At 35.6% G+C, this 288358-nt stretch overlaps 1 protein-coding gene across 1 annotated transcript; it reads left to right on the top strand.

The window, feature by feature from the left end:
• Positions 1 to 113404: 113404 nt before the first annotated feature.
• CDH18 (cadherin 18) lies at positions 113405 to 266284 on the top strand. Its single transcript, XM_042839741.1, has 11 exons — positions 113405 to 113632; positions 145903 to 146197; positions 154688 to 154807; positions 204733 to 204900; positions 214490 to 214677; positions 221018 to 221271; positions 233619 to 233755; positions 247177 to 247298; positions 251902 to 252019; positions 263989 to 264240; positions 265794 to 266284. The coding sequence occupies exons 1-11, from the start codon at positions 113405 to 113407 to the stop codon at positions 266282 to 266284; spliced, it is 2373 nt and encodes a 790-aa protein (XP_042695675.1).
• The last annotated feature ends 22074 nt before the right edge of the window (positions 266285 to 288358 follow it).

Genomic DNA, 288358 nt, shown 5'->3' with positions numbered 1-288358 from the left:
TGTCACAGCAACAGAATGTAGTGGAGTATTGCTAGGATGGTTCAACCTCTACTGCCGTATGACCAACATCCATCTCTGATGTCATAGGCCAGCATAATAAAAAGGCGTTGCTTTCAAAACAGTCTGTGTATACGAAAAGCTGGATACTATTCCCCTTGTAATTTCTTGAGGCTTCTTAATGGTTATTGTATTTTGCAAGACTTTACAGCAATTAATGAGTAAATTTCTCAGGCTTTGAGAGCTGTCCTATTTATTTCAGATCTTTACATTTCTCAAGTTTCAAAATAATTTTAGTACTTAGACTGTAAACAATATTAACAATTAATACAATAAATAATCATAGAATCTTTACTAATCTTGATGATATCTAAGATCATTCAGTCCATCCATCCGCTTACCAATATTTTCCACTCAACAATATCCCTTAGTACAATGTTTAATGCTTCTAGAACAACTCCGGGATCAGTGACTCTACCACCCCTCTGGACAGCCCATTCCACTCTCTCATTCCAACCAGAATATCTTCTGACGCAACTTGATGCAACTTCCTCCTAGTCATATCACCAGCTGTATGTCAGGAGAGGCTGACAGCTACCTCAGCACAGCCTCTCTTCAGGGAGTTGTAGAGAGCAGTAAGGTCACCCCCTGAGACTCCTCTAGGCTGAACAATCACAGTTCCTCTGCTGCTCCTCACAAGACCTGTGCTGCAGACCCCTTGCTACGCTATTAGTAAATAATTAAATCTAGAAGTTAAAACAGAATCAATAAATTGAAGAATATGACTCAGATATTTTTCTATTGCCAGATGGGATTACCTATTTCTCTCCTTCAGTTAAGGTGCATTTTAGTATTACTGTACCTTTTCATTGAAATGTGTGGCTCATTGACAGTCTGCACTGAAACCTGTTTTTAGAATGTCTGCAGCTCTATTTTGTTAACACGGCACTTGCATGCTGTGTCTAAAAGAAGATTACACTTCCATTACATGGAAAATGTATTTTACCCTTCCCTTCTACTAGCCTCCTGCTGAAAACTCTCTTAAAAAAAAAAAAAAAAAAGCCTTTACTAAGATTAGACTTAGGAAGTGTGTGAAAAGACAGCTGCTTGCTATTGCAGTGAGTGTAGTAGGTGTGTGTAGGTAGTTAATTAGTTGGTGGCATAGAATTTCTCTTGATTGCTCAAATTCTTATATTGTATTGAAAAGACATTCTACAAATAATTTGGCACGCAATTTAAATCAAAGGATATATTCTATTAGCTTTTACAGTCTCTCTTGTATCTGTACTGTCATGTCCCTCCAGCTTGTGCCAGATCTTCATGTAAGATACGTGAGATGACACAACTATAGCAGCTAAAATATAGAAGAGTCAGATATTTTCAAAGGGATGTAATTTGTCTAATGTTAACTTAGTATAGTACAGTTTATTTCCAAGTTGCTTAAGTTTTCAGGATGAGAATTCCTTCTTATATTTTGGGAGATATAGAAAATATAAAAATATAATTGTAAATATATATTTATGGTGCACTTATAAATTATTTACGTAAGAATCACTTGCAAATGACCTTAGGTAATCAAAGATTACACTAATTTCTTTTACAGCAAAATTAAATTATACTGTCAGCAAGCTTTATTTCATGACTGACAAATAAGAAAGAAAATTAAGTTATGAAGATACAGCCAGCTTTTGAGAAATTGTGAATATATTTTAATATTTTCAATTCATTTCAAGAGAATGGGTGGTGTGTGTGTGTATATATATAAATATATATATACACGCATATTTATATAATATATATATAAAGCATTTTAAGTAGCAGATGTCCCAGTACAGGATCACTAAGGTTGTGTATGAACTGTGCATGGAAGATGTTCACTTGTGCATGACTACTTATAAAATAATAATAATAAAATATAAAATGAAGGTAACTAAAAGGCAGTTTAATTTTTCATTGTAATTTAATTGAGTAAATAAAACATTAGTGAAATTAGAGAACAAATATAAGATCAAAAACTTATACCAAAGGACCAGTTGGAATGTGTAAGACTGTCATGTTTTGATAACCTTGCTGCATGTGTGCACTTATGTTTAAAACACTGTCACTTTATTATTGTGATATATATTATTTTGCAACTGGTATATAAGTGCATTATAATCTGTAACATGAAACCCTCAATTTCATGTTAGGTTAACTAAATTCTGAGTACAGTTCCTACATGCTAATGAAGTAGCTACTTTCTTTGTAATTTATGCCTGATGTTTGTCAAATCAGTCATTACAATTATCAGATAACTGAATTCCTCTTATTTCTATGACTTCCGAATAGTAGGGTTCAAACCAAGTAAGCTCTTTGCAATGATATGTTTAAAATGTTATATTGAACATATTGAGCTAAGAGATAACACTGGGAGATTGTTAGTCAAAGAATTTTTCTAATTTTTTTCTACTGTATATGAAAAATCTATGTGATTTATCATGAAATGGATTGGTGTGGAGTGGATTGTGCTGTAGAGCAATCTGCACATTTCCCCTACTTGGCTTTTATTTCTCAGTGAGTTATTTTTGTATCTTAGCCATCACATGAACTCTAAGAAAATTAGTGGAAGCTTTGTCTTGAAAAATTTGACCTAAAAGCAAGATTCTCCAGATGTGCTGTCTGCTTTTTTTTTTTTTTTTTATGGAAAAGTTACTTTTCTATCGCTTTCAGCAGAGGAAGTTGAATGACATGAAGTACTCCTAAGGTTGTATCTGTGATAGAGTTTTAATTCCTAATGTAAGCATCACTTAATTCATAATTGTTTTTTATTTCTTACACTTTCTGAAGTATGGGGCTGCGTAATTAATTGTGTTTATCTGTTGTGTCTAAAAATGTCTATGTATCAAAAGCTTTGCAATATTTGTGTCAAGGTACAAAAAGGTTGGGACATGCTTTTTTTTTTTTTTTTTTAATGATTACAGTATATCGGATTACTTCAGAAATGGATGAGGCATATCCATATTTATCACCAGTATTGAGCTTGTACTATAAGCAGCAGTGTCCTTCAGCCAGCTTTTCTAAGCAAAGTTGGAAGTAATCAGAGGGAATTAATAATTTTATGGATGCAGAAGATAGTTGTTTAATCAGCTAAATCAATGTTTTGTGCATGTGTCTATCAAATTACAGACAGTACATATTGTTACATAGCTTTTAAATTATCAAAGTATTCAGCAAGAGATGCTCCAGAGCTATCAATTACACTGTATCCTTATTGGTATCTGTGTTCCAGTTTTTAACTATTGTCCCTTGTTCTTTCACTGGGACCTACTGCAAAGAGCTGACCCCATTCTCTTGGTAAGATTGATAAAATACCCATTCAGTCTTTTCTTCACCAGGCTGAACAGTCCCAGGTCCATAAATGTCTTTGTGACCCTCTGCTGAACTCTCTAGAAGTTATCTGTCCTTCCTAAATCAAGGAGGCCAGAATTTAATGCAGTACTCCAGATGTAACCTCACCAGGGCAGAGCAGAGGAGGTAGATAACCTCCTTCAGCCTGCTGGCCGCACTCTTTTTAATGCATCCCAGGAAACGAGTTTTCTTAGCTGCAAGGGCACACTGCTGTCTCATCATCTAGCTGTTGTCCACAAGGACAACCAGACCCTTCTCTATAGAGCTCCTTTTCAGATTAGCTCTGTAGCTGTTCTGGTTTGTTGATATTCTTCCACGCTTCTTGTTGAATCAAATGGTATTCCTCTTTGCTCAACTATCAAGCCTGCCCAGGCCTTATTGAATGACAGCACAGCCTTCTGGTGTGCCAGCCCTTCCTCCCAGCTTCAGTATCAACGTCAAACTTGCTGAAGGTGTACTCTATTCCTCAATCCAGGTCATCGTTGAAGATGTTAAATAAGATCAAATCTAGGACCGACCCCTGGGCAACACTGCTAGTTATAGGCCTTCAGCTAGACTCTGCTATACTGATCATCCATCTGAGGTCTACCAGTCAGCCAGTTCCCAGTCCACCTCACTGTCCACTTGTCTATCCCATATTTTCTAAGTTTATTTGAGAGTATGTTAGGTGAGATAATGTCAAAAACCTTTATGAAATCAAAGTACAAAACACCCACTCCTCTCCCCTCATCGACCCATCTGGTCACAATATCATGGAAGGCTGCCACATTCAACAAGCATGATTTCCCCTTGTTGGATATGAGTAGACTGCTTTTGGATCTCTAGTTCTTATGTTTAATCTCCACAATGTGAGCATACAGGCACTTCAGAGAAGAAAGGGCCAGAGGATGTAGGTTTATCTTGAGAGATGCAAGAAATCCCCCAGTAGCTATACACACCCTTGAGATGGCTGGATTTCTGGTTCTTGAGACTTCCTGTCTCAGGGGAACAGGGAATCAATCTCTCAAAATACTCAACTTTTCTTTTTGACAAGGAATCACCCACTACAAATACTTAGTGTTTCTTTTTACAGTATCTACTACAGGCTGCCAATACTTTCCTGTAGTCTTTCATATGAAAACTGTTTCATTTTGTGTGTTGTAGAAGGAGATACTTTAATAGAAGCTTGTGAATTACTTGAGTGATGATTCTATTCAGCTAACTTCAGATTTTATCTGCAACACTTTATATCATTCTTAGGGAAAAATAATATAAATAAAAATCAACTATGCAAACAAAAACCTCATGAACCCCCAGGGCAATATTCCTATTTTGACAAGAGAGAAAATCCTTAATACACAAGATGGCACTGTTTCATTTGTGTAAACATCTCATTTTCACACATAACAGTGAAAACTGTGATATGAAGTAGAGAATTGGTTATGATTTTTGTATGATTGAAAATTAGAAATGTGCAAAGTTGGGTGTTCTTGTTGATTATAGACAAACTGGAGCATAACTTCATGTGATGCAAGACCTCATAACTAAGGCAAATGAGAATGCCTCTGAAGTGACTCTTGGCAAAATTGATTGGATTGAGAAATGAAGAATAGATGTCAGCCAAATTGCAGTGTGAATTATTCTTTTGCATTTAAAAATTTAGAGGATTTTGGAATGTAGCTTTCATATGGTAGCTTTTATCTGAAGCTTCTCACAGCTATTCTGATGTGCATATTATTAGCATAGCATTCCAGGTTTCCGCACTGTGTTTTTAAAACTGGGTTGTTAAGATGTAAAGTTATGTGCTGGAGTGAGTGAGTGGGTGAATTTCCTGTACTATAGACTTCAAATTTTATGCCTTAAAGTTTAGATTAGTTTTTTATCTTGTGTTGAAAAGAATACTATAATAAAAAGTTCATTAAAACACCATTATAAAACATTTTTTCAACATTTATTTATTCTGTGGTAGACATATTTGACCTTAGATAATATTCACAAGTCCAACATTTGCAAAAACCTAGCTGTCTTTATTAATGTGTTAACTGTGATTTGGGAAGAAACATCGAACATTTCTCAATATTCAGGTTTGCTAAGTAAATTGACTTCTTATATATCAAATACGCTCTACACAGGAACAGAATAAAAAATCTTCAAGCATGCATTAGATTATATGTAATCAATATGATATATTTTAACACTTTCACTCTCGTCTAAATCTAGGTATGCATGTGCTGACAGTTTAATACTAAGTAATGTGATTTTTGAGATTACAAATTTTCTTAGATATTCAGACACAGAAAGATGTAACATACATCTTTGTTTTTCAACTTTCAAGGTTTTAAAATTTTATATAAAAATGAAGATTTATTGTATAAAAAGGCATTGTCAGAAAAAAAGATACATAGTTTTATTTGTTTATTGTAACTATTAATTGTTACTTCTAGCTTAAGGGTGTTTTTTGTTGTTATTAAGAAAATGTCAGCTTTCAGTTAAAAATCTAAATCTAAAAATCTATCTTTACCAGCTATCATTTTTGATTTTGCCCCATTGAGCATTTTTCAACATGTTTTTCTCTCACAGAATAATAAGGTGGAAGAAGTGTTCTGTAAGCACATTTCTCTGTGTTTTTCAATTATTTTATGGCACATCATTCTCAGGATGAGGTTAGAAGTAGGTCACTTAAAAAGGTGGTATGTACTCTGTAGAGATCGTGGTGCTTCCAGTTTCACTCTGTAGTCTGCATCTATTCTGCTTTGTAACAAAACCAGTACATGCATCTTCCAAGCAGAGAGCTTAGACCTTGCTTAAAAATAGAACGTGCAGTCTGCAAATAAAGCTGCATAAATATTGAAATAAATATTTCATTTTCATTCTTGAATTTTTGTTTATCTGAACACTCCCAGTTTATTGATTGTGTTTTGCTCCTTTGAAAACGTACTTTTGTCATAATGCTGAAACTAGCAATTCTAACATATACTGTAATAGTCATTAATTTGCTAAAAAAAAATAACGTATTTTAAATTTTCTGCTTTGAGTTTCTGCTGACATTTAAATTTAGGTTTTTTTATGAATGCACTAATAATGACGATTTTGGTTATGTGAGTTTCTTGGTGGGATTTTTGTTTATTTTTTTCCCCCACTTTTAAGTTTCTTGGCAACTGTTCAGGACACTGCAAAATAAGCATTCTAATTTTTCTGTGATCTTTCATCCAGTTGGGATTGGACAAATAAAGAAGTAAATCTTTAGGATGTTTCTGTTCACAGTATCATTATTCTGAGGAACAGAAATAGTGCTTGACTGATATTTATAATTTCAAACCTTCTTCCTGAAACATCTTCAGTGTTTTTTCTCACCTTCATCAAGACTTTACAATTAATTAAAGACCAAACAACCCCCTGGGGGGGGGGGCGGCCGGAGGGGAATTTGCATTTACAATTGTTTCTTTTTTTTACCTTGTTCTAAAGAGCATTATCAAGTAGCAGTAGGCAATTCTTCATTGAATGATTTAAGTTTGGAAGTATACCAATAACAGAGCCATTGTATTAGTGCATGACACATTCCAGAACTCAAATGAATAGAAACAAAATAAAGGCACTAAAGCATTAACAGCATCAACATGTTCAGTTAAACTTGATGTATGTTTTAGGTGCTGGCATTCAATGTAACATCGTTTATTAGTAAGCGGATGTTAATTTATGCTTTTGCTATTAGAAATAAACTTTCCATTAATCATTGAATTGCTTTCATCTAATTTCATTTAACCAGTAGGTACTGTGTTAGAATTCAGAAATCTTTGATGAATATTATGATTAAATCTGGAAGAAAAGAACTGTTATATGTAGTGGGGCTATCTTCCTCTGCTTATCTAGATCTGGAACTTCAAGAAGGAGCCAGTTCTCCTTTCCTTGTTCAGTTCTGATGAAAATGCACAGTGCAGTGCACTGTCTAGTTTTATAGCCAGCGTTAACAAGTTATTGAGTTAAACATGTATTTGCTTGGCATAATGTGCAAGTAGGGAAGAAGCTTAGTTCCTGGTTCAGTTAGGAAGATGAACTTTACATCTTTATTGTTATTTTAATTCTGTGGAATAAAGTAGTTTCTAAATGCAAGATTAAATGTTATAGGTCTTTTTTTTTTTTTTTTTTTTTTTCCCCCCCAATTCCTCTTATGTTCATTTTACATCAATTTAACTGGCGGGTATTGGACTTGTTGAGGTACCATCCAGTCTGTGTTCTATAATTTTCTGCATCTAGTGATTGTGTGAAAATTGTGTCCTGCATTCCAGCCTCACATGAAACTGATTTATTCTGTAATTTTTCTTCATTAATGGGTTTTTAAAGATTTTAGTTTTCATAATGATTACCAAGATATTTCCTTACAATTACTGACCACCTTGACTTTGGGACATTTGATTGAATTGAAGAGGAATAAAGGTGCATGAGTTTTACAGAATGGTAATAGCCACACTTAATGGACTTTTTTTTTTTTTTTTCAGCTTAGTAGGGTAATGCCCTTCCTTTAGTTGTTTCAAACAATATTTGCATCTACAAATGGCAACTAGATATCTAGCTTTTGGTTGTGCCAGCAGACATGGCCCTTGCCATTATCACAATACTATCTAATGGTTGACCAGGACATTTTAATGACATTTTTATATGCCCATCTCACTAAAATCTTACATTTGCTGGTATCCTAGACATGTCTGTCTGTAAAGAAAGCCCTAAGTTATTCACAACATCTGTGATCAGTAGATAACACATCTTTCCTAAATTCTTACATGTATTCCTTCGTCAGTGAGTAGAAATGAAGATATTTAATCTCTGTCCTCTCTCAGAAATGTAGCATCACAGTGAATATATACATCTTTTGCGTAATGTTTCCTTTGCCTTCTTAGCCCTTTATATTGTCTGCAGATACATAGTTTTTAATTTCACTGATATATTGCCAGTCTGTCCATAGTCAGTACTGTAGACTCTTCACTTGATGTCTGATTACGCTAGGAATTTATCCTTGAAGTTTGAAGCCAGCATCTTTAACAGATTGATCACACCAGTTCCCTGGTGAGGTTGTTCAGGGTGATAAAGGTGTATTGATGCCTGTAGGGTCCTGACAAGTAGGTATCTGTCCCAGTTGCAATGTAGAATTTTGGTCCTCTGATGAGGAAGGTAATTTTACTGAGCAATTCTCATGACAGGTGGGTGATGGGAAATTATAAACCCATCATAAAGATCAGGTTGGCATATTCAGATGTAGATTTACAGTTATAATTTAATCACAGAATATGAACAGATAGAATTTTGTAGATCACAAGAAGAGAAGGCATTTGTTACCACTGGCACTATTGTTTTATGTTCAAGCATGCAAAATATTACTTTCCGGCATTGTTCATACAACCTCTTGGGAGAAAGGTTACTGTGACAGGAGCTCCTATTGAAACAGAGATTTACAACCAGTCGTCTTTTAAAAATTAAATTTGTGTGTGTACAGGAGAGATGGAAGAAAATGGATGGTGAAGTACACTAAGCTCCTTTCAGATGGTATTAGATTCACACTTATCGCATTGTGTAGGATTTTTATTTTATTTTTGTTTTTTTGTCAAAGATGGCTGGGGTGATCATAATCCGCTGGGATCGCATTCTAATTCTGTTACCCCAATACAGATCACTTTGACAATTTTTTTTTCCTAATTCCTGTTATATTCTGATAAATTTATTTGATAGAAATGCAACATTGAGGGAAATTGAATAACTTGCTTTTAGAGGTAGGTAAGAACTGATTTTCACCAGTGCATCAGAAGTCAATGTTCTTGATTTAATTGAAAAATTCTGCAAAGTGTTTTTAAATATTTAAGAATGTTTGGCTTTGTATCAGTTTAGTGTGTCAGTTTGCTGATGTGCAATTTGTTAATTATTTAAAAGAAACAACAAATTTGAAATAATATAATGATACTGACATAAAATTATGGATACTTCTTAAATAAAAAGCCCCTCTGTATTTCAGTGATTAATCTTGAATCTTTTCAAACATTTTTGAGCATAATTATTAAGCACAGATGGGCGAAAATGAGCTTCAGGTTTATGGAATGGGTTCTAGTTTCCAGCTGCTTATTTGTATTAAGAGAAACTAAGTTAAACTAAAACTAAACTGCAGTCATGTTTGCTTTTTCTCATTTTCATCAGTACTGCACTAGATAATCACCTAACAAGTCATTGAAAACATCTCTAAAGTATGGCTTTTATAATTTGGCAACACAGGGCTGTACATCTAAAGGGCAAGCATGTTCACCGCATGTGGTAAAATATGGACTAATATTGTCCATACCACCCACGTCTGGAATTAGCATAGAATGAATAAATGTAGTTGAATTTGGTTTTATCACATGGAGCTATTGGGTGGAGCTGACGTCAGAGCACAGGGCACTGTACTGGGGATTATTGCTGAAGAAGTAATATTCAAGCTATGTAAGGATAGCTGCTAGCAGTGTAATGAAACAAGAGAATAGAGAGCTAGAATGGAAAGAAAAGTTAGCAAGTGAGATTGGTTGAATTAAACTGTTAGGCAGTGTTTGCATTCAATTTGGTATTCTCATTCATGCTGGAAGTAGACCATTAATATCTAAAGCTTTTTGCTAATCAACATTCCTTTTCCAGACTTGGAAATGTCTGTAAAGTTTTCTGTTTCAGGAAGAAGCGCTTAGTAGTGATGAATAATACTGCTTGAAATTTCGTAGTATGATATAAAAGTTACACTAAGTGCCAAAAGGCTGTTACATTTAACATAAACAAGACAGGCCAGGCTTAGTATTTTAGAAGCAGAGATTGCACTTACTGGGTGGAGGGGGCAGAAAGGAGCAGTGTAATATCATGAGATGTGAGGCCAAGACTCCTACCAGTCAGCTTCTCATAAAAAATATTAAGGGGAATCAGGATTTTAAATTAAAAGCTGCTCTGTCTCCATGCAAATTCTATGAAATTTAGAAGCTCCAAGCTTTATAAGTAATAGTACTTTGGAATACCTGATCCCTTTTAAACCAGAGTTCTAATTAAACACAGCAACAGTATTTGCACACATCTAGAACATGGATGTGAAAATAATGGTAAAGAGATGTATGCTTAGCAACTTAAAAAGGCTTATCAGAAAAACAACAACAAAACAAAAAACAAACAGGAAACTTGTTATTGGCTCTTGTTGAGATCGGATTGGAATACTTGCTACTTTTTGGGAGTGGAAGAGAAAGATGTAGCTTGGTTTTGATCTGCAGGACTTAGAGGATATTTCTCTTCAAGTTACAATTTGCCTAAATGAAAAATCACTTTGTGACACTAATCATTTAATGTTATGTAAAGACAAAGATGTGCACAAATGTACACTACATTCAATTACATGCTGATCTACTGAACAGAACATAAGGATATTGTTTTACAATCTCTGTATAATTGACAAGCTACAGATTAGAAGATCTTCTTTCTTTTGTTTTTTCTTTTCTGTCAGAATGCCCTTTTAAAGATTGGTTTATTTCACTTTTTAATTAAAAAAAAAAAAAAAAAAAAAAAAAAAAAAACCCACACACTCTACTTTCCTACCACTCTCATAGGAAAAAAAAATCTCCTTCCCAGCAAAACGCCAGATAACGCCATGGTTTTCATGAGGGTTAAGGAGTGCAGAAGCAATATGTGTAGTGATTACAGAAGATGGTTTTGTCTTATTTGGGACATAATAAGAACACTGTCATTATTCTGCTTGACTGGCTCATTTTTAATGTCGCCTTAGGCAGTCAGTGGGTAGATATGAACTTTTTTTTATTCCTTTTGACCCTAAAATACACTGTCAAATCAAGTATTAATTTCAATGTCTTTGCATCTCTTCAGGGAAGAAAAAAACAATGTGAAGGAGATTATTTCACCTCCTCTTAGTCATTAGTTTTTGTAACATTTGTTTGAATATGAAAACAATGTGGTTAGAAATTTTGAATTTTGCTCTCGTCATATTAGGAAGAGCAAAACAATGAAGGTAGGCTGCCTGTGAGGGAAGCAGAATGCATGGTTTTCTAAATGGCAAAGACACTCTACATAACCTCAGTCCTAAGACCTGCTCACACCTAAACTTTACTTCATGACCTGAGGAGGTTGCGGATTGGCCTGAGAGGAATTCCTAAGGCATCAGAAGTGTGTTGGTGTTGCAAGCATCAGGACTCTCTGTAGGTTTTGATTGAATCTTCAAGGTTGGCTCTGTCCCATTCATAAGTGGAGTTACTACTTTTTCAAGGTCATGGAGGAAGACCATATGGAAGCCCAGAGAAAGAAGAAAAACAGTCTGAAGACAGCTTCCTCAATCCCCCTTCTTCTGCCCAAGGTTTGTATTTGTATTATTTAAAAAATGCTGAGGTAATGTTCAAAATCTGTAAGCAGTTAGTTTTACATACAATATTAAGTTTGTATTTGAGCTTCCTCTTTACAAATCTTTCCTCTCAGATACCTACTTTTATCTGGAAACATGAATGGGATTCCTTACTTAGAAGAAATGGCATATGGATTTATATATATGCTTTTAAGCTTGAGCTTGTACCAAGAAACTAAAGTGTTACATTCAAAACATGTGCCTGTTTTCACCATCTGTATTAAATGTCAAAACTATTTCCTTTTTAGAGACTTTAGAAAATAGATCAGTGATGCAAACTTGTCTTTTTGTTTTCAAAAAATGGTAAAAGGCAACAAGTAGAAAAACTGGGAGTTTGGCAAAGAAAATCATGCTATCCCTCCTTAGTGGCTCCCAAAAGGAGCTGAGTGAGTGCACTGAATCAGTGTTTTTATCTTCCTTCTCTTCCAGCTGCCTATCCCAACATGCTTTCACTTGGGCGTCAACAAAGGTCTTCGCGTTTGGCAGCAAGACCAGAGTAATCTCTGAAAAGTAAAAACCAATAATAAATGTTTGTCCTAATTTTTGGTTCAGCAGAGAGAGTCCTGTAAGAGCTGTTCACTTCAAGACAATTACTCTTTACATTGTGTTGTCCTTACATTTATCTGAATGCTACTAGTGTCAGCATCAATAGGGTTTAGTGCAAAGTCTATTACTTGCAGGAGTTGTTCCATTGGATCTAGCTTTCAGAGCAAGGACCATCATTTGCTTCTAAGAATTAGCTAGAGTAAAAACTAGAAATGAAGTCTGAACCTCAATCTTCAGCAAATAGCCACTTCTCAACAAAAACAGTCAATACAAGGCACCGCCTTGTAAAAACACCGCGAAGTGTTTGGACAATTCTTTCTAATGAGCTAGAAATCCTGAAATCAGGATCTTTCATCCTGGGAATAAAAACCTCTTCAGTTTCCCATATAAAGTGCAGGTGAATGATAGCTATAAAAATGATGCTGTGAATGGTGTTGAATAGGAGGAAGAAAGAAAGAAAAAAATTGTCTGTAATATCTCCAAAATAGTGATGGCATACTGAACCTGATCAGATAGATTGCAGTCCTCAGAGAGACAATTCAATAAATTATGTATTTAATTCACTTAACACCGACAGTGACCTAGTCATGCAATAAGAAAAAGACTGTTGCTTCTAGTTTGATTCAGAAAATTTGCATCTTAAAATGTATTTGATGTTCACATTTAAAAAAAACTGAAGAAGTCTTCTGCAGTATTTAGCATAGGTAAGTTTTAGCCATCTCCAAAGATGTCAGAAACAGGGTCAGATCAATTAAGAAGTTTCTGTGCAAGGAGAGGCAATGTGGCTTTCACCTGCTGTTCTTACTCCCCAGTACTTACCTTCTGACAGTGGTACTCTCAATGCTTTTCTGCCTCAGTGAACTGAGTATGGGCCTCACAGAAAATGCACCAAACACTCCTAACTACTTCAGGCTAGAAAAATAAAAGCTAAGTGTCCATTCTTTTAAATCATACTTTATACTGATGTAGTGCAGTATTCCATCCACTTTCTTGTGTTGCTTCATACTCAGACACTTAGAAAATTCTATTAATTCCTTTGAACGCCTTCCAAAATTACAGTTTGTTTTTCAGTAGCTTTGAGAAATAAATTGTGGGAAGGGAAGAAGTTTTGAATTGTATGTTATAAACTTGCTTACATCTGTTACAATTTTGGGAACTAATGTGGAAACTTTCTGGTGTTGATCTCAAGAGTCTTTGGGAGCAAATTCAGGTAAAATAGCTTGATTTTTCATTTCCTCAAGTTTAAGATTTTGCATGGAGGTGTACTGGACAAGACAATCTGGGAGGAGATATAAGAATATATCTACAGCTTCTGAGCTGAATCTTATCAGCCCATTAATTCTCAACACAGTTCTGCAGCCTCTTCTAAATCCTCAGCCTCAAGTGCCATATGCAACATATCATCTCACCATAACTCTATAAAAGTGTATGCCTTACATCTCTGTGTGGAGAGAAGAACTTTCTGTTCAACAGTTTACAGAGTAACTGAGTGGCATAGAACAGTGTGCACTGACATTTCGTTTAGTGAGTGTGCATGTAGCAAAGTCAATAGATATTCATGTATTTTTGTATAATAAATTCATATGGATTGAAAACCTTTTCTAATTTAGTAACATGAAGTAACCTGCAAGGTTATTGATCACATTTAATATTTGATTCTGTTCCTTTCCTCAGCTAAAAATCAAAATTTATCAGTTAGAGTATGAGAAGCTTAACGATAAATTGATTTTGGATAATACCTGAGGAACACTAAAGCCCTAGCTTTCCTCCAAAAGGTAAAAAGCATTTGCTTGCAGAATTCCACTGAGCAGGGCCCAATAACTCTGAAACACAGAGTTCAGTAAAATCTTATTATACATAGGTAGCTCCAAAAGTAATGCTTCTTAATTCCATGGACACTACAGCAGATATAAAGAGCACAATAATGCTATTTGATAGAGCAAATTTTCAGCTACAAAATGCTATTTTTCAACAGTCACCGACATTAGCTATGGATTTTCAGTTGTGATGAACAAGAGCCTGCATGATGCTCTCTTAAAATCTGCACCAATGGAGGTGGCCCACTAATGCCACTGCCACCACCTAGCGCCTCACTGTGCTCACGTACACTATTTGATCTCCATAAACATTCAGCAAGTGTTGATGAATGTCAAAGGATGCCTTTTTTTTTTTTCCTGCATGGAAGATTTCAATTCCACACCTCTGCTTCCTATGAACTCTATATCAGAAGCCATTGTGTCAGACTGTGACTGCTGCCATCCATCGCATGGCAACAAAATGAAATAGAATATTGGCAGAAAGGTTTAACTTCTACTGCCATACCACCAGCATCCACTCTGACATCACAGGTCAATACAATAAAATAGGAGACATTACTTTTGGGGCAGCCGTTGTAGATATTTTGGAAGAACACTGACCATTTACCCAAGGTCGCAGAAAGGTAATACTTGGGGCTGGTTGTATTTTAAACAGAAGTATTTATTTGCTAGTTAGTTTATGCCTAAGCCAGCTTTTCTGTAGCTATTTGCAGCTTTCTGCTAAGTGGACTTATCTGTCTGTCTTTGGAGATCCTGATATTTTGCTAAAAATGGGTCATGAGCAGCTAGTAAGCTTGATGAGGGATGTACAGAATGGATTTCTTTGTGTTTTCTTTCGGACTTTTATGTACTTGTTTCACCTTTCTGTGTTCCTCTATATTGTTCCTTAAGTACAAAACCAAATAAGCAAAGCTTCTCAGGTTGGAAGAGCATTGTTCAAATGCTGATACATGGAGACTGTAATAATGAGACCAGAGAGATCTTATAAATACGTGTTCAATATCAGTGGGCTTTGAAAACCAATATATCTTTGTAAATACTTAATTGTAGTTAATCAGTTTTGGCCATGGAGTCTAGGAGAGCCATCTTTGATTAATGTTTGTGTCAAAAATAATACTGACTTAAATATGATGCTACAGTTCCAGCTGTAATTCTTTGTCAGCTTCTCTCTTACCCAAATTCTCTCATTTGCTGACCTTGTCAAATTCCTAACCATCACATTTTTACAAAGCTGTAGGAAGCAGAACTGTTCTTCATGGTTTATTCCAGAATATAAGTTTAGACTACACAGACATCAGCATAGAGGTGTTCTTGTGCTCAAGCCTCAATGTCTGAATTTGATCCTCATTGTGAGGTATGCACTCTTGAGCTGAGTGCAACTCCGTTCACTGAGCTTTGGAACCCTGGGAGTAGGAGAGGCTGTTAGTAAGTGTGAACTCTGTGTTTGGGATCAAGGAACTTAGAAGCCTGCCAGCTGGCTTTTCCAATTATCTCAAGTTTTCTTGTGTCCCTTTAGACTTCTGGATAATTGGGGTTATAAGCTTTATTGTTTTCTCTGATTTTGAACTACTGCTGCTTAGATGAGCTTCAGCACTTTCATTGCCTTTTGTTGTTTTTTTGTTTGTTTGTTTGTTTTTTAATGTCTCCACCCGTGAAATATTTACCCACAACTTAGGCAGATTTTGCAGTTTCTGTCTTTTATGTAGTATTAAGTAGTATGACCACTAGATAATACATAGGTTTTTAAAGAAATGAATACATAAATGACATTCTTCCATTTAGATTTAGTTCTAAATTTATATTTACTTTGGCTACACTTTCAGTTGTTTCTAAGGGATTATCTGATGAGCTGTTTGAAATCAGAAGTATCTTGTCTCATAAAAAAAAAAGTTGGTAAATTTTATAACAATTGTAACTTGCTACAGAATCTCAAACGAAACTCTTGTTTTGGCATGTTAGTAGCAAACTGATTTTAAAAAATGAATTGTTTACCTGTATTTTGACATAGAACACAATCTAAATCAATTCTAAGTATTGTAATTGAAAATGACGCACTCAGTCTTTTCCTAAACTATTGTGTGTTTACTGCTGTTGTAGTAGCTCGAACTTTTACCTTGAGATAACACATACTTTTTCCTCATCCACTTCCTACATTTCCAAGGTATCAGAAGGAAGAGCGTACAGGAATTTGGTAGAGGAAGAGATTGAATAATATTGTTAGGAATCAAGCTGATACAGATTCACAGCTGGGATAGGTCAGAGGCCCACTGGTTTTAAAGACAAAACTGCAAGATGTGTGGTGTTATCATATTTGGACTCTCATCTTTTACAGTGTAATTCTCTTTGGCAAATTTGAAAAAAAGTAGGAACAGCCATACCTTTTAAACCGGGAAGTGCAACACTGTCAAGATTGTTACTTGTCTTAGCAATGTAATCATTTTTTCAATTTTGAAGTGACTGTCTAGTAGACTGTTACTTCCTACATGGGTCAGAAGAATTTAGCTAAAGTATAGTGCAGAATTTGTAGGTATTTAGCAAATCTTTTCTCTTTTCCACTCAAATGGCAACATTTGAATCCTAGTGTTACTGCTTGTACAAAACTAGACAGCGTGGACAAAGCCAGCCTGTGTGCTCTTTAGGAAACCAAGGCTGCTAATAACTTCTCACTCATCTACAAACATAAAAGCCAGCTACCATTTGATACTTAGCAATATACAACAACCATTTCATACCTGTGTTGAGAGGTAATTAGTCTGCCCTCTATTGCTTTTTCACATCAATGAAAAAAATGAAAACAAAAATTCAGCCACTAGATTGGTACAGTGAAACTAGAGAGTTTAAAGGGCCCTGATGCCATCTAATGTTGCTAGATTTTATGGAGTTTTTTTTGTTTGGTTGGTTGGTTTTCTTTTCAAAGAATACAAATATTAGGAAAAGTAAAGATTTTCAGATCATAAAATCAAAATTGAATGTATAAATTGAAAATGAATGTAAAAATAAGTATTTTTCTTTCTTTCTCCTAGCACAGGAGATAGTCTTTTGACTTTGCTATATTTCCTTTCAGGTTCTTAGACCTTATAAGGTCTTTTTCTTCTAAGATCTTCTAAGACTTTTTCAGTTAGTTTTGGGAACCAATGGAAAAAAGAGTCTTTAAAATGAATCTAGATATGAGCATAATTACTTTTCTCAAGTAAGTCTGCACTGAGATTTACGGTATTTGTAAAAGTTGCACATTTTAATAATGAAGGACTTCAGTTTCTGGTTGATACACTAACAAAGAAGTTAAGAATATTAAAAATATAGTTATGTGTTTTACATTTGACATACCATCAGTGCATTTATACTTGATGCACACAGGTTCCTACCCAGAGCTCAAAACTCTATTATATGGAAATTTTTGTATAAAACAAATGAAGTAAAACAAAACAAAACAACACATTATTTTCTGTGGAATAAACGTTTAAATAAAATTTTAACTTTCATACAACATGGGTTTGAAGTTCCTCTTGCTGAATAACTTTAGCTCATCTTTTCAGCTGGCCCACATGTCTTTATACTTTTGGACAGAAACATGTTTGAAAAGAAGCACAGGCCTCCTCTTTCTTATATGACTGCTTAATTAGCACCACCTAATGTTAAGATAATCAGAAGAGGAGCACATAATAACATAGAGGTGACTCTTTGGAAGGGTAGATAACAGCAGGACAAGGGAAAATGTTTTTTAAGTTGAGGGAGGGAAGATTTAGGTTGGATGTCAGGGGGAGGTTCTTTACTATGAGAGTGGTGAGGTGCTGGAACAGGCTGCCCAGAGAGCTGTGGATGCCCTGTCCCTGGAGGTGTTCAAGGCTGGATTGGATGGGGCCATGGGCAACCTGGTCTAGTATTAAATGTGGAGTTTGGTGACCCTGCATATGGCAAGGGGGTTGGAGCTTCCTGATCCTTGAGGTCCCTTCCAACCTGGGCCTGTGATTCTGTGGTTCTGTCCTTTGGAAATGTTCAGAATGTTTTTGAGCCTCTGTTGTTAATTTTTTTAGCTGAATACTTGATCATAAAAGGTGTAGAGTATAAAAAGAAATAAAGCTTTAGGATTTGTATAGTCTTAAGTTTATACTTATGCTGAACATCTGATCTAGTAATACATGAGGGTTGATATCGTGTAGTCATAATTGTCTGTATTATTTTTTCTACCAGCAACATGTATATTCAAGTTATTTTATATAGTTGTTTGCATATACTATGCAGATTCAAAACTGAAATATCAAAAACCTTTTCTCAAAGAGGTGATTTCAGACCATGAAATCTACATAAGGAACAAGGTAATCATTTTTGTTAAATATCTTAATCATTTAGGTTTGTACATAATCTCATGTTGGTAGTTTGCAGCTCAAAAATAACCTAGGACAATATGCAAGCGGAATGTATATTGTTAATGTAACAAATTATAAGAAAGGATAGACGCTACTTGTAGAATGATCTTGTATCTTCTAATGAAATTATAGTAATTCAACAGAAATAATTTTAATACTGCAAGATAAAGTTATTTTATGATGGCAGACCTTTTTTCTTAAAATAATCTGTCAGGAAAGTGCTAATGAATCTTTACAGAAAATGATCTTAGCAGGAAATTTTCAGTACCTCATTATGTAAAAATGAAAGTCTGAATTGGACCTTGACTGAGTAGGAGTCAAAGAAGAAGAAAAGGGAACTGATATTCTGTTTCTGTACACTGAAAGGCCACTGGTAGAATACTGTATATAGCTCAGATTGCTTTTGTTGGTCAGTACTGTTGACAAAGTGGCAAAAGAATTATCCAAGATGAGAAAAATAAGCCTTCCATAATGAGAGCTGAAGAGTTCAGTTTATTTCAGCCTTAGACAAGATAGCTCATTTTTTGTTGTTTTGGAGTCCTGATGTTGGAAATGTAACAATATACTTTGAAAATTTTATCAAAAATAACGATTTTACTAACATTCTGGATGTAAGGAAAATTAATATAGCTTAATTAATAAACTGAGGAAAAAGAAAGCACATCAATATCTTATTACAGTAAGATGAAGTGAGTTTTTGTTTTTGTTGTTGTGTTTTTTGTTTTTTTATGTTTTTTTATGGTGAGGCTTTTTTGGTTGGTAGAAATTGTTTGATTGGGTTGTACTGTTTATCCTTCTAGCCTTAGAACTTGTTAACATCTGAGTTACTCTAATCATTCTTCAAAAGCTCAGAAGCAAATAGGATTATTCTACTCGGCTTCCACATGCTCATCATAATGCTTTCAGTTTTCATTATATAAGAGCTCCATCCTTGTACTCCTAGGTTCCAGGGCTTTCACCAGTTTTTCTCTGGACTCAGGGAGGACTAAGTTCCTAAACACAACCACTGAAAAACACATTTCTCTGAGCATGAATACAAGCTTTTTTGTGATTTATCTTGGTCTTAATATGGGACATGGAGTAGTGTTGGTCCAGTATTCTGAAGTGGTATGGAAAATCCTGTTTACTTATCTGACTGATGTATCTTTCTCACAAAGCCAGGATGACAGTAATAAGCAGATTTACAGCTGGAAAGTGAATATAATTTTATTTCGTCTCATCTTGTGTAAGGAGCCTTGAGGGAATGATAAGTAGCTGTGTTCTCCTTCAGCTCAGATTATGGATTGTCCTCATGGGTCACCCAAGCATATCTAATCCACTGCCTCCACCATGAACTCCTTGAGCTCATGTTAGGGCCCAGAATTGTCCCTGGCTCTGCTCTGTTGCACAGGAACTCACATTCCTGCTCCATCCTGAATTCACTGTAATTTGCACCAGGTCAGATTGGGTGATCTGTTGGGTCCTGTTGGCTTATGGTACTGCAATTATACAGGGTAGCCATAACATACTCAGAGTATGAAGTTTGGTGTACATTTTATTGTCTCTTTGCACTTGTCACTCTTTGTTTGTTGTTTCCTGTTGTGCTTTTCCATTTACTAGCCTAAGTGTGTGGGACACCATCTGTAGTCATTACAATGTCAGTAAAATATAGTTCACTTCTCTAGTGCCAAAAAATCAGTGTTCTTTTTGCTTTCTTTGCTTTCTCTACTGGAAGAGCTTTTTGCTTGTTAAAATATTCCAACAATCTGTTAGAAGACAGAGTACTTCTCCAAAAAAAACCCAATGCTGTATTTCAGGTTTCTGATCAGATCATGTGAAATTCAGACCATGGGAGGATTTTATTCAAGAGCTGGATGAGAAGGGATGCTTGCTTTTTGAGGTTTTGTGAATAAGTATCCCCCTATTAGCCCTTCTGTATTGATTAGGTTTGTTGTTGGTATGCATACATATATACTGTATGTATGTTTTGCATGTCTATTGTATAACAGTATACATATTGTTATACTTCTGACAAAATGTAGTATCCATAGAACTGTATTTGAAATACTTAAAAGTAATAAAATTGCATTCAGAAAGTAAGAAAATGATCACATTTCCACAATCTGGAATACATGCAAAGAGTGAAAAGGAACTGATAACTTCACTGGCAGCTAATTAAGTGGGAGTCAGCGGTCCTGAGAAGAATCATTGGGAAATAGCCACATTGAATCAAAACTGCAGCTGTTTGTCAGAGCATCTCTAGCTCTCAAGTTTTTTAGTATCAGGTCAGAAGGGAGAGGAAAGAATATGGAGAATGAGCTCATAATTGAGGTTTTATCTCTAACAACCAGGTTTAGGCTTATACTTTTTCACTTATCTGAGCTTTAAGCACCTTGACCATTGCAACCATGTGCAGCTTTACTTGTCTGTGCCCTGCTTGCCCTGGTGCAGTAAATATTGTACTAATTAATAGTGCATGCAAGAAATGTTGACAGATGCCTACTGCAAAATAACTCCTATATTGGCATTTCACTTGATGTATGGAAACTGGTACACTAATCTTGATTAAATTTCAGGCTTTCACATTATGTGCAATGAAGAGAGACAGCAGTGGCATGTTAAGGAAAAATTTATGGATGAGTAGTGTTAGAAATGAAGGCAAAAAGTAGAGACTGAATAGTAGTAGTGATATGAAAATTCTGTGAAAATGTGAGAATCAGAGAGTGTCTGGTAGTGGTAGTTTTTACATGTAGCAAATGGGATATCTGCTGGAATTTTTGCCTCATATTTAGGAAAGAGAAAACACATTTCAAAGAAGGAAACAGAAGCATAACACAACACTCCTGCTGAGACTGTCCTGGAAGAGGACAATATTTAGTATCAAATTCTTGTTATTGAAGTTCATAAATAGAACATCAGGACGGATGAGAGTGAGTGATTTTTGTGACAAACAGAAATCATGCTGTAGATCAAAGTAACCTTGAGTTACGATGGTTTGGTAGAAGGGGAAAGAGGATCTACTTAAAATTACTTCTAATTGATTACTGTAGTGTTGTTTCATCTACCTTCTATTAAGTATAGGTAGGTAGTGAAGATCTATTTTGCCAAAGAAATTTCCGATACATTTGCACTTTAAGCAAAGAATTTAAATAAATACTTAAACCCTATTTATTTCAAGCAATGAACTAAGTTTACACTTAGAAGAGAAGAGATAATAAGTACCTCAAAGCGTCTGCTTTTGCATGTTTTTTGAAGACCAGGATAGTCCCGCAGTGGCAGAGATGGCACTCTCAGTTAATACATTTAAATTAGATTGTTTTGTCACATGGTAAACCTTTTATCCTTTATCCAAGCCTGAGTGGTCAGCTGCAATGGAAACAGTAAAATAATGTTAGATGGGCTGGGATCTCCATGTTATACTGGGTTACTGCTGGTTGGTAGCTTGTTGGCTTCTCAGTTTCTTTGTTCAAGAATGTTTAGTATGTGGCTTACCATTCCATTTGTATCTCCTTATATCACCCTAAAGAAATGTTCTTACTTCCCTTTAAATTAAGTATGTATAATGCCTGATTCATCAGGCAGTTATTTCCCTTAAAACAGATTATTTGATGTTCACTGCAATTTTTCTGTGCCTTTCCAATAGGGAAATTGTGGGAACATTTTCCAGAGACCAGTAGTCCTAAACCAATTTCACAAACAGTTACGTATGCATTAGCTTGCACTTATGTCAGGGACGGCAGTCTTCTGTGCTGTTTTCTTGTTCATTATCTTGGAAGCATGTGTATGATGTAGTACTTTCTGTAGAAATGCACAAGTAAATTAAGGTTTATGTTTATGTTCAAGAAGATGCAGCTGAAGAAATACATCTTGCATTTGAAGTGCAATGTAATGAAAGTAGTAGTTTGCTTTATGGTCTCCCATCAATTCTCAAGAAAGCTCTGTACAGAACACAGAAAATCTGCTCTACTCTGGCGGTAGAGAGGAAGATTGTATTTCAGAATCAAAGTTGTCAGTCACAGTTTTCCCCCTTTCAGCACAGGCATTTCTAAAGTGTTTAGGTACTCAGCAATAATTGTTTGAAGAACAAATTACAAAGAGGGAAAAGGGACAGAATGCTTTTCTTTAAACATTTTAATCCAGCCATTCCTTTGAAAAGGAAGAGCATAAGTATGAAATTCAAAATAAGAATTTTATTCAGAGACAGTTTCCTTAGCACAAAGAGGTCTTTTCTTGATCTCCAAGGAATAAGATAATGTTGTAGCAGTCACAGACAGAAAAAATAGGTTGAAAAAATGTACCAGCAGTGGAGGAAAAAAAAAAAAAAAGTGTGTATATATATATATATATATATATATATATATAATATATATATATATAAGAATTACTACATGAATTTACAAATATGAGAGCAAATGTCAATAGAAAAGAAATGGCCACATCCAAAAACCAGTAAATACCTGGAAATTTGCATTTTTTTATACTGAGAACAAAGGAAAAAAGAAAAGAAAAAAAAAGGAACAAAGGAAAGAATAGAAAATAAAAATACAAAAAAAAAAAAAAAAGTATCATATTTAAATGACGAAAAAGACAAGGAGGGAATAGTATGAATCAAAATAATTCCTGAAAACTCTGAAACTAACTTTATTTAATACCTGTTAAAAGCATAAGACTCAAAAGGTATAGATGAAATTGTAATGGTAAGGGCATATGGAGTTTTGGAGTATTCCACCATGCTGCAAGAGCTAGTGGAAGAAAAAAACACTTGAAAATAAATTTTCATTCTTTTGTCAGAAAGAAGCCATTATAAAAAAAGTCTAGGGAATTGAATGAGATAATTTTTCAAGGGAATAAAATACCAATATATCACAGGATCTGTGTTTCAACTCTAGGAATGAAACGGGAATAAGAAAAAGTAGCAAATCCTGAGAGATGGAGAGATTTGCTACTTCTGTTATTTCCCCAACAGGAACCTTTTTGTATATTATGGACAATCTCACAGTATGAGGTACTTGAAAGACATAGAAATTGCAGAGGGAGGAATCTAAAATTATTTTCTGTGGTTTTATGAAAGAAAACCACAAAAGGTAGCAAGAAATTCAAACGAGCAGTTTGAGCTAGATTTTACAGTTAAAAATAATAATAAAAGACAATAATAATAATAATAAATAAATAAATAAAACACATCAAACATATAGTATAAGATCCTTTTACAGAGGAGGTGGAGATATTACCTTGAATCCTTTCAGTGAAACTCTTGTGTGAAAATATCTAAATATCTTAGTGTATGTGATCCCCAGATATCTTTTTTTCTGATTCAGCAGTCATAAGTATATGTATGCACATGTAAATGAAGACACATTCTTCATTTTCTTCATTGACCGATGGCTGTTTACTCCTAGACCATGCAGAACTCTGTAATACTTTTTCACATACATAAACACACCTCCATAGCATGAATATTTTACATCCATACCATATGTGGAATATATAAGTGTTGTTATATCTTTTTGTAATATACCAGCAAAGTGACTTGTCACCTTTCTTAGTGATCCAACTGTTAGATAGCCTCAGTAGTAATGTAAACATGAGGAAGCAATAGTAAAATTTGTTAACAGTAGCAGAATTTAATTCCCAAGTCTCGTTCCGTTTATCTGCATTTTATGAAGGTCTTACTAATGAGTTCTTTGTTAATTAATCATGTTGACATAATTCAAAGCAGATGACTTAAATCTTGGTTGTGAAGTGAAGAGTTAGTGAATTCTTGGTGATCTTACTGCACCTCAGTGAAGTTAATGGAGAATTGAACATGCTGTGGAGCTCCTTTGTGAATATGCTATGGGAGCTGATCTTCAGTTTGTTAAATATTTAACAAAAATTAGTGTACTCTAGTGTTTACTGCTAAATGATTTTTCGTATTGCTGTTGTACACAGTACTAATTATTGTCTTAAGATTATTGGAAATAGATGTATGTGAACAAAAACTTTTGTTTCTGTCACAGATGATTTCTCCTAAATATGAATATAGTGTTTAAATTAATTGAGAAATAGTGACATGTTTCTCGTGGTTGAAGAATATTATGACATTAGTACAGTCTAAACTGTACTAAATATCCTAAAATGAACAATGCAAGGAAGTCAGCAGTGGCAATTTAAAGATCCTGAAAACACACACAGATCCAATTTTGTCAGCTGTAATCATAGAATATGATTACTGTAATTAGGTTGTACACAAGGATCTTTGTGGAATGCTGGGACTAGCTTGATATTAACCTGGTTTGGAGAAGAGGAGCCTGAAAGTGAGAGCCTTCATTGCTCACTACAGAGGGAGGTGCCAGGGTCTGCTCCTGCTCAGCAATGGCAGAACGTGAGGGAATAGCACAAAGCCGCACCAGAGTAGGTTCAGACTGGACATTAGGAAAAGTCTCTATTATAAGGGTGGTCAAACACTGGAAAAAGCTCCCTGGAGGTTGATGCTCCATGCCTGCCAGTGCTCAAGAGGACAATGAGAAGACAATACCCTCAGTAATATGCTTTTTGGTTAGCTTTAAAGGTTGGGCAGTTGGACTAGATGATCTTTGAAGGTCCTTGCCAATTGAACTTTTCTGTTCTATCCTATTCCAGTAATAACAAAAGCTAAAATAGCATGAAGTGCCAGCCTTGTAAATGTATATACCTCTCTTCTGCTGCACATGATGACACTGAAATCTGTGGAATGTCAAGAAATTTGTTCTATTGACAAAACAAAATGTGAAATTTAAGACTGATAAAAATCATAGCCATGTGCTCCATTTAAAGAAATAGCAACTCTATCACTGGAATTTTTGCAATTTGTTTTGCCTTCTTCCTTAATAACAGGAAAGAAATGAATGGATTTTAGAGAGCTTGTCTGCAGATTGTCTCTATAAGAAAGAAAGAGAAGAGTGTTTTTAAGTTCCTGCATATTTCAGCTGTCAGTTATGAAGCAGGATAGAACGTGTCTTAGATTCTGAGAATGACGACTTTGACACTGACTAAACATTTTATTTCTTAATTTCTCCATTGGCAGTTATATCCAATTTATCAGGCAGCTGTGAGTGTAATCTCTGTCATCGTTCCCGTATGTTTTTATTCTTTCAAACACTGTCAATTAAGAGCATTTTAATCATGCTGTCTCTAGAGCCTCTCACTGAAAATATTAGTTCAACACGATACTCTTAATAGAAAATGTTCTGGTTGAAAAGACAGACTAGCGCTTAAAATATATTGAAACCTACATTGCGTTACAAAGACATTTTTTGATCTTAAGGTAAAAAAATATTACTTCTAAAAGAGATTTTGAATTTAATTAAGAGCCACGTTAGACGTCACTTAGATGCAACAAAAATTGGTGGAATCTGAGATAAATCCATGAGATTTCAATCTATAAATTTAATCATTGTCACAACTGCAATATTGGTATTTCCCTGGCATTAGCAGATCCTGTGCACCTTACAAGTCAACAAACAACTTTTAAGCATGTTTAAGCATGAATAATGTTGCATCACCTTGTCTGGACCCAGCAAGGGTTTCTTCACTTTTTTGTGTGTGTTGACAGATGAATCTCAGAGCCAACCTTACCTACAGGAGGCAGAGATTTGGCTAAAAAATAACAAGAGAAAACAAGTATGAATGCCTGTTCACAATTGGAAACAGCTGTCTTCCAGCATCTTTAGCTTGTATGAATCCACCCTAGCCTCACTCTCATACATGCAGTTCTGGCACAACCAATCAGTTTGGTTCCTGATTGCCTGCTGCCACTGCACGTCTCCAGTGGCATCTCCAGCCATTTGAGCATTCTGCCTCTGGATCTTTCTCCTTTTTCCCAGTAGAGTGAGGATCTTAGAGAACCTTTTTGCCATTTCCAAACAGAGATGTTTGTGTCCTGCCCTGTTTCTAAGAAAGTGCACATTCTGTAATAAGCTCCTTGGACTTGCAATTTTGTAAAATTAACAGCAGCATGTTAATAACTATTAACTGACAAGTGGGTTATCTTAAAACTGTGGTGATACTAAGGAGTCTTTTAAAATTGATAGGATTGGTTTAAAAAACACGTGCAAAAGTATGATCCATGAAATTAGATAATACATTATTAATTAAAGACATATGAAAGGACTTAGGTCATGGCCATGGAAATAAACCTCCAAATTTAATATCTGTGTTGGAATTAATATCTGTTTATCAAAACTGACACTGCATTGACACAAAACAGGACAATGCTGGAGTTCAATTTTTTTTTTTCTATTTATTTGAGTCATGATGATGTACTGTTTCCACTAAGTGTCTGTGCAGCAGATATTTTCAGATGTGGTACAATGTAGCATGCAAGTAAGGTCAAAATCAAATGGATGTTAACTGAAAATAATAGTAACTAGTATTAACTTGAGCCATCTGAACGTAAAACAGTCTTTATATTGTAAGTGCTACAACAATCATCTTCAAGCAGTGTAATATTAGTTGCATAAATATATGCATACTGTATGCTGAGTTTTCATTTGCAGCTATGAACTACTATTATTATTGAAGCGTTTGGAAGAAAAAAAAAAAAGGATCATTAATCTGTAGCCTTCCACTATAAAGAACTGGAAGGAAATAGTAAGATTCTAGCTTTGAAAAAAATGCTGCAGATATTTCTATTTAAAAATTTCTTTAAAGATCAATTTTAACCTTTTAAATGTTTTTGTGTGTGTATACATCATATTTTTCAGACACACAGAAATAATATAGTAAAAATACTACTTTTCAAATAGGTCTGTCCTCTGCATATATATAGCTATGTCTGTCCCTTTTATTAACACATGCATTTTATTAATAAATACATTTTTTCTTTCTCACTGCTGCTCCTACAAAACTGACAATTTGAATTTATTTTCTTCAACAGAGCCAATTGAGAATAGACTTTCTCATGCCACCCCATCCCTCCCTAGCTTTAACCACTCCTCCAATCTGATGTTATCTGTCAGCCTGCATTGTGATTCACTATTCATATTGCTGATGAAGACAATAATAAGGATCTGAACAGGTATCAACTCTTGACAAACATATTTCTGGAAACAGATTTATGCTTCAGTTGGATTTCTACTACCTTGTGGCCTACTGGGTCCAACACTCCATAGTTTGGCTATAAGGTTACTGTGGAAGGCTGGGCTAAAGACCTTAATAAATTCAAGAAAAGTAGTCAGCACTGCTATGTTTGTCTACATTCCACCATAGAAGACATATTGGACAGGCAGGATTTATACTTGGTAAATCTACACTTGCTAGACAGCTTTTTTTTTTTTTTTTTTTTTTCCCCAAGAGCTTGGAAATTATTTCTAGGAGGATTTGCTCTACAAACTTGGAAGGGATTTTGCGATGATAAGACTGACCATTTGTAGCTCTGCAGCTCTTCCTTCTTACTTTTCTGGGAAGACGAACAGATTGGAAGATAGTACTGACCAGTGATGGCATTCATCCTACTCGTACTGCTGGATGCAACCTGACTTATTTTGTATTTCTCCAGTTTAACTGTTTAACTACATATCCCTAAGTCTGAAAGAATGAGAGATAAGAAGGATAGGACATGAAGTGAATAAACTATCAAAAAACAAAAACAAAAAACCAAACCTATTATTTTCCCGGACAATATGCATTGATCAAACTTTGGTAGTTAGGCTAAATACCACAGAAAAGGAATAGTCTTTCTCCTTTTCATGTACATGACATTGAATTGGATGTAAGGAAGATTTTTTTTTTTTAATGATAGTGGTGAGGTGCTGGGAGAGAAGTTGTGAATGTTACATCACTGGAAGGTGGCATCAAAGTCAGGTTGGACTGGGCTGTGAGTAACCTGTTCTGATAGTGGAAAGGTGACCCAGATTAAGGTTAGGGGATTGAAATTAGGTGATCTTTAGGGGTCTCTTCCAATTCAAGCCATTCTGTGATTCTTACATAATAGTTTCAGTCTTGATTAGAATCTGTGTGCTTGGCATTGTGATAGGGAGCCATTCTTCAGTAGTTGTGATTTAATAGCAGGAAGAGTAAACCACTAATGACAGTTTTTATAAAGATACGTTGAAAAAGAACTGGCAGTTTCCACTTTGCAAAAAGATTCTTTCATTTTGGAAGTTACAAGATCAAAAGCAAAGTGCTTTAGTAAGGCTTTTTATAGGAAATAAGGCTTTGTCTGATGTGCCTTTCCAAAACACCTTTTGTGAACAGATGGGTAGCAATCGATTATGTTTACAATTGGGGCACTAAAGAAAATGTTGTCATTTTTTCCCCTGCTAGCCATTTATCTATTTAATTCTTTGACAGCTCAGAGGAAACCTAACTAAACGTTCTGTTTTAATTAAAATGAAAGTAAATTTATTAGTCAGAGAAATTCTATGTTCTGTTTATGCTCGGGGAAAAAAGGCAAACATATGTGTCTGCTTCACTATTTGCCACCATTTACCATGAGGTTATTTCTCGTTGTTTATTTGACCTACAGAACAAAACCATACTAATTTTATAATATATGAATAATGAAATTTTTCATTTTTATCAATTCTAACAAATTGTAGTGAGCTGTAAATGGGACAAGAAGAGCACATCCTGAGCAGCATTCTAGGAGGGTTTTGTTGTTTATGCTTTTGTTTGTTTGTTTATTTTAATCTAGATAAATGACAGTCAGTAACATTTCCTAAAATGGAGCATGTAGTTGGCTGGTAGAACTGGAGTGCTTCTTCAAGTAAAACATAGAGAATAATGATCAGTCTGTTTCTTGAACATTGTTTCTTGAACATTACTTCAACTGTCTCATTGTCTGGCTAGACGAATACAAGGCAGAGGAGCTTCTCCTTCAGTGATATCATGGATATCAGTGGTATCTTCACTGCAGTGTCAAAATCCTCAGGCCAATCTCATAATTTTCCATTTGATAACAGCACATAAGAGAAAGGAATATGCTAGCAGCAGATCTGGAATCTCAGAACAAGAAGTATGTTTGAGTGTGCTGTGCCTGCTCAGTACACCTTTGTAGCGGGGATTCCTCATCAGCTACAGTGCTGTAAGACTACCTCTAAAGAATATGCTTCAGTTTTGTTTTGTCATTAGACACTTCTAAATGAAAAGTTTGTCAATTTCAGCTTTTAGACACTGGAAGCATCCAAGAAGTTTGTCTTTTGTTTTTCTTCCTCTCGGCTTCTTTCTCTGTCAGAAGTCTGCTTGGATTTATTCTTTTTCCTGCTATAATCAGAAACTAGGTTAATCTAGTTAATGGAAGCACTGGGATTAGATACTAATTGACTCTACAACCCTGTACTAAATACAGTTGTCCCGAAAGCTGTGATGATTTGGCAATGAAGATCTCTGCATAAGAGCTCTGTGATTTTCAAAATCCAGCTCTGGTCCTATAGTACAGCTCAATATAATCACAAAGTAAAATTACTACAGATACAGTGCAAATTTGTCTCCCTCTACCAAAGAAGGCTAAGAGCACCCTGAATTTGTTTGGAAAGAGCATCATCAGCAGGTCAAGGGAGGTCATCCATTGCTTCAGCCCTGGTGAAATTCTTTTGGAGTGCTAAGTCCAGTTCTGAGTTCCTAAGTGAGGTATGATCATATTGGAGTGGGTCTACTGAAGAGTCATGAAGGAGATACGGGGATAAGAGCATACATCATATCAGGTAGAGCAGAGATACCACAGATATGGTACTGTTTGGCCTGGAGAACTGAAGATTCTTGGGAGTTTTGCCAGTATGTTTGAATATCTGATGGAGAGTGGAAAACGTGCACACAGACAAGGCATGAAGCAATAAGCAGCAATTGTTATGTTTAAACATATGTAAAAACTCTTCTCAGCATGAGAGTACTCAGATACCGAAACAGGTTACTCAGCAAGGTTTTGGAGTCTCCTTCCTTGGTGACACTCAGAGTCGGGCTGGACATGGCTGTGAACAGTAGTTCTTGGACTAAATGATCTCTAAAGGTTCTTTCTGATCTCAGTGATTCTGTGAATGGTGTTTTAGATTTTGGAGTTCATGATCCTGTAGATAAGAAGCATTGGTATACTGAGCAAAGGGAAATCAGACTGCATTTTAATATTTGTAAGAAGTGGAAAAAAAATAAAGTGAGGACTCCAGCATCCTATAGAATCATCTACATAAAAGAAAATTATCCACTTTTTCCTTTAATCAGCTCCAGGGTATTTCAGCATTATGGTTTCAATAAATAAATAAATATATATATATATATATATATATATATATATAACCATATATTCAATAAGAAAAGGATGTTCTCACTTCAACAGTAATCTCACCATCAACTTGTAACATTTTAGAATTCTCATTTTTGAAGTTCTGATTTTAGAATTCTTCTTTTTATCTGCTCTGAGCCTACTGAATGTGGAGTCTAAGAGAAGAAATGTCTTTATCTCAGTAAAGGTAAGAAGTATATAGTAAGTACTGGAAATAATTTTTAAGAAAAACTGTCTTCAGGCTGTCCAAGAAGATTTTGCCTATAAGTATTTCTCTACTTTTAAGTAAAATTTTTTTTAAAAAACCTGTTATAGCTGGGAAGGATGGTTGTAAAAGCCACCAAATTCAACCAAATATAATATTCATAATTTGAAATCAGACATGCCTATAATCTGTTCATATATTTTATAAAAAACAAGGTATCTAAGTTACCACTTGCAACAATCCAGAAAGAACCATAGTCTGTGAGGATTTAATATTGGCCTGTGAATGAAAAATGATTATTTTTGCCTTCACTAGTTTCAAAAGACTTAAGAGTGACTTTCTTAACAGGTTTCAATTTACAGAAACATTATCAATTGCACATAAACCTTACATAGTTATCAGGGAGCATCCCATTTATCAGTGGTCACTGCTGTACACACTGTTACAGAGTTATGTTGGTTGTGCTGGTTTCCTGGGAAATATCCCAATTATGCAAGTTTGAAGGTTGAATGGTGTCCATTGTATGTACACTAATGTGAAATTCCATATGATAGGCAGAAAAGTCTCTTGATGTCTGAGTCAATCATTTCAATGTCTTTAGCTGGGTCTTCTACTTCCCATGGTGTTATGAGGCTGAGACTTGGGGCTGAATCACTGTGCTGTTTCTGATGCCCTTTATGTACCATCTGCGCTTTTCTGCATTTGGAGAGGGACTGATTAGCTCGGAATTTTATGGTAACAGGTAGCAAAATGCCAGGTATTATGTTGTTTCCTCCAAGTTCTGCCAGTATGTTTTACCTGTCATTTCATGCAATACTACAGGCAAATGACTGTATTATTGTAAGTTTTCTGTGACTGGCAACTGTTATTGGCATCATATATCTAGGAACAGCTGTTGTTGTTTTATTAGAAAATACTCCAGTGATGCTTAGTGTTGAAGGAGCCAAGGCAGTATCAGCAGCATTGCCATTCCCTCTGTGATTAGTATTGTTTAGCATTTGCTAACCTGCGTTAAAAAATTTAGTTTTCCTAATCAGCCATTTCAAAGGAAATACATGGCTTAAAGAATATTCAGAGACCATGGACAAATGGCATTGTTTTAGCCCTATTCCTTCTGAACATTTGTGCACATTACCAAGTTAAAAAATTAAATCATAGTATATAGCAGGCACAATCTGAGATTTTAGCAGAACATAAAGATGGCTAATAAAGATGTTCATCCACTCATCGAAGTTGAAAATTTCTGTCCCATCATTTTATATCAGAAAATGATGTTTAGATAAAAATGAAAATGTTGACTGCTGTGATCAATTTGGACATGATTTTTGTTAAGAAATGCAAAGATAGAAAAGCAACAATATTCTGTGATGTATTTGATTACAAATTTAGTTCTGTTTGTAGTATTTTTACGTTTTATTACTCTTAGGTCCTCTTTTACATAGAAATAGCAATGATATGGTGAGTCAGTTATTGTTAGACCGTGATGCATATCAAAGATATACATTAATTTATACATCTTCCTTGACAACTTTTCCTTCTATGCTCTTTAGAACTAATTGTTAATTGCAGTCATTGAGATAATTTTAGACTATCTTTTCTAGAGACCTATCGTAGTAAATCACATACAAACTTAAGAAAATTTCTCTCTTCATGCAATGGTACTTGTAAGAGTATCTATTAGTAGCTCTGTTTGAATCAGAAGTGTTTATTAAATAGGAAGAGAAATAGCAATGTGAGGGAGTCTCACTGTTTTCAGACATTTTACTGTGACTGATTCTTATGCACTGCAGCTGAGAACAAAAATAATGATGTAATTTCATCAAAAAGAAAAAACAACAAGCAATTATATATCCAGTGTTAACTGATATTTATTTTCAGGGGTGATGCTATTCCTTTGCATGCATTACAAAGTTGATGGCACACACTGGGAGAATATTTTTTTTTTTTTTTTTTTTTTAGCCCTGTCACTATAGGAGAAAGGCAAGAAGTATGTAACTACATTTGGAGGACTGGAAAGTTTCTGTTGGAGGTGGGTGTAGCAGGGGTATTCCTGATGCCTTAGAACAAGAACATGAGAACTACTGGTATAACTGTTCTGTGTGTGTGAAGGGAAATTCTTGGCAGCAGCTGTGCTAATTTTTCTTGACTGCAGCTATTAGAGTACACGTGCCTAAGAGAAAGAGTTGGACTGAACTTGGTAACGTTATTGCAATATGATCTGAACATTCTTAATGTACCTAGGGTACAGGAAATTTGTAATCTATACATGACCAGGATTTTTTCATTACTTGATTTATTAATGAACCACTAAGTCTTTTTATAACTGGTTGAATGTTAGCTGAATTATCAGTTTCTAGCAGTTACCTGCAAGATGATCAATACTTGTTTAGCATATTAAGCTACCAACAGAGAGATTGGTTTTGCAGGCATATCCTATAAATGATTAACTGGAGCTTCTTATCTAACAAAGATGATTTAAACAGCAGCAAAAGCTGAACTTTTTTTTCATTTTAAATCTGTAGAAACTTGTTAGTTCGTGGTAGAGCTATATGTTCTACTTTAGAACTAGTTCATCTACATTTTTTATTGCTCCAAAACATGTAAAAATCCACATACTTGAAGGTATGAAAATACCCACTTTCCTCCCACCTATCCACCTCTGTAACTACTGCCACAAGCTCTCAGTTCTGGGGAACAAACTTCCTGAATGTAGTCTACAAAGTTTCTGTTTTGCTATACAGCTGAAATCGTGAGTCCACTGACTCCTTAGGTGAATGTATGCCAATACTGACTCCATGCATTATACCCAAATTTCTCTGGAATTTTTTCAGCACTACTGCTGCAGCTCCAGACATTAATTTCATTTTGTAGTTCACGAAGCACCTTTCCTATGACAAATGTAGATTCTTTTAACACTTGTACCAGTAAAATAAGTGGTCTAACATCAAGAACACCAAACCTTTATATTTAGTCTTGAAATATTGGCTTAGAAGTGTCAGAGTTCACTAAGGGTAATTTTTTTTTCAAAGTGTCAGCTTCTTCCTTGAAGCAGTACAGAAATTTTAAGCTGTTAAGAATATATCTGGCAATTTTGTATCAAATTATCCTGCAGTACTGCTCATAATCTCTTTATGCAGATGTTCTTTGCTCCTCCCTATGAGAAATCTTTGAAATACCTAGATACGGATGTACATGTATACATTTATTATACATATATGTACACATGCACAGGAAGAAAGAATAGCGTAGATTCTACCTTTGAAGTGCTTTTCTGGAGCATCAAGACTTCCCTCTGCTTGTCATACTGCTTACTGCAGAAACAAATGACTTGTGATTTATGCTTTCAGTATCTGGTGCATATTCATATTTCTGGCTTAGTTGCTGATAATTGCTGAAAAAGATATAAAACAAAATGCTTTGTTTTCATCCCTCACCCTGGTTGTCCCATGTCAGCAGTGTTTCACCAAATGGCTGGTAGGATGAAAGGCTCCAGCTTTCTCACTCTCATTGGAGGCAGTGAGGAGGGCATTTTTGGAAGGTGCCTTGGTGTGAATTCAAATTGAATTGTATGGACTTTTGCAGAGTTGTCATATTTCTCACCCTTTTCCTCCAGTGTTACTTATCTAACCACTTCCCTGGCAAAGAGATGTGGAAGTTGCTTCCCTCTTGATGAGGTAACACAGAAAGAGCATCTGGATGACTGCAACCCATCCTCCAGATCATGAGATCTGAGATGGGAGCTATGCAAAATCAGAAAGAAGTGACATGAGAGAGAATGTTCTGAAGACAGTCTATTAAAGCATTGATTCATACATGCTGCAGTTGCAAGCCAGAGGATGTATAAATAGCAAATGGAAGCAATTTCTTTTTTGCTCCTTCTCAGGGCTTACTTCTCCCCATTCAAACACCTGTCCACCTCTTGCATTCAATCCCAGCCCTGCTTGCAAAATTATGTTTAATATATATGGTGCAGAGCAGCTAAATGTGCTTTTGTTTGAAAAGTTCAGCACTGGATTTTATCCCATCTTTGATTTAAGCAATCAGTGTACAGTCTTATGTTTTCCATCTGATCAGGTGTAATGGTTTCTGTTCCAGTTATTTAACATGATAGAACTGCTCTTTTCAGCCCTTCTCCTGTCTCTACCATTCACAACGTTGGGTGCTGCCCCTTTGCACTAGGGATGCTCCTATCCCCTGCTGATTCCGGTGACCTTTCTCTCTGCCAGGGCTGTAGCAGCTGAGCACGCCCAGAGCGCTCGTCCTGCTGGCTGGAAGCAGGGCTCCACTCTGCCAGGCGGGAACGTGCCAGGGCTTTCTCTTACATGTTAATTACATTTTTAATGCACTGCCTTAGCAAGTTGGATAAGCAGGGTCGGACACGTGTTTACTCCATGACTGAAAACCTCAATCAGGAGAATGCCATTAATCTTAATTCCAAATAAGGTAGGTTTTGAGTAAAGCTGTTACACGAGCGCTAGATTTTGGACTACTTTTGCCTCAGACAGCCTGCCCTGGCTCAGCCCAGCCCAAAAAGATACAAATATCTTCCAACATATAGCGCATCGATGTGAGTGCTGAAGGGCAGGGAATCCCGACACGCGTGGGGCTGACCTGGAGGTGGATGACAGGGAACCCCCGCGCTCCAGCAGGGCTGGAGCGAGGGTTAGAGGACATCCCTCCCCCTTGAGTCCCGCAGCCAGCGATGCCATGTGGCTCGCTGACGGACGAGGCGGCAGCTGAATATTTAGCAGCCTGTGACGACTTTGCACAGAAATACGAGGATTTATTGCCACGACGGGGCCGAGCTGCGCGCTCCTTCCGTGCACTCCCGCCCCATCTGCCGGCCCGGCCCTCCCTGCCTTGCGTGGGCTTGGCGCTCCGGCACGAAGGGCGCTACGCTCCGGGCAGCCGCGCCGATGCCGGGCGAAGCCGCGCGGCGCTGCGCCCCTCTTACCGGTACGTGCGGCGGGCAGGGACGGCGGAGCGGGGCGGGAGGGAGCGAGGGAGGCGGCGCACCGACGAGTCGGGCCCCGCGCTGCCGAGCGGCGGCTCCGGGGCCGCGCAGCCGGGGCCGGGCGCTCCCCGAGGGCGGCGGGTGCCGCGGAAGTCCCCGCACGTCCTGAGGGCAGGCGGCCTGCAGCGGGCAACGCACCGCGGCGGGGAGGGCTGAAGGAGCGCGGGATGCGGAGGCGGCGGGCTGCGCGGCAGCCTGCGGTGTGTCTGTCTTGAAGTTACCGCCGGTACGTATGCTTTACCCCTGTGGCGTGTTAGAATCGCGTTTCTCCGAGACGGCTGGAAGGGGACCTGGCGAAATACAGGTAGAGAGAGGCAGCCGTGCTGTGTGTGTGTGTGTGTGTGTCCGTAGTACCTGCCGTTCTGCCGTTTAACTTCAGGGGTGACGTGCAGATGGGATTGCATGGTGATTGCGGGCAGATCTTTAGCTCAACTCACATCTGTGTGCCGTGCTGCTCAGAAAGCATGCCATGTGAGACTGTACGTGAAGAACTTGATATACGAATAGCAATTCCTGTTTTTTTTTTTTTTTTTTTCTTTTTCCTTTTTCTCCCTATATCGGTAATATTGTGTGAAAACTGAGGGCTGAAATTGCAGCAGGAAAGTCTTCTTGCAGATGTACCCCGAGCTGTTTGTTAAAGCTTAAGCAGTGACCCAACTTTACTTTGTGTAAAGGGCACTGTAAATAATGCACAGCCAGAAATAAATCTCCTCTTCATCTCCTCCCAGTCCACCCCCATGGTACCCTTATTAGTGAACAGAAACCACCATGTACCTTTTGTTCACACAACGTTTTCCCCCATTGCACTGCCAGTGGTCTGGAACTGAGTGTTTCTGCAAGCCAGGAGCTTTCTACAAGCTCAGTGTGCCTTCTGTAGCATGCATCTTTGAAGCCAAAGTAGTCCTGTACATCTGTGTGTACGTGTGTGCCTGTGGGAGTCTGTTCTGTGTATGCGAGTAAGCAGATACAGAGTGGAGAGGGTATAGAAGCCAATGAGATGTGGCAAATGTATACCCCTGCATGTATTTGTCTGAGCTGGTCGCTGTGAAGCACTATGAGCATTTCTTATATTTTAATGTAGTTCATCATTCAAATCAGGGCTTAGGAGAAATCCAATTTCATGAGCATCGATACCCCATTAGTTTTTCGTGATCAAAAGACATATGATGGAGAACACAAGTAAAATTATGACTTGAAATTAGCATGGATGATAAAATCAGCTTTTATTTTTCATTCCAAGACACTGACCATAGCTCGTGTGTTTCCAGAGCTTTACTCCTTTGCTGCAGTCAATCATATACAGTTGTGTGAAAACACTGAAGCCTTCCATCTGCAATAGTTGTGCTCTTCCTCGATAATAGTAAATGCTTACCTTCAGGGGAAATATTCATTTGAAGTTTAGCATATGTTTGGTGTTTTGCTCAGCTTTACAGGTAAGGAGTCTGATTTATGGAAATAAACCAAAGGCTTCCCTAACTAGTCCCCTGCCTTTCACAGCACATTTCATTTCAGACTTTTCTAAAGAAGACATGGTACATTATAGCTAGCTAATGCAAAATGAGGTGTGGCTCTCTTAGATATGGACCTATGGAAGTAGTGCAATACTTTTCTTCTGTATCTAGTTAAAGTTACTAATAATCCTACCTAAGGAATCCAATAGAGAATTTTAGTTCATATCTACTTGAAATAGAAACAAGAAGGAAAAAGCAAAAACAAACAAAACTCTAACGCACTCTTCTGTTGCTCCCTCCAGAAAAGGCAGTGTCTCAGACAGCACCCCTTCCTTCAAACAGAAGTAGATCCAGTATATAAGCATGGCTTAGGGGGCACTGTGTTGCTGACTGAACCATTTCCAGATGAAGTTCAAAATTAAATTCTGTCCATTTGTCTGTACTAAGAATCCCATAAAGCTTTACCAGGATCAGAGTGCTGACCCTGCTGGTAAGATAAAATACCAGCAGAAGTTTTTATACTTTAGCCAGTTTAATTCCCAAGACAGTTTAATTCTTTGCTTCCTGAATATTGCTGTATAGTGTTTTTGCCCTGCAGTGCAGAGACTCTTAACTCACTGCCTGTGTGCATGCAGTGCTATTGCTTAGGAACTAGTTCTGGTGAACACAAGTAGTGTTATAAAACAACTTGGGAGAAGTGTCTTCAACATTCAAAATGCATGAGTGTGTGTGTGCATGCCAGAAGTACAGCTGTTCTTGCACTACACTGCCTTCCCCATGATGTGTAACATTTACATGATATCCTTCAGAAAAGTCTCTGAAAGTCTGAATGTAATCACAAAATTATTTAAAAACAATCATTTTGTCTCTTAACTCTGCTTTACTTTATTTACTGTTTTTGATAAGGACTTGGAATTTGCCATCATCTAGAAACAAACACCTTTGAAATGTGAGTTGTTAGTTCTAAACATGATTGTGTCGTAGACTTCAGCTGAGATCTCAATCTGATAAATGCAATTTGAAGGGTATGAAAGATTCTGTGAAGTGTCTGGAAGCTCCTGTTCCAGTTAAGAACTACAGTTCTGTTATAGCAAGTACTGCTGCAAATTATCAATGTTATCGGATTGAATCAAACCAGCTAAATACCAGTGAGTCATCTTTTCCATGCAGATGAACATGAGCTGCTCCTCAGACAGATAACAGCTAGTTAGCTCTGGAAGATCTGCCTGAAATGCAGGCCTGAGCTAAATTGGCCATTGTGACCCACTGTGGCTCAGCTTGCTTGTAGGCAATGTAAAATAAAGGTGGCAGCTGATATGACAAAAAGGGAGGAAACACAGAGGGGGAAAAAAAAAATCAATGTAAATAGATTCTATTCATAGAGGAGATTCTGTTCATCTTCCAGAGGAAAGAGGTATATATGTGAAGGTCATAAGCATAAATAATGTGGAAAACTGAAAATTGCCTATGAAGATTTATGTAATCCAGCACATAAGTCTCACTAGTATTTGTTCGGAGATTACAATAGAAAACCTTTTCCTTGGTCAGCAGTGTTCTAGTTGAAAGAGAGTCCAGTGGATCCGGATGTGCTGCTTTAGTGTCATGACTTACCTGATAAGCAATCTTAGACAAGTCCCTGAAGCAGTTAGTAATGTATAAAACGAACAGCACTCAGTAATGTGTAAAACGAATGCTGACATGATAACTACAGAACAAACACTGTGTAGTTTTGCTTCAAAGGAATATTGCAGATCCAATGCTGCAGTGTTAGTGTGTTCATTACTCTTTAAAGTCAGTTTCCATTATAAACACGGTTCTGCTTTCCATTTCCAACAAAAGAAGTTACATAGAACCTAGAAGTTCAATTCAGGAATTGGCGTAGAATTTTTAAGAAGTTCCTCAAGTGGGAGCCAAAAAAGCATTTCTCCCTTAAGGGAGAAGGAGGGCTGACAGAATAATTATTATTTTTCCTCCAAAATCAGAAGCAAACTGCTGATGTTAAGATGCTTTGAGCAGTGTATCATTATTATTTATTTATTTTTGGCTCTGTATGCAAGGGATAAACAATTTGGTGATGTTTGCACAAATATGAAAATATTGCTGAAAAGATATTTAAGAGTTTCCTAAGGGTTTGTTTGTTTGTTTGTTTGTTTGTTTTAATTAAAAGCCCAACACCTGACTCCCCATTCTTTTGTAACCTGCTTGCTTCTTTTAAACAGGTATTCTTCCAAGGTGGCATATACTTAGGTCACATATGTATTTCCCATCCTGACTCCACTTTGCCTAAGTTTCGGTACAATGTAATTAGTGCTTATATGGACAACTTTTAAATGATGTTTATGCAGTTTGTATTAAAATATACCCAAACCAGCTCAGGTTCTGGTTGCATTTCTACATTGGGACTGCAGGGGCCGGTGAGATTTTTTGTTTTATGTTGAGATAGCTTCATTTTAAAACCCACTGTGTTTGGTTTAGAACTTCTAGGCATATAAGATAATTAAAGCAGTAAGGATCAAGAAAAGGTATTGTTTTATTCTTTTATGATGGTAGTGTAAGTAATAGGGAATAGTTAGCCAGTTTTATTTGAGAACTGATGCTGTGCAGTTTGTGATACGAAATGATTGTTGTTTGAGACTCACAAAAATGGGCATAGTCTGTCATATACAGCAAATGTATCCAACGGTGTCTATGTTACTGAACCTTTAGAGTAGTTTCCAAATGAGATTGGTCACGTTGTGTCAATGTAGCAGATGGGAAGCCAATGTCAGGCCCTCTTGCTCCTCAGGAAGGTTGCCAGAGGTAGAACATGTCTGCTACATCCTCATCCAGCTCTTCACAGGGTGCGGGGGACCTGACATTGCAGATTGGCTTCAGGTTCTGCATGGTTTGTGATGGAGTCTTCTGCTTGGGTGTTTGAGCTTGTGTGGTGAAGCCTGCTCTCCCTGCTGGTGATAACAAGTAGCTTGAACCAAAGTTCGTATCTAGGTGCAGGGGGTATAAATACTGCCTGCCCATCATATCTTCTCTTTCTGTATTCCTGTGGGAAACAATGTCCTGTTTTGTTGGCTACCTTTCTTGGTATTTCACAGTGTACAATGCACTGTATGATCTCACAATTAAGAACTATTAAGATCTTACAGACACATTTATGGATTCGTGTAAAAATATGCACCCCCATGTTCATTTGAGAGGATACAGAAGAGTGAAAACCAGCTTGGTGCTGTTCAAAAGCATATTAAAGTTCCTGATCAAATTATCTACAATGAGCTATTCTTTGACCCATCTGCTTATTTTCACAGATGTAAATGTGCATTTCCGTAATTACATTAAATGATTTATTTTGAATAATATTCTATGATTAGATCACTTAATCTAATGACTAATATATTGTTACACAAGAGTTAGTTTTACATTTGGATTTGAATTCTGTTTAATTCACATTTCATACGGTGGGAAAGCTATGAATGAAAATCTTTTTGTTCTTTCCTTTCTTTGCAAGTATCATTTCTAGGGTAGTTGTTAAAACAAGGCTTAAGGTAACATTTGGAATTTGGGCTAGCGGTTATCTGGCTAGGATTTGGTTTCAAACTCTCTCTCACGTGCAATTAGTCATATTCAAACTGATAGAAAATAATGATATTAATGATAATAATGATAATAATGATAATAATAATAAAGCAATTAGCAATGTAGAGACTCCATAGTAGTCTGGCATGCATTTGGGATATTCAGAACCAAGTCTGAGACCCTTCCCCAGTAAATCATATTCTATTCATAAAGTGTAAGTGCTCCTTTAGTAGAGAGCCTTTCTGCAATTAACAGCAATTTAAATAGTTCAGTATTGGTGACAGGACAGAAAAATCATGGCTATGAATTCTGAGAGTGTTGGAGTGCATATGCATGTTACTGCATATATTTGAAGGAAAAAGTCTCATCTAAAAGGGAAGTAGCTCTTTTAGTTTTTACAGTAGTGAGAAGGATTTCATTTGGTTGTAAGAAGGTATTTTTAATGCTGATATATAGTATTAGTACCAAGGAACTGCTGACTCTTCCAAGTGTAAAATGTTGGCTTTCAGGAGAGTTGAAATAAAACTAGGGCATATGAACAGCATCGTAGCGTGGCAGCTATTAACTGCCTATGGGAACTGCCAATATTTAAAAATAAAAAGGAAACTAATTTACATCTGGATTACAGTCCTTAATCACAATTTCTTTTACATTTTGCATTTTGTTCTTTCTAATAAATAATAAGCCTTCTTTTGGAGTCGTAAAAAAAATCTACACATTGTTTATTATATGCAATTTCTACACGCTTTGCTGATGGAGAATATTTATTATATATTTGCCATTCATTAGAGCATGATTTCTTGCATTTGTATTAGGGAATTTGAGCTTAGAGTTACTATCTTGCCTTTTCAGTCTAGAGGGATCTTAAATATTTTGTATTTGCATGGAAGAAAGTATAAAATAATCACTTCATTTTGCGGTGTGGTATTTGCTTTGCCATCAGTTGTTTTATTCTTTTTCTTTGTTTTTTTATTGTTTCTTTTTTTTTGTTTGCCTGGTTGTTGTGTTTTTGTTTTTTTGTTTGGTTTTTTTTTTCCTATTTTAAATTGTGAAGCAGCTTAGACTACTTTGAGAAAACTGCTAAAGTGTAGGGTTTGTTGTTATATTCATTTGTTCCATTTTGAAATCCAGTGGAGTTTCTCATTAGAAACCCTTCTAAATGATTATGGGAAGCAGTAAGACAATCTGTAAGCAAATACATGTTTTCAAGTGATGCTCAACAATTCTAGCTGGTTGAGTTTCTCTCACTGATAGATAAAGTCCATAAAGTGTTCACGGTACAACTGATTCATGCTAGGTGCAGTGTTTCCTACACAAGCTGGATTTATTTGCTGTTCTGGATGTTGTCAAGCTATGGTACGTGTGAGGTTTGTGGGGTGCCCAGGGCTGCTGCAGGGCATGGGCAGCAGGCCTTGTCCTCCCCATCCCTCTGCAGATGAGGTGGCCTTCAGCAGTGGCAGCCTCTGCCCCAGTGCTGGCTGGACAGGCCATTGGCATGGGGAGAGGCTATGCATTTTGTGTGTGGGGAGCGGGTCCTGTTGCTGGCAGCCACATTTCGGCTTGCTGCTAGGACAGGAATGTTCTTGGTGATCCTACTGTTGGGATATAGGACTGAAGGAGACCTTTGTGTTCCTCAAGTCCAGCCAGAATGACAGCAACACACTAATACCAATCACATTTTATGCTGGAAGTAGAAAACAGCATGAGACCTCTTGGTCTCTTAACTAGGTGGATGTAGATGTATGTGTTTTGTAGGAGAAGCAGGACCTAGAGAACTTAGCTAGGATTGCAGAGAATTTAAGATGACTCATCCAACAAGTTGCTGCTTTTTTTTGCATATACATTTCTTCGTGGGTTAATTTTCTGCCTGTATAATCAATGAATATACAGATGTTATAATTAAGAAATATCCAGGAAAGTTAGGCAAAATAAGATTATTGCAACAGGAGGATAATAAATGGAAAATGCTTACCGATGTTGTAGGCTCACAATGTTCTCCACAAGGAGGGATCTCCAGGAAGAGATCCTTCCTCAGTGGCAGTCAGCACTTAAAATGGAGTCTAGGAGATGTTCAAGGCCAGATTGGATGGGGCCCTGGGCAGCCTGCTGTAGTATTAAATGGGGAGGTTGGTAGCCCTTCCTGTGGCAGGGGGGTTGGAGATTCATGATCCTTGTGGTCCCTTCCAACCCTGGCCATTCTGTGATTTTGTGATAGGAGAGGTGGAGCCACAGGTTCCTTACCTGTGCTGGCTGACTCATTGCTTGCCTCAGATGATCAGTCAGAGGTTCAGGCTGTGATTCAGCAGTTCCCATGCACTGCCGGATGTCATTTTGTATAAACATTTGGCATATTTCATGTCTAATGCATGGAAGCAACAGGCTGGATATGTGGAAGGATAGACAAGGCCCCTTTATTTAGATAATTTTTCTTTGTCTGTGGCAAATGAATGGAAAAGATGACCGTAGGCATGTTTCTTTTTACATGCCTTTGAAAAGAAGCTTCCTAGAAACCAGTTCAGCAGATTTGTAAATATCTCTCAAGCAATTCCATCAGGAAAAGCTTTGTCTTCATAAGCCCTGCATTGTGACTTGAAGACTAATGAGCTTGAGCCAGTTTCAGACTATATGAAGTTGGGTGAGAACAGTGTTGGGCCCACTGTGTTACAGAAGTCAGTCTGGTTTTCATTGCCACATTACAATACTGTTTGTTTGGATATATTATGGCACGTGAAGATGTCTGCCTGTTTCCTGGCTCTGCACTGAGACTGGAAAGGCCCCCATGTATGCTGAAACAAAAAAGGAGTCATGTTCTTGAAATGCAATGCGTTTACTCCACATGACCATTGTGCGATAATTAGTGCTCATTACTTTCTAAAGAGCACTTGCTCTATTCATTTTGGAGCTTATGATATTTTAATGTGTTGTGACTACCCTGCAGAACAAAACTGAAGATCATCTCTGTACATGTGGCTTGTTCTAATGGATGTGTTATGCAATGTGTGACTCGTGTGCATATACTTACTTGCAAAGCCTAGCTTTAATTTTGCTTTTAGAAATAGGATATTATTTTTTCTAATTTTATAAAAGCCCAAAAACATGAGTGTTTCTCATGCTGCGTATTTGCATTTCAGACTATGTGAAAGAAAAGTAGCTTTATCAACAGACTCCTGTATTAAAATAAAGCTTGCAAATGTTTTGTTCATGACATTATTTTGTTCATTAAAATTAAAGCTCACAAATTAATGTGATTTGATATGTTACTCCCTGCAAATTTGAAACTTGAAGATTCAGATTTATGTCTTTTGGAAAATGTTAATAAATATCTAGGAATGTTTGTGACATTTATGAACTAAATATTTGAGCTCTTAAATAGAATTGGCTTTTGTCTGCTAGGATCCTTGACATTGTGACATCAGTGTATTGAGGAAAAGAAGAACTAGAAACTAAATTCCATCCAAATTGGTTTGTAGATGCTGTCTTAAGCCTTTCAGCCTGTATAGTGAATCTTTGTTGATTGCTGGTGATCTTGCTGTGTCACCAAAGCTTTTGATAATGACATTCCTGAAATGTCCACATAGAGCATTAGCCCTAAAGGTAAGCATTTTATTTTTCTCTATCATCTCCTGATGCTGCTACACAAGCAGCTTATGTTTTATCAACATTCAAACTTAAAATATTAAAACTGGTTTTCCTCTGTAGCAAAGTTGTTTATCCTTTATGAAACCTGAAGGCCATCTTCACTTTCTTAATTTAAAAACTTCAGTATCAGCAAACTTAAACTGATAGATAGTTAATCAAGCTGTATTTTTACTTTCTGTAACCCTTCCTCTGTTGTTTCACTTCTATTTGAATATCTATTACCATCCCCAGGGACTTGGAAACAGGATTTTACTGTATTTATGTATACTCATCAGTTATTTATTGACTAATAAGTCTCACCTCTTAGCTAGAACATTAGAGTGCTTGCTGAGATATAGATTCCTGTTTGAAACCCTGCATGCCCAGCAGTTATCATTCAAGTGGGGGAGCCTTGGCCTCCCCTGCTGCCTGTAATGGAGCAATCATTGGTCTTGCGGAGGTTTTGCTTTCCAGTCCTCCATGGTTTTGTCCATGTTTTTATACTTCCTCATGTTTGTGTATCAACTACTGCCCATTCTACGTTTTTTACTTCTGTTTCTGTTTTAGTTGGAGGTACATTAAAGGATCCACTTCCTTGCTCCATTTTGATGAAGCCCTTAATATATCATGCATTGGAGAACATAATATTTGGAACAAAGATGGGCCTTGATCAGTTGAAGAAACATATTTTAAATGCATAGTTTGAATGCAGTTTTGCCCCATCCTTGCTATAAGTCAAAGAATCATAGAATGGCCTGGGTTAAAAAGGACCACAGTGATCATATAGTTTCAACCCCCAGTTCTGCTGAACATATTTTGTCTGCAGGAAAACTTAGTGTATGAACTCCCTGCAATGATTGGCCTTTTAAGTCCCTGTCTCCCATATATCTCCCGCAATGAAAGTAAGTTGATGTGCAATTTTGCTGAGTAATTTTAGAAATTGATTAAAAAAAGCAGAAAGGAAAGGATAAAAGATATGAAATAAAGAATTCAATAAAGTAGTGAAAGTGTCATTTGAGGAAGAGATTGAAGTCTTTTTTTTTTTTTTTTTTTTTAATATGATACAAGAAAAGAAGAACATGGTTAAACCTGTTCTTTTTCCTGTTCTTGAAGTATTATTGCAGGTTATTGCAGTAAGGGTGTCAATTAGAGTCAGCTACTTGATGCCTCCTTATCTTTTTTCTTTTTCTAAGAATGTATAGTTAATTATACACTTTGTCACATTAGGAAGTTGATTTCTTTTTTTCTCTGGGTTTGGAGTTAGAGAGGTGTGGAACTTAATTTGATCTTAGAGGATATGTGGTCTTGTTGGCCTTTCTTTCAAGTTCTTTCAATTAGCATATACTATGAGCAGCTTTATTTTATATATTGCAAGCTGCTTATGCAATGGGTATTGAAGATTAGCTTAGAGCTTAGACCTAATAATCAGTATTTATAAATCACTTTAGGATGCTATGAGTAATACATTAGATCCTGGAGATTATAGCTATCATATGCTTAATTTTAGCTCATCAGGGCAATATATATTTGCATATCAAGGTGAATCTCAACCCTAAGGTGTACTCTGTCTAGGCCAAAAGTCTCCCTCTTTTTTTTATTTTATTTTTTATTTTTTTACTGGAACTCCTGCCAGTAGAACAGGAAGAATTTTTGCAGCAGAGATGAGATCTGTTGATATTAACTTCCTCATCATACTGACCTTTTCTGTGGCTTCTCCACAGCTACTCCATTATCCTACTCCAATAATCAGGGATCTTTGCAGCAGGTGAACACCAGGGATACCTGATGAAGTTTTCTTCAGATGTTTAAATCTCATTTTCATTGGATGATACCCTTGTCTTAATTGCTACAACCATAACAGTAGGAAACTTCCTCCACTGGATTACTTGCTTCTGCCTTTTCATGATAAAGAGGCTTCTTCTTGCAATAAGGACTCAATGAATCTTGCATTTCCAGGCTTTCTGTAAATCGAGAGAAAGAGCCCTACAAATCAGGCTAATCTTTCAATACTTGAAAGGCACTAAGTGGACAACATTAATCTTTTTTTACAATCTGGTCCAGCTAAAAGTTTCCAAGTATTTTTGGTTTGTTTGTTTATTCTTTTTCAGCTTACCTGGAAGCGACTGGTAAACCTTTTACGTGTTCTCATGCAGATATTTCTTTTTGTCCATCTTTATTCTTTCATGCATAAACACATCCTTTCATTTTTATTGGCTTACTTTGTGAGGTGTAAATAACTATAACAAATACACCATTCCTATGTGAAACATCTAAAAAATATTGTTATTGAGTAGATTCCCAGAAGCCCTGTCAGACTGGCATCTTAACATTTATTCATTCTGATCCTTTACAGTTTGCACTTTTTCTGTTCAAAAGACCACATAACTCTCTACTGCCTGAAGGCATGAGAGATTCGTTTTTCTCACAAGCAGAATGAATAGGTATTTTCAGCTCCCTCCATTTTGTTTAAAGTTTGTCTTTGAAAGCCTAGCATGATGAATTTGAGATTTCCTTTCAGGCACATACCTATATCTTTACATTACTTATACTCTAAGCTTATATTTTTCACTTCTCATTGCTCCAGTGCAGTAAAGGATTATTGAACTTTTCCTTGTCAGGTAGCTCTGGCAGGCTGCAGTACTACTTTTCCTTTTGAAGACGTTGTGTGTGTCTTGTATTATCTTTGATGTTGCCTAATTGAAATCTCAGAAGCGGGAAAAAATCGAAAAAAATTACTTGAATCAAGAGATGAACTACATGCCTAAGATTGTACGTAATTTTATTTTGCTTTCAATCTTTCTTATGTCTTATGTCCAGGTAGACCTCAGATGCTCTGTCACCCATTCCTGGATTAGCATCTCTGTTGTCTCCGCCACACCTTAACCCAGAATTCTCAAATTTGCTTTTGTCTTTATGTTCCCTCAAAATCCTGTTCTTAAGTTTTCATCCAATCTCATCTACTTCTCATCTGTTATAGGTATAAATTCCTTAGAATAGATTGTTTGTCTTCAAACTCCTTTTGAATAGTACTCTCACATGCAGCTCAAAGTTCCGCACCTGGTTTGGCATGGCCCAGGTCAAGGCAGTCCTGGGCTTCTGTGCCTACTTTGCAGTCTCTTGAAACAAGAGGGAGGTCACAAAGTCCCTTTCAACCTAAATTTTGACTTAATATTCTGTTCAGGAGTCTTACTTTTGGTTATTGTTTACTTTTTTATTTGCTGTTTTCTAAAATAACCTGCTGAGTTCTGTGGAGTTATGTACTGATTTCACGTATTTAAAATCTAAGTCTAAATCTTTAACAGTGTGCTTTAACAGTCTTGATGTAGGAAAGCGTTACATCTAACAAGTATTTATTTTGCTTATTTGAAGGCTATGCATGTACAGTGTAGCCATTTTCAGAGGAAAATTTCAGCATAAGGGACAGTACGTTACAAAATGATGTTCTGCTTGTATTAAAAAAAAACTGAAAAAAATGATTTTATTCCGAAGTAATGTGTCATGAATTAAAATAGGAAAAGAATAATCTTTATAAATTATATGAGTAAATTTGAACAATGAAGTGGGCAAAAATGATCAGAATAGTTAAATGCACTTCAATTTTTTGTCATATCACAAAACAAAAAAAATACCCCGTGTGACAATATAATATGGGTTCTGCTTGTTACTTGTCACCTTGGATGATAACGACTTCCCTAAACATAACTGAATCTTAGGCAGGCCTCCTTTGCTGCTGTCACAGGTGAAGAGAGTGGTTAAAATTTCCTTCCTGAAGTTCCGAAAGGTTAAATGCCTTTCTCTTTGAGGGTATGTTTTCTTTTGCACTGATTATGAAGTCAAGCTGGCTTCTCCCAGAAATCTGTATTTTCATGGAGAGTTAAGAGTTTTTGTGGAGAGATGAGAGCATTATTGAACAGAAAAATTCAAGAACTTGAGCCACAGAAAGGGCAAGTAGCGCTTGCTCATCCTCATGGCAGAAGCACAATTGATTTGCAGCATCTAAAGTCCCTGAAGCTAAAGAGGAACCTGTGAGCGTAAAACAGAACACTTATGGTATCTTAGGGTAAGATACAGAAGATGGAGTTTGTTTACCAGAAAGACCTGTTTGGCTATGGAGCAGAGTCTGAAGAAAAGTCCCAGGCAGTGAAATTGTTCAGATGAACTGAACAGAATGTTCTAGAAAGTAATGATGGGAAAAAGCTTCTTTATGTCTTTATCTTTTTTCTTAAAAAAACAAACAAAAAAACCCCAAGAATGCCTTAATTATAAGATTAGCCTCTTAATTAGTAGAAGAGACTTTACAGTCCTTCTGATTTCTCTGAGTTTTGAAAGAAATCATGCTGCATCCCAGAATGATTGAGAATGTTGATTTATAACATGGCCTAGCAGCAAATACAAATCTGTAGTAATTTTTTCAGTGATGGCATTAAGCAAAAGGAAGAAGCAGCTACGCTGAAGGACTGAGTCTGCTGTGTCACTTCTGGGTATTTTGTGTTTTCCCAATACATGATGCAGCTGCTTTTGATAATCTGAAGTAAATGCTATGTGTGTAGCACATGTGTTGTGTATTGTTCAACCCTGGTAGAAATCTCAAACAACCTTATTATTATCTCCCCAAAGCACTTGCTAAGAAGTGTGGAAAAAACAGGTCTTCAGTAGATGGACATTGAAAACAATGTGGACGTTACATTAACTAAGATACCATCTTTTTCATTACTTGTAATCCTTTCCAGGAAGGATAATACTATGTATTTGTTTGTCTGCTTGGTGAGATTACTTTCTTTTGTGATTTGCATGAGCTACTGTATTTATCTTCTCTCATACTGTATAGAATTTATCAGATGGCGCCTGACAGAGTAATAATTGAGTTCAGCTGCCAGCTCTGGCCAGCTGCTTCAACATAGTACTTTTTTTTTTCTTTTTTTTTCCTTAGAAGCAGCAAAAATACTGTATCATTTCTGCTGTTGCTATAGTATTGTCTAAACCATTTTTTTTCTTCCCTACCCCCTTGAGAACTCTTTTTTTTTCCTGTATGAGAGAGTGCACTTTACATTTTTCTTCATTTTCCTTCTGGAATATAAATCAAATTAGAGGGGGTTCTGTCCAGACAGAAATTATGAAAGTAAGTACTTTGCTCTTATTTTTTCTTTCTTTTCCATTAAACCAATGTGTCATCTACTTGAATTTATTACTAATCGCTGATAGTGGAAAAAAGTAGCATATCTCTGGTGTTTATTAGTGACTACTTGTCTTTTTTATAATTTGAGGGGATAAAGATGCAGAGTTAGCAATGTGGTGATGTTGTTTTCAAATGCCTTTGATATTCTCTTCTGAAATTTACGATCCACACAGAATTAGGCTTGCACATACCTTCTAATACAGTTATTGAAAAGCAGCTAAATTAAACAATTACTTCCCGTGACATCTCTGTAAGATCCTGTTTCTCATTTGCACCCATTGTGAAATGAGCAGAGAAATAATTTTTTTTTTTTGAAGTAAGCAGAGAGGAGAGATAAAGCCTGCTGTCAAAGCTCTGGTCTGGAGTCAAAGAAGTAAGGTGAATTCAATGTTTCCTTAGTCACTGCAACAGAGCAGTCTTTACTTGTGTAGAAGGAAACGTTTACTTGAATTTATTGCTCAGTCTTGGTTAGGTATGCATCCAAATGGGCTAAGCCACAGCCTAATTTTCACCTGCAGGAATCTGAGACTTGGAAACGAATGAACTCTTAAGGCCAGGTTTTGTGTGTGTCCAGCTAAGAGGCTCTGGAGCTTGTTGTAACTATAAGATAGCCAAGAAAAGGAAGGAATTGGGCAGCTCCAAGGAGAAGTTGTCTGAACTGTCTCATTAAAGAACTGTAATCACAGTACCTTTTTTGGCTTGCATAGCAGACTTTAAATGCTACTGAGCTCAGTGAGAGTATCGTATCAGCTGCTTTCCTGTATGAATCTGGCTTCTCCTGGAATACATCCTGTTCTGTAAGGATATAGTTTCATTAAATATCCCCACCTGGCCAGTGAGAATTCTTCAGGTCTAGTATTTTTCATGTATTGGATATTCCATAAATGTAAGAAATCTTAGAAAATGAAGGTGTTTTGTTACTTTTTTAGTTCCATAAGACATTGTTACAGGCTACAGCCAATCTCCAATAACAATTGCTGTGTTTGTGGTATTATATGACTTCTTTTTCTTATCATATGGTCTGAAGTGCTGTCTTGATGACAGCTGAGACTGGTGAAAATCTTACAGCTCCAAGTCTACCTCAGCTGCTTTTTACCACATCCTGCAAAAAGTTCCTGTGTTCTCCTTTCTGGCTCTAGAATTGCACCTGTAGCCTCTCCTTAACTTCTCTGTCAAATAACCCACATATAAAAGCAAGATTTAGTCTAACTAGACATTTTAGCTGGTGTCAGGAATGGCCGTGTATGTTTTTAATGATCTGAGGAGGCAGCAATATTAAGATGATGTTAGTGTGCAACTGGGGCAGTTCGTGGATGGTAATTTCTTTGCTTAGCTCTCTGTCAGCCAGAGAGATATCTGGTAACAACTGTGTAGTTCTAGAGGTGTGAAAAGGTGGGTGGAAAACTAGCAAGATATGCCACTGATTCAGTGACAATTTTTTTTTTCTAGACCTTCACTTTCCCATCTTTTCATGCTGTATTTGTTCTCAAATGCTAGTTTTCTTACTTGTAACAATATATTTTTATCCTGTGAGCAAGTGGGCAGTAACGCCTCTGTGTGAAATTAGTTTTCATTTTAAACACCTAATTTTAACTTAAGAAATGGGGGAACGAATCCTGCTCATTAAACAGGACTCACTAAAATTAACTCTGAAGATAATGAGCCAGAAATTTTGCTGATTAATGCCTGACGCAGCATTAGTCAAGTCAAAACTATTGCATGTAGTGTGACTCAGAATTAAGTTGTGAACATGAGCAGTAATCTCTCTGCTAGCAGTTTTTTTATTCCAAATTCTTGCAAGTATTTCCGAGTACCTGTAGACCTGGGTTGTTACTGTCAAAAGTCATGATTAGACCTGCAAGTGGTACAGCTGTTGAAATGTCCATTGTGTCTAAGGTGGGGTTTTTTTTGTTGATTTTTGTTGTTGTTGTTGTTTGTTTGTTTGTTTGTTTTCTTTCAGCCAAGAGCTACCCTGGAAGTTTTGAGAAATTGATCTTGATTTTTTCCGGTGCTGTTGGGCAGGCAATACAGGGCGCTTTTCTGAAAGGCAAATATAGGAAGTTAGGAATGTAAATATAGTTGGATGTATGTTTGCTTGTATCTGTGGTATTTATCTGTGTTCATATAAAGACTTTGTGGTAAACACCTAGAAAAAGAAACAAGTAAAAAGACACAGGCACTGTGCTCACTGGATCATTATTATTATTTTAATTTTTAATAACAGCTCACTTTATTTACATGATTCATTTGTCTAATGATTTGCTAGAGATCCATGGAGAGGTATAAGTTCTTACACACAGTTCTTATGTATGTCTCATCCTGCTGGATGAGAAGCTGGACATGAGCCATCAGTGTGCGCTTGCAGCCCAAAAAGCCAACTATATCCTGGGCTGTATTAAAAAAGGGGTGGCCAGCAGGGAGAGAGAAGTGATTGTCCCTTTCTACTCAGCTCTTGTGAGGCCCCATCTGGAGTACTGCATCCAGGCCTGGGGCCCCCACTACAGAAAGGACGTGGAGCTCTTGGAATGGGTCCAGACAAGGGCCACAAAGATCATGAGAGGGCTGGAGCATCTCTCCTAAGAAGAAAGATTGAGGGAACTGGGTTTGTTTAGCCTGGAGAAGAGAAGACTCTGGGGAGACCTGATTGTGGCCTTCCAGTACTTGAAGGCAGCATATAAATAGGAGGGGGAATGACTGTTTACATGGGTTGATAATGATAGGAAAAGGGGGAATGGTATTAAATTAAGACAGAGGAGATTTAGGTTAGATATTAAGGGGAAGTTTTTCGCTTAGAAGATGGTGACACACTGGAACAGGTTGCCCAAGGAGGTTGTGGATGCCCCATCCCTGGAGGCATTCAAGGCCAGGCTGGATGTGGCAGCCTGGTCTGGTGGTTGGTGACCCTGCACATAGCAGAGGGTTGAAACTAGATGATCTTTGAGGTCCTTTTCAACCCAGGCCATTCTGTGATTCTTTGATTCTATGATTCTGTGTTCCAGTGGGCCTGGAGCAATAAAGGTGGGTTTATAGCTCAATGTACAGACTAGTTATGTAAGGAAAAATGGGGTTATGGCCTACATACTGAACTGTTTTTAGTGAGTGTTCTACTTTCATTAATTTTTTCAATGAATACTGGAAATTGGCTGGAACTCATGAAACTGTAGAAGACTACTGGAGCAAACCATTTCTGCAACTGAACTACCTTAGTTAACTACGGCACTGCTTGTTTATACTTAGTTTGCAGCTTTTCACAACGTAAATAATTTGCAGTTACTTTAATCATTGAAAGTTTAATATACGTGTCACATGAACCTTCCTAACAGGGAAATTTTTCTAAAGAAAATCTGAAAATGGCCACTGAGCATGCTTACATAGTGTTAGAGCCCTACTGATAATATCAAAGGGACTATGGTCTATGTGCTGATATGTGCTTTCACAGGTATTTAAGTTACTGTGCTGTGACTGATTGCATTCCAATGGTGGGACAACTAGGTTTGTAATGCTCAATAAATGTGCAGAGAATCAGAATCAGGTAACCTGCTGCTGTGTAGGTGGCAAAGGCTGAAAGAGAAAAGAGAAAATTGAGGAAGACTCAGTGCTGTTTGCTTCTTTCTTTAGAATGTGTGCAACATATTTGACATGAAACGGGAAGGTTCAGCTGTTAAATCTATAAAAGTATCCGCAAAGCATGATGAAGATAAAAGTCACACAGAGTGGAAGGTCATGTTTTCTTCTCAGATGGATGAGTTTTAGGCTGCGGGTGATTTAGCAACTAAAACTTGTGAAAAATATAATGTGAAAATCTTTGATTATTTTCCAGGGAGATCTTTTTGTCGTTACATCTTTAGAAGGCTTTTTTTTTTTTTTTTTTTTTTTTTTTTTTTTTACTTTTCTGTTATCCTGAGTCCTGAGGTGACCGATTGCTATTGTAGGCTAGTCTTGTCTGACAAAGCAACATCCAGAGAGGGGAAGCAACACTTAATGTAATGCCAAAGAGTGAAAAATGTCAAGATACCAAAAATGTCTTCTGGATAGGTTAACAACTATTTTCAAGGGTTCGTGTATGAAAGAAATTAGGTCTGCTGAGCTTAACTCCAGTGTGCAGTTTGTCTGTGGGAACTAGCAATGCTCCATCATGACAAGGTGTTCTCTAAGGAGTTCAGCCTAGCTTATAGCAAGAGCCTGTAACAAAGTCAGCTGGCTGTAGTTCAGATTCAGCCTTGTTTTAGAGAGAGTAAATGTTTTTTACCTTTACAAGGGCATTTTGTAAAATCTCTTTTAAGATAACTGTCTTTCTGTGTGTGAGAGAGCTTTGGGTTTTCTTTGAGTTAAAAAAGTATAAACAACAGCAACAACAAAAAAAGAAAAATGATTTAGTGAGAGTGTTGACTTGGTTTGGGCTCAGAGCAATTGCATGTTCACACAAGTAGGGATTTCCAGGGTTTTACAGAATTTTCAAAGGTAAAAGACTTCATGTGCATTGGTTCCAGAGCTTGTATACAAATATTAGCAGAGGAAAAACACATGCTTTCCGTTGATGCAAAGGATGCAAAAGTATGTGGCAAAACACCCAGCAGCACGCCTGAATATTTGAAACTGAGAGTTTGCTTTAGCTTTTTACATTTATGTAGAAGTTTTTGGTACTTAAACAAATACCAAATTTCTCAGATGTCACTGTTGGTCAGAGAGGGCTATGAGCAATGCAACTGATTCTGCTGGCACTTGAACAAGTATTAATTTGTGTGCAGTGTATTTTGATATCCCAGGGATGCAGGATATTTTAAAGAAAAAAAAAAACAATTATTTCTCAAATCTAGCACTGCAGAAAATTCAAATTCCCCACGTTCCTGAAATATGATACTGGGTGAAGAACAACAATTAAAAGAAAGAAAAGAAAAAAAATTACTAATTATGCTGTTAATCGTATTGTACTGTATCTGTAACAGTAACTAATCAAATAAAACTGCTCTTAGTGTTCACGCTACGGCAAAGAATTCTTTCTGTAGCAAATGAAGCTCAGTAATTATCTCAGGAACTGGCTACAGTTTACATCTAGCTCTGTTTTGTATTGTTGAATTATAACTGAAAAAATAACCCATCTTGTAAGGAATAAACCTTTGGCATCACATCCTAATACCATGTTAGAATTTTGGGGTAGATATTAGGTTCTGCTATGCAAATTTTTTCCAGAGAAAAGCTTATTATGTAACTTATTTCCTGATAAATTCTATGGCATGCATCTGTTAAAACAAAAACTTTAAAAAAACAAAACAAAACAAAAAAAAAACAACAAAAAAACCCTTGACCTCTAGGTGGTTTCAGAAAAAAATGAATGAAATTCATTTTTTATATTCATGGTAAGTTCTATTACATGTTTAATTATTACAAGGATAATTTTCCAATTATAAGTCTCATCCTTTATCATGGTGATTAGCTGAAGAGCACTGTATGGTGATAAAGTTAGTAGAGAGAATTTGAAGCTGGGAGATTTGGCCTAGCTGTGTGATTATTTTGTCAAAGGTCTTGAAGCTGTATTTTCAAGTAATTAGCACCCAACACTGACTTCAAGATTTATGAAAGTTCTCATTAAGGAATTAAATAAAGGTCATTTCCATTCTGAATGAGTTAGCTATTTGTAAATAAGAAACTTTGTATAACATTGGAGAATTCAACGTCTTGATTTTCTAGTCAGAGGTGTATTTCTATTTCATAGTTACTTATTCAAATTGAGGAGAAAAATATTCATTGCAATATGTTGTTAAATCAACAGGTATTTTCAGTGGTTAATTATGTGTTGCTTCTGGTTTGCAGGACTGGCATTGTAAAAACTGTTTTCTGATACAAGCATGAAATCTCTTGACTTTCTTTTACTGGCCCCCTGGTGTTCCAAAGTGTTACCTATTTCAATTGCTTCAAGTGGTTAAAATTTGAACTGGAAGTATATAGAAAGTGTATCACTTTATTCACCTTTGTATAGGAAAGAAAAATCAAATCTAGAACTTGTATAGTAATGATATTTTTTTTTTACAAAAGCTCTTGTTTTGCTTGGAATCATAGAATCATAGAATGGCTTTAGTTGGAAGATAAAGGCTATGCCATTTCAGCACCCTTCATCCAGTTTCTTCTCCCCAGTCACCATCCAGATGAGGCTTCCTACTGCCCCATCCAACCTGGCCTTGAGCATCTCTGGGGATAGGGCATATTCAAAGACTATGGCATAAATGCTGGGTTGCTTTCTGATGTCGTTAAAGCTAATTTTGGGGAGTCCTCATAAAATCATATTTTTGTACCTAATTGATATAAATAGAAGGTATTATTTCAGTGTTAGAACGTTTTTTTTACAGAAAATTATTAAAATAATTTTTGATCAAATATGTCTACTGCTCATGTATTAAATCTATAATGAAACTGTCCTCTGTAGACAGATTCTTACTTGATTGTGCTTCTGTTTTCTAGACATTTAACTATTCCATTGAAAGACCTTAGCTTTTGTGTTAATAAGATTTAGTTGTGAGTGATGTTGGCTGTAGACATTCCCAGTGGTTATTTTAATTTTATGAAAAGAAAAACACACACCTGATGGGTAGAAGGCGAAAGGGAAAAGCTGATAGGTATTTCCAATGACTCCGAGTGATAGGCAGCAAGCACCCAGCTCAGCACTCTCAGCTGTTGGTTTCATGCTGCTGTGATGCGATTCAGTAACATATGCCAACACTTTTGTGATCTTATGCATTGTTTGTTCATTGTATGGATTTATTCTGTCAGATAAATTAACCTTGATATGGAAAGAAAAGCAGACTTCATTAAAGTAATGAAGTTGTTTAGATGTTTGATATTTACTGCTGTGAATGGCTGTAGTTTATGATGTTTTCTAACTCTTTGCTTAAACGTAAGTCATAAATAAGAGTTTTTATGGAGTTCTACTATCTAGTTTGTACTGTACAGTTACAGAAAGATGTTTCACGTTGCACCTTGCCCTCATCTCTGAAGAGTGAGAAGCATTTTATATCATGAGATAACTTACTAGTTGAGGTTTGGCAAGGCTAGCCATGTAAATTTGGTTTGTTGCCTTTTAATGATCTCATTTGCTGGTATGCTGTTAGGTAAACTATAAAACATATTGGAATCATGGATGACACTTTCTCAAAAGTGTGATAATTTGTTTGTGTGTTTGAAATGTTGCAAATAATATATTTCTGGTTTTGTATTTCATGTGTACTTGAATTGCTAGGTGTTTTTACATTATTACTTGTCTGATATTAAAAAAGTATCTTCTGAAGTTCAAAGTAAGTTTTTGAATTTTGTGCTTTGAAGCTAACCTATACAAAGAGATAGTAATATATGAAACAGTCATCGCAGTTAACAATTGCATGTTTATTTACACGTTTTGGTATCTGAAGCTCGTTTTTGGTATGCCTTAAATCTTTTCTTTCTATGATACAATTTTTATTCGCCTTATTGTCTTATATATTGTCAGCAAGGTCTTCCAATAATTGCAATGAAAGACCTACAAAGCATGTGGCTTTTTTCAGCCTATTGATTGCCAGTGCTGATGAACAGTCTAGTCTGTGTATATTTTTCATATATATAAAGAAAGTTTTTTTTTTCTGGCAAATACCATATGGAAAGGTGTTGGCATTACAAGTTATCTTTTATCTGTTCTTTCCACAATATGGTGTCTGAGTTGCAGTGTTTCTGTGTACATTTCAGAACACAAAATAAATACTGAACTTTTCCTACTGTGATAACTCAGCAAGTGTCCACTTGGGCAAGCATGCCTATAAGCGGTAACCTGAGCAAGTTGTCTGTTTTACTTGATGAATTTCTTCTCCCCGAGAGAAGAAACTGATCAGCTTTGAAGTGACTTTATAATAAAACTGTTACAACATAAACCTTTTATTATGGATTCACATGCTTGGAAGTGTTAGTCATGGAAATGGTGTGGAATTTTCTTGTCCCTTCTGACTAGTAAAACTGCAATTGAAAATGAGTATGTCCATGATCAGAAAAGTCTGGGGTGTGTTGATTTATGCAGCTCAACAGTGTAAAATTTGCGTTGAATCTTAAATCAATTTCTGAACCTTTTGGCTGTTTTTGCTTGTAACAGTAATAAGAGGTAGTGTTAAATTATGTCAATAACTGCATAGAATTTAATCTGTGGAATTGCTGATTTATAGACAATATTTATGTTAAATAGAATGTTTGTCTAGCCATAAAAAATCTCAGACATATCCAGCCACAATTCTGATAATCTTCACAGCTCCCCCAGTCCATTTGACGTAGTGTGTTCCTTTGTTATATTACTTACCCTTGCTGCCCAAGCTGTAAATCAGATTTTACATTCACATGATAAAAATGAAATCTAAGTCTTCTAGAGAGACAGGAGAACAGCTGCAAGTGTGAATTTGAAATGTAGGAGTGGGTAGAACCTACAGGGAGAATTGTAAGTCAGAGTCTAAAAATTTATGGGTTCCTTGATGCTATAGGTTCTACTTTTCCTTATCAGTGTTTCTCTTCTGAAGAGTCAGGCTGATCAGAGTAATTATTCGCTTTCTTTTAGGCTGGGGTTGTACTCATCACTCTCAATACAACTAACTGCTCCGTAATGTGTAAGAAGCTAATTATATTAAAGCATGAACTAATTAATTACTTAGAGCTCACTGTGAGGAGCTGTTGTTCATGTTTTCTTTATCTGTCATGCAGTTATGTATTGTGCAGATGTGCACTTCTAAAATCTTATCTGTGAAGCTTCAAATACTTCTGACATGCCAACAAAATGAAGAAATCTTCTCTTGATTTTAATAAGACTAAAGAAAGTTTTTTTTTCTTTTTTTTTTTTTTTTTTTTTTTTTTTTTTTTAACCATGTATTTCTAAACACTGGCTCATTATCACTCACTATTACCCATAAGAAATGAACATTTTTTTCCACCTTCTGCTTCATGGCCATTGTTATCTTTTATATATTCTATTATGATATCACCTCCTACATGCCATGGTTAGGATAATAAATGAGTCTGGCCACAGCATTGATAGAATTAATAAGAAGTCTTTGTTGGAATTGCTTTGTGTTATAGCTAATTTGCTGTTTTAGTATAATTATTTGTGTGTTGTTGTGTGTGTGGCTGTCTAGAAATAAAAAAATAGAACTTGAGTGGTTTGGGCTGGTGGGACCTCTGCAAATCACTTCATGATGCCCACTGCCAGGGGTTTGGCATAAATTGACAGGTGGAACCTGTGCAACCTCAGTGGGCATTCTGTTCCACCCTCACGATCAAAAAGTTTTTTCATGTGTTCGTTTGGAATTTCCCATGTTTCATTTTGTGCCTATTGCCTTTTGTTTTGTTCATTGAGCATTAGTCAGAAGAGCCTGGTTCTTCTTTTTCCCTCTCTGGAGGTGTTTATACACATTATTAAGATCCCGCTTCCTTGAACTTTCTCAGCTCCACGCTAAGTTTCATCTTCTGTTTATAGTATAGGTAGTTCTATCCCTTTAATATATTTGTGGCCCTTCTTTGGATTCTCCCTAATATCTCCCTATCACACCTGTTCTGGAGAGCCCAGAACTAAATCCAGCTGCCTGAACAAGTGGCCGTGACAGTGCTGAGGTTCCTCCCTTCACCTGCTCGCCACTCTCTTTTTAATGCACCCCAGGATCCTATTGGCCTTCTTGTCCACCAGGGCACATTGCTGGCTCATGGCCAACCTGTCATCCACCAGGAACCCCAGGTTCTTCTCCACAGGATTTCTTTTATAAAGTTGTGAAATGCAGTTCATGATGGATTCATTCCAAATTGCTTGTAAGTTTATAGTAATTTGGTCTTGCACCCTTAGTATTAAAATGGCTGATGGTGTTGCTATTCATAAACGGCCATGGTACTGCTAATAAGATCTTTCAAAACCTGTAACTTTGTAAAATGAAGTAGGGGAAACCTTACAAGTGATTTTTTGATAATGTCATTTCTATGTGTTAAACTGACACATTCTCTTTTCCAATGAAATTAAATACAATATAAAAAAAATATTTTTGGATGCTTTCATTTTATTTTTATATTATTGTCCGTATTTTTAGCACACAGACCCAACAAAGTCAAAATTCTAATTCTCTTGGGTTTGAAATAAAATGTGTAAGTCAGACCAAATCAACAGCATGGTTGCTGTGGACAGCAAATATTGTTGACAGAATTATGAGTAACAGAAAATAAAACATGTTTGTCAGTACAATACTTAAGCATTACATTTTTAGCATTGAAACAAAGGAGGGATTTATACTGGAAAATACAGTAATGTTTATGGAGAAATTGTAAATGGCATGAGAGAAAATTCAGAGAGATTTATTTGGAAATTCAGCAACTGGGTAACAGATGTTGGATTCAGACAGATATTAAGGTGGTGGTTGAGTGTAATGCCACTCAATCGAAGAGAAAGAGTAGAGGTGAGGGAAATAGTAAGTGAAAAGAAAGGAAGAGACATAAATCAGCTTTCTTTTGAACATCTAATGAGGTCTGGGAGCATGAAAAAAAGTGTTCTCTATGAAAGATGTTAAATTCAGGCAGAAGATTGCAGGTCTTTGTAGTACTCAGAAGAAAGAACTGGCTGAAGTGATGGTGCAGATTTGTTTGTCTTGTTTAGCTAATGCAAAATGTTTCCTTATTTTATTGCCTCTGTGTAACAGTTGAGGGACAGACTTGAAAGCTGAGTGAATTATGAAAAAAATAACATTTGTTTTGAAAGGTATGCATTATTGTGTAGTACAGAGCCGTTGCTGGGGAGTAGATAGCTAAGTACACCTTAATGAAAACACTTAATTTTCACTTGTTCAGAGATGATTTTCTCCATTCTCTCAGTCTGTTGTGCTTTGGAAGGAAGTGAATTTCAGAAGATTTTTCACATGAAATGTCATGTTATTTTTCTCACAGATGACTTTTTTCATCTGGAAAGTTTGTGATTATGACAAATACAGTTGTATGAAAAAGATGCAAAAAGACTCTCTGGTAAATGAGGTCTTTAAATTACATAGGTTTGCAGAGGCAGAGAACAGAAGAGTAACATTGAAATGATTTAGTTTTTATTAAGTGAACTCTGCATTAGTTGCTATTTCCACAAGCTTTTTAGATATATCTCTGTACCGAGTTTATTCCAAAGAGCAATATCTCACTGAAAGCAGGTAGAAATTATGATTGAATTGGCATCTGAAAAGGAAAGATTTAGTATCCTTCCAAATACTAATTAAACCCAGTATTCATGACAACATACCTAAACTGAACAGTCTGGTAACAGCAAGTTGCTATACTGCTCGTAATTATACACATTTGAATTACGGGGAGTATGTCCTTAAATCCTTCACAACTTTTAAATAATCCCATTCTAATTATTGTTTGCTCTCTTAATATAAAAATGATGTTGATAGTAACATGCCATGTGCATGTATTATATTGTTGCAAAAAAATAAATGTTAATCCCTTTACACTGTGATCTTACATTTGTCCTGGTAGTTACAGAACAATAGAATTTGTCTTTTCTCAGGTTGTCTGGAATGAAGAAACTTTTAACATCGAGTGGATAATTGTGCCTTGAAGTAGAGTGTACTTTTCACTGGCACAGCTGTATAAAATTTAATGGTGTACGCTGGCTAATGAACAAAGTAACATAGATGATACCAGTTGTTCAACTCTTTTGCAGTATCTGAAATAAAATTTCTTATACCAGTGGGACTTGTTTCTTGGCAAAGACTTGCATATGTATTTTGTAGATGTCCCAGTTCAAAATGTTGTTAATTAGAAGCAGTTTGCGCATAATAAAGGTCATGATCAGATCTTTTACTGGAAAGGTAACAGGCTGTTTTTGGTACTAGCCATTCTCAATCTCATTTCTGAAAGAGTCAATTCATCTTCAGGTTGAATTTGGACACATTGATATTTGGAATGAACAGATCAAAAATTATTGGAATATTCTATGTGGAGAAGATTCAGCGTACTAGCTGGTTTTATGTATTGCTTCAGAAGTCTGTGTGCATGTTTGAAAATGCAAGTTCCAAAATAGAAAAACGAATGCCATAGGCACATGCTTGCTTTAAGATTACAACTAGCAGAATACCTTTGTCATGTCTTTAATGTCATGTCTTGTCATGTCTTGTCGTGTCTTTAATGATTTAATATTCTAAAGTTTAGTTTTGTGTTTAGTAGTCATACATTATGTATAAAATATTCTGGATTTCTTTCTGATCAGATGCACTGAAAACTTTAGACACTGTAAAGGCAATCTGGGATGTCTATTTAAACATCTCTGACATTAGTACACTGTTTCAGAAGTAAAGGAACTCAGTCTAATAATACATACTGTCTGTGTATGCATGTGTATGTGTTATCCTGCTCTCCTCCACAACTAACAAGTTTTTTAACCGTTGGCCATCTCTTGCCAACTTCCACAGATGGTTAGAAGTCTCAAAGATACAAAGTTTTCTATAAATTTTACAAAAATAAGTTCTGTTTCTAAAGGAAAGACTGCTGTGTGATAACACCTTCTACTAACTATCCCACAGTCAGGAAAGTACTTGGGTTATTTTGACTTTGTTTATATGATAAAATTGTGTATTTCTGAGCTTATACTTTATGACGTGCATTTCTTTTTAGGGCTGATAGGAAATAAGGTGCTGATTATGTCAGAAGTAATACTAGGGAGTCTTCAAAATTAAAATGGCTTACAGTTTAAAGAACTAACAGATGCATTTTTGTTGCTTTTATTGTAAATACATGAATAGTTAAAATCTTGCATACTAGATAATAATTCAGTTTTTGCAAACATTCCAGTGGAAAGTTTTGTGCAGGGAAGCTATTTTTCTGACTCATTTCTGGACTACGTGCTATTCAGTGCTGTGCCAGTATGCATCACCAAAGTAATGAAGCTATTGCTAAATAATTAGCAAATCTCAAAACAGGGTTTTGTTTTGTTTTTGATTTTCCGATTTTTATTGAAACTACTGGAGGATTTTTATGGTTATTTTGTTGTTTTGTTACACTATGCATGCATGTGAGAAATGTGATAATTATCTGTGTGTAAAACCTTTCTGTATGAGAACATGGTAAGAATATATTCTGCAACTGTAGAAAGAATCTCAGCATTTAATGAGAGTAGAATTGCTTTAATCTTTGAATACAGGTGAAAAGAGTGATACTTGGGAATGTACATGTAGGAGGAAGAGCCTGTCAGAAGGATGACAATTTATGGACAGTTTAAATAAGGATATTAGGAGCTTACAGAAAATAATGTCAGGAGACCATTATTTTCATCATATAGAATGCTGGTTTACTGTCAGCCCATTATTTATAGCACATTCTTTTGGGATTAATTACTTAGACAATTTTAAGTTATTTTATTCTTAGATACAAAGAAAAGATGATGCTTCTGCAGCAGTTGTTCAGTACAGTTATCTGCAAATATATCAACTTTACACAGTCGAGTGACTGATAGTATGCATTATACACAGCTATTACCAAAATGCATTAGTGAAAGTCTTTGTCTCATAGGCTCTTCCTAAAGTCCAAACACAAGTGACTCAAAGCTTAAAGGTAGCTTGGTGTTATTAGTTTGTTCAACATGCGAGCGACAGATTGTGTTTAAGTAGAAGGTAGAGGATTATGCATGCTAGGAAAGTGCAATTCAAGACAGACTAGCAAGTAAAGAAAGACAGATCCAAGAATCAAGCTCTGACAACAAACTCTGTCTGGATGTGGGATGAGAAATAAACTAGCAAAATAGAATTTGTATGTCTGTATTTACAAGAATTGGATTTATATATTTGTTGAATATTTGAATGCAGATATTGATGAAAATGGAAGAAACTCCAACTTAAAGAACTGGAATTTTTTCCGTTGTAGGACATATATTCTCTGGATTCTTTCAGTTAATAAATATTTGCAAAATATTTGCAGTGTGTGTGGGAACTGTTGAGTTAGGGCCTGGACCACTGATTGGTCACCTGAGGTAAGGACTGAGTCGATCATGGGAGCACAGGTGAAGTCATTCAGCTGTGTAACCAGCAAGGGTTGAGCCTGGCTGTGCCTCTCTCTTAGACCTCAATTAAGGGCTGACTGCCACTGTGGAAGGATCTCTGGTTGGAGATCCCTTCCTTGTGAAGTCTTCCCTGTGAGCCTAGATCTTCAGAGATGGGTGAGCACTTCCCTTTTTCTTTATAACGCCTTTCTATCACTGTAGTTCCCTTGTCAGTACATCTCTTGTAATGCCATTCCATTGTGTTGGTCTTTCTGATTGTTACAGTAATGCAATATTATGAGTTTATATAGGAATATGAGACTTAAAAAAAAAAAAAAAAAAACACAACAACAACAAAAAAAAACACAACAAAAAAAAACTTGAAGTTTTCAAAGGATAATTGTTATGTATTGCCTGTGAAGGGTGGGAGTGGTGACCAGACTTGAAAATCTTCTGGATTAAATTATGGTGAAATTGATCCTCAGGGTCCAAGCAGAATCATCAGTTTTAAGGAGACTCTCTGTAGTACATTTAACTTGCAACTATTGGAACTCGTACGGTTATATTCATCTAAGCTGTGCAGCTAAATGATGCAACTTCATAAGAAATCAAAATAAGCCTTGCTTTACTTAACAACTTTATCTGGAAGAAAGGAGAGAAATGGGGGGGAGGGAAAAAGTCACCAGTCTGGTTTCTGATGTTGGTCTGCCAAGTGCGGTGGTTGTTGGTCTGTGAGAGTGCTTGTCCAAAAGTTCCAAAGTGTTACAGCCTCAAAGTGTCACCAAGCATCCTTTTGTATCTGCTAGATTAATGAGGTTCATTGTCAACATGTTCACCCTAAGCAAGTTTGCATTCAAAACTTCCGTAGCAAACAGGAGAATTTAGGACAGAGCAAGGCTGTCCTGTCTCCACAGGACTCCCTTGCAAGACCATGTCTTTAGCCTGTAACCTATTGACATCGCCATGACTTGTCTTGCAAGGATTTACTGGCATAATATAGATGAAGTGTTTTTCAGTGGTCTGGTACAATAACATCATGTAATTGAGGTCTTGCTGATTTTCTTTTGAAAAGTAGTATTTAAGGTCCAGGATCATTTAGCAATTGTAAAACAAACAAACAAAAAGAGCCCTTCCTCTTCTCATGCTATGCCATTTCATTTATACATCATACCCAAAACGAATGCTGTTTTCTTTCTGTCCTCCTTACTAGTGACTGAGTTTAAAGTTTGTTAAATGTGAACTTTATGATTATTTGCTAAATCTTGTGCTGAAAATTTAAGCATTTCAGTGAATAGCTAGTTGTCTATGATGGTGATTCTGATGTACTTTGAATAAGCCATTATTCAGTGTAAGGAAGAAAGAGAGAATGATGTATATTCTGTATTCAAGTATGTAAAAATTTTCCTTCTTGGATTTCATTGTACTTAACAACAATTACTACTTTAGTTGTAAATGCTCTGTGATATTAAGGGATCTGAAACTTTGAATAAAAGATGTCCTTGTTACTGTGTATTTTACTTATATGTTTTGAGCGTTTGTCTTTGGGATGTTAGTAGAGTACCTTCAACTTTTGCTTTGCAGAATGTTGCCTTGTCAGTATCAATAGAAATCTTACTGAAGAAAGCAGAAAATTTTGTATACCTGCTCTATGTGGTGTTTGGTTTTTTTTTTTTTTTTTAGTCCTTAGTCCTGTGGCCCTGTAAATCATCTGGTAAAGCATTCTAGCTTTTGGTAGTATTGTTTCAATAGCTATTGTTGAATGATCCATTGTAGCCAAAAGTATTCACTTTGGTTATTCAAGTAGTCTAAATAAAAAATAGTATTACTTCTACAGCCAAATGCATAAAAAGTGTCTTTGATGGATCATCTGTACTCTGTCATCATTGTAAAGCTCCAAATGAGTAAAGGGATTATGTACTGTGTATTTTTATCAAGGAACTGTAACAGTATTGATTCCTATACTTTGGTTAGCTGATTTTTTCTTTTCTTTCTTCTTGAGTGCTGTTAATATAAACCAGCAAGTTTATTTGCAGGCACTGTGCTAAATGCATTGCTTGTATGTATTTGAGTATTATGGTATTTCTTGATGTTCAAAGTGGCATCAAATTATTCGGCTTGATGCTGAAATACTTTGCTTCATCAGACTTCTGATAACAAAGTGACTATGTTATAAGTAGGTAGACCTATCCTGATCAAACACTGACAAAAATAAGTATACTGCAGGGGATTTAATTTGGCCTGTTGTCTTCTGTACATTCTCTGAGTACCTAAATAAAGTAAAAATTCCAAACTTTATTTTCATTCCTGGATTATAAAATTATTTTCAAGTGCATTAAAGGTTAAAACTTTTTTTCAGCCTATGTGTTAGAAATGTTATTTGCTGTCATTTAAAGAATAATTATTTCTTAGTAATCTCTTTAGATGAAATATGTAGAGATAGCTAAATGTTCTTTATTTGTTAAGAAAAAGCCTCTATTTATGAAGTGTGAAAGGAGTTGTGTATTTCTTTGTAATGGCACGTTAATACTGCATGAAAGTATCTTGCTTCCTACTCAAGAAATGATAGTCTTTTCAAAAGCATTTAGTAAAAAAGGTATTTGGGAGAAAAGAGAAAACATAACTAGGATCTTGAGAACATAAGTGTTTGTCAACTGTGTGATGCATTTTAGAAAAGGAGTGTAAGTTTTTAGAGCCATTATATTTACTTAGGAAATCGTTGGTTCTTAATTAGTTCTTAATTCACTGTGTCTTTTCCCTGACTGTTTGGACAGATAGAACAGAGATATCAGGTGACTATCATACTAACTTGTCTTTTTTGATCTCTGATAACTTTGTGTGACTTGAGGAGCACTGAGAACATATGGTAGCACCAAGAATATTTTATAGTGCCTTCAGTGTCTAACAGTACCTGTATGTCACAGATGTTGTACATGTTGATGAGGGTCTTAAAATTTCACAAGAGTTCATCATCTAATATAAAGTATCTATATAAAATGCAATATAATATGTGTTTCTGTTCACTCTTTCATTGCTGTTATATTTATGCAGCCCTGAAAACATCCACTCTTGGCACATCCATTATAATTATTAATTCCATTTCTTATCCCCACTGAAGCAACTGTGAGTTGAGCTCTTTGGTAAGACATCCCTCAGAAGCTCTCTTGTCTGCTGGTGAGGAACTGATGCGTAGTTAGAAGGTGCTAAACTGTTGTTGTGTACTTCAATGAAAAATTATCATCAAATTTAATATTGTCACCAGGGACCACTTAAAACTGTTAAGTTCACATTATTCACAGTATGTTTACTGTTTGCAACTATATCAGGTACTGTAAGACAGAAGGATTGATGATAGCACTTGAAACCTTTTCACTTTTCTAAAAGTAGAAATAGAAAAACATTTGCCATGACATGTTTATGAAGTGATCCTTAAAAGTCTAAAGTAAACAAGCAAAAATTAAAAGCAGTTAAAAGCTTTGATATGACACTAGTTGTTTCATAGGTACATTTGTTTGCAGTGAAAATTGAATTTTGCCTCTTAAGATGAGGATGTAACTGGTATCCCCAGTTTAGAGCCAGAATAATTTTCTTCCTTATTTTGAATGAATATATAATTGTAGTCCAGGGATTATTTTAGTATGAATTATCATGGAAAAAAGGAACTCACAGAGAAGAAAATGCAATTTAAAATGTATGTAATGAGCATATTAAATCTGTCTGTGAAAGTTCTGTTTGAAGTTTCAGTGGTATGAATAGGGTCATCAATGTGAGACTGACTACTTTCTGGGATAAGCAGCATTTACATCAGTAAGGGCTTACTCACATGCTCATTTGAACCTTCAACAATATAATCTGGAATGAGTGCATAAATGTTCAACGCAGTAAAATAACACTTGTGCATATGTGAGGAAGGGCATGTATTTATTTGTACAGTTTTAAAAAGTGCATTGAAAAATGATAGATCAATGAAAAATATAATCAAAATTTTGCCAACTGATTATCTTGTCAGAATATAAACAGTGAAAATATTCATCTTTTCTGAAATAAATGATTAAATAAAGATACTTTCATAACTTTCTACAGTTGCCTGCTGTTAGGGCTACTTGTCATGCATTAAGAGTTTACTGTATTCTGCAAGGTATAGTAACCTCTGCAGTTGAGATCTGCTATATAGGGAATCATGAGTTTTCTGCGGAAACCATTCAGCAGAATTTATTCATTTTCTATCAAGTTTACTGTAGTACTATGGTTTTCCATGAGTCTATTTGTTCAGCAAATCTCTGTATTGCTCCACATCTTTCTTCTTGCTAAAGGAGTAGCAGCAGTGGTATGATCAAATACATTTTTAAGCCTTTTATTATGATTTTGATTTACACATTCTAAGCTGATATAGCCGCGTATCTCTGCTGCTGCCCATGGAAGATATAGATTTTTGCTGCTTGTGATTCTGGTTCCTGAATAGTTTATTTAAATTAAATAGCCTTGACAAATATGATACAACTACTTGAGGAATTTAAGATAAACAGAGTTCTTGGTAGTAGGTGCATTGCCACTGATATCTGAAGTCTGTCTCAGTGGAGTCTGCTTAACTTATTAAGCTCACACCAGAGCGTGTTGCTCTGCTCCAAAAGGAACACCTGCTCTTCTTTTGCTATATGAAGCAAGTAATTTATTCCAGCTCAAATAATAATTCAGTCTATTTTCTATTCTGCTCTCTGTACACTTACTTGCAGATACAGCGAGCAGAGAAGGAACCATGCAGTTATACACTCTGTATTGTTTTTAGCCTGCTTGATGAAGGGGAAGATGAAGAAAGTTGAGGCACTATGAATTTTATTCAGTTTTCTGATTTAAAAGGTACTTTGTTGCAAAAATGGAGCCCACGTGAATAACTACAATAAAACTTAGTCTGCAGTTGAAGGGAGTAGGAATCTAGCCAAATTATTCACTTGTCTTACACATCTGCTCCTAAAGAAACAGCAAAATTGCAGGCATGGACACCCTAATTGTCCTATGTAAGGATGATAGTCTCTTCTCAACCAGAGAGTTTGTCCAAATCCCAGCTTGAAGCACAACTGAAGGATTATACTATATCTATGCAGGTCAGGTCTCCTCAGGTTTCTCTGCAGGACTAGAATTGTGCCCCAGAGTGAAATGTGATCCTAAATGCTATATTACTACTCTGCTGTTTTGTTTGACATATGGATTTAAGGCATTTGAAAATAATTTGGATATAAATACACTAGCCACACTTTCATTCTCTGTATTCTGTGACTCAGATAGAAAAGATCATAAATTTCTCTAAATAACATTGTAGGTTTGTTATCTCGCTGTTTTGATGCCTCCTTCTTGATGCTGAGGGGTTTTTGTGTGTATGTGTGCCATTTCTCAGTACTTCAAAGTGATATTCAGCTCTCATTAGTCAATGTATTCTTTCTTTGGAAGCTGCTTGTGAAATATCTTCCTGAGCTTAGTGTTGACCTTAATGCTTCCGGAAGTTTTACCTCCTGTTACTTTGACTAAAATCTTGCACATCCTGCAAGTTTTCAGTAAACTGACAGATATTAAAGGAAAGGAATTTTGATCAAGTACTTTCCCAGTTCATGAAATCATTTGTGTCCATAATCATCATTACCATCATAGCTCTTTAAGGAATGCCCCCTTGTTCTTCAGAAAACAAAGGCAATTATGCAATTACTAGCCTGTTTTTCTTTTCTCTCTGTAGTTCTGAAAGCATTATAAAACTGTTTTCTCTCCTTGCTGTTATGAGAGGAATCCATGGGTGTACTTGCCCAGATTGACACTATTAGTTGTTGGTTACTTTACAAGAAGTAGGAAATGAATTCTATGTTGCACAGTGTGTTAAAGGCCGAACAGAGAGATCCATTTAGAAGTTTAAATGGGTAAGAAGAAAGGAATGTATAGAAAGTTCTGAGTTGGCAGGGGAACACAATGTGAGGGTGTGTATGATTATTAGGCTGGTTTAATTTTTATATCTGGGAAAAGAAACAGAATTCTGACAAAGAGATGTAAGAATAGTCCTGGGTATAACATCTGTATTATCCAAGGTAAGTAGTTGAGACATAATGAAATAGGGAAATAGCAAGTAACTGATAGAGCTTTTCTATGACCATCTGAAAGAAAAATAGCTCACAAAGTGCTTGTGATAACCAATTTTCCTATTAAAACAGAACAAAGGGAACAAGCGGAAAGGGCTGTAGAATGAACTTTCCACTTCATTTCCATGGCAACCAGTAAAAAAACAAATGTTTGATGGCAGTATGTCATCTTCAAGACAGGCAGTTGCAACCTAAGAGATTTAATTTGAGAGGAAAGTCAAATTTATTACTTTCAGTTAAAAAAAAATAAGTGAGTGAAATCTTGGCATTCCAGCTACTACATATGAACTCCTCTTTACAAACAGTACAAAAGTATAGAATACATGGGTTTTTTTGCTTTCAGAAATACTTTGTTTCCCAAACACTTCTTGTAACAAAGTTGGCATTATAGATAGAGAAAATAATTCTGACTTGAATAGGAATTCTGTTTCTTGATTCTTAATGTGCAGGAAAAGATGACAAAAGTGAAAGTTTATGGTATAGTCCCTGGTTTGCATGGTAACAAATGTCACGAAACAAGGAAAATGAAATATATGGAGTGCTATAGTTGCTTTTAGCACCATGGATTTGTCAGATACTCTGCTTCGGTAATACTTTCAGCAAATTTTGAAAAGACCTATCACCCAGATCTATTCCTATAGGAAAAGACCTATTACCTTCTGGAAGATAATTGAGCCAGATTAACACCAAGGCAAAAGGAGAGTCTGCAGGATGTGTCTCATAGGGACAGTGGGAACTTGGAAGTTCAGAACAGGTCTTGGAAGGTGTGGTTTTTGTTTTTTTTTAAATATGGATTATTATTTATTTTTTTTTTAAGTAGCTCAATTCATAAACATTAAGGGATAGCTTTTAGCTAGCACATTTAACCAGCATTCTCTCAGGCTTTTATCAGGACTGCTTGTCCACAGTCTTTAGCAAACTTAGTCCCCTAAAAATCCTGAAGGCCTCTGTTTTGATCTATTTGATTTGTTTTTTAAATTTGGGCAGAATTATGCCAACAACTAGCTTTGCATCTGTTCTCAAGGTAAAGCAAAGTTTAGAGTATCCATTTAGTACTGCAAGTGACCTCTTCATGGTTTAATGCATTTTCATCTGTTGCTGATTTAATTATCAAACCATGTTGTACAGGATGTGCAAGGTGTTCTACAAACGTGCTTTTTTTTTTTTTTTTTTTTTTTCAGATCAAAATCGAGTGGGGAAAAAAGAATGCAGTGCCATATGTAATTTTTATTTGAGAAAATATGAAGTATATAACAGTTGTAAAATTAATCTGCCTCCTTAATGAATTTGTTCTGTAAAATCTATTCTATTCTGAGAAAAGTTTTTCCACAACTAACTGAGTACCTCAAACAAATGGTTTGTTCATTTCTGTATCCTGTTCATAAAATAGCTGAGACACTTTATCTTCAGAGCCATCAAAAAATATTATAATTCCATTCCTATAACATTACAGGAGTTAATGCAGTCAGGCTGAGCTGGATCTATACCTCTCGCCAGATCACACATTTCATGATGCCAGCCAAGGAGATAATTCAGTAGGATGGTTTTTGCATACTAAGATTCAGTCGAGGAATGTTTTCACTCCTTTAAGTATTCAATTCATGCCTTGTCACTAATTATGAAGATTGAAAACAGATACCTTAAGCTCCTGGCATTTATCCAGTTGAGCCATTCATTTTGAAGCACTGAGCAGTGTGGGTTCTGGTAATGTGCTCCAATTACCATCAAAATCCCGAGGTATAGTAGAGCTGTTTAATGTTAACATTAGTCACACATTGAAAAAGCAGTGTTTTCTTATTATCTGCCTTAAAACTACAAATGTATCAAATCTTCACAGCCAATTTTATATCTTAACAGTAAAATGATTTATAGCGTTCTAAATGTTACATCTTGTAATTTAATATTACAGTTTGGTTTTAAAAATGTTTGATCATAATCTTTCTAACTATATATGTCAATATAGTGTTTGTCTCACATGCATACACAATTAGGCAAGTTATATCTATTTTTGTCTTTTATTAGTGAGTTTTACTTTGCATTAATTACCCTTAATGTTATAAATAACGCAAATAGAAAAAAATATTATAACAGCTTGTATTATTGAATTGACTTTATTCTCATCTTTGTGAATATGTATTTTGAAAAATAATGTGACTTGTCATGCATTAATAAATATAAACTTGCTAATAAATTGTTTACAAAGATATTAGTAGGTATTCTAAGACCTCCAGGTGAGGAGCATTCCTAGAATAAGACAAAGTTGTTTATTGTTATTTGATACTGCTGGCTCCTACTTCTTATGATACCTTTTCAATTTTCAAGTTCGTTGTTACATTTTAATTGATTTTCTCTTTCTGTAAGTTGCAGTGGCCAAAACTTGGGAAAAGATTAGCTTTGAACAAAGTGAGTATTTCTGGAAACTGTAGATATAAACAATTGAAACCATTGTTTCATAGCTCATTTTTTTTAGAATAAAACTAATTCAATGCATTTTCAGATACCTTGAAGCGATCTTAAAGTAGTAACACATTTGTTTTTCAGATACAAGTGTAGTCAAAGGCAAGTTTTATATAATTTAGACAAATTCTGTGACAAAAACATTCTAATGCGATTGAGTTGTAACAACGTTATACCAGTTATACCAGTGTTTATATGAGTAGGAAACAAGAAAAGTTTTGTGGCCTGGGACTAACTTGGAAGATGGTGGGAGTTACTTACAGTCTTGGCAAAGCGCATTGGGCTCCACCCATGAATTTTAGCAATGATTCCTTATGTTTACTTAAGCTGTTTCTCCTCAACATCCTGAATTATAAAATGGGGCAAATTTTACTTCATGATTAGTGCAACAGCTTTCATTTAATATAGTTTATTTAAAAGAAAAAAATTTAATGATTATATAATTCCAAATAAATGCTTAATAACTACAAAATATCAATGTAAAGCTCACAAAATTCAGAAGAGGTGGTTAAAAAAAGTATTGAAAAACTTCATTATCTTGTTAGTTATGCATGTTCTGTTTTTTAGTCGAAACAGTGGAGCTGCTTTGGGCTTTTTCAAGATCTTGTAAGACTTTATTGTTAAAATTGAATCAGAAATATTGCAGAACGGATAAGAAAGATTGAGGGAAAAAAAATGATGTAAAGCAATAGAAACTCTTCCAAAATTATTCTTTATGTATCTGTATGTACAAACATTTGTGTTAAAGACGTGCATGTAAATTACATTGCTCTCCATTTAGGTGATGAATTACAGACTAAAGTTTGCAGATAGCAAGACAGTTGAATCCAAATGTATCTTCAACTGAAAGCTGAGATTCTGTCTGCTCGGTTCAGCTTCATACAAGTGCTCCGAGTTCATTAGAGTTAGCTTGATTGAACTTCTTTGTTTTTCTATGTCAGTCACTGTGGTAAAGCAGTTGTAGGACTTGGGCTCCTTGGCTGGGGCAGTGAATGTAGGGATTTTGCCTCTGCTGAAGCTTGAAAGTGTTCGCCATGATAGCCAAGGAATGTGTGGGGCTTCCATGGCAATCTGTTGTTGCAGTGCATTTTCTTGGTTTTATTGAAGAATTTTTCTGTGGCAGTAAACCTTACTTAAATCTGTCCTGTTTCTTTGAGGAATCAAAGAATTGATTAACTAAGTTATATATGTCACTTTCATGTATGTTTTCTGCTTCAGTTTTTATAAAGCTTGGAGCTATTTGTTTAGAAATTGAGGGGAAGAAAAACAAGTGAATAATAAAAAAAAAACCTTGAAGGAATATAAGCCTAACGTTATGTTGAAGTCAGTCACAAAAACTGATTGCAATGGCATACTACTGTTTTGTTTTTGTTTTTTTTTTCCACCAACTTGTAAAATTTTCATTATGTTTTCTTTTTATTCATACTCGTATTAAAAATACCCATCGTAACATCTTGAGTGTATTGTAATTCTCAGGCCATATGTATGTGTATGTATTTATAGAGAGGAAAAAAAAAAAAAAAGGATGGTTCCTAAATCATGCCAGTCATATTGCTTAAGCATACACTTAAGAGTTCCACAAAAGACTCTTTTTTTTCTTGGTATTACAGTCATCAAAACCCCAGCTGTTACACTGGCATCCTTGTTACTGCTCTTCTCCTTCAGTAAAGAGATTCTTGTTCTCTTTTTGGCAGGGCCATCACAAGAGCCATGACTATTCCATTTTGATTTATTTGATTGTTCAGAGTTTGCAGTTCTTCACTTGTATCTAAGATCTTGTGGAAATAATTATGATATTGAGGCTTGAAGAATGTTACTGATACTTTGCAGTAGCCTGAGTCTCATGGTCAGACCCCTATTTATTATCTTTTTCCTTTTTCCCATGCTACTGTTTAAGTGATGGTATACAATTATTATTATGTGCATTTGTATACAGTGAAAGCCAAAGCATTAGTAAAGAGAAATCTGTTTCTTCTGTGATTAGCTTATTTTATAATTCTGATGAGGTTTTTAAAGAAGCAAACAAGAAATACCCAGCACTGAGTCATCAGAGACATTCTTTCAGGATGTGGTTAATACCAGTTTTGTAGTAAGGATGGTGTCAGAGACTGACAGATCCTCTGCTTGAATTTGTTTACTTCATTTGCATTTCACACATGAAAGATTTGTTCAAATGGCCTGAGGATAAGGAAGATCTTCTGTGCTTGACTTTGATTTATACTAACATAAAACAGATCCCACGTGTTACCCCACACTGCATTTGTACTTAGGGCTAGTGTGTCCTGATTGGAAGGGTCACTGATTAAATTGCTTAAGGTTTTATGGTTTTTTAAGGTTTGCTCGTTCAGATTCCGGAAATGAGTAACACAGGGCAGGTTTATAGTGGCATAAACTGGATCCAGATGAAGGGAACTGCTTGTGATTCTGGAACTTGATTAAGTCCCAAACCCTGGCAGCGGCAAGGAGGAACCTCCACTGTCCAGCATCTTCCAGTGTGGAAACCACAGCAGGGTGTCTGCTAAGTTAAATGTCAGCCGCTGCAGATCAAATGCACTGCTGCGATCCCAACCAAACCACTTTACCATTTGTCATTACTGGAAAAAATGTATTTGTAACGTAACTTCACTATGAAATCTAACAGGATTTCTTACTCTGCAAGCGAGCAGTCCAGCCTAGACGTAGTGTCTAGTTCTGTCTGCGTGGAGAAAGTAGGTAACCATTGAAGACAGTATTTTAAGATGTAGAAATGCATATGCTGTTCAGGAATAAGAATATAATCTAAAATTGAAAATGAAAATTCATGTATCATGTAGCTATCATTTATACATATAGGTAGGTGCCCAAAATAAAATAAACCACACAAAAATATGCAAGGAAAAGCATAATAATACGGTGACTGAGAAGCTGTATTTAAAACAAAACAAAGCATTTTATCAAGAAATGTGCACGCAATCACTTTTACGTTACTGTGAGTTAATTATTGTGTGTTGCTTTCTACCACGTAAGTAAGTCATACAAGTTATGTTCACTGTAAGTGAGCAGAATGATCTGTGATCTCACCTAACACAATGATGTTTTTTGGTTGTGGCTATCTTTTAACAAGTTTCATTAAAAAAAAAAAAAGGCCACTGATGAGCATGCAAAGCCAATTTTCTTTTAGTCTTGGCTACAGTGCTATCTTTATTGGAGCTAACCTGTAGGGACCCTTCTCACCCCAGCTCATGCTTTCCCCTGAATTAATGCACCTACCTCAGCTGTGATCTTTGTCTTTCTCACTAAGGATACCCTTGACAGTATTATAGATTCCCTGAGAGGATCTCTATATAGTTCACATGATATGTATTTGGAATTCAGAGTAGACTTGCCTGTTGTAATTGTGTGTTTTGTGCACTGTTAAAACTATGGCCATGTTGACTATCCTTGCTCCCATCTTAAAGTCCAGTCCAAAGATCCATAGTTTATACAGCAGTAAAATGCAGATCCACAATACAGGCTGAGGCCTTGATTGTTCATGACTGAATACAAACAAATAGCAAATACAGAGGTGAGATATTCCATACTGTACGAATAAATAGCAGCAAATTAAGTATAGAGCAATTGCAAGAAGAAATAGGAGCAGCATGTTTGTACACTTCATATAAGTTGATTTTCTCTTTGACAGCCTTTTCCCATACTGTTATTACCTCTTATGATTATTTTAAAGTACTTTTTTTGGAAGAATTGTTTGGCCTGTTGTCTAGTTAGCTCCTCCTGAAACTGTGAGGACTGCATTCCATCAATGTTTTCTTCTTTTTTTTTTTTTTTGTGGGCTCTCTTAAGCCGCAGTTTCTGGACCAAGCAATTTGTTTAAGAATTCCAGCTTTAATTTAAAAAGAAAATCAGCTGGATTCTGCTTCCACTGGCACATATGAAAGATTGAAAATACTATCTCACTGTACCCTCTGGGCTCAGGAGCAAATTATAAGAAGTCAACATTCATTATATTAAAAAAATTTTTTTCCTTTGAAATTGACCTCTGGTAGCTTAGTGCTAAGGGCTATCAGTATTAAGCTTCCGTAAGAATTACTTAAATTTGAAATACCAAAACAGAATTTATTCTTGAGAAGTCATATTTCTGTGATCAAATGCATCAGCAATATTAATGTGTAAAATGAAATAAGTGAAAAAAGTACTGTTCTGTATAAACTTCTCACAGTAGAACCCACATATAGACATGTGTGAGACAATATAATCATACAGTAGTCTATGTATTATTGCTTATTATTTTTCTTTGCTATGTAGTAATCCAAAGCAACATTCCTAATTGTATATAAGTAGTAGAAACTATTTTCTTTAATTTTTTTTTTTTTTAATTCCTGAAACAGACCATCAACGTGCTGCTCAAAGGTAGCAAGTGAATAAATGAAGTGCAGAAGCAAATTTTAAATGACCAATTGGTTTAGATGAGTGCTGTGCCTGGTATGATTTATTAAATCAGTTTAAAATGAAATGAGTCATATGAAACATACCTTTTACTTATACATGGGAGGAAACATAAATGTGTCACATGTATGCAACTCTTAATAATAAAACATTAGCTGGCCCTTTTATTGAAAATGCTGTAAAGGACTGGGTTTTTTGGTCCATTGAAAGACAAAAGAAAACTATATACACCTTACAATTAGATATTATCTATGGATGTTAAAGGACTTGGAAAACAAACCCCAAAACTGAAGTTATTGTTCCCTCAGAGTTGCAGGGTTAAAAAAAATTGCAAAATTTGCTGGAAGCTACAGTAATCCAGAAGGTGCAGGCAAGTTCCATACCATATAAATATTTATTTTCAGAAAGAGTGATTGCTGTGCTATTTCATGGTAACAGAAGTGTGTGAAAGTGACCATAGAATTTTTGCACAAAGAAGTGTCTCATACACACAGAGCTTTCCATTGATGCAGGGAGTGAGCTATTTAAGAGCTGCAAGACTCAAGAGGCAGGCCAATGTGAGTAATTCAGCACTAGATATCTACTTCAAATAACATGACCAAACAGAAGTAGATGAACAACTTCAGGATTTCTTGTGACATAGGTGATTAAAACAACCTTGTTATCTACAGGAAGGGCAGAATGACATGACAAAGAGCAAATGAAACAAGAGATTCCTTTCATGTATTGAAGACAACTTCTTGACACAGATGATTATTAAACCAATAAGGGCAGGTGCTCTGCAGACCTGTTATTCACAGAAGTGGAAGAACTGACAGCGGATGTGGAAGTCAGCAGCAGATTTAATTGTAGTGACTGTGGAGTTTAAAATTCTGAAAGAAAAAATGAGTAAGGCAAATCAAATTACAAACCTGGACTTTAGGGCAGCAAATTTTGTCTTGCTTCAGAATCTTCTAGGCTGAATCCTATGGGGTCTGCAGTGGAGGACTAAAGGATCTGGAGTCTCTGTTTGACCTAAAGGGACAACATAATTAGAGTTACAGTGGATCACATCAGTGTACAGAAAGTTACATATTTATGGTGGAATACCAGCAGGGATGAATAAGAGGCTCTTGACTGAACATTAGTAAAATGAGAAAACACTATATGTGGAAGATGAGATGGGCTTCCTGGATGCATCCTACAGGGTCTACACTACATCACTACAGGGGTGTTACCCAGATTTATAGACTTTCTAGGTTCCTGAGCCTCCCAGCAGAAGCTGGGTGTCAGGTATTACTCTCTACAGGTATGGACAGAACTAGGTAGTTCTTAAGTCAATTAAACATACTTAACATCATGGGACCAAGTAGGCTGTATCTGAGGGGGCTGAGAAGGTTGCCCAATGTCTGTGTGAGGCTGCTCTCATCCTTGAAAGGTTGTGGTGATCAAGGAAAACACCTGATGACTGGAGAAAGGCAAAAGCCAAAGCTGTCTTCAGGAAGGATCCAGGTAACTTGGGGCTGGTCAACCTCAGAAAGTTTCTTAGCAAGCTACTGAGCAAAACCTTTCAGAAGCCATTTCTAAAGACATTAAGGAAAACACAGTGAATATGTGCAATCAGCATTGATTTAATGAGGGCAAACCATGACTGACCAGCCTAAGTGTCTTTTCTGAAGGATGATGAATGGGAATGGAAGTTGTTTAACTTGTTTTTAGAAAGACTTCCAACACTTTTTCCTATATTATTATTATGTGGTGGTGAATGGGGTTAAATCCAGCTGGTAACTGGTCACAAGTAGTGTTCTCCAGGGGTTGTTACTGGGGCTTGTCCTGTTCAGTATCTTTATTGATGACCTGTATGAGGGAATTGAGCGCACTCTCATTAAGTTTGCACGTGATGCCAAGTTGGCAGGAAGTGCTGATCTGCCTGCAATTAGGAGGGATCTGGATAGCTGGGCTGAGGCCAAAGGGGTGAAGTTCAACAAGACCAAGTGTGGAGTCTTGCACTACGGCTACAACAACACAAGGCAACGCTACAGACTTGGAACAGAGTGGCTGGAAGACTGTGTAGAGGAAATGGACCAGGGGGTTTTGATCGACAATTGTCTGAACATGAGACAGCAGTGTTCCCAGGTGGCCAAGAAGGCTGATGGTATTTCAGCTTGTATTCTGCCAGCAGGACTAAGGGAATGATCATCTCTCTGTACAAAGCACTGGTGAGGCTGCACCTCAAGAACTGTGTGCAGTTTTGGATCCTTCACTACAAGAAAGACATTGAGACCCTGAAGTATGTTCAGAAAAGGGCAATAAAGCTGGTGAGGAGTCTAGAGCACAGGTCTTATGAGGACTGGCTTAGGAAGCTGGGAATATGTCCTCTGGAGAAAAGGAGGCTCGGGGGAGACCTCATCACTCTCTACAGCTCCCTGGAGGGAGGTAGTGGTGAGGTGGTGGTTGGCGTCTTCTCTCATGTAACTACTGATAGGACTGGAGAGAATGGCCTCAAGTTGCGCCAAGGAGATTCAGTTGGGATGTTAGGAAAAAAGTCTTCTCCTGAAGAGTGGTCAGGCACTGGAACAGGCTGCCAGGAGGAGGGGGTGGAGTCACAGTCCATGGAGGTGTTTAAGAAACATTTAGATTTTGTACTGAGGGGCGTGGTTTAGTGGGAGATATTGGTAATAGGTGGACAATTGGACTGGATGATCTTGGAGGTCTTTTTCAATGTTAGTGATTCTGTGATTCTTACAGCCAGGTTTGTGCGGTACAGACTGCAAAGGTTGGCTGAACCACAAGGATCTTAAGGTTGTGATCATAGAATTGCTCAGGTTGGAAAAGACCTTAAAGATCATCAAGTCCAAACACAACCTAACCAAACTACGCTAACTCTAACAACCCTCTGCTGAATCATGTCCCTGAGCACCACATCCGAACGGTTTTTAAACATGTTCAAGGATGGTGACTCAACCACCTCCCTTGGGAGTCTATGGAATAGACTTAACAAACCTTTCTGTAAAGAAGTTCTTTCTGATATCCAACCTTAACTTACCCTGGTTTTTTCCCCTTATCCTATCAGTGGTAAGAAGTCCAGCTGGGGGCCAGTGAATATTGGTATCCCTCAAGAACTGCAGCTAGAATATGTGCTGTTCTAACGTCTATAATAATGACCTAGAAAATTAGGTGGACTGCACTCTCATGAAGATTGCAAAAGAACATTTACAGACAGGGAAAATGAGCTGACAGAAGCTCAACAAAGGCAAATGTTAAATCTTGGCATCTGGGGTGGAATAATGTAGCATGCAGCAGTACAGGCTTGGTGCCAGCAGGACAGGCAGCATCTTTGCAGAAAAGGTCATGGGAGTCCTACTAAAGAAAGTTGTGCAAAGAAAGCCAACTGTATTCTGCTTTGCATGAGCAAGAAAGTAGTAGGTTGAGGGGAGTAATTTTTCCTTTCTACTAAGCACTTTTAAGACTGCACGTGAAGTACTGTGTCCAGTTTGAGCACCCTGTGGCAGAAAATACATTGATATAGTGAAGTAAATTCAAAGACAAGCTGCTGAGATGATATTTAAAGTAGTTTTTATCCCTAAGAATATAAGGCTTTGTGGAGATCTTGCTGCTATCTTTGGCTACTTAATGGGAAAGTATAGAGTAGATGGAACTGTATTCTCAGTGTGCATGGCAATAAAGCACAATACAAGGGGCACAAGCTGGAATGTGAGAAACTTTGGTCAGAAAAAAAAAATAAGATTATGGTAGCAATCAAATATTGGACAAGATTTCCCAGTGTGGTTGGAGTCTATACCTTTAAAGGTAAATCTGTCTGAACAAGTCACTTTATCTCATTGATTCCTGATTTGTGCAGAGCTCAAAAGTGAAACGAGTGCGAAAGAAATATTTGTAATATTCATAAGTATTTTAAACTTAATATCTCCTTTATTTCTTGAATATGTACTTTGGTTCTATTTCTGAGAAACTAAATAGGAACTCAGAAATGCAGACTTATTGGTGTGTTTCTAGCAAAAATGAGGAAAAGTGCCTAGGAAAACACTTGTCAGTAGCTCCTGAGCTTGAATGCCGTTGTCCAAAAAAAAAGAAAGACTTCATTATTTATGAAGTCTTAAAATAAATAGAAGCAAGACCAACCTCACAGTGCTATGTTTGTGGATATTTCTTGTGTTTTTTTTTTTATTTCTTTGTTTCTTTTTTTTCTATACACTTGTTAAAAGAAAGCAATTGCTAAAAGCTTTTTGTATGACAAATATTTTTTTGTTATATGAAAGCATTGTTCAGTGGAAACCATGTTCTGCATTTTCATTAAAAGAATTCATGCCTTTTTGGAAGCAGAGTCAGAGCCTGAATATTGCTTTGTCATTTAAATATAATACTTAAAAACAAAACAAACAAAAAAAAAACCAGCCACATAAAATAAAAAAACTTGAAAACTTGAAAATTAACCTTGATTAATCTCAAAGTAAGCCTGCAGTAAGATTCATAGTCGTTAATATTTGTAGCAGTAGGCATGTTCTACTCCTAGTCAAAATTTATGAATATCTAAGGATATAAATAAAGTCCCAGTGGTAATTAAGACTGATTTGGTTTTTAGAGGTTTTTGGTTTGTTTATTTTTCTTTATGTTTTAAATCCATTGAGTGAGAGATGTGCTCTCATCTGGACAAAATATTCTAATGCTGTTTGTTTGCCAGGAGTTCTGAGATCTGATGATATAACAAACACAAACTAAAGGTTTATATGACTACGAAGAGCAAACAGCTTTCTGTAAGATTTATACAAATATCTTTTTAACTGCAGCAGTTATAGTGTACCTTTTCTTCAGCCGTTCATACCTTTATGCAGATTAAATGGATATTCTTCTGATGTACCTGAAGTACATGAACAAAGACGTATACTTACATTATGTCAGTAAAGGTGTATAAGCTGTATGTATGCCAACTAAGATAAGCAAGTATTAATGGAACTTCACTGATAATTCTTCATACAAAAGTGATGTAGGTGTAAATTTTTATACATTGTTAAGTGCAATATCAACAGCATCCTGATAAACCTTACGGGGCTTTACTAGCAAATTGTCAAAATTCTAGTCAGAGATAAGTGATAGATGTGTGTTGTTGTTGCTTTCTACTTAGAGATGGACCGAAGGAGGTGACCCTTCTGTGAGTTTCATTGTAAGGCTTTGCTGTAAGACAGGATCAGACTATAGCTATAATTTTACTTCCCATTAGCTGTTTGTTGGAAATCAGTTGGGAAGATGGCCTATTCACAAGTTTCTTTATAAAAGGGCCTAAAATTACATATTTTGCATGTTCGCTTGACAGCGTATGCTTTGGTTCACATGAAAATAATGGCATGGTGGAGAGGAAATAAATACTTTGAAGCCCGTGAAACTTAGTTGCAGTATGAGTGAAGGAAATTCTTAGAATATTCTCTCTGTGGGGTGAATATAGTTTAAGCATAGATGAGATAAGACGTAGTCTTATAAATACGCATATTAAAAGACTAACATTAAGCAGCAAGTAATAATTATTTTTTACCTTGTTCTTCAGTATTCTGCAATATAGAGTTTACATTTGTAATTCATTGACCTCCAAGCACAGCAGCCAGGGCTGGTGTACCTGGGAATCCTCTAATAACTTCCTGTAAAGTGGTTATTTCACAAATATAAAAAGTGATTTATTGACTCAGCTACTTTGCAGTAATCATCTACCGAGTTTGTTGGTGGGAGGATTTAAGCTTGGCAGGTGATTTTCTTATCATGCTAAGTCTGTTACATTCTGTGTGAACTTCTCAGACTTTCGCAAGAAGCAATATGAAGTTCTTTTGCTGGGCAATTTTAGTGACAAATGCAAAAATCCTGTTATACAAATTCAGGATAGTTATCTTTGAGTTACACTGAGAGGTGGGTTTAGCTGGCTCTGACATGGATGTAATCTGAGGAATGGAAAGGTTTTTCTGGATCAGAGAGAATTATGTTGCCAGAGCAGGTGGTGAATAAGTTCAGAGTCTGTCCCACATGGGAAATTTAGATTAAAGTTTGTTTATTCCATTGACCTATGAGGATTTACCCTTAGACTTTGCATAGAACGTATGATGATTTTTACTGATCTTTAAGAAAAGACTCAGATGCAGCATAAGAGATGCTGGATCAAGCTTTGTGTTTCTCATTTTGCTCAGGCTTGGGAGTAAACTGTTCATAGAATTTAAAGGCTCTGAAGAAGAATACCAGCTCTGGTTTACTACTTACAAATCAGCAAACTAATTGTTAATTGCTGAATAATATAAATGAAATTACCATGAGCAGGTATTATGAAGATTTGACATTATTTTTTAATTATTTATTTTTTCCTTAATAATTTACATTAGGACTTCTGTCCTAACTACTGTAACATTTGCATTGGGAAAATTATTGTGTTGGTTTTTTTTTTAATATTTTTTCCAATTCATCTCCTCAGTAGCTCCTCAGATCTTTTCTAGCATAGCAGCCAAGCGTGTTTAGCTTTAGCTTATGAAATGTTTTTCAGTGACAACGTAATATTTGTTAACAGCCTTAAATTACTTCAGAGCTTTTCTCCTAATTTTTCAAGCCTGAGTTGATATGAATAGCCATTTCTTTGTGCATTACAAAGTTTGTATATGAGATTTAAATGTGCGGATTTTGAGGTTTTTGGTGTACAGTTTGTACATTAATACAAAGCAGTTCTTTAGAAACTACAGATAGTCCTCTTTTTTAAAAAACATTTTGTCCCTCCACATAAAGGAAAGGGATATTTCACTTCATATATATCAGATCAAAATTTTCTGATAAAATATTTCTTTGATATGCATATTTGTGCATTTCAAATTGTATGAAATTTAAGACTGCTTTGACTATGTCTATTAATTTTTTTCTCACTTTTTTATTTCTCTGAAGTAAAGCTGATCTTGTTTTAAGGAAAGAAGAAATGAAGGTTAAAAAGGTTTTGTTTTTTGTTTTTTTTTTTATATAAAAAAAAGCAAAAAAAAACAAAAAACAAAAAAACAAAAAAACAACCTTATCCAGCTTGGTGAAATCTCTCTTGCCATTTAAATGAGTTATCTTATGAATTCTTTATTCAGTACGCTTGTTTATTTGTTTTTGTATTTGCAAGTTGTTTGTAGATGTCGCCTTAGATTATTAATTTTGGAAAAGAGCAACTATAAGAATATTTTAGCTATTCTACTGGTAATATTTTGCTTATTTATTATATAGATTGTACCCATTTAATATCAATATTGTATGAATATCATATCTTTGAGGTAGGAAAGGGCAGTTATGAATGAAGAACAAAAAACCACAAATGTCTATTTCCAAGGAAGGAAGGCAATAGATATTTTCCAAATACAAGCATACTATCTCAAATCTTGACCAATTTTTTTATTTATTGACCTTATTCTTCCCTTCCAGATGGTTCTTAAAATGATAGGAAGAGGGAAAAATAAAGAAGAAATAAAAAGATTTTATAGTTTGCACTGACAGCAAAGTTATAGTAAGAGAAGGCAGCAATGTTTATGACTCAATATGCATTTTTGGAGTGGGTCTCAATATTTCACTGGAAACTGCTTTGTGTACAGCACCTGAAAGCCAAATCAGAAATTTAATTATCAACATACAGACTATAGAAGCTACATTTAGAAATAAATAAAGTAAGTCTTGGCAAAGAATGCTCTAGAGGATTAGGTTTCTCTAGTAAAATGTCCTTACTGTCATTCAAGAAAATTGATTTCTTGATTGTCTTCCTAGTTATTGATCTTTCTAAGACAATAGAAAAGGAAAAAAAAAAAATTAGACTGATCACTGTATTAATGATCATTATTTACACAGCAGAATACAAAACCAAATCTGGAAAACAAAATTTTTTAGGAGTTAGTATAATGTCATCTTCTGTTACTCCAAACGGAAAACACATCCCCACTGGACTTTGTGTTCACATTTAGAAGGCCATAGAATATATTTCTTCTAACATGTTTTCTCTCATTACTCAAGACATACTTACTAAAATAAAACATTGTTCTGGACCATTTTCCAGTTGGGAAATGATTTAAAAAAAAAGAAAAAAAAACAACAACAAAAAACAACAGTGTATGACAGATGTTTGATGAAGTTTTGAAGGAAGCTTAATGTATGAACAGAACGGTTTTCTTGTGTCTAAATTATCTCCAGCATTAAGAGCTTTTTGTTGTACCTTTGCAGTGCATCCTTATCTATGTTCTCTCTTTTTAAAAACTGCTTTCATTGGATCTTCAGAAACTTTTAGAGATACTTTTTTTTTTTTCCTTACCGTTTTAAAATACACCATGATGATCATTATTCTTCAATTGTGGCTGTTTTGTTAAAGCGCCAGTCAGAAAAACAATGGCAAGTTCAGCCTGTAATCTTACATGTATATATGGGTCCCTCATGTCCTTACGTGATTGCTTATGTGATTTTGTTTATAGATCTGCCCAACTTACGCAGTTTTTTGGGCGTATTCGGATTCTGTATACATCTGAGAATCTGAATGGAAAAAGGAGAATGGAAAGGATTCCCACTGTTTATACTTCCCATACACATCCCCTTATCAGAACTAATCCACTGAGGTGACCTTGGAAAAAGGGAAATGTTTTGGGCTGATGTGTGTTTCAGCTGTCATTTCTCTGTGATGTTGTATGGAATGCGATTGTTTGTTCAAAGCAGTGTCTGAAAGCACGATATGTTCATAACATTGTTGGGAGTAGATCTTTTTAGTATGTATCCTAAAGAAGTGTTGCTGACATGTTGATTCTCTTTTCTTTCAGCAGTGTTTTAAAATGATTGATGAAAATGCTGTGTAAGGAATATAGGAGGGAAACTGTTTAGATCCACTTAATAATCTCAAATACTTGTTTTTTCCTCAAATGATGAAAAGGAATAAATTATTTTTGTTTGAAAAGAATAATGGTAGAAACTAGCATCAGAAAAATCACAGAAGCTTATAGGCAAGGCAAAATCATAGAATTACCAATGCCTTACATTATTTATTACAAGCAATGATATTTCAGGAAAGTATACATATTTTTAAAGAATTTTAATACTCTGGGCAATTTTACTCCTTTCTTGCAAAAGCAGGGCAGGTTAGATAGCCTGGAGTCATAAATCTGTCTGTTGAGATCATTTTAGGATGTCACATGGTTCATTTATCTTTGTACAACAGTGAAGTAAGTTTACGTGTTCTGTTTCAAGTGAAGATCTATGTTTTTGCTTTGAATTTTCAAATTAGATGTGCTTGGAACCAAACAAAATATTTGCATATGTGGGAAACAACTTCAAAGATTTATGAAAGTTGTAAGAGATGTTTGTGCTTACTCTATGGATCTGGTGATAGCAAATCTTGCTCTGCAAGTACATTGAATAACACCTACAGAAGCATGTTAGAATTCTTAAAGTATTTTTATACCCTAAAAGGAACTGGCAAGTATCCTTGAATCACATACACTAGTAAACCCGTGAAAAGTAGGTTGTGTTTTGTCCTGGTAGTGTGAAGTTGTATTTCTTCATATTCATATACTATAAATCATCCAAACATCACACCTCAATACTAAGTAGGCAAAGACAGCTATACTCCTATAGCTCTAAGGGATTAAGTGTGTACCTCAAGACCTTTCTGTCCTCCAGAGATCCCTCAAGATCACCAGCAGTCATCAGAAGATACTGCTGCCTCCATTAGCCCTGTAATATCAACTGCAGCCTCAGACAGGCTGAACGAAGGGTGGCAGAAGGGCTTTTTTTAGTCTCCTCCAAGGTCCGGTTTATAAAATTTAGACAAACTTAGGTAATAAATACTTTATTATCCAGTGGTTGTTTATTAAACTTAACTGAAGAAAAACCCTTAAGATAAAATTCAATTACTGGCATTTCTCTATAGCATTGAAAGTAGATCACATCTAAAAACATTTATAATTTACAAAGATTAAATAAAAACAGTTGTAGTTAATGGTGCTGCACATACCTTGCATCATGTATTTGTTTCTTCCTCATCACGTTGGCGTAATGTCCATGCTGTCAAGATGGCAGTCAGGGTTTTACTCTACATTCATTTACACTTGATCAAAAGCTTTTCACAGTGAAGTTAGCAAGAGATCTTGGTGGCATTTCACATTTTGTTGTAGGATGGCTTTTGTTACTTTTGTTGTATGCATTCTATAGATACATGCACTTTAAAATTGTGTCTGAGACAAAGAGATCTGTAGAATAATACCACTGAGTGATAAAGTTGAGATCACTGAGATCAGACAAACAGCAGATTGAGGTAACTTATTTATGTGTTTTTTGTATTTGAACAAGAAGATAGACAGGTACATGCAGGAAACAGCAATAAGTGTTCATATTGTCTATTTAAAAAATTACTAGCATGTGTACTGCATAATGTTGGGATGTTTGATTCTGAAGAATTTACGCAGACTGAAAGATTTTGGTTGGATTGCTAATTATACTTTTAAGTCTCAATTCTCTAAACCCATTTCTTTGTTGATGCAAAGAAGACATTCAGTTGAGTAGAGGTTTTTGTTTGTTTGTTTGTTTTCCCTGTGGAGGTAGGCTGCATTTTTACTTTATGATTTTTGTATTGAGAGCATGCATACATTTGGTCTCTACTAAAGCACTGATCATCATGAGCACTGGTTCTGGTTTCTGAAGAACAAATGTAAGGTGGATCTTAAGGTTATACGAATCATTATATGTATTAGCATTAATTGCCACAGAGTTCTGGTCACTTCAAAACTTTCAAGATATGACAGAAACCCAAAGAACAGCAGGAAAAAAAGATCATCTGCCTTTCAGTTTAAGCAAGAAAGCAGCAGACTGTACGTGAGACAGGCTAGCAGAGTTGGTTGCCCTCACTAGCAGTGAGCAGAGCTCACTGGACTTACTGCAGTATGTCTAGGTCTCTCTTGTGCTAGGTAGCTCAGAAGTGGATAGAACACTCTGGATGAATCTCACCAGAGCTGTGTAGAGGAAAAATGTTGCCTCCTGTGATTTGCTGGCCATGCTTTTCCATCCTAGGATGCATATTCTGCCTACTATCTAGGTCATTGATGAAGATTTTACACAGGGCCTTAACAACTAATCTAAATCTTGTCTCTTCTAGTTTAAAATCATTCCTTCTTGCCCCATCACAATCAGAGCATGTCTGCACAGGAAGAATGCAGAGCTGTTTGAGCGAGTCTGGAGAAGGGCCATGAAGAGAGGGCTGGAGCACCTCTCTTGCAAAGAGAGACTTGTGAGAGTTTGGTTTGTTTAACTTGGAAAAGACTCAGGGGAGACTTCATTGATGTCTCTCAGTATTTTAAGGGCCTTTCAAGCAGGAGGGAGACAAACTTTTTACGTGGTTTGATAGTGACAAGACAAAGGGGAATGGTTTTAACTAAAAGAGGGGAGATTTAGGTTAGATGTTCTGAAAAAATTCTTTGCTGAGGGTGGTGATGCACTGGCACAGGCTGCACAGAGAAGCTGTGGATGCCCCATCCCTGAAGGCATTAAAGGCTAGCTTGGATGGAGCCCTGGACAGCCTGATCCAATGGGTGGCAGCCCTGCTCACAGCATGGGATTGGTCTGGGTGATATTTAATGTCCCTTCCAACCTAAACCATTCTGTGATTCTATGCAAAAAGTTGTTGTCTCTCTTGTTTATAAGCTCCCTTTAAGTAGTGGAAAGCCACAATGAGATCTCCCTAGAGTGTTCTCTTCTCCAGGCTGAACAAATCCAGCTCCTTCAGCCTGTTTTTGTGAGAGAGGTGCTTCAGCCCTCTGATCATTTCATGGCCCTTCTCTAGATCTGCTTCCAGAGCTCCATGTCTTTCTTGTGCTGGAAGCTCCAGACCTGGGTGCCATATTCTAACTGAGGCCTCATGATGGCAGAAGAGGACAATTACCTCCTTCTCCCTGCTGTCCACCCCTCTTTTGATGCAGTCCAGGTTACTGTTGACCTTCTGGCTGCAAGAGCAGACTGCTGGCTCATGTCCTGCTTTTCATCCACCAGGATCCCTCATGTCTTTTTCAGCAGGGCTGCTCTCAATGAGTTCTCCCCCTCAGTTCTCATATTGAGAATGCCAAGACCCAAGTGCAGCACCTTGCGCTCCGTTTTGTTGAACCTCATTAGATTTACATGGCTTAACTTCTTAAGCTTGTCCAGGTCCCTTTGCATGGTACACCTTCCTTCTGTGTCGTAACAGGGAGTGCCAAAGTCCCAGAGAATTTCACGTTTTCTGATTTCTATGTGGAATGCAAACAGGTTACAGGGTACTTTCCTTGGATCTGCTGTTTGTACTGTATAGAAATAGTTATGTCAAGCTGGAGCTTTTCCCTTATTAAGCTAATTTTGTTTTCATGCTGAGTAAACACTGCTGAAAAGAGTTAAGTGGCTTATCAGTTAATTTATTTTCACTACTTCTTGAACTTTACAGATTATATATTATGGCATAAGTATTTAGCAAATGTTGATTACATCCAAACCTCAGTGCTATGTGTTGTTGTGTTTTTGTGTTTTTTTTTTAAAGCTGTTACACACATTCTTAGTAAGTAGATTTTCTGCGCGCGCGCATGTGTGTGTATATATATATATATATATGTATTATTTTTTTGTGTGTTAGATATTCTTTCTCCCCAGCCAGTGTGGGAAAAAGCTGTAGCACTAAAAGCCCGATTTCTTTCTGCTTTTGCACATGCGGTCTATTTGCTCAGTTGGATTCCAGCTATGTATAGAAAGAACAGCACGCTAGGGAATGCGTGCACCTAACAGAGACCTGAAAGCTTCCATCCTTGCACTTTGATAATTGCAAATGATCTTAATGATCTTATGCTGCTTCATCTCAGGAAAGAATTAGTGAAAAGGAAAAAAAAAAAAAACGACAAACACCATCTTGCTTACTTTGTGCATAATTGATAATACCTCTCATTATTTTAAAATGCTGTTTTTATATTGTACTTGCTTCATATAGAAGACAGTGCTGAACTTTGCTGCTTTCCTTAATCTGCCATAAGCTTTTCTGTTGACACAGTAGGAGTATGAGTTAACGGCTTGCTCAGATCAGAAATGTGTTGTAGTTTACAAAGATTATCTCCATGTGTTCTGCACTGTCCACAAAGCTTTGGGCTGTTCCTGCCGTAAGCCTGCTGCAATTATTGGAGACACATAAGGGATGGCACCACCAGCAGCTCAAGTAAAGGCTTTGATTCCACACTCTTCTCCGATATTTGGTCAGATGGTGTACTACATCATATTTCATTTTGTTTTAATAGCAAGTATTAAATGAATAAGAGTGTTTGTTCCATCCTGGTAATAATAAACGCTATGCAATGACAGGTGTGACTGAATATATTTTAAATAACCATTCTAGAACCAGCATTTTTAGCACTTTAATTTGATTTCTCAAGTTTGTTTCCTAAAGGTTCCCTCTTATCAGTCACTCTCAGGCCTGATATAGCTAGCCTTTCCTTAGAAAGTACAGTACAGAAAGTATTTCTGTTAATCAGTGTAATTTTTTTTTTTTTTCTTTTTTTACTATAACCACATTTTGTAAATGTTTCAGATTTCTGGAGGATCACCTAGGGTCATTCTGTTACCAGACATGATTATTATGTGTTGTGTAATTGGATGTGTAATTCTATACTGTAATTTTCTACAGAACAATTGTGAAAATATTAATAGCAACAAAAAGCAGATGGTTGGTTGATACTATAATATTCAAGGATTATCCAAAAGCTGTAGCAGGACAGAGGACATCTGTAGGAATGCAGAGCATTCGGAAGTTTCTAAGGGATACTATATATCGATGATTTGAAGTAAAGCAATTGATTTCTGAAATCACTTAATGATCATTTTATTTCTGGATAAAAAAAAAAAAAGCAATTGGTAAAGCTCAGTCATATCTGTAGTTGAAATGAAGACTTTTAATTATAATAATATCAATACTCTTAGAGTATGTAGAAAAGTAGTAAGATGAGGAAGGCAAGCTTGAGAACTGGGAGCAATAAGCAATGTTATTAGTGCTACAGTATTGTGGTATTAATATATACTATTGGATTAGTATAATCAATAACTTTACTACATTTGATGTTAGAAGTTGTGGAGCACATTTTCATCAGGTAAATCCCAGACTTGAGCCTTGAAAACCCACAGGAACTACCCTTATGTTCATAAACAAATACGCTCTCTTGTCTAGTGCTGTCACTCTGAGTAGCATAAGAGTTCTGCACTTGATTTAAATGAGTGTAGTTCCAGTAACTGTTGTGTTTTATTTTGCTGCAGTACAAGAACATTAACACATTTTTTTCTCTTTTTGAAGACTTCTTTCCAGTACTAAATGACTTGTTAATAAATAGATTTTCAAAAGCCACTTTTTGTACATTGTACTGAACTACAGAAGCAAGAGCAGGATAGTTTAAAGATTTTTAAAGAAACACATTTCAGGCCCTTGTCATGCATTTGATGCATGACATTCTTTGGAATATAGAAGGCAGCAGGCATCTAGATAACTGAGGTAGGGGCCTTTGACCCTCACTTGGGGCTAGTTGCTTTTGCCTTCCCCATAGCTTAAGCCAGTGCACAGCTGTTAGGCAGCTTGCTGTCGCTGCTGGTCTTCTGCCCTGATGGTGTTGCAGGGACATAGAAGTTGGCAGAGGTTCATCTACACTTCTCCTCTGAGAATTAAAGTGGGCAGATGTAGCTCAGACCTCGTTTTGCCTAATCCATGCTTTCAAGCAGGTTTTATCCTTTGATGCTTGACGTCTCATTTTTTCAACTTAGAAGACAGTAGTAATGTCCATTTTCATTCAGAGAACATTTCTTTTTAAAATAGTGTTTTTAATTCATTTTCACCTGTGCAGTGCTGGGGGCTGTCTCCTAGCAGTGTGTAAGGAGTGGGCATGCAGAGGACAGCATGGGGACTTCTTGTACTCCCATCACCACCTACTGCTCTGGACAGACAGGAATGTAGCAGCTAGCAGTGGTCATTTAAAAGCAAGTACTTACTGGTTACTTATCCTGGTGCTGATGAGAGGTCTGAGAATAACACAGACCTCTTTCAGAAAGCAGACTGTTAATATTGCACTTTGTAGTCGTTATGAGATTTGCATACTTCATGGGAAAAAAAAAACCTGTCTTTAATGCAGTGACTTCTCTAACATATACTAGGTCTGAAATGACTGTTTAAAATTTAATTTTCTAAGATGCTATCTGATGTCTTGTAAGTGAGGCTTGCTGTAAATTGCAGATGCTTCTTCATGCTACTGTTGTAGGAATAGTTTCAGCACATTTGATTTGTGGTAGAACAGCAATTATTAATAACTCTACCGAATGGCTGGTATGTGTTGCATTGCATAATGTCCTGGTTTTAGCTGGCACAGAGTTGATATTTTTTTTTTTTTATTAATAGTGTTTGGTATGATGCTGTGTTTTGGCTTTAGGAGAAAAACAATGTTGATAACACCCAATGTGTTAGCTGTTGCTGAGCGGTGCTGTACAGAGACAAAGACATCTCAGTTTATCACCTCCTCACACTGTCCTGCTGGTGAGGAGTTAAAGAACCACAAGGAGCTGAGAGGAGATAGAACGAGAATCTATGACCTAACCTGGCCAAAGGGAGGGATGTAGAAGGACTGAAGATATTAGTTGGGGGGTGATAATGCAGAAGCAATTGCACTCTTGTTTTGTAAATGTAAGAGGGCTACTCTGAAAGTAATGCTTCTTGGAATGTTTCTGTGGATGTGAGCACAGTGAGAAGTGGGGTAGCATGTTTCAGCAGTGGTGACAGCAACGTGAAAGGCAAGCCACAATCTGGATGGCCATGTGGAACGGTTGTACCATGAAAAGAACTTCTTGATCTGCTCATCCACGCATAATGGTTGATTATGATCAGGGAGTTGAATATCGACTTCAGTGCATTGGGAACAATGGTTAGTGTTGGAGTATTGCAAAGTTTGCATCAGGTGGGTCCCAAAACTGCTGACTCAGGAAGAAGAAGAACATGATAAGCAAGTTTGTCTGAACCTATTGAACCAATACAAGGCTGAAGATGACAGTTTCCAGAATTCCATACTTACTGGTGATGTGGTGTCCCCGCTACATGCCAGAGTAAAAATTGCAGTCCATGGAGTGGTGTCATGTGAATTCCACATCGAAAAAGAAGTTCAACATGTAGTCCTCATTGGGTAAAGTGATCTGCACGGTGTTGTGTGATAGAAAATGGGTGATCCTTCTGAATTTCCTGGAATGCAGACAAATTATCAATTCTGATCACTGCTTTGAGATGCTAGCTAGTCTGAAAGCTAAACTTCCATAGTCAGACCAAAGAAGAAGACAAGCTTTATCCTGCAACACAATAACACCAGGCCCAATACAAGTTTGAAGACCATGGAACACATTGCCAACTTGGCTGGACTGTCCTGACACCCCCACTGTGTAGTCCAGATTTGATGCCTTCTGACTTCCACCTTTCTGGGCCAATGTATGACAGAGTGTATGGGCAGAATTTTCCTAGCAACAGTGCTTTCTTAATGTCTGTGAAACTGTGAGTCATCTTTGCTGGTGCAATTTTTGAGAGAGTGGCATGCAGGCTTTTGTTCATTACTAGTGAAAATGCATGCCTAATGGTGGTCACTGTGTTGAAAAATAATGTTTTGTAGCTGAGAATTTTTTTCTACGAAATAGCATTAATTTACCTTTTGTATCAGTTATAATTCCCATGGAAATAAATAAGGAGACATTACTTTTGGAGCAACCTACTTGTAGTGGATTATTATCACTACTATTATTATTTTTGTTTTCTCTTTCTTTTCTTTGTAAATAGTTCTTATCTAAACACATAAGTTCTACTTTGTTGGTGTTTTTTCAGGTTGTCTCCTCAATCTCACTAGGAGGGTGGAATCAGCAAATTCAACAAAGTCAGCAAAGTGCTGAGATTCCTGCTGTGTTAAACCCTAATGCTTGCTGATACTGATACGTTTAGGAAATGATAAGTAATGCGGTAAATGTTCTGTAGTTCACAAAGTGAAAATTTCCTACAACTGCCTTTTTTTCAAAAGCATTTTCACCAATGGAAATTTCTGGCTTTAAGATAAATAAATAAAAAAGCTTGTTCAAAGAAATATAATTTCATAATCATAAGGCAACATAATTGGACTTTTAAATGAACAACAACAAAAAAGTATGTGACACTAACATGGGGATAGGCACAAACCCTGCCCAATCCTTGAATGCAGTGGACAATGGAAAAGGAATGAGAAGAATTCACTATTGAAATATTCATGGTTCATGCTGTGGTAAAAGGCTAGAAAACTGGTGCAGAAGCAATGGATTTTTGTTTTTGTTTTGTTTTGGGTTGTTTGTTTGGGTTTTTTTTTTTTTGCATCTGTTTGTTATCTAACTGCTTCTGTTTTTTGGTTTTTTTTTCTTGCTAAAGATTTTAACTGTATACTTGTGAAGGCATTTCATGCTTATAGATTATTAATAGCTTTTATGATGAGAAGGTTTAAGGGTTAATATCACATGCTTTTTACTTCATTTGAAAGACATTTTTTTAGTAAAATGTTCTCTCCCTCAGTTCCTTGAAATCTGACTCTTTTTTTGTTTGCTTGCAGCTACAGAGGCAGTAGGTTTGATTTGGCAAGTTGCTTGGAAAAGGAGTGGAGAAGTGTCCTGTAACCACTGAACAGTAAGTGCCTGTTTTACCTGCTATTTTAGCTGCAGAAGTAAGTAGGATACGCAGATGGATTGGTATGAAACTTTTATAATACTAAGAAGAATATAAATATGATGCTGTCATTTCATTCTCTGCATCTTGCACACATTTAAGTCTAGCTATTTTGAAACTGAAATACATTTCAAAAAGGCCGGCAGATCTGTTTGATTGTATTTAGGAATTGGATTGTATGCAACATTGAAGTATACAGAGTAAATTATTGAAAGCTGAAAGTGAGAAGTAAGTTAAGTGGCATTCTGTTAAATTGATTTAGATACTAAGTAGTTTTAAATATTCAGCATAGAAAGTCTCTAGAATTAGAAGCAGCAGTTTGGATGTGCACATACAACTCTGCCCTTGGAAAGTAGGAACTAATTGAATAAAGATTTGCCTGTCATCCATACTTTCATGCTACTAAAAATGTCACTCTGTTTTGTACTGTAAATGACTGTCAGCTTTATTTGCAGTGTGCTTCTCTGTTAATTTAAGTGTTTTTTACATCATGTCAGATTTTTCATAGTACAGGTGTTAACTGCTTTCTGTTTCTTCCCAAGAGAAAATAGCTGCAAAAGAAAGTGATGTATAATAATGGATCTTACTGGTTAGACCTGGTAACATGATGTGAGAAATTAAAGTAAAACATAAATAGCTGTGAAGCTTGAACTCGTAAATGTTTAGACATATTTGCATTTGTATTAAGCACTAAAGCTGTTGCTAGAGATCAGTCGCATAAAAAAAATCATTGAATTCTGCACCCAGAATACAATACTTCTAAAATTGTTGCTACTTCAGCAAATTAGTTTAAAAACTGAATTTATGCTTTTTCTTAGAAATGAAAGTATGAAAGCATCTGAGACAGAAGATCAGAATGATGGGTTGTTGGAGATACATTAGCTTAGGAATTATGGACATTGCCTTAGTATGTTGTAATGCCATTTGTTTATATGTGTGTGTGCAGAGAAGGAGAATGCATTAGTATGTCCTTGATTTTGGGATAGACAGCAGGCTTAGAAAGCAAAGGAACAATGTTGCTTTTTATTGGAGTAGCTAGAAGGAGTGGGAATACTTTTTTTTGTGAGGATGTAACCAGGATGTGGATTAGAAGGGGACAAACCAATCTACTGCTCATTGCTGCCAGATGAACGCTTCCCAGCTGTTTTCCTCTTTCCTTTGAGGTACCAAATCTGATACTTACTCATATCCTTGGGGAAGCAGCTCAGCACAATAACCAGAGAAAAACCAACCCAGCCAAAAAGCAGAGTGGTTTATTGTCCGCTAAATGGGCTAGATTGAAGTGAGATGACAGAGAATTAGAAAGCCAGAGGAAGTGGACTGCATATTTCAGTAACCGCTGGAGCTATGTTCGAGGAAATAATCTGTCTTGCCAACCCACAACCTTCCTCCATCTGTTCAGCTTAGAATCAATACCTTTTTTCTCTGAGGGACTGTACACCTCTTGCCTGCCATTTCACTGGGCTTTGGGTGGAAGCAAATGTGAACTGCTGAATAATTAATATTGCCTTGATAGAAAACAAGGAAGGAACAGAGGAATTGAGGATGAATTGACACATCACACAAATTACATGGGTTGTATGTTGATAATGGATGATTGGATTTTTGAAATAAATATTACAAATTTTATGAACAACTGTAATAATATAGGCCATCTCCTGTGACTGGTAGCTGTACTGCTTGAGAAGTTACCTGAAAACAAAATGCCTTATGGATATAATTGCACTAAAGTTTTAAAAATCAGTGCCAAGGTTGGTTTGGTAGACAGTAGTCATTGAAATGTGAGAACGATACAAGTGAAAACAAAGCTTTTAATAAAACATTGGAAAGAATGGCAAAGAATATATGACTTCTAAGTGCTCCAACTAAATTTTTGGATTAAGATTACTAATGACCTTATTCTTAGAAGCAGAGATGCTGATCTTAGTTTAGCAGTACAAATCCTGCCTAGTCCAGCTGGATCAGGAGACTTGCTTCCTAATGATTTTTCTACACATTTGAACTAACCATTTCATTATTAAAGATCTTAAGAGAAGAGATGGAAAAGAATCCCCATGTTGTTGGTCTCTAGAATGTTTTCTCCTCTATTTTCAGAAAGAATTTTTTTTTTTTTTTTTTCAGAACAGAAACAGAACACATTTGAATGTGCATGTGTCAGGGGTAAAGCAAGATTACTTTGACATTGACTGTTCAGGACAGTGTCTGTGAGAAGGTTTGTGATTTTTGATAGTGTTAAGTCAGAGGGGAAAAAAAAATAAGAAAATATGAGAAAAGATAAATGCTTTGTTTTGATGGTCTGTATGTATATGCAGAGTGGGAGTATATTGACACTACTACCATGTAACTGTCACTCTGCTTATTAAAGAACTTGTTATTCTGTGTAGTTTCTGGTTGGTATTATTTTGGCATGAACATTTTTGATACGTTGGATTTTCTGTTTGCATGTAGAAATGGAGTTACAACTGCCTCATAAAATGTTTCCTTTCTATTGTTTATTTTGGTGCATACCAAAGGATTGATGCCTTGTGAGCTCTATCTTAACACTGGCGTATGTAGTCCGCTCCTCTGGAGTCCCATTTTCTCTCTCCTTGGTGAAAATGCAGTACAAATTAGTTTCAGCCCACATAAATAAAAGTAGTGAAGGATAAAAGGTTGAAAATAATAACAATGGTAAACCTACAAGATTTTTTTGTTTAGCTGTATAATATCTCTTTGGCAAAAGTTACAAATTGACAGAATTGGATTAGTTCTCTCTCACATATGACAAAAAGCTAAAAGGCACATGCAAACCAAATAGAATATATGCTATAAAAAAAGCATGTCTAGAAAACATGACAGATCTAATATTATTGAGATGGATCAGTACTTTGCATCTATTTTTATTGAATAGCTAAAGTAAATGAATTTCTGCTTTGAATAGCATATTCAAGTGATTTACTACCCACATATACATTTAGTTAATGTTATAGTATGTACAGTATATATCTATCCTTTAACAACTGAGAACTTTTAAAAGGACATTTATGTAACAAATGCCCTCATTCATGCATTAGAACTCCCGTATCCTTGTAGTAGGCCAGGTTTCTCAGGCATTTGTTTAAATACATGCTGAAATAAACAGGGTTGAACTCTGTCATGCGATAATGCATTGATATGTTCTTGACCTTTTTGACATAGGCAAATGTCACTGATTGGCAACATCAGTGGTATAGCGCAGATACGTTCAAACAAGGTTTGGTAAAATGAGCTTATGTGTATTCCTGCAGTGTTATTGTTCTGAGTACAGTACGGATATCCATTTCTGGTTTCCTGGGTGTGTTATGCAGCCCAAGCTGACTGCTTTGCTGTCAGAGCTCAAGAGCTGCTGTTCACAAGTAGTAAGTAACTGCTCTTAAATGTATTCTGCATTTTCAGACGGAAAAACTCATAGAAATGTAAACACCCAGGAAGCAGATAACTGGTTAACATCTTGAGTTTCTGTTCACTTTTTTCCCCTCCTTTCTTTTTTGTTATTCATTTCAACCATTTCTTGTAATTTTAGACAGTAAATAGAAATTTGGATTTTGAATGATAAGACCTCAAAATAACCAAGTAAGACATATTTTAATAAGTGAAAGCCTGGATTTTGTACTAACAAACACAATTAACTTATGAAAACATATGCAGAAGCTAACACTGAAGATTGATGAATAAATCTCATTTAAACCCTTTTCCCAAATGGAATCCAAGAGTAATGTTTAAAATGTAATCTGATACTGAACTCCTTTTTATTATTTCATCTCCATCGATTTAATTAACTGTGCAAAAGAATATCTGTATTCATAAGAGGTTGTAGGAAGTTTTAGGTGAATTGTTATGAAGGCTAATGTAATGCTTACATTATAAATTTGTAATATAAAACTTAAAACTTAACATTTTCTAAACTATGTATCTTATAATAGGCTCTCTAGAAAGAAAAAAAGATATTAGACTCTTAGGAAAAGTTGAATGGATGATTGTCGTTCTATGCTCTCTATTTTTAAGTAAAACATTGTAAAATATGTAGGTTGCTCTGAAAGTAATGCCTCCTATTTATTTCCATGAAAACTACGATAGATAAAAAAAAGCACAGAAACTTTATCTGATAGTGCTAATTCTCAGCTCTAAGACACTATTTTTCAAAATAATCACCGCCAAAGTATGCATTTTCGCCAGCAATGAACAAGAGCCTATATATTACAATCATAAAAATCTGCACTAGCAGAGGCGATCCACTGTTGCTGCCACCGGTTCTGAAATGTGCTAACCCCCTTCACTGTGCTCACATCCACTCTTCAATCTCCACATACATTCAGTAAGTATCAATGAATGTCAGTGGGGGCAATTTTTTCCACATGAAGGCATCCGGTGATACACCTTTTCTTCATACACATTTCCAAGTCAGACATCATTCCGTTCAGAGGTTCAGCCTCTGCTGCTGTACCACCAACATCCTACTCCGATGTCACAGGCAAACATAACAAAACAGGAAGCATTACCTTTGGAGCAGATCTCATAAAATTAATCTGTTCAGTCATCAGGGTTGATTTAGAACTATTATTTTCTTAGAGAGTTTTACTCTTCGTTGTTGTTAGCTTTAGATTAAGCACTGAGTGTGATATTCTTTACTGAATACTTGCGCTGTTATATGTATAAGTATCTTTTTAGGAGTCTATTTACCTTTTAATGCATAAGAAATCTCTGTTAATACAATAATCACATAAGAACCCTTTGCTTTCATGCAAAGGGTATGCATGAGTGCTTAATACTAGTCAGTGCTGCTTAAATCTGGCATATGTGTCCTCTACAGAGTCTGCTTAGTCTCAATAAATGTGTAATTCCAGAAATATAGTACTAATTTTTATGTTTGAAAATTGTGAAAATATTACATTAGAAATACGTGATGATGTTTATGAAGTGAGGGAAAAAAAAAAAAAAAAAGCAGCTTTTTCCTTCCACTTTGACAGTAAGCAGCCCAGAATATTTAACTATTATTTCTTCAGGTTAGAGTGAGTTTTGGGATGGAGCACCCTTGCTATACTGGCTTTCATTCCATTAGCCGTTTTCTTGGGTGTTTAAGATGCTTATAGCAAGCCTCTGTGTTTAATCTCATATTTGATTAGTTACTTCAGGCTATTGCACTGTTTTCTGCATAGACCTGAAGTTGCCCCGAAACTATGACATCTACACCAGTTCACGATCATGAACTTTTATTAGGTTTTTAAGCTTCTCTAAGCACTGTTATTTATTTATTTTTTGATACTGCTCTTTTGTCCTGAAGTTTGTGGTGGTTTGTTTAATATCTGTGCACTTTGAATTCTCAAAAGTTGATGATGAAGATTTTCTAGTCTTATTGCCTACAATGCAAACTTTTTCTACTAATTATAGCTCCATCCTAGAATATGTAGAGGTGTAAGTATTCCTCTTAGTAATTTTTTGAAAAAGTAATGGATAAAAGTAATGGACTGAGGAAACACAGAATGCTGAAATGCAAGACTACAAAACAGCCTGTAGAGAACTTGAATGTCACTTTGGCTGGCTAGTGATAATATTACTAAAAAAATGTTTATTTTTCTGTTTCTCTTGACTGTTTTCATAGTGAATATTCCAGGTCTTATTATACATCTTTGGAGCTGATACTCTTGCAAATTTATCTTTTCATTGCTGTATTCCTTATTAAATGATCTTCTCTTCATTCTGTTGGATGAGTATTTTCAAAAATAGGACATAGTTTATTAAAACTTGTCCACCAACCTTCTCATATACTTCACATGTTGCATGTAGGGACCTCAGTCTGCCACTTTTCACCTTGTTTGAATAGTGTACTATGGAAACAGTGTTGTTGTAAGCAATGTCATGTAAGGCTCAAAATGAGACTGAGATATAAGATTTTTATCAGAAACTTATCTTTTCTATGAAATACATTCCTTCTTAAAGTAAGAGCATAGCTTTTCTGGATGTTCAGCTGACTGTGGTGCTCTCTTAGTGATGCTGGATGATTATTAAATCGGAGGATTGTGCTAAACTCTCATCCTGCTCACTTACAGAAACAAAGCAGAGCTCCAGAGAGCATTTAAATTACAATTAGAGTTGCCCACTGGATGCAAAGAATTCAATATAAAACTTTTCTTTGTTTTAAACTTTTAAGCATACTGTGAGTGATTTCTTGAAGACTTTGAACCCTCATTAGAAAGCCAAGTATCAAATGCCATGACTCTTATTTATAAACAATATAAAAATGATCTTTCAATGTTTCATTTATTTTTAGGTTATTATTAAAATGGTAATGAAAGAAAAACATTTTAAAACTGAATGCTACGTTTTTAAATTTACCTGGTACCTTTTAATCTGTGATTTTATTTGTTCACAGTAGCTCATTTTCCATGTTCCCCATTAAAATGCTTGTGACCTGATCTTTAAAAAGTTATGTTTTAAGCTTAGTCTTAAGCAAACAATCCCATTAACTTCAATGAGCTTTTCATTAATAGATTTGAAGTTAAGTAGGTCTTTTTTTGTTTGCACAATAAGAACTTAAGATGTGATCCCACTGATTAACCTTATTTCACATCCCCCTTCTGTTCCTGAGGATTTGCTGGTGTTCTGGCTTTGACATTCAATCTCAATTCATCTCCATTCTTATCTGTTCCTGGAAAGTAATTGGACAAGAATGGAAACTAAAATTTTCATGAGAATATAGTGAAGTTGTATGTACTAAGTCTATAGCAATTTAATGGAACTAGTGAATTTAACACATTTCGAAATTTGAAGAATATTACAAACTAGTACATGAAAATTGTCTGCTTTATAAAATATTAATTTATCTTCAGATCTGAAAAAAATGATGAAATTAGGCTAAATTACGTAGAACACCTCAGACATTTCAGTAAGATTTTTAAAAGGTAATCTTGAGATCTTTTCCAGTTTGTATTTCACCTGAATTTAGTACATCACTTCTTTCTGACTTTGCAGTGAAGCAAATTAGAAAGCTTAAGAAAATGTTTTCTTTGAATATTCTGGAAATTTTCAGTGTCTGACATGACTATGTTATATTGACTGTACTACCATAAAGAAGTTGTGTCTCATAAAGTACAAATGACTGGATTTTCTTGCCAGTGCCACACGTAGGAAATCTAATTATCTGGGCTTGGGAAAACCTCCAACATAAGAAATGTCTTCAAAAATAAAGTAGTCAGCAAAAATCCATTCTTCTATTCAACCTTGGCCATAGAGTAAAAACTTTCAAGTAAATGTTTAATACTTGTGTTCATTTCTGTTACAGAGTGGCAATAAAAGTACTTATGGCCATAAACATAGTTCTGATTTCTTTCAAGGTATAAGAATATTTAAGGCCTGGCATGAAGATTTACATTTACTCATCCATCAAAGCAGCCTTATAGAAGAAGTGTATTTTCTAATTACTAGAAGCTTTTCTTGCCAAGATAACCAAAGTAGTTAACAATGATATTTCTGTGTTTTCAATAGTGATTATACATAGAAATTTCCAATAGCAAACTATAGTAATTTTCTTCTTCCTTTTTTTTTTTTTTTCTTTTTTTTTTTCTTTGGTTGTTACCTTTAGGCAGACTTTTCCTCTATATGTACCCACAAACATTTTTATCTGTATCCCTTTCATTCACCCATCTGGGAAAAGCTGCTTTTGTAATTGATGTGATTGTTTTGTATATCGGTTCTGACTTTTTAATACTTTGCAAAATGAGTTGCTGAGTTGTACTGCTTGCATTTAAGAGATAATGTATTTTACTATAGATATGCATGAGAAAGATGTGACATACCCATTGAGGAATTCAGTATTTATAAGTAAGGCAGTCTAAAACGGAACTAAACACATTTAATGACAGAAATGATAATTTGAGAACCATGATGGTTTAATACTAACTGAGCTGGAAAAGTGAGAAAAGAAGATCTGAAGATAATAATAACAATAAAAGAAATGCACATTATGTACAGTTCAAGAGAATGGAGAAAGCTAAGAATAATGAAAGGATCGGTACAGCCAGAGAAGAATCTAGTTTTACCATATAAATACAAAATATTTTCAGTGAGATGGGAAGAAATCAACATAATAGCAGTAATGTTGTATGGTTGACAGTGATTATAGTATAGTTGGCAGAAATAATGTTATGGGGAAAGTCAGTGACTTAAAGAAATATCAGAAGTGTGATGTCAAGAAGGCATGTTTATAAATACAAATTTAGACCTGGCATAGAATGATAGAATTATTAAGATTGGAAAAAACCACTAAGATGATCTTGTCCAACCGTCAACCATGTAGTCATCACCATGCCTAGTCAAACGTGTCCCTCAGTGCCACATCTACCCTTCTCTTGAACACCTCCAGAATCTCTACCACTGTTGTGGGCAGCCGGTTCTACTGCATTGCTACTATTTCCAGAGTGGTATCCAACCTGAACCTTCTTTGGTACAAGTTGAGACCATTACCTCATTACATACATGCATATCTCCTTAGCTTTTCTTTTTCTTTACTTGTGATGTTTATTATTATTATCAATACAAGAGAAATCTTGGAACTGCCAACAACTGTTATTCACTACTATTTCTTTTAAAATTATTCCCTAATCACAGAGTTCAATTCCTGAGTGATAGAATCAATGATTACAGAACTGTAAAATATTCTGAATTGCAAAGGACTCACAAGGATCACTGAGTCCAACTCCTGCATGAATGACACTGGAAGTCAGAACGTGAACAGAAGCAAAGAAGACCATAAAGCCCCAGGAGTACAAGTGGGAAAAAAAAATGGTGCCTGGATTATCTTTTCTTATTAGCTTTTATTAGTTTTGCCTGCTGGAGGAAAGGGGAGAAGTCAAAAATAACGTGTAATGCATATCAATATATAGTTACGTGGCAGGTGCTCACATGTGGGTTTTGGTTTTCATGACAATGGGATGTTCTATGAAGATTATAATCTGTTAGAGAGGGATGGGATCCACCCATCTAGAAGAGACAGGAAGACCTCTGGCATCAGACTAGCTAACCTAGTGATGCGGGCTTTAAACTGAAGGACTTGAGTGGTGGGGTCCAAAATGGAAATGCTCATAAGATTACAACTGACTGGGGAATAAACCAGACCAACCAGGACACTGACAAATGTTCCTTAGCTGCCTCCTGTGGCTAGCCAGAGCGCCAGCCACCTCAAGGGTGTGTATAGCTGTATAGGGATCCTCTAGCATCCTTGTTGGGAAACCTGCATCCTTTGCTCCTTTTTTATCTCTGAAGTGCCTGTATACCAATGCATACAGCATGGAAAATAAACAGGAAGAACTAAAGACGTGTACAATTGCAAGGCCAGACCAGCTAGATGTGACAGTGAAGTTGCTTATGCAAGACAATAACTGGAGTGTATCTGCTTGGGGATGTGACTAAGCACTGGAACAAGCTAATCAGAGAAGCTGTGGTGCCTCCTTCTCTGGAATTATTCAACTTCTTTGATTCTGTGATTCTTGGCACAGGACCATCCAAAATTCAAGCCAAATATCTAAGAGTGTTGTCCAAACGCTTCTTTAACTCTGACAAGCTTGGTGCACCAGCGAGCACGTTCTGGTGCCTGACTACACTCTCAGTGAAGAACCTTTTCCTAATTCCCAACCTGATCTTCCCTTGAAGCAGCTCCATGCTGCCCTCCACTCCCTGTGAGGAGCCACAGCTGCCATGAGGCCTCCCTTCAGCATCTCTGCTCTGAGCTGAGCAACCCATGAACTTCAGCTGCTCCACACTCATAGAGTCATAGAGTCATAGAAAGGCTTGGATTGGAGGGGACTTCAAGGATCATGAAGCTCCAATCCCCCTACCCTAGGCAGGGCCACCAACCTTCTATTCCCAATCTTTGTAGCTTTTCTTTGGACACTCTCTCATAGTTTTATGTCCTTCTTGTATCGTGGCACCCAAACTGCCCACAGGGCTGAAGCTGTGGCTGCACAGAGCAGAGTGGAACAGTTTTTCCCCTTCCTGGTTGGCAGTGCTGGGTCTGGTGCACCCCAGGGTACTATTGGCCCTTTGGGGTGCCAGGGCACACTGTTGCCTCACATTCAGCTTGCTGTCTACCAGAACCCCCAGATCCTTTTCCACAGCACTTCTTTCCAGCCTCCTGTCACTCAGTGTTTTATTTCTGTGAAAGATTTTATTTCATTTTTTTCTTTATGTGTGACTTATGTATTTGTTTTTGTTGTTGTCATTGTTGCTTTGTTTTTGGATTGCATCCAGATTCAGTATGTCTGATAGTGTTCCCTTGGTAATCTCTACTCTGTAAAGCAGTATTGAGATGGTTGCCTAGACACTGTGGACTCTGCGATGTTTTATTCTCTATAGGGGTCCTGTATTCTTCTTCACTGTCTGTGAAGTTCAGCTGCTTTTCAAGTCTCTGTGAGATCCAGCTGTTCCTTCTCTGTAACTTCTTATATTGTTATAATCTTTTGTATATAGCAAGTTTTGTCGTACTCAGTGGCTTTTGACCTTTTGTTCAGCTAACTTAACCCCAGGTCAACACATATTCCTTTCCCTCAGGCTTATCTACAGCTACGCTATACAGTTGTGTCCAACCTAGAAGCTGACCCTACTTTGTGCAGCAGGTCGGATGAGGTGATGCCCAAAGATTCTTCTTGACTTTGGTTTTGTGTGATAATACATGTGGTGTCAGAGTATTCTCAAATCAGTAGATTTGAGAAAAAAACTCAAAAAACTTTATGGTACGTTCGTTGAAGCCAGCAGCAATTTGCTCTAATTTCACATGGCACTCAAAAATTCAAGGCTGAAATAGAAGTCATGTTACTATTTCTTCTTTGCAGTGAGAAAGATGATCTTAGTGTTTTTGTATTAATTTGACAGTAACTGACCCAAACAGATGCTGCTATCTGCCAAAACTTGGGCGCTGCTTGCTGATTTCACAAAAACCTTGCTTACTGTACAAATTAACAGGGCATTCTGAAATATTTTATCAGCCACATGTAAATTCTTCTTTTTGTATGTAGCTATAATTTAATGTAGCTGTAATAGTTTCTTTTTATTCTTACTGTGGTCTTTTGCTCCCATAATATCTACAACCACATTTATTATGTTCTATGATGAAATATATTTAAAAAAAAAATAATTGGTGTGATTCTCACAGAACAATCACCCTTCTTGGCATACTAGAAAAAAAAATATTTTCAATTTTCAAGCATAGAGAGTAAGATTTGTTTATGAGGGTAGGTCACTTAATATTTCTCTCTGAAACTTTGAGTTCCAGGTTTGTGTGAACAATGACATATTTATCATTCTTCTAAGAAATGTATGTGCATTGCATTGCGTACATTATATTCCATAATTTTGATAACAAAACTGTAATAATTTACACAATTTTAAGAGTTTCAAGCACACAGTGCTGAACTAGCAGCAAAATATGGGAGCTAAATGTCTGTAATTCTTTCTAATGTCTACGATGGACTTCCCTTTCTTTTCCTTTTGTTTTACCAGTAATTTGGGATGTTATCATACTTCCCAAATGAGCTCTCGCTATTCAGCTTTGAGAAATAATTTCTTAGAATAAACAATACCTGTGGATTATACAGAAATAGTATGTTCCAAGTTCTTCCTATTTAAACTAGGTTTTTGGTCATCAGAGTCTCATATATTTGCTTTTGTCCCTGACTGAGTGACCTGACCTTTATAAATGAGAGAAATGACTCACAAAATCACCGAAATTTTTATTCTGCTAGCAAGTTTCTTGGAAAGAGAAACAAAACATAAGAAAAGGCTCTGCTGCTTTGGGAATATAAAAGCATCTTTGTGCTGTCTTGCATATCTTTATTATTCCTGGCTACATACGGGAACTGTAGATATAATTGTAGGTGGATTGGTCTCCAACTGAGACAAAGAGAAAGGTGTGAGTCAGATTCATTATTCATCTTTCTCTGTTTCACAGTTGTTCTTTCACAGCATGAAAAGGCTAGTAGCACTGTGTATGCAATTAAGCTATAGAAACAGTGGCTGTGTTTTATCTGAGTAATTGTGTTGTTACTGTGTTGTGGTTCTGCCGGTAGCATTCTGGTAGCGTCGTGTAGTTGGAAACAAAATTTTTACAGATGTTCATTGCGGCAGAACACTGTTGTTACCCTGAAGTTGCTATGTGTTTACTTGTTTTACATTAAAAAAAAGTTCTGTATTTGCCAGCTGAGGACAGGCTTTGAAACCTTTAATCATGTTTTAATGTCTTATTTCCACTAGCTAACATAGCTGTTAATTGACTGTCTATGTGTACATACTAAGTACAATTAAGTACTGCTCCTGTTCTGTTTGCAAACTTTGCATGTCTTTTGTTCAAGAAAGATGGGTTTCTCTGCACATTTACACTCTTTCATAAAATGCACTTACTAGCAGGGTAACAAATTAATTGATTCGTAGTGTTTAATGCCTTCTTATACCCATTCATATAAAAAGTATTTTATTAACTGCTTTCAACATATTTTTGGAATGAATGAGTTTTAAATAATCTCTATAGCTACTGCTTACTGGAGCTATTCACTGTTAATGGCAGTGATGAGGTCATAGCTTATCTTGTTTATCATCTAACCAAAGTATCATTTGGGTGCACTTTTAAAATTCCTGTTGTAATAATATAACTTGAATTATGTGCTAATTCCAATGGATTTTCTGCATTGTTGTGGGTTTTGTTAAGGAGCATAGATGGTTAATATGTTAACAAAACAAAACAAAACAAAAACAAACAAAAAAAACCCACAAAAAAACTGATATTGGCAGAGTCAAAATGAAAAGGCTGGATGGACACAGAACTTGATTGGTTGGTTCTGTTTTATGACCTGGCTAGTTTAAACGATACCACCTGTTCTAACCAGTGAGGTAATTTTATGAGGACCTGTTAGACTAACAGGGAACGTGGACTGCAAACTACTTTAATAATGGTAATGAAAGTTAAGGTTAAGTCAAGTCAATGCTGGCTAATTGTTAGGGCTGCAGCCAGAATTTTAAATGAAGGTTTTACATTTCTTTATTCATTCTTCACAAAGCAGTCAGTAGTTTACCAGAAAACTAGGAATGTCAGTGTGTTAATGCTGCATGAAAAGTTTTCTCTGGGCTGTATTTTTTTTCCTCTTCAGTCTCAAGGTATAGTTAGTATGCTGCAATAGATTTACAAAGGAAAAGATTGTGTTAGAAATAAATTCGTGCTGTGTTGAGCTTTTAGGTATTAATTGTCTAAAATAAGACCTACAATGGAAATAAAAATAAAAACATAAGGATTGTTTAATTAAACCTTGGAACTCCAAATTATTTCAATTCTAAGATCACATTTCACAAATTAAACCCAAGGGGATATCTGAGCTTTATTTTTTTGTGATTTTTACAGGGAATTAATAGTGCATTTAAAGCATGGAAAATTTTCAGTTAGTAAAATAGGGCATTTCAATTAATAAAAAACTAGCAATATACCTAATAATATAGGTAAAATGGATATTTGAGAATAATCTCCACCTTGAATTTAAGGAAGAACTAGGGAGAGAAATACACTGATTTGAAGATTTAGAAAATAGTCTGGATTAGGAGCACTTATGACAAAACTATCTTCTAAAGACTGAAGACTTCACTGAAGCTTCTGACATTGTTTCTATGAAGGCCTGAGGCAACTGGAAGAAAGGAATCTCCTAAGTAGGAATTGTTTGACATGTGTCTGTCAGTCAGTGTGTTACTGAAAAATTCATCACATTTTTCTATCTGAGATAATCTGATGAATTTTTTTTTAAATTAATGCTTACTCTGCAACTAAATGCAGCTATTGTTAACTTTAAACAATCAATTTGGAAGAGTAATTTATTAATTCTAATAAATTGGGTAGTGTCTAATTCTGGGCATCTAATTACAGCGTTAGGACACGTTGCAACCAGTTCTGTCCTGTCAAATTAGGCTTTTGTTATGTGGAATAATAATTTACTTTCCAGAAGGACAACTTGCTTTCTAAACGGAAGGATTTGTCTGGAGTGTTGTTATATTTTGTTTTAGAAAGCCCCAAAAGAAAAAGCGTCTCTGGTATAGATGGTAAAAAGGGGATTAAATGCTACATTTTCACTTCTCTTGGCAATCTCAGCATGCCGGATCACAGATTCACATATTTTACGTGGAATTTCTTTTCATTATTTTTCTTTTCAGTTAATTTTTTCCTTATCTTTGTTCCTATTGAACTATGTAAACTGGCTTTCTTGTACTCAGTATACTCTTACACTACAGGAATTGTACTGCTTGTGGCTTTTTCACACACGCTTGTAAATCTTAGGAAAAAAAATTGTCTCTGATAGCTTCATGAAGCAGCTTTGACAGCTGCATCTTTTTCCTGTTGAACTTTCCAGTTTTCTTCTTTATCTTGTTTTATTTCTTCAGTGAATTTTTCAATGTCCTTGTTTTATCTTATTCTTATTTTTTTACTTATCTTTTCATAATATCTGATTTCTTGTCTTTCTTTGATCCTTTTTTTCCTCACATTTTTCCCCACTTTTAACTCAACAGATTTTCTGTTTCCTTAAGTGAAAAAAAAATATTTATAGTTTATGTAAAATAATTTGTTAAGGGAAATGAAGTCAATTCTAGCTTAACAGAGTTTTTTTGGTTTCTTTGATTAGGAGAAATGGTCTTTACCAAAGGACTGTGTGGAAGTGTGAAAAAGGTACATAAAATTACGCTTTGGACACTGTTCACCCGTGAGTGGGGGTGATTGGCTTAGAGATGAGCCTTGCTTCTTTTAACGTTGATTCACATACCTACAGCATAAATGCAATGAAGAGACAAGATAACAATATGCAATACAGCTTTAAAATTCTCTCTGAAACAATTTGGATGCTCTCTCTGTCAGTACGTGCAGAATGCATTGCTCAATAGATGGTTGTATGTTGTCTGTATCATACTGGCTGAGAACTTTGTTCATCTTCTAATGCAAAGTTCAATAGCTCATCTCCGCCACAGCCTGGGGAAAGAGAGAAGAGATCAACTACAGATAAGTTTAATGAACCATTTCTCTTCATCTAACTACAATTTTTTTTCCCTGCTAGTTGTCAGATGTCCACTATAGTCCTGTATATATGCTTTGGACAATCTGTGAAACTCTTCTTCCTAAAGATAAAATAGTAACAAACTTTTCATTTCAAACTTTTCATTTCAATGCTAGCTCACTTTTCTGTCTTTGATCTCAAGATCAGTATAAAATTATTTCTGTGGTGGTGAAGGATGTAAGACAGGTAATGGACTAAGCAGAGGAAAAACAGAAAGAAAAAGATTATTTTCCTGCCTGATAGTTTATATTCAAATAATGTTATTGAAGTTGGTCAGATTTTGATAATGTCAGAATTTTTTCTGGAAGGGAAGAAGCCTATAGGGCAGAGTGCAAAGGGGGAATTCAGAAAGTAAATGAGAAGTGCAGTTAATTACAAGTACCGTAACTTATTGTAACTGCATCACAGTGGGGCTGAAAAGGGTTCCTGAGGGATGTAAAATAAATAAATAAATAATGTGGAGCTGCCCTGCATGTGCATTTACAAAGGTGAATTATTCAGATGAATACAGATATATGATCAATTTGATTATGAGAGGTAGGAAACACTGAGATTCAGGACAAGTCTCCACTATTAAGGATGCATCTCCTCCTCATGGTGCATACACATTTTGTATCACTACGCTTTTACTGGTTTCCTGGGAGTTCATTACTGAGGCTTGCTGCCATGCTAAGCAGTAACTACTCTTCCGTAATGATATTCAGTAGTGCTGGTGGGACTCTCCCACCTCATCTTATTTATTTATTTATTTTAATTTTAACTCATTCTGACAGTCCCTTGAGATACACAGCTCATTTTCATTAGGGGCTCCCAGGAGACAGCAATAACAGAATACTGCTTTGCAGCTGCATGCATCATTATAAAAAAAATCCATAAAGCAGGACACTTAAGCTACAGACGAGCCCTGAGCAGTCAGAATCTCAGTATGAGAGTGTAAGGCAACAAATGAAGGCATTTCAAAAAGTTCAATCCTTTTACAATTGCACACATTTTGTATATTTCCTATCTCCTTGTTATCCATTTCAGATCTTCCCATCTGTACTTGCCCCTGTAGACTAGCTTTGCTGTCCTCATGGCAAATTGTTTTGTTTTGTTTATTTGTTTTTAAATGAATGTTTCTAGTAAACCTTTAATAGAAGGATGCTGAGTAACTCAGAATAGTTTTATACTGAGCATTAATCAGGCTTTAGTTTTAATATAAGTTTACAAGAGCCAAAACACTTCGAAGAACCTTCACTACATATCCTTCTTCCTTTAATTGTCGAAGTTCTCATGTGGAAATGATTCTCCAGGCTTAAAATACAATTCAGTAACTCTAGAAGCCTGAATTCCTGTTTATAACAGGAAGCAGACTCCATTGTCATCTTTTTTTTTCTTTCTCTCTCTCTCTAATTTTAAAATATATGAGAATTTAAAAAAAAATAAGCCTTCAATTTTTGGTGTGTTTTTTAACTAATAACCTCAGAATGGAATTAAATAACATAGTGTTTTTGAAACAAAGTAAATCCACTTAATTCATTTTCTTCTGCTTACCGTTACACCTAAGCAGAGCAGACATTTAAGAGATGAAGAAGCCCTTTGAATTTTGTCACTTTTAAAAATTATTATTATTTGTTTTGATTGTGTAAATAACACAGTTTAAATGATCCATCTTGGCGTTTTTGAATTTACTCTGTAGATGACTTTTGAGAAGAGTGAGAAACAAAGATCTGTGTAGTAAATCGTGATTTATTGCTATATTCTGCACTCATATATATTTATTCTTTTAGAAAGTATGAGTTTTCCACTAGTATCATCTTAACAGTTTTTATGAAGGAAAGTTTAGTAGCAATGATTTTTAAATACATTTTAAATGTGCCATCTAAGAAATCTCAATGCACCTTATATACAATTTTTTGCATTATTATGCACTGGTGATAGTCTTATAAATGGCTCCCAGGCATTTCCCAAGATGGAGAGAAAAGGAAGAATAATAGTACTTGAATAAATAAAATAGTAGCCTTACTGTTTTGTAAGGTACCATTTAATTTAATGTACACCTGAAATATAACAATGACTTAAGTATTTATTTAAGAAGCCCATCTGCAATTATAGGAATCTTTAGGAGGAAACTTCATTCTTCAAGACAAAACTGATTTCTAGCATGAATAAAGGAAAAAATGCAAAAAGGGGAGGAAATCAAGGAGCAAGTTACAGTTAGAAACAAATGTGACTTGGAATCTCTGGATTTGTTCTCTGGTATGACTTCATACAACATTTAGCTGTGAAAAGTTCCTATTAAGTCACATTTCTGTGTAAAGAAGGTAACAATACATTATTGATGCATGAAAACTGTTCTGAAATGAGACGCAAGGCTTTTGAGAGATCAGCGGCTTGGTCTTTCTTGAGGTTGATGAGTGATTACATTGATATAGAAATGGAAAGAAGGGTAAAACTGAACACTAAAAATTCCTTTCTCCAGTAGAAAATACTGTACTGAGTTTCTTTTTTTGACTCCTCGCCAGACATAGGTGACTGGTGGTCTTTCCCTTACTTCATTATAATCCTTTGTAATAAAATGAATAATGGCAACAGAAAATATGTCACTAAGGGTATTTCTATTGCACAGCAAAGTCTTCAAGTCCTCTTCCATTATTGTGGAGAAAAAAAAATCCTGTTTCTTTCTGTTGGCAAGTTCATATAGATTTTAATAACTTTATGGTACCTAAACAAACCCAAAAACAGTTCTAATTTTTTTGGTGGGAGTAGATTTATTTACATGGTTGGAGTCTCCTACCTTGATTGATTCTTGGTACATTCAGATAAGAGATCGAACTGTTCGCTCAGAGTAATTATTCCTCTGAGGTTAAAACTTTTTTTTTTTTTTTTTCCCTAGGTATTTTGCTTTATATACAACATTAACTTCTGTGTAAATTTTCATATTTTACCATTGTGTGCAACAAGATCATATTTTTCTTTTGAAGCTGAGAATATATTGTCACTGGGAATTTTGGTCCTTCTATAAAAATAACCATTTAAACAGCAATATCTGAATTTTCTGTCAATACTATCTAATTTTATGAAATGCCACAATGGTATTGGTTGGAATTTAAGTAAACACTAGAGTAAAGATTCACATTTTGATTGAAAGTCTCTTTCAGTATGCTCTAATACTCATTGAGAAACCTCAAAGCCCATTTTGGAGATTTTCCTTTGAAAGCCATGATAGCTATTGTTTTTTTTACAATGTTGGAACTCTGTGCAGTGTATGGAAGATCAAGAACTTATCAGAAATGAATTTTCATTCCTTATCTATCTAGCATCTATCTAATGACACTGTAGGAATGATTTTATTTAACTGCCAGATCAGATCAGTGATTTATTTGCAGGTAATCACCAATTTAACTTGCCCAGGTCACTGAATTTTTAATGAAGCATATGTTCTTCATAGCTTGGAAAAAAACATGCTAATTCTTAAGATATTTTAATAAAAACAATCAAAAAGCACTTTTACAGAAAGGACTGAAATTTTAGCTACAGTGAGAGTCTTTGAGAGACTGGTTAATAAAGCTGTGAGTGTAATCTAAGGTCAAAAACTGAAAACTACTGGTTGTAGTGATGAGTAAGTGGCTTTCTTTTCTTTCCCTATTAGATAGAAAATGGTCGTCTGTGGAGCTCTATGGTGAAGACCTCAGAAGAAATATCAGTTTTTCCAGTCAGCTTTTCATAATGTAAATATAGTTTGAGCTTCCCCCAATGGGCAGCTAAACCATGAACAAGCAGAAAAACCCTTTTTGGACTGTGTTTCTGAACCAGGCTTCACCTTCCATCTCGAGAACTTTTTAAAGGATTACAGCTGAAAAAGACAAGAGAAAGAAAACCTTGAACAGGAACCCTATCCTACAATGAGAATTACAAGTACATCTTGTATCTGCCCAGTCCTAGTTTGTCTCTGTTTTGTGCAGAGGTGTTATGGAGCTGCTCATCATGGCTCCATCAAGGTGACTAGAAATCAAACCAGGCATACAGAAGGTGAAACAGAAGTACATCATCGTCCCAAGCGTGGATGGGTATGGAATCAGTTCTTTGTTTTAGAAGAACACATGGGACCAGATCCTCAGTATGTAGGAAAGGTAAGGTATTATCTTTTCGTTTTTATTTTTCCATCTCCTGAAACGTGGCACTGATAGAGGAAAATCAGATATCTCGTTAGATGTAACTTCATTTTAATGGTGGGCACCTCTCAGGTTGTTATATACAAGCACAGTGAGCTTACCAGTTCCCTAAGTATGCTTTCTTTGTGTATTATAAGCAAAAATATCAATAAAAGCAAATAGGATGAAGTTAGAGTATTTATTCTGAGCTCAGCTGTACATGCAGTAAATGTGGCTTCCATCGGATTTTGTAGACCCCTAAGTGAATAATATTTAAATATGTCAGTGCTAAATCCTTTTCTGGAGTATTTAAAAATAAGGTTCAGTTCTATATCGGGAAATATAATAAATACAATCTAGATTCAAGAACATATTAATTCAGATATGTAAGCGTAAGTTGGAAAAGGACTCCTTAAGGGAGAGCTCTCTGTAGCATTCTTATAATGAGATGCAGGTGGTATGTTACTTGCTATAACACATAAGAAGCCTGTAGAAACAGGAGGCCCTATATTTATGTTTTTATTTACATGGTGAGTTTCAGGCATAAGGTTCATGGTGATGCAGTTGTAGGCTATCCAACAGAATTCTAGTTTATTATGTGTAATATTGTCTGTATAATTTCTGTTTTAAATTTACATTAAAAAAAAAGCACAGAAATCATTCTGTGTAGCTTTATTGCAAGACACATGACAGATGGAGTTTTTTCCCCATGAATACTGTCAGCATAATGATAGAATTTCTTCTTATGTAACCTAGAAGAATCTTTATTTCTGTAATGAAATTGGAGAAGTATGTTAAATGTGAGTGGTAAAGAAAGATGGTTAATGGGAGTAAAGCATGGTAAATGAACTATTTCGTTTTGCCTTCATTTTGACCTGAAGATGTAAGTCTTTAAAATTATATTTTAGAATATACAAAATATCCAAGGAAACCAGTAGCTCCTGAAATCACAGATGTCTGGTAGCCAAGGCTTTCAAATTTGAACAGTATCATCTTACCCAAAATAGCAACTGGAGCATTTGCATATAAATATACTGTCAACACAAAAAATCAGAAAAATACCCTGTTTTTTTAGATCAGCCTTAGTAAAATGCCAAGTACTTGGCACACTGGAAATCTTTAGGATTTGTGCGGGAAATGTAGATTGGGGAATGACGTTTCTAAATGGAAATACTTTGTTACATTGAATTAAAAGTTTATAAGGTAGGTGAACTGATGAGGGAATATTCCTCCAGAGACCATGTTAGTCTGATTAACATTTTCATGTATGAGTTTGGAATAGAAGAAATATTCCATAAACGTGTTGCCAGTGTGGGTCTTTGCAGGAGAATCTAAAGATTATCTGGTAGAGCCAGATAGCATGAAGAATATTGGTACAGCAAGATAAAGGGTAAACATCAAGAATACAGTCTAATAATGCTCATGTAGAACAAGATCATGAGTTTCAACAGCTGTACACTGTTGATTCATCAAGTGTAAGGGACAGAGAAAGAGAAAAATCTGGTTGTCAGATCAGTTATAGATTCTACTGTTATACATTAAATAAGGTGGACATGATTTGAAGCTGCAAAAGCTGGGATGGGGAAAACAGGGACAATGTAGTATTAAAGCAGCTGTACAAAATAATGCTAACATGTTTACTGCTGCCTTTAATTTTGTTAAAAAAAAATAATAATAATTAAAAAAAAAAGAATTTACCTGTGAAGCTACATGCAGAAAATTCAACACTGTGGTTGGAAGTGATAATGGAAAGTAAAACATGATTGGATAATTGCCATCAAAAATAATAACAGAGACTATGTGTATATTTTGTAAATACACTTCAGAGGAAACCACAGGGGAAAGAGACCTATTTAAGTTGATTCAGCTTGTTTCTGCATCTGTTTCACAATGAGTTTATTTAGGATGGAAATAAGAGAGTGAGATTCTCAAAGAGGCTGTTAATAGGAAGAGTGGACAGGATCTGAAAGGATTTCAAAATAAAGCATCCTTGTCTTTATGATAGCATTCTCAAAGATGATTGCATGAAAGAGTAGACACCTATATGAGGATTTGGTGACCTATAGAATGATCCCTTTCAATTTTATGTTGCTATAATAATGTTGGAAATATTCTTTTGTCCTCTGACCTCTATATTAATGCTACATTTAAAAAGATCAATAAATAGGACCGTGTTTAATCCCTCGTAGTCAGAAGCACATTCCTTATCTGAGGACATTTCTTCCTCTATACTTACCAATATTTTTCTTCCTTTTCCTGTAAGAATTCCCTATGCTGTACATAGTTTTCTATACTGGGTACATCACAACACCTGTAAACTCATTTTTGCAGAAGCTTTGTGGGACTTAGAAGGTCTATTACTCTACTTTATATTTGGTAAATAAAGTTGTGATGGTTCTGATGATCTGAGTTACTGCAAATATCAATCACATTACTTCATTTACTTTTAATTTGGAAAAAAAGAAATGACTAGGTGAGACTGATGTTATGTTAGTAATGAAGATTGAGTAGTAATCATTGTGCATCGGTTGCTTTTCATTTTGAAAAATAGATGTTTAGTTGATGTTACATTTAATTATACATACCTCACAAGGCCTCATTTGACCTGACTAATTGAATAAGAGATTTTCTTTAAAAACCCCTCAGATTATGAAAGAAGGCAATGTGAGTGTTGCCCTTTAATTCTAGTCTTCCATTCAGTGGCAGCACCCTATCAATTCTGTCAATTATTAATTTTGTAGACTACTCTGCTTCACTGGTGAGTGTTTTGCCATTTGATATCTGTCCTTTCACATTTTTCACACTCATTTTAGAAGCATCATCACAGAAAGCAGAGTCATTATGTACAATGCTGTTATAATGATTGCAGTCATTGTCATGGAAATGTACACTGAGGACAAGAATAGGATAGGCCTGCAATGAATATAGTAAGGTTTCTCATTCTTATCAGGAAATGACTGTCAAGACTGTGGATAATTTTACTGCTATCATCTGTTATACACCAAAAGTTAGGACAACAAGTCATCTTTATATTTTAATATCAAACATATCTCCGTTTCTCAATCGTTACTTCTTTTCTGTAAGAAAATATAGTTTGGAGACTAGAACTGTGTATAAAACTAATGTGTATTAGTAATGATTATGAGACTTTTATAGGAACAAGGAATAAGGCAAAACACAGATCTTGGAAAAATTAGGTTGTGATAGAGATAAGAAACAAACATTTTGTAATTTTAAATATTTTCCATGGTACTGGCATTATTGAACTGGTTCTCTGTTGTTTTATTTGGGATCAGTCTTCAATGTTTCACAGCTTGCTCTCCCTAAAAGACAATTCCAAAAGCAGTTTCGTATTTAAAAAGGTATCTGTAAAGAAGTTAAAACCACAGTGACTTTTTTTCTACAGTCATGAATTATTTGGGGAGGCTTTCTTGAAAACTTCCTAAGATCAATGTCTAACAGTATTCAGGCAGACTGCTTATCTCTGTGTCTATGTGCATGTGTGCAATGAAGAAATTCCACTAAGCAGAAACAAATGCCTTTGTCCCAAGCAGTTGAATCCACAGAACCGAGCTTCCAGCTACAAGAGCAAATGTGAGACTTTGCATTCCCAGATGAAAACTATGCTACTTAAAACGTGACTGTGAGTACTGAAAAAGGGACTAGTAAGAGCAGTGTGAGCTGATAGGTGGTCAGATACCATCCTTCTGTTCACCATTCAGGAGAATGAAGACCCTCCTGAGGAAACTTAGAATAACTTGTGCTGTAGTGCTGCAAACTAACATTTTTAATCCAAGTTGCATTTCCTTTGCATTTCTTCCATGTTTCCATGTTTCATAATTCATATGTCAGGAATTGGAGAGCAGCAGATTTTAGGAGAGAAAAGAAGAGAATATATCTTTCAGTCTTTACCATTCTTTTTCATTTTGAATGTCATTGTCTCCAGAGTAGCTGTCTAGTCCCTGTGATATAACTTAAAAGTTACACTGGAAGCAAGTCATAGCTACACATTCACTGTGTTTTTTGACTTTGGGAGAGAAATAAATGTGTAGTGTAAAAGAGGAGATCGATATTGGTTAGAATCTGAGTGATTCATGCTATTAGAGGGAATAGCACAAGAATGTAATGAATAAGGCTGATACTTGATTTCTCTGTAGACCTTTCGGATCTTTGAAATACTGAATATATACCTCTAAATCCACTTCAAATATACCCCTCAGGGCAGGGATGGCTTTTCAGGTATTCAACTGTGTATAGCTTTTTAACAACTTTTCTTCCCAAATTTGGGGGATAGGGAGGGAGATTCTTAGTTTACTCAGTTCTTTTACCTGTAATACAAAAATAATTTGTTTTGATGGGTTGTGTAAGGAAGTATGGAACAGATGGGAATGAGTGTGAATACAGGAAAGAGAAGAGGAAAATTTAACTCTTAAAAAGTCCTAGAATTGTAGTACTGTAAGTTAGGTAAGGAAAGTCATCTCTGGTATTATGCTGAATTTTCAAGTTAATAGATCAACTAATTTGTTATTGTAGTCTTGAAAACAGAAATACTGCATAACAAACTTGTCATTCAGAATTTTCATTTTCAAGTCGAAATGAAGATGTGTCATTGCAAGAAATTAGTTCTAATACAGGAAAGTGAATTTAGTCTTCTCTGATAATATCAAGACAATTTCACATTTCAGATTTAATAACAGGAGAGAAAAATCTATCCTTCAGAATAAATGTTAAGGAAGAAACAAAACCTGAATTTTACAATTAAAAAGACTTCATTCAATGGCAGAGGTTTAAGTAAAATAAAGAATATGAGATGTTTCATCATTTTAAAAAACTAGCAAACAGTTCCAAAATTTAGTCTAATTTAAAACGCGGTTTTATTTTAATTTAAAGAAAATTAAAAGGTAAGTTTAAATGCTGTAGTCTAAAGATTTTGCACATAGCTTGCTAACCACTGTCATCCCTTTGTAAAATGAGTCTGAGGTGCATATCCTGCACAATGTGCATCCAATTTTCTACCATTTAAGTTGCTCCTTTTACAAATTTAGGCAAAATAATTTTCCTTTGTCTAGTAAAAGCATGGTAGCAATGAAAACATAAATGTGCAAATGAACATTTTTCTATTCTTTTATGAACTTTGCTTCTTTAAATTTTTACATTCAAATTTACTTATGTAGAAAAGAAAGCGTAATGAAAAGGAATGGAGTGAAGGCTCAGCAAGCTTTTAAATTACAAATATAATGTGTTTGGTGTGAAAAAGGTTTTTATTTGTGCTTCTTCTTAATTCTTCTAGAGATTCTTTGAAGTAAGGAAGATTAACATTGAATAAATAGAATTAACATTTAAGGAAACATTTTAACTGTTTTAATTCATTTTAAGGCTGAGAGATGTCTCCAGCTTCTACTGGAGGACATCTCCAGAGGAATCTGTGAGACTGAGATTATAGATGTTGGTACTGGATAAGTAGAGCTATGTACTTTAATAGATCCTTTCTTACTTTATATCACACACATACTCCTTTTACAGTTTCTCTCCTGTGTGTGTCTCTTGGTTTTAGAGGACTTTGTACCCATTTTTACGGCTTTCTGCTCCCTGCTTACTCAGGTCCTCATTAATGTCACCATGAATATTGATAAATAGCATCTTGATTCAGTGCCTTTTAAGTTGATGGGAAGCTGACACTGGTCGGACAAGGCAGTGTCTATTTCTTTTTTTCTATCTTTATCTCGTACTGTTGCTCAAGGAGCAGGTTTGCCAAGAAACTGAGGAAGTGGCCCCTCTCCATCGTACAGCTATTATGTAACCTGAAGTTAGTAATATGTGACATTATATATCCTATATGATATCAACTGCCTCATTTTCTGCTTATTTTTACAAAAAGCTGGCTAAGGACTTGTCACCCCAAATCTTTTCATACTAAAAATTCACAAGTGCGCTTGCTTTTTCTTGAGTTCTGATGATAGACAGTCTCCTGTGCTGCCTCCATGCTGATAGTAACACTGTCTTTATTAGGGAAATATTTTGTTTTTGAGGGGATGAGGGCACTTTATTCAAGTTCTACCAGTCATAGCGTGCTGTGGACGTTTACTTTTTATTTATTATTTTCAAATGGAATTTCTAAACATTGAAAAGTTATCTAGGGAAAAAGCAAAAGAAGTAAGTGCTTTCATCAGCCTGATCAATCCGACTTTCTCCTAGTGAGTTCTTGTATTGTAATCCTAGACAGAAAATGGCTATGTACAAACTGACGGGCATTTTGACTTGACGGACTAAACAAACAGAAAAGCATAAACACACTGAAGTTCACTCTCAGACCAAAGAAATGGGATATAGTATTTACCTGGTTTAACTTGATTTAAGTTGATGTGGAATGGCACCAGGAATAAACTTGGTCCTTTATGTCAAAACAGCAACATGGAATCTAATATGTCAAAATAATTCTGGTTTTGTGAGGAAGTTTTATACAGTTTGTCAGTATCAAACTGAGGTATCACTGCAAAAGGCTATGGAGCAAATCAACAGATGAACAGTAATTATCGCATGTACTTGATGCAGTGATCTGAGGAAATGTGCTGAAAGCAGTAATTCTAGTACATAAATTCTCATCTAAAACTATCTTCATATGTAGATATCCAAGTAACGAAAGGTGCAGTGATCTCAGTATTATTAATAGTAATATGAAACTTGTATGCGGGGAAAACCAAATGGCATTTAATAGTAAAGGAATATATTAAGGTAAAACAGTGATTAGTCAAGTGAAAATTTGCATTAATTGTAAAATCCACTGAGAAAATTGGAAATACTAGCCATAGAGAAATGCAGCAAAAGAGTTTTCCTAGACTGAGTGAAATTCAATACAGATAAAAATAGAATAGGACATGAGCTGCAACTGTTTCAACTGAGTTGTCAGTTACTTCTAATATGACCTTACAGTCCTGTTAGTTCCTTGAAAAACTTCCATCAGCTCTGTGCTTAGGAGCAATCCAATGAGCAATCTGAATATTAGGAATTATTAGAAGGGAAAAAATAACAGGGCCAAACATGTTTACTGTTTCAATCCAGAACATACCTGCACTTCAAAGACAAAGAACACTTCTCATTTTCTTCTCCTTTTCCTCAGTCTTACAACAACAATAAAAAGAGAGGTGCTACAAGATTTATTAAAAAAAAAAAAAAAAAAAATAGTTTCTGCATGAGGAACAACTTAATCCATGTTCTAGAATTATTTGAAGCTGTTCTGTTTGTTCGTTTTGAAAAGAGGATTTTTCATAGGAAGAGGCTGTTTTACTTCCTTGGAAGTTGTACAGGGAACAGCTGAGTGTAGGGGAGCTCTTCTGACTGAAAAGAGATGAAAAAAAGTGAGTTTGGTAGTGGACAGGCAGTCATGAGTAGTGTGAGGAACATGTGAATCAGGAATGAATTTCCCTATATTTTGCTTCCTTCTTACAAGCAGTAAAAGTCATCCACAATAAAAATAAAAACAAAACAGAAACAGACTATGGAAAATAATGCAATCTGTGTGAAATTTTACTATACTCCTAATTCGTCTCTCAGTAATGAATTGAGGTGATTCAGCAGATAAAAAAAAAGCACACTAAGATGTTGAGCAAGCCACAGTTTGATAGAAAATCCATTCATTTAAGAAATCAGAGCTGTATATTTGTAACCGTAGGCAGTTGAAATTTGGATAAAATAAATATTGACCATCAGAAACATTTATTCTTATATTAAATGTTGTTCCATGTTTGGTTGTGTCAGAGGCTGTTGCTGATGAACTCGGCATTCCCAGTCTATCTTTCCTTCTTAGATAACTATTCCTTTATATGTCTGTATTAGCATGACAAGTCCTCTCCTTCAGTTAATGTGGAAGTAGTTTCAACATTTCTCTGTATTGTTTGAAATCAATGGGGTGTGTTTCTTTCCAAGCAAAAAGGCAAACATTCATTATAGTGTTGTTTTTATAATTAACTAAAGAAAAAAGAAAAAAGTTTTTTTTGTTTGGTTGCTTGTTTTTTTTTTTTTTTTTTGTTTTTTGTTTTTTTTTGTTTTTTTTTTTTGTTTTTTTTTTTTGTTTTTGGTGAGTGTGTGTGTGTGTCTTGCAAGTGACTAATGGATAGTCAGCAGCTCCAAATGTTGGCGGTATTGTAGCTTTTGTTTTTAAATTGATATTATTTGTTCCTTTCTAGTTCTGACTAAAGATGATAGATATTTAATATTTCTTGAAAATCAGATGCCATTGATGAGGTCCTGTGTAAGAAACCCAAAGCAGAGACCCGGAATACTCTACTTCTGGCATACATAAGGGAAAAAAAAAAATCATCAGAGGTGAAAATTCTGTAACTGTTTTCATTTGTGGCCACTTTCTTACAAACTAGCTGTTAAACTTCCACCTTGAACTATACTCTTTCATCTATTATGTATCAATTTCTTCACTGCAGAGAGCAACATTTTTTATTAGAGTTTTCAGTGTCCCTCAAAGTACAGCCGCATCTTTGTCTTCACCAAAGATGCCAGTACTGACTACAGTAGTTCATAGTAGCAGAAAGATGCAAATCATTGGACTAGGCAGCACATAGGGATATACTTGATTGCAAATCGAGGGTTAGAGTAATATTCCTGGTTCTTTTGGGAAGAAAAATATTATTAAGTAGCACTATGCAGTATTGGTAGTAATACTGTAAAACAGTAAGTTTTCTATGGCTACTTTTTCATTTGGTCTATTTTGATATAGAGTAGAAGAAATCTGATATTAGTGTGAACTGCTTATATTGTCCAAGAAGGTAGGACCCACGACATCCTACAGCAGAATGAATGCTAAAATTTATTTTTGACATTGCTATTTCAGGGGAAATTAAGTTGTTCACAAGGCACATGCTGACACAGCAAACAGACATTCTTCTAGATGTCTCAGAAGTGCTCCAGCCTACATATTAGTATTTATTTATTTTCTGTTTTATTTTCTAAGGGAGCATTGTGGCTTAACCTGACAGGCAGCTCAGCACCACACAGCCATTCACTCACTCCACCCTCCCACAGGAATGAGGGAGAATGGGGAAAAAAGGATAGAACTTGTAAGCTGAAATAAAATCTATTTACTAAGACAGAAAAGGAAAAGAGAAATAATAGTGAGGATAATTATACATGTATACACATACATATATATATATTTACAAAACAGTTGATACACAATTGTTCATTGCCCTCTGACCAAAGCACAGCCAGTCCCTGAGCAGCAGCTGCCTCCTCAACCCTGCTCAGCAGCCTCTCAGTTTTATAGTTTTTTCATATGATGCTGTATGGTATGGAATATCCCTTTGGCCAGTGTGAGTCAACTGTCCTGGTAAAATCCCCTTTCAGATTCTTGTGTCCCCTCAGCCCTCCACTGGTATGACAGTAGGAGAAGCTGAACTGTCCTTAGTGCTGTATAGCTGTGCTCAGAATCAACTGAAACACTGGTGTGTTATTAACATTGTTTTCCTCTTGAAGTCAAAGCATAGCATCATACCAGATACTATGAAGAAAACAACAACTCTGTTACAGCTGAAACCAGGACAGTAGGGGGACAATGTTTTGCTCTGTCAGCCTTTTGTAGCAAACAATAATGAAAAAATCCCTAGGTGGAAAGGTGATACAAGAGCGTCAAGACTCACAGGTACTCCAGGGAGAATGTGTAAGTTCTCTGTCTACCACAGTTCACAGTTTTGTACGTTAAGGTTCCTTCAGAATTGCTAGAACTGTTTCTACTTTTGAAAATCAATGTTCTCTTTCTCTCTCTTTTTTTTTTTTTTTTTTTTTTTTTTTTTAAGAGAAAATTGTAAACTCGCTGTTATTCAGCAACTATTTTCATCAATGTAATGCCCTGACTACACCTGTAGGTGCAATAATGGTTTATTAAGCTGAAGTCTTTTTTAATTGATGGTACTTTTTACTCAAGAAAAATGATCTGCATTGTGTAACTTGGAAAACCAAGTAAATGCAGGAAACGAATTTTTTCCACTGCATCAGTTTATAGAAGAGAGAGCAGCACTGGTTTGTCAGCCATTCTCTTTTACCTTGAGCTCTCATTTAATATGCTCTTTCTTCCCCATGTTATTCCATTCTGCCTGGTTGTTTCCAGCCAGTGGTTACTGCATTTCCCAACACCTACATCCTTCCCCCATCAATAATGCCACTAAAGAAGTGGAGACAAACTGTTCTTCAAGCGTGTTGAGATTCTGCAGAAATATTTTCTCCTCACTCTTTATTACTCATTTGAATTCCCTTCACTACTTAAAATTTCACTGTAAGATTGCAGTTCCTATTTTCCAGAAATTCATTATTGCATGTGGTACTTTTAGTCTTGTGTCGTTGTATTGTGTCTACAATTCTGTTGCACTCTGAAATGTTCATCACTCCAGTGAAGCCCATAATTAACAAGTAGTTGTGCTGTGTAAGAGGGGACTCTGTTCCTCCCATTTTCTTGTCTTCTTCTATGTTTAGGTATTGCATAGAGAGCAATATGCATCTCTGCTGTCTTGCTTCAGCAGAACAGAAAGATTGAAGAGCTGAAGATCTGCAGCCTACTAAACAGTAGGAATAGCTTCTCATATGGTAATTAATAACATCTTGTAGATATTAACATATTAATGAGTTTTGTGTGTTTACACTGAGTTTCTGAGTAACTCTAGCAAACCATGCTAACGTGGAGATAATCTAAATTTCACAGACTGGCTTCTCAGCTAATGTAGGATGCAAAACACTGGATTTATTCTCTGAATTGTATTTGGAGATCCATCTTCATCCATAGGGAATCAAGGAGAGTTTTTTACAACATAGTTGTATTCTGAGATCTGTGTCTTAGTTGTTTGTTTGATGCACCTTCTGAAGAGTTTCTAGCAGGAACTGGTTATAAGTTTTTTCTGTGAAGTTTTTCCAGAGAAGAGATCATGAATCAGCTTTGTCAAGTAAGGTGCTTTGGGAAGTGTGGTTATGAGATGACATATGAGGAACTTGCTTTTTCTTCTGGTAGCCATTGGAAAAATATCACATGTGGAGCAGAAAGTTCAAATATTAGAAGAACTTGCCCGAGTGTCTGCTGTTCAGTTGGTGTGTGTACACAGGAACAAGGGTGCAGTTGGTACAGTGAACTTGTTTGGTTACCATTAAGGATATTTCATTATTTGTTGAAAGCTCATTTGGGTAATCTTTTCAGTTCTGTACTTCTTTCAACGTATGGATATTTTTGGATATATAGATAATTTTGGGGCTTGTCTGAATTATGAAGCTAAATAAAATGCTTGCCTATAATCCTAAAATGGATGATTCTATCAGAATGCAGAATTTTTATACTTTTTACAATTCCTGTGCAATTACTGTATCTACTGGTAGGTAACTTTTCTTGTTGCCTTTCGAGTTGAAGCAAAACAGTTGCAAATGTGAATTGTTCAATGCTGCTTTGAAAAATGAAATGAAACTGCAAAAGCTTTGGATTCATCAAAATCAATATATGTACTTTCAGGGAATTTTGCAGACCCTCTTACCTCAGAAAGGCCTCTAAGCATTACAGTAATGCTTGTTATCCTGCTAACAGGCAGATGCTACATTTGCAGTTGGCTTTTGTTTGAAAAGTTTTTGTTATGTGGATGTGGCAGGGCCTGGGTAAAGTAATGTGTAAAAGAGTCTGAATCATCTATCCACTTGGACATTGTGTAAAAGGACAGTTCTTCTCTAGAGTTTGATTGAGAAACTGTGTGACTGTGACTGGATTATTCCTGTGTGTGAGATGTACAAGAAAAACAAATTGAATAATTAATTGATTAATTAACCATAATGTACATTGGTTAGTTGAGCAGTGAGTGTTTTGTTTGAAGGCCTCTGATAGTAAATTTATTTTACTGACAAGAAGGGAAACTGAGTGCCAAAGGCATCTGTTTCTGCATATGTATAAACCCGTTGACGAAGGAGAGGGAGTGATTCCCAGTTCAGCTGAAAATTTAGCTGTATGTTTGTTAAAGAAAATGTTCGTAATAGAATAGCATTTATTTTCCTGTTTGAGAAATTAGAAGTAAACAGCAAGAAGACCAGTGCTATAATTTCTGTATATTTCACATTTCCTCTTTATTTTTCTGTTTGCTCAAAGATGTCAAGAATATTTTTACAGGTTTTTTGCACTGGGTCTGAATATCTTCTATAGACATTCTTTACTCTTTGAATTGATATTTTTATATTAGAGCTGCTCCCTTACAGCTGTTTTTTGTTTGTTCATTTTGATTTCACAAATACTTACCAAGCTAAAATAGTTAAACTGTCTATCAGTTGGTTTTGTTTTGTTCTGTGTTTTTCATTTAAAAAGGAGGGTTGGACTCTTCATTGAAGCAATGAATTGTATTTCGAAGGCAGGGTGAATGGTGGAGAGAGACAGCATCCAGTACCAAGCTGTAAAACAGAGGAGGGCATTGCAGGTGCACAGGGTGCACTGCAGGTATGCACTGACAGTAGTGATTTTCTTGCCTGCTCCAGTACTGACCCAGTTTCTCATGACTCAGGACAGCAAGAAGGGACATAACTGGAGGAGGGGTGAGTTAAAGACAGGGAAAACATGGAGAAAGAAAAAAGTGTGAGTATGAACAAGAAAACTTGATGAGATTGGCAGCCAGAGCTGGAAACATGAAAAGTATAAAAGGGTGGTAAATTGAGGAAAGATAAAGAACTCCCTTTCAAATGAGGATCTCCATGTATTTGAAGTCTAACCACTTTGTTTGAATAATGGACTACAGATAAAAGGGAATGTGTAACAAATGTGTATGCACCCTTGTAAGTTCAAAACATGTTCTTTTCTTTCAGCATTCCTCTGTTTATAGAACTCCAATAAATCCCCTCATGTTTCTAAAAGTGAAGAAATTCTTTTAATAAACTTGTGTAGTACATAAAATTTGTGCAGAATAAAGCAGAATATTGCCCTGTTGTTTACATATTATTCAGACAGAATAATAATTAACAAATAATAAATTCTCTAAGAAAGAATTATTGATATGATTACATTATTTTTGCATGTAAGCCTATTCTGGTGAGAAAAAGATAAATATAAATATCCCTTTTAAGAAATGTAAGAAAACGGATAAATCTGCTTGTTTATAAAGCCTTCTGTCTACTAAGAAATCTGAGCAAGAACAGCCTTTCTTACAAGATGCTTGTTATTTGGGAGATTTTTGAGTACTTGTTTGGTTTTTTTTTGTGTGGATTTTGTTTTGATCAAGGAAAATGTGTTTTGATAGTATTTCAGCACCCCTGTCCATAAGATAAAAAAAATGACGCTGGCATATAATGAAATAATGATTCCCTGAATAAGAATGAAACCTTTTTCCAACCCTTTACAAATGCTTCCTTGAATGTTAAAGTTTGATTTATTCATGGAAGTGAACTAGTTTACCTATCTTTAATCAAAGCAAGATTACAGATTAGGAGGAGATGATTTATACATGAAGTAGCTAAAATGGTTTTTTAAAAGGCCACAGTTTCATAGGTCAGGAAGAAACCTCAAGAGACCATCCATTCCAGACCCATAGCCCATGATGGGAATAGTTATGACTAAACCTTTCCTGACAGATTTTTATCTGTTCTGTCTCATTTTAATCTGTACTCTTTTGCATCATCTCATTCATTCAGTTTTTTTCCCTGATTTTTTTTTTCCGTTCTTTTTTTTTTTTTTTTTTTTTTTGTCAAAGCACTTGTCCACATGCCAGTTACTTTTGTATTAATTCTTGAAAGAACATGCACATGGAGGGGATGTTGGAGGGAAATAACTAAAATGATCATGAAACAAACTGAAGTTGTATTCAAAACTAATTAGCTAGAGATATTCATCCAGCCAGAGTGATTGAGTACACAGTTATTTAGTGTATATGAAATGTTCTGAGAGTGCTGGTGCAGTGCAATCCATACAGCTTATGCAGAAAGCGACCTGTCTTCTTAAAGCTTTAGGAAGAAAAACGCAATCTTGGTTAGTACATGGGTAGTAATTTTGGATGTGACAACATAGGTATAGTATTCCTTCACTTCCTTGAGGTCCAGTTACCTCACCAGCTCAGATTTTATTTCACCTTTCTTCCTCTTTTGCAGTAGGTAGAGAAGCGTAGCTTTGAAAATAATTTGCTCCTCTACCATGAAGTGAAGAATATATTTTTTATTGTCTATAAAAGTGAACGAGTGAAGGGAATGCTTTAGTTTGGATAAGAGAAGGATAGTGCTATGTAGAATTTATAAACTATAAAGTTGAGAGAGTATTACAATAAAAAGTTGATTTTTTTAACAGTGCAACAGGTGAACTTTCCCATTTCTGGCTTTTTACAATTGGATAATATTAAAAAAAAAAATTAGCGTGATTATTATTACTGGAGGTGGTTGAATGAAGTAGTGGCAAGACTACTATGTCAAAACTCTTCTGTTGGTTACTGAATTGAATTGAAATTGAAAACTGCTTAAAATGTTTTTGGATGAATTCATACACATTAGGCCTGCTTGCTGCTAGTTAAATGTGGGTATGGAACATCCGTATTTGTTGAAAGTGAATGTACTGTTTTATTGTCAGGTAATGTTATGTTGCACAGGCTTTGTTTTCTCCAAGAACATCTTTTAAGATCAAATGAAACTTGAAAAATAATTATTTTAAATTAGAAGAAAAATTACTGAACTCACAAAGCATAGCATGAGGTGTTTGTGCAGTGTAAACAGTAAAATACATGGGTAGAGGTAAACTCATAACACTACTGTAACACAAGTTCATAACATTAGTTACCATAAGGCACACAATTAGCCTTACAGCTAGCTGTGCTAATCACAGTGTACTTTGGGCTGTGAAACTGTTTTCTGGATTTTTATTATAAATTGAATTCTGCTTTCACAAGGCTTCACATTGAGCATTTTGAGAATTTCACAAACAACTATAATCATCAAACACTAATTTCCTGAATGACACTGAAAGCACCACTTCCAAGGAGGAAAAAAAAATAGCATATGAACTCATGTTTACTGATTATGAGTGTCCTTAATGCCTTTCTGCAAATTTATCATAGCCATATCTTGTGCTTTAGCTGACTGCCAGAGACTTTCTTCTTTGTATTAGAAAAATATGTAGAATTTTGAAAATTACCTTAATTCTCCTTTTTGAACTTAATAGTTCAAAATTAAAGGTAAAATGGAAGTTCGATTTTCTAAAATATTTTTACATCTAAGCAGTACTTCTTAACTTAATAAAGATAGCATGTGTGCCATATACACAAATATACATTTTATTTGCCATATCCCTTTCTATAATCTTCCATTCATTGTACAATTCTGCATCCAGTTATGCTCCCAAAATTCTCTATTTAATTCTGCAAAGCTTTAGAACACTACAGACTGAAATTTAAATTTTCATGTGCCCTTGGCATCATAGTATATCAGTGCGTTCAATGTGAATGCAGTTGGAGATGGACATTAAAGAGCAATCTTGTATGTGGAGCATAGAAATAGATGGCTGTTTCAGGCTAGCTTGTCTAAGAGAGTCCAGGGTGAAGGAAGGAAGAACAAAAGAAAGAGGCAAGGTGGCAGTATATGAAACATATATATGAATATTCTGAAGTACTTGATTGGGAAAAGTTGATGAGATGACAGTGTGATATACTGAGCTACAGAGTGGGATTGTTGTCTCCTTGGAGTTGATACAGCAAACCACCTACTGTTTCTGGGAGGGGAGTAAAAAAAAAAAGTTATTCCACTGTGAAAACTCCCAGAACTCTTCACATCAGAAAAATACTGTATTTAATCTCCTGCACCTGCAGAAACAGAGCTCAGCTTGACTGACATGGCACTGGACCTGAACAAGCAACTGGTGGGGCAGCAGGTTCTAATGTTTTGAGAATCAACTTATCCTTCTCTTCATGACTCAGTGTGAATTAACTTAGTGCCTAAGTGGTATTTCAGCTACATAATGTTTGCAGATGTTGCTGACAGCAGAGTGATTATCACCCCTGTGCTCGACAGGCCTTCATCCTTGAAATAGGACACATTTTCTCCTTTTGTTCCTTTTTCTTTCAGTTTGAATTTAGTCCTTGGTCTGAAGAAAGAGTAACTCTCCTTTTGTAATATCTCTACCTAGATGGCTTGCCATTACCACAGAAGTTTCTGAGTAGGGCTGTTATGACATGGCAAGGTGTTGTACACCCATGTCAGTGTGAGTGGTTCCCAGAAATGCCAAGTACTTTGGAAGCAATAAAGCCATCACAGAAAAACTTTATGTTCTTTTCCAGGTCATCTAACAGCAGATACAGGAGATTATTCCAACTCCCTGTCCTCTCCTCCCCTCCCCCTCTTTCTTCTTTGCCCCTACTATCCTGAAAATCTGAAATCTTCTAAAACTTCAAGTTTCTACCTTTATGATGCTATTTAGTAGTTACATATTGTCATTCGTTATGTATAAATTATTCATTGTAAGTATTATAAATCAAAACAAGCATCGTTAAAATCAGTATTTGTTATTAAAAAAATCATTCTTTCCCTAGTTTTATCTATGAGGGTTAGTGGTCCGATCCTAAGTCCACTAGTATTGTATTCTGCATTTCATAATTTGAAAGAAAAAAATTATGCCAATTAAAATGATAATGATCCTGAAACCAATTCAGAGAAGTACTTCTCTGTCATACAGAACTTCAGGATTTGTGGAATTCAGACTGAAAACAGGATTCTTGTAAGGGTAAGAGCTTAGTGTGATTTAAAAAAACAAACAAAAAAAAAGTAAACTTATTTATTTTTAAAATGATAAAAATAAATACATTTAAAGTGCACAACTTCATTTCCCATTTCTAACTTAATCCATTTCAAGGAAAAAACAGATATAAAATTAGGTAGAACACTTAGTTTTGAAGCTAATTTTGCACAAAAAAATGATACAAAACATCTGCAAAAAATTTAATTTGGCTGCTTTTTGGAGTAGTCATAAGCCAGATAAAAAGTCACTATAATATGAAATAAAGCTCTTTGAGTGCTAATATTATCAGGACCTAATAGATCAGTGCCTGATTTTAAGTATTTCTTGTTTTTTTTCTTTGATGTTAATTTGACTCCTAGCCATACCTTTCCAATGACAGGTTGAATGTGTCTCGCTGACATTTACTGAGAATCAGCTTTGAGACAATCTTATTTAGCTTCCCTCATTTTCCCAGTTTCTGTTGTGATGAATACTTATTCTATCAGTTTGCTTCTCATGCTTACAAATGAAATTCTATATAGTCTATATTTTTGCCTAATCAAAGGTTGTTTTCTGGTTTTTTTGTTTGTTTGTTTTTAAATGTAAATGAAAGGAGGATGGGCACCCTTTCAGTTTTCCTTCAGAATTTTCTTGAGCAGTCATTTTGCACATTGAGCACATTAGGGAATGTGAAATTTACATTTTGAGCATTTTTCTTGGCTTTTACTAGTTGTGAAGATATAAAATCATTAAGATTAGAAGGAAGATAATTCCAGCTGATGGAATAATGTTAAAGACAATTGCTTGGAAGAAAAAAAATTGTTCAACTCTAACCAGAGTGAAATTTGCTTTCATGCTGACTAATGAGCAGTCTGCTTTGTTACCGTTAACTGATGTTAGGGCTATACTGTACTAGTGGACAATGGCAACCCACTAGATTACTCCTTATGTAGGATAAATCTGGTTTTAGCAGTGCAAGTAATATTTACTTACTTTTGGATGACAGAGTGAAAGTTTGTACTCAGGAGGTGTTTGAAGTACCAAGCTATATTTTTTTTTTTTTCCTGAAAATTAATTAATGTTTTTAATCTTCCAGAAACATCTTCCTAGTATAAGTTAAACTGAGCTCTATTATGTGTTAATGAAATAACTGTGTATTAGAAAGAGACTGTAGACACTCTTTTTTGGCATCTCCCTTTACTGCTAGCAATAATTTATTTTACATGCTGAAATTCTAATTATGTTCTGAAATTAACTTTTATATTAATTTTTCTATCATTTTACACATACTGTTTCAAAACATTACTTGTACTCACCAGTTTCTTGGCAGTTAGAATCACTGGAGATGGTAATGCTATTCTGCCTGAGCATTTTTTGAGAGGGGAGAATGTGTCAGAGAATGTCTGAGAAGAAAAATCTCTGAAATGTTTGTGATAAATGGCATCTGTATTGATATGTCAGCATAGACATAACAGACACCAAGGAGAGAAAGATAGTGCCTCAAAGGTTGAATAGTCTGTTTGTGGCATTTTGTATACTTGGAAAACTGGTGCTGGAGAAAGGTCAGATTTTGACAATTAAGTGATAGCAGTGAATGGAGCAGCAAGTCTGCAATCCCTTACATGTAGAGAAAGTAGATCTTAACGTTCCTTATTGGAGTTAGATATCATGGATATAGGACAGTGCATCATGATAGACATAATTTTCCTCTCAAATGTAATGTGCAGAATATATTACTGTTTTAGTAAACCAATTAGATTCTCATATGATTTGTTGAAATACTTGCTGTTAAATGTAATCAAAGTGCAATTGTGGAAATTATTTCTGAACTCACTTTTTTAATGCTAAATTCAATATAATTTGATTAGATACATCTGTCCTGCAGACAAATGAAAGAAGTTCAAATATCAAGTATGGGTGACTTTACCCTGGATACTAAGGAACATATATTTTCAGTGAGAATTGTGAAACTTAGAGGATAAGTTTTTAACTTTTAAAAATTCATATGTCCAAAGCTACAGTTCTTCAGCACACCTTCCATGTTTTTGAACACACAAGAGAGTTTTTATATATAAAAAAAGTATTTCTCATAATATTTGTCAATTGTTTATGGGCCATTTTTGGCCTGATTCTGTGACTAATGAGGTGGGGGTACCCACGGATCCATGTCCGGGGAGAGGGGGAAAGTGTATGGAGATGGGTCTAAAAACAAAATAGTAGCATTGAGTTGAGGGAGAAAACTAATTTACTGAATATTATATCAGAATACAAGATAACACTATATAATACAATGTAATTGGAACTGAGGCTAATAAATCAAATCAAAGAGAGAGAGAGCGTCCAAAGTGGAGGGCCTTGCTCTAATGCTGAAGGCTTGACGGCTAGGGAGCACACACAGCAGAGACAAGCAGCAGCAGAAGAAGACTGTTTCATGACTTGCAAGCAGTTTTATCTTTCCCTCTAAATAAAAAATGGAAACAGAACAGTGAAAGTCTTCTGGGATACATAGTTCTTATTTTCTGAAGACCAGGTACCTGGAAATATGGACAATCCACAGAACTGGAGCATTAACTCTTTAACTCCCAGTGCTCTACGTGATGTTATGATGTGGAATATTGATAACAAAAAATCATAAAACCATGACGATATCTTGGACGTACATATTTTACATCATGTATGAATACCTGATTCATGTTTGTAGATTCTTCTTGTATGTCCCAATGTACACAGAGAAGACTACAGCTAATTTTAGAAACAGATGTTTAATGGATTCAACGCAAGAACAATTAAACATACAAGACAGCAACACAGGAACAATTAAGAATATTTGGAATCTATGTATATTATGATTTTCTAGGAATGTAGAAAGCTTTGTCTTTCTGGTTGTAGTTGCAGAAGTTGAGCATCATTTCTTTTTCTCATTAAATATCATTGTCATTCACAGTGAGAATCACTGACCATGAAAGAGGGAAATGCTCTGCACTGTACTGAAAAGATAGCGTGTGGGACTCATAATGGCTTTGTAAGGTGTAAAAACTACCAACAGTTATAGATTTCACAATGCCTCTGTACAAATGCTGTTAAGCCAAAATATAAGTCAGTCATAAATTGTGATATCAAATAGGCTTGTAACAATTTTCAGAACATTTGTCTTAATAGTCCAGGAGTTCTCCTGAACCAAGTCTAATCGACGGGGGTTTTATTCCATGTTACCAGATGAAAACTTTGCAATAGTGACAAGTACAGATGTTTATAGAAAGATAGATGTTATGATGACTCTGGGAAGAATATGGAAATATTAGCACATTACCTCTTTGAGAAAGAACTGTGTTTGGTGGTAGGCTTTACCTTATTAAAATGCTTAATAACCTGCTTAAAAAACTTCAGCTCAGAAACTTCTCCTTGATCATGATTTCATGAAGTATGGACATATACAAATAAGATTCTTGAAACTACCCAATTAAGATCAGTTTGAGATCCAGAAGGCATTTTCCATACTTCATGGAAAGCATGTCCTTATATTCCTATTCACTGGAATTGTTATATTCTCTGTTTTCTATTTATACTTGTAAAAGCACAGTCACCACTGTGAAAGCATGACTAGTTTGTTGCTTTTGTTACACTCATTACATGACTTTCATCTGTGGAGAGGGCTAGTGTTAAATAGGTGTTGTGAATACTTAATACTCCTCTGAATTATCCAACAGAGGTGTCAAGAGCAGTGTACTTGGTATTCTGTATTATCAACAGATGTTGTGGTGATAGTGACCTTTTAAAGAAACTTGCAGAAACATGTCCTTGTCATGATGGTACAGGGCTCTTACTTATGTCATGTGGCGCTTTTTGCCTCCAGCGAAAAGCAAGAGTACGATGATGATGGAGGGAAAGGAAAAATGACAGGAAAAAAGAAGGTGTAAAAGGAAAAAAAATGTACTCTCTTTTACAGGAGATGTAAAGAAAAAGCTACCACTTGTGAAACTTGTGATGGAAACTCTGTAAATAAGCAAGTTTGTTTTTTACAAATCTGAATTCCACACAGTAAGAATACAAGCTGCTAAAGAGACAAATGGCATTCTGGACTCAGAACCAAAACATTCCTTAATGTGTTAAGTACTGCAGAGGCTGTGAATCAGTACTCCAGATCATCAATATTCTGATTGTATTGTCATACTAAATTTCAATATTTAAAAATTATATAACAAATGTAGCAATGTATAGCAAATAAAATGACTGAACAATTAAAAATGCATGCATGTCTTTTACCTGGAAAAGTGCGTTAGCATTAACTTGTAAATAGCTCACAAAAATATGAATGAATTCCTTTTGAAACAGTGATCTTTGCAGTTCTTGACAGTATGTGGTAGTGCATTCTTTTCTATTTCTTGAGAATGAAATAATTTTTTTTCACCTGACATAAAAGCCATTGGACAGTAGCTGACCTGTTTTTTTTCCACAGACTTACCAATTTTTCAGCAAATTAGCTTCAAAGACTTCAAAACCAAAAATGTGTGAAAGATATTTGGAAGTATAGGATAAAAGGAAGCTGGTAAATTAATTATCTCTCCTTGAACTTTCGTACGTAATGTTTTTTCTCTAATCAAACTCTGTAATTGAGCTGCTAACATAAATTTTTCTCTAGCTGAGTTTACACAGCTGACAAATACTACGTTAGAAAATAACACATTTATTTCTATCTTCACAATATTATTTTGGAACAGAAAAGAGTAACAAGTAATTTAGAATATCGCGTAGATGCACTGCAGTTATTTTTCCTACAGCTCAGAATTGAATATGCTGTTTCAAGATCACTCAGTGAGTGCACTTTATTTGCAGTAGCACTGTCAGACAAACAACCAAACAAGCAAATTAATCATACTTTCCATAAGAGTTTTAGTACTGTTACAGTTTTCAGCTCCAGTGAGCTATTTTCATCCCTCCCAATTAATATCAGAAGGAATTATATAGAGGAAGATATCACCTAATATAGAATTAATAAGAGTTTTGCGGAAGTAATAGCTCTTTGTCTTTTGGAAAAATCTGAAATAATCCACAGCTTGGCATTCCTGTTCACCAAGGACATATATGTATTGTCTTTTGGAAGAAATTTTTACGCTAGGTGTATTCCCTTTTTTTTCCCTCTGTACTGCAGATGGAATGGAAAAGCAGAGTTCTCTCTTTGTGTATATAAAGAAAATAAATGTACGGCAATCAGAGTAGCTTGATGGGGAAAGCACCAGAGCTGAGGGTCAAGAGAATGTAGAAAGTCTACAGAAACAGTATGTGAAATCAGGAACTGCGTATTTACTCCATAATTATTTCAAATGTTCTACATTTTTTCATTAAAAAAATAGCTTTTCATTGCTTTGTTGAAATTCCAGATTCTAGCATCTTTTCAGAGAATATATGTACTTAACTTTTTTTCTATCCTTGACTTTTTTACTATCTTAAGCAAACTATTTATTGTGTGACAGTGGCTTTACTTCTCCAGGTGAAGATATTTATGATATCATCACTCATTCTAAGACTACTTTTTGCACTGTTGAGGTCATAGCTGTTCGCATCTGTGAGAGTATAGCTGAACAATAAGACATTTACAAACATAGCAGTGCTTCCATGTTGTAAAGAAAATCAGTTGTTTTCTGTGCAAAGAAACACAGAACAGAAACATTTTTGATGTGTACTTGTACCCATATGTCGGAGAGGCAAGAGTTTTCAAAATGCTTTCTGTAGGCATCATACCTCCTCTTTGGATTTTAGGAACAGCACATAACTGAAACATAATTCTTCTCCCAGTAGCAGTGTCAGATGGCCAGGCCTTCTTCTAGTGTCAGTGTAGTGTCAGTGTATCATCAAGGCCTTTGAGTTCAACTCTAGTTAAATGTATGGTCCTCCTACATGGATTAAGTAATCTTAAGTTGTTACCACAATTATTCATTGTGGTAAAATGTGATACTTGTTGTTAAATGAGTTTTGGTAACAGTGGATGAGGGCATATTCAAAACTTTGAAGATCAGGGCAATTTTATGTACTTGTCTAGAGTGCGTAAGTTTCCTATGCTGCTTTGTGGCATGCGACATCGGAAGTAACAAAAAGAAATGTACATCGCAGAACAGAACATTGTGAAGTAATGTATCATTGACCCAGACATTAACTACTTGCTCATATTCATTAAAGCCAGACTCTTGGCTACCAAAAAACAGAAGAAATCCGTCCTAGATTTTGAGAATTTCTTTACTGAATGTAACAATGAAGTACTCATTTGAAGTCTAATTTTTTATCTCTTGGCATTTAGTGGGCTTTTCTATAGATGATGCTTTTTTGATGGCATGGGAAAGTTTCTAATAGTTCTGAAATTCTGTAGTCCTTGAGGAATATTTCTATGGCTTTATGAATTCATCCCTTTTGCTTTCTCTGAGAATTGTAGTATTCAGTATCGCCAATATATCACAGCTGGATAAATGGGAGTTTTTTTGTGGCTTTTTGTATCTCGTATGTGTTTATTTCTGGGTAAATATGGTAGTTTAAATATACCTCAGTTTACTCATCTGTGAAACACGGATGATTATACTTGCATTTCAATGAGACTTTGAAATCTGAAAATTAAAAGCTCTTCAACGAGAGGCTATTGCTTAGGAGGAAAGTAGGGCAATTTGCTATGAGAGACAGCCACTTATTTTACAGTCATACCTAGTTGCCATTGTGCCTGAATGCTGCTGTTGAGTGTTCCATAGGTTAAATGCAGTATGTCTCCGATCTGAAACAATTATTCTGGCTATAGAGCAGAACTGGGGAATGAAAAATCATGTTTTGATATCTGTTTAAAAATAATGGTGGTTTTATTTTCAAATAAAACCCAAACAAAAAGACCGACAAAAAAGATGTGCATTAGAGTAGCTGTTCAACAAGCTGCAGTCATTTAGCCCTGGGACCTGCGAACAAATATATTCACAATTATATCATGCTTTTTAGTAGTGTTTGGTTATCATGTTCTGCAAAAAGGATGTCTGTCTAGCTCTTTAAAACCTATAAAATAAATATATAATACAATACATAATGCAGTCCTATTTTATGGGAAAAATTATTTCTATGTCCATCATATTATTAATCCAAATAAAAAATGTGAAATAAAAGTCTGAAATACTGCTGTAGACAGAGTTCATGTGAAGACTTCAGCAGAGTTGAATTATTTTTCTTATACAAATGCAATTTCAGGTTCTATTTTTCCTAAAATGCATAGTGTTCCTTGAAAACATAACAGTTTTATACGTAAATACGTATTGTGTTGTTTGAAGATTCTATTTTCTGTTTGCTATTTTTCTTGTCATTCACTACAGTTGTCCTTTGGTACAGAGAGAAAATAGAAGCTAATATTGACCACTTGTGTCAGCTTTAGTACACCTGCTGTTATTTCAGATGTTTGCTAATATACCTGTATATTTCACCATTACTCACCCCATAACTACTCCCAAAAAAGTAGCAGCAAGAGTTCAGAACTTGCAAAACAGATGTTTGTGTGCTGTACTGTTGTACTGTGAAGTTAATATTGTTTTCATCATGTTTTTTTCTGGATGATTGCAGTGCATTTTTTTTTTTCTATCTATGTCAGAAAGCCTATTCAGCAGATGTAGACAATTGCAGTTCAGTATTCATTTTCTTCCTCTGTTTCGCAAGGGTGTAGAATAGCTTCTTCTCAATTCGTGGATACTGGTATGGATTATACAGTTATCTCCAGGGCTAATGATTCCCCCTGAGAATTCCATCAAAAGGTGTGACATTGCCCAGAGCAGTATATTTCATTAAAACATATCTTATAGCTCAGACCAAAGGAAGCAAGTCTATGGCAAATCTGAGGATGCTTTTACTGCAGAGGCTTAATGAAAATTTCAGTAGTATCAGCTAGACTCTTGTTTTGCAGCAAGCACCAATCAGAATAATTTGGTGTGCATGTTTTACTATTGCTGTTATTGTATCATTTGTTTTAAATTAGATGTTGTGTCTACATAAACGTTAAAGAAAGTTAACCTGATGACTCTTTGTGCTACTACAAGAGTAAAATATTTTGTACTCAGTGTTTTTAGTATTATATTATCAATTCTTTATACATCTCTGCATTTTTATATTATTAATTAGTGTTGCATAACACAAGTAAAATAACAGGGTTTTTTTGTGTGTGTATCCTCCTGTCCCTTGTTAAGGTCGAAGCTCGTGTTGTTTGTGCATTATTTTGTGATTCCTCTGGGTAGGACAAGCATTGGTAGATTTCCCTGGTAGTATTATGCTGGAGCCCTCTTGGCATTTGGTTAAACTGATTGGCAATGACAACAGGCTTGAGAATGGGGAGTTTTCCGCTCTTCTTGAAAGAATCTGCTGCTCTCAAAACAGAAAACAAAAAATTATTTGAAAATAATAAAAAGTAATCATAATAAATATTTATTTTTTTCTTGTGGAAATAAAATCAATATTTTTTTACTGTTGTGAAATGTCACAGAATAGCTAAATTCATCATTTTTTTTTTTTTTTTTTTTTTTTAATTCAAAAGAATAACTTCAGCTCCAAGCTATTTTCAGTCAGCTGAATTCCTTTCCCTTCACTTCATACATGCAGGTATTTTGATGTCCATTGTATCTTTTTAAGTTTTTGCTTCCCAGTAAACTGAAGGAATAAGTGCTTGGAATGGTAGGGGATTTCTTCAAGACTGCTTTTCTTAACATAAGATGGTATGAACTGCCATTATAGCTGTCCCTTTTCTTATTATTTTACTTTTTTTTTTTTTTCCCCCAAATTTATAAGCTGTTTGAGATGGGAGGAATTATTAGGGAGAAGGTCTATTTTTTTTCTTCTCTTATTTTCAGTTAAAATTGTTCAGTAATTTGGAGAAGTGCAGAATGAGTGTAGTCAGGATACTAATTTGAAGGAATTTCCTGATTCAAAGTAAAACTCATGAGAGACAGGCAAGGGAGAGAGACTGTGATTGAATCCTTTTGCAAAAGAGAGAACTAGTGATTTGAGGAAAAGGAGTGGGGTTTATCATCTTCCTCCATCCTCCATGAATTCAATTATTTGTAATCCACAGCCAAGCAGTGATATGGTCCAGCTTTGTAACCTTGTACCGTTGAAGAAATCAGCAAGTTGTGAAGGATTGTGAGGAAGACTGTAGAACTATACAAGTTAAAGAAGGCAAAACTGTATCAGTAGGGTTACTGAGCCAGGGATTGCTAGTAGTTCAATGATCTGAGAAGAAAAGAGACATGTTGTAAAAAAAAAAATTAAAAAAAATCGACGAACAAAAAAACATTTGGGTGGGAAAATAAATGGGAGGTGTGATAAAGATTGTAAATCATCAAATATTCATTCCAGACAGTTGAAGTTGATTCTTCTCATTGTGAATGATGCTTGATGCTTCGTGTTGGTTTTTTTTCAGGGCTGGAATGTACCAATACCTAGTCTAGTAGTTTATAAAATCCTACATATCTTTTGGATGTTAGCCACCAAATAACTGCTTTATACTGTTAAGTTGTATGTGCTAACCCTGCAAGAATTACTTTCTACAAACAAAGGTAACCCAGGGTGGAGAGTTACAGTCTATTTGAACAAAGAAATGCAAAATTAAAATTAGTTTAGACAGGGATAAAGGAAGCCAAGGACCAGATATAAAATCATCGAAAAGCACTAGGAGGCATGAAGTAAAAAATAATAATAAAATGGAATCATAGGATGGCTTGGGTTGAAAAGGACCACATTGATCATCTCATTTCAACCCCCCTGCTGTGTGCTGGGTCACCAACCACCAGACCAGGTTGCCCAGAGCCACATCCAGCCTGGCTTTAGGGATGGGACATTCACAGTCTCCTTGGCAACCTGTTCCAGTGCATCACCACTCTCTAAGTGGAAAACTTCCTCCTAATGTCTAACCTAAATCCCCCCGTCTTAGTTTAAAACCATTCCCCATTGTCCTATCACTATCCACCCTTGTAAACAGTCATTCCCTCTCCTGTTTATATGCTCCCTTCAAGTACTGGAAGGCCACAATGAAGTCTCCCCAGAGCCTTCTCTTCTCCAAGCTAAACAAGCTCAGTTCTCCCAACCTTTCCTCGTAGAAAAGGTGCTCCAGCCCTCTGATCATCTTAGTGGCCCTCCTTTGGAGTCACTCCATGATTTCCACGTCTTTCTTGAATTGGGGGCCCCAGGCCTGGATACACTATACCAGATGGGGCCTCACAAGAGCCGAATAGAGTGATACAATCACCCTCCTCTCCCTGCTGGCCACTCCTCTTTTAATGCAGCCCAGAACACAGTTGCCTTTCAGGCAGCAAGTGAACGCTGCTGGCTTATGTCCAGCTTCTCATTTAGACAGTGGATAAGAGCATAGAAGAATTACAGATCATTGTACAGAAGTCCAGAACTGTGTGGATAGAAAGCTTAAAAGCAGACTGTTAGAGTAAGAGTTTGAGTTTGGCAGAGGGATAGAGACTGGGTGGCATGAAACATGAAGAGAGAGTCTGCTAGGTTTAGAAAGAGTTTGTGCCTAGGTGAAGGAAGATGGGCTGGAAACTGAGAGGGGAAGATGAGACAGAGGAATCTGTAATCAATAGAGCATATTCTCCTCTGGTCTATAAAATTAAATTTAGTCTTCATAAGTTTCATCATTGCATTCCTCTCTGCAAAAGTCTGTGAATCTCTGGCAAAGTGAGTCAATGTCTTCTAGGTAAGACATCATGTAATCAGTCAGTGTAATTGCCAGAACTCAAGTTTTGATTTTGAAATTATGTACATAATATTCTTTTTTATTATTTGTCAACAGTAAGTGTTATGTTAATATATGCAGTCACTTCAAAATAATCTATATGTATTGTATGCATAGCCATTTCTGCCCTGTTTAATTCCATTAGATTAGTGCAACGGTTCTTGATTTTCAAATCAGCTTCAGATTTCAATTTAGCATGCTTTTGGGAATCTCTTCATAATACTTCATTTTCAACAGAACAGCATGCATCTTATATTCAGGTCCAAGATTTTATCGGTAGTCTAGTTAAAATATTGCAAAATTCATTACTGATCCATCTAAAATCCCACCCACACAACACATCAAGAATCAGAATTATTCGATTAAAGCAAAAGGGGGAAAGCAGTCCTACAATTAAATCACTAATAAACATACTTTGACAGATTTCTTCTTCATTCTTCTTATCATGCCTTTTTTCTAATTGCCACTTGTCTCCCTCATGCAAGCACAGGGGAGCATGATAATGAGTGGGAGTTGCTAGCATACCACATCCCACCAGAAGTAGGATATTGTTTTCCTACTCTTTGTATTGGTTTGGGTTTATTTTTATGTTTCATCTGTGTGCTTCTTTCCTATTGATCTCCACTTCTATACTGTCTACTAGTTGCTGCTTAATTATAGTCATTTGATTGACTTTTGAAAAATACTTAAAGGCAAACTTCTTAAAGTATATTGTCAGTAAGAATTAGATAAAGCAATTAAGTAATTTAGCAAAAATGTATGAAGACTAAGGGTGGTGAGCAGGCCTTTAGTTAAGCCATAGGCAACTGAACATTTGGGTCTGCAGTTTACCGATTAATTGCAGTGATGATACTGTATTAACAGGGCAGCAAGCCTACAGTGTCTTTATTTTAAAGCTGCCAATATGCTAATGCAGGAAATTATATCTATTTAAAGATTTGTAATATTGAAGTTAATATAAAAATATAAAGAAACTGATTAACTGAAAAGTTTGTTATATCTCTTCAAGTGATGCCTTTGGAAAATGTTATCTTTCTGTAATTTGTGAAGAAATACTAATGGAAAGTATTCAATTAGACTTACGGAAGAGAAATGTTTAAGTCTTAAGAAAACAAGGACACCTTGCTTGCTGCTCTGCTAAATCAGTCACACACTGCTGATACAGGCTAGTTAAAGATTGAGGAACCATCATAAATCATCCTGAAGCCAACTTGTTATTAAATATGTCAAGAAGTGGAGCTCACTAAGTTGATAAAGGTGACATTCCAGATATGTTCTTCAGCTAGTATTTTCGGTTTCTCCAATTCAGAAAAGTAAAGATGAAAATAAGACCCAACAGGGGATGAAAAAATAAATACCTTCTGGCTTCTTCTGATTGTGGGCAGATTCAGAATATTTAATGTATATATTCTCATTAGGAATATAGCATAATAAGCAATGATAAGTAACATTTCTAGAAGCCACTACATCGCTTAGAATAGAAACTGCTTTTCACAAGAAATTCTGGACACAGACTGGATGTTGGTAGATTGGAGGTGGTGCTGTCAGAGCAGCAGAGTGAGACAACACCCAGGGGCCAAAATGTAGGGTATCCCCGAGTGGGCCAGGTGTGCTCCAGGGTACTTGGATAACCCCAGCCACAGGGACCAAACATCTCCCTGGGCACAGGGACAGGCAAGGCTGGGCTGTGGTCTTGCTAGTGAGACTGGCTGGGTGGAGACCATGGATAGAAAGGGCAGGGCTGTGGCACTTTGGGTTCCAGACCCATTACAGCCTAACTGGGGCCTGAACAGGGACAGCTGGGTCTCATGGTGAGTCCAAGATGTGTTAGTCTCTACTGGTTAACTGCTGATTTGTAAGATCACAGTAGAACAGATCTAAAGTGAGAATGCTTTAGGAAGCAAGATGAAGCTACTTCAGAAAGGGGAAAAAAAAAAAAAAAAGCAAGCCTGCTTTCAGCAGCAGTTTAAAAGTTGGAATCGAATGTCAGTAAATAATATCACAGAGCTGTATTGTAATTGCTTGACATAGCACTCTTTTTTTCTTTTCAGTGATGTTCATTACTTCTCTCAACATTTTGAGTAATCATGTTTCAGTTCGAGATATGTTTGTATTTCTTCTTAAGAGATTCCTGCAATGTTCCAACTTTCTAGCTCTGACTGGTGTAGCAGAAATGCTGTCATGGCCTGACCTAGTGACTGAGCACCTGGTGTGAAGGCAGGGCCAACCCAGGGGAGTTCAGCTGCATGCAGTGTGCCTGAGTGAATGCAATGGGTGGAGGCAGGATCTACCCTTTCCCAGACCTCATATCTGGGTTGGCAGTGGAAGTAAAAGTCTCTTGCTGGCGATCTTTGTGTATCAGAGGCATTCCAGGGGTAGGCAGCTTCTTTCTGTTATTTCTGCACCCCTGTCTGCTGCATTTGAGCTTTTCCTCACTTTCTGCGACCTAGGAGTTTGCTACTAAGTTACCATTGCTATTCTTTATATGGTGTTACAGTGGCAGGGAAGGGGAAAAACACCCCTGCATCTTCTGTTTATCTGAGATATTTATTTGCATTACTGAAGTGCGTTAGTGTCTCATTCTCTAGTGTGCATGTGCTCCTGCAGTAACCATTGACAGGTATAGTAGCATCTCATGGAAACAAAGTGGCCACGTGCTTTTTAGGAGTCTGGAGTAAGATATCTTCTCTAAGGTCACACAAGTAAAGTCGGAACTGTTGAAGAGAATGTGGTACGCTGAGTCTGTGTTGCTTTGCTTGTGAACAAGAACTTAGATGCTGAAGTACCTTCTACTGTTGGCTTTAATGAATCTCCTTAGAGACTATTTTGGTTTTTTATAATGTTTGAATTGCTGGCAATTTGAGTGCATTACTCAATATACACAGAATCCAATAGTACTCTGAAGATGATAAGGGATGTAACTGGAGTTTTGTCTATCACTACTCAAAAAGAAAGGTGTAAAACTATCCTGCTGTCCTTTAAATGCAAAGCTAAGTATGCAGACCTTTCTTCTCTCTCTCTCTCTCTCTCTCTCTTTTCTTCTTGAAATAAAATAGGTCCACAGTTGTTTTGGTTATTCAATTGGATCCTCTTGTGGCTTTGATGAAAATAAGGTTAATTAACTGAAGATAGGCTAAAGTTGATATCTGCTGATTTTTCTTACTTTTCTTACTTTACTAGATGTTTCCTTTAGCTTCAGCCTGCCCAGCCTCCTAGAGAACAAGATATAAAATTTGTCACCCTAATTCTGTAGTTTTGATACAGACAAGATGGAAAATGTCATCAAGCCTCATATGCTTATTCCTTTTACAAATAGCATGATTGTTCATTTTAAATTCAAGACAAAGACCTGCCCCTGCCCCCCAAAAAATAAAAAAATAAAAAAAGAAAAAAAAAAGCAAACCCCACCCCCCCCCCCCCAAAAAAAAAAAAAAAAAAAAACAAAAAACAAAAAAAAACAAGAAAACAAGAAAGGAGTGAGAAAACAGCAGTATATCTGTATTTTATGATTTGTTTGAACCTCCAGAAGTATTTATAGTTAATGAACTGTTCCTTTACCAAAAGGAATCTGGAAATTGACACCTTGTGCAACAATAATTGTTAATAGTAATTAGCATTCTGTTTTTGCTTAGCTCAGACTTTGCATAGAAAGTTAGTAATGCTACTTTTCAGATTCTGGGAGACAGTAAGGACTATCTTATAAGAATGAGAACAAGTACTTAAAATCATGAAGTTCCCCTTCTGATTTAACAGCTCTGTATATCTGACCAATAGCTGAGACTGATCATTTCAGCATTATCCCTTTTTCTTATTGAATATCTCAATAAATACATTTTTTTCTCAAAACAGTTTTGAATTAAAACAAACAAAAATGCAAAGACTCTTAGCCTAGGAAAAAAATCATTTTTTCCCTTCTAGAGAACACGATCATTTTATATCTAAGTAGGCAGTTCATTAGAGTCAAGTTAGAAGCACTGAGCTGGATGGATGAGTGCTTTTTATTATCTGTTAATGTACCAAGGTACTTAGTGATTTTCCAGGATTTTTTGATAAATTATAAGCTTTGTTCTACTCAAAGAGTGGTGTATTGTACTTTACATATATTTTGTAGCACCGAGTATGCACTAGGAACAATGCAAATGGCAGAATTATCACTCAAAGTTCATTATTTCATTGTGCATAGTTCAAATGCATGCAAATGAGGCAGAAAGGAAAAGAAATGGTTGCACTTTGTGAAGGGGTAGAGAAATCCCTTTGTGAAGGGGTAGAGAAATCCTGGACAGACATCTGTTTCTGACACATGACACAGTAGAAAGTGATGCTATCCTTGGGCCATAGGAGATAGTATAGGTGACTGGACTGAGTTATAGTCATTTGAGCATATTTAATCCTCAGTGTGACTGCTTCAGACTTAACACTTGAGGCTGTTTCTAGCAATGAGTGCTTCAAGGCAGCTGCTTAAAGGATTAAAACCAAACCAAAATAAAACAAAAAATATCTCATTAATAGAATGTTACTATGTTACTGATTCAGGGAAACTTTTCTAGAATGAACTAGGACCTCAGAAATCTAAAAAAAAATAACAAAAAAAAAAAAAAGAACTGTACTGACTTGAAAATGACCCTGAGTAAAATGATTGTCTTGTCAGTAATAATGCATGAGGGATTATAGCAAGAGTTGAGTGGGTTAAAAACTAGGCAAAACAATGTTAACTGTAGTATTATAATTTTTATGTCTTTTGTGTAATAACCTTTTGTGCAACTTAGTAAGTCATTTTATGTGATTTTATGTGTATATATTCTACAGCTGCACTCCAATTCCGACAAAGGTGATGGATCAGTCAAATACATTCTAACTGGAGAAGGAGCGGGAACTATATTTATTATTGATGACACAACAGGAGACATCCATTCAACCAAAAGCCTCGATCGAGAACAGAAGACGCATTATGTGCTTCATGCCCAAGCTATTGATAGAAGGACAAACAAGCCACTTGAGCCTGAATCTGAGTTTATTATCAAAGTACAGGATATCAATGACAATGCACCAAAATTTACAGATGGACCATACATTGTTACTGTGCCAGAGATGTCTGAAATGGGTAAGGAAATCAAGTTACTCTATTCAGCAGTATTTTAACAAAGAAAAAAACCATATGCTGTTTGACAATTTTATGATGCTGTATTGTATCGTTGGCTGTATGTGAAAAATATTACAGTATTACAGAAGACACCAGATCTTGTACATTACTAATGATTTTCCTTCTGAGAAAACAGTACGCATACATGCTGACTGTAAAGGAGTGTCACCCTCATTCTTGACTGGTTTATGATACGTGTTCCATTGCACTTCTAGGCAAGCTCCATTTGCATTCTAGAAACAAGATATATTTGTATATCCTTATTCAGCTACACTGTTTATTTCATTCCTTTATGTTTATAAAAGCAGTATATGTCATCCACTGAATTAAACAAATTCGAAGGAACAGTAATTCACTAGATTATTTTAGACCATACCCTCTTATCTTTGTTTACCTTTTTTAATTTTTATAAAGTGAAATGAGATACACCTAAGTGTTGATAATTTTTTTGTGTGTGTTTTAGAAATGTAGTTCAGATATTCTTATTCTTTGACGTGCCTTATTATACAATCAATTTTCTTTATAGCTGCTCTGCTGTTGAAATTAATTTATAACTGTAAGATCTCAATATCAAACATACATAATTAGCTGAGGATTGACAGGCAAATACAGCTTTTGTGATAAGTACTTTTAAAGAATGGTCATGACATTCAACCTGTCTAACTAAGTCTACTGTATTTATTAATGACTGGACAGTACAGATCACTATTTAATGAACATGCACTTTACCCTGTCCATTAAAATACCTACGCACTCCATCTAAGAAACTAGCTTGGAGTCCCAGATGTGTCAGATGTTTAACCTTTATTCTCTTCTCTGCTTGCTGTTTGTCAGATAAGCACATGATAGGTTTTAAACTTCTGCAGTGTACAATTGTAAAGTCAAAAGGGAAAAATACCCAAAAATGTGTAGTTGCTCAACTGTGACAACAATATTCATCACTGTATACAAACATTACTGTTGTCACTGAATCTTAATGTTTTGCAACCATTTGATCACTTTGAGTGGTGATGATGGTTCATATGAGTAGCTCAGAAAATAACAAAAATAGTTTGTTTCAGACTTGAAAATCAGATGCTTTGTCTTGTTGATGTTATTTTGGATGGGAGAGTACCTTGTGGAATTTTCCAAGTGTATGTAAGTGAAAATAATTTTAAACTAGAGATCTGCATTTGATTGATATTCTCTGGTACCTCATGATGTTGTTGTGCTGAGTTCAAACATATCTTACTATGTAATGAGGGAGTTTTAACCTGTGTATGTAAGGAGACCAATTTCACAGTATGCAAACAAATACATGGAGAGATTAAATGGGTCAAAATTCTGACCTACATTACAGATAAGTGAAATAGTATATTCCACATCTACATTTCTTTTCTTGCACATACAAGTGAACTGTGGCATTTGATTGATTTGCGAAACTGTAGTAATCTAGTAATCCAATTCTGGAAGGACCAAAATGTATTAAATATTATTTCTGAGCCATTGATTTCAGTTTTGTGACAGTTTAAAGTCAGACTGATTTCTAAATCAGTAGATTTTTTGTTGACCCGAGTGATGTTAATTTTGGATCGAAAAGAACACTATCTACTGTACTCTAACTTTCATGTAAAATCAGACTATATTAAATGGACTTTGAAGCTCACCAAATATCATGTATCAAAAGTACATAACATTTTCTCCTCTCACTTTCTTCTTGCTTTCATTACTGCCTCTTTGTTCTTTCTGTCACTTCTAGTTCCCTGAAATGTGGGAATAATTCCTTGATTTTTCTTCTTAAAATGTCCTCTATATATGATGTTCTGAAAAATACATACGTCTCTGCATGATAATTGTCTTAATCTGACATTTCATTCTGCATAGTTTCTTGTAGCATTTTTATCCTTTTTCTGTCCTCTTCCCAAGTCCTCCCACACTGTATGCTATTTCAGATGTCTCCTCTCAGCCATGGATAATTCTGAGCCTTTTCTTCCTGCAGTCCTTCTTACAACAAGAATGTATAAAAGGAAAAACAACTTTCTTTGGTCTCCTTTTATTTCCTTCTCTCTTTTTCTTTCATTGTTATTCCCATATTGGTTTTTAACTTCCCTTTTATGAATTTTCCTCTTTGAACAGTGAGTTTCTTTTCTGTCTTCTCTTTCCTCAGTTTTCCTTTGTCTTTAAAGAAGACAATTCAAATTAATTGAATATTTTTTTCCTTGTTTGTGGAATACTGTTATTTATTGGATGGGAGGACAGAAGGGAAAGTAAATCAATGATATCCTCCAAGTCAAGAGCAGCCAATATTATTATTTCCTGTATGTATTTTTGTTATCTCAAAAATACATCATTAGTATTTAGATGTTAGTCATAATTTTTTAGCCATCTGAATCTAAGTATTACAGTACAGATTTTCCAGAGAGCAATTTTAATTATCCTATGATGACATTTTGGGTTATAAATCAGAGTGGATTGCGATAAATCAAGGAAGTTTTTGAAAATAGAGCATTAATGTTATGTTTTATAAATAAAATACTTTACTGCTTGTACCCAAGGTCAGCAACCTGTTCCACAGAACTTTTCTGTGGTATGAATAGAGTTTTCATATCCTTCCATACAGGCAATCTGCTGTAGGCATGCATTGTATTTTCTATTTTTTATCATTCTTTTCCATTTACTGAATTTTTGTGTTTATTGCATATTGTAAACAAGTTTCTGCTTGCGGTCTCTGGAAGAATAATTCTATTAGGGCTTATATAGGATATATTCTTTCTGTCAAATAATAGAGATTCATCATCCTTATGCCATTTTCATTTGGTCTGTAATTAGCTTGAGTTTCAACATTTAGCTGTGGATTCTGTATGTGACTTAAGATGTTGTTATTTTATGAATTCCTAGGGAGTCATCAGTCCTTCCATTTTTATTTACTTGAACTTGTTACAGAGATGTTAGAACTGAAAACTCTTTACAATATTCATGCAAAGTGATGGATGATATTTTTCATCTTTGCTGTGCTGCTTAGTTTCTGCAGCAAATTCCTGTCTGTCCTCAAGAAGTTAGATGGTGTTTTTCCCACATGTTGTAACTTTCTCTTTTATTAAAAGAAGATCAAGAAAGTAGGTGTAGAACCTTTAAGGTTCTTCATTTTTAAGTCACTGTCAAGAGAGTACAGTGAACTTTTATTGAACTATTTGCCAAATATTAGATCACAGTATTCACAGTTGCAGAGAATGAACGTGTTGCTTATGCTTTATCTCCTTCACTGAAAGAGCTGGGAAGAAAAAAAAAAAAAACAACTCGCCTATTCCTTGCCTTCACTGAACCTCTTTTCTAAAGGTTGGTTGAAAAGCCAATGTTTCTGTCTGAAATGACTTCTCCTACCATGAGATCTACAACTGCACTCTGTTTTATGGTTTATATGAGTGCTGATTATCTAAATGTAAAAGGAAATAGAATCATTTTCAGTCAGTAAAAGCCTTCCATATCTGCTCATTTCTGTATATGGCTTCAAAATAATGAATTATTGCATGTTAACTTTTCTAGTGTTGCATAAAGAAGAGTATTCCCAATACATCCTACTTAGGCAGTTAATAGACACACTGGGCAGTTCTATACTTCTTCCCAGATTATTGTAATGTGAGACAATCATAATTCCAGATAATTTGAAAGGCATTGTTCACGTGTTCATAAATATGATTTGCATATGAAATGTTTATCTTTTTGTGGGTTTGATTTTGGTCTTCTAATAAAGATAGCTGACTCAAAAATATGGGGAGTTTTTTACAGTATGATCTTGGATCAGTGCTGTTGTCACTGGCTTCCAAGAGTTAATTTTCTGGTGAAATCATTTTTCTAATGTAGGATGAAACTAAAACATGTGTTGGCTTGTTTCTGATTTAATACTAGCTTAGGAATTAGTTTAGTTAGGCAGGAAATCCCTGTGTTCATTGAACTTAACCTTATTTTCACTTTGACTTTTTTTTTTCCAATATTGATCCATTTGAGTTTTTAACAGTACTGCAAACTATGGGAAGTCATGCATACAGATTTACATTCTCAACAGACATGTTTTATTGGACTACTTCATTAAACATTAAAAATTTGTCTTCAGAGAGACGGGTTGAAATATTCCTTTCAGTTTTTCCTTGATATTTAAACATTTTTACTGTAAAAATATTAACAAAAATAAAAACAAAAAACATTTCAATACAAAACTACAATTTGATTTCCCAAATAGAATGATTGTTATTTTTGATAACAGGAAAAATGGCAGAGTTACCAGAGTGATGCTCAGAGCATGCAGATGTATTTTACAGAATAAAACAGCTAAGAAAATGGAATTCCCAATATGTAATCTCTAAACTGAAGGGGGAAATCATGTGGAATGGTAGTTGTATTCTGAATAAGCAGAGCTTCCACTTTGGGGAAAAGAAGTCTTTTTATTGCCTAAGTGGAGTGTCAGAATGCTTTCGTGGCAGAATTTTTGAGTTTTCCTTGACAGGTACTTTCACAGTACGTTAGTGAAGAAAGTATGGAAGGCATGCCTCTGGGTCCAATGTTCGTATCTATTCAGAAGTCTGCAGGGAAATTAGATGCTTATTTTTTGTACTACATTATTTTATTCAGAATGTTTAACATTAAAAATGGCATCTCAGTTGTACTGTATTCTTTTCCATCTAAATTGTTCACTACACCTAGTTGCTACATGCAACTCAGCAACAAAAAACTGATGCTGTATCTGAATGGTACAAATACATTTGAGGTCATGATTTGTCATTTTAATGAGCTGAGTAAGTTAACTTTGAAGGAGTAACTGAAAGGCAAAGATACGCTTTTAAGCTTTTTTCTTTTTTTTTTCCTGTGAGGCATTCTAACCTACAGTTTTCCAAACTGTTTCCAAATAAACTAGTTAGACAACAGGCCGATTATAGGCATATTCTGTAAGATACTGAGCATACTTACTTAATACAATGGAACGTTTCCCTAGCACAGTGAAAAGGTTAGCACCTGATGGGCTACTTTGCACTGAAAGAGTGCTTGAGAGTTGGGGTGGTGGTGCAAAGTTAAAACCTGTGATTCTAAGTGTTCTCTCAGATGTAAAGAGAACATTTTCCCACTATTCAGACTGAAATTGCTATTATCTGGTGTTTGCTGGGGAAGAGATACATATGTATTAGAAAATCACTTAACCGGAATTTAAGGTATAGTAGCATTCCATTCATACTGAAATGACCTGCCAGCTGCTCGTGTGAAATATCTCCTTTCTTTAATCCTCTTTCATTGTCCCACACCAACTAGCAACACAAGCACTCAGATTTGATACCCTATTTTTTAAAATAAGGGAAGTGGAGAAGAAAGTATGTGAGGAATGATAGTACCATTAAATGATAAATTTATTTAATGTATTTTTATTATCTGAAATAGCTAGGCTCATACTTTCCGAAGCCTACCTTGAATTTCAAGAGTTCTATGAAAAAGAGCAAATGAGTAGACAACTTGTAAGAAGAGTAGAAACTGCGCTGCAGAAACTGTTGTTTCTAAAAGCAGGAAAATCTCTATATAAAAAGGTACAAAAGTTGCCCACCACCCTGGTAACAAAGCCTGGTAGGTGGCTACCGATTGGATAGATTTATTTTGTTGTATGCAGTTGAAAAGTATAAAATCAGTGTGTCTCACTAACTTGGCAATATTAAAAATTCCACAAGTAAAATTTCAATTTAAAATGATAAACCATAAATAGGGCTGTAAGCAATAAATGAATAATGGATTAATTTTCACCACTAAATACAACAGCTGAGCTACAGTAGTACATTCTAATAGTGTTTAGAGGAGTTGTAAAAAAGGATGTAAACCCCTCATTTTCTGTATTTCAGGTGACCTGTTGTTGTTTGCATGAATTCTTGTGCTAAAATGAGATAACAATCAATATGGCTGAATAGATTCCTACAGTATTCTAAGAAAATCACATGAACTTCATATTTAATTTTCTCAGTGATTTAGTCAATTTTACCATTAACTCCTGCATAACTATGAATAGCTTACTAGCTTCAGCTTGATTTTTATTACAATTTTCAAGTTTTCAAATTCATCAAGGTATCCTTTTATCTACTGTATGAATATATACAGCTGTGAGACTATGCATTTGGGCTGTTTCAGAGACCACAAGGTACTGTATTTAAGTATGCATATGCATTTACTGTACCTTTTACTAAAGCTCTGGTAGGGACACAAGAAGAGACTTTCTGTGTCCAAGTTAGTATATTAGAATGAAGGAATACTTTTTGAAACAACAATAAGTATGTATCTGCCAAGATTTGAATCCAGTACTCTAAGTGAGAACCAATGATTTTAAGTATTTCAGTTCCCAATGTAGACTGAGTATTAACATAAAAATTAGTTTATGTTACATTAACAAATAGCTCTGTGCATTGGAAACTGATCTACAAAGTCGAGTAGTTGAAACTATGTAACTTGGATTCCATGTTCCTACCATATGTTCTTGGGAAACCTTTCAGATTAGCTCTGGTCTGGTTGAGACCAAATGCCTCTCTGCAGTCAGGGTAAATTAGCCATGCTTCTACTGCACATCTTCTGGGTTAGTTTAATTGGAAGGAATCTAATTGGCATGCTCTGGCATTCCATGAGGCAAATCGAAGTACAATGAGGGAGATCAAGGGATTCAAGTCAAAAGCATCTTTCTCTTCAGAACTGAAGTGTGAAATTGAACACCCCAAAGTGCAAGTGATCCCTCATGGCTAATTTAGCTGGGAAGCCATTTTCAGAATTATGGAAGAGCAGCCTGTGCTCTCCTTTATTTTAATAAACCTTTCCTCTGTTTTTTTTCTGTATTTTAATACTGAACCAAAAGAGTCTGCTGAAAGCTGTGTCTATAGAAGAATATGCATATGGGAAGAAGACAACACCTTGATTAACTTCCTTTTACTGTTGTTTTTATGTGAAGTGCTGGGCAAAGATAGAAAAACAGATTCATCATTAAATGTCTTGAAAAATACAGTGCATTTAAAATCGCTTATCTTCATTATATCTGATACGTTATCTTAATCACAATTGGTGGCACATCATTTTTTCCAATGGTATCTTTTAGCTGCATACAAGTGTTTGGTTTTTAAACTCCTTATTCTATTATTATTTTTTTTAATATTGTATTCATCACTGGAATTACATCAGCTTTTATGTAATTATTTGATTCGCAGATCTTTTATACCTTCTGATAGCTTGATTTTTTTTTTTAATCCATTGGTGTCTTTTATTGCTTTGAGGCCATTTATGAAAATAATTTTAAATATGTGTTTCAGCAGTAATTTGTACCACAAATGATGATAATCCTGAAGTCTGCGAATATGAGTTGTTCATAACTCTTAAGTATCACCAGATTTAGGATCTGTATGTGTGAACAAGCACGAATACATATGCTGCGAAGTTATGTATATTTGTATATGTGTAATTAAGTTACTTTTATACATATAGGGAGAATGAGAATTGTTTTTTTCAAGTGAGCATAAAAATATACTGCAGTCATCATCATCAATGAATGAATCACAGGATCATAGAATGGCTTGGGTTGGAAGGGACCTTAAAAAACATCTGGTTACACACCCCCTACCATGGGCAGAGTTGCCAACCACTAGGTCAGGCACTAGGTCAACCTGATGGGGCCGAGGACCCTATACAATCTGGCCTTGAGCATCCCCAGGGATAATGCATCTGCAGCACATCTGGGCAACGTGTTCCAGTGCCTTACTACTCTAAACACAGCCAGAGCTCAAACCTGCATCCTTCGTTACATGAAACTGACACTGGATGAGCACTCCAGTTACTAGGCTAAACCAGCTCCCACAAACTGAGGACTGCTCCAAAAGTAATGCTTCATATTTTATGTTTTCCTGAAAGGATAAGGATGGTGTCTGACATGAAAATGTGTACAAAGCAAAGGAATTGAATTTCTCTATGCAGAAAAAAATTGCCTCTACTGATATTCATAGAAAATTGCTGAAATTTTATGGCAACCAAGTAGTGGATGTGAACACAGTGAGGTGACATGTAATGGGTTTCAGCAGTGGCAAAAGTGGTACTGAGTCACCTGTGCTGGTGCAGATTTTTACGAGTGTGGCATGCAGGCTCTTGTTTATCACTGGCTAAAATGCATAGCTAGTAGGGCTGATGGTGTTGGAAAATAGTATTTTGTAGCTGATAATTTGCTTTGTCAAATAGTGTTATTGTGCTCTTTGTATCTGTTGTAGTTTCCATGGAAATAAATTGGAGGCATTACGTTCAGTACTACCTGTGAACTAATTCTAATACTAATAATAATAATACAGAGACAATGCCACTGATCTCTCAATATCAGAATATGAGGAATGCAAGTGTTTTAGAAATGTACCTATAAATGTTTCCTATTTGCCATAAAATTACACGCATTATCAACTAATTTCTATTTTCCTATATACACAGGTACATCTGTTCTACAGGTGACAGCAACAGATGCAGATGACCCTACGTATGGAAACAGCGCCAGAGTAGTATATAGTATTCTTCAGGGACAGCCATATTTCTCTGTTGACCCTAAAACAGGTGAGTGTTTTACGTATCTATCAATGTGATTTGGTTAATATATTGCAGTTAATAAAGTTTGGTAGATGGAATCCAGTGTAGAAAATATGTGGGTGGGTGGCAATTTTTTTTTTCTTTAGTTCCTGTTATATCCTACTTTTGGCTTTAACACTAAAATTTTAGAGTTGCTATGTTTCACTGAGTACTAAAATGAGCCAACTGGGTACCGAATTAATTCTGCATTATACCATGATATGAGCCATTCAGCGAAAGTGGAATAGCACTTTTACATCTCTTCAAGACTCTGTTTAGGAATTGACTCAAGTGTGCTGAATATATTATGATTTTAAATGCTTTGTTTTGCCTGATGGGTTGGCTTAGGAGGATTATTATGTGCCTGAGTACATATCACATTATAAATTAATATCATTGTTGTATTTATAAAACTCCTGTTTTGTCATTGCATTGAAATTGTATTCTCTGATTCAAGAAGTAGAATGAGTGAAATTATTTATGCTTACACTATGCATCAGTAAAAGAAATGTCCTTTGGAGCTGCAGGTTAATATCTTTAGATTATCTGAAGGCCATTTTCTTTATAAATATGATGGCATTTTCTTTAGAATATATTTATAGTCCTTAATATTAAACAAGTAAAATGTGAGAGATCTTTTTGCATCTGAACTTTTAAACTATTTTTCCCTTTTCTTATCGAAGAATGAAATCCTTTCTACTTATCTGTCATGATCCATACACTTAATGTATGGAAGACAATTGTGCTGAAGTGAAGAAAGTGTAGTAGAAATTGTTTCTGTTGCAACTTTTTTCCATTTAGATATCTTATGTATGTTAGTCTCCGTGGAATTTGGAGGCATGCACTTGCTTCAGTACAAGAGAAATTTGTCTGTAGCACCTAAGGTGGCTTTTGGGTTATACTTCCTTTGAGTAGGAGGCTGGACTAGATGACTCCAAGATGTCTCTTGACATAACTCATTCTATAAATTGCTGAACTCATTCTAGAAAGACCTAAGAGTGCAAGGCCTGACAGGGGTAGCACTGAAGGGTTGTATAAAGTGCTTGGGGGTAAACTTGATGCAATCCTGTTTGTACCATGTTCCAGAAATGACTGCTGGTTGCACACCTTAGCCTACAGACTATGAGCTGACACAAGTAAAAGCATTCTGGAGTATGTACAGCAAATCAGTGGCACAGTACTGAAGCTCTCTCTGCCCTTCTTTTACTTAGATATACAATTCTGGCCTACATTTTTATTTCTCTTTTGTCACTCTGAGTCAGTGCCGTATATTTTTTCTTTTGACAATAGTGTGGAACATGTAGTCTGGAGCTGTTATTTATTCAATGAAGAATCATAATGGGTGTTCTCAATACCAGATCTGTATCATAAAAGAAAATAATATTGTTATGTCACTAATTGTTTCTGTTATAAAGAAACCAGATGGAAGTATGTTTTCATTCTGAAAGCCTTAGGCCATGATTTTAATAACATCTATGAACTTAAATTGTTTTTAATATGTGTACAGAATATGAAAATGTTTTTGATTCCTTATTCTAATTGAATGTTTACATGGGGAATCTGTTTGTTTTGTTTGTTTCACCCTCTTCCCTGGAAAAGAATAATTGTGAATTCTATTGGTAGAAACTTGCTACAGCTGTAAGTTACAACTGTGAATTTCAAAACTACTGTCCATGCATAACAAGAAATTTAAAGATTTGAAAAATGCTTTGAATTTGAATGATATTCTAGGAGATGTTTTGTTTGAGCCTATTAATTATGTTTAGTAATTAGCTGTGTTATATAATTGTAATTAGCTATGTAATTAGTAATTATCTGGGATAGCCTATGGTTTCCATTTACTTTCCTTCTTAATTGCTGCAAAATATTCTGCTGCATTTTTATAAGTAAGTACTTGTTAATAAAGCTGATGCAAGAGAAGAGAAGGTCTAAATCCTAAATGTTTTTGCAAAGATTATATATGTAGGGGCATTTGACTTTTTTTAAAAAAACTTTTTAAAAAATATTTTAAAATATTTTTTTAAATATGCAAGGGACTCCAGAGAATGTAAGTCACTTTTCATTTATGCTACCATTAATTTCACTAGAGCAAATTAAAAAAACCCTTAGTTATCAGCAATGGGATTGAAAAATATTAATATTCTTTTTATATTTAATATAGTACTCTTCTCTAGAACTATTCTTCCATTACTCTACAGAACCATGAAAATCTTCTGAAATGCCCAAATATGCAAAACTTCTTCTGGGAGTCTGAGTTCCGAATGTACCTCATCTTTCTCAAACCATAAGGTCTTTTGATCCATTAAGTCATAGGATCTGTCCTTCCTTGTTCATTGTTCACGTCAAGTGCAGCTCATCAAACATCTGACTGGGAGGCCCTAGCTCATAAGCCCTTCTTTTTTACCTTGGGAAATCTCAAATTAGACTGTGCATTTTCCAGCACCTGTAGCAGCCTGCTTTCAATTGCCATATACTTCAGGAATGAAAGAGAAATCCATAGTGCAGCTCTAGTTCTTATATAGTAAGCTCATATCTAAACTCTGCTCTTGTCTGACACACTGCATCAGTATCTCAGAGCAGAAAATAAAGAGTGAACACCTTTGGTGGAACATTTGTTCTCTCAGAGGTTCTTGTAACTATGATGAAATAAGAGTTTGAAAACTGTTCATTGCAGTTTTGAATTGAAATGTGGTGGGAGGAGAAATCATGTACTCTTGAACTGAACAACAGTGAAAAAAGTATTTGTATTCACTTGTGTTTATAATGATATGTTGTTTTAGCAGTAGTATTATGAAGTTCTTAATCACAAATTAGGGTTTCTGTTTGTTTTTAACTTGAAGATACTAAACAGTAAATAAATATGTATGCCTATTTGTGAAAGAATGACACTGCAAATTAGTACAGACTTAATAATTAAGTGTGAGAAGAGTGCTCCTTCAGCTTTTCACTCTTCACAATAATACAAATAATGGCTTCTAGCATGCCTATAAGAAATGACCAAATTCTCTAATTTGGTTCTTAAGCAAAATACAAAAAATAAAGACAGTTAATGGATGGATAGATGCCTCCAAATGTAAAGGTGTGTCTCATGGGCACTAAATGAACAAACTTCAAAGTTCTGTATCTTCGTCCTGAATTAAAAATATTGTTATCTGTTTTAAAATTCCATTATTGATGTGGGACCGGCATATTTTGTGACCTTATTAATCTGTACAGCATAATTTTAAGTAGGCAAGTGTACACATATTCTTTTGGAGAAACAATAAAAAAATGTTGATAGTTTACAAAGTTATTTACAGCTTTAATATTGATGTATGAGTGCATACAATACAACATAGTTCATTGGAGAAATATGTTAAAATTAGAATTAAATCAAGTTATTTTAATACTGAGGTAATAATTATGGATTTAATGGCTAAATATCTACCTCATTTCTTCACTTAAAGATATCTTAAACTAAAAGAATTACATAAACTTTTGAGTGCAAGAAGGAAGAGTGCTCTTTATGTGGCTTAGTAGAATAGCCATATTAGGTAATAAAATCATTTCAGAATTCAAATTGTGCAGTTTACTTTAATAAGCATACCTATTTCTGGCATAAGAAATTCTTACTTTTTTTAGTTGAAATATCTGACTTGGTGACATTTGTTTAAAGTAAGTAAGTTTATTAGGATTAACTATGCCCTGCGGATATGCAGGTTTGGTGTATTGTAGATATACCCAAGTTGGAGAGTTCTGTGTTTAGTCTATCTCTTTCTTTCATGCTCAGATCCTCCAGTATCATTTTAATGGCTTTATGGGGCTATGTAAGTGTCCTACATAATCCAAGTGCTTCTGCTCTAAAGCAGTACTTCATGAAGTTCCCTTAACTCCGCAGACTCCTAATACACCCATTAATGCCCAGTTTCCTTTAATGCCAGGAGAAGAACAATGTTTGTTTGTTTAGAGTCACTGCAAAAGCGATGAGACACATAGAGGATTGGATTCTATTACCTTATTCTTTTATAGTCTTTTTCATAGTTGTAAAAACGTTATCTGCTCACCAATGCCAGGTTGTACTTTTATGTTCTATGGGCCATTGTATAAAGTTCCCTAAGGTTTGTGTTTATTAAGATTGCTTTTCTATGCTTCTAGATATTCATGTCTTTTCAAATGTACTGAGGATAATAGCATGATGTTTTTTTTCTTTTTTTTTTTTTTTTTCTGAAGGTCTGAAATACTATGCTATATCTATTACATAAGATAATTATATTGGTGTGAGTAAAGAGTTCTTTGGTAATTATCTGTAAATGTCTTTTTTTGCCAGTAGATGACTAACACTATGAACAGGTGTATATCTCTGCATCTTTGAACTTTTCACAACAGATATATGAACAACTACTTCTCTGTTTTTAAATAAGGAAAGCTAATATTCTATCAAAACAACATGTGGAAATTGCACATGTGATAGACTGTGTTTAGCTTGAAGGGGTAGGAATGAATAAGACTTCATCCTTAATCTATATATACGTTACTGTAATTTTTAGCTCAGCTGGGATGATTGCCAGGACACTGACTCAGAAGATTAATTCACTACACTCTGTGTTTAAAGACTTTACCCAAGGACCAGTCCACTTGCTAGCAGTAGATAGTAGATCAATCTGTAATGGTATGGAACTAAGCAGTGACTATTTTGCTTTAATTGTTCTAATACGTGTAATTTTTCTAGACAGTAGAGTCCTAGTTCTATCTCTTTTTCTAGAGGAAAGAGTTACTAGGCTGTTGAGTCTGTTGCCTTATTTTTTTGGCTTCAGAAGTGAAATAAAGTTTTAGCGAAACGCATTGAATTCCCTTCTAAATACATAACTCTGCTTCATGATCCATGCTCTGTTTTTCAGTTCAGTTTTCCTTTTCACTAGTTGTTGTCAGTATTGGTATTATTGAGGATGATAATTTCAGAAATGCAGTTATCTAGTGGCAATAAAATTCTTTGATTGCAATAAAAATAAGAGTGAGAAGCAAAACTGAGGTACTTTTCCAGGACCTGCTGGTTTGATAATGGTAGGATGCCTGCAATTGGAGACACAGTAGATATACTTATTCAATGAATGAACTTCTTGTGCCTATTCTATGAGATTATTTTTTTTTCTTTTAACAAATACATTGTGTTAATAATGCTATTGCTTCAGTAATTAGTTTGAGTAAACTGACATTTTTGCCTTTCTTGTTTTGAGAAATTACATTTATTTCTGGACTGGAGGCAAACAAAAGGCAGGGGTGGCAGACTTGTGAAAAAGAAGTTAGGCATACATAATTGATTGAAAATACTTTTTCCTTCAGTAGTTGCATATAAACATTGATTTTTATGATGCACACAAATCCTGGACTCTCAGAACATAATTTGTGCATAATCTACATTCGATGAAATAAATATGTGCGTCAGAACAAGGCAAACATTTTAGTTACCATTTGAATAAAAGTAACTGATAATATCTAGGAGTAAACTATACAGAAAATCACATAAAATGATGTGGAAATGATTATTTTCCAAAGATTATGTATAAAAACAATACTTTTCAAGACATATTTTCCAGCAGTTGAAATACTTCATAAGAAAAGTGAATTAACACAAGCTCCGTATCAATTGGCCAAAAATCACAAGGTATCTATGAACTAATTTTACCACATTTTTAAAATATGATAACAAAGATGGCATCTGGAGGACCTCTGTAATTCAATTCTTATCTGAAAGGAAGAGTATGAGAAACCACTTTCCTAAACCATCAGCAGAACTGTGATCCGTCTGGGAAATTTGACCTTTATCAGCTGTATGACAGCACTTATCCTCCCATCAGTATTCTGCTTAGTATCACTCACAAGGTCAGTGCCTCTGTGAAGGGGGGACGTAAAACCTGTGAGTAGGATTGCCTGGTTTCCCTTCTGTTGGGTCCATATTTTCTGAGTTTGCCTCAGAGTGCATTTCCAGCCCCTGCAGTATTCCATCCCTTCCTATCTTTGCCAAGCTTTCTGGTTTCAACTGAGATAATTGTCTTCATGGTGGCTGGTATAATGCCATATTTTGGATATAGGAAAAAAAAAACAAAAAACGACAGTGTTGCTTACATACCAGGGTTGTAGTTATTGCTGAGCAGTGCTTACACAGTGTCAATGACTTTTCAGATTCTCACACTGAACTGCCAGTGAGACGGCTGGCAATGCACAAACATCTGTGAAGGGACAGTACCAGGAAAGATGACCCCGACTGCCCAAAGGGACATTCTATACCATGTGATGTCATGCCCAGTAATAAAACTGGGGGAGTTGGCTGGGGTTGCAGTTGCTTGCTCAGGAACTGGTTGGGCATCAGTTGTCAGTGGTGAGCAATTGCACTGTGCATCACTTTATCTCAGCCAAGAAGTTTTACCTTTTTTCCAGTTCTCTCCCACTGGAATGAATGGCTTTGTGGTACTATGGTGCCTGAAGGGTTGAATAACATAAGCATTAACAGAAACAGCTTACAATATTTGTAAGGAAAAATTCAATTGTGTTTGTAACGTTAGGGAAGCTGTAGGAGTTGAAGCCTTCCTGGAATTTAGAAAATTTCTTGCACTCCTAGAAGTAGATATAGCCATCAGGAGAGCAGTCCTCAGGGAAAAGTATAGATTAAATGAGGTTTTGCTCTCTCTCAAACTGTTCTTTCAAGAAATACATTTTAGATCAATAGATTGCATCTAAAAGTGCTCGGGCAGAAAATGCTGCCATTCCATATATATCTAACCATGATGCAAGTTAGGCTACACTTGAATGAAAGACGAAAATAAAATGAGGGACTTATCAGTTATTTTCTCCTGAAGAATATCTCTTTATGATGAGATTTTCTTCAGATACTTGCCTATGATGTGCAATGGCAAGAACTGGTAACATAATGCAGATCCTCTCCCTTAAATGTGTTTCTCAAGTCTTAGCTTTAATCTGTTTGTAATCAGTCTTCAAAAAAGTTGATATCACAGTGAAGTGGTTTGTTGACCTTATCCATAACATTCTGCAGAAGTATCTGAATGACTGAAAGTGCATCCCAGTATGTTTATTTTGCTAATCATTGGTATTTAAGCTTCAATATGGTATTCTTTGCTGTACTGAGGAGGCCTTTGTTTTCCAAATGGATGGTCTTTATGCTAAATATCTAACTTGTTTTATACCTCGCAGGTGGGAGCCTGCTGTTTTCTTGCCTTTTGTGGTTGTTTTTTTTTTTGTTGTTGTTGTTGTTGTTGTTTGTTTTTTATAGAGTTTCGTACTCATAGTGGCTATTCTGCATAATTTGTGTGAGGCATTACATTGAGTTCAGATGTGATATCATCTGCAAGGGTTTTTCAGCGGTATAGACAGTACATGTCAACAGTTGCATTTTCTGATTCTGAAACAGTTTCCATAAATGGCAATATCATCTTACTGTAAATTACTCAGAAAATTTGGCTCATAATCTCAAATTTCTGCGTGTTCTGCAAGGGCTTTATAATGCTCTGGCAAAGCAACAGTTGCAAGGTATAATGAAATAATAAAAATAATATTGTGCATTAAGATGTATCAGCAAATTATTTATGTAATCAATGCCATAGTGAATTATTATATATATATAATATAAAATATCACATATAACTTATCAGATAAGATGAAATAAGGTTAAAAAAAATCCAGAGAAAAATGCACTTTTTCTAAACAACTAAAAACTGGTATTCTACAAAAGTGTACTTAGTAATAATTTTATTTAATACAATTATACTTTAAATTATATAAAACATTAATTTTTTAGCATGTAGACATGTTTGTTTTATTTTGATGCACCATCTCCATGTCCAGCTGACAGTAATAAGTCAAAAAATAGCAGTAATTGCAATGTAATATTATCTGAGTAATACAGTTGAATTTGACATTATTTTAATCATTGTTTCATTACGTAGTAAGTTAATATTCGTTATTCTTGTTAAATTCTGTCTATCCACTACTTTTCACGTAATCACATATATGAATATACACAAAGAAGTATTTCCATTATAAAGCACTTCGAAGTAGTTTTGTTTGTTTGTTTGTTTGTTTGTTTGTTTGTTTGCTTGGACTGAGCTGCTGGCACAAAATGATTGCACAAAAAGCCAATACCTGATTGTTTTTAAAAAGTTTAAAGCATACATTTGTGGAGTTGATTTTCAGAGAAAGGCCTATGGGAAAGTAGATCTTAAATAATTGTGAATGTAAACATAGATTATTAGATTGAGACTTCTTGGCGTAGCTTTGAAGAGACAGATGATACTTCTCACTTTTCTCAGGATATGTTGTTCTTTATAGGTATGAGAGGCAATTAATTTCTTGTTTCTCATAGGAGTGACATCCAGGGGCAGTAATTTTCATTGATCTGTATGTCAGATATCTGTTATAAGTTATCTTCTGTTGAATACACAATAAGAAAGTGGAATGGAGGCACTAACTGTGTTTTTCTAGACGAATGAACCATAAGAGGTGAAGGACTCGCAGATGTATTTCTTTTGAATGTGATTCCTTGTAGTTGCCCACTTAGCAAGAGTTTTGTCCTCCTTTTAACAGTAACTCTGGCAAGACTTTAGAAGTGTTTTAACCTCTGTGGGCATTTACTGTGGGTTTTTTTACTCATTTTGGAGTAAGATGCAACTAATTGATTTGGGGTAAGATGCAACTGTTTCCAGATGACAGTTACAATGTTTTTATTACTTTCTTCTTTTGACTCTGAAGATCCTTTCCCTTTGCCAGAAGTCCTCAGGGTGAATTTCAAGGCCTTGAAATTAAAAATGGTTCGTGTAGCCGCTGACACATGCTCGTAGGCAGAAGCAGAATAACAAACAAAAAACAAATGTATTTTACATTTTCTCTCAGGTCACACATTTTTCTTAAAAGAACTTAGTGAACCTGTGCATACGAGGTTATAGATAAACAAGGAGCAATGTTTGTTAATTCACATTGAATGCTAGGATTTTTAAGTCCACCTTAACTTTTTACTGCATTATTATTAATTTCTATAGATAAGAATCTATTTGATATATGACAGATAGCTTCTCTCTATACACTGTATGAATTGCAGCATATATTGCCCTACATAAAGAGGAATTATTTAGATTTTAGTAAATTTAGTATTTAGAGCTTGGAATAATATCCAAGAAGGTGGCTTTTTTTGGTGTTTACAGCATCTGTGGTTCTTCTAAAGTGTGTGTTGTCCATGGCTCAGGCATGTTGGAGCACCTGCCTCTGTGGTGCTAGCTCATTTGACTCCATACCTGGGACCCTCTGCAGATCTTGTATGATTTATTACTAAGAAAGAACGCTCCAGTATTCTCTACAGCTTTTAACTTTTGCCTAGTACATAAAGACCAGAATAGAAAAAGACTTTCCTTTTGTCTCTGTTTACCTTGGCTAGACACACGTTAGCATATCCTGGTGCTAGCCAATTTCTTGCAACATGGACACTGAAACATCACTATGTCTTATGGAAGGAGAGTCTGAGGATCTCTAGTCTTTCTCCTCATGGCAGAAGGAGGGTCTCCTGTCTGACAGTAATCATTGCAGTGCTTCAGTGATGTTTTGGTGCCATCTGGTTTCGTGGGAAGCACTTCTGACGTTCCACTCCAAATTAGGTTTGTTTAGATTTAATTTTACAAGCACAGCAATATATTTATCTATATAACTGTGTTACTGTTTCAAGAGGACCACAGTTTAGTACAGAATGTAATAGAATGCCATTACTGCTCTTTCACTGGCCAGTGATGGACTACGTCCGTGACATAATGCAAATCAGTTTTATAAAATTTGCTTGAAATCTGCTAATTTGAAATGTTTCACTTAGTATTCAGTGAACTTTGCATTAAGCTTCTGAAGTCTAACATTTCAGTACTAAATTTTAAGTTAAGGCAACAGCATAGGAGTGTATTTTTATTATTATCTGGCTAAATTGAAGTTTTTTCTTCTTTTTCCCATTAGAAAGAACAACACAGAGGGGGGAAAAAAAAAAAAAAAAAAAAAAAAAAAAAATTTATTTCATTTTAAGTGCAAAGGAATTTAAAAAAAAGTCCGTATTTTTCCATCTCTTTCAAAATATCACATCATGTCCTATTTAGAGAGTTTTTATGGAGTTATTGTCATTCTAGTTTTAACTAAAATAACTGATTAGTGCTTTGAATAGCTGTCTTACAAGAAACATTGAATAATTACCTTTTTAGTTTGTTCTGAATCAGAATGAAATTGTCATTAATGTGTTTGGCAGTTTAAAAGTGTCAATTATAAAATAATGCACCTCTGATTGAACATAAAGTCTCTAATTTGTGAAAATCACTGTTCAGATTAATAGCCCCAATGTTGTGGGCTTTTTTTCATTAGATTATTGTTATTTAAAGATTTCTAGACAGTGATAAAGTGAGGAGGAAGCAGAATTTTTCCTGACCAACACAGCCTGTTCCCCCAAACAAACGAACAATTCCAAGAAACTGTATTTGTCTTTGAAAAACAATTTCTACTGGAAATTTTGGAGCAAACTTGCATTTTCTCATTTGAATACTTCTTTTTGTTTGTCACTTGTCAATTCAGACAATCAATTTCCAGATATGCTAACAGTTTATGTTCCAAGATTTGCGAACAATTTTTGGAGTAGTATGTAACAGTTTTTTTGAAATGTATGTAGAGTACCAAGAACTCAACGTAAGAACTGTAACTCTTGCAGTGAGGAGGCAAAAACGTGAATTCATTCACTCCATACTTATTACCTAGCTTCATGCCTTTCCAGGAAAAGGAGAAAAATGTTTTTATGCTTTTTTCTTCCTTCATTACATTTTCACAGAATATAAAAAAATGGCTTGGTTTGGAAATTATTAATTGTCATCTAATTCCAGCTCCCTGTCATAACCAGGGCTGCCACCTAGCAGATCAGGCTGCCCAAAAACACCACCCTGGCCTTGAACACATCCAGGAATGAGACATCCACCGCATCTCTGGGCAGCCCATGCCAGTGCCTCACTGTGCTTTTTACTCAACACCTGAATAAACTTCCTTCTAATATCTAATCTAAATCTTCCATCTTTTAGTTTAAAACTGTTCTCCATTATACTATCACTTTCTGTTTGGAAAAAGGAAAAAATTACACCCATTTTTAAGGGTGTGGAAAGGAAGAGCTTGGGAACTACAGACCAGTGAGCCTGGAAAAACTGTGGAACAAATCCACCTGGAAGCTTTATGTCCAGGTAAAGGCCAGTGATGAGTGATGTCCCCCAGGGGTCATCTTGTGACTGGTGCTCTTTAACATCTTTATCAATTACTTTGATAGTAGGATTGAGCACACCCTCAGCAAGTTTGACAGTAACACTAAGCTGAGTGGTCCAGTTGATATGACAGGAGGAAGGGACATGGACAGTCTTAAGAAGTGGACCAACAAGAACTGAATGACTTTCAACAAGGCTGAGTGCAAAGTGTGCTTTGTCTTTGTCACAGCAATCCCAGATATATGTACAGACTGGGAGAAGAACTCACTGAAAGCAGCACTATAGAGAAGAACTTGGGGGTCCTGGTGGATAAAAAGCTGGACAGGAGCCAGCGGTGTGTCAACTGTGTCATAGACTGCATCAAAAGAGGGATGGCTAGCAGGGCAGTGGAAGTGATTGGGCCCCTCTCCTCTGCCATCTGTTCAGGCCTCACTTGTAGTACTGTGTCTCAACATAGGGCCCCAAGCACAAGAAAGATGTGGATCTTTTGAAGAGAGTCCAGAGGAGTGCATGTTGACAAGAGAGCTAGAATACATCTCTTATGAAGAAAGGCTGAGGGAACTGTTCTTGTTTAGCCTGGAGAACAGAAGGCTCCAAGGACACCATGTCACATCTTTTCAGTACTGTGCATTTGTTTATGCACTATGGTCTTATGAGGTGCAGAAGCAAGTAAAAGCTATTTTGCTGGAATGGAACGTGACATTGTGTGTAATGTTAAAGACTAAAATACGATTTCAGCAAATGAGAAGGAGTAAGAAACAAATATTGTACTTTTGGGGAAAGTTGGAAAGCTATTATTTTCAGCATTGTGAGAACAAAAACTATTTTGAATGTAATCTTGAAGAATGGGAATTATCTAGGGGATGAATATGAGCTGTCTGTATTTCAGCTGCCTGCTCCAAAAAATGGGATTTTAAGAAGCCATGAAATAAATTACTGCATTAGCCTAGGCAAGATGAAATGATATCATGAATGAAGATCTGTGCTGAGGTGGAATTGAATTATTTCATTATACTAGCTATAATTTGTCTGGAGATGCGTTCCCTTAGGACTCTATTTATGTAAGCAATATGTTTCTTTGAAATGTATATTCTTTTTCATTTCTTTTTTTTTTCTTTTCATTTTTTACAGTGCATCTTTACAAAAATCTTGCCTGCCAAATCTGTTACAGAATAAAAAGGTCACTGTACCAAGATCTGTTGTTCCTGTTTCTGTGTTTCCTCACTTAGGAGCATAAGATGGGCTGTGGGTAATATCAAATGCTCTGGTAGCTTTTTTTCTATCATACTCTTATTCTCTGTTGACTAAAAGTACATTTGATATATAGTCATAATCCAGACATTTCATGTTCTTATCTGAAATTGTTATGTTGGCTTTAACATGGGTTAGAACTTCCGGTTCCACTTTGAGCAGTTTGTTATTTATTACCCGTTATTTTATTGCAGCCTCTTACCATATGCATTGTTTTGGACAATTCTGATACATTTCATTTGTGCAAGTTAAATATTTTCCTCTTCTGCTATTAATAATCCAAACTTAATGCATTCCATAGTTAATATAGAATTTTAGTCAGACATAAAATTCATTTTTCTAGGTCTCTTTTTTGATGAAGGCTTACATAATTTTTCATCTCAAAAGTTGATAAAATGTTGTGGTGTGGTGGGAGGGTACAATAGATTGCATAAGTGACATCTTTACCAGGTTAAGATTTCATCTGACATTTTAAAAAGATGCTGATTATTGATTTCCTGGAAAATGTGTTTGCACATCATCGTTCTCACTTACTAGTGATTTCTTGTTTTGTTTTTGCATCAAGTGAAAAATGTTATTATTTTTGCAAAAAAAGACCCAACAACAATGGTTGCTGATTTGCTGTTAATTACTCACGATACATGTGTTTCAGTAAATATTTGTATTAGCTATCATATTTATCATACCTTTTTTTACATTAATAGAAGGTCATTTGAACTTGAGACTCTGACTTTTTGACTTCATGACGTCAACAGATATTTGGTAGTCTTACAAATCTAATAATGCCAATGAAAAACTATTAATGTATCTTTTAAGGGTGTTTTTTTTTCATGGTTTAATATGGAAATACCTTTAGTAGTACCTTTAGTTTGCTGCTTAATTAGTCTTATCTCACCAATGCAAAGATGCCAATTTTGTGTTTGAACTTTTTGCAAACTGTTTTAACATAGTATAGAACATGCTCATAGTATAGAACATGAGAATCTTCCCCTCTGCTGTGTAGCTGTAAGATCCTCAGTGATTTTAACTGCTCACATTCATGAACAAACCTCATTGTTTTTGTGTGTGCATTCAGGGGAAGCCATACTGACAGACATTCTGATGATATTATTGCAATATTACAGCTTGGGAAACCTACAGATCTTCTGTGATTGCTCTCCTGTGGGACCTTTTCATTATCATAATCTGTAAACTGTTCAGAGGCAGAGTTTCATTTGCTTACAAATGCTTATGCCATTTGTATATTTAAAAAATAAAGTTATCTTCAGGAATTCTGTGGAAATGCACAAAAGAAAATAAAATTTTTAAAAGCATTATTTATGGAGATACTGCTGAAGTTTAGTACTTAAGAATTCATTTGGAATTTCCAGCTGAAGGGAAATACTAGAGTTGAGTATAAAATGTGATTATATTTAGGAAGAGACTTTTGGTTTTGTTTTCATGAGGTTTTTTTCCTTCGTTTTTTCACCAAAAAAATGTTAGCACTTAAAGATGTGTAAGCAAAATGACTTACATCTAAAGCGGTATCCTCCTATATCTTTTTATGGATGCCATCTGGCCACCAGACTGTAGTGGTTCAGAATAACAGTTCAGGTTCCTGTAGATGTTTTAGGATGCTCTGTTGCCTTCCCAGTGATTAGATATATGAGTACATGCATGAGTTAAATTATTCTTTTCTTAACTAATGTATGTCCACATTTTTTCTTATTGTGTAGGTAGGAAACGTGGCTCCAAATGAAGTTAACACCTTATTGTTAAATGGATAATAAAATGTATATTCCGAAATACATTCTGCAATATATACAATATATACACATAGAGAGAGATAGGAAATAAAACTAACTATGCTGGAAAGATTTGTTTTAAGAAATAATATTTGAGGGTTTTCTTTTGACGTAGCATATTTGTATTTTCCATTCTCTCAAGGTCATTTTTGGGTCCCAGTCTCACTATTGTGAAAATAACATTGTCATAAAGGAAAACAGGTATCATTGTGGTACACAGTTGTAAATCTTAAAGGAGTAAATCTTAAACAATTTAAAATAGAATTATTATAGTTTAAGTGATGCAGAAAATAATGTAGAAAAGAAGCTGACAATGTTTTTTGTGCTGTTATAGTTATCAGCCTATGTGTTCTCAGTAGCAATTGAAATGTTATTTGTTCTTTGCTTTAGTTAAATTTTTTTCTTAATGTTGAAAGATATCAATCACAACTAATTATAAAACAAGAACATTGAACTTTTTTTTCACTTTAATAGATTATATGGCTCCATTTAGCTCCTCAAAATTATATCAGATGAGAGTGCAGTCATTGAAACGACAAGACATTGTGACTGGTATGGAAAAATATTATTCCTTGTAGTGTCAATAAAGTTGTGAGAAAACTTGTTTATCTTGTTGGCCAGGTTAGATGGGAGAAGAGTGGAAAAAATTATATCAAACTGATGTTAGTGTTTTTAAAATATTATTAACATCTTCCAGTGAAGACAAAACTGAAAAAAACATAGATATTTTTATTCAATAATTTCTTTAGAGCCAATGAAAGCATAGTAGGTTGTTTTGGTGCATTCATGATAAAGAAGTGGAGAAATTGGATTCCAGTTTTACAGAGCTGCTGATGGAAAGATGCAGGTTACATCATTCATTTCTGGAAGGAATTGGAGTTTGTTATATTCAATTGGTTGGGATGTTTAATCTCATACTTGCTATAATAGCAGATCCAAAGAAGAGCAACAAGACTTGTGAAGGGCTTGGAGAACATGCCTTACGAGGAGCGACTGAAGGAACTGGGGCTGCTTAGTCTGGGGAAAAGGAGACTGAGGGAAGACCTTATTGCTCTCTTCAAATACCTGAGAGGTGCTTACAGTGAGAGCAGGGTTGGTCTCTTGTCACTGGTGACAGGATGAGGGGAAATGGCCTCAAGTTGCACCAGGGTAAGTTTAGGTTGGATATCAGGAAAAACTTCTTTACTGAAAGGGTTGTTAAGCACTGGAATAGGCTCCCCAGGAAGGTGATTGAATCACCATCCCTGGATGTGTTTAAAACCATTTGGATGTGGTGCTCAGGGACATGATTTAGTGGAGAGTTTTTAGAGTTAGGGTAGTATGGTTAGTTGTGGTTGGACTTCATGATCTTGAAGGTTTTTTCCAACCTGAGCAATTCTATGATTCTGTGAAAAATGCCATGGATATTATTGCTTAACTGCAGTTTTGCTTATAAAATTGGATTTGAGTAAGCAGGAGTGAATGATTGTTTCTGCTATAAGTGAAAGAAAATTTTCTGCAATGTAAATATTTGGTATGGACATTGTAAAAATATTTTACTATCTTTATTTTGATAATTGATGATAAAAATTTGGTTGCTGAAGTTTATTTCTTGTTTAAAAAATTGACAAGGATGAATGAAGAGGCATGACAGTATTTTGATGCTTCTGAGTTGATAAGTATTTTTTTAAATTTGTTTAAACTGTGAGCTTTTCCTTTGTACCAGTATTAGCTGAACCTGAGAAAATCTTCGTCTACCCATGCCCCAGTCTTTCTTTTTGACAGTTTTCATTTGCATATGTGTCCAGCCCACTAACTTTATGATTTTGTCACTTTTGTTTTAATTAAAAAAAATAAAATAAAATAAAATAAGTTTTGTTACTTATATACGTTAGCTATATAATATATGTCAAGTATAATGTATTTATATATCACTACTACTACCATATATAATGTATGTGGCTCAACACTGTTCTTCCTTACTCAGTGAAGCCCAGACAAGCTTAAAGTAGCAGGGATTAAATGTAGCCTACTTTTTTTCCATTGTGTTTTGGCTTTATACATTAGAGTTTTATGTCAATCTCCTGCTGACCGATGGAGTGGCCCACACAGAGCAAAAAAGAGTTTTAACAGGGAAGAAAATGCCGTAATCAGTGACAAGGAGATAGCCATGATGGAAAGGTTCAAAAAGCATTGGTTTTGGCCTGGGCTCTCTACTTACTGGGTAACTATCTTCTTTGGGCATTACAATGGATCTACCTCTGATTTATTATCTGCTCCCATCCTACAGCTAATCGCTTTATTTAACAAATCCTTAAATATTGAAGAAATAGATGTTTGGCTCCCCCCCCTCTGTGAATAAGCTGTTCTTTGAAAAGGAGATTTGTTGCACTGATACTGTTCCACCGAGAGCATATGCTGTTATTATGCTAGTCTTCTGCCTTTTTCTGACAGTTTATTTGGAATGAAAATATAGTCATCTGAGTTATTAAACGTTTCATACAATCATATCTATCTTATAGCATCCCACTGTGAGGATTGCTGTGACCGAAGAGAATATTTAAAAATCTCTTAGGATTTGTGTTTTCTTACGGGGTGCATGCAAATATATGGAACATATATATAAGTAAACTTGTATTAATCCCATTTGAGGGCAGCATTTATTGCAGAATTACAATTAAGCATGTTTTCAATTCATGTGGCCATTTTAAGTTATTAGGTTCCACATCAGCATTTTTTCAAGATCTGTTTTTTTGTACTGCTGTATGTTATGTTTGCTATAACATTACTATACTTTCCTCATCTCTGAGGTTGTACCAGTGTCGTGGTACAGCATCATTGAATGGTTTGTGTGAAGAAAGAAAAATGAGGCGTAAAATAGTTCAGCCAGAACCATGTCCACAGTATGGAACTTTTTGTTGTTTCTACAGTGAAAGTGCACCATATTGTTTTGTAATTCAAAAGGAGTATCCAGTCATCTAATATGAATTAAATTAACGGAATTTTAAATAATCGATTTGGTGAAAATAAATTAAAGTACTGAAAAAAATGCAAATGTTATTAATCTATTTGACGTTTCTACTAAGATAGAGAAAAATGTAAAGCTTTTTTTTCTTTTACATAACTTACATATATACATAATATATATACGATACAGAACTGCAAATTTTCTTGTTTTTTAAGCGTTCAATCTTGAAAGATTTATTAAATTATTTTGAGACTATGTTTGCCATATATCCTAATGGAAGTGCTCTTTTCCAATGGATAATATACATCGCTTCTCACAGTACTGTTTCTTGAACGTATGTTCTCAGATAAAAAATTTCTTCTGACAAACTACCCTATCAAGTAGACCATGCAAAACAAAAACATATTTGGGGAAGTTGAGACATGAAATCTACTGGAGGAAAAAGTAAATTGTGGTGGTTAATGGAAAGAGTCAGGAGAGGAAACTATAAAAAAGAATACTACAGAAGAGAGGCTGCTTGGAGGCTATTTCCTTTCACATTACCTTCATAATGCTTTTATCACATACTATCACAGAACTCTGTTTAATTTCTCACTTAGTTTAAATAGAGAAGTAAGTGCAAGATACAGGAATACGGTAATTCACATGCAGATTTGTGAAATCAAGTTTTTCTGAGTTTATGAAAAGATTAAATTAGCTTGTTTAGATGAGTGTGTTGTTTAATAAATGTGGAATTATGCATTTACAATGATTTCGTAGCTGTAATATAGTTTTTGACAGCTTTATTGGTGATTGCAACAACTTGTTCCTCATGTATTCAAATATTGCGTAATTGTCTGTTGTAGCTGTGCTTCAAGGCAACTCATATTACCAAAACATAATAGAAAAGGGAGAGGAGAGGAGAAAGGAGAGAAACAAAACAAAAATAAAAACAACCAATGTAAATATATCCAGAGTGAATAGGTTGAATGTTTTCCCTGTGGCAATTCTTGATGATGGCAGTGCCTGAATGCTCAGTTGATGTGAACCACTGTAGTTGTATTGATGTGTGAATATTCAACTGGCTCCAAGTCTCTGGATCCCAGGAAGACTTGCTGTGAGAACTGTTGAGATGAAAGAAAGAGAGGAGACCTGCAGTTCAGGAGAAAAGGGACATTCTGTAACATGTTTAAGATGTATTGACAATATTTTAAAAGCATATTTCTGGCTTCTTTGTTCTACCCTGATGAAGAATATGGTACTTAAAATCATCATAAACCATTTTTATTAACTGTAATACAGTCATACACTGACTGATTCAGTTTTCAGTGTTTCTTAACTTTTGTCATTAGACCATTTTCTGAACTGCAGAATCCTGCAAGATTTTCCAGCAAGAGAAGTGCTGCTCCAGGTTATGCTTGTAGTTTTTCCAGGTATCAAAAATGACTGAAATGCCCTTAAAAATATGATTTTAATGCACTAATTAGTATTAACAGGAGAAAAAAAAAAAGAAAGAAAGAATACAGTTTATATATTTTTTCTCCTATTTGCTATCCTTTTATACCCTGACTTTCACCTCTAGCCAGATTCATTTATTTCTGACTAAGCTGGTTGCTGTCTTTTGAGTTAATTATTGACGAAGTGATGACTTAAATACAAGTGTACAAATTAAGCTAATCCATTTAAAAGAATCCATATTTCTTTGCTGTTTAAACCCTGCATAATCTCCCTGTGTATTTATTGTAATTTTGTGCTCTGCTTTTATTCTCATCTACTCCTGCACCAGCTGCTGCTGCTTCTGGAAAGCAATTTTGCTGGCATATCATTTCACCAGTAGTAGCTGCCCAAGGGAAATTGTTAGATCAAATCGATTCTACAGATACTGTTCTCTGTTTCCAGAATTCTGCCCTTTCTTTCCCCATGTGTGACATAAACATCTTCAGTTCTTGTCTTTTTGTGTGTGTGTATGTGTGCTTCCCTGTAAGCTGTTAGTACTATTTACAGTACTGTAAAACATCAAAGTATTTCGGATTCCTGAGTGTATGCAACTCAAAATCAATGCCACTCTTGCCTTCAGCTTCAGCTGACATCTTTTCTTAGAACTGAACTTTCCTTTAAGACCTAAGCCTATATTTCATTAGATATATTCTATCTGATTTTATTTGAATGAAGACATGAATAGTACAATCTTAAGTAGATTCTGGTTATCATGGTAAAATTATCGAGAGTATTCTTAAACATTTCATTAAACTTTCCAAACATTTTATGTAAAGTGCATTCAGAAAACAAGCCAATGCAGTAACCTATACAGTAAGAACAAGCACACTTTAAAACTTGGTAGGAGACTACATCTTTAAATGAGAAGTAGTAGACTAAGAAATATTACTAGCTATTTATAATGCATGATCAAAGAAGTAAGACATGGAACTGCTCATTAAATATTTATAATTGAGAAAATATTTCCAGGAAAAAAAAGAAAGGGGAAGAGTCACATAAATAGTCTCACATTTGCAAATGGTAGAAAAGCAGTATGGTAACCAAAGAAATACAAGGAAAACTGAGTTTATTGTTTAAAACAATAGAGCTACAATTAAGAATCAGGACAATATATTTATAAAAAGTTGGCATAGATCCATGGACAAATACATCATCATAAATCAATGTAATATACCTTTCATAAGATTACCATTAAGTTATATAAATACTAATGTTGCTGTTTTATAAAGCAGCACAGTCTAAAATTTGATTTCTGACTTGTGTAATATATTTCATGATGACTGAGAGGATGGAAAATACAAAATCCTCATGACTTTCAATAAATGCTATCATACAAAGAGATTTTCAGAAATCAGGATGTAGCAAAAGCCTGCTGTGTCACAGTAGTGGTCTATCTAGGCTGGTATTTTGCCATTGACAACATTAGTGGGGAAATGCTGTTTAGAGAGAGGATATTTGTCAGGACACTTTCGACATATTGCTCCCCTAATACTTGCATCTACAGCTGTTTCATTAGAGATACAGAAATATAGCACCTTCCCTAATTTCAACACTATCAGTTTCATAATCTGTTGATCATGAGTTTATCTAATACTTTTCTGATCATGCTGATGCTATCCTGTAGTAGCAACCTATATTTTTAAAGAAATACTTTCTAGTTTTAACCAGCCTCTCTAGCAAGTTTCATCATCTGATTTCAATTTTAGAATTGTTAGATTTGGTGAATAAAAGCTCTACATTTAAATTGTCTTCCATTTTATTAACCCAGAAGATGTTCCTGTCACATACTGACTGTGAGATTTCACTTCATGCTTCTTTGTCTGAGAAAGAAATATTGAGTAGTTGTCTAAATAAAACTGAGAAGACCCAAGACTGTCCACCTTTCTAGACCCTCATAAGAGAACCTCACCAAGCCTTACTTTACTTGTTCTCTGTAGCTCAGAGTGTTCTAAGGCATGTTCTAAGACCAGAACATCTCTCAGTATTCGTTTCAAAGAGTGGCAAAATATCATCCTCCACTTTGTTCCTAATAACTTTTCCAGTCTGTCTAGCATTTTGTTGAATTAATTATCATTATGTCAGTGATCTGAAATTCTTGACAATGACTACAAACTCTGTTTTTGTTAGTTGAAACTACCAGTATGGATGGATATCTTTAGTAATTTTCCCTGAATTCATTACTTTACATTTCTTTAGAATCATAGGATAGAATCATAGAATTGCTCAGGTTGGAAAAAACCTTCAAGATCATGAAGTCCAACCACAACTAACCATACTACCCTAACTCTAAAAACTCTCCACTAAATCATGTCCCTGAGCACCACATCCAAATGGTTTTTAAACACATCCAGGGATGGTGATTCAATCACCTTCCTGGGGAGCCTATTCCAGTGCTTAACAACCCTTTCAGTAAAGAAGTTTTTCCTGATATCCAACCTAAACTTACCCTGGTGCAACTTGAGGCCATTTCCCCTCGTCCTGTCACCAGTGACAAGAGACCAACCCTGCTCTCACTGTAAGCACCTCTCAGGTATTTGAAGAGAGCAATAAGGTCTTCCCTCAGTCTCCTTTTCCCCAGACTAAGCAGCCCCAGTTCCTTCAGTCGCTCCTCGTAAGGCATGTTCTCCAAGCCCTTCATAAGTCGTGCTCTTCTTTGGAGCCGCTCTAGCACCTTAATGTCCAGTACATATTTCTGGCTAGTTTTGTGAGCTTCCTTTAGTGTTTCATGCTGTTGGAGGTTGTGATGTTGGTTGTTCGAGGTGCCTTTCTGATATTTGATGTTACTATGCCATTTGTTTCCCCCTTTGCCTTTTCAAGGTCACAGTAAATGATAGCTGTTTCTCCCCTGTGACTTGCAACAGGCTCAACAGGGCACTTGTCTGTCTGTTAACTTTTCTCCTAGCTTAAAATGCTTTTTAGTGCCAACAGGCTGTCTCAATCGTGATTGAAGTGTAGCCTGAACACATTGTTCAGCCCCTCCAATTCAGATTCTGCCAAATTCTCATGCACCTATTGAAGCTGGAAATCTCTGCCTGACTCTCAGGTATTACATATGAACCTGGTCTTTTTCCATGGGGATCATGGATCCCAGTGCCCTACTCCTGAAGACAACTCCCAGAATATTACTCCTGCACTTTTTACTGGTACTGATACTGATAGTGATATTAATTACAATAACTGACCTCTCCCCCGCATCTCCCAGTTCTTCGGACATCTCAGAAGATCTATTACCTTTACATCTACTAGATAAGTTAATCTGCTTCTTTTCAGATATCAAAAACTTAATTATCTGTGTGACTAATAATCTTTCAACTGCCGTCACCTGCCATCAGCATTTCTTTTTATCTTTGAAGTTCCCCCCAGCTGCAGGAGTATTCTTAGATCATCATGCAAAAGTACAAAGCATTTGCAGTGCAGCTCAAACCAGTAGTTTAGATCTCTTTTCCTCAGGTAGGTCTTCTATTGTGGAGACTGCTATAATCCTTCGTGGCAGAAATGCCTGTCTGCTAGCAGCTATGGAGGATAAATTATTTTGCAGTATTCCTGTAGGCTTCTGCTTTCAACCTTTCAGATTTTCTTAGATGTTAGAGGCAACTAGAATCTCCCTGTCACATATATGCCTTTACAGAACCCATCTCCTGGATAGGTAATTGAAAATAGTGCATTCTGTGTAGTAAAAGAAAGATAAATCACATGCTGTTGCTTCAGTACTAGAGGAGGTTTTATCAAGCAGTTTATTCTACTTTTGTTCTTTCTGATCTCTAATCTCACTGAAAGGTTTAAAGCATCCTGGAAGTATCTAGTTCTCTTAATTGGTTGGGAAAAAAAAAATCTAGACAAGCAGATCAAGCTAAACTATCACAGATATTTAAAGTTAAATCAGATGAACTCGAAAATGCCCTGTTAATATGGAAAGGAGAATTTTGTTTGGCTTTGGCATGCCCTGGTCCTTGCTGTGTTTGAGCACCAGATATATTTTTACTTGAATAACAAATTAATTGTATTTATCCCTTCAGAATTTCTTGAGGAAATATAAACCCTGTTTCTAAAGAAAATCTTGTTTTCATTTTCATGGTGGGGATAACTCATAAGCCTCAATCCTTATTGTTTTTTTAATGCTTCTCTGCAATTAACAATTAATTATTTTTCATTGAATAGCATTGAAAGAATTCTTCTTCAATAAATAACATTGGTCTTCAGCCTGCCATTGTTAATATACCGTTTCAGCAAGTGAAATTCAGAGTTTCTTTTTTCTGTGACTTTTCTAGAAGCTGAAGAGCTCAACTTTCCTCAGTGTTATGAATTTTTACATGACCTAGATGATAATCAAACTAAATGATCTAATTTGTAATTTAGCAATGTAAGTTTCTTCCTTCTTCAACATTTGCTTGTTTTACTTAGAAGAGTGTCGCCTTTGGAAAGGCTTTAGGAAATGCCCACTAGCAATGCCAAGGGAAAAAGGTTTAAAAGCTTAAAATCTGCTCTCTTTCACACCCGGATGAACTCGTCAGTGGAACTTCCAACTCCTTCAGTTCATGAGTGTTTTAGAATAGCTTATAGTTTTGCTCTGATTACCCTCTAATTTTTTTTTTTTTCCCTACTAGTCAAAAAAGCTGTTGTTTTCTGAAATTTTGCTATATATGTGAATCTGTTCAAATAGACCTTCTGTGTCTCTACTACTCCATCTCAACTGCTACTAAAGAGACAATTTGGATCCGGAAGAAAATCGTGAGAACAGTAAGAAATTTGGGGAAAAAGTGATTTGAAAATAAATATTAAAACAACTGTCCCTGTTAGTCAGAAGGGAAAAAGTGACTGATGAAACAAGTGATAAGAGTTCTTAAAAAGCCAGAAAAGAATGCAGGCTGTCAAAACGTAAAAAAGAACTGAGAAAGATTCATCTTATGTGTTTCTGCAGATAGATAATTAATTTGTATTGACAGATTTCGTATAAAGCATTCCTTTAAATATATAAATAAATGACTTTATATCCATCAAAAAAATCTGGTTAAAAAAAAAAAAAAAAGAGAGAGAGACTAAAAAAACACATTTGTAACAGCCAAACAGCTACTTAGGGGAACAGCTTACCCATTGTGGTTTGAAAACACTTACAATTGAAGGTTATAATACCAATTTAAATAATACCTGCTAAGAGTGCTTGACATAATGTCCCTGAGTTTGTGAGTTTGCACCTGGGAGCATAGGATCCCATAAGACTGCAGGTAGAATAGTGTTGTGTGATATGGGTTGAGGCTGACTGGGCTGTGAATCCAAAACTAAGCTCCATAGGGCTGCTTTCAGCATAGCAGGCAAACTTTCCATGCTCTATTAGTTCAATCTCAAAGCAGTACTGGTAGGGAACTGCAGTGCAAGCCAGCCAGTGCCTGGAGAATAATTGAGTCGATCGGAGATAATTGCACTCCAAATGTGTGAAAGACAGTAGCCACAATGGGAAAAATTCAGAGAGCGTGTGTATGTCTTGTGCTGAAAGGGGCATGCTCTTTACAGCAATATTTTCAACTGACACTTGAAATTTAAATTTATCTCCTAATATGACAGTAATAGCAGCATGAATAGGAAAACAAGATTAAGAGGAAAGTTCATGAACAAATTACAGGATAACATTTTAAAATTATTTCTTCTATTCTTCTAGAAGAATTTAAGAATCTACTTCTAGAAGAATCTTCTTCTAAGAGGAAAGAACTGAGAGTAATATATACATTAGTGGATTAAATCAATTCTACAAGTGCATTTTTTGTTGCATGTTATCTGCTTAAGCCTCATTGCTAAATGTGCTTTTCTTATATACAGGAAATAGCAAGATGAGAAGATGAGAAATGGGCTACTCGTAAGTGTAATGACACATGGTATACCATAGCTTCTCCAGGCTAATTTGAGCTGAGAAAGTCCTAGAATGTATGTTGAATATATGCTGAGTATATACTGAGAACATTTGAGCTGTTCATAGTATGAGTGATGTCACTGTGCAGTTTTTTAAAACAGATTTGCAAATACCCAGGTTTGTTACTGCATAGACTCGAGCCATCAGCCTATTGTGTTCCTCATCTTGTTGTGCTGATAAATAAGACAGAAACAAGGGGGATTCTAAGATTATTTGTGTCTCCAGATTCTGCATCTTTATGTCATTTATATGGTATGGCTACATAAATAGTTGATTAGATGGCTTCTTAGAAAAATCAGATTATTCTATTAATAGACATTTTAAATATAGTTAATAAATCTGTGTTTGTTTCCATTCACCTTGTAATATTTTCTATGTGTTTGCTGTAATAAAACTATGTTCACTGTAATAAAATAATTTTCAGCCACCTGCATGGTAGAAAAATGAAAGATGCATCAAATACTCTTTCGTCACGAGATTTTCCATTTTCTGAGTATTAGACCTTCATTAGCAAAAGGAGTAGAACCGAGAAGCTGCAATGTCCTTTTCTGCTTGTATTTCCAAACCAAAAGAAAGCAAAATATTCTTGTTCCTTTACATTGAAGGAAATCATGTAGGCTCAGATGTGTAGCCTGGTTTTTCATGTGGACATCTCTGTGTCTGAAGAATTCATTCCTAGTCATGCATTCAGTTCTTTAAAAGAATGAGTCTCTACTATTTTGGAGAGTGTTTTCTTTAAATTTAATGTTGTATCAGTTTGCATCTCCTCCTAGATTAGAAAATTAAAAGAAAACAAAAACTGAGGGGCATTATTTCTCTGTAAACAAGAAGATCAGTGCAGTTCTGCACTTGTCTCCCCAAGAAACATCTTGACATAAATGTGACTTGCATGGTATTTGTACTAAGAATAGAGTTACTGGCAACTGTTGATGTGGGTGACATCCACGTCATAGTTAGGCAGTCAATCACATAGACTTTTCATATTCCTTTCTTTTGCTTACCTGCAGATATTCACAAAATGCACAGAAGAATTAAGAATTTTAATCTTACTATAATTCTTGCTTGAAATTCAAGCCTGCCATTTCACATTTTCATGCTTAAGTGAAGATTTATGGGAGGTACTTCTTAAAAGCATCAGAGGAAAAATAAGTATGTTGCAGTTGGTGTACATGTATGTACATAAGGAATAGATATAGTAGCTTTAAATGGAATGTAGATAATTTGCATGCAAGAATAGTTGGTACTAAAGTGAGTCTTGTGTAAAGATCTTTATATAAATCCAGATGCATTATTTGTTCTACTGCTTCTTTCAGAATAATAAATATCATTTTTGGTAGAATATAAAACTTCAGCAACAAAATTCATAGCAGTATTTCCCTCCCTGTTCCACTGCAGCAAAACCCTTTGTATAAATATTCACTACTGCAGAGAAACCAAATGTACTCTTGAAGCTTGGGAATACTTTATGTCATTCAGAAGCATCCTTTTCTGGCAGACACCTGAAGTTGTACCCAAGCTCTTTTAGCTAGGAGGATGGTCACAGTTTTATGTGGCCCCTGAGACAAAAGGAAGGAGAATGAAGGAGGAATGAAAGACTCTTAAAAGCTATTGCTTGTTTTGAAGTGAGGAAAATTGGAACATTTATAGTTTCTTTGTATACCATACCTTTTTCCCCTCAGACTTTTTAAAGACTGTCTAATATTGCCAAAATTTTTAATTTTTGTTTTGGCTTTAAAAATATTCAATTACAGGGTTAGTAATGTACTATCTACACAAGGGGGAACTGCACTGAATACACAAATGACACATTCAAAACAAGCATTATGTAAAGGACTGTAAAATTCACTGTTCTCTCTGTGTTTTTCTATCTGCTATTTGTACCTGTGTATATCTATTTGGGTACTATGCATTTTTGAGCCATGTCAGGATATTAAGTATTAAATGCCTCGGTTGTTCAGAGTTTAGGTAATGTCCTTTAAAAAATAGCCAGCCAAAAGCGGACTGGTGTATTTCCTTGTGTGAAAATTACTTCGTATCATGCTTTGAATTTAAACATGGAAAAATGAGTGGATCATATGTTAAAGCCAATCCCCAGTGGAGTACTTAGAGGCCCAGGAGGGCTGCTATACTTTGTCCTGATTACCAAAATAGGAAATCAAGCAGAGATTTTTCATTCTTTTTATTTAAGATGGGTTAAATTTTGAACATCACCCATGAAATATGTTACTGACAGTCTCAGAAATGTAATGACATAGGCTGACCTTCAGGACAATGGTTTCTGGCAGGAAGAAAATGCAGAGGCCCTGTTAGGAGGAAAGAAAGGCAAAGAAAACTGCGTAGATTTCTTATTTCTCCTTCCTCATAACGTAATACTGGTCTGTGTCATGTAAATGGCAGATTGTTGTACAGATCTGTTTTCACAGGGAAGTTTAGGTAAAGAGGCTTTGCAGCCATTTGTGTGCATCAGCAAAACTGCATGTGCTTTGTGGAGCTTTCAGACAAAGGTCTCCTACTGAAAGTTGCCACATTTAAACTCCAAATACTAGTTCAAGCTAGTGAATGCTATCTTAGATAATTTAGCTGCCTGAAATGGCGAATGAGAGCAGTGAATTCTTTCTGAATGTCAGTGCCTACATTATGAAGTGTTGCAGCTAAAAATGAACTGCTTGACTTCCATTCGGAAACAGGTAAGAAACGACAAAATTGGAAAGTAAATAGCGGTACCCTCATGTTCAGAACAAAGTTGTGTCTCAGGCTACAGTGAGATCAGTAACACAGAAAGAAAAGAGCTCTCTTGTCTTCTGAGCAGTTTTTTTTCCAGCAATAATACTAATCCTTTTTCACTTACTTTCCAAAATACATTTTATTTCCAAACTGACAGTGGAAAGGGGGAAGGATTTATTGTTAGAATGTGGTCAGTACTGTGAAACTTGGATACGCTGTCAGATGAATTTTAGGAAAATGCTGTGAGAAAGGAATCAGACATCTTGACACTGAGATGATTACTCACATTTGGGAAATTGAAACAGAGAAAACAGAGATACTGAATATGGTAATGAAATAGCAGTGCAGATTTGTTAACTCAGGAAGACACCATCTAGGTTGATTTTTATTTTTTTTATTTTTTTTTAGATCCATTTAGGAGCAAGGTCAATTCCACTGTTTAAATTATATGACGTGCTAATGCATCTACAGAAAGTTACTTTACATAGAAATTACACCTCAGTTAAATATTCCTTCATAAGTTCCTGAGCCAGAATTTAAATAACACCATGGTTCATCTTATCAAGTCATTCAGAATCTTTTTGAAAGGTTTGCATAAGAAAAGTGATCTGTTTCCTTACACTGTGAGCATACAGAGAAAGGGTCAATTTACCTACATCCTAATCCTAAATGGAAGAAGAAATTGCTTTCTGGAATATCTAGTGTAATTTGTTGCAGGCTGACTGTTAGATAGTACTTTCTGAAGATGATAAAAGACATTAATTGATTTTGTAGTTCAGTGACACTAGGATAAGTGATGCTCTCAAGCTTGGCTTAGAAACTTGTTTTCATTTTTCTTCTTTTTGATTTGAAAGGTTTATATCAAATACATAGGAGGCACTGATGGAAGAAACATACCATGCAACACATAATTAGTATGATGAATGTATTAGACAGTGTCTGTCTTTGTTTAGCTTATTTGATTTTAGATTAAGTGCATTAGTGCCCAAGGAGGAAAAGCAGACTGTAGATGAGGGATATATATGTATTTTTTAATGTTCTTCAATGTTAAAGGACATTAGGAAACTAGGTATTATCAAGTTAAAAACAGTTTGCTTTCTTTGTAGCATTTGTGTAACCATTGTTTATCAGTTATTAACATGTAGTGCCTATTAAATATTTTTTTGCAGATAACGCGTGCAATAACTCACAGAAGATACAATATCTGTTTAGGATGTAATATATTATGGAAACAAATATTGAGTTTTTCTTGGTCAGAAATTCAATCCCATAAACTTGTAGTGAGAAATGAACAGACTTCCTGTACTGAGTCCTTATTCCCTCTATTCATTTCTCTCACACACTTGTATAGGGTAGTTTGAGCTACACTGTACCAAGGGCATTGCTGTGACCCGGTCCTTGAAGAAGCAGCAGTTGCTGACTTCCAGCTGGTTTTAAAAGAACTTTTTTTTTTTTTTGCTGTGTATTCTGTCCTTTAGCCAGCACATACAATCACTTCTTCCCTGTCCCTATATTGAAAGAAAAAAGAGCGTGTTCTGTAGACATTGATTCTCATGAAAGATGGAGAAAATGTTAATTTCTGTTAGTCTTCCTTCAGATTTCAGTAATTAACATGAGGCAATTACTTTTTAAAAATATTTTGATAGTTTTAACAACATACATGTTAGTAAGGAAAGTAAAAATAAAGCCAGATGTTGCTGAAAGTTACTGTTGCATGATATAAAATAATCAACACAGTCTGATGGCTTTGCAAGTCTCTTACTTCCTGCTTCAAAAATGGACGTGGGTTGATTTCCACAAACAGTAGTTAAGTTGATCAGGGAAGACTTGTCCTGTATTTGTAATATACTTCTTGAGCAGCTCTGCAGTGAGCTCATGCAGTCCTTGAATTTTTATTTTGTTTCATTTATTCTACGTTTGTATACATGTAGATCTATGCGCTTTAACTGGGTTTTTTCCCTATAGAATCACTAAGAAGGTGATTGCACAAACTTTCCTTTTAACTGATTCAGTGTTTTCTTGGACCACTGATTATAAAGTGTATTTGTTATGAGAGACAATTAGAAGATATAGCTGCAGAACTAAAATCTGGTTATGTATATTGATATTTTATTGTGTGTTTCAATGCAAATTAACTTTTATCTAGGAAGAAAAACTCTTCTTCTTAGCAACTCATTAGTACTACTTCACCAAAATGCTTAAAAGCTAAGCAAAACTGGCAATCAGGACATTTCCACTGTCAGGGAATGTTTATTAAGAAGTAAGTTACTTGCAGAACATAGGGAAAATGATTAGAACTGTAAGATGGAGAAAGAGAAATGGAAGCCATAGAAGTGTAAATTTCATTGACCTGTGCTAATGCAGCAGTATAGATAAAATTACTTGCTCTAAAGTAGATTTAGTTATGATCTGTAAAGTGTAATTTTATATAAGCGTAACATCTCAGGACAAGACTGAGGAAGGAAGTTTGACAGGTGGCTAGGGGCTATGCTATTAGAGGCTTTTAACAAAAAATAATTTAAACAATATAAATTTAATCTGCCACCTTCTAGGCTGCTGTCCTGAAAGACAAGCACGATGACTGAACAGTAGTAAAAACTGTAAAGCTGCCAACATTCACTTCCGGCAGAAAATTTCAGTACTCAAGCATTTTACTTACACACATGCATATTTTTCTCATAAAGTCAAGATACAGAAATATCAACATATAAAAATAAGAATTCTCTGGCTAAAAAAAATTCCTCTTCATGCTTTTGAATATGTACAGTCTTCAGTGACTGCCAAACATGATTCTGTTAGAAAATATTGCTAGAAAAGCCTAGATGACTGCTATTAAAACAATACATGCAGATCAGTCGGTTATATTAAACAGATAAAAAAAACTTTTTGAAAAGCTTTTTTTTATATTTATAAATGAGAATTCAACTCAAATTAAAAGGACTTAGCTTTGGTAAAACAAACTTCTCAATATTACTCATTTCTAGAATACTTTTTCATAAATATTCTTGAGGTTGTTTTGCTTTCACTGCAATTTTGGATGGGGAAATATTTCGCTAGTTCAAGCTTTTCCAGACAAAAGAAGCAATTCCAAAACATACTTGAGATCTATCAGAGATAATGTCAAGAGTTGCAGTCAGGGTCTTGTTTTACCATGTCCCTTCAGCATGCGTGAAATAATATTATGATAAAATAATTGTAATTGTAAATAATTATGTTTTCAATCTGTTTTCACAACTGTCTAGTTAATAACATCATGACAGTGTATTTCTGTGGTTGAGAATAAATTTGAAAGTTTGCAGAAGAAAGGGGATGGAATCTCCTTTGTGTCTGGGAAAAAATGTATGTTTTTATTCTTCTGAACCAGACAGAACAAATGACGATTTTTCAATTACAGTTTCAGGAACAGGAATTAATTTCATGTTTCTTAAAGGAGAACTATGGTCATAGTTGTGAAAAGCCGCTGAGAAATATAACATGGACAGCTGTTTAAATTCAAAATAATTAAGAGGTCATATATGAAACTAAGAAGAGCTTCTCGTACAATTAAAATTATATGATGCTTTTAGCCAAAAAGATGAGATTTGTAATGGACTGTTGCCAACACAGGCCTATGACTTAAAAAGCATATATTTAAGTAATGTATCCTGTGTGTTCTTTTTACCATCAGATTGTAACAACATTATAATTATTTGAGTCACAGTTTGTAAACATTTGTATAAAGATAACATAAAACTTCAATGGGAAATGTAAAGGAAAACCAAGTTAAGGCTGTCCTTTCCCTTTAATTTTTTACCAGACATCATATGGCAGTACATTCTATATAAAGCACAGGACTGCAGAATTTCATTTTATTGCTGGGCTGTTTATTTATTTGTTTGTTTCCATTAAGTTTTACACTATTCCCTCGGTCAATATTTGGAAACATTTTGTGGATTAGTTGTTTGAGACGGAGAAACCCTTGATATGTATAATGCCAATTCAGTGTGCAGTGTCTCCTACCTGTCTATCTTTGCTTCCCACTTCTTTTCTACTTGACTCATGTAGAGATTTTAAATACATTTCTTCAAATTTGTTCATCAGTCTTCCACTGTTTCCTGATTTCCTGAATTTCAGAAAGATTAAATGCCCAGTGAATGATACGTGAGCACACAAATTCAAAATTGCACAGTAGGAGGATATTTTTTCTGATCAAAATAAATGTGTTCACTGCTTATTTTAGTTTCTGAATATTTGCACAGTGTTTTACATGCTTTTGGCCTGGTCAAAATAAAGAGTTGCTACAAAAGTAATGCCTCCTATTTTATTACGTTGGCACACAGTGTCAGTGGCAGATGTTGGTGGTATGACTGTAGAGGGTGAATCATCTCGCCAATGTCCTATTACATTCCACGTTGTTGCCATGTGATAGATGGCAGCAGAGGGGCAATCTGACAAAATGGCATCTGACATGACAGTGCATATGAAGCAGATTGTGGAACTGAATTCCTCCATGCAGGCCAAACAGCAATTGTGAGCAAAGTGAGGTGATGGGTGGTGTGTTTCAACAGTGGCAACAGTGATGTGGAAGACAAGCCACATTCCAGGTGGCCACACACAGCTGTCACACCACAAAAATGTCTCAATCAGCAACTCTGCACAAATAGGTGAACTACAACCAGGCATCTGTGTATGGAGCTGAATATTGGGTTTGATGCACTGGAAACAATGGTGGCAATGTTGGAATGGGATTTTGCAAAGTTTGTGCCAGATGAGTCCCTTGAATGCTCACACAGGACAAGAAAGAATAGTATATGCAAATTTGTCAGAATCTATTGAACCAATACAAAGCTAAAGGTGACAGTTTCCTGGATCACGTCATTACCAGTGATGAAACGTGTCACTGCTATGAGCCGGAGTCAAAACAGCAGTCCGTGGAAGGGTGTCCTGTTCCGATACCCTGCTATAGGCAGGGACATGTCCCACTGGACCAGGTTGCTCAAAGCCCCATTTGGAATGCTTCCAGGGAAGGGGCATCCACAACCTCTCTGGGTAACACTCAGCTTGTTGTCATGATGCTGGCTAAGCTAAAGGCTCATGCCAGAGAAGCAGTCTTTCTCTTGCAACAGGATAATGCCAAGCCCTATGCTAGTTTGAAGATCATAAAGCATATTGCCAGTCTTGGCTGGACTGTCCAACTATACCACTGTATCGTGTGGATTTGGGGCCTTCTGACATCCATCTATTTGAATTGATGACTGTGTGGGCAACATTTTCCTAGCAAAAATGCCATCATAGCATCTATGAAACAGTGGTTCACCTGCACTGGTGCAGACTTTTATGAGTATGGCACACAGGCTCTTATTTATTGCTAGTGAAAATGCATAGCTAATAGTGGTGATTATGCTGAAAAACAGTGTTTTGAAGCTGAGAATTTGCTCTATAAAATAGTGTTACTGTGCTCTTTGTAGCTGTTGTAGTTTCCATAGAAATAAATAGAAGGTACTTCTTTTAGAGCAACCTACATAATAAATATTTGCAATTGAAATGCCTTCAGTTTTAAGACAGGCAGTGTCAGGTTTCCAGTTCACAGCATGAACTGTGAATTAGATGGCATTTTGTTCTGTATGCTGAAACAAACTGTAGGGTTTTTTGTTTGTTTTTTTGTTGTGTTTTTGTTTTTTTTTTTTTTTAATCTTTTCTACTGCAACTGGATTATCTTTCCTTTGGTAAGTATGGAATACCTGCGCATAGGACAGAGCTTCTGAGTATGGAAGGCTCAGTAATTGTAATCAGATTATGTTGTGGTTCTGGATTATCTGTGATTTAAATGTGAGGCTTAGGAAGAATAGTAAAAATGGTGTGATGGGTATGAGATTAGTTTAGGAACTTCAGCAGTCAACTGGCACCTAGCTTGTTCTTTTACATAATGGTTTAGCTGTGCTTCTTGTAAAAAACGCTGCATAACACAATAGAAGAAAAATGTACTATCAAACAAGCATATTCTGGTTACAATAATTCAAAACGTTACCTTTTAACATCTAGACTTTGGAGGGGTTGTTTTGGATGTTTGAATGTAAGATTTCTGCATAGCACTGCCATTTCAATTGCTGTAGTATCTATTGCAAAATAACTATTATAGTTTTTTGCATAGGAATTGTGAATGTGTTGAGTAATTTGGGAAAATCATAGATTTTAAAGAGTTGAATAGACAGTTCTCATTGGAAATGCATCAGAAGAGTTAAGGATTTGGGTATTTCTTGCTATTCATTTTGGGCAGAACCGTAGGTGAGCTCTACTGCTTCCTTTTTCCTAAGTATGCATCAAGACATTTTATTTCTTTTGTGTGTTTTGAATCACTGCATGGTTGAATAGATATAATGGCACAAGGCCACAACTGCTCAAGAAACAAATGCTTGTAATTTCTAGTTGAAAGTTCCTTATTCATGTAAACACAGTCATATCGTTCATACCGGAGAAACTGTACCATTTGGCTCTGAAAGATGTTGTGACTCCTCCTCCATTCCCTCCAGAATTCTTTGTGAAATTCTGTTTGTTCACTCAGAATTTGGTTTCATTCTTTTGTTTCTCCAAATGCTGTTACTGTGGGGCAGTAATATGCCAGCTGCACAGGAGAAATTTACCAAACACAAACATTGCATTCAAGGAGAGGATTATAAGTGGTGGCTGAAAATCCATTATCCTTGCAGTGTTCTGTCATTTTACAGGTTTGCACCTGCATGTGCTTGTTTGAATTATCTCTATTCTATTATCAACATATCATTCTTTTAGTTGGGGAATGCACCTAATGGCCTGGAAAATGACTTCAGTGTTGCTCAAAAGCTTTATGTTAGAATGTATTGTGTGACACAGTTAACTCTTGTCAGTTGCCATCACTGAGAAAAGCATGAAATATAGTTAAAGCTGGCACAGTGCTAAATAAAAAAGGAGGGCTGGTAGCTAAAAAATAAAAACAAACTGATAGAATAAAATGAAAGTCACTGACATGCAGTAAATACACAATGGAGGACTTGCCAAGTAGAGTTCAGCTTGCCTCCTGTTTTCAAATGTGCAGTGTTTGCGTTCTATACTATTTTATTTTTATTCTATACTATTTTATACTGTTCTATACTATTTAACTCATGCACTGCTATACCAAACCCTGTCAAACAACATCACTACCACAATCACTGATGTTTTTCTAGCCATTTAAAGCAATTAGTAATGAAGATATTAAAATAATAAAACATAAAATGCAGGTAAAGACTCTTGTTAAGTGATCTAAATTATTTGTTATATTTCATGTTGGGGGGTTTCTTCCAGTGTTCAGCTGCTGGAAATCATGTTCGTCCTCTAAGTGGACACACTCTGATAAGTTGCAGGACTGGCATGCCTTTGCATAATGAATTTGTATTTTATGTCAGAGACCACAGGCATCCTGGTGTGCAGTCTTTAGAAGCAGAGAATCTTCACATAATTGTGTTCTACACAGAGAAATAGCTAGATAGTCAGAACACAGCTGGCAGGAGAAGAAAAGCTGCAAACTATGTCATGATTCAGTTGGACTCTGAAACATTTCTGAAAGCAAAACTGAAAGTTTTTGCAAGCAGAATGACTTGACTTTTTGGGGGGAAACTGACATCCATGCTTCTGTGGGATAATTAGGGAATGTTCTTCTACTTCGTATTTAGGTTCCTCTGTATTACAGTGTGGAGAGCCAGGGCTCTAACCTGTTGATTTCACTGTATGTGAAGGGAATAAAACAAAGCTCTGGAATTCAGCCTTTTAAATATGGCATGCAAATGGAGAAAAATCTAAACTCTTTGAAGTTTGAGATGAATTACATTTCTCTATGTATTTTCTCACCGTTTTCTACTTGTGTCCCTTTAAATATTATACTCAGTAAACAGATCTCTAATTATTAAGATGCTCTTCATACCATTTCTGAATGTGGATTTAATGAAAAATGCTCAGATTTGTCAAGTCACTCTTTTTATATGCCGTTATAATAACAGGAGCCTTACAATAGAAAGTGAAAATTTCATCTTTACAGTAGAATTCACAGTGTTGTAGTATTTGTGTGGAACTGTGTGGACAGCTAAAACCTCTTCTATTCTTTGCTTGAAATAGCTCTTTAAAAAGTTTCCAGGAACAATTTTGTGGACCTGGGTGAAATGTAGTTGCTTGATCTAGTGCTCTGCACAGACTAGGTGTTGTGGGCACACTGTCAGTTCCAAGGATTGGAGTAGTCCCAGTTAATGATTTTCACATGACATTAAGTGAGAAGGTGGCTATCACTGGACTGCTTGGATTATGGTAGTAAGAGTATTCTAACTATTTATGTAATATTAATCATGCTGTCACACATTGTAAATATAGTTAAGAAGAGTTTCAGATGGTACTAATTGTTAACATCATCCAAGCTATGGCATAATAAATGATGGAATCTCCAGTTATTCTATTTTCTAACGTAATGTTTATCAAAGATAATAACTTTCCCTGCCTCATACAGTAAAACAGAATCTTTAAACCTGTGCCTTGTGTTCTGTTGAAAATCAATCTTTTAGATACAGGGAACTAATGGTGAAATCAATATTTTGAAATATCATTGCCTAGTGTTAGGTATGGTTTCTCAGATATAAGTGGGCACACTTATTTTGAGGCCATGTTTTTAAATGACTGTTTTCAGACATTTATGCTTGAAAATTACTGGTTTCATCCACATTGTCTTGCTATTGTGTAAGGAAAACTATTTTGCTAAGATTTGCTTTTTTGTTCAGAGTGGTAAGACCAAAAATAAAAGATATAATGCTTGCAGACAGCTTTTAGAAAATTGTTCTTGAAAAATATATTAATTCATTCAAAACAGAGTGATATAGCTGTGTCCTTTGCAAACTATATATGTGTATCCCATTAAATTTTCTTAAGATTCTGAGGATTTGTGTGCCATTTTCCATTTGATAAATGATATCTTCTAGAAAGGGTTATAAAAGTCTGTTCTCCAATCTTTTTGTAAATGGTTTCTGCAACACAGTTCATAAACAATCTAAGTGATATTGTGTAACGGTAATGGATCACAGTGCAAAAGTTTTATGCATGTCAAAATATGTTTTGAGTTTTACTGTTCAGACTTTAACATTCAAAATGCTACTTCTTACTAAGTTTCAAAAGTATTAAAGAGGATTTATTAGGATACTATGTTCTCTGAGGTCAAGCTGACAATTGTCCTATGTATAGGGAAATGTTGCTCCATAAAAGTGGTTTTTACAAGTGTACTATTAGTCTTGATCAAAACTAAGAAGATAATGTGGACGTAAATGATCAACCTCTACTAGTGCTGAACCAGCTACTATGCGCATTGCCATTTTCTGGACTATTATATGCTGGAAGTTAAGTTTTCTAATATAGCCAGCAGTACTCTTCAAATGCAGCAGTCTATAGATGTCATTTATTTAAATCTGAAATACTTAAAATATATATGGCCCATTTGAATTTTCACTTTTCTGAATGTTACAGTGACTAACTTTGCTGCAAATAAATATACTACATCCAGGAAATAAATTCTGCTTCATAGATGTTTCCCCACTTAAAACTATTTAATTTCCTGTGTTCAGGATAATTTATAGTACTTGAGCTTTCTTCCAGTTGCATTCCCAGTGTTGGTTTACTTACTGCTTTTCTCAAAAGATCCACTTCATCAGCAGAAATGCATTGTTTTTATAAGTACGTATTGATAATTATTGCACATTGTGTATTCAGGAGCCACTTTGTGTCTGTAGCAGATATCAGGTCTCACTGATGAACTGGTTTCTTTCTGATAACGCAAAATGGTAAAAAATTCAGTACAGCCTAAAATATAAACATGAAAGAAAATATATGATTGTGAGTAGAAGGATAGAGAAATTAATTGAATTGCCTAAGAGAAAGGTAATGGCTCAAGTAGGCATGCTGAAAACATAATGGTATGAACATAATGGTATAAAAAAAATTGCCATTTTTGGCCAGATTTTCAGGAGCTTTCTCATAAAGGCAGCCTTTGCTAACATGAGCTCCTCTTGCTATTAATAGCTGAAGAGTGAGAATTCATCATCTAGAGTACTGTATTGACAACTTAGCCCTAATCATGGTAAGAAGCTTTTTCGACTAAAAATAAAAGATAAGATTATTTATTGATATAAATCGTTGCAGCTTCATTATCTTTATTTGAAATGTCTGGATTTACACCAGATTGAGATCAACAATGTGAGCTCCTGCTCATCTTAATTATATATATGTACTTTAAGATCTTAAGAGCAGACAAGAAAAACACTTTACTGTTCCAAACATGGCAAACCATAATTGCTGCTTTTTCTGCACAAGGAAAGCTCCTGTCTACTTGAATTAGGATTTGCTATGGCTGACCTGATCCCATTGATTTTTATAGGTTCTAACTTGGTACATTAGATAAAATGCTCTTTTTAAAACATTTATTTACATATCAGTTATCATATATGTAAGTACATTTAAATTACTTTAGACACTCTGTTTCATATTGTCTCAGGTTATTCTGGAGAACTGAGTTACATATAAGGAGCAGTGCTTACTATTGTAGGTGAAGCTTAAAGGAAGTGTTCCTCTGAAGCATACACAAAGAGAACACCAGGAAAATAATACATTTCTAAGTTTCTTTTGATTAAAGTAATATAGTGAATAAAATATGGAGTGAAAAACTGGAATTCTTCTCTGACTCTCCATTTTATTTTGTCGTATTAATTCCCATCACTACTTAGAACACACATTTAGTAAGCAATCATTGACTTCATACCGAATGGTCAATCAATTTATTCCTATTATCTTTTCTCTATATTATTGTACAGTGGATTCTTTAACAAGAAATAGAGAAAACAGATATAATTTTAGGAAATCATTTCTTGTGAAAGGGACAGTTAGTTAATATCCCGGTTTTTGTTCAGTCCGGGCCTGCATGAGGTAAACATTTGCACAGCATGTAATTCTAGAGAAGGAAAAAAGCTCTAATATAACACTGCTTCTGATCTGTTTTCTTCCCTGTATAGACAACAAATAAATCACTGAGACAAATAAACTCATTCAAGGTATCAATCCTAGGGAAAGTTTATTTTCAGAAGGTCAGTGGAAATTTGCACCAGTTGTTATTTCATTTTTTTTTGACATCTTCCCAAATATTTTATCTCTAAAAAATTCGAATGTCACACCTTCATCTATGGTCAAGATTACATTTTGTCAAACATTTAGACAGCTAATGTTGGTTCAGTGCATGTTTGAAACATTGTAATGTGTTAAGCTGCATAGCACAATCAAACTGTACAAAAATATGAAGCACTTAAAAGAGACATACCAATTACTCAGGCTTACTTAATCTTTAATTGAATTTGTGCATTTTAATTTTTCTACACTGAGCTTTAAAAGGCATATTTATGCATTTGTTATTGTGTTCATCTGAAGGGGTTGTGTAGATCAGTGCAGTTTATGGAACTGCAGTTTTAAGGTTTTATTGTCTTCTCAAAAAAATAATGGAAACTTGGAGGTATAGCATGAAGGCTATTACATTTTTCAGTGACTGCAGATGAAAATGACAGGTAGGAAGAGGAAATGAAAGATGATCTTGTGAATTTTTTTTTTTTTTAATTTGTATTTATTTATTTTCCAGCACTCATCATAGAAGTTTGCATAAAATTGTGGTACTTGTGACTTGGTTAATAAAGTTGCTTTCTTCATTGTAAATGGGGTCCTGGCTTTCCCAGGGCTGAAAACTAAATACATATGGAGTTATTCCCAGAAGTATTAATATTCAGTAAGAAGTTTTAAGGGAAGGCTTTTGTATTTTCAGATTTGTGCTTTATCTGAATGCAGAATCATTTCAAATGGAGTCAAGCTTCAGTTTTAACATAAAAGTGTTTTCCATACTAATATTCAGGCACCTTGCAGAATAATGTATTCAGACAAATTGAGAAGTGAAACAACTTTTTAAAACTGCGTGTTGTCATGGAGCAATCATATTTTGTATTTTGTGTGACTGTTTTGATGCTTTTTCAGTTAACTTTAGTGTGAGGGTGTTTCTTTTCAATGTACTACAATACTTCTCTAATTCAGTAGTTATTTTCTTGATAGCAGTGCACCCATAGCAGTGGAACAGCACAGACTTCTGTTCTCAGCCAACTATTTGATTTATTGTGCCTCTAGGCAGAGATTTATCTTTACTCTGACCAAATCAATATCTAACTCTCAGATCAATGCATCCCAGCTGAATCTCAGCAGAAGTAAATAACTACCTTTTGTGTCACCTAATAGACAAAGGTTTTCTATGCGTTAGGTCTAAGACAGGAAATATTTATGAGCAACTAAATCAGAAGTTTTAATATAGGATAACTTTAAATTTTCTACATAAAAAATCATTGTGTTTTCCATGTGAAAAAGAAAGTTGTGAAAAATGTGCTGTTTACACATTTTCAGCATTCAAAAATATCTATTTTGAACAACTGTTGTTCTTAAGTCAGCGTTCTGTTTACTCTGATTAAATTTCTTAAACATCTCTACTTCTATGTGGAATTTAAACTGTTTCTTTCACTATCTTGGAATTTTGTTATAAGAAGTAAGCTTTCAGTGAACTTATATATGTATATATAGATATAGATATAAATATATGAAACATGTTGAAATATATATGTATGTATATATGAAATATATACGTATTTCAGTTAAAAGGTTTTTTTTCTAGAAAATACAATAAAATTTTTTTTCTAAGATTTTTTCTTCAAGCATATCTATTAATCTCGTACGTAATCATTTTCACTTATTGTAATACATAGATAGATACTATCTATACTATAATTGTATGGATAGTTATATTCAGTTGTACTAAATTTGCTACTAAAACATTTCTAAAGAATTTTTGCTGATTGTATTTCACTGATGGTTAAATTTGATGATTTTACTTTCAGTAGTCATTAACTTGCATGGCCACAATCACACATTGTAGTATTAGTTTCATTGTTGTTCAAGTACCTAGGTTATACATTTTGCATTTCCATATTGACATCAGTCTCACTGTATTTCATTTGCACTTGAAATTTATAAATAAGCATACTTAGATGATGACTAAGGTTGAAATCTAAGTACCTTACGCCAATTACATATAAATTCAGCTATACTGCTATGAAGTCCTTAAGGTGTTACATACAGGTCAGTGATGCACTGAGGTTAAGTGGCACACTCATGGTTATGTTGTGAGTGTCGTGGGTAGAAAAAAGCACAACCTTGTAAAAGCTTGGTCTATTGGCTAAGCAAACTTTCTTACTAGAGGACAAGTGGAGTTACAAGTCTAGACACTGTCAATTACAATTAAACCAGTCAGCATATGAAATTTGTTCAAATGTGGAATCTTTCCAAGATTGTGTGGCTGCATTCAGGTTTTAATTAGCTGGACACTATTTTGACCTTATTTGAAGGCTTTTTTTGTCAGGCTAATAATCACTGTCTTCTTGTCTCTCTTTATCAAGGTGACTTGCTTGAAAAGAAAACACAATATTATTCAACATCATGGGCAATTGTGTTAATTATCTCAAATTATTTAGATATATTCTCATATGTTTATTAAGGACAAAAAGTTAAATTTGCATAAAAGTCTAACTTAATAATAATAATAGATGAGAAATGTAAAATAATGTCTGTGAGTCAATCAATTTTCCTTTCTGTTATGGAGGAGCTGTGAATTATGGGTGAAATGTTAGTGACTTTAACCTTGAGCTCTCTGTTATTTTATCATTTCATTCAAACTACAAATTAAAAAGATTTTCACGTAGATGGGTATGTAGGCATGTGACATTACAAGAAGCAGTATTTGATGCTAGTAGTAAACACTATTTCTGTTTTAAGGGAAGGGTATTTCAAAGCTGGTGAATATTAGCAACCAGTCTTCAAATAGTTCTAAGCTCTTTCTTGTCAAATGGGATTTTCTTTTAGAGGATTCTGGTACTTAATTCCCATCTGCTGTGACCAGGGGTTACTGAAGCATCCCCTGTCTACTTAACTGTTTTGTTCTTCTCAAGTGTCATAAAGTCGTTTAAGGATTAAATGCAACCCCAAGTTCACGTTGTGAAGAAATCACCCTTAATGAATAATTTCCCTCTTCCCAGTGTTTTTTGCCTCTTCCTTATGTTCATGTGCACATCATTTGCTTGATCCTTATACTTGTCTACATGACAAGTAATCTATAATGGAGAATTTTTCAATAACTAAACAACATTAATCTGTTAGTTTTGTATATCTGTATGTATATATATTTGTATAGATACATAGTTATCTTGAGCATAATTAGGTATTCCATTACGCAGCCAGTATTCATTAATTGAGGGGTTTCAGCAATCTTTTTTTTTTTTTTTTTTTTAATTTTTTTTTTTTTTTTTTTTTTTTTTTTTTTTCCCTAGAGTACAGTTTCATCTTCGGTTTTAAATACATGTTTAACTGAATTGTCAAAAAATCAAAAAACCCAAAACTTCATTTTCAAAAGAAGGAACATTAGCCTTGCCTTGTGCTGCTTTACGTAAGGCACGACCATACTGCTTTAACAGAAACACATCAAAAATTTAATTGCTATATTGTTGAAGTTGAAGAAATAATCATTGAGACCTGTTTGCTTCTAACCATATATTTCTTCAGAACAATGAAAGAACTGCTAATTCAGTCCCAAGGAAAAGATATTGGTCAGCGCAAAGTCACTGACTTATCCTCATATAAGACATCTCCAGCTCCAGAAGTGATGTCTTCTATTTTATTGTGTTGGCCCATGATGTCATTGGTGGTATGGCAGTAGATGTCAAACCTTCCCACCAATATTCTGATACATTGTGTTGCTGTGTAACAGATGGCAGCAGAGGGTAATCTGACGAAGTGATGTCTGTCATGGGAGTGCATATGGAGCAAAGGTGTGTCATTCAGTTCCTCCCTGCAGAAAAAAAGTGCTGCCATTGACATTCATCAATGCTTGCTCAACACTGACGGTGACCAAACAGTGGATGTGAGCACAGTGAGGCACTGGGTGGTGTGTTTCAGCAGTGACAATAACAACAGTGGATCACTTCTACTTGAGCAGATTTTTACCACTGCAGCATCCAGGCTCTTGTTCATTGCTGGTAAACATGTATAGCTAGTGGTGATGACTGTGTTGGAAAACAGAGTTTTGTAGCTGAGAATTTGTTCTGTCAGATGGAGTTATTGGGCTTTTCATTTTCGTTTCCATGGAAATAAATAGGAGGCATTACTTTCAGAACACCTACACGGCAATTATAAATTACTGAGTAGATAACATGAAGAAAGCTAAAGACATTGGAAACTATGAATCCATGAAAGACAAGACAACAGTTTAAATAGGTTTAGTATAATTTTTCAAGTAAGAAGAGAGGAGAAAAAATGGAACATAACAACATGAACAAAAATGAGTGAAGATGTAGAAAACTGTAAGAATGCTACAGGAATTAGATCTATGCAGTATTTAGAAAGAAGCAATTATTTGCTTATCACACCATGTAGTCTTAATAGTAGCTATGAAGAACACTGTGTCACATCTGCTTGGGGAAAAGTATCTTCCAAGAAACAGTCTCAGATAAATTCTTAACTACTTGCATAACTTGCTAAGGCAGTTTTGATCATGACAATTCTCACTTTAAATACTGTATTACTAGAGAAATACCAGAACCAGAATTTTCAGAGTGTAAATGTGTGCAAATTTTATGAAAGGACCAGCTAAAGAAAATCTTTAACATTAGGCTGGCAAATTTATGCAAAAACAATTAAAATGAAATAGTTGAGAAAGTATTTAGCTTGTTAAAAATTGCAGTAATGCCTTTCAGTATGTTTTCTGTAAGAACACCAAGTTAAACCCAATTACAGTGTTTCATGAAATGAGGGGTTACGCAGCATTCTAATAAAATACATAGCAATGAGTAGTAGCAACAAAGCACACATTAACTGGATTTGAGCCAGCTACCTGGGAGGTAGCAAAAAATTGTCATCAAGGCAGGATCATTTAGAAAGAAAGAGTTACAACCAGAAGTTAACAGGATTGGTGTAAAAACAAATCTATTCAACTTCTTTGTGGTTTAGAAGTATGAAAGTATTACTGATAAAAGTTTTGGGTGACACAAAATGGACAGAATATTGAACACAGATGAAAACAGCACATCCTGGTGGAATAACCTGGTTTATTTGAAAGACTGTGCTACTCAGTTCAATAAATGCAAAGTCCTACAATTTGGGATGCGGGATTTATAGTAGAAGTGAGGAAGGTAGAAATATATCCAGGAGAACTACATCATAAAATAAGAATAAAGCAATTCAAAATGAATTACCATTGCACTATTAAGCAAAAAAAAAAAAAAAAAAAAAAACACAACAACAACAACAACAAAAAAAATCCTAGCACATTTCTCAAATTGATTTTGTAATGTATTGCAAAAGATTAGAAAAGCAAAATTTCATACAACTATAGAATCACAGAACCACTGAGGTTGGAAAAGATAATCTAGTCCAACTACCACCAATGTTGACCTGTTTCCCTCTAATTCATGTTCCTTAGTACCATATCTACATGTTTCTTGGATGCCTTCAGGGATGGTGACTCAGCCACTTCCCTGTGTAGCCCATTCCAGCGCCCAACTGCTCTTTTAGAGAAGATTTTTGTAATATCTAACTTGAACTTCTCCTGGTTCAACTTGGGGACACTCCCTCTTATCCTATCACTAGTTATGTGGGAGAAGAGGTTGACCCCCACCTTGCAACCTCCTTTGAGGGAGATGGAGAGGGCAGTAAGATCTCCCTTGAGCCTCCTCTTCTTCAGACAGAACAACAGCAGTTCCCTCAGCTGCTCCCCACAAGACTTGTGCACCAGACCCCTTGCAGCTTCATTGCCCTTCTCTGTACGCAATCCACGGCATCGGTGTCTTTCTTGTAATGAGGGGTCCCAAACTGAACACAGTACTTAAGGTGAAGCCTCAGCAGAGCTGAGTACAGGGAGACAGTCACGTCCTTGCTCCTGATGTCTACACTATTTCTGATACAAAATTTACATCAGAAGTTAGTACAGGGAGGAGAGAGCAGAATTGTGATACCAATATTCACATAATGTGTCCTTAGTTCTCTTAATAAAATGTTTTTTGAAACTGAAAAGAGAAAATAACACTGAGTTTTGAGTAAGAAAAATGGCTTTCCAGTTACTTATTTTTACAATTTATTTTATCAGAAATGTAGATTCATGAGAATATATCTTTACAAAATGAAAAAGAGCAAACTCATGGTTAACAAAATTCAAAGCTTTGAATTTGAAGTTGCATACCACCAAATGAGGGGTAGACTTTTGACTTCATGATTAAGAATTGGAATATTCAGTTGAGAAAATAGATAATATCTTGTACTTCTTGATTGCTTCAGTTTAAAATTACATGCTTTTAGTAGAATGCGCTTTAGCCAAAATCAAACTGCTAGTTTCAGTACAGTGCCAGTTCTGTCAATGGTCTGAGTTTTATGGGAGATCTTGTGGTACCATATGCCTTTTAACATAGGGAATCTTTAGACAAATAATTTACCATTAAACTTCAGTATCAGTTATTTGGAGAAATGTATTTTGACAGTGAGTGTATCAAGTTGTATAAACATAAGCTATGCTTACATTACTTTCCAAGAAATATTGAAAATGTTGCTTAAGAAGCATCTGAATTGCAAAGTTTTGACTAATTTCAAAATTTATATCTACTTTGGTGCAGTGAGTTTGATAATGATCTCAAGAGACACCACCTGCAATGCTACATCGAGTTCTGGAGCCCCGAACACAAGAAGAACATGGAGTTGTTGGGGCAGGTCCAGAGGAGGGCCATGAAGATGATCAGAAGGCTGGAGCACCTTCGCTATGGGGACAGGCTGAGAGAGATAGGGCTCTTCAGTCTGGAGAAGAGAAGGTTCTGAGGAGACCTTAAATGGCCTTCCAGTACCTGAAGGGGCCTACAGGAATGCTGAGGAGTGACTTTTTATTAGGGCATGTAGTGATAGGATGAAGGAAATAGCTTTAAATGGGTAGAGGATAGATTTAAACTAGGTATTAGGAGCTTTGGACAATTTTGTAGCATCCAGTGACTCTGCAGCCCACCTTTTGGACTGCCCAGGTGGTGACTGCATGACTTCCCCATTACTGATTTGTTTTGTCTTAGAGAATCTGAAAATATTTTTGGAAAATCAAGGCCATCTGCACTCTTATAGTTCAGCTCATGCTTGTTTTGTGTAGATAGTTATAAGATGTTCCCTTGAACTAGGAAATATTTACAGAATTGATGCTGCATGTCATAATGTGCCCAACTAAATCTAATGACTCGATATTTTACTGTTTCATTATTATGGTAGAAGCATCTTTTTCTGTTTCATCTTCATTTTTGTATTAAAAACAATTTCTAGCTTCATTGGTCCACAATATAGACCCATTTTACTCATCATGATTAACTCTTTCTTGTTAGAAACAGAAACACAGAAAAAAAATTTATACACCGTACTTCAAATTACTGCCAGACAACCTACCAGCTACCACTGGAGTTGTGCTAAAAACTTGAGTTTTAGTGTGTAGAGGTCCTCAGACATAGAGACCTGTGTTTTAACTATTCAACAGAAAAGAATAAAAGACACCCCTATCTTTACAGCCACGTTGAGTCCACACCAGGCTTAGATTTGATGAAAGAATTTGAGTATGAAAGCAGCATGGAAATGTCAGTGCAGCAGGCTGATCTTTTATGTTATTAGATACTAAGATTTGCACCAGAATATTGGTTTTATTTCAATACTGTATTAGCTGATAATTTTAATGCAGATTTCTGAGCCAAAGGGAAGAGTTAATGTTTGCAGGAATAACTACAATCAGAGTGGAATAAACCAGCAATCCAATACTTCTAAATCCAGTAGATACCTTTCCAAAGGGCAGTAATTTGGAAGTATTAGTGCTCTGAAGTCAATGGAACATGTACATCATTTCAGTGGAGAGACATCCCTAGTGGTAGTGTCCTAATTCAACCAGATTACAAGATGCTGAGAAAAAAAATTACTTTTTTCAGAAAGTATGAACAATTTTAATTGAACAGAATTGAAAAATTTGTAAGCTATATACATATGCTTTAACTATTGACAAGAGAAAGAATGACAGCTTCCTGCTCAAATAGGGTGTCCAGTTGCTATGGTATTTCTGTAACATGGATTCCTTTGATTTGCAGCAATTTTATGTGGCAGATTTGTGTTGCTACTCTGCTTGCTGGCAGGCAGCATGGCAGCATATTCTTAATTTAATTCATTTGATTATGTTTTTCATTATGGAAACAGTGGAAGATGCTATGATTTCATTTGGCATCCTCACAATTACCACATAAATTGGTGTGTTTTCTGCTCAGTCAGTGAAGATCTCTTCCAGTCCCTTAATTTGGGAGGTTTTGGCAGTTTGGTTTTTTTTTGTTTTGTTTTTTTTTTGTTTGTTTGTTTGTTTGTTTGTTTTGGTTTTTTTTGTTTTTTTTTTCTAAATTCAGGCTGTTACTCATTAAGAGGTTTCACCACTAATAATAAATTGAAAGTCAAAACCCATAGAAGTCCTCCTTCCTTCTCACAAAAGGGATATGTCAAGTTCTTTCAAGGAAGAATAGTACTAGATTTTGAAATGTATGTTAGTATATATAATATATTCAGCACATTAAGATAAAATAAAAAAGTTAACTATGTATCCTAAAGCAAAACAGGTATAAAAATAGGTATTTTTGTTCAAAATATAAAAGTAATACTAATGAAATTGCCATCTGTAGCAGTTCTCTTTCCTCAGTAATTAGTAAAATTTACAAAATCAGTTTGATGGTTGTGTTTATGACAAGACACACAAATAAGAAACTAGAGTATAAGAGATCCAGTAAAACCTATTGTTCATTCAGAAAATCTCTACTGATTAGCAGGATTGTGTGGGAACTGCTGAATCACTGCCTCAACCTCTGATTGATCACCTGAGGTGAGCAATGAGTCAGCCCTGGGAGCACAAGTGAAGGCAATTCACCTGTGCTGCTGGAAGGGGTGGAGCCTGGCTGCACCTCTCCTAGACCCATTTAAGAGCTGACTAGCAGGGGGGAAGAGTCTTTTTTGGAGATCCCTCCTCTGGAGTTTTGCAGTGAGCCCACGATGTGGGTAAGCTTTCTATTTATTCTCTATTTGTTATTATAATCTTCTTTGTCAAAATCTCTTGTTTATTTTGTAGTTATGACATTTGTATGTTCATTGATTGTACACATGATGCAACAGCAGGATGGGTATTTTCCATACGAAAAACTAATTAGCCCATAACAAATTAGACTGTTGCTGAAGCAAAAGTGGTTCGGGGGTTTTTTTGTTTGTTTTTGTTTTTGTTTTTTTTATAATTGTGGTTATGAAGTCTGAACTGGAATGCAGGCAAGTATAATTAATGATAAAGAAAGATAAACTCAAATTGTACAGTTCAAAACTAGAAATTATTGGGGAAAAAAAATAAAACAACAAAAATGACTATGATGTAGGGGTGCATAAATTTAGGTGAGTTTGAAGGAAAAGTGTGTTCATGAGTAGTCTTCCATGTGGGAAAACAGATTTCACATAATTTAAGATGGAAATTGATATGACTAGACTTAGCAGTCCAGTGATCTAGAGCTGCATCTGCAACTCTGCGCCGCGGTCTAAACTTCCACGTGATATATACAGTTTTTAACCTAACTGTCTCTTCCTTAATGTAACTCATCCTTAATATCAAAAACAGTATGGAGGAGTTTTTGTAATGATTTATACAATTTACTTTTTTATTCTTCCTTTCCTTTTTCAATAAAGATAAATAAATATTGGAAATACAGCTGAGAAGTAGCCAACTAGCAAGGTAGCAATAGTGCCCAATATGCCAAACAAGACAAAGATTCAGGCTGTATTTGAATTTAAAAGGCCTATGAAAATGAAAAAACTGTAACATGGAGGGGAGTTGGCCAGGGAAGCAGCTTCTCCTTGGGTAAAGGCTGTGCGCTGTTAGACAGATAGTGAGCAATTGCGTTGTCCTTTTTTTTCTTTTTTTTAATATATATACTTACTATTAACATACTACTAATATAACTATTATCATTACTATTTTTTTTCCATTTCTCCTCCCCAATTCCTCTAGGAGGGAGGAGAGAGTAAAAACTGGTGCTGAGCTGCTGCCAGGTTGAAGCATAGCACTTCCTGATACTGATACCTTTGAGAAATTTTAAGTAATAAGCCACCTATTGTGTACCTCAGAAACCTAAAGTTTCTTACAACTGTCTTTTTTCAATTGCTTTTTCACCAGTGGAATTATTTTTCCATCTCATCACACCATGGACTGGTTGTGCCTGGTCTTATTTCTTCCCTATTGCAGCACTTGACGTTTCCATTTACTGAACTCCATGAACTTTCTGTCAGCCTGTGATCAAATAAATTACCATTTGCAGACATCATAATGAATGAAAGATATACCAACACTAGAACTGAACTCACAGAGTTGACTGTTACTCCTTTATACTAATCTTTCCTTGTGCATTTATGATCGACTAAATGTTAAGATAAATTCCTGGTTATTATGCATAAAGAGAAATAGAATTTTAGTCTTACTCAGTTTTATTTTTCTTTCTGTACAGTAGTAGAAACAATGAAAGCTTATCCTTCACTTTTCATACACTTATGAAGAGAAGTGTGCATGATTGATAAATGTAAATAAGGAAGTACGTGTTGGGGTAGTTTTCAAAGGGAAGCAGCCTTATTCTGAACTTAACTTTTATTTAAAAAAAAAAGTTATCTATGTCTTCTCCACTTAAGTATTAATTCTCATTAATAGTTCTGTTAAGTAGATATTTAAACCGTTATAGTAACTGAGTTCATTTTAGTGATGCTGGATTCATTATTTGTTAATTTACTAACATAGTTGTTGAGGGCTGCTCCTAAAGTAATGACTGCTGTTTTATTATGTTGACACCATGGCATGGGTTGGTGCATTTCAGCAGTGACAACAACAGTAGGTCACTTCTGCTCAAGCAGATTTTTATCAGTGCAGCATCCAGGCTCTTGTTCATTGCTGCCAAAATGCATAGCTGGTGACAACTGTCTTTGAAAACAGTGTTTTGTAGCTGTGCATTTGCTCTGTCAGATGGAGTGACTGTGCTCTTTATTGTAGTTTCCATGTAAATAAACAGGAGGCATTACTTTCAGAGCAACCTGACACAGAGGTTTTGTGGTTTTTTCATAGTCTCAAGCAAGTTGACTGGCTAGCATCTGGCATGTTTGCTCTAAGAAGAGATAGTGAAGCACTCTCAAACACTCTGTGTATAATCCATTATTTATTATTTGTTTGTACACAGGAAGCAACCAATTGGCTTTTAACTATGAATATCATCTTAACCCAGCTGATTTGGATTATAGAAAAGCTTTGTGTTTCCAGAAAAAACATTCTATTCTTCTACCTTTCCTGAAAAGAACAGTTGTGCTTAGCATTTCCCTTTGCTATAACAAGCTAATCCTCACTTTTCTTTCTTCTGTTTGTTTTCTTTCCACCACAGGAGTCATCAGGACTGCCTTGCATAACATGGACAGGGAAGCCAGAGAGCATTATTCTGTTGTCATTCAAGCCAAAGATATGGCTGGGCAGGTTGGAGGGCTGTCAGGGTCAACAACAGTAAATATCACACTCACTGATGTCAACGACAATCCACCCAGGTTTCCTCAGAGTATGTACAGTTTCAATATATATTTTGTTGTGAAAGTTGTGTTGTTTGTCAGTGAAGTAGGAAGCTACTAGTGAAATCAATTCCAATTCAAGGGGGAGAAGGCTACTGAGGGAATGGTATGATTTCACGAATATTGTTGCTCTAATATTTTTTTTTAATTTTCTCATGTTTTTGTGTGAAGCACAGGTATGAAACAACTGAAATACTGAAACCGTGAAGATTTATTTCAATTAAACACTGAGTAAGAGAGAGATGGGTGATAAGTAAATACTCATGTCACATGTGGGTTGCTCTCCACACCTTTTAGAATGTGCATAAAGCAGTAACCACATATTTCACCTGTGGGATCAAAATGTTGTTCCATTGTTCAAAACAACAAAAAGTAACACATTCAAAGTTCAAATCTGCATTTGGCTGCTTCCATACATATTTATCAGTTTTCATTTTCTATTTCTTTCTCTAAACTCTTGCAAACTTTTAAGATCACTTTTTGCACTACAAACAAAATCTGAGCCGTTAACAATTGTTGAACTGCTGTGAAGTCTGTCTTTCTCCTAATTAAATGTTCTGGCAGTGTTGGTGTCAAACTGAATGTTCTTACACTTATGTATGTAAAAGTGTAAGCCAGCATACTCTTGTTAGAAAATCTTTATGTGACCACTTGTCACAGATTTATCTCTATATCTATCTGTGTTCATGACAGGGGGACAGCAGGCCCGCAGGGCCCCCCCCCCCAAAAAAAAAAAAAAAAAAAAAATAGAGGGGTTTATGGGCTGATTCAACCCGGTTCTTTGACTGATGGGACAGGGGACCCACAGATCCATGCCCTGGGAACTGAAGGCAAAACGGCTAGGGGATGTGCTGCCAGGATGATGAGCAGAAAAAGAGACAGTCTCGTTCAGCAACTGCCAGCTATGACACCACTAATAGGAAGCTCACTTTTATCCAGCTCGTTTTGTGTATAGTGATCTGACACAACAGCTGGAGCCCTGTAAGTACTCAGGATTCAGTTGACAATTTATTTGAAAGTCTTCTGGAATGAAATTGCATAGCAAAACCTACTCCCTTTGCCGATTGGCTCAAGGCCAGTAAGAATCTTGTAATCTGGACTCAGATGTTGCATGAGCCCTTGTAGAACATAATGGACTAGTAGCTATAGGTACATCCACTGGGAAATACATAAGCTATTTGAATGAGATTTATAAACAATAGTAGAGATCACAATGCTCCAGGGAAAAACAAAGCTCCCTGGCAGTGCATGTTATGTAAAATCTGGTCAAGCAATAAGAAGGCTCATTAAAAGTATTGCAGAAAAGAGTGGTTTTTAGTGCCTCACATGTGCATACACAAGCCTTTTAAAAACAACCTTTAATAAAGTATGTTTGGTTTTAGGTTTCACGAAATTGCCAATATACTCTGTGTTGTATTTAATAATTCTGAACTTTTGAAAAGACAAAGGGAAAGCCATATCTTCGATCAAATAAAATAAAGCAGTTAAGCTACAGAAAATGTCTTAGTTTTTCTGCATATTCAGGAAGAAATGGATCCCTATGTTTGCTCCCTTTTGAGTGGAAGTTTTTGGCAAGCTGACTGACACAAAAGTGTACATCAGCACATATATTTCTTAATTTGACTTAGTATTTTAGGAAATTGAGAAAATATAACATCTTCACATTATCTTCTACACAGTTTAAGGGACTCTAATAATTGCATAAAATATTTTCAAAAACTACAAAGCATCATTTCATTTCTAATGGAAAGTCATTGTTTAGTAAAGCAAGGTAAAAACCCTATGTTTTAACATGTACCGTTTTTACCAGAAAATATTAATCCTGGAACAAGTATTGTTGGTTACAACACTTATCTTTCCTTACACAGAATTAGTATAGTGCAACTTTGACTGTAACATTGCTTTTCCACTTCTTTTTGAGAAGTGTAATTGAAAGCCATTGCAAAAGAATGGTAGCTGTATGTTAGTAATAATGAATCAAAGCAGATGATCTAAACTCAGCCCATCTTACTGTCTTGAAATATTGCAGTAATATATGAGTATTATGTTAATAAAAACAACTTTGCTGTTTATTTTTCTTCTCCTCTAATTGTATGCCATGCTTTTCAGTTAAGTTTCCCTTCAATTTCCTTATTAGGTGGAATGCTAAATGACTCTTACTGAGGTTTGTCATATTCAGAACTGAATTCAAGAGAAGTACTAACCAAAGCTACGTATATAAAGTGTATAAATCTTGGGACAGGCTGAGCCTAAGCTAAATCAGAATTCTATTTTGGTTAGTTTTCTTTTTCTTCATAGCCATACATGTGAGTTGTGAATCTGACTGTAACTGTATGAGTACAGTACAAGCTAGGAAGCATGTCTGATTGGCGCTTCTATTATTTGTTTTATCTAGAAGCGCACTTTACTGTATGCATTTAAAAGGTCTATCTTTCTGGCCCTGTAGATAGGAGTTCATGCATATGGACTAGGGTAAGCTAGATTTGTCCTTTCTGAATAAATTCTTCAAAAAACTAATTGAAACCTGAATAAGAAATTATAAATCTATCTTTTTATATGAATTTACTGTATTTTTTCTGTGCTCACTCAAAATATAACTGACCTTTTCCAAAGAAATTATTAGAAGAGCTACAGTGTTCCAAAGTACCAAAAAGACTATAAGGAAGATTATGGAAGCCTTCTGCATAAACGGATCGGTGTGATTGCAGTTCTGAAATAGAAGTGAATACATGGTAGTAATAATCTCTGAAATAAGATGCATAGCTGAAAAATTCTGTTTGCAAAACACAGTGGTATGTGTCGGAAGTAGGCAAGGGGTTGTAAATTCATCAGAATCGTGAACTGAATCTTTCTATGCATTTTGCTTTTCATCTGCTTATTGCATCTTATACAATTCTTATTTATTTTCCCTTATTACCACACATTTCTTCTTTTTAGAGTCTAGTTATACACGAGCTAGCTATGTAATTTAAGCTGCAGACAGTGCTCTGCATGGGAAGGTCTTATCAGTAATCAGCATCACTCAGTTCTTGTCAGTTTTAGCATTGATGGATGTATTTGGCTGATAGTTGAAGGCACAAATTTCATAGTCATAAATTTACTTCAGTAATCTGTTAATGAATTTTCATCTGCTGATGAAACAGTTGTATCAAGCTTGATTTACATAAGAATTTTCTGTATACTTCTGTTTTGTTAATTCTCTCTGGTCTTGCTTAGAATGAGTAGATTAGACATGTTTTTCCTTTGTTTAGGATGAATACATTTTGATTGCATCAAGATCATCACACTTGGCAGATGCTTACACTGACATGTTTTGTACATCAAATGCTAATGACTACAGTCCAGATAGTGTGTAGTAGATCTATAGCATTATGTCTTGAGCCCAGTTTTACAAGGGAATAACTTCCTGTTTCCCCATTTGTAGATTTTCTTCTTTCATACGTCTAACTCTGTTCTTTAGGATAAGGTGGAATTTAAATATAATTCACGAAGGAAAGAGTTTTTATAAAGCTTGATTGTTGAAACTTTGTTGTTTTATAGCAGTGTATAAAAATAGTATGAAAATATGTATATGTGAAATTTGTTTTACCTCACTTTTTTAAAATGTCATTTTATGATATAGAACCATAGAATGGCTTGGGCTGGAAAGGACCTTAAGGATCATCAAGTTCTACCCCCTCTGTTAACCCCTCTGCCACAGGCAGGGTTGCTACCCACTAGATCAAATACTAGATTGCTTGAAGTCCCATCCAACCTGGCCTTCAGGGACAGGGCATCCAGCACCTCTCAGGGCAACCTGTTCCAGCACCTCACCACTCTCTCAGTAAAAATCTTCCCCCTGACATCTAATATAAATCTCCCTGACCATAGATGGGCCCTTGGGAAACACCACCCATTAGTGGCTTCCCCTGGACATACAGCCTTTGACCACAACCCTCTGGTTGCGACCTCCAGCCAATTCCTTATCCACTAAATAGTCCATTCTTCAAATCCATATCTCTCCATTTTAGAGTTGAATTTTTGTAACTTTGATTCATATCTAATTATCTAGTTTACTTTTCGTTGTATTGTTTATGAGATAGATGATGGTAAGTCCAGTGATAATTCAGCGGCCAGGGAGTATTAGGAAGCATTTAATTTCCTAGACTGTTCTATGTTTAAATTTTGTGCATTTAATGAGATTATTTTTTATTAGTATGTTGAGGTGTGTCTTTTTCATATTTCACACTGTAATGTGTACTGCCTTTGTGACTGTCCCAGTATACTAAAACTTTGTAAAATGGAAAAGACCCAAGTATCAGTAATTGCTGAATACATGCTTAGATCTTTCAAAAAGACCTTAAGTCAGGGTAGAAAGCTGACTTGAAGCCAGACTTCCACAAAAGGCTGATGTTTCTGTTCTACAGAACGTTTTTTTCTGGATGTCCTAACAACTTCACACTCGTTCTTCAAAACTTAAACTACTAATCTTGAAATTTCATTTCTCATTTTTCTTATTTCAGTGTTCCACAAGTGAGCTTTCTTTAATACTGTATTTAGCCTTTTTTTTTTCTTTTTACATTTTTTCAGGTGGTTCATGATTTGGGACGTGTATTTTTTTTTAAGTCATAGTTTACATATTTTGTACAAGAAAGTTTCAAGTCTAGACATTACCAACATTTTTTCCATGCATACATGCCATGTTGATTAAAGAAATTTAAATGATAGTCATTTTATTTGATTATTTTTTCCAGTCTGGTATTTAGAGAAGAACATTCTTCTTTCCTAGAAGTGAAGCAAAATCAGGTTCAGAAACAGTGCTTTGGATAAGTAGTATACTCAAGTACTTTGAGCCTGGTGTGCATGATCAATCTTCTAGAAGACTATTATTAATCTCTCACTGAAAGATTAAGTAGTTTCTACACACTTCATAGAGGAAAGCATGTATTTGTAGGTGATAGAGCAATACAGCTGCCTATATTGCTTTATTTTATGCTTGAAACAGCTTGAAATCAAATGTAGCTTCTTTTTTTTCGTTCTGTTTTGTAATTTAAGTCATCATAAGATAATTTAACTGGTAGGCTTGTGAGAAAATCTAAGCTCTTTTTTTCTATGTTAATATTTAGACATTGTTAATGTCATAATTTTTCTGCAAAAAAATAGTTGTAGCTTTTAGTGCTGATTAGATGTAAACAGTAGTTCAGTAAGGACTTTTGAAAGCATAATGGTATCTGTGTAAGTTAGATTTTTAGTTATTTGCAGAATGAAAGGAAGGTAGGAAGATTTTCTTTTGATTAGAATGCTGTTAGGACTGTGTTTCAGTTAACTGTAAAATTCTGGCAGCGCAGTTCGTGGGGAATGTACATCTTAGGATTTGCTATTAGAAATCAGGATTAGCTATTAAAATTGGATATTTTTCATATTTGAATTACAGTCATGTCATAGTTCTGGTGCTAACAAATATTTTGCTTTTTCCATGTTCTTAAAGCAAGAGAACTATTTCAGTTAAACGTTTTTATAAAATTTCCATTAACAAGAATTCATGAAACTTTGATAACACATTTTTATAGACTTCAAATATAAAAGGAATCTAGGAGGGGTAGAAGTATGTTTACATCAAATCTGGTTAAATATTCATGGACAATATATGTTTGATAGAGAGCTTTAATGTCAACTTCATGCCACAACTTTACTTCTAACAGTAAGTATATGGAATCTAGCAGTGCTTTGTATTTCGCTTCTTAGATATCATAGGATTTCTATGTACAAGATAGATTATTCAATGCATATCTCATACATATCAAAATCAAACAAAGCCATTTTGAAGTACTCTGAAGTCATTTTCATCCCATATGGTTTCTGATGTTTGAGGCAGTAATGGTTTGGAGAGTTAAGCGAGTTCTCATTTGTTTACTGAGTGAAGAAATGGAAATAGGACTGCACAATTTTAAGGGATGCTCTTCAGAACTACCTTAATTTTCATGCTTTTCATGAATCTAAGCCTAAATGAGAGTACAATCCAGGCTGTGCTACTACCAGGAATAAAAAAAGAACCACCACTACCAACAACCAGTAAACCTTATTCAAACTATACTCTTGGATAAGCAAATCGCATCTGGTCAACTATTTACTTATTTCTCTGTCAGCCCAGTATTGCATCTGCGTCTTCCTTTACTAAGAAAAGTGATTCTTACTGTTCCAGAGAATGTTACAAGTTAGAAAAGTAATTCAAATTTATCACGAAAAATAGATTAATAAATGCAGTGTATGATCTGCTTGTTGAGTTGCTGTATATATTGTCATATTTCTTTTTTGAAGAGATTCAGACAAAGAAATTGTTTTTCTGAGAGTAAAACAGCATTATAGGTTGCCTGTAGGCTAACTGAAATGGGAAGTAAATCATTCTACAAATCTTTAAGTTGTTTCTGTACTGTAATGACAGATAAGCCATACAGTTTATTGGAAGAAATAAGATCTCTTCTGTGTATTTGAACAGTGTTTCAATTAGCATAAAACTTTGTATGACTATTTTTTACAATACATTGAAAGGAAAATAGCATTAATTTCATGAGCCACGTGAATGCATCCCAGTGAACGCTAACATTACATTAAGAACCAAATCAGCCTTTTCAGAATTATGATCTATGAGTTGCCAAGCCACCGCTTAAAGCAACATAGAACATCATGAAGACTTTGAAATTTCTTTCTTATAGAAGCCGCTGGAAGCCTCTGATGCTGGGAGTGTGGAAACAGTCTGTTCAACACAGGCGGGTTTTATGAAACAGCTTTGATACAGAACAGTATCAAAACTTTCAGTGTCCAGTCAGATTTTAGGAAATGACACAAACTCGTAGTTTGTGGTACCAAATCATGAATTCATAGCGTACTCATCCCACAAACCTTTTGTGTTGAATGCCCTATCAGAATGTAGTTCATGCCCAGGGAAATGTTCTGTTATGTCACTGGTTCATTCCTGTACTTTCCAGTAATAAAGTTTACAACTATTTAGTGATTGGAAAGAACATTTCTGATTTCCACCTCTGGTGTAAATTTATTTATTTATTTATCTAACCTTCATGTTGCCAAATCCTAACCTCTTCTGTGTCATTTTTAGATAATATTGCTTGTAATTACTGAGTGGCTCACTTCAGTGTTACGTACTTTCACGATCTCTATGTGAAGCAATGGTTAAATTCTCATTTCTGACCTCTTAATGCAGCAGTTTTAATTTGCAACTGTTTTAACTTTTTTCCCACAGCATTTCAATTCTACAAATACTGACAGGTAACTAATAAGTGAGTGATTCCAGATACTTATTCTCCTTGAGGGCTTAGAATTTCAGAATGTTTGAATTTGATATCAGTAACACGATTTTCTGAAACAGATGGCTAACACTTGGGGTGTGATTATAAAGCAAAGTGTAGTGTCATGTGGGTATGTTTGAATAGCTTAACTATTTGGAAGTCTCTAATTAGTTCACCCTATCATATGGGATATAACACTTCCAGTTGTTGGAGTGTCTTGATTACGTAACATTCTTTATGGCCTTTTTTTTTTTTTTTTGGCATGCATTAGTAAGAGATAAAGTGTCAAAAAAAAGAATTCCTTGTTTTTTTTGTTTTTTTTTGTTTTTTTTTTTTAAGCAATAAATAAATTCCAGAATGAATCTCATCACTATAATTTTATGTACAAAATAAAGCAACTAGCAGTGTGAAAATGTCACTTGATGTCATCTATATGCATAAAACATTGCAGTAGAATTTAATGCAGTGCATTTATATCAAAATTTGTAAGAATGGCTTTTATACGCATGTCAAAGAATCTGCTGTGTATTTTAATTGAATCAGTGATTAGCAGAATTTTTTTCACTGCATCAGAGTTGCCATTTTCTGATCTGCATGATAGGTTTTACTTTTTCACTTGTTTTGCTGGACATTTCTTGTTTTCTTGAGATTAACTTGATTTTTTTTTTTTTGTAACCCGTCCTTTATTTTCCTAGTAAACCTCTTCTTTGTTTCTCTTTGTTTTATCACATTTTGTGCACTCATCTATCTTTCTGTTTATGTGTGTTAGTATTAATTACTAATTCTTATAGATCAGTATTGCGAAAACAGTTGGCTATCATAAGGTTTAAGAACCATTGAGCAACGAATTAGAGAAATTATTAATAAAATCATCTATTTTCTAACCAGTGCCTTAAATTATTTTAGCAGTAATGTGCATTCCCTTTGCAGTTGAAACTTCTGTAGATTTGTAGGCTTCTTCAATTCACCAGTCAATGTTTTTCTGCCATAATGCACATGTAATCATAGAATCTCTGAGTTCATTTTAAAACTTTCTATTTCTGTGTGCTTACTGAGGTACATCTGCAGTCATACTAGCTGGTTTAAACCCAGCAAGTTGTAACTGTGTTAGCTTTGTTATTTAGAATATACTTTTCCACTCTCTTGCACCTCAGTGTTTCGCTATTGCATTCAGTATTGCAGAATGCTTTAAGAAGTTAGAAAAAATTCTAGAGTTTCCAGGAGATATGTAGTAACTGAAGTTGACTTTTTGCCATTTTTTTTTCTGTGTTGGAAGTTGACATGTGATATAAACTCTGCAGATGCTTGATAGGGTCATAAATGAGTTATCTTTGGAGGGGATTTTTGTATGTTCATAACTTCTGTTGTTATAAGTCTATGGTTTCAACGTCCCTGCTGTCTTACAGCTCTAACATTATTGGAGAAAATGTCTTTAAGCCATCTTGCTGGCCTAGTTTCAGATGGAAATTAAGTTTTACATAATTGTATCGTGCCTGTTTATGACTTTCTTCTCTTTGTAGAACCTTTGTGTCCCAATAAGAACTTTGTACCTGTCATAAAATTTAAGCCAAAACGATACTCGCAGTTAAGAAAATTATCATCCAAAAAAATTTATTTTCCATTGATTAACCTAACATAAAAACACTGAGAGTTGTTAAGGGTGCCTTTCATAGTCACTATTCTCTAGTTCATTTATGTACCCATTATGCTCATTTTCCTTTATTTTGGATACCAAGGGAAAAATATGTGCAAAAGGACAATTCTGGTAAGCAATAATGGTAAGGTATTAAGGATTTATTACATTTTTCTGTGGCAAAAAATGTGTTGATTCAAAGGTACTAAGACAGATGATAAAATTTCAGGAAAACAAATCATTAATATAGTATGCAAAGTTCTTCCAGATGAAATATGTTCCTGTGCTTACTCATTTTGTGGTAACTGGCTGAAGGTCTATATATTTAGACTATAGAGAAGGTAAACTTTTAAAAATACTGTAAAAATTCTATAAGTAAAGTTCAGAGTTAATTTCTGTGATATGTGATGAGCAGCAAAAAGAGCTGTAAAAAAAAAACAAATCCTGCTTTAGGTCTTTTGGGTTTTGAGCTGAGCTATCCTATGGAAGGTACAGTTTCCACTTGGAATCTTTAGGGAACCTAAATATGTTCATAGGTTTATTTGTCTGCTTTCTCTATGAAGTATTATCCATTTTCATAGGATAATTGCGCACATAATGGTTCTTTAATTTAGTTTGGCTAAAAAACGTCCAAGCTGTTTTTTGTTTGTTTTTTACCCTCAGAACATTATCAGCTCTATGTTCCTGAATCAGCTCAGGTTGGATCAGCAGTTGGCAAAATCAAGGCAAATGATGCAGACACTGGCTCAAATGCTGACATGAAGTACACAATTATAAATGGTGATGGTGCTGGGGTGTTTTCCATATCCACTGACAAAGAAACACGGGAAGGAATTCTTTCCCTGAAGAAGGTAAGCAGCAGATATTGAAAGTTGCTGGAGTATGTCGTTAAAAATGTTATGTTGAATGTCAAATAAGCAGGTGCTGTAATTATTTTTTTTCTGTGTCGCCCTATTAAATTCGGCAGTGTAAGTTTATCCATGTTGCTTTGTAGAACATCTTAAGCCATTTCAGAGAGAGCAGGGAGAAAAAAAAAAATCAAAGACAGAAACATATAATTTGTGGGTTTCTTTGGTTGGTTGGTTTGTTTGTTTTGGGTAAATAATTTTACTTTGCTGATGTTTTACTCATCAAATTTCATTAAAAAAAAAAAAATTTGGCTTTGAGTACAGAAATGGATGAAATTTTATATGGAAAGCTTATCTATGGAAATGAAAGTATACTTAAGTTTTCATATACCTTTGTTACTTGAATTTCTTCCTAGCTGGCTATCTACTGTGCTAAGTATTTTGCACTGTATAATACAGACGCTAACTCAAAAAGACTCAAAACTTAACTAGCCTAAACATCACACAGTTACAGTATATATCTGAATGACATAGCTGATACATTGGAGGGAAGGGAAGCCATCCAGTGGGACCTGGACAGGCTGAAGAAGTGAGCCCATGAGAACCTAATGAGGTTCAACAAGACCAAATGCAAAGTATTGCACTTGGATCAGGGCAGTCCCGGCTATTTATATAGGCTGGGGGAAAAACAACTTGAGAGCAACCCTGCAGAGAAGAACTTGAAGGTCCTGGTGGATAAGAAGGTGGACATAAGTTAGCAGTGTGGGCTTGCAGCCCGGAAGGCTAACTGTATCCTGGGCTGCATTAAGAAAGGGGTGGCCAGCAGGGAGAGGGAGGAGATTGTCCCCCTCTACTTGGCTCTTGTGAGGCCCCATCTAGGATACTGCGTCCAGGCCCTCAGCATAAGAAAGATGCAGGAGTCTTGGAACAGGTCCAAAAGAAGGCCGCTAAGATGATGAGAGGGCTGGAGCACCTCTCCTACGAAGGAAGGTTGAGCTGGGCTTGTTTAGCTTGGATGAGAGAATGCTCCTGGGAGACCTCATTGTGGCCTTGTAGTACTTGAAGGGAGCATATACTGGAGGGAGAACAACTGTTTACATGGATAGGTGGTGATAGGACAAAGAGGAATGGTATTAAACTAAGACAGGGGAGATTTTGATTAGATATTAGGAGGAATTTCTTCACACGGAGGGTGGCGATGCATTGAAACAGATTACTCCAGGAGGTTGTGGATGCTCCATCCCTAGAGGCATTCGAGGCTGGATGGCAGGATGTGGCTCTGGGCAGCCTGGTCTAGTGATTGGCAACCCTGCCCATGGCGTGGGTTTTGAAACTAGTTGATCACTGTGGTCCTTTTAGACCCAGGCCATTCTATGATTCTGTGATTCTATTATATGTATTTCCTGCATTTATCCCTGTCTATTTAAACTATTAATCATAAAGTGTTCTTGCCATTTAAGTTCACTCTTAACTAAGTTCTGTATAAAAATATAATTCCACAGATAATTTCATCTGTGTATTAAACCCCCTGACATGAGTTCACAGCAAATCTTTCCTGAAATACTTGCCTGTTTATGTTAATATCCTATGAATAAAACTGACTTTACTTTAATAATAGTACAGAAAGTTGAGTTGTTATGTTTTAAAAGGTTTTTTTGAAATGTTTCCAACAAGGGAAATCCTTTCTTGATTATTATTATTTTTTTTTCATTTGGGCTAACAGATTTCAATTATCAATTCTCACATGGCTTTGTTGTTACCGTTTTGAGGCAGCAATTATATCCATGTGCCCTAAAAAATGGTAGCGAATTGACATTCATATTTAGCTCATGTATTCTGTGCTCAACTGAAGCTAGGAAGGATGAAAACCAGAACCTCTTAAAGAGATATTGTGAGAAAAGGGAATCTAAAAAAATTACATCATTGTAGTAAATGTGTTTCTTTTGCATCTGGATAAGTATTTATGCATGTATTTGTAACTGAAGGAAATGTTATTTTCACCACTTATAATGATTTAAAATGGTTCCTATCTTTCTCAGAGTAATAAAAAACTTCAATTCAGTGTATTTTAGCCTTTCAGCCATAAAAATAAACTCTTGACTTTTTTATACCAGTGAAGCTCATGGTGGCCTAGATGGAGGTGATGCTATAATCTGTTATTGCTTCCTCAAAATGAACGTTGTTCTGTTTAAAAGTTCACCATGGCTATTATTCATTAAGTACAACAAAGATGCATATTAAGAATGTGAAGAACAAAGGAAGAATCTTCAACAAAACAAAGTAGTTCTTATATTGAATATGTAAAATACCGTTTCTTGTTGTTGTTGGCAGACATTTCTCTGTGTTTTAGAATATGGCAAAAGCATATGTTTCTTATTCCTTTACATACACATGACAGAAACTTGAGTCTCTTTCCTATCAAGACAAGAAAGGGTCCATTTTACTTGGTTAATGTTTTATTTCAACTGAGAGATGTAACACTTAACAAGTCACAAGCTTGTGTGCAATACTTCCATTCTCTCCTTCTACTGCTAAACAGCACAGATCACCTGAGACAGTAGATGAGCGAAGTTCTTAGCACAGCATTGGACAAGCTGTAAATGTAAAATAAATGTCAATTTTAATACAGTATCTTAAGCAGTATTCCAACAAAATAAAATTCTGTACATTCAAATTGCAAACAGATTTCAGTTATTGAATATTTTATCAAATATACAATGAAAAATACTTGTGAGCGCTTCAAATATGTAGAATCTGGCTTCCTTTGATTGAAAAGTTCCTTACTTCTCAGGAGAGAACAAGCAAAACCAAAAAATTAGTACTAGTTGGGACCCCTGGTAATAGTATTCTGTAGCACAGTGTGTATCTTTTGTTCAAGATATCTCAAAATGTTGAAAGTAGTGTTGTTTTTTTTGGGTTTTTTTGGTTTTTTTTTTCTTTACCTATGTGAATCACTGTGCAGGAGTGTAGGCTTTTCCTTTTTTCTTTTTTTTTTTTTTTCTTCTGTGCCCAAGTGTATGATTTTTATTTTGCAGAAATTGTGGAAAGAAGACTAAAGAAAATTAAGAGAAAAAAAACTGCTCTGGCTATAGTTTTAAAAACTTAGGTTTCTTGAAACATCAGCTTTTTCTGATTATCTGGAATGTACTTCTAAATAAAAAAACATTAATATTGTCCAATTGAATAACTCCAGAAGAGAAAACAAGACTTTAGGATCCATAGTATGCCTAATGTTTTTTGAGAGAAATTAATGTTCTTGTACAACTTAATCCAAATATTGTCAGTATAAATTTTATTTTCCCAAATCTTCTATTTGAAATTTGCCATCCTATTTTGAATTTGTTTAATCTTAGAGTATATATGCTACAAAGCAGTGAAAATAATTATTTAATATTTGACCTGCTCATAGCAGTAATATAGTATAAGTAAACGAATGTCATCTAAATTAAAATTGGAGAATTTTAGAGTATGAAATTGTATAGATTATATAAAATTGTATTTACTGGATATATTTCTGTATGAATTGACTTATTAGGAGTAGTATTTTTAGCTCTTTTTTTCATCGCAAAAAATTATCTCATAATGGTAAATTTTCACGCCTTTAGTATTTTTATTTGTACATTCAAGAAAGGGAAATGAGAAATAAAAATTTTTCATACTATTATTTTTAAGAGAATTAAATTGTTTTTCTTCAACACAAAGAGGAGAAATCAAAGAAATATATATAAATCCTCACCAGCTATATTTCTTATACATCAACAGTCAAATTTACTTTAGACTTTTTCTACAAAATATACAGACATTGATAAATCACACATTGAGTTCCTCATAATTCTTGGCTTAAGTATTTCTTTTCAATTCTCTAGTGTGATAGGAAATAAGAATTTATCATTGATCGAAGTCTTGAACACTTCCATTGATTTCTGTTCAGTCAGGCTGCAGGTCCACACAAAACAATATTGATTTTTATGACATTCTGTCACACCAAAATTTCTACCTGTGGGGATTCCAGTTAGACCATTGACCTTGTGGGATGTGGACTAAAGCATGGCACAGGAAGTGAAAGAGAAGAATATACATTTACTTTGTATAGTATTTTGAGATCTATTTTTCTACTGAGATAAATTTCTGTAGTAGAATGGTATTACATGAATGTGCAAATTATTGTTATGCTGTGTTCTGAGTCTGTTTGAAATTTACTGGTAGTACATTTCTGTACAAACTATCTGCTTTACTCAGCATGGCAATATGTATTAACTACCTATCCTTCTTTATAAATCAACTGAAGGCAGAAAGTTGTAACCCAGTAAAGTCTTGAGGTATTTATTATCACATATGAGCACTTTTCCTCAACATTTAAATGCACTCAGAGGAATGCATTTAAAATGTAACACTGTGAAGTTTAGCAGCCTATTCAGTGACTGCCTGAAATTACATATTTTCTTGAGACTGATGAATGACCACTTGGCATTCTTTATAGCCTCATGAGTCTAACTGATTTGTGGAAACTTGCTGAACTTCATGTAATTGCAGACAGATGCTGATAAAAGTTCAAAAAATTGCAACAGGGATTGGTCTTGATGCTTGTACATTTAAATAGCTTTGGTCCAAAGTGCCTTGTTTTATGGCTGCTTTCTCAGGCTCTTCTCCTGTTGGCCTTGTCCTCATCATTGCATTTAGTCCCTACGGTCAGTATAGTACAAGTTTAGTTCTTCATTTACACATTTATCCTTCTCTGCAAAACCAAAAAAAATGTTGACCTCTCAGGTTATAAACTATTGTATGTAGATTTTGTACAATCCATCATGTAATGCAGTTTCTGTTATTTCTTACTGGTTTTGAGATCAGTATCTTAACATGTTTAATGCATGTAAATGGAAAATGTATTTTTATAGACATTTCAGCAATAAACACCAGCAAACAATATATGGAAAAGGTAACTTCTCACAGTAAAGTCGTGATTTACTCTCCATGAAAAGTAGTAAATTATTTTAGTGACGTAAAAGAAAACAGCCCAAAATAGCTGTGGTTCTTTCAGTCACCCCCACTGTGTAACCATCTAATACTGGAAGAGTTGGGAGTGGGGTGTGTCATGGCCTGTCCTGTGAGCTCAGGCTGGTTCTAACTGCAGTGAAAGGTTTCATAACTTACTGCTTTACACAAAAATTGAAGACTATTAGCCAGTTCATGCTCCTGATTTTAATATTAATTTCAATGTCTCTGTAACAAAATATTGTCCATAAAACTTATTATTTAACAGCATGCAACTGAATCTGCATACATGAATTTCATTTTCATGATTTGCAAGGCCATCATTTTTTTTTTATTAGTAAGCCTAAAGTATTTCAGAGGATTAAAAGAGACATAAAAGGAGTGAAACAGATAAAATGTTGTCATGTAAATAGCTAACTAGAAATACTACTCCTAAGAAAGGAAGTGCTATGTGATACATGAGTTAAACCAACTTCTTCCTAGTGGAGCTGTACGATTCCTAGTGGGAATCTATTGATTTTAATACCTTAATTGATAATTTTAATTGATATTATTAAAATCATTAATTTTAAAGGTAAGACTAAAGTGGCAGTAGTGCTTCTTGTGGATGGTACAGACAGGGATTTGCTTTCTGTTGGGTTTTATTTGAACATTACGCCTTGTAGAAGACACGTCTACAGCTGCAGACTTTCTTTCCACTTATGGCCATTTAATACATGTGCAGTGAAGCAGCACATAGTAAGACAGACTGAGAGGTTGTCCCTCAGGTTGCTGCTGGTAAAGAATTTAAAATAAAAGGGTCTAGACTAGAGGTATACACCATTCATTTGCCTCTCTTTAGAAAAGCATGCATGCATGTGTTCAGGCCATCCTTACGTATTTAAATTTATTGTATTACAAGAGTGTTTTCATGCAAGGAGTTGCTTTTCAGTTGGAAGTTTAAGAGAAGAGGTGCCCAAAATAATTCTAAATCCCCATCATTGTCTATTAAACATGTTAATTAAAGGTATGAAATTAATTTAATTTGGAATACTTTTTAAGCATCTAGCAATGACCACTAAATTTGAAGAGTGATAAAATCCAGAGACTGCATTATCACAGAAGAAGAATTTGACATTCAGTCACAATCCTAAGTTCTCCCAGAACAAAATTCTGTTGGAGAAAAAACCTGAGTCATCCTACTCCATGTATAACCTTCTACTTACAGTGTATGTCAATGACTGTCGAAATATCACAGAATGTTGTCCCTTCACAGTAACCTGCTACCAAACTAAACTGAAAAGATATAGTTAGCTACCAGGCTAAACTGAAGCACAGAATGGTAATGAGAAATACTTTTTTCTGCCAACAGCCTCTCAACTACGAAAAAAAGAAATCCTATACGCTTAATATAGAAGGAGCAAATACTCATCTTGACTTCCGCTTTTCGCACCTGGGACCATTCAAGGATGTAACAATGCTGAAGATTATAGTTGGCGATGTGGATGAACCTCCTCTCTTCACTATGCCTTCCTATCTCATGGAAGTTTATGAAAATGCAAAGATCGGGACACTTGTTGGCACTGTGACTGCACAAGATCCTGACACTGCCAACAGTTTAGTGAGGTATAGTGAGTTCAAGTTATACTGGGTTGAATTCCATCTGCTAAATGTTTAATGAGATTTGGGGTAATGAAACAGTTTATTTTATTTTAGTACACAAAAGGAAAAAGTGTGTTAGTATTCATAGTGTTACAGTCTGCCTACATGGATTTGATTTAATAATGTAAACTCAAACTTTCGTTGCGTTACATAAAATCATCATTCAGTCGTCAGTCTGAGCAATAATGTACATTACATGTATGTTATTCATACATCAGCAGCACTTCTCCAAGCAAACCACTACACAAGACCAGTGCATGTTAACACATGGTGTAAAATTATGCACTTCACTGTCGTTCTGCCAGTGAGTCTTGTACCACTGGTTATAAATCAATTCATGATCATAATGCTGATTTTTTTTCCTGTTATTCAGATATTATTCAGATATATGCAGATACTGAGATGGTCCTCTGCACTCCTCCCACACTTGTTGTGCCAGGTGCTTGTGCAAGGCAGGAGCTGTATTAGGTGCTCTTTTCCTGACAGTCATGCTGTAATTGCAGTGTAATTGCTGCAAAATTATATTTCTAGAGGAAGTCATTATTTTCTTATATACTAAAGTTTTAGTAGAGTAATGAAAAAAAAATTAATAATGCAGCTCACTGACATTGCTAATCATGTGTGCAAGGTCTGGTGCAAGTGCTGAAAAGTAAACGCTTGTAATATCAGATGTATTATTTGAAAACTAAACAAATGTTACATATTAGGAAGGCAAGATTTTGATAGCCTTTCAATTGAATTTCCTCTTAAAGAAAGGAAAAAAGGGAGAATTCTGTGTTGTTGCCCTTATTGAAATAGTTCATATAGCAACAGAACTGGGTTGGAAATAAGTCATGATCTGAACTAAGGAACTGAAATCAAACTGGAAATGCCCCCACAGCAAGCTTGAAAAAGCATTGATGCCAAAAATATGCATATGGATGATAATCTGGCTTCTTCTAAATTTAAAAGCATCTGGATTTAACCTTGACTGCCCTGGAACTAAGGCTTGATTTCATTACTGGTTTAGAAGATGATTTTAGTTACATGTTTTCACCTGTAGTAGGATCTGATAATGTATTTTACTCACTTTATCTGCTGGATATGTTACTTTCTAAACTGACATGCAACGTGTGAATTTTGTGGAACAATGCAGAAATATTTGTCTTAAAATTGGTACTGGTTTTAAAATGTTTCAGAAAAAAAACATTCATGAATACATATTTGGGGTTACTTCTTTTTATGACAAAATGGTATAGCTTTTCTGGAAATTATATGAGAATTTACTTGGAGAACAATATTTCAGAAGCTAATTGGACTCCTGACTGAGCTGAAGTCTGCTGGATATGTGTGATAGTTTTCGGTAGGATGAAACAGTTTTTGCAGAACAATGAAATAATCCAGTTTTTATGGTTCTCGGTGTGAATTTTTTGAGGATTCAAAATATTTAGTGTCAGAAAATCAATATATGCAATTTCTTAGTGGTAAGTTATTGCCTTCGAAAAATCAGCACTGTATTATTTATGTCCAAATCGTAACACAAATTAGAAAATACCACTAAAAACAACTCCTTAGTGCCTGTGGTTTTTAATAGTATAATTCTGAAACAGCAGCTAATACTGCCAGATTAGAAGTTGTAGTAGATTGGAAATAGAAAGGACAAGTGCAGATTTGACTAGTTCTACCATATTTCAGCAATCTGTGAGCATTGAAATTGTTGTATAGAGAACTATAAGACAGTAATGGTGACAGAAAAGCTACTGCAGTTTGCATAATGTCTGGGAAGGGCAGAAATTGATTTTTTTCTGTGAAACAGGAAGTAATTTGTAGGAAGGGCGACTGGAATTTCCAAATATTTTACTTTTGGTGTTGGCCTTTTATTTTCCCAAACAAGAACTTGTAACCAATGATTGAGGTCAGAATATGAAATATCCATATTATTCAAATAAGTTAGTTGACTTTTTTTCCTGTGTTCTGCACATTTTTGTGCCTTTCCTTCCATTTCTTTCTGTTGAATTAGGAAATTATATAAAATGCTGGCACAATGTACTGAATTTTTGCTTCTGAAAGGATTCACCCCTCAGAGGGGTTCTGATAGTCCTTAGCAAATCAAGCATCCATAACATTTAATGCAACACGTCACCAGCCATGGGCCACACGGAGTGGCTTGGCTGAACTAGTGCTTGGCCAGAGGCAGGTCCTAAAGGAGGAACCTTAGGAGGTGGTTTTTCTCAGAAGTGTGTGTGTGTGTGGTGTCCTTATGTCCTGTGCCAATCTGCAAGAGTATCCTTCACTGTTCAACTAAACCCCAATGATTCTGAAAGACCATTGCTTTCCCCCGTATATGAACAGTTCCAAGTTTATTTTAAAAAAAAGTCATTATAGAAATAAAAGACAGAAAGTTTCAATATAAGAAAGCACGTATCACATAGTCTCCACAGCAGATAGCTACAGAGTAAGACGTGAACAGCTGATCTGCATAGAATAATGTTTCCTTTGCCAAGAGAATTGGATGCATTTCCCAATGCTGTAAGTCTACAGGACAGCTATGGAGCAGCAATTTGCTTCACAGCTTTTCCTTATCTACTTCTGCATCCTTTCTACTTTGTGAGGGTGCTCATTGCTATGTGTGAGACTGATAAAGCAATACGCACACAGATGCAGCCATATCATTTCTCTATTGTCCATCTGCTAGAAAAGATATGGTGCTGTGATTTATTCACTCCCCAATTAGCTATCACTTTATTTTGGTGGCTGCAATGATTCTTATAACTAGAATGATGGTGAGAGGAGTAGTTAAAGTAATTAACAATGCTGAGGGGAAATCCTTGTAAAATTTAATTATTGAAGCTAGAAAAATAAATAAATAATGACTTCTGTTGTTATCAGTGGTGAGGAGTCAGAATGCTTTTTTTTCTCATTTTGTCACTGCAATTTCATCCCAGTAATTTCAGCTTGCTTCTGAACCAAGTCATCTCAGAGGCCTCTGACTTTGTGCCAATCCTTGTAACACTGTTTAACTTTTTCAATCCTAGCAAAAGAACCTCTCATAACAACTGTAGCTATTATTGGTTTATTTTCTTCAGACATTATCTGGTTGGCGGTTTGGCAGTTTTAAAGGATTTTTCTTTTTAAGTGACTATATATTTTTTGCATAAATAGAAATGCATTTTCAATGAAACTTTTTGAAGTCCTGTACTTTGAAAATTATAATTCTATTGAAATAGCAAAAGTAAACATAGCCATAGAAAACACAAGAAAGACAGATAAATAAACTTCATCATATATTAATTTTAACTATTTGTGAGTGGTTTGGAAAATAACCATGTGCTAATTGAATGTGCTAAATGAAGAGAAAATATCCCAAATTGTAATTTATTCAGAGAGATCACAGACTCGTTATATTTGTGCCAGGTAGTCTACTTCCATACCAAAATATTTTATTGCTTTTAAATATCAGGGTTATGTCTTATGAAATATCTGATGTGCAAGCAAATCTTGAAAGTTGCCAATACAACATTAAAGAATGGATAAAGATTGAATTCACTTACTGTCGTTTTATTTTAATAAATCATTCATTTTAAATCTCTCTGCACTTACTTAGATATCATCTTTTTTTCTTCCTGAACCCATACACAGCAGAATTCTGTGGAGATTAGAGGTGAAAAAGTTTTTAATTGGCAGGATGCATATGTGCAATGGGAGCAGCCCTAGGCTGCTAATACTGCCTCAGGGCTGCAGTTGTGCCTGTTGAAACCCTGCCATCTTCCTATAGGTGATATTTAGATAGTGTGTCTTAGCCACAGTGAATGCTTACAACATTCCTTGGAGCTTTCAGATTGCATCTGCTCTATTTTCTGTGGAATGCTTTTCAGAAAGATAACACTGCTGCCATTCCCCAAGCCCCTTTGGAGTTAATGGGTCAGAAAAGAGCAAAGGCATGGTTACAGGACCACAAAACTTTATTGAACTCTGATAGAACAGTGAAAATAATTGCATGACATGGGCAAATTCTTTCATATTAACTTTATCCCAGGCTGATACTATCTTAAAAGGAGCTGAGTGCCTTCTTTAACATTGATTGGATCCTGGCAAGTGTACTATGTGGAAAAAAAAGTTGCACTATTACAGAAGCACCGTATTAAGTCTTGTTATATTAATGCATTGAAATTCAAATCATTTTCATGTTGGACTCTGGCCACTCTGTAATCTTACCTTGTTAGATTGAATTTTATTAGTTGGGACTGAAATTGATTAGCTATAGGAAATTGGGGTGATCTTACTGACTTCCTGATGTCATTCTAAAATAACTTTCTACTCGGTTCTCTTGTCACTACTCCTTAAAAGTAATAGGCAGGAAAAGAAAAAGGAAAAAAAAAGAAAAAAAAAAGTTACACATGGTTTTCCTTTTGCTGAAAACCATTCCTTCAATTCCAGGAAATGCAGAATTAGCCAACTGATAATGAAACAATAAAAACAAAATATTAAACAAAAATGACCCACACAAAGTCAGAAAAGGCCTTTTTATTTTTGTGAATGTCAGACCATTCATTTTGTGGTAAGAGTAGGAGAAAGGCTTAAAAAATGTTTCAGAGAATTCTGTTTATATTGTATTTTTTCTGATGTGAAGTTTATATTTACTGGAGGTAGAATAAAATGTGAAATTCTGATTTAGCCATTCACTCAAATTTTGATTGTATAGTATTGGCATGTTTAGGGGAGGGAGATGATCTCTCAGCCATGTGATGGGACTAAGGACATTGAAGATGAAAATTATATTTTTCAATTTATTTTCTTCCTGCCCTAGGAGATTAGTATCAGTTTCTATGCCATTCTTGCTGGAAAATGTAAGAATCCTCTTCATCTTTTTGTATAGATGCGTCTTAGTTGTTAGTTGGATGATCTATAAGTTGAATAAGGTCAGTTTGCTGTTTTATATCCTGTGCATAGGACGCTTTGTTAGCTGTACTTAAGGCAGCTTGCTGCGATCAGTGTCACCTCACATGCCCAAAGGGGAAGCATCTCCCCAGATCTTGCCATCCCTGAGCTTGTGGAGTGAGGCACCTCTTTGCTCAAGCCTTCAGAGCATGACACTGTCACAACCCTGTGACCAACACCTACAGAGACACTAAAGTATCTTTCCAGAGTATGTGAATGCCTCACAGCTAGCAGAGAGGAGCTGTGACCTCCTCCACCTCATCATCTTTTTCATTCATTTGCTTTCTGCATTCCTTCAGTATTGTTCTTCATCAAGAGCATCTGTAAATCAGAATAGAAAAAAAACTGTTCCTTTTTGGAACAGCTAAAGCCAGAGTGGATTTCTTTCTCCAATTTCTTCTCTGATTCTCTATCTGTCTTCACAGGGAGTAACCATTTTAAAACCTTTCTTTACTGTGCTGAGGTTGGAGATCTGTTGCTGACTTTTTCCCTGAGGCCTCAATTTATTTTTGATTCTTGTCAAGCTGCACATCCCAGGCCTCCCACTTTCCCGTGAAATGGTGCTGCTGCCATTCCCAAAACAAATCTGCCTAACAAAAACATCCACCTCTCTGTTCAGGAGCTGGTAAGCTGTTCTGACAGCTGTTCTCTCTGGGAAGCATCCAGTTCAGGATGGTGGTCAACATCGCACAGCAACCAGAGCCACCTCCATCCCTTACTTAAATCTTTGATAGAAATACTGACAGAACATCCTAGTACTGTGGCTGTGAGCCTGATTTTTCATTCCAGTACATCTTTGTTTGTTTGTTTGTTTCTTTAAGTGTAATTTCCTCTGGCTTCAGAGTGCCTACAATATTTAAAATTCTTTTATGGTTTTAGGAATTGGCGTTTATATCTGAATAGACTCTGTAATGAAGTCTTTTGGTAGGGCTGTTCACTTCCATAAATATGTATTAATCTATTGATGTTGCTTTTATTTGGTTTGCTCTTTAGCGTGACTCAGAAAAAAATGTGTAAGTAGAATTCCATTATTTAGCTGGTGAACCTTTGGGAACAAAAAGTGATTGTCATATAACACCAACTGCACTTTATTTTTTGGCAACATTGGAATCTAAATGTTAATGTGTCTGAATAAAAATAAACTGTGATGTAACAGTTCTACCATCGAGGCGTCTATTAAAAATGCAGTTGGACAGTTGAAATCCTCTGAAGAAATTCATGAAGTCAGGAAAAGAAGAAAAACTTTTATCTTGATTTGACTTCTGAATTATGCCTCTGTGAGTGTGTGATATTCTTAGCCTACATTTACTGCCAGAATTAGCTAGGAAAGATGATCAGTGGTTTTAGCACATGTAGACAGAAATTGTCAGCTAGAGAGATGGGAGTACAGAAATGTCTCATTTCCTTCAAGTGAACAACATCCCTAGTTTCCAGTGTCCAAGGTGAGCAGTGTGCCAGCAGTGCTCAGGCAGTGGGAACAGGAGCAGCAGCAGGGAGCCAACTTCTGCATGAAATGCAAACCAGCAGCAGCTGCCACTCAAAGGCTTGGCTTGGGGGGGAGGCAGCAATTTGCAGCTCCTCCGCACCTCCTGGGACCTGCTACCTCACCTTCCTGGGATGAGGAGAAGGAAGACTATGTCACATCTGCCAAGCACAGATTTTGATACAAGAGGTGAGCTTGGGAGTGTTGGGCAGGAGATGTTAAGGTACTGCTGATCAGTTGGCAGCCAGCACCGGAGCTAACTCAGTAGGAACAGCATATCCTGCAAGCACTCCGAGAGGAGCAGTATTCTCTTTAAAGTAATGCTATACCTATCTGAAAAAAGTGAAGAAATGGTAAACAGTGATCATCTTCTCCAAGCTCTCTTCAAATGTATTTCATTTTCACAACTGGAAAGCATAGCCTAAGGTGCTGCAGAACTCTGGAACATCTAATGTCTCCTTTACCAGACATGCTGCAGGGAGAAAATTGGTTACCTGCTGTTTTGGCAGATGACTGCTGTGTCACACTTCCCAATTGCTTTTCTCTCCTGGAGAAGTTTGTTTGAACTATGGGGAAATAGACTGTCCCTGAAAGGGAGGCAGTGTGGTACAAGACAAGTGTGACAACAGGCTGCCTTCCCACCACCTCGTTTGTCTTCAAAGCTTGCTGGCAGTGCTGCTGCCAGGAGGGAGATGGAAGATGAAGGGCATGCACCAGAGTTAAGGCCCACCATGGCACACTTCCTGCAGCTCTCCAGCTGGCCAAACACAGGGAGCTGCAGCCAATCAATTTCCTTGCTTTTTGTCCTCATATACCTCCCATGCACTGTATAGTTGTTCCTCACACATTTATTTTCTATTTTTTTGTTGTTGTTATTTGTTTGTTTTGTTTTTAAATTCTCTGTCCTTTGAATCTGGATATTTTTATTCTGAGATTATTCACTAACGTATTTAATCAACTGATTTCTTATAGTGTTTAGATGGCATGACTGATCAGTTTGGCCAGTATTCCCACTAACTTTTGTTAGTGGTTCTTTGTAACCAGTTTTTGTTGTTATTTGAGAGCTGACTATTAGATATATCTCTATATACAAGCTTAAAGAGATTTTATGAACAGTAAATCTGAACCTGCCTGAAATGTGATTTTAGAAGTTTAGAACTAAAAGTTTTGTCGACAAGGTTGTAATTTCTGAAAGAGTTCTTGTTTGCTCATATTAAATTTAGTAATAAATAATAATGGCATAATGAAGGAATGTCTTAAAGACTTGCTTAATGACAAAAAACAACAACAAAAAAAAGACAAGTCAAAAGCTCAAAACAAGATTTAAATCTCAAATTCAAGGCTTAACTATGAAACATAAAAACTGGAAGTGGACGCTGGGATCTTGACAGACTATAGCACTTATCAATTACCAAACTGATTTTAATGTTATCTCAAAGCCAAATAATTTAGTTAGATTATGAAAATAATTACGAGTTTTATCTTCAGAAACCCTTCTAAAAGGTTCAGTGATTGTTATTAAACTCCTTTAGCATCTTTTAGAACCTTCTTCATGCTCAAGCATTCTCTGTGCTATTAAAACCCAACTACTTTAAAATGCAAACTGCTTTATATGTCAAGAGCGCCTAGGGCCTATCTTGCATATAATTTTCTCTTTATTTCCTAATTCATGCAAGCACTTTTGATTAAAAAAAAAAAAAAAAAGTTAAAAGAAAAAAAGAAAAAAAAAAAGTGGAAATATCTGTCCTCACTGAACCGCTGCTTCACTAAAAACCAGGAAACGAGATGTGAAGTCATAGAAGCTAGGGGTTTGATCAGAAGTAGGAATGAGAAGGCTGGTAATGCCTTTCCATTCAGTGACTCTACCTGAAAAAAAAAAAAAAAAAAAGTGCATATTCTGTTGCTGATCTGCATCATGCGTAGTCATGATGAAAATTTACTTTTGACATAACTTTGAAATTCTAAACTTGCATTATAGCTCTTTGCAACCTAGAAAAACCCATAATCGCCATACTAGCTACTAGGAAGGAAATTAACTCTGTCCCAGCCAAAATCAGGACGTATAAAACTTTGTGGCTAATATTTTATAAAGCCTTAAAATGTTATGTGCTTTATAAATGCAATGAAACTTATTCTAAATGTTCTTTTATATGTGACAAGAATGAGTGGCTCTATCTTACAAAACATTTTTGGGGTATCTGAGTGTAGAGCTTTATATTAATATTCATATTTCCTTTGCTCTTTGAGGATGTCATTTGTAGCTTGTTTCAGACAGACGTTCATGAAGGATGGGAGCCCCAGTAGTGCAAATGGCTGCTCTAGGCATGATACACAAAGCAATATTTAGGAAGAATATGGATAAATGGAAGAGAACTAAACTTCATAATAAGAAAGCCTTAAACAGGGCCACTGTTTCATTTATACATGATCAAGAAAAATTCTGTTGAGCTCTAGATGTTTTAATATGCTGTAACTATATGAAAAAGTTAGGATGTAGAGAGAAAATGCTACTGTGGATAAATTATTATCATTCCTTATTTTTCTGTTGTCACTGGAAATGAAAGTGTTACTGAAAGAATCACCTCAGGACTGCTTTATTTCTATGAGTGACATAGAAAGTGCAATTTAAATTATTCATCCAATACTGAGCTTTCAGCTTATATAGATATATTTAAGTAAGTGATTTAGAAAAAAACTGTTCATATTTCAAAATCTAAGGCAATGTTTTGTTATGTGTCTATGAAAATGATGTGTTAGGGTGTCACAATTCACAGCAGAATTGAGCTTCAGTCTTTCTACATAAGCTTCATATTTGGTATATGATACTGGTTCTTTTTGGTTCTCTTGCTTCCCTCATAGACAGAAAAGTAATAATTTGTTATGATTGTGAATTAGACATGCACAAAAGCAGCAGTGTATTCCTATTGCTTTTTTTTCCTCATTAACCCCAGTTTAAAATTATGTCTGTTTTTAAGCTTATGTCTGGAAATAGTCCTACTTTTTACGGTTATTAGCACAATATTAGCACTACTCTGACTCTCAGAGTAGTCACTCTGTCTGATGTTGGTAATAAGTAAACGCTATTGACAGTAGTAAATGTTTGCAGAGGCAAGATTCATGTATAATATATATATATATTTTAATTAAGAATACATATTCCATAAGAATAGCTCAGTGAAGATTTTGTTTTGTTTTGTTTTCCTGTAAATAATTCATGTAATTTTCAGGAGACCTCTAGAGCCAAGAACAAGGCTGTAGCCAGGGAGAAAGAATTACATTTTGTCATCACATACCTGACAGAGAATTTTGACAGTAAAGGGTCTTGCTAAGGTCTCCAGGAAAATTATTTGGTGAACAGTTATTCTTTCTATCCTTCCTCTGTCACTATTCCACTTCTTGTAGAAGAGGTCTGTATATGCATGTGCTGTCCATCTTGTCCAACACAACTAGACTTCATTATTTCTCCCTTAACAATAGCACAGCTAACATGGTCCAAAAATTTGTCAAGTTGCCTGCATTGCCAAGTATGAAGTATAAGGCCTGGAGGCACTGATCCAATTGAAGCATGCATCTTCTGGATAGACTTCAAATCTTAACACAGCTCTGCGCCAAGCATGGCAGCTGTATGTACTTTCTGAGTTTGATTGCACTCTGGCTACAAAGTTTCTTAGTAGTTAGGAAAAGGTAGAACTATTTGCCTGCATAGGAAGTAAAACTTTTCCACAGATATTGGATCAGTCTTTCAAAACATTTCCGTTACAAGTAACTGCTTGGAGAACCCGCAAATCCTGCTCACAGTTGATCAGCTCTGCACAGCTCTCTTTTTAGTAGACTAAGACCAGCAGAAACACTGGTAAAATCAATTGTTCTGAAACTCAAAAGTTAATTTTGATTCCCAGTGTGTGGGTAGCTTGGCCCAATTCTTCTAGATAAAATAATACCAAGAGAATAACTGTGGAGGTCTTTTTCTTGCTTTGCAATGTGTCCACAGCGGATTCCAGTATTCTTTGAAAGCAATACAGGTTTCCTTGGATATCTGTAACATTTATTTTGTAATGATCAGTGTTTTCTTTGTTTTTGGGTTTTTTTTCATCCAACTTAGGATGCAATGATTAAATAATGTTTTCTGGAAGAATGCTTCCTGACTTGAATTCTTTAAAAGTGATTCCCCCGTCTCCTACATACTCAAGATCTTTCCAGTTTACTTCTAATATGGAGACCTTTTAAGTCTTTTTTTCTGCTTGAGGCAACTTCCACTGCCATCTTTCACATCTTGAGTCTCATCACTGAGCACTTCTGAAGTATTTTATAATGAAATGTTCCCAGGTGTTGGTAACTGATGGATCACATGGGTTCTGACTTAGTTTGATAGGAGAAGGTAAGTTAAATTTTTATTCCGAAGGAGCATGAAGGTTTGTTGTTGCTCAAACCACCCCCATGGTCATACAGGAGCTGTTTCACTCTTCAGGATGGTGAGAGGAAGGATGCAAAGAGTCAAAAGAGAAAGATTTTCTAGCCTGGTTTGGTCCGCTCAGATTTCCAGTGCCTGGAACATATTTTTAATTTTTGAAAACGCAGGAAACGTGAAAAGACAAATCTTAAATGCCACAACCCAAACTGCCCTATTGTAAGCTTATGTATATTTTTTCTTACTGCTAGAAGAGATGGGTTCAGTTTCTTTCTAATAAGGAAAATCATCACATCCTAGCTGGCTTTTACATTCTCTCCTATCCTTTGAACAGTAAAGGTGATTCATTCAAATTGCCATCTCCTCCTCTAGTCCTTTATTTCTTCTGCTTTTTCAGAAAACATATCTTATTTTTTTTTGTATCATTCATCCAAGTGTTTCTTGCTTGTTTTCCATTTCTGTAAATAGTCTGAATAAGCACATTATGAGAGTAATAAAACTGAAGTTATTTTTAATTTTTTGAGCTTTGCAGCCTTTATGTGCACCACTCTTTTTATTAGTTGGCAATTAAACCTTTGGTGAAGTAGAAATAAGAGCAGTTGGATGGGACAAATAAATCATTTTAATCTATATGTATCTTCCATATATTAAAAATATCCCAGAATGAAAGCAAAGCAAGGCTGGCAAATTATGAAGGAAAACAATTATGGTACGTAAAAGGCTCTATATTGTTCCTTATTTCCTCATCAGGTCTAAAAGAGAAGGTTTAATTGGGGTGTGTAATTGGTTCATTTGTAAAAGCTATTGTAAGCTATTCAGGCTTTGTGAAAAAAAAAAAGAAAAGTTTTGTCAATCTCGTCTTTTGTGTTCCCATCTGCTTCCATTACCCACTTAAAGGTTTTTACTTTCTCTGCTAGGCAAAGTGCCCAGAAGCCAAGGGAGTTAAGGAGGCATGCTTCTTGGCTTCTAGGCTAATGTCAACAGCATCTCTGGGAATCAGCTGTTTCTGCTTCTAGTCTTTGTAATGTACATGTTTAAAATGGCTTATGTTGCTATGTCGTCAACTTCATGTCAAAAAGACATGCTTCAAAACAGGTTCTGGGACTGAACAGGCTGTTTAAGCAGAAGAATATTTTTCTGTTTTCTTTTCTGCCTTTCCACTGTTATAATCAAAGTAAATATGCTCAGTGTCTTTTGACAGAAATGAGCACTGCTGTCTAAAATATCACCTGTTAGCAATCTATGTATTTGTGACTCATAGTGGAAATCTTATTACATATCAAAAGATCAAATAATATTATGAAAGGAGTGAAAGACAATGTTATTTCAGGTATCCATCCCCATAATAGAGAATTTTTCTTAGGATGTTTCTTAGATGTTAGAAAACATCTAAAATCTCCAAGATCTTTGAAAGACTGAAAGTAATATTCTTATGTAGCTTTCTGTTACCTTGGATCATACTTTTTACAATGAGTATGTATTTACTATTTTATTTCTCCTTAGATATTTCATTGATCATAACACAGAAGAAGATAGATATTTCACCATTGATGCTAACACTGGAACCATTAAAACTGCCAAGATCTTTGACAGAGAGGAAACACCTTGGTACAACATCACAGTGGCTGCGTCTGAGATAGGTAAATGATATGTGTGGCACATAGTATTAAAAAAATTGAAAGGAAAATATAATAATTGGTTTTTAAGGAACACTGTCTCGAAGTGTTGGGTTCTTTTTAAACAAAGCTACTTTTTTTTTTTTAACTAACAACAGTAAAGGAGAAATTTCTGTGTGTGTGTAACTTCCTTTATTCCACAGAACAACCAAACAAAACCCCACAAGCCTGTATGAGTCCACTATGAAAGTTTATCATGTTTTTCTGTGTGTCATAGGACTTTTTTTACCAGTAGTGCAGACACTGAAAGGCCTAAAATGAATAGCTTGTCCTATTTGTGTATCTTATTTATATTATCTTAGAAGACAACATTATATAATACAGTCTGAGAAATTCATCCTTTCTTCTTGTAATTACTGTTTATGCTGTTGAATTATGCCAATATTAATTTACTTCCAACAGGTATCTAGTAGATGCTGATTGTCAGTGTGCTTTCGTGGCCTTTAACAGGCAGAGACAAAAAAGGCTTCCCACTGCATTAAAAGGCCTCAAAGCGTGATGGATTTCCACTACCTCAAAAAGTATTGAAATAGTCGGAAATGTCTGAATAAATATCCCAGATAAATGGGATATTTTACATGAGGCAGGGACAGTTTAAAGAAATAAAGATTAACTTTTATATTACAGTGTCCTTACTTTGACACAAAGTTGTAGAGAGAAAAAAAAAAACCCAGGCAAGCAAATGAAAAAAAAATCCTGTGTGGTATCAGTAAATCCAGTACTCAGTTACTCAGTACTCTCAGGGATACCGTTTTTCAATGGAAAGTGATTTTGATCCAAACTATAAACTTCTGTTTATTATTTTTCCCTTTCTTTTCTTCTTCTTTGGTGTATGCCATCATTGCCAGATGACAGTCTACGTTTTTGTTACCTCTAACGTGTGCCACTAACATAAGTGAGTCCCCTGTATTTTCATCTCTTTCATTTCCAGGTTTAAATGGAATCTGTTCTGCCACTGTACTGCTAGCATATGTTACAGAATTAATAGCACCTATATATTTTATAAGGATAACAATTTGTTTTTGTTTATTATTGCTGTTTCAACTAAGTTGACGCTTTCAAGTAAATAAATTTCTGTATTAAACAATAAAATCTGGAGTTTTATGATCAACTATTCACAAGTGGTAACCTCTGCACCTCTCTGTGCTTAACAGTATATTTGTTATTTCAGTGCAGCATGAAATGAAATATAGTTTGGGCCTTATGATAAGAAGGTGAATAATAAGTGTTATTTTTAAATAAGATTTAAAAGCCACATTGCAACATACAAAAAGGAGCAGTCACTGGGAGACAATCCGAATATTATTATTTGCCGAAATAAATCTCAATAGCATTAAGCTGAAATGTAGCTTTCTGCACTACTTATTTCACATGGTCTAGTGAGTGGTATGGCGCTTACTATGCTAAGGATGCTTATAACTAAAAGATAACTGAATGGATAATGAGGATGAAATACCTTTTTTTTTCTCTTCTAAGAAATCCTGCTTAGAATTCTGCATTCAAGGTGCTACTTACTAGGGAAAAACATAAGTCGTCTTCTTTCCCTTGCATTGCCTTTCTTGCTATCAAAGTGGGGATAAGGAAGATAAGTAGATCTGTATTGTCAGCTTGGATAACAATTCAGTAGTGAAAAATATAAAAAAGAGTATAGAGGAGGAAATGGATGGCAGACAGACTGAAAGGCAGACTAAATGGCAGGTAAACTTTCTTTATGCCTAATTCTTTGCCATTTTCTTATATAAATTTGAAAATTATAACACTGGCACAGTCTTCCAAATCCATTGTAAAAGCAGTAATTGGATATATGATTGAAGAAGTAACTTATTTTGTGCATACAGCATGAAGGCCTGAACTTGTGAGCACTACCTATTACATATCTACATCCTTTTGTGACATTCATTTTTGGTTCCATCCACAAGGCTTGGCATAAATAAGACTTGGGGTTGAAAAACAGATAGAGCACTATGACCAAAATGTGCTTTGGCTGTCAGAGGGGCAATCTTCAAATTTGTCTGATGTACTGGAAGTCATTTATAGCTTTCTGAAATAATTTCCCTAACCAAGAGCATTGCAGAATCTGAAAAGCCCAGAAAGATTGTTCTGCCTCAAAAATAAGAGGTGCTCTGCTGAAATAATGTTACTAATATAGTTAGTTTCTCGAAGTGTTTTCTTGTTAACACCACACTTCAGTGACAGAAACCTTTTCAATAGCCTACTGGTAGCTGTGCTTATTTTATATGAAGGAGATTTAAAATCAACACTATATTTCTAGCCTCAAATTTATGATATCCGTATGTTTCTTACATTTTTTTCTGAACTCTCCCTAAGAATTTTGCTTTCTTTGTAGGACTTACTGAGTCAAATGCACTCTACATTGCTCAAATGTCTTCTGTGAAATTGGTGTAACTTCTACCACTTTCTTCTATGGAAGTAATGTTGGTGTAATGAACAGTGATATTTGTGTTTGCAATGATGCTGCCAGAGTTCACTACTAGAAGAATGGGACAATCTTTTATTTTCTTTGATATGCATTATTCTTCAACAGCAGCGTGTAGTGAATGAAAACTGGGATTTTGATGTCCAGAGCACACCAAAGATGTTATTTCTTTGATTGTTTCAGTAAAAGTACTTCCTGAAATCTCCTTGTGGCATTAAGGGACAAGAAAGATGGTAAAACAATACTGTATTTTACACTCAAGTGTCTACTAACTGTGTTTGGAGTGAGGGAAAGGACTAAAAGTTGTTGGCAATAGATTTAAAAATATGGTTTCACTTAGAACTAGACATGTCTCATTAACTTGTTAGAATTCTTTGGAAAGGTTTTTAAAATACAGTTCAAAAGAAGGAGGGGATACAATTTACTTGGCTCTATTAAAGAATTTGATCAAGTCTTTAACAGGAGTAATAGAAATAGGAAAATGCAGAGTAAGAGCACAATTTTATAACTGATGAAAGACTAATTTAGAGGAAAGAAATATCTTAATGAATGGTTGTTGAGAGTGGAAGAAGGTAAGGTTAAGCTATTTTAAGGAGTCGTTTATGTTATGTCAACTAAAAGTCATTGTAATGATAGCACACATAAAATGGGCAACAGGTGATTAAGTGAGCTTGCCAAGTAACACACTCACTTGGTAAAAATTAAGGAAGATTGAGATAAATTCACACAAGAACAAGACATGTGGAAGTATGTCATAGATAAATGAGCAGTGAGTTGTACTGAAAACTGTCTGAAATGGACAGCTGAAAGGCTTATGATGAGCAGCCTGAAGTGCAGCCAGAGGCTAGTCATTAGTGGAGTACCACAGGGGCCAATAATGGATGCAGTACTGTTTAATCTTTTCATTAATGACATGGTTTATGAGACAGTGCATTCAGCAGGTGCATAAATGGCACAAAGCTGGAGTAATGGCTGATATGGTGGAGGGTTGTGTTGCCATCCAGAAGGATCTCAACAGTCTGGAGAAGTGAATGAACAGGAACTTTATGAATTTGTGACATGGAATCCAGCATTTCAAGTAGAGTAACCCTATGCACCAGTGCATATGGAAGGCCATCTCTCTATAGAGCAGATTTTCAGAAAAATACCTGGCTGAGTATCCTGGTGGACAACAAGTTGAACGTGATTCAGCAGTGCTCTCTTGAGGCAAAGGCAGCCAAAAACATCATGCTCTGCATGTGTAAGAGTGTTGCCAGCAGGTCAAGGGAGGTAATCCTTCCGCTCTGCTCAGTCTGTTAAGACTACTTTTGGAGTGATGAATTCAGATCTGGGCCCACCTGGACAAAAGAGACGTGGAACAAATGGAACAAGTCTAGTGAAGAGCATGACATCATTAAGGAACTGGAGTGCCAGTCACACAATAAAAGGCTGAAAGAATTGGGGGTTTTTTCAGCCTGGAGAAGAGAATGTTCAGGATGTTCTTGCCAGTATGTTTAAACACCTGATGGGGAAATTAAAGAAGATAAGTAAAAACTCATCTCTGATGTACCAAGTGAAATGACAAGAGGCAAAGGACACAAAATGAAATAAAGAAAATCCCACTTAATAAAATTTACTGTGAGATATGTCAAACAAGTGAACAAGTTGCCAAGTGAGATTGTGGATTCTGTGTTCTTGGAGATACTCAAAAACCAAATGGATATGGTCATGAGCAATGCACGTTGGCTGACCCTGCTTTGAGCAGGGAAGTTGAATGAAATGATCTCCACAGGCACTTTCCAACACCAGTCATTCTATGATTCTCTGAGAACTGCATGTTAAATGAGTAGAAGAAAAAGAACAACCACTCAGCAGCCTGCAGATGACACTAAGCTGAATAGTGCCGTTGATATAATAGAAGGAAGGGAAGTCATCAAAAGGCATCTAGACAAGTTTGAGAAATGGGTCCCTGTAAGCTGAATGTGACTCAGCAAGTCCAAATTCAAGGTACTGTACTTGAGTCAGGGCAATCCAAGACATGAGAGCAGACTGAGAGAAGAACTCATTAAGAGCTAGCCCTGGAGAGAAGGACTTAAAGGTTCTGGGGAACTAAAAGCTTGACGTGAGCCAGTAGTGTGTGCGCTTGCAGCCTGGACAGCCAACTGTATCCTGGACTGCGTCAAAAGAGATGTCACTAGCAGGGAGAGGGAGGTGATTGTTCCCCTCTACTCTGCCCTCATGAGGTCCCATGTGACGTATTGCATCCAGGCCTGGGGTCCCCAACACAAAGACATGGAGTGTTGGGATGGAGCATCGTTACTATGAACAAAGGTTGAGGGAGCTGAACTTGTTCAGACTGAAGAAGAGAAGACCTTCCAATACCTAAACAGAGTTTATAAACAGGAGGGAGAACAACATTTTAGATGGTCTGATAGTAATAGGACAAGGAGAATGGCTTTAAATTAAAGGAAGGGAGATTAAGGTTAGATATTGTAAAGAAATTATTTACTCAGAATGTTATGAGCCACTGGATCAAGTTGCTCAGAGAAGTTGTGGATGTCCCATCCCTAGCGGCATTTGAAACTGGATGGGGCTTTAGCAATGTGATCTAGTGGAAAGTTTCCTGCGTATGGCAAAGTGATTAGAACTAGATCATTAAGCCAGTCTATGGTTATGTGATTCTCTGATTTCAAAATACTGAAGCATTCTAAAAGAAAATGGTTGTAAAAACAGTCGTGAGCGATTCAGTTAAGGTTGTTCTGTAGCAAATAGTATTGCTGACATTAAAAGCAACAGCAAAGTCCCAAATCACAGCCACTTTCAAGGCAAAATAAACATACTTAAAGTTTTCAAAGCAAGAATGCAAACAGAAGAAATAGTAGTATTCTTGAAGCCTTAATGCCCAAGAAGAACAACTAATAGCTATGGGAACAAAAACTGGCGTAAGTCATAAAATGGCTTGATTTGAGAAAGAAATCAAGAATATCTTTCAATATAAATTTCTACTTGAAAATACTACAAGATAGACTGCATCAAGAAGCTCCTTTTAGGTGTTAATTCTAACAGCTAAGCTAACTGTTTCCAATATCTTCTTAATTAACAAAGAGAAAAACTAGCTTCTAGATCTTGTGTTCATGTGATATTAACAGTCATATGAAGAATGAGAATGGAAGATGGAGAGAAGGTGTAAAACAAACAGAATAGGTCTGTTAATGCTATTTGAAGGTGCACTGATTTATATTACAAGAAGTAAAAACAAAAGACAAAAAAAAATCATTTTTTTTTCCTTGTGTTCTGAAACACATGAAAACAACATATGTGTTGCCTAGAGGAAATAAGTCTATAGAGTATTATCTTCCTGGCGCATAGCACTGAAAGAATTAGAAAAGAGCAAGAATTGATGATATTTTATTTTCTCACTTTACCATTTTCCAATAACCAAGAATAGTTTTAATACTTTGCATTTAAAAAAATAAATAAATAAATAAATAAATAAATAAATAAATAGAATCCTTTTCAAGGTCTAACAGAAGGTAATATAAATCTGAGTGAAGTGCTGTCACAGTGCTGTAATCTCCTAACCTTTTATCTCTGGTGGACAGAACGATGATTCTTTCTAATACCAGTGAGTTTGTTGCCGACTTTGTGTCCTTGGGTTTCCTCAAAATGAATTTTTCCTTAAAATGAATATAGAATTTTTTAGAGTTAATTTTTTTTTTTTTTTTTGACAAAGTGAAGTGTGGATAAGTATTAATAATAAGTATAAATAATAAAAAGTATAAATTATGAACACGTTTAGTTTGACATCAGTAAAGGGAAATTTTCCTTATATATTGTTTTGCGGCATTTGTGATTATAGATATGTTACAGAGCCAGATCCTACAGTGCTACCTTAAGGCCAGCGTCTCCCATAAATTCCCAATCACGCAAGAAAAAAAAATCACACTCATTCTTTGTTTTTACTTAACTTACATTCTGCCAGCTAATTCAGTTACAGAAAGAGTTTTGGTACTTATACCAATGACATTTTTTTATTTTTCCAAGAAACAGAATCTGCCACAAAATATTTCCTACTTTTCCCCTAAATGGAAAGCAGATTAAAGCAGATGTTTAAAAATACAAGATCTGTGTTCTAAGACTATTTTGCTGATGGAGTAGTGACAAACTGAATATCTGTCATCTTTTTAGTGGCAAGATCTAGACACAATACTGCCACTCTGTCCACATTCTCCAGTGAAACAGTTTATTTCCAGTCTTGATAAGCTGCCTACCAATGGACCATGAAATTATAATAATCTTATCTGTAGGAGAATCTGCCATTGCATTCTTATGCAATAAGCAGAGTTGACACAAAACTCTTTATAAAAACAATTGTCTTGAGGCAGTTAGTTCTCCATCCTGCTAAAGAAGTGATTCCTCTAATGCCAAGTTCACTGCTTATTTCCCTGTTTATCTCGGGTTAGTCATTGCATCCTAGGCAAGATGAATTTTATTCTCCTCTGTTTCTTTGGGGAACAGTATAACTACAATATTCATACAGTGTCATCTAAAGATGGTATAGGGTATGGCTCTTCCTAACCTCCCTTCTTGTTCCACTTGGGTTTGCATCTAACAGTTCATTTACCTGCTTCTCTGGGCCATGATAAATGCGGTGCTCCTGGTGATGGTAGCTGCCAAGGGGGTCTCTGAAGAAGAGACAATCTTTGGGATCATGTGACATTTTCCCCTTCAGGGCTTTGCAAAGCAGTACCAGAATCCCGAAATGGACCCACTACTGGCCACAGAACCAGTGCAGTTTGTGGTGCCCTGATCTACTCAGGAGGTAAGCACTAGCACGGTCAACGAGCTGCAGAATTTTGCTTGCATTAAGGCAGAGGGAGTAGCCAGATTGAAAGTACTAATATTTAAGTCTGCTACAGTTCTATTATTACTGATATTGCTTCTTTTACTACTTCTTTTACTGCCACCACCCTGAATTAAACCCATATTTTTTACAATATTCCTCTCACTTATATATAAAGCATTATTTTATTATTTTACCTCTGCTTCTGCGATATATTTCATCCATTCTAGATCTATATTCTGTCAAAACTATTGACAGTATTGGTAGGTGAGAATACCAATCTACTTCTCTTTGAAAAGTCCCAGAAAAAATAGCTGGTTGAACTTCCCAAATATTGGTTTGCATCATAAGGTCTTGAAAAGGTGTCAAAATGAAAAGAAAATGTTTTTGCTGTGATTAAGAATGATATTTAATACTAATCATGAAAAAGCATAGACATTCATTATAAACCTAAATTAGGTGAAAATCTTTGTGCTACATCATGAAAAGGTCGAAAAAAAAATTTTTTTTTTTTTTTGCAAAGTTCTTCACACTATTAAAATAGTTCAGGCTTATTCTGTGTTAAATTATCTACTTAACTTTCATAAGTCTTAAACTATACCATTGTAACTTTACGCACAGGCACACTAAATAAATAAATAAATAAAAGCACAAAATTATTGACATCAGAACTGTTAGTATTACTCAAGTTGAATTTATCTTCATAAAGCTGGCAGGAATTTTGTTGATGTGAAAAAGGAGTCTTAGACAATAGAAGCTATATTAAAAATAAGCTTTCTTCTTGAAGGGGTTTTTAAAGTTTCCCCAATCAAGTTAATTGGGAGAAGATTTAGGCTTCCAGATTGGCAGTTGATAAGGAATTCTACAACTTCAGCGAGGCCTGCCTGGATGCAGCACTGATACTCAATGAAACTGATTGCTTTACAAATTTTTAGTGTTCTGGTAGAAGAATTTATTCCGGGAAAAATATTAAGCATAAGAAAGTAAGCCCCTAATGTAGGTGAATCAAAACAATATTTCTGCTTCAGTTATCCCTTAAAACAGTGAGCATTCACATTGAAAAATCTTCCCTTGAGGCATAATGCTAATAGGATACAGAATGTATCTGGTTGTTTTTTAATGCACAGGACTGAAATATACATCAGCACTGATTATCTCAAAACTGGAAATCTGCCAAACTACTGCATTGCATTTGTCTAATTAATATAAAAGGGATCAGTTATCAGTGTGTGTGTGGGATTGCAGGTGAGCAGCACACCTGCAAAAGGCTGTAGTTTATGTTTATTTTGTAATAAAATATATAATTTGTAATAATACAAACTAAAATACAACCTGCTTATAAGGACCTTGTTAATTTGCTATTCCCTCTCTCCCTTATAACCTGTGTTATCTTGCATACACATTGATGTAGTATACACAGTCTGACAAACTTCAAGACCATTTTGGAAAGTGATGTTAATACTTTCCGTATTAGCATTTTGTAATAAGTAGGCTTTCAGTATGGAAATTCGCCTGCAAAGATCAGAGATCCTATAAGGTAACTGCTTCCAGAAAGATACCAACAATTCCCTGTACTCTTTTGAACTGGTAAGATAAAAAGTAATTCCTTGTGCAAAATAGCTGCCAAAAATAAATAGGTAGATAGGTAGGTAGTAGGTAGTAGCTAGCTAACTAGATAGATAGATAGATAGATAGATAATATGCAACCAAAAAAAAACCAAACAAACAAACCAACAGCTCTCTGAATCTTTGTGAAATCTCAGTGAAAGTAATGCAAGCTCAACAGACTGGGGTAAGATGCATTGGAAAGTAGTGACAGGTATACAGGAGGACACTGTTCAGGAATGGGAAAGGGTTCTGATATACTGTACTGAAACACAAGAATTTACCTGTCTGTTGCCAGACAAGAACACACTGGATTAAAACATTTGATTTTCTTTCCTCAGTAAATATTCCAAACATGCCAGATCAACAGAACAATTCTCTGTCTCTGTTACCTTCTGCCCTGAGCTTTTCCTGATTTCTTTCTCCCTTCCTCTTAGATGTATTATGACCTCTTCTAGCGTTGAAGATGGCACTGCTTTGAACTGATGACCAGACCAATGACCTGCAGAGGTCCCTTTCAGCTAAGATTCTATGATTATCTAGTTGTCACAAATACTTCTGCCTTCTGACAAAACCTTCAGGCTTTTTCTAATATTAAAATCTTCATCGCTTTCACTGTATCTTTTGAAGCCACTCCAAGGTGGATTCTTCCTTACCCCTTTACTATAATATCTGCCTTTGATCTATGTACTATTCTTTTGTGTACTCTTCCTTTGTCTACTTCGTATCTTTCCTGTAATTTATAACTTTTTCTAGTTCATATGCCTGAAATTATTTTGGAGAAGGAGGCACAGGGAAGACCTTATAGTTCTCCACAACTACCTGCAAGGCATTGTATCAAGGTGGAGGTCAGCTTCTTATCCCAGTTATCAGTGACAGGATGAGAGGGAATGACGTTAAGTTTCATCAGGGGAGATTCAGATTGTATATTAGGAAAAATTTATTCTTGGAAAGTGGTAATACATTGGAAAAGGCAGCTCAGGGAGATGGTGAAGTTACCATCCCTGGAGGTTTTCAAGAAGAGAGAAGGTGCAGCATTTGGAGACATGGTTTACTGGGAGTGGTGGTAATGTGTTGACGGTTAAACTACGTGATTCTAGAGTTCTTTTCCAACCTTAAAGATTCTTTGATTCTATGAATTGATACCTCACAGAATTTGAGTTAGAGCATTCCAGGCTCAAGAACATAGATATTTTCCTAAACTAGAGATTAGATAACATATTATTCGATCTCATATCCTGCAATTGTGACTATAGGATTTTTGTAATTTGTTTGTCTGTTAGCACTGACAGAACAATCTACCTAAAATATTTTGTACAATATGCTAGTGAGCATTAATATTTATTGCTTTGTATTGTGCTATTCTGCACAATCTTAAAGTCTACCACCAAGGAAGGGCCAAACATCTTTTCAGTTAATTCTCAAAGTTCAAAGGGAGAAGGCTGCTTTTCTTTCTTTCATAATTTGAGATGGATGGTTTTTTGCATCCAACCACATAGCAAACAGCCAACCGTTCTTCACTTTCCCTTTGTGTATTCACAGCACTTAAACACTCCTCTAGACTACTAAAATAATCTACTTAAGTACTATATATTAAACATATTCCTAATTTTGCAACAGAGCATTCACAGTAAAAAAAAAAATGGAATTTGTGAGTCTGTAGCCCTTCTGAATGTATTCTTATAACTTTTAATACTAATGTTAATTGGAAATGACAGTGAGGTTCCTATCTTATCTAAATTAAATCTTCCTTTTCTGTTTATAATTTTGATTTCCCTCCTAACCCCTTTTCATGGGGATGGATGACTAATTTCCAAAAGTGAATGAAAATCATCATGCAAACAGTCATATTAATCAAAAAGAGAATGTGAAAAATCTGAAAAAAACCTTTCAAACCCAGGCTCTTTGACTAATATCCCAGATGAAAACATAGAAGGATATATCTCTCACTTTGTCAAAAAAAACTCCAGTGCTCTCAAATATTCTTTTAGTAGGAGGCTACATTACTGGTGGTTTTGATTCTAAATGTCTAAACTAATGAATGATAATAGAATTCTGAGCAAATGCCTTCAAAGGCATGAAAAATCTGAAGCATTTTACAAATGACTCTTCTTTTGATGGAAACATAATGTCGCTAAATACAGAAGAAATAACCAGGACAGGTGAACTTTAGATCCTTAATATTTCTGCTTTGTTTTCCTTCACATGAACAAGCATAATTAAAAATAAAACATGCACATTTAAAAAAATAAACCTGTAAAACCCATTCTTCTACCTTGTGCATGAATGATGGACTTATTTTTTTTCTACTGATAGTTTAATTTAATTGGTAAAAAACAAAATGAAGTTTGTTATCTACAAGATGGATACTTGCACAGACTTTGGAAGATATATTGCCCCTAATTTTAAAATGGCTTCAAAATATAATTCTTCTAATCAAATATAAGTGTCTTGGTACATAGTAGTAAGAAGAAAAGAATGATGCATTAAGATTTGTATTTTTTTTCCCATCTTAAAACAGAAAGTTTATTTTCACTGAAAAAAAATTATTGTGCTTTTTTGCAAGTGATCTCTTTTTGAAGGTGAGCTCTCAAACAAGTATAGATCATATACTAAGACACCATTACTTAAACATTTTCTAACCGATGTGTCACTGGTGCTGAATTTTCACAGAAAATACAAGACTTATTGACTACTTTGTGTAACAACATGGTAACTTGTGAGAAGGTTTAAACCAGCCTTGGGAATGGTTTATGTATGTCTGTGTGCTTTTAGTTCCATATAATTTCTGAACTTTGCATGCATTACTCTGAAAATAATGGCTCCAATTTATTTCCACGGAGACTACAACTGCTGCAAAGAGTACAATAACACTATTTGATATAGTGCAAATTTTCAACTACAAACCACTATTTTTCAGCACCATTACCACCATTAGCCGTGCATTTTCACCAGCGATGAATGAGAGCCTGCATTCATAAAAATCTACAGTAGCAGGTGTGACCCAGTGTTTCACAGCTGCTATGACCACGTTGTGGTTGGATAGTTCAACCAAGATTGGCAGTGCCTTCCATGGTCTTCAAGCTGTTAGGGGATCTGGTGTTATTATGTTCCAAGAGAAAAGTTGTTTTCCTCTTGTCCTGACTCTGGAGTTTCAAGCCTTCAGGTGAGACAGACAGCAGTGCTATGTAGTGATGAGAACTGATCATTTGTCTGCTTTCCAAAAAAATCCAGAAGGATCCAGAAGGATCCCTTTCCTATTCAAAAGAACAGTGCACATCACTTTAATTGCTGGTGGCAGCATTTATAAATTCTCTGATGGGGAATTCATGTCACCACTCCATGCACTGCCATTTTGACTCTGGCTCATGATGGTGATGTCATGTCTCATGACTGGTAATGATGTGATCCAGTAGACTATCACCTTTTGTTTTGTATTGGTTCAGTAGATCCTGACAAACTTGCATACAGTGTTTTTGTTCCTGTGTGAGCATTCATGGGACCCACTTGACACAAGCATTGCAATAGTCTAAAGTTATCACCATCATTTCCAATACGTTAAAAGCAATGTTCAGCTCCATACACAATTCCCTGATCATAATCCACTGATTTGCATGGATGAGCTGATGGGAACACTGTTCATTTCATGGTGTGACAGCTGTGCATGGCCATCTGGAATGTGTCTTCTCTTTCACATTGCTGAAAACCACTGCCTCACTCTACTCACATGCAAACTGTTGGTCTACAGAAACATTCAGCAAATATCAATGAATATCAGTGGGCACAATTATTTCTGCATGGAGGAATTCAGTGATACATTTTTGCTTCATCCATACTTTCGTGTCTGATGCTATTTTGTCAGACTGCCCGTCTGGTACTATCTGTCACATGGCAACACAATGTAATGGAATGTTGGTAGGAAGGTTCTGCCTCTGCTGCCATACCACCAACATTTGCCTCTGATGTCATGAACCAACATCATAAAATAGGCAGTACTTTTGGAGCTGCCTTCCTAGTTCCTAAACTCATTGAGGGACCGAGAAAAATATAAAAGGTCTTAATGTGATTACACTTTGATGTTAATTGAAAAATAATCAGTCGTTTCTTGCATAGAGTTTGACAGCGTGCAATAGCACCAACAGCCTTTTACTTCATTCTCAGAGTACCTTGTATTTTTATTGCTATGGTATAACTAACTATGCTTTCTTCCCTATTTCTTTTCAAAAAGTGAAGCTCAGCAAACATCATCTTTCATGATCTATTACTTAAAGTTTTGCAACTGTATCTAGTTCTCACCCAGTTGCTGTGTTGAGAAATCATGTTTTAATTGAGGATGTCACTGTATATTGAGGATGTCACAAGATATTGAATATTACATATATAACATAATTTGAATTGTTTTTGTAAAATAATATCTATGTAATGTTCAATATTGCATAATATTGAAAATTATATATATATATAATGTAATTAATTATATGAATATTGAATATATATAAATACCCTCTGTATATTTTTCAGACAATCCTGAGCTAGTGAGCCATGTTCCAGTTGGCATTAGAATCCTGGATGTCAATGACAATCCTCCAGAGCTCGCCAGAGAGTATGACGTAGTGGTCTGTGAGAATGCAAAGCCTGGTCAGGTAACTCTCAGTTACCTTTTTCTCAGTGTGAAAGAAGAATTGTTTCATTTGTTAATGCTGCAAGTGTTAAAACTTTGTTTTGATCACACGCCGTATGATCTTTCTGATTTCATTTTCATAATTCACATTTCACCCAACTTTTAAAATGTATTAATCTGTATTTTAACTGTATTAGACTGAAGGGAGAAGATTGGGAATTCATTCAAGGTATTTTCTTCTTATTTCAAGAAAATATAATACAAAAATCTTAATCTTGCCAGATGGAATTTGAAAAGTCACTATCCTCTAAAAAATGGATAAAGCAGATTTAACAGCTCTCACTAAGAGCCATGTGAGAGAAAGATTTCAAATGTAACTTAGTGGAATGACTGATTAGTATGACTACTGTCCTCAGTTTTTGCATGTTTAATTGCTCAGAAGTGTTCAGATGGAGAGCCAAATTAGGGTGAACCTGACTGTGAAGGATCTTCAAGGAAAATATGCTGAACAGTTCTTCCAAAACTATGAGCAGAGGGAAGGTTGCAATTCGAACTGAAAAACAATTACTTTCCAGCTGCCACTGGTTAATGCATTTCACTGTGGTCCATAGTTTGAGAACTTTACCAAGTTGTTTTGTTTTGTTTTACCAGAAGTACCTTCTTTGCATAGACTGAGTTGTTACACAGATCTTCATGGCAGTTATGCATGATTACACAGGTTGTAGGTTGGAATGATGAGCTTGCGTCAAGACTGTATGAGACATGCTCTGACTTCTATATTTAGTATACAGCTAGGCTTCAGAAGAGATTGTGATGTCCTTGGGCTATTAAAAAAAAACAACAACAACAAAACAAAACACATGAAAACAACTACAAAAAGATACAAAAGCACCTGGCTCTCGCTCAGAAGACAACTATTTTAAGGAAAAAAAGGTCAATGAACAACAAGTATTCAAGAAGAACAAATAAGCAAAGATTGCAGAATAAGACAACTTTCCATGTGCTAGAAAACACGTCGAGCTGAATAGTTTTGAATCACTACAAAGACAGCATTTATTCTGAATTATCCATCATCTGGTAAGAATGAGTAGTACAAAATATCACTAAAGAATAAATTCTGTCAGACATTGTCAGGCACAGCTACTTGACTGATGTTTGAGGTTGGGCTGCAGCTCTGCCCTGTCCTGTATGAGTTCTTGTTTCTTTCTTCAGGAAATCTAAGGAGATAAGCTGCATAGCCATTGAGAGCGTTTGTCCTAGCATATCTATTTTGAATTTATTATATACTTATAATATATATATATATATATAACTTATTATATATTTATATATATATACTTATTATATATATATTATAAAATAAACTGATTTTTTGTCATTAACAAAATTTTGTGTTTGCCTATTTATTTTCAGGAGAGGCATCTACAGAGAGAAATCAGAGACAGAATTGGTCCCCTGATTCTTTTTCTCTCAGTAGCTCAATTTATTTAGTTTCCAAAATAATAATAATACAACATAAGAAAATGTACTTCAATGAACCCCCTAAAGCATCTCAAAAATGTTTTTGAGAAGATGATAATTTCCACAGTGAAGTGATAGTTTTCCTGTATTAGTAGTCACTGAGAAAATAAATTCTGTATCTTTAACAGCTTTCAGATGAAGCCTAATAGATAGTACATATTAATGTAATGAAGCAGTTGTGATTTTGATCTTAGGTAATAAACAGAGTTGGAGAACCCTGAGTTCTAGAAATACACTCGTTTTCTGTATGGTTGTGAAATACAGCCAGTGGAGAAGAATGATATTTCAGAATCTTCAATGAAGTGCCATTACAAAAGAAATTTTCCTTTGTTTAAAACACGTCTCATTTTATTAATTTTAAGAAAATGAGAGTAAATAGTAATTTAAAAAAAGTTCAAGTGTTTTGTTATGAACATTGCAGGAGTGAAATGCTGACAGTTTTCTGAATGTTTCTAAGTTCACTGCTTGTCCAGACAGAGTATTAGGTTGTTAAAATGTCTCTCTAGGCCTACTAGTCATATTGGTGTTTTTCAGAAGAATAATAGAAAAAATTATGGTAATAATGAAATGTAATTTCCCTGACACTGTGTATTACTGTAAGTAACACACATGCATACGTGTACAAACACACAACAGTTTTTCAGAATCTGGGTGTATAAACATTGTGCTGCCAAGAAGAGCTACCTTATCCTGGGCACTGTTATTTCTAATAGTCAAGGAAGTGAATCATAGCTGGCAAGGCACACCTCTGCTATAAATTGGCCGTATGTATATTTACTTGTTTATTGATTCAGTTCTGAAAAGTAACTGAGCTGGACTGAATTCCTGCTCTATATCCTTTTCAATTACTTCTCCTTCATTACTGAAATACTTTTTCTTCTGGACAACTCTTACCTTTAAAAAAAATACCATAACCTTTCAGTTTAATATCTTCAGTGGTGTCAGTGAGGATTACAGAAGATGAGTTTCTCTGTCTACATTTTTATTTTAATCAGCAACTCTGATATGGTGCATGTTAACATCTGTTATTAAGCTAATAATTAGTTGGCCTATTAATTAGAAAAGGGCTAGGAGTGCATATGGATGTCAGATAGATGCACGTTTTTGTTCTTCACCTCTAAAAGACTGTCTTCAAAATCTATCCCTTGGAAAACAGGGGCTTATTCAGAAAGAGCATGGCCATTTTTCTTTTAAGAATCGTTCTGATGCTCTTTTGACCTATTCCATTACACACACACTGTCCATTTTTCACTTGGAAAAGCATAGCTTCTATACCATCTGATGCTGTACTTTTTACACAGGTTGATGTATTCAAGGGATACTCAAATTTCCACGTGTAAGAAAGTAGGTAGAATGTTGAGTTTTAATGCATCTTATTCATTAATTTTAGTCTTTTGGTAGTGGGGTCTTGATCAAAAGTATCTTTTTTTGCAAAAAAAAAACCATATTCTTGAAGCCAGGTTCTGTAAACTATCTATAGAACATTTGATTTAAGAGAGGACAACAGGACAAAAGTTTATCTATGAGGCCATCAAATAAAATCTGAAAGTACATAGCTAAGTGACATATCTTTCAATGATGATTACGTATGAGCATGTATGATATATGAGCAGTATTTAGCAATTCACATTTTTTAAGTTCTGGTCTGTATTTATTGCAGCTGTGAATTGCATTTAACTGTATTTTTGGTATTTGAGTAATAATGGAAACTGATTGTCTTGAAAATGTACTTACATTAACTCCTGTTTTTGTCTTGCTTTGCTCATAACTTGTGAACATTATTAACTTAAAATATGTATCTAGGGTAAATAAATGTTTTTACATGGTAATTATTTCAATTTTATATTCATTTTTTCAAAATTCAGTAGAGAACAACTAGCTTTTACCAAACATTTTCATCTGTATTATCATGTCTTTGGAAAACTTCATGATTATAGACATTTCAATTTGATCTTATTCTTCTACAGGTCAGTAAAAAAGTACCATGAGAAAATATTCTCTGTAGTTATCCAGCAGTATTGTTAATTGTTTAAAACTAGCACAGTCTATAGAATATATTATCTTGTATATGTTCAGCAGAATAATCATTGTAGTCTATTGGCTTTAAAATGTATTTGTTTTGCTTCTCGTACATGAATGGTGGTAGAGAACTGTGTGCTGCCTTTTCATTTCAAAATAGATCAACCCTCTGGAGCCCACACTGTTTATGCTTCAGGTTCAGCCCAGGCAGACTGCAGCTGAACACTGAACAGAAAAATTCTCATGAAAAGAGCCTTTCTCCCTCCCCCTTTTACATTTCCCTCAGGATATCTATCAGTTCCATGCAGCACTCTATGTGGGCTTCACTGGATATATCACAAGAACAACTTTTATTAAATTCTACTTTATCACTTGAGCTTCCAGGCCCAGCATGAAAATGAAAGTAGAGTTAGAAATATTGCTTGGTCACAGATTCCAAAAGTTTAGCTCAGTTTTAGTTGGAAGTAAATTTTAAAAATCATCAGGGCTTTTGAAGGTAGAGGTCTTACCTTTCAAAAATACTTCTCCTGTACATAGTTGCTACATCTAATTCTGTTCCTTTGGGCAAATCAAACTATACCCAGGAGTGGCAGCTGCTTTTTATTTTCTATTTTCTGACAATTTTAAAACTGATTCTTATCCAAAATTTTAAACAGAGCTTGCCATTTTCCTTAAAAAGATTATTTTTCCTAATCAATACTGAAGTACAACTCATTGTTAGAATGTCAAGCAAGATGGTGCACTGGACAGACCATTCTGGTTCAGCCTGAATTTAGGCTCTAATTAAAGCCTAGGCAAAAGTGTAATTCTGAAGGTCAGTAAGAGGTAATGCCGATGATGAAAATCTCCATGTCTGTACCATATCCAAATGTTGGGAAGTGTAGATGCTTTAGATGCTTTTATCGAGCTCCTAAAACATTTCATGCTAGAAGAATCAAGCTAATGACCCAATCATATCATCTGTTGAATTTAGCAGCAGTCAAGTAGAAAATTAAAATAAGCAAAATTTGAACATTCTACAAAGGTCAGGTAATATTGGGGTCAAGTTTAAATTTCAGCACATTCATTGTTAATTTTTATTTCAGGTAATTCAGACCATCACTGCAACTGACAAAGATAACTCTGCAAATGGGGCCAGATTCCATTTTTCTCTTGATGAAGGGCTTTCTTTGAATCCCAACTTTACTCTAAAGGATAATGAAGGTAAATGAAACACGCAGTACAAAATGGATCTCTGTTTTGTCTGGGATATCTCATTTAACAGAGTAATCTCCATGCATTTCTTGACAGAAGGGGAAAATTAGTATGTCATCATCAAACTGGTTAATATCAAGGTCATGGTGCATAGAATATACTGCAAATTATGAATAATCAGATATTCCATTTCCTTTATACATTTTAGCATTTGTAGTTCAAATATTCACAAATGTTTCCAGAAAGTGGATTAATTAATAAGTGTTGACATTTTCATCTGTTTCTAGGTAGGTAGTATTGAGTGAGTACTTTCACGGTTATTGCCTTCCTTAGGGGAGGAACTAAGAATTTAAGGTGAATAAAAAGTTGAATTTGTGCTTGCATTTATGGATATGATACCAAGAGTAGGTCTTTCAGTGCTTCCTGAGTGGTAGTCTACCTCTTCATGTTCTTCCTAATAAGGCATGTCTAAAAAGTAGTTGGGTTGCACCTAGTAGTTGCATTTAGAATCACCTGGCTGAGTTTTTCTGAACATTTCTTGCAACAAAGAACCATCTAGCTTTTAAAAAAATAAAATAAAATAACCCAAGAAGAATCAACCATACCATTTATGTAATTGTTTCTATTTTTCACTCTGTTGAAAATGAAAGTAAACTTAAAATGCCTGTCTGTTGCTTTCTTCAGGGACTTTTTGGTGTAAGAGTGTATTGTGTTCTTGTGTGTGGAAATAGGTAGTAGCTGGCTTTTGCATAGTTGTATTTTTGCAAAATTCCATGGGATACTCTGAGATCTTATAGATCACTGCACATCTGTAATGACTGAGAAGCATTAGCTCCATCACTGTACAAATGAAACTATTCTTCAAAGATATTTTGAAGGAAGAGAGACTGCATAATCTTCCTAGGAATCTGTTCCAGTGTTTAACTGTTCTTAGCACAGAAAAAATAAATTCATCTATCAATATTAGAAAAGTATTAAAATAGTCTTTTGTTTAACCTAAGAAGATAAAGAATAAGTATGCATTTTCTGTAACATCATACATAAAACTACAAGGCAAACAGAAACTCCAGTAATATAGTTTCTAATTTGCATATACAAAGATATTTTAGCTTAAATCGTAACAAGAAACTCAAGTTGGTGAACAACCAGAAAACTTTAAAATTAAAGTATTGTTATAGTTTTACTCAACATATTACCTTTTGATTCTGTTTTAAAACTGCCATTTTGGGCTATCTCATTTTCCGTGATAAAATACTCTATATGTACAATACAAGTTAAATTGATAAAGCACGTTCACTATAGCCAGTTATTTTCCATTCACACTTGTCCCTGTCCCTATTCAGAAATTGGATTTCTGTTATTTTGTATCCCAGGAAATGGTGGGCATAAATTTTTCTTATGTTTGTTAAGTTTGCTTTTTTATTTCTGGATTTAATAATCCAATAACGGTTGGGATTCTAGAATTTCTTTTGTTCTGTTTTGTTTCTGTAGAAATTTGCCAACGATTGCCTTAAGAGAGTTTTCAGTATTTTGCAAAGTGCTGAAAAACAAAAGCTCAACATTGCATTGAATGTGGTGGTCAGTGATAGATTTATCTGTGAATGCAAAGCTATATTTCTCTTGCAGACTTTTTTGAATCAGGTCATCCTCTCTTTTTATTTTTCAGGACAAAGGATTAATTTCACAAAAATCTCAGGAGACATTTTCTTCCCTTGTTTTCACAACCCTAAACAACATGAGACTGCTCTGACTTTGAGCTGCATTATTGCATAAATGTTCTATTCTACTCTATTATCAGTACAGCTACAAGATCAAAAGACTCCACAGTAGTAAATTAGATCCTTACATTTTAACACATCCATGCACTTTCACTGAAATCTAGAAGAGTTACACAAGCATAACATTTCCTAATTTATCCCTGTGTACCTGCATAATCTCAACAAATGAATGATTCGGATTAGTAGTATCCCATTGCTTCAGCATGGGAAATAGATATTAAACTGTCAGTCCATAAAATTGACTGTATGACCAGGTAAGATTATCTCCCTTGAGTCTGAGCTTGAGCCTTTGCTCGTTAACAATCCATGGTTTTAAAGCTCCAGTCCTTGAGTACATACCCTCAAAATATAGAAGTTAAAACCCTTCGAGGACGATATTGGACTATATCTAGCATGTAGTCTATCTGAACCTAAGAATTGGTTGGATCACCTCCTGGATTCTGATGATGTTGATGATTTTCATTTTAGAGAAAAAATATAGAGAATACAGAATAGGATATTTTTTTCCCTGCTGACTACCTTGTGCTACAGTACATTCTTTGCTCGCTGAAGTTTTTTGTTTTGACAGTTCAGAGAGAAAAAAAAAAATTAAGAGCATGAGCAAGAGGACAGCCAGCAAAATGATGCAGTATCCATACCCGTGTAAGCAAGCAGGGCTATAAAATTTCTTTGCAATACAAAGAAAATGCATTAGGTTGTAATCATTCCCTGAAGTCTGCAATTTTAGAAAGCAAACCCAGGAAACATACCTCTTTGTTTGAGAATTGTACTTATGATGGCTTTTTAATGAAAACAGGGCTGTTTACAATTTATTCTGTCCAGGGAAGTGTTGCAATTTCTACTAAAACCTGAACAGTCAAATTGTTATTTAATTTGGAAGTGCCTTTTTTCTTGCTATTTTGATGTTACGAATCTGAGTTATTTGTTGTACATGTTCTTCTGACATTGTTTTTTACTATGTTGCAATAGATAATTTAGAAATCTAGATCACTTTTGTGTAATGCCTTAAATTTGCAGTTTTTGCCTCATCAGAAATATCAGCTACTGCAAGTCAATTTAAAATTTGCCTGGGCATTATGATGGAAGAGCCTCTTCAGAACAGAGCTGTTTCATAGAATTGTAGAACTGCAGTCATTTGGGTTGTAATGGACCCATCTCCTCTGCCATGGGCAGGTAAACCTTCCACTAAATCAGGGTGTCCAAATCCCCAACCAACCGGGTCTTGAACACTTCCAGGGATGGAATATCTATACCTTCTTCAGTTAACCTGTTTCATGGCCTTACCGCCCCCTGAGTAAAGAATTTCTTAATTATTTCCAATATAAATCTACCCTCTTTTAGTCTTAAGCTGCCACCTCTTGTCCTAACACTACACTCCCTCTCTGATAGAGAGAATCTCTCCCTATCTTTCCTGTAGATCCCCTTTCTCCCTTTAGGCACTGGAAAGCTAGTATAAGGTTTCCCCAGAGAATTCTCTTCTACAGGCTGAACAATCCCAGCTTTCTCAGCCTCTCTTCACAGGAGATGTGCTCCAGCCCTCTGATCATCTGCATGTTCCTCCTCTGCACTCACTCCATCAGGTCCTTGAGACCCCAGATCTGAATGCAGTACTCTAAGTGGGGTCTCACAAGAGCAGAATAGAGGGGGAGGATCATTTCCCTCAACAATGGTGGTCACTCTTCTTTTGATGATAAGGATATAGTTGGCCATCTGGGCTACAGACACACACTGTTGGCTCATATGGGTTTTTCATTAGTGAACACCTCCAAATCCTTCTCCTCAGGATGCTCTCAATCCATTCTCTGCCCAGTTTGTTCTTCTGCTTGGGACCATCTCAAATCAGGTGCAGGGCATTGCACTTGGCCTTGTCTAACTTCATGAGATTCACAAGGATCTACGTCTCAAGTTTGCCGAAGTCCCTCTAGATGGCATCCTTTCAACCCATTGAATTTAATAATTACACTTTTTTTCTTCTTTTTATTTTTTAATCCTGAAAGAATCATAGTATTTTTCCAGATCGTCCAAGTATGGTTGATATATTTGTCAGAATTCATTAGTTTGATGGAAAATCATGTAGGAATATTTCACTGTTATGATACCCCTATCCATTAATACATGGATGCACAGTCTCTCTCACTGCCTGAATTTAAAATATGTATATATATTCTTTCTCCTTGCCAATTTTGTTACCCACTAGAGACCTCTAGCAGAAGTTATGCCACACTTTTAAGAGACTTAGCAAAAGGTTGAATCCCCAGAGGACAGGTCACTTTGGTGCGAGAGAGCATTTATGAATTTTACGCACTGTAAAGCAATGTTTTGCTGGTGGTATTTTTTTTTTTTCACAAGATATGCAGTCCATAATGGATGCTTCAATGAGTCCTGTAAATTTCCTGGTAAGGGAAAGTAAGGGTTTGAGCAGACTGTACAAATTCACCCAACACTGCCAAAAAGATTTGTACATTATCTTGCCTTTGGAAGTTTTGACTGCAATCTTTTGAAGCTAGACAAAGTTTATCTTACTTTCAAGGAAGAGCAACTCAGAATACGTAGGATTTTTTCTGCTTTCCTTTTATTTCTTCAGGACATAGGTTACATTTCACAAAAATAAATAAATAAATAAAAATAAAAATTGCAATTTTATTTTTCCCATCTGCCCACTTTTCTCAAAGATTTGGCTTTCTGAAAATGGCACCGTAATGAAGAATGTTCTGGAACTGAAACAAAGGTGCACTGATTTTCTAATTTTGACTCTTTGGGAATTCCTTTTTGTTAATGTTCTATTATGTTGTGGTCACAAGTTATTTTAATATCCACAGAAGTGAAATGCTTTTGTGAAAGATCTAGAGCACGCTGAGTGTTTCTAAAATCTACAGTGTCTGTATAAGACAAAATTAGTAATGCATTCATCCACCATGACTGTGATGCAAATGAGTGTTTTTCCCATGTTAATGATCAAAGCTTAGTAAGAAAAAGAATCAGTTTTACCTTGCATGGCTGTTATTTAGGTCATTCACACCATACCACTTTAGAGCTTCTGAAGTGGCACTGAAGGTCAAGTTAAACCCTATTCTTTGCTACCCAACATCAATGGGAAACATTTATGAAATTCTCTCCTTTGTTTATATCAAAGATGTGGCATGCTCTCTCAGGTTCCACAGTAATGTATGTTCTTACTGCCCTTCCATGAAATACCATCCTGTAATGAAGAGAAGCTGTAACAGTAGGAGAATTATGTGGAAGAGATAAATAATATCTGAGAAAGTGCAAATTAGCATTATATGTAGTGACTGCAAGCACAATCCATAGAACATCTGTCAGTATAAACAGGTTGAGTGCCATCCTGGGGAGCCGTTATCAAACAATCAACATACAGTGGTAAAAAGGGAATTTTTCCTCAGCTCTGTGAGCATCTTCAGTTTTTCTTTGATTAAAACAAACTGGTTCCAAGACTGACCCGATAGGTTAGTTAGTTCATAGTGTACAGGTTCTTCATGCCTTCTACTTCAGTGCTGCTACCTGTTGGTGTTTTGCATCTTTGAAACCAATAAAAAACAAAAAGGTACTTCCAGGAGATATCAGTAAAGAAATGAAAAATAAATGTCTATCAGTATAATCCCACATAAACGAATTACATGTTCTTACTTTGGAAATGCCTCTCATTCCAATGTATTTTGTTTGGGTTCTAATTAATTACAACCTTTTAGAACATTTATAACTGAAAATTAAAACATGTCTTAATCTATTAACGAGGCCTTACTCTATCTTTTAATTTCCATTTCTCTGGTGCCTGCCTGCAATATATAACGTGTCAAAGGAATTCTCAAATTGTGAATAATAAATAAATCTGTATTCTCCAAAGTGCTTCAGTAGTCACCTTCCTTGGTGTTATCATTGTATTTCAGCTTCTTTGATTTCCCTATGCCTTTCTGCCTTGTCTTTGTTCAGAAGCTCAACATGAAAAGACGGAGATAATGGAAAGAGGAATGTGATAACAGCCTTGCCTGCAGTGTGCAGTGTGGCTTAACAAACTGCCACATCTTCAGAGTGTGAAGAGCTGCTGTTTTACAGCCATGCAGAATTTCCCATCTGTAACCTCAGATCCACAGAAGAGGAATCTTATGTTCTAACTTGCTGTGTTTGCTAAGTAACAGTTCAAATGTGAGAAGGCTTAGTGGTCGTGCACTGGGGCAGTGTACACCACAGGGAAGCAGATGAGTCATTCTTTCTCTATGTTGCTGTTAATTTTCCCTTAGCAGCCAGCCCTTTCATCTTCAGCAAGTCCTGGTTCTTTTCCAGCTTTCAGAAGCAAAGTTCACAGTTTAAATCTGTAAAGAAAAACAATTTTCTTTTGAGGCCTAGAAGAATCATCAGATTTGCAGTTCCCAGCATCTTAGTACTACTGCTACTATCCTATACTTGTGTTCTGTGTGTGGTTGGTGTATGTATTTTCAGACATCAAAGGAATTTCTCAATTCATAATCCCCTCTCTCTTATCTTTCAAACTAGTTCTGTTGATATAACAAAGTTGTTTTTGTTTGTTTATTTTTTAATTCTCTCAGTAAGCTCTTGACATCTGCCTTCATACTGGGCTACCTTTAGTTTGGGATTTTTCAGGTGATGTCAAGACCCTTCTCATAAAAGCTGTTTTCCTACTTGCCCTCTCAATGGATCCTCCCATGGTTTTTGATATAGAATGTAAACAATTTAATAAAAGATGATTGCTTAGAATATCAGACTAGCTGTCAGGATGCAGTTGGTAGTGCAGTTTGGCTAAACTTTGAGGGTTTTTTTTTTAGTTATCAGAAACCTTTCCTGCTCAGGAGTTCTCAATTTTTCTTTTTTATATTACGTTAGTGATGCTTTTCTTTTCAGCCTGTATTTTCATGATTGCCTCTGTAGCTGTAAGGTAACATTGACTTGCTCACTCTTTTTCAGATTTGTGCCAGGGAAATTAAGAAGTTTTTGCTTTCCTGTTCAAATTTGAATATTGGGTCTTCTTTGGGTACAAGCTCAGGAAGATTTGCTTCTACAAATTTGGTAGAATTTTCTTGCATATATGGACAAGGTAGCTGAACTAAAGTCTTCAGGGTTTGTAAACAGAGTAAGATAAATAATGTAAAGTTCTAATTAGAGATGAAATGTTGTTCTTATTCTTGGTAAAAAACACTTGCTGTCTCCCATTGAAGTTATCAGAAGAAGATCTGAGAATTTTTTTCTTCTAGAATGTGAGACATGACAGATGTTAATATTAACGCTTAGCTTGTGGATATGGAAATAGGGAATTAAGTTTCAAGCTAAGTCCTTGAACACATCCTTAGGTTTTTAAGGTATTAGTTCTGGATAACTTTGTTGTATGATTGTCATTTCTTCACTTGTTGCAACTTGAAATAGAATTCTCCTTAGAAATGCCACTTTTTTGAAATTGCTTTCTCTTCCTGTTGTTCAGTGTGTGCCCTAAAATGTGCACATGGGAGTGCTGTGCCTCTCTAATGACTTCAGGGGAAATTCTAGGTGACCAGTAGACAATAGTTTATTGTAGCGGTATTGATACTGAGGAGGAAAAAAATTGAAAAATGTAACTTAAAAGAAAAGCTAGAACTGTGATTGTTTTCTTGCAATGAAGCATAATAACACAGGCTGACTGTAACAATTGCATAGCAGTTGTCCTTGTAACTCCTCAGGACCCAAAGGTGCTTAGATTTCATCATTATGTTTTTGTTGTTGTTGTTTTGTTTTTTATGAGGTTATGAAATAATATGAAAGCTGTATGGCAGCCCAACAGAGCAGTATTACCATAGTATGAAAAGAAGCTATGTGCTGCAAGTGTAGCACAGAGCTGTTGAGGATGCTTGAGGACCCACAGGCTGTTGGAATAATTAACGTGTCCAAAAGAAAACAACAGAGATAGTGATATATCTGGTGGGCAAGACATACAAGGAGTGATTGTAATCCCTGGGTTTGCTCAGCGCAGAGCGGAGGAGCTGAGGGCAGGAGCTCATGGCAGCTGCAGCTCGGGGCAGCACTGAGCTCTGCCCTCTGTGACAGCAACAGCGGCATGGAGCTGTGTCAGGGGAGGGGCAGCTCGCTGTTAGGAAATGGTTCTTCACCTTTTCCTTTTTCACCACGAGGCAAACTGGTGCACTCATGTCCACACTGCCTGCTGGGAAGATCCCTGCTGTATGTGATTGCGTCAGGCTGGGTTTTATGTGACAGACTCTTAGCTGGCCCAAACAGCATCCCAGGGAGAGTGCTAAAATTCAGCAATGTGAGTGATCACTCTTCTGAGATCTTACTTGCTCCCCAGCCTTGTTTTGTTTAACAGTCTGCAGAGCACAGAAGATTGCCATGGTTCAGCCTGGCTCAGTCTAGTTTCTTTGATGAGGGGGCAAAGGGACCCACGGACCCATGCCATGGAAAGGAAAGGGGGGGGGGGGGAGGGAAAGGGAAAAGGGAGGGAAAGGGGTCTGGACAAATGATGACAAAGGCAATGAGCTAAGAAAAAAAAAAATTACTAAATATAGTAGCAGAATGTGAGATGGCACAGTATAGTACAATAGTGGAATACAGTGATTGAATTTGAATCTAAGAAACCAAATAAAATAAGATAGAGTTTCCAAAACCAAAGTCATTACTTTAATGCCATGGGTAAAAACAGCCAGGGAGCAAAGAGTGGAAGTCTTGTTACTTCCAGTCTGTTTTATCTTTCCCTCCAAATGGAAAACTGAAACGGTAAAATGAAGTCTGGGAGTTGTAGTTCATTCTTCTCTTCTGACTCCAGGAGACCAGAACTCATAAAGTATATTGACAATCCACGCAACTGCAGCATTAACTCTAACTCCCCGTGCACCACATGATTTCATGATGTGGAATACTGATGAAAAACCATGAAACCATGACAGAGATAAAAAAAGGAAATTGTTAGAGAGGAGCTCTGCTAGTAAGTTGTAACAAGGTGCATTTCAAGGAAGGAAGCAATTGTAAATTGGATACTGAAGAACCAGAAAGTTTGTAAAGTCTATCATCCTTATGAGGAAGATGATGATGAGAAGTTTCTTCCTGAATAGAGAAAGACAGAAGCAGCAATCATCGCATTGTGTGTTTAAAGAGTGTGTTACTTTATTTTCATCCAAAATATGCATTCATTTGAAATTCCTTATTAATCACAAATTTACGGCTTGGTTTTTTTTCTGCTCCTGTGCTGTGTCCAGAGCCTAATCTGTCAGTGCTTTGGCAGCTGACAGACCAACCAACTGAAGGTCATTTTGTATTCTGCTTGAACCCTGAAAGACTTTTATCCACACCTACAGCAGCATTAGGGAAGCTGGGACTGACAGTCCAGGCATTGAAAAAAAAAAGAAGTGGCAAATAGGTTAAATATTATTTAAAAAAAAAATGATTTTTTTTTTTTGCGACATTAGGTAGCAGAAAGTTGAAACTTTCTGCAGCTAAAGTAAAGCTGCTTACTTTACTCTCCGCTTTTTAATTTCAAAGCCATATAGGTGATCTACCTGCAATCTGTGCTCCACAACATTATGTGTTTTTTTCAGGAGCATTTTAAAATATATCATTTTGATTGTTCAGGTACTGCATTTAATCGAAAAATGGACCACACTTTTATCAAAGAACAAGTTTGTTCAATTTTCTTAAATGAGATTTTTGCTCGGATTTTAAAATTAGGTCAGAAAAGCCAAGTAAGACCTCTCCAGGTGGGCACAGACTGTAATTATGGACCAAAGATCACTGCTCACTCTGCTTTAGGGAAGAATTTTATTTATAAAATAAATGTAGTCTGAGTCTTGGTGTTATCAAGTTTGATTTCTTCCTTCTTTTATAAAATAGAACAATTCGCTCCCTAGTCTAGGTGCAGAATAACTTGGAAATTATGTATTTCTTAACAACATAATAATTAAAAATTTCAACATTGCTAAGAACATCAGAGCATTTTGAATAGGGTTTCATAGGCCCAGATTAAGCAATATGGAATAGTGTTAAAGTTTATCAGAATGTTTATAAGAGACATCTTTCTGCATTTCTTAAGTTTTCAGTTATACAGGAATCCTTTTCATCACCCTGTGTTAAAAGTGATTTACCTTTTTTCCTATCAACTCTGTGTGGGAAGTCTTCTGCTCATTATTGAAAATATTTTTATTATGGCATGTGAATGTATCAAAGATATTTTATAAACTCCTGCAAGTATTATTTATTTTCATAATGTTGTGATCTTGCTTTGTATAAGATTGTTTCAGGTGACAAAATCATCTGTTCATACCATGTTGGCTTAAATAGGGTTTTGTAAATTGAATGAATGTGAATGACATTGTACGTGGCTGGTGTCATGCCTCTGAGGAAGAAATTGGCATGAATCTCAAGTTTCAGTCCTCAAAAGTGTGCTGTGGCATGACAAAGTTGAAGAGGCCTACTGAAAACAGATAAACAAATAGAAATCATATTTTGCACCCATTGCAAATGAGAACAAAACTGAATGAGTTTGTAGCAAAATAACCATACACAAGATTTGCAAGAATTAGGGAAGATGGAGAAGAAAGCTAATCAGGTTCAGTGCAGGAGAATCTGACACTGTGCAGTTTTGGGGTCCTCTGGCTCCTCTGTGACCGTGGGTAATTCCTGCTTCATACATATTTCTCATGTGAAAGCTGTTACCAAATATATTATGATATTATGCCTGCAGGCTACACTAACAGATATTATCAGTACTATTACTCAGTGATACACCAAAATAAAATGTAGAGAGGTGATTTAAAATTAATGCTTTAAAGTTTGGTATAGAGCTGGACAGATGACGTGGCGTGAAACATAATCATCTGGTATATAGTTTGCACCCAGTTTAGATGGAAAATAATCCCTCTGTTCAAATACCTGTGCAGAAAATAAGCAATCCCATGGACTGGAATATGCCACGCTAGATGTGTTGTCATGCTAAATTTTCACAAAGTGGCACAGGCTTCATTTTTTCATAATTTATGGAAAACACATTTAGTGCTGTGTCTGCAGTGGTAAGGAAAAATAAGTTTTCAATGTTCATTTTTGTTTGTTTGTTTTTGTAATACGAAGAAAAATCCAGAAGACTTTTTTTTTTTTTTTTTTTTTTTTTTTTCACTTACCACCTCTTCGTTATTTTTAAAAAATCTTTACAACCACAAACCTGCTGTTGGAAATCCACATCATGTGCAAGTGGAACGAGGGGAGAGCATATTTCTTCCAACCTCTTTCCGTGCTTCTTGATCACGATTTCTCTCTGGATCACCTCACTTCCAATATCTCAGTCTCTAGTTTTGTTTGCTTTACTTACAGACTGTTGTTGAAGTGCCCATACTTTTGAAGTTGGGGCAACTAATCAAAATGAAATATTACATTTGAAATCAAGATGTAACTGTATATTATCATAGCATTTCTTCCTCTGCATTCTCTTTATGCTCCTTATATTTTTTAGACTTGAAGAAACATGGGTGGCAGTTTACCATCCTAATTAGTGCTCATAAATGCTCTTTCAATGCGCATGTAGTAAGCTTTAGTATTCTCACTAACTGTAATACATGCCAGATGAACATAACAGTGACAGAATTTTGCATCGCTTTCTCTCTACCATCCTTATTTACCTTATATCTTCATCAGTTTAAAATATCTAGTATCTGCACTCTCTGCCACTCCCCTCTCCCTTCCCTTCCACCTCTCCCTTCTTCCTGATCTCCCTACTGCAGGAGTCCTTTCAGATATTTTCTGAAAGCTCAATTCATCTATAAAATCTGTCACAAACCTTAACATATGAAAATTTAATTTTAACTTTTAGTAGAGACATTTAAGAATCAAAAGGACTTCTGTTGTGGAAAAATTCCACAACAGATATTTGCAGAATTCTAGATATTCACATTTACAAGTGTATCATGAGATTAAAACACTTGCAACCTGGATTCAAAATGTTTGTCAAAATCCAGTTTGACTTTAAGACACAAGCTTAAATAAGGCTTATTTATTTAGTTCTAGTTACTTTTTCCTGCCTCCTCTTTTTCCTCCTTTGACCAGAAATGGTACTCACTCAATTTTAATCTGGATTGTGTATTTTCACAGATTAGGATTGTGGAATGTTAAAATGCCTGGTGCTTCTGCTGGATGGGGAATGAACGGTCAATCATATTTTTCATTTTGCTTCTGATTCTGTTCTTTTTTATGATATTGTAGATAACACAGCCAGTATCCTGACAAGACGAAGGAGATACAGTCGAACCACTCAAGATATCTATTACCTCCCAATTTTGATTTCTGATGGTGGAGTGCCCCCTCTCAGCAGCAGCAGTACTCTCACTGTTAGAGTTTGTGCATGTGAGAGAGATGGACGTGTGAGAACTTGCCATGCTGAAGCTTTCCTCTCCTCAGCTGGCTTGAGCACAGGAGCTTTAATTGCAATCCTGCTCTGTGTTGTCATTCTTCTTGGTAAGTCATTTTCAATATTAAGTACTGCCATCTTCTGCTGGCTCTATGAATGTGACAGGGCAGAAATTTTTAATATGATATGTTTTTGAACCAGAAGCTGCCTGGTAGAAGGAAGTAATTAGAAACACATAGCTGTGATTAGAGGGGAAAGGTTCGGCTAAAATTAATAGGAAAAAAAGCCTTTAAAGCACATTCATGAATATCTGGAATCCACTAGAAATAATTTTTCAGGGGTTATCAAGTAATTAGCACTGCAGACCATTTTTCTGTAATTTGAAAAGATTTCAAAAAACCACTGGCTAATTCCATGCCTAGAACAGTGCAAAAAATGATAGAAAAGAGATGATGAGGAAAGCTTTTTGAAATGCATTACACTGTAAGAAGCACCATTAGCACTATACAAAAGCCATTAATTACCTTTGTGAGATAAGCTGATAGCAGTGCACAACATACTCCTTGGGGGCAAGGGACATGTGAGATAATATGATGGCTCCATTAGATAAATGTCCTTGCAAGTGTGTTTTCTTTCCATTTTTTTTTTCCTACCCGGGCCAATTTAAATGTTACCCATTAGTTAATTTTTTTTTTTTTGTGGCAGAGGCAAAACTTGCTGGGTACATATCTCTGTAATATTCATCTATTCAGGTGTCTCTCTGCATTCTAATAGAGCTGGAAAAAGAAATAGTAGGAATTGCATGGTGACTCACATAGGATACTTTGAGGATTTTTTTTCTGAAGAGTCAACATTTTCTAAAAGTGCACCTCTCACATCTTACTTCAGAAATTCCTTCTGCAAAAAAAAAGATTTAAAATGTACAGTAATACATTTGGTTTTTAATCTAGTATTCTATCATAGAAGATTGAACATTCATAAGAGAAAAAAATAAAGCTTGTACATTTTAATTATATGTCAAATGCTGAATATTAGTCTTAATGAAGCTCAGAAAGCCTTTAACAATGCATCCCAAAAATGTCACCCTTAGTTATTCCTTTCTCATCTAACTGCTAGTATATTATCTTTTTTTGTGTCCTATATGAGATCCCTAGTAATCTTAACAACTGGATTTAATTATTGGCTCAAGAAACAGTAGAAATTCCTGCAAAGTAAATAGGAATGTGTTCTTTACTGGCCCTTTGGAAGACTAGGCTGTATTGGAAGTTTGTCCTTTTACAGTAGGATTATTAAATTTCTCCTTAATTATGTGTGATCTCTATTTGTTGTTTTTGGCATTTTGCTATGTCAAAACTCAACTGTGTAGAATTCGTGAGTGCTTTCTGGGAAGACAGTAATCTATCTTCATATAATTTCGTATAACATTACACAAAAAAGGTACTGCTCACTTAGGGACTCTAAGTAGGCTCTTTTCCAAATTGGGTATGTGCCTAATGTTATGATACTCCAGTTCAAGGCCAGCTTAATAACATCAGAATACAAATATTAGCTGGCAAGTATTTCAATTCATGACTTAGTAGCTACTGTTTTTGTAGCATATATCTACTTACCTCAACTGTAAACTTTAAACCTAATCTAAAATCTGCAGTTTTCTCTTTAGCAATTGTGGTCCTTTTCATCACCCTAAGACGTAGCAAGAAGGAGCCTTTGATCATTTCAGAAGAAGATGTCAGAGAAAATGTTGTGACATATGATGATGAGGGCGGTGGAGAAGAAGACACAGAAGCATTTGATATCACCGCACTACGTAATCCATCAGCTGCAGAAGAGCTAAAGTATCGGAGAGATGTCCGCCCTGAAGTTAAGCCTGCACCCAGGCATCATCCTTCTTCAAGCCTTGACAGTATAAATGTTCAGGAGTTCATTAAACAAAGACTTGCAGAGGCTGATCTGGACCCCAGTGTGCCCCCATATGACTCCTTACAGACATATGCCTATGAGGGCCATAGATCGGAAGCTGGATCTATCAGCTCTCTGGATTCAGTCACGACACAGTCTGACCAGGATTATAATTACCTTGGAGACTGGGGGCCTGAGTTCAAGAAGCTAGCTGAACTCTATGGGGAAATAGAATCAGAAAGAACAACTTAGCTGTAATTCCCAGAACAGAGAAATTCCTAAACAGCTGGAGATAGAACGACAACAGTGATGACAGCAAATGAATACAGTGCTTGGAACCGAGCAAGTTGTACACAGTTACTGTAGAACAAGTGCCCTTTTCATGTTTGAAACTGGGTTCTCCAATTGGAAGAAAGTAAAATTTTGAAAAATACAGAGAAAAGAAGCAATTGTCCCTTGTGTATATTTTTAATTGCTCAATAAAGTCTATGGTACTGCATCTGTAACAGTACTTAAAGTAAAGCCGGGCAATGACACTTTTATTGCAATATGCTTAACATCTCTGAACTGCAGTATGTTTCTGATCATTCCTGTTTAGGAAGATAACTAATGGAAGAGCAAATCGTTTGCAGATGGTTTTGAGGTTGCCTTGCTAGCTGTGCTCTAGGCCTTGTGATTCCAGTGTAAGGTAGCTAATGGGGTTTACTATCAGTGTGAGAAGTCCTAGGAGTCATTTTCCTTTAACAGCAGTGATAATCCACACCTGTCCTCTAAAATAAATGGTCCTTTGATGGTTTAATCTGTTTGAATTAGCAGGTTGCAATGTGAAAATATCATTTCATTATGTCCCTCATAATCTTTATATCCCTAACCAGCTAGCAGAGGGAGAGCATCTTTAGCTGTCAGTGCGAACACAATGCTAGACCATAACCCCAGACGCACTCTGAAAGAAGCGTTGTCTTCAGTGTGTGTGCTTTTTGTCTTTTCATGGGAACATCATTCATGTAAATGAATCTGAAGTACTCTTTATGCAGCAGAGCAGATGAAGTGTGGGTTCTTTCAGTAAAAACAAGAATGGCAGCACAATTAAAGTGTGCAGTTGTTCGGTTCACTGTGCTTCACTTACGGCAATAGACAGAACTTTTGAAGTCTTTTGCTGGTCTTAATCCAAGAGCTACAAAAATCACTTTATGACAGTGTTCTTAACCATAATGTATCTGTTTGTGTGTGTGTCTAAAAGCAAAATATTGCTGCTGGTGAGACACAAGATTTAAACAAGGTGATCAAAATGATGATGCTTGTTTTCTTGTTTTTCTTGTTCAATATATAGATATTTAATTTGTCTTAGAGTAATTTCTATCTAAGCAGAACAAACCTTTTTTCTCCCTATTTCAAACATCATGGGAAGATAAACATCTTAAGCCAGTGGAGGGTGAAAGAAAGAAAATGTGTCATTTTGGATTTCTTATGGATGAAATAAATCAATCTCTTTTGTTGGTAATTTTTTTTTTTTTTTTTTTTTTTTTTTTGCATTGCAGAACTTGATCTTTAGGCTGCTTAATATCTGTAAGATTTATGTTTCCGCTTGGTTTCTTTGAAAGTTTAACCTTTTTTTTCTCTGTCTTCTGATAATACTATGAGAGAACAAGGAGAACACAATATCCCACTGTGTGGGAAGTGTTGAGTCATGGCCTGAACCACTGATTGATCACCTGAGGAAAGGACTGAATCAGCCATGGGAGCACAGGTGAAGGCATTTCAGCTGTGTGACTGGCAGTAAACACATTTAAGGGCTGACTGCCACTAGGAAAGGGTTTCTGGAAAGAGATCCTTCCTCTGGGGATTCTTTTCTGTGAACTTAGATCTTTGGATAGGGGTGAGCATTCTTTCCCTGTTTGTTTCTTTTCCTGTTTTCACCATGATAATCTTTCTAGCTGTAACGTTAACACCCATGAAGGATTATGACTGAATAGGTTTGCTATGTACTGAAGTCTAGTGCTTTTAAAATGATTGGAGCTCTACTTAGGGATGTGGGCTTTTATGGTATGCATTTCATAGAGAAACTGTTCAGGGCCGAAGCTGTGTATTTTTTATCTACTTTGGGCTGGTATGGAGAGATTCAGACTGGCAGGGAAAGAATTACCTACAGTCATAGAATCATTTAACTTAAAAAAGACCTACAAGATCAGCAGGTTAAGCGTTGTCACCTAACAAAGCAAGTTCACCACTAAACTCTGTCCCTAAGTATCACACCCATGTCTCAGAAATACCTCTGGGAATGGTGACTCTACCACCTCCTTGGGCAGCCCCTAGCAATGTCTAGCTATCCCTTCCATGAATAAATTCTTCCTAGCATCCAATCTACACCTCCTCTGATGCAACTTGGGACTGTTGACTCATGTCCTTTCACTTTTCACCTGAGAAAAAAGACCCTCCTCGCTACAACTTCCTGTTAGGTAGCTGTGGAGAGCAATGAGTTCTCCAGACTAAGCAGCCCCGGTTCCCTTCAGCCACTTTTCATAACTCTGTTTTCTATGCCCTTCACCATCTTTGTTGCTCTCTTCTGAATGTATTCCAATTCTTGCTCATCCAAGCTGAGTCTGTATTCAATAAACTCCTTACCAGTAAGCTGATGATTGCTTTTGGTTTTCACAGTCTTCTGGAGAAATAAGTAGCTTTGAAAGAAACTTCTCAAACACTTTAAAAAAATTAAAAAATTATTTGCAGTTATTTCCAGGGTTTTTTAAACATGTTTTCATTTCAATTTGGAAATTGTATTGTTTCAATCAACAACCAACCAAATTCAGAAACCAGTTTAGAGGGGAAAGCATCCAACGCCTAACAAGTTCTACTGATGATTTGAGAGTAGTTTTGTAATCTATATTCAGACTTTGTTATTTAATTTCTACCAAATACAGGATCTTCTAGCAATACATTTACTGAAGCCATCCTCATTGCAGAGTACAGTTTAACAGCTACTTTAAAGCAGTGACCTTTGTTCTTACCCTGAAATGGTTTATGTATCCTTTCTGAGAGTTAGGATGTGTTTCAATTTCATCCCGAATAAAACAACTAGAACTGCAAGTTTTTCATGAGGATAAATTTTCTTTTTATTTAGATTACATTTGCTTTTTCTGACTTCTCAGTTTTTATACAGTATGAGTAGAGTGCTAAGAAGAAAGACTTTGAACGCTGGTAGTATCATGAGTCACAATAGTTTGTACTGCATGTACATGAGACAGCAGCATTCATTGTTATACAGTGGTTTTGAGAGCTAGTGTTAGTTATCTTTATGTCTGTTCCCACTTGTCCTACACCAAAGCAGGGAAAATTGAATGTGTTTTGTGCTTTAAACAGAACTCCAGTTGTTGTTTTATTTTTATTTGCTTTATAGAACACTCAGGCTTAAAGCCAACAGAAGTTAAATGCGGCAACACAAACAATCGCTCTTTATGCTCATATTCTCATTAAGTTAATGAAAAGAGGAGGTCATATCTCACAGAATTAAGAAGCCTCCTTTTCACTGTTCCTGGTGCTCTCTTGCTGCTATACAACATGCACATTTTACCCAAAGCCCTGGGGATTCTCAGTCATTTAAAATTCTGCAGGGCTGTTGAGGCTGTACTTCAGCAATGCTGCAGTGTGTTTTTTTTGGTTTGTCCTATCCATGATGGTCGCCAAATGTGCTTTTCTGTCATGATGCGTCTGCATGCTTGCTATGCTTAATGTTTTCTACTCAAATGCACATTGCTGTGCCGTGTTGTTTGCATGACAAATAGCAGAATACTAAATCTTCAGGGCCGCAGAAGCAGGCCTCATGATGCAAAAAGAACACTTTTCAGATTTATTTCCTTTATCCCACAGAATTTTCCTTTGATCTTTCATGTCCTATGAACAAATTTAAAAGATATTTGAGAGTTTCTATGTTCACATTGATTAAACTGAAAGAAAACTAATACTGTGTTTCATGGAAGGTACAGTCATTTTGTAGTGTTGCTGATTTAAATTCGGTGTAAATTCAGTGACAGTGTTGTGCAGAAAATCTTACCAGGATTATGTTTAAGTCTGATTGTATGGGTTTTGCTTAAAGCTTTCATAGATGTATTTGAGAACGTGAGTATACAACACGTTCCCATTACCCTAAATAGTAATCCTGTTGTCAGCGAACAAATAAATGCTGATAACTGCCAGTTTTATTTAAGCTAGAAGATGCATAGGAACATTAAACGGCACATAGAAAGGGGTGCCTAAGAGATTTCAGATGTAGAATTTTAATTCTGCAACAGCTATTGAAATAGTCATGCACTTACACACAATAAATTAATTTGTCACATTACCTCAAATAAATTCTCTTTCTTGTAATAGTGGGGGCGCATAGTATGCTGTAAAGGATATGTTATCTGAGAAAATGGTCTCTGTAAGTAGGAAATGTAAAAATATATTGTAAACATTGAAAGAGTAAAAAAATGTGATTTAATGCATTTTGAAGAAAAGTGTAATTCAGCTGGCTTCAGATTAAGATTTAGACACTGAAGACATTTGTTTATCAGTGTTGCCATTTATTGCATAAACAGAAAACTGTAAAAGTTGAAAGTAATTTCACTGTTATGCACTTTATTTTTTTTTTTTTTTGCATTTCTTTGTAGAAAATCAAAATACTTGTAAACATTTTTTTTTTTGTTTTCAAGCTCTAATTGATGCTGTTGTTTCAATTGCGAATAATCTGAGAAAATGTCTACATGAATATTCTCACTGGTGTTTAGAAGGAATTGCAAAATTTCTGTGCTCTAAGCCTTTGTAAAATCATCCTTAAGGAGAAAAAAATACAAATCTTGGGCCAATCTGGAGTTAACCAAACTCATAGACTCACACAAAGGAAATGTTCTATACGTGGAGGAGAATATGAAATTATGCTGCCTAGGGTAACTTTGTGGATTATAAAGTGCTAAGACCTTGTACTTGCAGTACATATAAATGGCACAGTGCATTCTAAGGAACATTAGGAGCGTGTTGCAAGTATTGGGCCATCCTTATTTTTCCAAAGTCTCCAAAATATATATTTTTTTTAGCAAAAGATTAATGTAAAGTATACCTCCTTATGCAAGTGTTACTGATAGAAATTGTTACATTTTTCCTTTAATAAACAAAAGGGACAAAACCTTTTATTCGTATTTTTCAAATAAAATATGCTCTTTGCTATGGTGATGGGTTATTGTATTCCACATCACAACTAAAATGGGTTATTTTCTCTTCACTCCTGTATCTTATACTCACCAAAGAATTAGAACTACTGAAAGGCACTCTGTCTATAAGAATGAGCAGTGATACAGCAGTATTAATGAGGTCAGGGCCAGAAACGGTGTGGTTACTGAAATAGATTTTAATGCCTGGTAAAGTCACTCGTGTCACTATTTCAAAGACTGTCTTAAATGATTATTGCTACAGATGAGTAGGGAGAGACAGTCACCATGAGGTACTCTGCAACAGACTGCTGTGTAACTGCTAAATGGTTCATTACTTTTACTTGTGGCAACTATTACACTCCAACCATCACTGTCCTGAAACTGAAATACAGCATTATGGGAGGAATAAATTATCCACAAGAGTGAGCTAGGGGATTGCGCATCTAGGGAACCAGATTGGAGGTAACAGCCAGAGTTAATATCCTAAGTTTACACAGAAGAGGGAAAAAAAACAGGCAAGGATAATCCCAATCATCAGTCAAATGAAATAGCTGTGTATGGGAATCACTCATTCTTTCTCAAGTGAATTAACAGGCTTTACAAATTACATCCTAGAAAGCAGAGATATAGTGGCTGACACATGACTTGTTGAATGTACATCATCTTTCCTGGACAGACAGAATTTGAGAATAAAGCTAAGCCTGACATGATATTGAAATGTGATTACTTATTATATGTTACTGCCCGTAGGCCAGTTCATACTGTCTAGCACCAGTCTATGCAATTGTCACAAGTGTGTCAAGCGTAGTCCTGGAGAATCTCAGCATGGTGAGAGATCACTCAATAGCAAGGTGACTATTAGCCTGACTGCAAATGCAAGTCCAGGGGAGAAGCTACTTTATTTTATTCAGATCCTCATTTGAGTTTACACATTTTGAAGAATATTTATGAAGAGTTTAGATCATCTTTTCTTTCTAAGGTTCATTGGGTGGTTCACTGGGTCTCTCTCAAGTAGAGCTCATTATCCTCTTACATTTGTTTAATTTCACGTTCCTTGAAATCCATTCAATTCCTTCTGTTCTTGGCAAAATGTATTAATATAAATGTATAGATACATGGAATCTTCTTAAGCCATGAAGATTTTTGTGTGATTTTAACAGAATGTATCTGTAGGCTTCACGTCACCCTGAGGCACTTTAGTGCTAAGTGACTTCTCTGAAGGCCATCTACAACCTTTAATTAACAGGTAAGTCCTGGAGATCCAATAGACTCTTCCTACGTTGGTCATTCTGAAAGTAATGCCGCCTGTTTATTTACATTGAAAATACAGTAGACTCGAGCACCATCACAGCACTTGATAGAGCAAATTCTCAGCTACAAAGCACTTTTTTTCAAGAGTCACAACCATTAGTTATGCATTTTCACAGCGATGAATAAGCCTGAATACTGCACTTGTAAAAATCTGCACCAGTGGAGCTGATCCACTGTCATCTCCGCTGAAATGAACCCCTGCTGCCTCAGTGTGTTCACATCCACTGTTAGGTCTCCATAAGGGTCCAATAAATGTCAGTGAATGTCAATGGGAGCCGTTTTTTCTGTGTGGAGGAATTGAGTGATGCCTTTGTTTTACGTGCACTTCCATATCAGATGCCATTTTGTCAGACTGCCCCTCTGCTGCCATCTGTCACATGGCAACAAAATGTAACAGATTATTGGTGGCAATGTTTGACCTCTGCTGCCATACTACAAGCATCCACTTCTGAAATGGTGGGCCAACATAATAAAAGAGGAGATGCTATTTCAGAGCAGCTGTTGTACAGCTGGTGCTTCTAAATTTGATATTTTTTTTGTTTTGGAAGTGCATGCAAGAAAGCAATATATCTGGTAGGCAATGGGTATCAGCTGAATCATCCTTATCCCCAGGAAAAAAAAAAAAGAACATTGGAATTAGGACTCCTAGAGCTCGTGAGGCACTCAAAGCCTGAGAGATGTTAGGTACTAGCAAAACCTTAAAAAAGTAGTTCACATAGTTCACAGAACCTTGGTAGTGCAACTTCTCCTTGTAGGTAGTCAGTGGTAGAATCTCAATAGCCCAATGGGAAGCCAAAAAAAAAAACAGGTGCCTGTAAGTAAGTGAAGTACTCAAATATTTGAGTACTAACAATTGCCATCTTGTTTCTTCAAGTCCTGGATAGGAACAGATTTGTCATAGCGTTTGCTAGACTTTTAGTGTGAAGGTAGTTACAGTTCTTCAAACACACGTGCCTTCCACAGTAATGGTTTTGAAATAAACTAGATGGCTCTTGTCTTTATTATGGAAGTTGTACATTTTTTACATCAAATCTGAACTAATATCCACATTGCATGCAAAAAAAAATATTATTTCATTTTTTGGAACTGGTTTGATAATAAAGTCCTGTTTGGAAGTCTCAAGTACAACATGTGTAACAACCAATTTTCACAGTAGGACTTGAGGGGCATAAGTAAAGTACTAGTTGTGTACCAAAAATAAAATTCCCTCTTACTAAGCAAATTATTTATTTATTTGTGTAGGCCTGCTGATTTAACGCTATGCTTGAGGTATCCTGGCCGTTTCATGAAGACCATGTTTGGAGCTCTCCTAAGGAAGTAAAAATACAGTTCGAGTTTTCTACTATTTGCAACTTCTTTGAACTTACACTTTTTGGACTAACTTGTGTTTTCCATTCGTGTTTCTGCGAGATAATTTTTCAAGTAGAAAATGGTAACATGGAAGAAAAGGATTCTGAGGTCATATGTTTTTAAACTCTAGTTACCCTAATTATTTTGAAAAGATCTATTTGGATTATTGGCTCTGAGAAGTAAGTCGGTTACACATGGTGTGATAATAATAAAAATAATGTCCTTTCTGTCTTCTTTTAATCATGAAGTATCAAATCAGAAACTATGATGCCATTTCTTGTGCTGTGCAGTTCAAAATTGTTTCAAACTTGATATGTGAAGAGTTTCTCCTTTAATAAGAAATCCATTATTTCCGGTTTGCCTGTCCCAAGATGGATGATTTTACTATAATAGTTTTTAGACAGAGAGCTTTTTTAAGGTGCAACACCAAAACATTCTTTAAGTATTAACTAAATGAGTTCTTTAACTACAACACTCAGTCAATGAAGGAAACAAGGAAAAGTAAGCAAAAAGGGGATATAAATCTCTCAGATCTTGTAGATGAAGTGAGCCGGGGTTCTTTAACATAGAAAAGAGGTCTCCTAGGACCCTTATAGCAGCCTTCCAGTACCTGGAGGGAGCATACAGGGAAGCTGGGGAGGGACTTTTTGTAAGCACAACAGGATGAGGGAACATGGCTTTAAGTGGAAAGAGGGTGGATTTTGACTAGATATCAGGAAGAAATTCTTTACTGTGAGGATGGTGAGACACTGGAACAGGTTGCCCAGAGAGGTTGTGGGTGCCCCCTCATTGGAAGCATTCAAGGCCAGGGGCTTTGCGCAACCTGGTCTAGAGGGAGGTGTCCCTGCCTAAAGCAGGGGGTTGGAATTAGGTGGTCTCAAAGGTCCCTTCCAACCCAAACCATTCTATGATTCTATTATTCTGTAAGTTCAGACTCTAAGCACATCTGAAACTGCTTCCCCATGAGCATATTCTATCCTATATAGTGTTATTAAAAATGGAAGCAACAACAAACAACCCTCTAGAACTCGCTTCAAGTCATGTCTTTATTTTTCAAATGGGTGTTTAATGCGTTTTCCCCTCTTTTGATAATATTTTACTATTTCAGTAACACAGGATAAAAAGTCTGACAAATTTTCTCCTTCTAATTTCATCAGAACATTGAGAAGTCACTTCTGTTGAATTTGATGAAAAGTCTATTACAAGGACTTTTTCAAAACAAGTCCAAGATAGAATCATAAATCAAACCCTACAAGGACTAACCAATAACTCACTGGTCAAAGCACTTTATCATGGATGTGGGAGACTGACTTTGGAGTAAGAGGTTAAATGGGTATCTCCCAGCTTCCTTTTATAATCCCATGTATGTTACAATCTGCAACAATTTTTTTGTGGATTGCTTAATAAATATTTTCAATAAAAGAGAATTACTATTGTCTGCCAAGCTCTGCAGGGCTGGGTGATTCTGAAATTTATGTATTGTTCACTTTATATTCCACTTCCTTTGTTTCATATTTCATTTCTTTTCTACCTGGACTAGATCCCATTTGTCCTACATGCTTGAAGCACTGTAGTACTATAATTTGTCTTAAAAATACCAGGGGAATCTAGGAATAATACCTCATCTCTCTTAAAAATGGAAATACTTGTCATTGGTAGCTGCTGCTAAATGTACCAATTTTCATTTTTTACTCTGGGGCAAACATTTTAATGGGACTTAATCACAGCTGAATTCTTTACATTTTTCCCATGCATAATAATACCAGCTTCTATGGTAACTTTGAAAATCTTGGTCTTGTTAAGCGTTGTCGTAGGTGCTGTAGAATCACATAGAAAATTACATAGTTTGGCTAGAGAAATTCTGGCTTATAGCCCAAGATTTCTGAATCCAATATTACAAAGTGAATAATGATTATAGGAAGTATAAAGAGAAATGGAAAGGTAGTAGATAGAAAGCAAAAATCCAGGACAGATGCAATTATTGTTAAAACGGTTAGAGATAAACCACACATTCCATAAAATATATAGTGATGCAGGACAGATTTTTCAATAATATGTTATGATTACCATTGTGAAGTTTTATGATTTCAAACTGAACTATTTTATGACCATTTTAATTATAGGTAATAAAAACAGAAGTGATGTGTATTATACAATTGGGGCAGAATATGAAATTCAGAAAACGCAGTGAAAAAAAACATACTTACAAGATTTTATTTATTTGTGTTTCTTTGCACTATTCAGTTAATGTTAATTTCATCTGACGATATTATAGATACCATCTACACTACCTGGTCACTGATGCAACATGCAGATTACCAATGGTATGTTTAAGTTTTGGGCTTGCTGATTATACATGTGAATTTTTTATAATATTTAGTTTGTTCCTCACTAAGTTTTGGTTGTATTTTCCTCGTGAAAAGCCAATTTCCTCACTTACTTGTGTAGCAGAATTTTAATTCCTCTGGTGAAGATTGCAAGTAGGACAACAGCTATACAGAAGGCCACAGGTGAAAATGGTCATGTGTCTACTTACAGGAATCCAGCACTCTTTTCGTTATTTGTATCAATACTGAATATTCACAGAATTCAAAAGACATTGGAGAAAACTTCTGCCATGTGGCACACATGCCAGAACATCTACTAGTGCTTCTCCAACTCTTTCACTTTAACTAAATTTGAGAATAGGTGAATTTGATATGATTTAATTGCTCAGACTTAGTTTATCTTATCTCAAAGAAGTCAGAAGAAAATAGACTACATGTAAAACACAAAACATAGATGAAAAATTTGTTCGTTTTATTCCACATTCAGCTAAGCTATCTGAGATTTATCACAAGTCAAAAGTGAAGAAGGAAAAATGCTTTGGCTTCTTCTACACTGCGTTTCTCAACCTCCTTGTCAATGACAAATATGCAGTTCATCAGATGGAAAGTAGGTGATTTTGGATGGCATTTTAGACTTGAACTCAGACTGCCTCTTACCAAGATATATTTTATAAAGAAAGAACACCTTGTAAGAAAAAAAGACCAGATAAAAACATCTTAGTTTAAATGTGTGGAAGAGATACTTGTTGTCTTGTGAACTTCTACGTTATTCTGAGAGCCAAGAAGATGCTGCTGTGATTTACTTCTGTGAAAAAGAAAAGTTTTGCCCTCTGAAAGTGAAAAGCTTTTCCTTGTGTTCAAGGTGTTTTATGTCAGACTTTATCACGACCTGAAAGACTTCATGCTGAATGTGAGAGGCAGCTATGGTCAATCTGTCTCTTTGCATCTTGTGCTGTTAGCTGTGGACAGAGCAGACTACTCTGAATGGTCCTTGGTGTTGCTGAAGAGCATCCCATTCTTGATAGACTTTTAAATAAAGGAATAGTGGCAAATTTTTCTGGCTGAAAAGAGCAGTATGAAATATCAGGCATTTCAATACAAGGTTACTAGTTCATATTTGAAATGGAAGTTAGAAATGTAAACAATTCAATTTTTAAATAGCACTGTGGCTGTATTCAGCATTGTATTCTTTCTCCAGCTTCCATCCTTGCTACATTACTGCTGGTGTTTTTAGATTGAAGTAGGTCATCGTCATGCCCTTATAACTGACACAATCTGAACAATTATTTCTACAGAATTCATTGAAGTGAATGTGTTCTGCCTGGATATAGAATGTAACTTATTTTTGTCTGATTTGCTTTATGGAAAATACAACTAGAATTCTCACCTCCTCTCATTCTGAAAGTAAAGGTTAGCTTTAAATGTTGCATTCACTTTTCTGAAGTGGAACCTGATCCGTAGTATTTCACAATTAAAAATCAAAGGAAAAGACCAAGTAACATAACTTCATGGTGGCAACTATATGAATCATGTATGGGATAAGGAACAAACAGTAGAAATTCCACTAGCAAATTCCTCTGCTTTTTTAAGCAAAGGACTATTCAGTGGCCTGAAAATACAGAATGCTCATAAATCTGTTGAAGGAAAATACTGAACCTCTGGGTGATCAGAATCTGAGTTTCTTTGTTCTGAATAAAAAGCAGCTGAAATTTTCTACCATGGAAAGCTTAACACTTAAAAGACACTTCAGGAAAGCTGTCACTCTGTTGGTGTGACAGAAGCGATGTGAAGAAAAACATGGGTTAACTGAGGACTTTTTTTTCAAACTGAAATCCTATAAACAGCCTAACTAAGGGGAAGATAAGGTTTAATTACTTCTGAAAGAAAGAGATTAAGTAACTTGTTGTTTCAGGGTGATTTAATCTTCCTATGCAATAAAAATAGAAAATATACAGGTGAGCAAAACAGTTTTTGAAGCATGATAATGTTTTACACAATACACACAGTCAAGGAGTAACTGTAATAATGGACTTGATACCATAGTTCACTTAGTAGTAAGAAATACCTCTATAGTGATGTAGTATGCTAGCTGAATATTTTACTATTGAGAATTAACAGTAGGGGGAAAAAAAAAAAAAAAAAAAAGTCCAATAAAAGTGAAAGTGTGTTGTGAAAAATAAATGTTGATACATCCATAGAATGCATCATCTTTTCCTGTCTCTGCCACTGATCCTTCCTCTGTCCTTGAGGACATCTGTTTTTTTAACAAGAAACTTACTTTTATTTCTTCCACTGTCTAACTAATTGGCCCAGAATGTTCAAATATTTTGCCTAAAATCAGTTCTCTCCTTCCATCCCATTTCAACTATTCAGCAAAACAATCTGTTTTAATTGGAAAACTAGAGAAAGCACACAGAAGCCAAGAAAAGTGTTTAAAGTAAAAGTACCTATTTAAGGACACTGGGAAAGGGGAAACAACCTCCTTTTTCAAGAACAGAACAAAAGAAGATCCGGGGAACTACAGGCCAGTCAGTCTCACCTCTCTGCCTGGTACGATCATGGAGCAGATCATCCTGAAGGCACTACTAAGGCACATGGAATATAAAGATGAGGTGATTGGTGGTAGCCAACATGGTTTCACCGAGGGTAAGTCATTCCTGACAAACATGGTGTTGTTTTATGATGGGGTTACAACGACAGTGGATAAAGGAAGAGCAACTGATACCATCTACATGTACTCATGCAAAGTCGTTGACAACTGTTCTGCATGACATCCTGGTCACCAAACTGGAAAAAAAATGGATGTGATGGACGGACCGCTTGCTGGATAAGTAATTGTCTGGGTGGTCACACTCAGAGAGTTGCAGTCTGTGGCTCAGTGTCGAAGTGGAGACTGGTGAAGAATGGCATTCTTCAAGGATCAGAGCTGGGACCAGCATTATTTAATGTCTTTGTAGGTGACACGGACAGGGGGATCAAATGCACTCTCGGCAAGTTTGCAGATGACACCAAGCTGAGTGGTGCAGCACTTGGTAGAAAACAGAAGGAGATAGGAGACCTTATAGCAGCCTTCCAGTACCTGAAGGGAGTATACAGGGAAGCTGGGGAGGGACCTTTTATAAGGGCAACAGGATGAGGGAAAACAGCTTTAAATGGGAAGAGGGTAGATTTAGACTAGATATCAGGAAGAAATTCTTTACTTTATGGGTAGTCAGACACTGGAACATGTTGCCCAGAGAGGTTGTGGATGCTTTTGTTTACATGCCAGATGAGGCTTTGGTAAATCACACAAATGCAATTTGTTAATGGGCACAGACATCAGTGTGACTGGTCTACAACATCCTTCTGGGATTGTTTTTGAAAACTGCTTCAACTCAAAGAAATTTTGCTAAGTGACAATGGAAAATATTGCTAAGTAGAAATAGAAAAAAAGAAATGGCTTCTATCAAAGAGAAGAGATATTAAAAATGAGATAAAATGGTTATTAGTAAAAAATCTGGTCCAATGTATCATGCCTGACAATTTGGAATATGAAGAAACTGTCAAATAATTTCCAGCCCAGTAATACTTACCTCCATTCCCTCCTTTGTCTTTGAAATTCACCCATCACCCAGTTACAGGTATAGTTCATGAACCTTCTTCAGCTAACTTTTTACACGTGTAGGTAATGCCAGTCAGGAAAATTAACCCACAACTCAATTTAAAGTACAATTGAATTATGAAACTGAAGTCAAAGAATTGCTGACCTTGACTCATCCTATACTGTCCTCAAGCATATATTATCCCATTTAAATTGCTCAGAAGTGAATCATTATATAACTAAATTACTGAGAGCTGAAAATTACAGAGCAACCACATGAAAGATTCAGTTTTAACAAAATAAAAATGTGAACCATTCTATTTCACTATTATTAAACACATCAGTTCTGATATTCGAAAGATTCCTTTATATTATATTCAAGATTGTAGCAGACTAAATACCTTTTAAGAAACTAAGTTAGCTGTGTTCTTTATTCATTGTCAGGGTAGCTCAAAGAAAACTTTGACATTAAAGATTACAACTATTTATGTTAAAACTTGAAAAATTCAAAGCAAATCCAACCGTTTAAGTCCACTTACTGTTGGAAATGATAATAGAGAAGAATGCACTGAACTATCACATCTTCCGTCACACGTATGACAACTTGAAAGAAAGGAAATTAATATCTTAAGCATTCGAAGCACAATTCTCCACTACCCATGTAATAAGCAAATACATTATTCATATTCTTTGGAAATGTCATCTGTAACCAAATGACATTTACCTCTTACCAGGTAAATTAGTGAGTAGATTTATTAGAGTTGCTCTTCCTGTTTCCAGTACTTAAACTTGTAAAGGAACTGCTGTTAAGTATATTACCTGATAATATTTTATAAAGTCTGTGTAAAAATAGAATCATTTTAATACAGAAACTCTAAATGCTGTTTGCTGAGAAAAAAAATGCCATATGTGTAATTTAACAGAATACGGTGCAATCATATAGATTACTATAAAATAAATAGGCAATTTGAACTATAATTGGCTTAATTAAGTTCTTTGTATGTGTGTATATGTGCAATTACGTATACATATGTAATTCTTGTTGTTCTTTTCTAGAACAAAGATTGTATTCTACTTATATTTAATATGAGTTCACTGATGATGCAATGAGATTTTGTGGAGGACTGATCGTTGCAGCAAGCTGTGTATTCCTTGGTCAAGGAAATGTTTTCTTCTTGCACTTAAAATTTATCAGGTAATAGAAGTTTATATCTAACTTACACCATTTTATCAGTTTGGTCCATGTCATGTGCAAATATGACAGCAACTACTCACAGTTAACAACTTTTATTTACTTATGCTGAATTCACACCAACATACTTACCACAATAGTCACACAATCCAGCAAAGTATGGGCACTTACAGTGTTTCTGAACAAAGAGGTAGAGAAAATCTTGTTCATAGACGCAAATAACTCCATTTGTTTTATTTAGAATATTCTAGGAATACCAGAAAAATAAAATCCTTACGTTCGAAGGTATGCTTATAAACACAACTTTATTCAGATCCACACCTTCTTACGGAGTCTCTTTTGATACCATTTTATATTAAACATCATAAGGTAAAATTAACAATTTGGTTTGAATAAAGATGTTAAACCACTGACAATATTTTAAAGAGAGAAGGCGAAAGTCACAGCAGAACAACAAATTCTGTATACTTGTGTCAAAACTTGATTGCTTTTATCCTTGTACTGAAATGCTTCAATGCATCATCTTTACTATTGTGTTTGTTTGATAGATCCAAGTGTTTTGTTCCATTACACTAAAAAAAAAAAAAAAAGAAAAAAAAAAATGAGAAAAAATTCTGCTTGAAGATATGTATTCTGGAATACAGAACTTATTAAGATGGGAAAACTGTTGAAGTTGAGAATAATGAAACAAGACATCCAGAATCTAGATGTACTGATGGGAATATTCATTTTTCAGCCAGTTAGGGTGGCATTGAAGGTAGATTATTTCTGTATGGTGTATTCACATTTATATGTCTGTGTTTGCTTTTCACCACTGTTGCATGAACCTCGTGATTGAAGGGACTGGCTATTTTGGGGTTGGCTTGCCTGCCCTGCTGTTTCCATTTGAAACAGTCTCAGTTTGTCTCAGTTCAAAGATGTTACCCTGATGGTTCTCCTGGGAGAAAATTTCTTTGCTTTCCAAGAAGCTAGGGGCATATTGGGAGTGAAATGACAGTGGATATCTGTGCTAGAGGCATTTATTTTTCTGTTTCAAAAAGCCTGGGGCAGGAGTAGTTCTGATGTATATTTTAGCTATGACTGATGATTCTGCCTGAGAGCCTTACAGAGCATTGTGGAATATTACATACAGCAAAAAAACCCGACTGATACATGAGTTTCAAACATCGTTCATCCAAAAAATTCCTGTTCTAACCATCCCACGTAAAACAAAATGCAAGTAATGGCCTATAAATCAAGACTGTGTTATTAGAAGAAATAGTGACGAGTTTTATTCCCCAGTCTTGCAGAAACACAGTGCCAGGCTGTCCCTGAAGCCTAAATCTTTCGTAAAGGTATGATGAGCTTCCTTTTGTATATTGCTGGATAGACTTTCCAATAGAGCTTTCTAAATGAATATTTTTGTACACCACTTCCGATTGCAATGTGTTCACATTTGTTGCCGGACAACCAATAATAAGAAATGTTTCTTTCGTACAGAGCATACAACAAATTCTTTCACTGCACTGTACTGGAGTCATGGCTGTTAACTGCTTATCATGTTCCCTGCATGCAACATGGGCATAAAGGAATCAGGAGCTTTGCTGTCAGCATATCATTACTCCAGGGAACTGGAGTATTTGTTCAAGCCGTCTGGCATTTAGACCTCTGTCTAGTAGGAGAACTGATGTTATCTGTTGACCTAAAAACTGAGAGGACAAAATCCAGCCCCCCCTTGCATTTCCACTGCCTATTTTTATTATTTGAATTTATTTGTAGGTACATTTATTCTAAACTTATTCCTTTTTCTGTTGAGCTAACTCTCAGGCATAGCACAGACACAATTGAACAGAAAAGATATTCTTGAACAATTTTAGTTTTATGTTCTTCAGATAGTGGGAAACAAATCATTAACAACTCAAATGTTTTCAAAAATCTCATGTTTAGTATCTGAAATGAAGTTTGAACACATACCTATGTAATGATTTTTTCTACATGTATTCTTGTGGCTCCAGTGGTGTAGATTTTTACAAGCGCAACATGCAGGCTCGTTTTCACTGCTGGCAAAAATACACAGCTAATGGCTGTGACTTAAAAAAGCAAATTTTATAGCTGAGCATTTTCTCTATCATCGTTGTCGTTTCCATGGAAATAAATATAAGGCATTACTTTCGGAGCAACCCACAAATAAGTACACAAGCATTGTGTCATAAATAGTGGTTTATGCTCTCTCTGATGATGCAGTATTTACCTACTTATTCACATTTTTCTGCTTTGCATAGAGCTTAAGGGTGCCTGAAGTTGTTACTAAACATCTTGCTCAGAGACTGTATCTATTGTTTTTCTGCCTTGTAATGAAACCTAGCTACCAAATTGACGGCTGCAGAGTTGAAAATGCTTTGCATTCCTTCCGTGCTACTAGATTTTGCTGCTTCTATAAACTTAAACTGAATCTGAAGAAGCACAACCAAAAATGCAATTGATTTTTTTGTGTGAATGATGATAGCAGATCCTCTAAAATAAACTTAACGTGATAAGAGATACTACATGTACAAAAATGAGAAAAGATACTATACATACCAAAAACCAATATCTCTGTAGTGGAAAAGTAGTGAAAAAACGCAGCTTACATTTTGGCCAGTAGTACAGTTTCCAGCTTGCCACATAGCCTGCAGTCAGTACTGAACAAACCCAGAGTGCAATCTTCCTTAGCATGTCCGTGCCACATGGTTTGGTTGGAAAGCAGTGAAAGAAAAGCGCAAAATGAAATTCTGGCAAATAGTTTCTGTCAAAATTTCGTAGAAAACACCATGGAAAACAAAATATTGTCAGCAAAGGAGGAAAAAGCATCTATAGAGAACAAAATGCTGAATACTGCATAATATGTAGTCAACACAAAGTACTTGATCTGCTTCTTAAGTCAGTACTGGATGTCACCACCATGCACAATGATATCTGCCAGACAACAATGCACTTTTATTTTTTATTTAAATCTCTCGTAACACTTTTTAGATAGTCTCAGTCATTTTTGCTTCCTTGATGGAGAGTACTATTCCCTTGTGTTGTGTTAGCTAAGTAGTCATGCAGCACTTTAGAAGCACAAATTAAAAGTCTATTTATTTCCCTCTGAACAAGAGTAATAAATAAAAAATATCATCTTTGAAAAAATTCTGGTATTGCACTGAAGGGAAAAGGCTTTATGTTTTAATACTGTTGAGAATAAAAGATGCATAGTAAAATGGCTCCAACAAGTAATGAATTCAGATTTCAAATAAGTTCTCTGCTTAGATTTTAAAAATGTACCAGCATACTTAGTTTGGTAAGGATTCTAGTCAGGATCTGTTCAATTTTAGCATGCAAATGTGTGGAAAACTGTAAAAATAAATATTATTCTGTACCTAAGATCATCACTCACCGAATCATCTTATAAGAGGAGACCAATTTCAGAACATTGTATCTGAGAGACACAGCAATGTAAGATCATGTGGATGTATTAATTTCTCATGCAAGCACTTTTCCTGTCCCTAACTCTAAATTCTGCAGAATCTTATCCTATTTCATCCTTATTCACTTCGCTTATAGTCAGTGGTAAAGATGATTGACATGTCAGTGCAGTGAGCTGTTGAATACTATCAGATCATGTCTGCTCTTGAAGCTTTCCCCAAATGAAACAATTGAAGTTGCTGATAGTCTCTCCAAGCTGGTACTGGTGGTTCAGTTAACTCCCATGAAAAGACACTGACAACTACGCACTTTCATTATGCATCAATTTAGCATTTTAGGAAGGTGATCATCCTCTGTTCTTTCTTACTCCTCGTGTATGAATAGCCTCTGTACAAAACAGGCTCCTAACTCAGTTCAATAGCAAAACTTTAGAACACCTAAGAATACACACTAGGAAAACTAAAATTATTTACTTCTTATGTATTCATCTATCATACCTGTATAATGTTCATAAATTCATTCTGTTGAGTACACCTAATTTTTGAATGGCAGAGATCGCGTTCATTTTAAACTGATTCTTTGAGATCGTCATTAGTTTTGTGTGAATTCTTCTCTGTTCAGAAGACTGCTATAAATAAAATGGGCTTAAAGACAAAATAAACTCTTGCCTTTATTACACATCTTGTCCTGCTTTACTGAATTTGTTAGTTTTTCTTTCTTTCTTTCTTTCTTTCTTTCTTTCTTTCTTTCTTTCTTTCTCTCTCTCTCTCTCTCTCTCTCTCTCTCTCTCTCTTTCTTTCTTTCTTAAAAAAAGAATCAATCTACTTCAGAAGCCCAAAAGTTGCTAAATCCTTAGACAATTTTTCTAACAAAAGTAATATCTGAGATTGTGGAAAACATAGCGTTTTTTATAAATCTGCTGGTTAATTTCCAAAGATAAATCAAATTCTGCTGAAAAATAATTTAATACGCAGATTTTTAGAACTCAGTTTTTTGAAATACGAGCTGTTCGGCTATATACATCTTTGGTATTATGAGTTGTTTCTTATAAGTGAGACAGAATATTTGTGAAAACTTGTAAATGTTTCAATCATGCTCCTGTGCTGAAATTGCACTTAATATCCTTGCTTTCGCACTAATGTGTTTACTAAAGACAGAAGCGGTGTTTTAGCTCATTATGTCAATAGATTTGAAGCCGCATGTTTCTGAGCACTGCTAACCTCTTCTGCCTTTGAAAGTAGCTGAAAGCTCTAAGTCCTTTAGCTGGCTTGATTAGACAACAGCCCTTCGCTTGGCATTGGTTTCAGGACTCAGAGTTCATTAGCAGATCACCAGGTTGTTTTTTGCTGTTTTGTTGTTGTTGTGCTTTGTTTTTTGGTGTTTTTTTTTTTTTTTCTGTACTGTTTGCAATTACCCAACTGAACTGAATACAAAAACAATCAGAATTAATGCTGATCATTTTTAAAAGATTTCAGCGTTTCATTTTCCTCTCAATAGTCTTTTTTCTGTACTGCTTATATATACTTTACATTCTTATGTGCAAGTACATTATGTGTATTTTTTGTATATAGAAATACAAGCAAAAATGATTTAATGAGTCTGGATTTCAGTGAAAAGCTATTCCAGGCACTTCCAACCTGCAGACCACAGGCTGCAGGTGTCCCAGCGCAGCTTGTACAACAACCCAACCCCTGCCCCAAATGTAGGATGCCTTCTTTAGCATCCCCTGGAACACTGCAAGCCAGACTTTGCATTTGGATGGGAAAACATCAAAATTGAAAGGAAAATAGAGTTATGTTGGATTATGTTCCCTCAGAACTTTAAAAATAGCCTGACTATATTTGGGAATCAACTTTCTAAGGAACTGGAAGGATGGCAGCAGGAACACCTGGAAGCTGCAATATGTAGCTGATCTCCTTATAGTTGCTGCAACACAGAAGGAAATTATATAATTGACAATAAATCCACATTTTTTTAACTCTGTTGGATACACTGCAATCAAGAAGAATGCACAAATAGCTTGTTGGTCTGTGATTTACCTGGGTTTTACCATCATTCTCAGCCTGGGGGTCGAGCAAAAACAGGTGATATGTCAAATACCAGTGCTGAAGCTGGAACAGGAACTGTGAGATTTTTCAGGTGTGGAAGGACGGTGTAGATTATGGATACCAAACGATGGACTGACCGTGAAACCACCATATGAAGCTGTCAAAGGAGAAGGAGATTTTTTGGAATGGAACCCAAAGCGCCACACTGCCTTCATTCAACTCAAAGCTTCTCTGATGTCTGCCCCTGCTCCTGGACTTCTTAATCTGGAAAAGACTTTTGAATTATACGTTCTTAAAAGATATCATTTTGAGCTGGGTGTGCTAATACAACACATCAGATCATGGAAGAGACAAGTGGGACATTTCTCTAGAAAACTGGACCAAGGGTGGCCATCATGTTTACAAGCAGTGGCTGTAACTGTGTTGCTCATACAGGGGGCATAAAAACTGATTTCAGGTCAGAAATTAGTGGTTCATGTGTTCGATGATCTGAGGCATCCCCAGCCTGGCAGCATCCTCAAAGTAGAATCTCTCAGCAGTACCCCATAGGACTGCAGCACAGCTGCTCCCATGACATCCTCAGAGCTGGTTGTAGATATCTTCATCCCTATGTAAAGGAGAGTGGATTGTTCTCTGGTCTGTCTCGATCTGGCTGGACTGGCCAGGTACCAGGCTGCCCTCAGGCACCCCAAAGCTGTGAGCTGTCCCCAATGCTGCCCAGACGTCAGCTGGAGCTGCTGCTCTCTGGTGCCACAGAGCCATTGGATTGTCCCCATTCCCTGCTGGCAGTGCTGGGGTCAACGAGATATGAGTTGGCTCTGGCACTTTTATTGGTGGCAGGAAGGTCAGAAGGACACACTTCCTGGACTAAAGCTGATCCAAGGCATCATGCCCTTCCATCCAGATCCTGTTTCCAGCTTCTCCATGAAGATGATGTCAAATCTCACAGACACCAGAGGGCCAGGCCTGTCAGAGCAGTCCCTGGGCTGACACAGCTTTTGTGGCCTCAAATCTGCGGAGCTGACAGATGGACACCAACCTGAGTGGGATTTACATCCCCATGGTGAACATTTCCGAAAAAAATCACTCCTTGTTTCTGCAAAGGAGACACTGGAAGCAGAGATGCCACTGTTCAGGGGCTGTCCCTGCAGCAGAAACACACAGAGGGAGTGTAAGCAGTGCATAATGCTGCTGTGCACTGCCGTGCCGCAGGATGAGAGGACAGCTCCTACCTGGACTCAGTCCCATGAGAACCAGATGCATATGGCCTCCCCCAGGAACTTTTTTGTTGCTTTATTAATGTATTTTTTTTTAATAAAAATTATGTTAAAAAGAATTTTATGCTCATATAAATGAACTTTATTATGTATTTCATATGCAGTCCAAGGCAATTCTTTACTCAGTGCCATCCAGGCAAGCCAAAATGTTGGACACGTATGAGTTAAACCATGGTAATGTCTCTTAAGAAAAAGAATCAGAGCAAAAATACCACAAGACAAGTTATTTACTGAAATTAAAGCTCATACTATGATTTGCAGTGTGTCGTCACTCTTTCCTGAAGGGTGAAGCAGGATGTCAGGTTACCCACACGATGTCAACCATAAACAAGTATTCTATGATTAAAGCCCTGTGGAAACTGAGGAGTTAAGGACTGCTGATTGCTAGCCATAGCATGACTGCATGCATATTGTTGATTAATGGCATTAGAAGCAAACTGTTACACAAAGAAAATAACAAGTGTAAAAAACAAAATGAAATACTTATTTTCCTTCACATCTTGCAATATCTCTGACACGGGTGTGGTTTGTATGCTTAAGTACTCTTGCTACTCCATCAGTTCTGAGTTAGAATATATAGAATAATATGAGACTGTAGACCAGCTCCCAAACTCCAGTAGAAAAGTACTTTACAC

This window comes from Centrocercus urophasianus, unplaced genomic scaffold (genome assembly GCF_019232065.1).
Source record: "Centrocercus urophasianus isolate 14NV4802_14NV808 unplaced genomic scaffold, USGS_Curo_1.0 seq_11, whole genome shotgun sequence".
NCBI classification, from domain to species: domain Eukaryota; kingdom Metazoa; phylum Chordata; class Aves; order Galliformes; family Phasianidae; genus Centrocercus; species Centrocercus urophasianus.
This window is presented reverse-complemented; position numbering and strand designations above follow the sequence as displayed.

Excerpts from the sequence above, each read along its gene's own strand:
- CDH18 (XM_042839741.1), top strand. The coding sequence starts at position 113,405 with ATGAGAATTACAAGTACATCTTGTATCTGCCCAGTCCTAGTTTGTCTC. Across the intron at positions 204,901-214,489 it reads TCCACCCAGGTTTCCTCAGA|AACATTATCAGCTCTATGTT; the intron begins GTATGTACAGTT and ends TTTTACCCTCAG. Across the intron at positions 264,241-265,793 it reads CTGTGTTGTCATTCTTCTTG|CAATTGTGGTCCTTTTCATC; the intron begins GTAAGTCATTTT and ends TTTTCTCTTTAG.